At 41.9% G+C, this 249,278-nt stretch overlaps 1 protein-coding gene across 1 annotated transcript; it reads left to right on the forward strand.

The window, feature by feature from the left end:
* The first annotated feature begins 67,426 nt into the window (after window positions 1-67,426).
* Window positions 67,427-219,701, forward strand: LOC126199612 (integumentary mucin A.1-like). Its single transcript, XM_049936539.1, has 8 exons — window positions 67,427-67,432; window positions 101,352-101,388; window positions 149,245-149,364; window positions 153,648-153,767; window positions 179,486-179,605; window positions 191,991-192,110; window positions 207,212-207,358; window positions 219,511-219,701. The coding sequence occupies exons 1-8, from the start codon at window positions 67,427-67,429 to the stop codon at window positions 219,699-219,701; spliced, it is 861 nt and encodes a 286-aa protein (XP_049792496.1).
* Window positions 219,702-249,278: the final 29,577 nt, after the last annotated feature.

The following is a 249,278-nucleotide window of genomic DNA, read 5'->3' on the forward strand; positions in this document are numbered from 1 at the left end:
TATAACACCGTTGGGATGATTTGGAACGACAACTTCATGCCTGGGCTCACCGGCCGATTTCGATACTTTTCCTCAGTGCAGCATTTCATGAAGAATGGGAGCCATTCCTAAATAAACCTTCCAGCACCTGATTGACCGTATGCCTGCGAGAGCGGAAGCTGTCATCATGGCTAAGGGTGAGCCAATATCATATTGCATTCCAGCATTATCGATGGAGGGCGCCATGGACTTGTTAGTCATTTTCAGCCAGCCTGGAACACTCCTGACGATACCTTTGTCTCCTATTTCCTTCTCTTATTCGTCTCTGAGTCGTCACGGGTTTTTCACTCATATTCGCATCAAAAGTCCACCAATTTAAACCAATTTCTTTATCTCATACACAACTACGCCCTGCAGATGTAAAAGGTATACTACACTACTGGCCATTAAAATTACTACACCACGAAGATGACGCGCTACACACACGAAATTTAATCGACAGGAAGAGGATGCTGTGATGTGCAAATGATTCGCTTTTCAGAGATTTCACACAAGGTTGGCGCCAGTGGCGACACCTACAACGTGCTGACATGAGGAAAGTTTCCAACCGATTTCTCATACACAAACAGCAGTCGACCGGCGTTGCCTGGTGAAACGTTCTTCTGACTCCTCGTGTGAGGTGGAGAAATGCGTACCAACACGTTTCCGACTTTGATAAAGGTCGGATTGTAGCCCATCACGATTGCGGTTTATCGTATCGCGACATTGCTGCTCGCGTTGGTCGAGATCCAATTACTGTTAGCAGAATATGGAATCGGTGGGTTCAGGAGGGTAATAAGGAACGCCGTGCCGGATCACAACGGCCTCCTATCACTAGCAGTCGCGATTACAGGGAACTTATCCGCATGGCTTTAACGGATCGTGCAGCCACGTCTCGATGCCTGAGTCAACAGATGGGGACGTTTGCAAGACAACAACCATCTGCACGAACAGTTCGACGACGTTTGCAGCAGCGTGGACTATCAGCTCGGAGACTGTGGCTGCGGTTACCCTTGATGCTGCATCACAGACAGGAGCGCCTGCGATGGTGTACTCAATGAGGAACCTGGGTGCACAAATGGTAAAACGTCATTTTATCGGATGAATCCAGGTTCTGTTTACAGCGTCATGATGGTTGCATCCGTGTTTGGCGACATCGCGGTGAACGCACATTGGAAGCGTGTATTCGTCATCGCCATACTGGCGTATCACCCGGCGTGATGGTATGGGGTGACATTGGTTACACGTGTCAGTCACCTCTTGTTCGCGTTGACTGCACTTTGAACAGTGGACGTTACATTTCAGATGTGTTACGACCAGTGGCTCTACCCTTCATTCGATCCCTGTGAAACCCTACATTTCAGCAGGATAATGCACGACCGCATGTTGCAGGTCCTGTACAGTCCTTTCAGGATACAGAAAATGTTCGACTGCTGCCCTGGCCAGCACATTCTCCAGATCTCTCCCCAAGTGAAAACGTCTGGTCAATGGTGGCCGAGCAACTGGCTAGTCACAATACGCCAGTCACTACTCTTGATGAACTGTAGTATCGTTTCAAGCTGCATGGGCAGCTGTACCAGTACACGCCATCCAAGCTCTGTTTTCCTCAATGCCCAGGCGTGTGAAGACCGTTATTACGGCCAGAGGTGGTTGTTCTGGGTACTGATTTCTCAGGATCTATGCATCCAAATTGCATGCAAATGTAATCACGTGTCAGTTCTAGTATAATATATTTGTCCAATGAATAACCGTTTATCATATGACTATCTTCTTGGTGTAGGAATTTTAATGGCCAGTAGTGTATGTTATTGTGCGTTTTGCTCACAGCTCGCAGGAAACGACGTGGCCTGATGGACATCGCGGGCAGCGCCGTGGAGCTGGCGAAGTCCGGTCCGGGCGTCCAGGGCGAAATGGTGGGCGCCGTGCTGGAGATGGCCGGCAGCTTGGCGGGCGACAAGGTGCGCTCCCTGGCCGAGAGTGGCGGCGAGAAGCTGAGCGGCGTGGCGGGGCCCGTAGGCCTCCTCACGGGCAAGACGCTCTCGGCCGCCGGCAGCGTCGCCGCCAAAGCCATCGAGGTGGCCGGTTCCGGCAGCGGCACCGTCCTACGGAAGCTGGGCTCGGCTGCGGAGACGGTCAACCAGTTCCTCGGGCTTGGCTGACGCGGCGACCTCCTGATGATAACTTACTTCTTCACTGTTCCGTCTCCGTTTGGTAACAATCAACTCGTGTATCAATTTATTACCCTACATCGTGAATGTAAATCTACCCCTAAATCTGATGAAGTCGTGAGACAAAGTTGGCTGAATGTTCTGACATGAGTAACCAGTGCTCTGAAGCGACTAGTGTGAGGTAATTTAGTACAATGACCTAAATTTTGGCTACTTCCGATTCTCACCACAAATTAATGTAAACTCACTGTGTTGAAATAAAATATTCGCAGCATTTAACTGTGTCTTACGATCAAGCCCAAGACATTTTTATCTAAAAGATTACCAAATTCTTCAATTACTGTTTACCTGCTATTTGCCTACTCTAGATTATCCATTATAAAAGCCTCTTTATCCACAGGTCCGCTCTGTATCCTTCCCGACGTGTTTTGCTCATTCTAAGCGTTCTTCTACCTGATTTCGTGCTTTTCTGTTTAGTGTTCGATCTTACTCAACGGCTCGTTCCTCTGACAGCAGCTTGAGTTCGGCGACATGAAAGGGATCCTCTCATAGTCATAAAGAGATACAACAAACTACTTTAACAGGCAACCTATGAACCTAATATTTAGTAAAGCAGGGATTCTGAATGTGTGGGGCGCGGCCTTCCTAAGGGGGAGCGGCAAGATGAGGAAAGCAAAATACATTCAGACATAATAAAAACCTGAGATGCACATTTACGTTGGTATAATAGCGTTATAAATATGACTGTATCAGTGTTGCACAATTCATTTAATAATTGACTTCTCAACACTAAATACGTATTCAATAATTATTAGTGATTCCCATGGGCGTGGCTTGCAGATCACTTCCGAAGGGGGTAACTGATTTCCCTAACGTGGGACGTTGAGAGCAACAGTAAACCATCGATTCTAATTGTAAATGTGTAGAATCGGTTTTCCGCAACGTTACGGCTAGATATTCTCCATAAGCGTAAATGCATCACTAAGTGGAATATACCTATCGATATGGACTAAATGTTTAGCGTCCACACGTCCATACACCCACACTTCAACTCCAACCTACTGCCCAGGGGAAAATAAGTATTGCTGGGTTGGCCTTCTCACAGGTACTCAGAGGTACTACCAACCTAGAAACATACTACTCTTAAAAGCTATAAAATCTATAGTCGACACCACAAGATGCTGAAGAAGATCCCAGCACAGTGGTCGAAACGTCGATTGTTTGAAGAAATATGACGCGCACAAACAACAGAGAAAATTTTAGATTCATCTGTAATATCTGTCTGCAAATGAAGTAGATACAGATTATTGTTATTCAATAAACTGTCATCAGTCACCAATATACCTGTACTTTCAGGTGTTAATCGTGTGAGGAATGAGAAGGGGGCCACGGTTAAAAATTAGGATTCAAATGGTTCAAATGGCTCTGAGCACTATGGAACTTAACTTATGAGGTCATCAGTCCCCTAGAACTTAGAACTACTTAAACCTAACCAACCTAAGGACCGTAGCGGTCGCGCGGTTCAAGACTGTAGCGCCTAGAACCGCTCGGCCACCCTGGCCGGCATTAGGATTCAAAATTTTGTCACGAATACTGATAGATTCACAAATACTGTAGTAAGCTCTATACCAACTTGAGAAACAAACGCTTTGCAAACAAAGAGTTTGAAAATGAATATCGTGATCTCGAACCTTCCAAATTCCACAACAACTTTCCTGCATAACCTGCGGGATAAGCACGGCTGGAAGAAGGGGTAATGTTGAGACATGGAGGTCCCAGTTTCCAGTTCCGGTGTAGCACGTATCTTTAATGTGACATAATGCCTCAGATCACTGGGTAATACGCTGAAGAGTGAAAATTCACTATGATACCGGCGGTCTACCGTCAAAATAAAATGTTTATTGACATCATTTTTTCTGATGCGGTGAGAGATGATTTATTCTGCAACACACGACTGCACTTTCGAGACTTAGGTCATAATACAAAGAGACACCTGTTTCACACAATTTTTATTTAACGGTCCATTTGTGATCCTACCCAGACTTTGTCCGCAACGGCCTCGAAAGTACAAATGCATTTATAACGGGATATATTTCTCATTCATGGCAAGGCACTGTTTCGAACACCTTTCTAACTGCCTAAATTCCAAACATGTACTTAAAACTAGAAGATTACAGTCAATGACCGAAAGATGATGTCCGTCACAAAAAGCATTTTGATGTTGAACGTCACTATGCAAAGCTATAGCCCCTGGTTAAAGAAAACGACTTGTAGGAATACGGGACGATCGAGTGCTATGCTCTTTGTTGTCACAAGATATAGCGTAAAACTAGATCATTCCAACGCTTCCACAGAATAATAAGCATTCAATCCTTTCTGTTGACAAGTGTGAGCAGAGATAACACCGACATAGTGCAATGAACCAATTTGGTAATGACAGGTTATATTTATTCTTTTATATTCACCTAACCAGGTCAGCTTGCTGGACAAGTTAAAGGATCTTGATATCCAAGCAACTCTGGACTGAGATTCTCAGTTACTGATTTGAGTCCCAAATCTCTCTAGCACAAAATGTCACAAGGAAAACCAACAGGTTTTCACACAAAGTCATACCGATCCTGTCACCGCTCGTTACAAATCAGTGCTGACGTAGTGTTCACACATCGCAGGGATGCTTGTTTTCCATAAACACTGTATGGAATACAGACAACAGGTACTACTAATAGTGATGCAAGAAACGCATAAGGACACAACCTACGGAAGTCTCTGAACATTGCTCTACACTACCAGACGGAAAATGGTTAAAATGGCTCTGAGCGCTGTGGGACTCAACATCAGAGGTCATCAGTCCCCTAGACTTAAGACTACTTACACCTAACTAACCTAAGGACATCACACACATCCATGCCCGAGACGGGCTTCGAAACTGCGACCGTAGTAGCAACGCTGTTCCGGACTGAAGCGCCTAGAACCACTCGGCCACAACAGCCGGCTGTACGGGTGTAGTAGCGTTCTTTCGGGAAATTCCGCTTTCCCTCGGCAATAGCGTTGCCCCCTTTTCGTTCTGCATACGCTCGTGTTTGTGTAGTGGAGTTTTCTGCAATTTATTAAATGGGAACAATTTGCAGTTGTTAATTGCATTTCTATGTAAAATAAGTACCTACAGCCAACGGCTGAGAAGTGTACAATTTGTAATAATGTATACGACAGTGTCAGTTACATTCGCAGTGTTCGTGAGAAAGGGATTGTGCGGTGGCGCGGTTCCTTCCGCCCCTTTACGACGAACCTGCACCTACCTGTGAACATTGTGTCAGCAGATCATCAGTAGGGAAGCCGAGCGAAACCTACTGTACTTCGTCGTGGACCAGACTGCAATATAAGTCACTAACCTATGTTTCGGGAGAAAGTTTTCACACGAAATGAAAGGTTAGAAATTTTGACCTTAATTAATATACACTCCTGGAAATTGAAATAAGAACACCGTGAATTCATTGTCCCAGGAAGGGGAAACTTTATTGACACATTCCTGGGGTCAGATACATCACATGATCACACTGACAGAACCACAGGCACATAGACACAGGCAACAGAGCATGCACAATGTCGGCACTAGTACAGTGTATATCCACCTTTCGCAGCAATGCAGGCTGCTATTCTCCCATATAGACGATCGTACAGATGCTGGATGTAGTCCTGTGGAACGGCTTGCCATGCCAATTCCACCTGGCGCCTCAGTTGGACCAGCGTTCGTGCTGGACGTGCAGACCGCGTGAGACGACGCTTCATCCAGTCCCAAACATGCTCAATGGGGGACAGATCCGGAGATCTTGCTGGCCAGGGTAGTTGACTTACACCTTCTAGAGCACGTTGGGTGGCACGGGATACATGCGGACGTGCATTGTCCAGTTGGAACAGCAAGTTCCCTTGCCGGTCTAGGAATGGTAGAACGATGGGTTCGATGACGGTTTGGATGTACCGTGCACTATTCAGTGTCCCCTCGACGATCACCAGTGGTGTACGGCCAGTGTAGGAGATCGCTCCCCACACCATGATGCCGGGTGTTGGCCCTGTGTGCCTCGGTCGTATGCAGTCCTGATTGTGGCGCTCACCTGCACGGCGCCAAACACGCATACGACCATCATTGGCACCAAGGCAGAAGCGACTCTCACCGCTGAAGACGACACGTCTCCATTCGTCCCTCCATTCACGCCTGTCGCGACACCACTGGAGGCGGGCTGCACGATGTTGGGGCGTGAGCGGAAGACGGCCTAACGGTGTGCGGGACCGTAGCCCAGCTTCATGGAGACGGTTGCGAATGGTCCTCGCCGATACCCCAGGAGCAACAGTGTCCCTAATTTGCTGGGAAGTGGCGGTACGGTCCCCTACGGCACTGCGTAGGATCCTACGGTCTTGCCGTGCATCCGTGCGTCGCTGCGGTCCGGTCCCAGGTCGACGGGCACGTGCACCTTCCGCCGACCACTGGCGACAACATCGATGTACTGTGGAGACCTCACGCCCCACGTGTTGAGCAATTCGGCGGTACGTCCACCCGGCCTCCCGCATGCCCACTATACGCCCTCGCTCAAAGTCCGTCAACTGCACATACGGTTCACGTCCACGCTGTCGCGGCATGCAACCAGTGTTAAAGACTGCGATGGAGCTCCGTATGCCACGGCAAACTGGCTGACACTGACAGCGGCGGTGCACAAATGCTGCGCAGCTAGCGCCATTCGACGGCCAACACCGCGGTTCCTGGTGTGTCCGCTGTGCCGTGCGTGTGATCATTGCTTGTACAGCCCTCTCGCAGTGTCCGGAGCAAGTATGGTGGGTCTGACACACCGCTGTCAATGTGTTCTTTTTTCCATTTCCAGGAGTGTATTTTGAAACTTAGGTGAACAAGTATCACTGTCAAGCTCGTGCTAGTCTTAACACAGTCACTCACACTCCCTTTCACTTACGTTAGCAAGCTTAGGGTGTTGCATTTCCCGAAAACGTAATAGCTACAAAAAATACGGACTGTTTTTGATTGAGAATGGTCGACAAATTTTAAGTCTGTCGGTACCTAATGCAGTCACAGTTCTTAGCCACCGACGTGCTCAATACGGCACGCGGAATTTATATATTTTCTCGTCACAAAAGTCACTTAAGAACTCCGAAATTTCTACGCACACATCGGAATAATTATGCCGTCACTTTACAACACTTTTGATGCATGAAACACTGCTAGATCCGGCAACTTACCATTTCCATCTGAACTACTACTACACAAGTCCGACCTGTTTCATGGCTAGGCTCCGACTCCTCTCTAGAACACTCTAAGTCTTCTCTAGCAACAGAGAAAGGCGCGCGAAGAATATTGCTTTACCATTGGTCAGTTTACTCAACACCCAATAGGAAAACAACATTCTCCCGCGTCAGTCGGCGCTTTTCGTCAATAACCAATCGCAGAATAGTAAACCTAACTACTGCACTTCTTACCGACGTAATTATCTAATATGTTGAAGTTTTGCTTATGCATAAAGTTATTTACTATTGTTAATTATACCTGAATTGACATTCCCTTTACCATAAACTTACTTTACAAATCTATTCTACAAAAATCCCCTTTGTCTACATCCATATTTCTCCGAAATTTTCCCACCCTAAATCCCACTACATAACTAGTTAAGCAATTGTCTTCATATTAACCTTAAACCACACTCATGCATCTGTTACAACTAAAACGGCTTCTGATACCAAATGTAACAGTTGTGTTACTAAATGTGACACTTCTGTCACTAAATGTAACTGGGTTTTCTCTTTTGATGCTGTCAATTGTCAGGATGAGCATTCTAAAGCATTCTGTCAGGGTGAAAATATTAAATAATTTAACTTTTCTCTCTTAACAACATGTGGGCAGGGTGGGTTCTTCCTTGGCTCGGGTATGAGGTCGAATGAAACATCATTTTTACATAAGATAACTTTTATTGAAGATTTGTACAACTGTATCTTACGGAATGTTCTGGTTCGGAGAGCGGCAGCTGTATCGTTTGTGAAGTCTTGTGCTGCGGCAGAGGCGGCGGCGGCGGCGGCGGCGGCGTCTGATTACGCGTAGCGGTGTGTATCTCGTGTCGCCGTCTCGCCCAGCTGACTGGAGCCGCGCAGCGCGAGGTGCCCGTTTAATTATTGCGAGCGAAATCGTGCATCGGATGATACCTTGGGTGTCGCGTCCCAGTGTTTCTCTTCTCTAAGCGGCCGCGTGTGTTCTGCGTCGGCCAGCGGAGCGGCGCGGCGGGGGAAGGCCAGTGTGGCGGACTCGAACCACGGACTCCCGCTTGCCAGTCTTCGGCTGTCAGGTCTTCATCCCAGCTCACAGGTGACTACTGATGTGAGGCCGTCTCCTTCCCGTCCGCACGAGCCACCCGGGTATGTAAAAACCAGACTTCAAATACCTTTTAACTTCTGTCTTCTGGCGCCGCGGCTGCTGCTTGCTATTCCATTACAGCGGCGGACTTGGTGCGTCTGTGCATGATGCAGTGTCTTCTTGCATGACGGTCTTCAGCACCGAAACTGACTGAAAACGTCTTCGTCTTCTTCGTCTCTTCTCTCCGTCTCCGTCTCCGTCTCCGTCTCCGTCTTCATCTGTCTCCGTCTTCATCTGTCTGGCCCACTGCGTCTCGCGTATTTATTCACTTCAGTTTACTGGAGGTGAACGACTTCACGGTCATTGCCTCGTCTGTCACGTTGAAAAGCTTCTCGAACAATCTTCTTAACGTCGGTCGTTGGCTCTTGGAATGTGGGTGAGGGCCTTTGATCACATGTGATGACTGAGAAACACGTGAGCCGGTCATTGCCTCTTCTGTCACGTTGAAAAGCTTCTCGAAGAATCTTCTTAACGTCGGTCATTGGCTCTTTGGATGTAGGCGAGGGCCTTTGCTCACATACGACAACTGAGAAACACATGAGCCGGTCGGGCGATGCCCTGACGGCTGAATCGACAGCGCCCGCTTATGTGGAACTTGCTGACTTCATGGTCATTGTCTCTTCTGTTCTGCTGTTTTGCCCGCTGAATGCCAGTATGTAACTCTCTAAACTAAACCAAGTTTTTCATTTATATCCTAATTTCTAGTTCACTTTGATTTCACTGATTTATTTACTTAAGTACCACTCAACATTCCTCCACCCTTCGGAGAAATTCGCCCTCGAATTTACCACTCAACATTCCTCCACTCTTCACACGACAAAAGCACAAGCAATGAAAACTCTCGACTTAGAAGATTACACACGCTTTACATTAAGTATGTTGAAAATACTTTGTCACTTTACAAAAGCACTGTACGGTCATGAATCACATAGTGTACACATAAATCGTTGTAATAAGTGTAACAAATCTTGATGACAATGAATAAACAAAAAATAGATTATTCACTTAGAAATTTACATAGCAACACCTGTTTAATCAACCCTATATGAATGCAAGAATATTTATTCTACAGTATTGTTTATTTTAACAAGAGACTGTTTAATAAAGAATGAAGTACAATAAACAAAATTAATACACTAATGCTCAAAAGTAACAACTGAAGTACACCAGTTAAGAGTGTGGTATCCAGTTAACAGGGATTTGATGAAGTGTCATATTATTATTTGGCTTATTTTTTCGTCTTAACTAAAAGAAAACTGTACAAAGTAGAAACACCAACACAAAGGTTCCAGATATACCCGTTCCTAGCATTATAATTGTAGTTTTGTGTTCACCTATTAATTTTAAAACATGTTGCATCATAACATTGGCATCAATTTTGCCTTGCTGTGAGTTTATGAACATATCTAATGACTTCAGAAGGGAACTGTCAAGGGAGTCATTGAGGTAGGACAGGTTTTGTGTAGGAAATGCTTGCATGGCGTTTTCTGAAAAAAGCAAACAACATGGTTATGAACCTACCAATCTCGTAAAAACAAAAACAAAGAAATGAAGGAATACATTGTTAACTACAAGATCTACATGTTTCTACTTTCAACTTTTTTTTCTTAAAAAAGAAACCATTATCATTTATTAATTATTTACATATGTATACTATCCACAGTCTACTGAGATTCCACTAGGACATTCGCACTATTGGTCGAAGATTGTATGGTGCCATGTCTGTATGTTGTGCTGGCGTGGCCATTCGTTTTCCTTTACGGGAACTTCCTCCACCCTTCGGAAAAGCAGACACTATTGTTGAAGGAATTACTTCTGGAGCGCCCTTAAAAGGTTTTAAACGACTTGCATGGACAATGGTAGTTCGGGTGGGTAGTTGCAATTTAACGTTGACTGGTGACGTGATCTCAATAATTTGATAAGGACCTCTGTAGTTTGTTACAAATTTCTTCGTTTTTCCTCTCGCAATATAAGGAGTTGAAAGCATAACCCACTGACCGATTTTGTAATTTGGATATTTAGCTTGGGTATTACCTAATCTTTCCTGTCGTTCCAAAGCCTTTGTATTAGATTTTTGAACCTTTTTCCATACATCCTTCATCATTCGACTGAAATCTCTTACTGTTTCTCCGTCTTTTCCGTTTTTCTGCCTGATTACATCAAAAGGGGACGGCATTTTTCTGCCATAGACCACTTCATAAGGTGACATGCCAGTTGCTTCATGCGTTTTGGCGTTGTATACCGACACGATTATTGGTAAATACGTATCCCAATTAGAATGTTGTTCGTTAATATAATAACTAAGCATCTTGCCAATTGTCCGATGAACTCTTTCTGTGCGCCCGTTGCACTGAGGGTGTAACGGAGTTGTGCGTAATTTACGTATTTTTAGTAAGTGGCAAAGCTGTTTCATTAATTCAGACATAAAATTAGATCCCTGATCTGTGATAATAGCTTCAGGTACGCCAAATTTAAGTATCCAGTTGTTAACTAAAGCTTGGGCAACTGTATTTGCTTGCTGATCTGGGAGACTCACCATAGCTAGATAGCGTAAAAAGTGATCTATAATTGTAAGGACATACTTATTACCAGCAGGTGTTTTATGAAATGGCCCGTAGAGATCCACTCCGCAGATTTGATATGGACATGAAGCCTCGGGGAGCCTCTGTAAGGGTATTTTTGAACGAGAAAGTTCAGCTCGTTGTGCGCACGCAATGCAATTACGAACGTACTGCGCAACATCCTGCTTTCTAGTTTGCCACCAAAATCGCTCTGCTACACGTCTTTCGGTTGTCCGCTGTCCACCGTGTCCTGCAAGGATATGATCATGGGCCTCTGCCATTATTTCGTGCCTAAGGTGTTGGGGAACAACAATTCGCGGTCCAAGTTTTGTTTTACGGCATAATACACCATCTTCAAAACAAAATTGTTTTTGAGTTGCGTATTTTTTGCATTCTGTATCCTCATCTTGTGCCTTTCTCCAGTCCTCAGTATCTCGGCCTGTTGCTTCCAAAAGTGCTATTTTCCGACTTAGGCAATCTGCATTCGTGTGTTTTTTGCCTGGTTTATGGATAACTTCGAAATCCATTTCGGAAAGACATAGGGCCCAACGGGTGACACGACTAGATGGATCCTTTAATCCAAGCAACCATTTTAAAGCTGCGTGGTCTGTAATAACCTTGAATTTCCTACCATACAAGTAGCATTTAAAGTATTTGATGCCATAAATAACACTTAACAATTCTTTCTCCGTTGTGGAATAATTTCTTTCTGCCGTTGTTAGTTGTCTCGAAGCGTAGGCTATGGGGTGTTCCGCGCCATTAATATTCTGACTCAAAACAACTCCTACTGAATGACCACTTGCGTCACAGGATAAAATAAATTCTTTATTATAATCTGGATAGGCTAATACTGGACTGTGTGTTAACTTATCTTTAAGGGTTTGAAATGCTAATTCACAATCTTCAGACCAATGAAATTTTGCACCCTTTTTCAATAATTGGGTTAAGGGTCGGGCAATTTCAGCGAAATTTTGAACATATTTCCGGTAGTACGATGCGAGACCAATGAAACTTTGTACTTCCTTAACGCGTTGTGGTGTTGGGAAGTCCTTAACTGCCGAAATTAATCGAGGATCTGTCTTAATTCCTTTTTCACTAATGACATGCCCTAGGTATGTAACCTCTGTCAATGCAAAAGTACATTTTTCCATATTTAATGTTAATTTAGCTTTTCTAAGTCTCTGAAAAACATTACGCAGACGCACAGCATGTTCATTAATGTCTTTGGAGAATACAATAATATCGTCTAGATATACACAACATTGCTGAGTTTTGAGTCCTCGCAATACTCCATCGAGTAGTCTTTGAAAAGTTGCTGGTGCATTTTTCAAACCGAAAGGCATTCTTTTAAATTGCCAATGGCCTCCAGGGGTAGAAAATGCTGTTTTATGCCTATCTTCAGGTGCAACTTCCAATTGATGATATCCGCTACGTAGATCGATTGTTGAAAAGTATTTACTGTTACCCAAACTGTCAATGATATCTGTAATGTTTGGAAGGGGATAAACATCTGAGATAGTTTGTTTGTTAAGGTGTCTGTAGTCACAACAAACTCTATCTCGTTTCGTACCGTCGGGAGACTTCTTTGGAATAATTACGATATTTGAATTATAAGGCGAATCAGAATATTCTATAATTCCATCTTTTAGATGCTGTTCTAAAAATTCATCCAGTACTGGCTGTAAGTGATGCGGAACTCTATAAGGCTTCCTATAAACTGGGGGGCTATTTCCTGTTGGGATCCTATGCTGTGTGATATCTGTTGCTGGCAGTGGACCTTCTGCATTAAATAAATCTTGAAACTCAACTAAAACTGCTTCTATCGTGTCTCTATCATTTCCTTTCAAATGCTCAATCTTCTGGCGTAATGCGGTTTTATAGGCGTCTGGTTTCTGACCATCATTAATATCTGACCAAATGAAATCTTCTTCTTGAAAAGTACTGACTGTAGCTACTAATATTCCCTTATGCAACTCTTTGTCCTCCACTCCGAAATTGTCAATATGTACCGGTACTTTTCTTTCTCCCTCAACGTCTTGAACCCGTACAACACTTCTACGTACAAAACAATGTGATACATCTAATTCCTCATTTTCCTCTAAAGGCTCTATTAGACACACTGTATCTGTAGGTACCTCGGGGTCAACGGTCATCCAGAAAAGTTTTCCTGAGCCAGATGGTATCTGATCCCGCGAATCGACCTTCAAGGACGATGCACGCAGTGTAGTTAATTTCGCCTTCCGGTTAGGGAAATCTTGCGGCAGTGGGCCCTTTGCAGCGGTGTCACCTAGCTGAAACACTATTCCGCTAAGTTCGACAGTTTGCTGTCTGAGGTCGATTTTAGCGTGATGTTTATTCAGGAAATCTAGTCCTAGTATCGCGTCGTACCCGTCAGTTACTTTTGTTACCACTTCTACATCTTCTTGAAATTGTACACCGTGAATATAGAAAATCAGTGATGTACATCCTAATGACTTCACTGTACCTCCTCCTACTCCACTCAATCTATACCTTGGAGGGTCATATTTCTTTTCTCCAATACATTCATTACTTACTATTGATACGTTTGCGCCTGTATCCACTAGTATCCTTGCCTCTTTATCCTGTATGGTAGCAGATAACCAGCATTCCGCCTTCACATTCGCCTTAATGGCATGAAATTTTATTGGGAACGCCTGGCGGCGGCTCCGACATTCCCGTTTGAGTTTAACTGATTTCCATTTCCAAAAACTTTCTTAGACCAGCATTCCTTGAATGTATGACCTATTCTTTGACAGTTAGTGCATTTAGGTTGTCTGCAATTTTTTGCTATATGGCCCTGTCGATCGCACCTAAAACATCGTACTCCTGCTGAAAATACATTTCGCTTCTCCTTGTATCTGGTGGCAATGTCAATTTCTTCAAAAGCCGTCGCCACAGATACAGCTTCCGCTAAATTTTTAGGAAACTCTGCCCTGACACGACGGGACGTTTCAGGAGGTAACCCACGTAAAAATGTATCCAGAGCTCTATTTTCTGCCTCTTGTAAAATAACTGTATTTGCTTCATCACTAGTTGTCAACTGATAGGTGTTAATATTAACTTTTCTAATCCTATCTACAAAACTTTCTAACGACTCGTTTTGCCTCTGAGTGATAGTGTTTAATTTTTCCCTATAAAATCAACAGCTGTTCTGTTTTTGAAAACTTTTAAGCAATCCTTTCTTCAATTCCTCAAATGTTGGAGCATTCCGTAACTCTTCATGGTATAATACGTGTGCTTTAGCCTCTCCTAGCAATCTTAACTTTGTCATTTGTAAGAGCTGTTTATCTGACCATGATCCTAACTTTGCAGCTGCTACTAAATCATCAAAAAAGGCTGTTATGTCCTCGCCAGGTTTACCTGAAAAAGGAGTTACTAAGGCTGCTGCTGAGGAATCTAGGGTGGGAGGGATTGAACTGGTTTGCCTAACCGCACTCAACTGTTTAAATAATGCATTATTATCACTTTTAAGCTGTTCTATCTGATTAACTAAGCACTGAATAGCTTCCTAAGTAGAAACCGCTTGTGATGCTGACTCTGACTTTGTACGATTTCGTGTCATCATTTTACAAGCTATTAGTTACACAATATTACCACACTGAATTCAAAAGATGTTTAAATATTTTCAACAAACTCTTAAAATTATGAGAGAGAATACACTTCTAAATAAAGAAAATATTACGACTGCTGTGCAAACCTCTAGCCTTTCACACATTAAACAATACTAACTGTGGACCTTTAGTGACTGTCATTCACACCTCATATTGAGCCAAGAGTTTTTTCTCTGACACCAAATGTAACAACTAAAACGGCTTCTGATACCAAATGTAACAGTTGTGTTACTAAATGTGACACTTCTGTCACTAAATGTAACTGGGTTTTCTCTTTTGATGCTGTCAATTGTCAGGATGCGCATTCTAAAGCATTCTGTCAGGGTGAAAATATTAAATAATTTAACTTTTCTCTCTTAACAACATGTGGGCAGGGTGGGTTCTTCCTTGGCTCGGGTATGAGGTCGAATGAAACATCATTTTTACATAAGATAACTTTTATTGAAGATTTGTACAACTGTATCTTATGGAATGTTCTGGTTCGGAGAGCGGCAGCTGTATCGTTTGTGAAGTCTTCTGCTGCGGCAGAGGCGGCGGCGGCGGCGGCGGCGGCGGCGGTGGCGTCTGATTACGCGTAGCGGTGTGTATCTCGTGTCGCCGTCTCGCCCAGCTGACTGGAGCCGCGCAGCGCGAGGTGCCCGTTTAATTATTGCGAGCGAAATCGTGCATCGGATGATACCTTGGGTGTCGCGTCCCCGTGTTTCTCTTCTCTAAGCGGCCGCGTGTGTTCTGCGTCGGCCAGCGGAGCGGCGCGGCGGGGGAAGGCCAGTGTGGCGGACTCGAACCACGGACTCCCGCTTGCCAGTCTTCGGCTGTCAGGTCTTCATCCCAGCTCACAGGTGACTACTGATGTGAGGCCGTCTCCTTCCCGTCCGCACGAGTCACCCGGGTATGTAAAAACCAGACTTCAAATACCTTTTAACTTCTGTCTTCTGGCGCCGCGGCTGCTGCTTGCTATTCCATTACAGCGGCGGACTTGGTGCGTCTGTGCATGATGCAGTCTCTTCTTGCATGACGGTCTTCAGCACCGAAACTGACTGAAAACTTCTTCGTCTTCTTCGTCTCTTCTCTCCGTCTCCGTCTCCGTCTCCGTCTCCGTCTTCATCTGTCTCCGTCTTCATCTGTCTGGCCCACTGTGTCTCGCGTATTTATTCACTTCAGTTTACTGGAGGTGAACGACTTCACGGTCATTGCCTCGTCTGTCACGTTGAAAAGCTTCTCGAAGAATCTTCTTAACGTCGGTCGTTGGCTCTTGGAATGTGGGTGAGGGCCTTTGATCACATGTGACGACTGAGAAACACGTGAGCCGGTCATTGCCTCTTCTGTCACGTTGAAAAGCTTCTCGAAGAATCTTCTTAACGTCGGTCATTGGCTCTTTGGATGTAGGCGAGGGCCTTTGCTCACATACGACAACTGAGAAACATATGAGCCGGTCGGGCGATGCCCTGACGGCTGAATCGACAGCGCCCGCTTATGTGGAACTTGCTGACTTCATGGTCATTGTCTCTTCTGTTCTGCTGTTTTGCCCGCTGAATGCCAGTATGTAACTCTCTAAACTAAACCAAGTTTTTCATTTATATCCTAATTTCTAGTTCACTTTGATTTCACTGATTTATTTACTTAAGTACCACTCAACATTCCTCCACCCTTCGGAGAAATTCGCCCTCGAATTTACCACTCAACATTCCTCCACTCTTCACACGGCAAAAGCACAAGCAATGAAAACTCTCGACTTAGAAGATTACACACGCTTTACATTAAGTATGTTGAAAATACTTTGTCACTTTACAAAAGCACTGTACGGTCATGAATCACATAGTGTATACATAAATCGTTGTAATAAGTGTAACAAATCTTGATGACAATGAATAAACAAAAAATAGATTATTCACTTAGAAATTTACATAGCAACACCTGTTTAATCAACCCTATATGAATGCAAGAATATTTATTCTACAGTATTGTTTATATTAACAAGAGACTGTTTAATAAAGAATGAAGTACAATAAACAAAATTAATACACTAATGCTCAAAAGTAACAACTGAAGTACACCAGTTAAGAGTGTGGTATCCAGTTAACAGGGATTTGATGAAGTGTCATATTATTATTTGGCTTATTTTTTCGTCTTAACTAAAAGAAAACTGTACAAAGTAGAAACACCAACACAAAGGTTCCAGATATACTCGTTCCTAGCATTATAATTGTAGTTTTGTGTTCACCTATTAATTTTAAAACATGTTGCATCATATCATTGGCATCAATTTTGCCTTGCTGTGAGTTTATGAACATATCTAATGACTTCAGAAGGGAACTGTCAAGGGAGTCATTGAGGTAGGACAGGTTTTGTGTAGGAAATGCTTGCATGGCGTTTTCTGAAAAAAGCAAACAACATGGTTATGAACCTACCAATCTCGTAAAAACAAAAACAAAGAAATGAAGGAATACATTGTTAACTACAAGATCTACATGTTTCTACTTTCAACTTTTTTTTTCTTAAAAAAGAAACCATTATCATTTATTAATTATTTACATATGTATACTATCCACAGTCTACTGAGATTCCACTAGGACATTCGCACTATTGGTCGAAGATTGTATGGTGCCATGTCTGTATGTTGTGCTGGCGTGGCCATTCGTTTTCCTTTACGGGAACTTCCTCCACCCTTCGGAAAAGCAGACACTATTGTTGAAGGAATTACTTCTGGAGCGCCCTTAAAAGGTTTTAAACGACTTGCATGGACAATGGTAGTTCGGGTGGGTAGTTGCAATTTAACGTTGACTGGTGACGTGATCTCAATAATTTGATAAGGACCTCTGTAGTTTGTTACAAATTTCTTCGTTTTTCCTCTCGCAATATAAGGAGTTGAAAGCATAACCCACTGACCGATTTTGTAATTTGGATATTTAGCTTGGGTATTACCTAATCTTTCCTGTCGTTCCAAAGCCTTTGTATTAGATTTTTGAACCTTTTTCCATACATCCTTCATCATTCGACTGAAATCTCTTACTGTTTCTCCGTCTTTTCCGTTTTTCTGCCTGATTACATCAAAAGGGGACGGCATTTTTCTGCCATAGACCACTTCATAAGGTGACATGCCAGTTGCTTCATGCGTTTTGGCGTTGTATACCGACACGATTATTGGTAAATACGTATCCCAATTAGAATGTTGTTCGTTAATATAATAACTAAGCATCTTGCCAATTGTCCGATGAACTCTTTCTGTGCGCCCGTTGCACTGAGGGTGTAACGGAGTTGTGCGTAATTTACGTATTTTTAGTAAGTGGCAAAGCTGTTTCATTAATTCAGACATAAAATTAGATCCCTGATCTGTGATAATAGCTTCAGGTACGCCAAATTTAAGTATCCAGTTGTTAACTAAAGCTTGGGCAACTGTATTTGCTTGCTGATCTGGGAGACTCACCATAGCTAGATAGCGTAAAAAGTGATCTATAATTGTAAGGACATACTTATTACCAGCAGGTGTTTTATGAAATGGCCCGTAGAGATCCACTCCGCAGATTTGATATGGACATGAAGCCTCGGGGAGCCTCTGTAAGGGTATTTTTGAACGAGAAAGTTCAGCTCGTTGTGCGCACGCAATGCAATTACGAACGTACTGCGCAACATCCTGCTTTCTAGTTTGCCACCAAAATCGCTCTGCTACACGTCTTTCGGTTGTCCGCTGTCCACCGTGTCCTGCAAGGATATGATCATGGGCCTCTGCCATTATTTCGTGCCTAAGGTGTTGGGGAACAACAATTCGCGGTCCAAGTTTTGTTTTACGGCATAATACACCATCTTCAAAACAAAATTGTTTTTGAGTTGCGTATTTTTTGCATTCTGTATCCTCATCTTGTGCCTTTCTCCAGTCCTCAGTATCTCGGCCTGTTGCTTCCAAAAGTGCTATTTTCCGACTTAGGCAATCTGCATTCGTGTGTTTTTTGCCTGGTTTATGGATAACTTCGAAATCCATTTCGGAAAGACATAGGGCCCAACGGGTGACACGACTAGATGGATCCTTTAATCCAAGCAACCATTTTAAAGCTGCGTGGTCTGTAATAACCTTGAATTTCCTACCATACAAGTAGCATTTAAAGTATTTGATGCCATAAATAACACTTAACAATTCTTTCTCCGTTGTGGAATAATTTCTTTCTGCCGTTGTTAGTTGTCTCGAAGCGTAGGCTATGGGGTGTTCCGCGCCATTAATATTCTGACTCAAAACAACTCCTACTGAATGACCACTTGCGTCACAGGATAAAATAAATTCTTTATTATAATCTGGATAGGCTAATACTGGACTGTGTGTTAACTTATCTTTAAGGGTTTGAAATGCTAATTCACAATCTTCAGACCAATGAAATTTTGCACCCTTTTTCAATAATTGGGTTAAGGGTCGGGCAATTTCAGCGAAATTTTGAACATATTTCCGGTAGTACGATGCGAGACCAATGAAACTTTGTACTTCCTTAACGCGTTGTGGTGTTGGGAAGTCCTTAACTGCCGAAATTAATCGAGGATCTGTCTTAATTCCTTTTTCACTAATGACATGCCCTAGGTATGTAACCTCTGTCAATGCAAAAGTACATTTTTCCATATTTAATGTTAATTTAGCTTTTCTAAGTCTCTGAAAAACATTACGCAGACGCACAGCATGTTCATTAATGTCTTTGGAGAATACAATAATATCGTCTAGATATACACAACATTGCTGAGTTTTGAGTCCTCGCAATACTCCATCGAGTAGTCTTTGAAAAGTTGCTGGTGCATTTTTCAAACCGAAAGGCATTCTTTTAAATTGCCAATGGCCTCCAGGGGTAGAAAATGCTGTTTTATGCCTATCTTCAGGTGCAACTTCCAATTGATGATATCCGCTACGTAGATCGATTGTTGAAAAGTATTTACTGTTACCCAAACTGTCAATGATATCTGTAATGTTTGGAAGGGGATAAACATCTGAGATAGTTTGTTTGTTAAGGTGTCTGTAGTCACAACAAACTCTATCTCGTTTCGTACCGTCGGGAGACTTCTTTGGAATAATTACGATATTTGAATTATAAGGCGAATCAGAATATTCTATAATTCCATCTTTTAGATGCTGTTCTAAAAATTCATCCAGTACTGGCTGTAAGTGATGCGGAACTCTATAAGGCTTCCTATAAACTGGGGGGCTATTTCCTGTTGGGATCCTATGCTGTGTGATATCTGTTGCTGGCAGTGGACCTTCTGCATTAAATAAATCTTGAAACTCAACTAAAACTGCTTCTATCGTGTCTCTATCATTTCCTTTCAAATGCTCAATCTTCTGGCGTAATGCGGTTTTATAGGCGTCTGGTTTCTGACCATCATTAATATCTGACCAAATGAAATCTTCTTCTTGAAAAGTACTGACTGTAGCTACTAATATTCCCTTATGCAACTCTTTGTCCTCCACTCCGAAATTGTCAATATGTACCGGTACTTTTCTTTCTCCCTCAACGTCTTGAACCCGTACAACACTTCTACGTACAAAACAATGTGATACATCTAATTCCTCATTTTCCTCTAAAGGCTCTATTAGACACACTGTATCTGTAGGTACCTCGGGGTCAACGGTCATCCAGAAAAGTTTTCCTGAGCCAGATGGTATCTGATCCCGCGAATCGACCTTCAAGGACGATGCACGCAGTGTAGTTAATTTCGCCTTCCGGTTAGGGAAATCTTGCGGCAGTGGGCCCTTTGCAGCGGTGTCACCTAGCTGAAACACTATTCCGCTAAGTTCGACAGTTTGCTGTCTGAGGTCGATTTTAGCGTGATGTTTATTCAGGAAATCTAGTCCTAGTATCGCGTCGTACCCGTCAGTTACTTTTGTTACCACTTCTACATCTTCTTGAAATTGTACACCGTGAATATAGAAAATCAGTGATGTACATCCTAATGACTTCACTGTACCTCCTCCTACTCCACTCAATCTATACCTTGGAGGGTCATATTTCTTTTCTCCAATACATTCATTACTTACTATTGATACGTTTGCGCCTGTATCCACTAGTATCCTTGCCTCTTTATCCTGTATGGTAGCAGATAACCAGCATTCCGCCTTCACATTCGCCTTAATGGCATGAAATTTTATTGGGAACGCCTGGCGGCGGCTCCGACATTCCCGTTTGAGTTTAACTGATTTCCATTTCCAAAAACTTTCTTAGACCAGCATTCCTTGAATGTATGACCTATTCTTTGACAGTTAGTGCATTTAGGTTGTCTGCAATTTTTTGCTATATGGCCCTGTCGATCGCACCTAAAACATCGTACTCCTGCTGAAAATACATTTCGCTTCTCCTTGTATCTGGTGGCAATGTCAATTTCTTCAAAAGCCGTCGCCACAGATACAGCTTCCGCTAAATTTTTAGGAAACTCTGCCCTGACACGACGGGACGTTTCAGGAGGTAACCCACGTAAAAATGTATCCAGAGCTCTATTTTCTGCCTCTTGTAAAATAACTGTATTTGCTTCATCACTAGTTGTCAACTGATAGGTGTTAATATTAACTTTTCTAATCCTATCTACAAAACTTTCTAACGACTCGTTTTGCCTCTGAGTGATAGTGTTTAATTTTTCCCTATAAAATCAACAGCTGTTCTGTTTTTGAAAACTTTTAAGCAATCCTTTCTTCAATTCCTCAAATGTTGGAGCATTCCGTAACTCTTCATGGTATAATACGTGTGCTTTAGCCTCTCCTAGCAATCTTAACTTTGTCATTTGTAAGAGCTGTTTATCTGACCATGATCCTAACTTTGCAGCTGCTACTAAATCATCAAAAAAGGCTGTTATGTCCTCGCCAGGTTTACCTGAAAAAGGAGTTACTAAGGCTGCTGCTGAGGAATCTAGGGTGGGAGGGATTGAACTGGTTTGCCTAACCGCACTCAACTGTTTAAATAATGCATTATTATCACTTTTAAGCTGTTCTATCTGATTAACTAAGCACTGAATAGCTTCCTAAGTAGAAACCGCTTGTGATGCTGACTCTGACTTTGTACGATTTCGTGTCATCATTTTACAAGCTATTAGTTACACAATATTACCACACTGAATTCAAAAGATGTTTAAATATTTTCAACAAACTCTTAAAATTATGAGAGAGAATACACTTCTAAATAAAGAAAATATTACGACTGCTGTGCAAACCTCTAGCCTTTCACACATTAAACAATACTAACTGTGGACCTTTAGTGACTGTCATTCACACCTCATATTGAGCCAAGGGTTTTTTCTCTGACACCAAATGTAACAACTAAAACGGCTTCTGATACCAAATGTAACAGTTGTGTTACTAAATGTGACACTTCTGTCACTAAATGTAACTGGGTTTTCTCTTTTGATGCTGTCAATTGTCAGGATGAGCATTCTAAAGCATTCTGTCAGGGTGAAAATATTAAATAATTTAACTTTTCTCTCTTAACAACATGTGGGCAGGGTGGGTTCTTCCTTGGCTCGGGTATGAGGTCGAATGAAACATCATTTTTACATAAGATAACTTTTATTGAAGATTTGTACAACTGTATCTTACGGAATGTTCTGGTTCGGAGAGCGGCAGCTGTATCGTTTGTGAAGTCTTGTGCTGCGGCAGAGGCGGCGGCGGCGGCGGCGGCGGCGGCGGCGTCTGATTACGCGTAGCGGTGTGTATCTCGTGTCGCCGTCTCGCCCAGCTGACTGGAGCCGCGCAGCGCGAGGTGCCCGTTTAATTATTGCGAGCGAAATCGTGCATCGGATGATACCTTGGGTGTCGCGTCCCAGTGTTTCTCTTCTCTAAGCGGCCGCGTGTGTTCTGCGTCGGCCAGCGGAGCGGCGCGGCGGGGGAAGGCCAGTGTGGCGGACTCGAACCACGGACTCCCGCTTGCCAGTCTTCGGCTGTCAGGTCTTCATCCCAGCTCACAGGTGACTACTGATGTGAGGCCGTCTCCTTCCCGTCCGCACGAGTCACCCGGGTATGTAAAAACCAGACTTCAAATACCTTTTAACTTCTGTCTTCTGGCGCCGCGGCTGCTGCTTGCTATTCCATTACAGCGGCGGACTTGGTGCGTCTGTGCATGATGCAGTCTCTTCTTGCATGACGGTCTTCAGCACCGAAACTGACTGAAAACTTCTTCGTCTTCTTCGTCTCTTCTCTCCGTCTCCGTCTCCGTCTCCGTCTCCGTCTTCATCTGTCTCCGTCTTCATCTGTCTGGCCCACTGTGTCTCGCGTATTTATTCACTTCAGTTTACTGGAGGTGAACGACTTCACGGTCATTGCCTCGTCTGTCACGTTGAAAAGCTTCTCGAAGAATCTTCTTAACGTCGGTCGTTGGCTCTTGGAATGTGGGTGAGGGCCTTTGATCACATGTGACGACTGAGAAACACGTGAGCCTGTCATTGCCTCTTCTGTCACGTTGAAAAGCTTCTCGAAGAATCTTCTTAACGTCGGTCATTGGCTCTTTGGATGTAGGCGAGGGCCTTTGCTCACATACGACAACTGAGAAACATATGAGCCGGTCGGGCGATGCCCTGACGGCTGAATCGACAGCGCCCGCTTATGTGGAACTTGCTGACTTCATGGTCATTGTCTCTTCTGTTCTGCTGTTTTGCCCGCTGAATGCCAGTATGTAACTCTCTAAACTAAACCAAGTTTTTCATTTATATCCTAATTTCTAGTTCACTTTGATTTCACTGATTTATTTACTTAAGTACCACTCAACATTCCTCCACCCTTCGGAGAAATTCGCCCTCGAATTTACCACTCAACATTCCTCCACTCTTCACACGGCAAAAGCACAAGCAATGAAAACTCTCGACTTAGAAGATTACACACGCTTTACATTAAGTATGTTGAAAATACTTTGTCACTTTACAAAAGCACTGTACGGTCATGAATCACATAGTGTATACATAAATCGTTGTAATAAGTGTAACAAATCTTGATGACAATGAATAAACAAAAAATAGATTATTCACTTAGAAATTTACATAGCAACACCTGTTTAATCAACCCTATATGAATGCAAGAATATTTATTCTACAGTATTGTTTATATTAACAAGAGACTGTTTAATAAAGAATGAAGTACAATAAACAAAATTAATACACTAATGCTCAAAAGTAACAACTGAAGTACACCAGTTAAGAGTGTGGTATCCAGTTAACAGGGATTTGATGAAGTGTCATATTATTATTTGGCTTATTTTTTCGTCTTAACTAAAAGAAAACTGTACAAAGTAGAAACACCAACACAAAGGTTCCAGATATACTCGTTCCTAGCATTATAATTGTAGTTTTGTGTTCACCTATTAATTTTAAAACATGTTGCATCATATCATTGGCATCAATTTTGCCTTGCTGTGAGTTTATGAACATATCTAATGACTTCAGAAGGGAACTGTCAAGGGAGTCATTGAGGTAGGACAGGTTTTGTGTAGGAAATGCTTGCATGGCGTTTTCTGAAAAAAGCAAACAACATGGTTATGAACCTACCAATCTCGTAAAAACAAAAACAAAGAAATGAAGGAATACATTGTTAACTACAAGATCTACATGTTTCTACTTTCAACTTTTTTTTCTTAAAAAAGAAACCATTATCATTTATTAATTATTTACATATGTATACTATCCACAGTCTACTGAGATTCCACTAGGACATTCGCACTATTGGTCGAAGATTGTATGGTGCCATGTCTGTATGTTGTGCTGGCGTGGCCATTCGTTTTCCTTTACGGGAACTTCCTCCACCCTTCGGAAAAGCAGACACTATTGTTGAAGGAATTACTTCTGGAGCGCCCTTAAAAGGTTTTAAACGACTTGCATGGACAATGGTAGTTCGGGTGGGTAGTTGCAATTTAACGTTGACTGGTGACGTGATCTCAATAATTTGATAAGGACCTCTGTAGTTTGTTACAAATTTCTTCGTTTTTCCTCTCGCAATATAAGGAGTTGAAAGCATAACCCACTGACCGATTTTGTAATTTGGATATTTAGCTTGGGTATTACCTAATCTTTCCTGTCGTTCCAAAGCCTTTGTATTAGATTTTTGAACCTTTTTCCATACATCCTTCATCATTCGACTGAAATCTCTTACTGTTTCTCCGTCTTTTCCGTTTTTCTGCCTGATTACATCAAAAGGGGACGGCATTTTTCTGCCATAGACCACTTCATAAGGTGACATGCCAGTTGCTTCATGCGTTTTGGCGTTGTATACCGACACGATTATTGGTAAATACGTATCCCAATTAGAATGTTGTTCGTTAATATAATAACTAAGCATCTTGCCAATTGTCCGATGAACTCTTTCTGTGCGCCCGTTGCACTGAGGGTGTAACGGAGTTGTGCGTAATTTACGTATTTTTAGTAAGTGGCAAAGCTGTTTCATTAATTCAGACATAAAATTAGATCCCTGATCTGTGATAATAGCTTCAGGTACGCCAAATTTAAGTATCCAGTTGTTAACTAAAGCTTGGGCAACTGTATTTGCTTGCTGATCTGGGAGACTCACCATAGCTAGATAGCGTAAAAAGTGATCTATAATTGTAAGGACATACTTATTACCAGCAGGTGTTTTATGAAATGGCCCGTAGAGATCCACTCCGCAGATTTGATATGGACATGAAGCCTCGGGGAGCCTCTGTAAGGGTATTTTTGAACGAGAAAGTTCAGCTCGTTGTGCGCACGCAATGCAATTACGAACGTACTGCGCAACATCCTGCTTTCTAGTTTGCCACCAAAATCGCTCTGCTACACGTCTTTCGGTTGTTCGCTGTCCACCGTGTCCTGCAAGGATATGATCATGGGCCTCTGCCATTATTTCGTGCCTAAGGTGTTGGGGAACAACAATTCGCGGTCCAAGTTTTGTTTTACGGCATAATACACCATCTTCAAAACAAAATTGTTTTTGAGTTGCGTATTTTTTGCATTCTGTATCCTCATCTTGTGCCTTTCTCCAGTCCTCAGTATCTCGGCCTGTTGCTTCCAAAAGTGCTATTTTCCGACTTAGGCAATCTGCATTCGTGTGTTTTTTGCCTGGTTTATGGATAACTTCGAAATCCATTTCGGAAAGACATAGGGCCCAACGGGTGACACGACTAGATGGATCCTTTAATCCAAGCAACCATTTTAAAGCTGCGTGGTCTGTAATAACCTTGAATTTCCTACCATACAAGTAGCATTTAAAGTATTTGATGCCATAAATAACACTTAACAATTCTTTCTCCGTTGTGGAATAATTTCTTTCTGCCGTTGTTAGTTGTCTCGAAGCGTAGGCTATGGGGTGTTCCGCGCCATTAATATTCTGACTCAAAACAACTCCTACTGAATGACCACTTGCGTCACAGGATAAAATAAATTCTTTATTATAATCTGGATAGGCTAATACTGGACTGTGTGTTAACTTATCTTTAAGGGTTTGAAATGCTAATTCACAATCTTCAGACCAATGAAATTTTGCACCATTTTTCAATAATTGGGTTAAGGGTCGGGCAATTTCAGCGAAATTTTGAACATATTTCCGGTAGTACGATGCGAGACCAATGAAACTTTGTACTTCCTTAACGCGTTGTGGTGTTGGGAAGTCCTTAACTGCCGAAATTAATCGAGGATCTGTCTTAATTCCTTTTTCACTAATGACATGCCCTAGGTATGTAACCTCTGTCAATGCAAAAGTACATTTTTCCATATTTAATGTTAATTTAGCTTTTCTAAGTCTCTGAAAAACATTACGCAGACGCACAGCATGTTCATTAATGTCTTTGGAGAATACAATAATATCGTCTAGATATACACAACATTGCTGAGTTTTGAGTCCTCGCAATACTCCATCGAGTAGTCTTTGAAAAGTTGCTGGTGCATTTTTCAAACCGAAAGGCATTCTTTTAAATTGCCAATGGCCTCCAGGGGTAGAAAATGCTGTTTTATGCCTATCTTCAGGTGCAACTTCCAATTGATGATATCCGCTACGTAGATCGATTGTTGAAAAGTATTTACTGTTACCCAAACTGTCAATGATATCTGTAATGTTTGGAAGGGGATAAACATCTGAGATAGTTTGTTTGTTAAGGTGTCTGTAGTCACAACAAAATCTATATCGTTTCGTACCGTCGGGAGACTTCTTTGGAATAATTACGATATTTGAATTATAAGGCGAATCAGAATATTCTATAATTCCATCTTTTAGATGCTGTTCTAAAAATTCATCCAGTACTGGCTGTAAGTGATGCGGAACTCTATAAGGCTTCCTATAAACTGGGGGGCTATTTCCTGTTGGGATCCTATGCTGTGTGATATCTGTTGCTGGCAGTGGACCTTCTGCATTAAATAAATCTTGAAACTCAACTAAAACTGCTTCTATCGTGTCTCTATCATTTCCTTTCAAATGCTCAATCTTCTGGCGTAATGCGGTTTTATAGGCGTCTGGTTTCTGACCATCATTAATATCTGACCAAATGAAATCTTCTTCTTGAAAAGTACTGACTGTAGCTACTAATATTCCCTTATGCAACTCTTTGTCCTCCACTCCGAAATTGTCAATATGTACCGGTACTTTTCTTTCTCCCTCAACGTCTTGAACCCGTACAACACTTCTACGTACAAAACAATGTGATACATCTAATTCCTCATTTTCCTCTAAAGGCTCTATTAGACACACTGTATCTGTAGGTACCTCGGGGTCAACGGTCATCCAGAAAAGTTTTCCTGAGCCAGATGGTATCTGATCCCGCGAATCAACCTTCAAGGACGATGCACGCAGTGTAGTAATTTCGCCTTCCGGTTAGGGAAATCTTGCGGCAGTGGGCCCTTTGCAGCGGTGTCACCTAGCTGAAACACTATTCCGCTAAGTTCGACAGTTTGCTGTCTGAGGTCGATTTTAGCGTGATGTTTATTCAGGAAATCTAGTCCTAGTATCGCGTCGTACCCGTCAGTTACTTTTGTTACCACTTCTACATCTTCTTGAAATTGTACACCGTGAATATAGAAAATCAGTGATGTACATCCTAATGACTTCACTGTACCTCCTCCTACTCCACTCAATCTATACCTTGGAGGGTCATATTTCTTTTCTCCAATACATTCATTACTTACAATTGATACGTTTGCGCCTGTATCCACTAGTATCCTTGCCTCTTTATCCTGTATGGTAGCAGATAACCAGCATTCCGCCTTCACATTCGCCTTAATGGCATGAAATTTTATTGGGAACGCCTGGCGGCGGCTCCGACATTCCCGTTTGAGTTTAACTGATTTCCATTTCCAAAAACTTTCTTAGACCAGCATTCCTTGAATGTATGACCTATTCTTTGACAGTTAGTGCATTTAGGTTGTCTGCAATTTTTTGCTATATGGCCCTGTCGATCGCACCTAAAACATCGTACTCCTGCTGAAAACACATTTCGCTTCTCCTTGTATCTGGTGGCAATGTCAATTTCTTCAAAAGCCGTCGCCACAGATACAGCTTCCGCTAAATTTTTAGGAAACTCTGCCCTGACACGACGGGACGTTTCAGGAGGTAACCCACGTAAAAATGTATCCAGAGCTCTATTTTCTGCCTCTTGTAAAATAACTGTATTTGCTTCATCACTAGTTGTCAACTGATAGGTGTTAATATTAACTTTTCTAATCCTATCTACAAAACTTTCTAACGACTCGTTTTGCCTCTGAGTGATAGTGTTTAATTTTTCCCTATAAAATCAACAGCTGTTCTGTTTTTGAAAACTTTTAAGCAATCCTTTCTTCAATTCCTCAAATGTTGGAGCATTCCGTAACTCTTCATGGTATAATACGTGTGCTTTAGCCTCTCCTAGCAATCTTAACTTTGTCATTTGTAAGAGCTGTTTATCTGACCATGATCCTAACTTTGCAGCTGCTACTAAATCATCAAAAAAGGCTGTTATGTCCTCGCCAGGTTTACCTGAAAAAGGAGTTACTAAGGCTGCTGCTGAGGAATCTAGGGTGGGAGGGATTGAACTGGTTTGCCTAACCGCACTCAACTGTTTAAATAATGCATTATTATCACTTTTAAGCTGTTCTATCTGATTAACTAAGCACTGAATAGCTTCCTAAGTAGAAACCGCTTGTGATGCTGACTCTGACTTTGTACGATTTCGTGTCATCATTTTACAAGCTATTAGTTACACAATATTACCACACTGAATTCAAAAGATGTTTAAATATTTTCAACAAACTCTTAAAATTATGAGAGAGAATACACTTCTAAATAAAGAAAATATTACGACTGCTGTGCAAACCTCTAGCCTTTCACACATTAAACAATACTAACTGTGGACCTTTAGTGACTGTCATTCACACCTCATATTGAGCCAAGAGTTTTTTCTCTGACACCAAATGTAACAACTAAAACGGCTTCTGATACCAAATGTAACAGTTGTGTTACTAAATGTGACACTTCTGTCACTAAATGTAACTGGGTTTTCTCTTTTGATGCTGTCAATTGTCAGGATGCGCATTCTAAAGCATTCTGTCAGGGTGAAAATATTAAATAATTTAACTTTTCTCTCTTAACAACATGTGGGCAGGGTGGGTTCTTCCTTGGCTCGGGTATGAGGTCGAATGAAACATCATTTTTACATAAGATAACTTTTATTGAAGATTTGTACAACTGTATCTTATGGAATGTTCTGGTTCGGAGAGCGGCAGCTGTATCGTTTGTGAAGTCTTCTGCTGCGGCAGAGGCGGCGGCGGCGGCGGCGGCGGCGGCGGTGGCGTCTGATTACGCGTAGCGGTGTGTATCTCGTGTCGCCGTCTCGCCCAGCTGACTGGAGCCGCGCAGCGCGAGGTGCCCGTTTAATTATTGCGAGCGAAATCGTGCATCGGATGATACCTTGGGTGTCGCGTCCCAGTGTTTCTCTTCTCTAAGCGGCCGCGTGTGTTCTGCGTCGGCCAGCGGAGCGGCGCGGCGGGGGAAGGCCAGTGTGGCGGACTCGAACCACGGACTCCCGCTTGCCAGTCTTCGGCTGTCAGGTCTTCATCCCAGCTCACAGGTGACTACTGATGTGAGGCCGTCTCCTTCCCGTCCGCACGAGTCACCCGGGTATGTAAAAACCAGACTTCAAATACCTTTTGACTTCTGTCTTCTGGCGCCGCGGCTGCTGCTTGCTATTCCATTACAGCGGCGGACTTGGTGCGTCTGTGCATGATGCAGTCTCTTCTTGCATGACGGTCTTCAGCACCGAAACTGACTGAAAACTTCTTCGTCTTCTTCGTCTCTTCTCTCCGTCTCCGTCTCCGTCTCCATCACCGTCTTCATCTGTCTCCGTCTTCATCTGTCTGGCCCACTGCGTCTCGCGTATTTATTCACTTCAGTTTACTGGAGGTGAACGACTTCACGGTCATTGCCTCGTCTGTCACGTTGAAAAGCTTCTCGAAGAATCTTCTTAACGTCGGTCGTTGGCTCTTGGAATGTAGGTGAGGGCCTTTGATCACATGTGACGACTGAGAAACACGTGAGCCGGTCATTGCCTCTTCTGTCACGTTGAAAAGCTTCTCGAAGAATCTTCTTAACGTCGGTCATTGGCTCTTGGGATGTAGGCGGGGCCTTTGCTCACATACGACAACTGAGAAACACGTGAGCCGGTCGGGCGATGCCCTGACGGCTGAATCGACAGCGCCCGCTTATGTGGAACTTGCTGACTTCATGGTCATTGTCTCTTCTGTTCTGCTGTTTTGCCCGCTGAATGCCAGTATGTAACTCTCTAAACTAAACCAAGTTTTTCATTTATATCCTAATTCCTAGTTCACTTTGATTTCACAGATTTATTTACTTAAGTACCACTCAACACATCATTCATCCTGCTAAAACACATTTATAACATTTAACATACACAAAAAGACATAATAACCTTTCATGGAAATACTACAACAGATTATGAAAAATATTTTATTACTTTAGTGCACTCTAGTTGGCACAATTGAAACATTCACAGTACCCTATCCAATATTGTCCTCTATCGTCTGATACATAAACAACGTGCGCGTCCAGTCTCGCGTCACCATCTGTCACTATCCAGCTCTGATACACATCTCCCACTTAACCGCCTCCAGGGCAGGAACGGTATATGGCGCTACGTCTCAATGGGATTAGTAAATGTCTCATCTTGCTGTCTATCGCTGGCGGCGAATTCTAAAGCTGTGCACTTCTGGTCAACTATTGAAGAAGTAGTAAGTTGCTATATTCCTCTTAGCATCAATTGTGCTAATGGTGGACTGCATAAAGCTATTTCATTTACGAACTGCAAGTACATGTAGAGTGGCTTTACTGAGTGAAACTAGATCGTGTCCAAGTCTGTAACAGTAATCCCTGGTAAAGCACTGCTTTGCTTATTTTGAAATACCTGAAGCTTCGTAATACTAGGGTTACGTGTTATTCCGGAGACAGTTTAAGCCTCTAGGCAACTTCAGATGTTGGGAGAGCTGAGGCTTGTGTAAGATAATTGATAATCGTCAATCTGTGGAAAGCATTCCACCCAATGACAGTGGACACAATGGGAAAGAAATGGTCGCGTACATATTGATAGCATGTTATACTTGGGACAGGCTCCTCAGACAGTTTACAGGTGTAGCTGTTGAACAGCACAAGTAACAACAGGATATTAGTACTTATTCGATACAGTCTAAATAACTTCTCAATATAAATACAAGCTAAGTGAAATAATTTCGTCTTCACACAAAAGAAAACAGGACAGGAAATTCAGAATAAGTACAATCTGTCTGTGAAATGAAATGCGAGCAGCGCCCATGGTGGGTGAAGTGGGTTTCCCTGGGAGAACACTACAGCTGCCTTGTAGGATATTTGAGAATCAGTTTCACACCTAGTTGTCTATAATAGAACTCTTACACAGATTCTGTTGTCACATATTTCCTGACAAAGTATTATTAATAACTTTTATCCCTATTCCATGCAGTGTTAATACAAATTAAATACACCTTCGGCCATGTCTGCACACTGGGCAGTCAGTGGTTCAAAAGGTGCACTGTGGAGCATCTGCATAATATTGTGAAACAACCTGTAGTTGCTGCTTCTGACATTGTGGGTCAGATATAGTGGGGAATCACTTGGTCGCTCTTCAGTGTGCAAACCTTTGAAGGAGGAAAGTGCATGCCCACAATCGGATGCCCCACATTACCTCTCTCCTGTACTCTCGCTCTCGGCCCCTGTTCCTTCCACCCTATTACGCCCTCAGAACACCATCCATCCCGTAATACGGCTGTACTGCATTTAGGAAAGGTATTAGTATTAATTTTTTTTCTTAAACCACTTCATTTAACCGCAAACATACAATTTGGACCATCAAAAAACCATTTTTTATAATCTGTAATTCTTCCTTCCCCTGCAGTGCAGAAACTATTAGCGCCAGAGAAAATAATGTGACCTTTGCTGTAGAAAATGTAGTGTAGTTCAGTTTTGTACTGGGCAACATTTTTGCTGTAAGTCGCGGTTTTCGAGTTATAGAAAAAAATAAAAAGTTAACCCCCTACCACCCTTACATCCCAGCACTGGAAATCTTTAAAGTGTTACTGACATAAATGCCTCGTGTCAAACTACAAAACTACCACTTCTGGTCTTCTTCGACAAGGCTAATGAGTGTTCAGTACTGTCCTTAGGGCTGTACTATCAATGACGCAGCAAGTGCGAGCGTTAAGGGTGAAGTTATTAGGTAAATTTTTATTCCATCTGTTGCGAGCTATCATCACCTATGATGGTGGTAAGTGAAAAATTCAACATGATGAAGTGAGAAACATAATTTGAAGACTACACACTTTTTTTAATGCGAAACATATGTATGCGCACAACTGCAACTGTTGCTTGGAAACGGCAACACTGTCGTCCTGTCCATGCCTCAGCCTTCACGACTCACCATGGTCCGTGAACTGGACAGGAGCATGCGCTGCTCAGCACCAGACGGCGGCCGGAGGCGACTCCCAATCTGCGAATGGCCGGAGCAGAAGTCCAGAGTCGAAATTTACAGCCCCTGTCGCTTCACACTCAAGAAACTCCACACGGATGTAACGGCTCCATGTGATTGCCAATGTGATGGATGAGACGTGTCAAAATTCGTGAAAAAAGAGGGTAGGTAGCAGCTAACGTCCCTCTTTTTCTGTACAAGACACGTATTTCAAACACGAAGTTGGTACTGGGCTGAAGCAATGTCTTCATGACGGTCAATCTTATGTGCTACGAATGCTATGCTGAGCGACGAATACTATTGGCTGGACTAAATTTTGAAATTGAACGCAACTGAATCTCCCACGCAGCTCGAATGGGATGTTGCGTTAAGCTCGTATAATGGAGAACAACGCGACCTGCTAAATAATACTACAACACCATAATGTTTTCAGTCTGAAGATCGTAAAGCCAGACGTTGCTCATCCTTCCTGTTTGAAGATGTTGTAGTGAATCACGACAGGCGTTTTTTAATACTAATATTTAAAGTCCACCCTTAGGAACGCACAGTTATATCAGTCCATTAAGCATTTTCTGTCTCCACCCTGCAGTATATCTGGAGCAATTTTAAGTCTTGTCGCTCATACATAGTATGGAGACAAAAGGTAATACCATACACAGTTTAAAATGGATGAAGGTTTCAGTACTTATACACATATTCAAACGCCTTCCCAGGATAGACTAGTTTGGCGAGATGTATCAGACTAGTCTCCGTATTGGAGACCAGTACAAGAAACGGAACACTGTTTTTTTTTTTTTTTCTTTCAAATAACCCATTTGGAGGGTACGATGAATCAACTTTGGCTACTCTTCATTGTATTAGATTTCTTCAGTTTCCAAATTTCCTTCATCCTTTTAGAGTGTTGTTCCCTTTCTTCTTGAGTCCACTTTCGTCTGGTTATTTTTTTCTCTCCTGAAATTATGCCTTTTGAACTGCCTTTCTGAAATGTGTTCTGTTTTCTATTGTGTCTATTGTAACTCCAGCATTTTCAATGTCCTTTTCAGTCTCTATGAACCATGCTGGCTTGGATTTGTAGCTATTGAGTAATGTGAATATCCGCTTGGTTAGTCTGTTGTTATCCATTCTGAATATATGTCCAAAAAACTGTAGTCTCCTCTTCCTCATTACATCAGTTAGTTTCTCCGTTTTCAGATATAGCTCTCTGTTTGGTCTTAACCTGTATTCAGCAATATCGTTTCTTTTAGCTCCCAGTATTTTCCTTAAAATTCTTCTTTCGACCTTCTCTAGTTTTTCAAGATCTCCATTTCTTGTTAGTTTAAGTGTTTCTGCCGCATAGAGAGCTTCAGGTCTGGCCACTGTTTGGTAGTGTCTTAATTTCGTGTTCCAGGACAAGGATTTTTTATTATAAACGTTTTTGGTCATATGAAACACTCTTTCCATTTTGTGCACTCTAGTCTCTATAGCTATCTTTTCTTTGGCATTGTATGTAATCCACTCTCCTAGGTATTTAAAGGAATCTGTTTTGTGTATTGTGTTGTTGTCAACTGCAATATTTTGAGGAGCATCACAGATGTTTGTCATAAACTTTGATTTTTCATAGGATATTTGTAGTCCTACTTTGGCTGCTTGTTTTTGTAGTTCTCTTATTTGTTCTTGGGCATTGTCTAGTGAATCTGTAATCAATGCCATGTCATCTGCGAAGGCTAAACAGTCGGCAGTGATCTTGTTTGGATTTCTCCCTAGTTGAATCCCTTTAGTGTTGATGGCCTTCCTCCATTCTCGAACTACCTTCTCCAAGACACAATTGAAAAGCAGAGGTGACACCATCTCCCTGTCGAACACCTGACTTTATTTCAAACGATTTTGAGAGCTCTCCCCTAAATTTTACTTTCGATTTTGTATTTGTCAAAGTACCTTTAATTATTGCAGTTGTTTTAGCATCGAGTCCCAATTCTTTTAAGATATCAAGCAGTGTATTTCTGTCAATTGAATCATAGGCTTTTTTAAAATCCACAAAAGTAATTACATATTTTAAGTTCCTGATTTTCCTCATTTCTATTATGTTCTTTAAATTTAGTGTTTGTTCTGCACATGACCTTCCCTTCCTAAATCCAGCCTGATACCCTCCTAGCTGTTTGACAAGTATCTCTTCTGCTCTTTTTAAAAGCGCCTTAGACAAGATCTTATAGGTCACTGGTAAGAGGGAGATTCCCCTATAATTGCTAGGATCTGTTTTCTTCCCTTTTTTATGTAGTGTATGCATTAATGCAGATGTCCAGTCTGCTGGTAATCTGTGTGTTGTCCAGATTTCTTTTAGTATTTCTGATAGACACTGTATCATGTTGTCACTAGAGTACTTCCATAGTTCAGCAACTATATTATCCTCTCCAGGGGCTTTATTATTTTTAAGCTCTTTTATGATTTCTTTTATTTCTTCTGTGGTTGGCGGCTTGGAGTCTGGTGGTGTTGGGTTTACAATATTGAAATTAAATTTTTCTTTCGGTGGATAACAGTTATGTAGTTCTTCAAAATATTCAGCAAGTATTCTACAGTTCTCTGTGCTATTGTATGCAGTTTTCTGCGTTTTTGGGTCCGTGAAAAATAGACTAGAAGGAGAGTATTTCTTTAAGTTACTTTTGAAAGTTTTGTAAAAGTCCCTAGCATTGTTCTGTTTGAAGTTGGAGTCTATTGATGCTAGTTGGTCTTTTATGTATTGAACTTGGATCTTTTTAAGGCCTTTTGAAGCTTGCTTCCGGGCTTCTTTTAGGGAGTTCCTATTTTTATAATTTTTGTTGGCATTCCAAATGTTCCAAGCTCGTTGTCTTGTTAGGATTAGTTTGACACACTCATCATTCCACCAGGCATGTTTCCATTTTTTGGTAAAGAGAATGGTTTCTTCTGCTGTCTGTACTATACCTTTTTGAAGTTGTTCCCATGTTTTAGGTGTTTTCTATTCCGAAAGTGTCCTGAAATTGTATTCCTTGGTTAATTTCTGAGTGTCAAACTTTTTAGGTTGATATTCGCTCTTTCTTTTATATATTGGTCTAATTTTGAATTTAACGACAGATAGATAGTGATCTGAATCTAAACTGTTTTGTTATATAACTATACCAAATTAAACGCAATCCATGATAGACTGGCCCAGTACTTTACTGCGTATTTACAATGGTCATACAAAAATTAAGAAATAAATTATTTCAGTGCCCAGTGTATATGAAGTTCGTTTTTAACGCAAAAATTCGTTTTTGGAGAGTTTTACATCCATAGGTAGTACGTCATGATTTCACTGTTTTCCTTCTTCTCTACAACCTACACTAGAAATAAACATTCGTGTTCTTTATGCTCTAGAACTTTGTGTGGAACTAGAAATATGAAAATGACAGCTTTGTCATACATTAACATTAGACTCTATTTAGTCCCATGTTAATACGTGAGAAAACCTGTCATATTCAGTATATAGATCTCTGCTAGACACAGGTGTGAACACTAAGCGGAACGAGACGTATACTTTACTTATCAGTCGTGGACACAAATTAAGTAATAATATACAATTCTGTGTTGTATATCTCTATCCATTCCATTATTCAGTAGGATTTCCTAGGATCTTCCTTTAAAAATGAGAATGAAATGATTCAGTGGAAGAGGCACGAGATCATGTTAAAAATGTCATTCCACAAAATTTATGCAACAAGTACCACCATCACCGTTCACTGAAGTTAATAGAATTATGAAGACTCTCACAAGCAAAAGCTTATATGGTTTTGATGGAATTTCAAACGGTTTTCAAAGAAGTTCCTCTAACTTAATAAGTAATAGTTTCAGTGATATGTGTAAAGCGTTACTGGCACAGGGAATTTTCGAAGATAGATTAAAATAGGCAATTCTTAAATCTCTTTATAAGAAAGAAGACAAGGTAGACTCCAATAATCATCGTCCAGTTTCCTTACATCTTTTTGGGATATTATCGAAAATGATGTACTCATAAGTAGCCTCACGCTTACTAACAGTTTCCTTAGCACGTCAAAGCTGTGACTCCAGAATGGGTGCTTCACTAAGAACACTATTAGTATATTAACTCACCAAGTAAAAGAACCCTGAAATTATAAAATATCACCAGTCGGTATTTTTTGTAAACTTTCCAAGATTTTTGGTTGTGTAGGAAATGTTACACTCTTAGAAAAACTGAAGATTTCTGGATCGCTTTACACAAAAATGGTTTCGATCATATGAAACAAACAGAAACGAAAAAGTGGTTCTCAGTAATTGAGACAACGCTGAAAATGTAGAAAATATCAGTAACTGAGAAGAAGTCCGTCGGAGATTCTCGGGGTTCTAATTTTGTTCTAATGCTATTCCATTTATATGTGAATAGCTTCCACTTAATATTCAGATAACATAATTTTTTCTTCTTACAGATGATACTAGTTTGTAAGAAACGTCGTAAGACTGCAAGAAACAGAATAGATAGTTAAATGATGAATTTCGAGAAATTATTAAGTGTTTCTCTGAAAATGAACTCACCCACAATATTGAGGAAACACAATATATTCACTTCTGTATAACAAATGATCATACCAAAAACAGCTGTATGGCTTCTGTAAGTAGGCTGTTTAGGTTTTTTTATTGGTAACGCCACGTAGCGCTCTGTATGAAAATCACTGGATGTGCTGTGTGCAGTCTGCGGCTGGGTGGCATTATTGGAATTCGCTATGGTAGTGTTGGGCAGCTGGATGTTTTTCACAACGCGTACCGTTGCGCAGTTGGAGGTGAGCCGCCAGTAGTGGTGGATATGGGGAGAGAAATGGCGGAGTTTTGAGAGCGAATGATCTGGACGTGTGTCCATCAGAGACAGTATATTTGTAAGACTGGATGACATTAACTGCTATATATATTATGACCTTTGAACACTTTTAAGGTAAATACATTGTATGTTCTCTATCAAAATCTTTCATTTGCTAACTATGACTATCTGTAATTAGTGCCTTCAGTAGTTAGAATCTTTTATTTAGTTGGCAGTATTGGCGCTCGCTGAATTGCAGTAGTTCGAGTAACGAAGATTTTTGTGAGGTAAGTGATACATGAAAGGTATAGGTTAATGTTAGTCAGGGCCATTCTTTTGTAGGGATTATTGAAAGTCAGATTGCGTTGCGCTAAAAAAAATATTGTGTGTCAGTTTAGTGTTGATTAGAATAAGTAAACTGAGTAATGTCTGAGTACGTTCAGTTTTGCTCAGCCGTTTGAAAAGCAAATAATGTAAGAGGTTTATCAGCACAGTAGTTCATTAATTTTTCTAAGGGGACGTTACACATCAACAGGCATCAGAAAATAAATAGAACGCTCCAATATTTAGGGTATATATGTTGAAAACCTGAAATGCTAGAAGTGTGTTACTGAGCTAATAAAACAATTAAGTACAGCACAGCCACTTTTGCTTTTTGTATAATTTCTAGTCCTGAAAATAATCTCCTAATTTATTTTTTATAATTTTCCTGAATAATAACTAATGAAAGAAAGTACTGCTTAGCAAATACAAGCACTAAGAATAATATCTGGTGTTAACCATCAGTAGTCCTGTAGTTACTTTTCAAGGAGTTAGGAATTCTAACTCCACTATCACAATATATAGGTTCGCTTATGAAAACCCTCATAAACAAACCATCACAATTTCCGAAGAACACTGACATCGACATCTATAACAACAGAGAGGAAGACGACCGGTTTGTACACTTTACTAGATCTGGTAGTGGCTCATAAAGGAGTTGAATATTCGGCATCAAAAATTATAAATCATTTGCTCTATAACATACGAGTGCTATTTGAAAAGTTAAGTTCCGCTCGGTCGCAAAATGGAAACCAGCATAAGAATCCGATGTGTTGGGCAGTGTCCCTAATACGACTGTCGATCGTGTCACGTCGCTCTTTTCAGTTCTGATCGCACAATGAGCACGAGAAACAAGTATACCTGTCTGTTACACTGATCCATGCGTATCACTTCGATAAAATAATCGTTCGAATTATCTGTACAACGTATAACTACCCTATTAGTGAGGCGATTGGGTCAATGTTTCCGGTGCTCAGAATATTATTGTTCTACAAAAGTGAGATATTTCAAAATGTATATTTAAGACTTCTTGATACATAGCAAAAATTACATCATCCAGTAAACTAGCAAAAAAGAAGCCTGAACGAGAGCTGTGGCCACTGCTACAAGTTTTCAGATTGGGAATATTGTAATTCTAGTAATACACATAAACGTAGAAAACGAAACACAAAAGCGCGCATTTTTATAATAATCTCTTTACACATATTTAACTTACATTTCGTGTCAGATCCCGCTGCATCCACCTCCGCCTCTGCCCACCACCTTCTTCTAGAACTATCCTATTGAAATGCATTGGCCTCTTTTAAGGTGGGGGTGGGGGTGCAACAAAATACATGAGTAAATAAAACCTAATGTAACTTTAACTGTTTGACAGATGACTGAATTTTACAGATATTGTCATTATGTTATTGGCTATATCTGCATGTTTTCAATTGATGTTATCAAATAATTTGATCAGGACGTTGCTGGATACTTTCAGAACACATACTACAATAAGAGGAAATTTTTTTCAAAGGTTGCTGTAATTGTTACTTACAATATGTGCTTTATTATTCTTAGCAATTAGATGAACAAATCTACCTATTTTTTTTAATTTCACTCTTAACACATTCGTAACAATTTTTTTAAATATATATGTATGAATCACGGGTAGTTTTACTTCACAAAAATGTAAATAAATTCGTCACTAATGAACTCAGAAAATCTTTGTAACACAGGAAGTTGTGGTGTAGTATTTACATAGTCTTTAGCAAATTTCACCTATTTATCGAAATGGATCAGCAGAAAAGGGTCCTTTCACACTGCAAAATGAAAGTTGCGGGAAAGCGTGGGAAAAATTTCATTAAAATTTATACCAGAAGCAAGTATCTTAATGTTGTTCATAACGGTACGTTTGGTCTTTTTGGTCTTCATCTAGCGCTTTCCTTCTTGTCTGATTCTTCTGGCTCGCCATTTTCAATATCCTTCACTGTCATCTCAGCCGCGAATAAGCACACCATCAGTCTTTTTCAATAATTTTCATTGCAGCAATCTGAAGAAAATGCTAATGTTATAAGAATCCTGGTTCTTGCAGTGTTACCATCACTGAACACCAGACAAGCGTCATATGAAGAAGTTTAACAGTAGTAGATGAGCAAAATGTTGTCTTAGGGCTTCTCTTCTAAACGGGGGTATTAAAGTTTTCGTACAGATTTTGCATTCCACCACGTGTGCATTTCTTTAATAAATCGTAATTAATCGGACTGTAAGTGGAATCAGAGACACCTATACTCTACAGATATCTTATCTGATGGCAGAAAATAATTAAACATCGCAAAGAAGGACAGAGTCGTGTACGAAAGGGGGGAGTGACACTGCGTAATGGTTGAAACAAGATGGCTTTACATCATTTCTATCGCGAATTAAACTAAGAAAATTTGAGACAATATTTCTAGCATACTGCACAGTTATCTGGTGTTAAGAAGTTTCAACAGTTTTGAACAACTTTGCGTTCATCAATCCTCAAAATCTTAAGAAATTTTTTCAAAGTATTAGTCATGGTAAAGCACTTTCTTACTTATCTTATAGTTTATGGCAATCACGACATATTTGCTTTATTAGTCACACAAGCTGTTTTCACCTTTTAGTCACCCGACATGTTTCTACATTCATGACCTTAACACACATATCTTCCGCATGTTACAAGGACAGGTTTACCACGTGTGCGGCGATAGATTTACTTTAGACCCCAGTAAATAAGTCAAGTATTAGTTGAAATATCTGTGACTTTTCCATATCTTTCTCTCTATTTTTGGCTACGACGTTAATCAGACTGTACCATCCGTTGTGGCCGAGTGGTTCTAGGCCCTTCAGTCTGGAACCACGCGATCGCTACGGTCGCAGGTTCGAATCCTGCCTCGCGCATGGATGTGTGTGATGTCCTTAGGTTAGTTAGGTTTAACTAGTTCTAAGTTCGAGGGGACTGATGACTTCAGATGTTAAGTCCCATAGTGCTCAGAGCCATTTGAACCATTTTAATCAGACTGTGTGGCAATTCATTTCTTTCTCTCGACAGAAAACATTGTTATTGGAGAATAGTCGTGAATAATATGTAGCTTGGTCTGGTATTTTAGAAAGTATCAAGGCATCTACAGCAGGTGAGTCAAAACTTACGCTATACTCCTTTACGAAAATATTACTGAAATGTTCATATTTAACTTTCAAGCCTTCTTCAAACCATGAATTACTTTACAATTTATGCAGTTCTGATATTGTTAAGGTGCTATCAAAATACTGCTTATTTGTCTTGGTATTGCTGCAATAATGGGATTCTGTAGGTACGAGGGCCTCAATAAAACTTTGGACTGATTTCCTTCGCTCAGAATGGGCTTGTGTGTGACGATCACTACGCCGAGTTTCTTTCGGACTTGTACCAGTTTCAAAATGCATCCGGCCGATTCTTTTAACTCTTTTCTTTGATATGTTAAAAATGCTCTTCTTTGATATGCTCAAAATGCTCAGAAATGCCTTGTTGGAAAAACAACAACAAAAGGATACCCCCAGGGATCCGTATTTGGCCCCCTATTCTGGGACATCCACATGGAGCAACTGTTAGACAATCTACAACAATGCGAAGAAGTGCTAGAGGTGATAGCTTACGCGGATGACCTCCTCCTACTGATTGGTGGCAGAAGCCGAGAAGACATAGAGCCAAAAATCGAAAGGGCTATAGGGAAATTACAACTATGGTGCCAAAACACAAAGATGACCATTTCACCAAGCAAGTCTACATATCATTTGCTGAAAGGACAGCCGATAAGGAATCCCACTGTGAGAATCTATATCTTTTGTAGAAAGGACAGCTGATAAGTAATCCCACTGTGATAATTGAGGGATCACCAGTTCTCCGGCGATGCGAGACGTACTACCTGGGAATCATCATTTACGAAAAGTGGAACTTTGGAAAACGGATTGAAACTGTAACCCAGAGAGCCCTGCAAGTGCTTAACAATCTTATCACCATAGGTCATAAAAGATTTCACTTTCCTCCTCATCTAATAAAGTTATATCCTAACAGCATCTTAACATCAATAGTGGGTTACGGCTTGGGAGTCTGGCCGCACGGGCTCACGAGGTTTGTGCCTACCATTACAGTGAGAAGAGCACAGAGAAAAATGATACTTAGGTCTGTCGGGGCCTACAGGACATCTCCAGGGGAGCCCAATTAGTTATAATGGGGCTCTGTCCTCTGGACATCAATATCAGAAAACGAGCAGCGTGGTAGTAGGCCGAAAAAGGGGATATCATGAAAATAGGGGCATACTGGGTGTTAGGGTTTTGGACAAGGGAGCGATAAAGAAAAGAGGTGAAGATTTGTGGCAGGAATCATGGGAAACGGAAGAAACTGACCAAAGAACGTTTCAATTTTTACCGGATGCGAAGAAACGACTAGGTATGAAGCACTTCGAACCAACATGGGGATTGTTCCATTTTCTCACTGGTCATGGGCCCTACCCGACATACCTACGTCGGTTTGGGAAGAGGGCAACGCCCGCGTGTGACTGTGGCTTATCGGAGGGTACTCCCGACCATGTGGTTTACGAGTGCCCCCTTTTCAATTATGTAGCAACCACACTACGAGACCAATTACCTAACACTGACACTTACCACTTTCTGAGACGGGAAGACACATTACAAACTCTGAACAAATTGGCAAACGACGTATCACTGAAATTATTGACAGAATATCTGAGGGACGTTAATTAACTATTAATCCGTGATCCATAAGCAACACCATATGCGTTCAATACCCTAATCCTATACCACCTGTGCGTGGACATGTAGACTTAAATCATAATTGGATTCCGCCACTTGCAGGACTAGGGGGATTGAGGTGGGACAACACCAGATCAGGACATGCACCGGACATGACATAGAATAGAACTTAGATAGTAGGACTTAGAATTAAGGAATTAAAATAGGAACCTGCAGCGATAGACATCCTTGGTCTGCCTAGTATCAGGGGCACGCTCATCGGGATTAGTAAGGTGAGCAACGCTGCATAGTAGGTTTATGTGTTTGCTGACACACTTGTGACGTTGCAAGCAGTAAGGATTAGACATAAGTAGGTATCAGAGAGTAGAGTATCAACAGTAGTATAGTTGCCCATTGTAATTCTGGCAACTTTGGAACTGCATGCAGTCATGTAGTATTTCAATGCGCTTTAGAAGTGTTTTAGAGCGTTTTGGAAGTGTAAGACATAATACATATAGTAGAGAGCGCACAAACGAAGCTATTGCTACCAAAACATCAAATTGTCAAATTAGAGGCCAAGGATCCCTTTGGAAATCGTCGCCTCAATTGCTATGTCCACAGACTCGAAATTCCTTGTGCAAAGTGGAAAAGACATGATGGCACTACCTTCAGTTTAAACTTCTCAGGGGCATGCGAAAACAACGCTAGGACAAGAAAACATAGGCTACATATTTGCGTAATTCTCAGAAAAAGTAATGATGATCAAGTCGCGTGACCACATCTTAACCTTTTTATTTACATCGGCTGGCGTACTGTAGAGTCTGCTTCCTCGAAACTATAGTACCTTGCTTGTGAACAAGCAAGTGCAACATTTGTATCTATAATACGTCATCACAAGTTGTTCTTTAATATACCTCCTGCACAAAAGGTTTTGTGAGATGTTCATCAGAGAGGAGAACATATATCATTTTCATGTCTATTGAAGTTTACAGCAGGTTAAATTGCAAATTGACTGACGCTAAACCATAGACTTCAATAGTGCTTTATACAATTCAAGAGGCTGTAATGTATCTATGATTTTCTGATGTATCTTGTTTCTAAGTCATTTAGAAGAAGGGTGAGGAATATTTTAAAAATTATGTCAGTCGCGCTGTACGCTAGAAAGGTAATCTGCATGCCTATTCATGCCACCTGGCAGTAGGTAACAGGGACTATCTGAATGTAGTTACCGAAACGTCGAGGCGAGCGCTGCAGGCGAGCGAAATGCAGTTTGATATGTACATTTACTTTTTTCAGTCGGCAAAATAAATCTAGGCAACTGCATTAATTAACTGTTCCTTCGGTTATCGGTGGAATATTTTATACATTACGAATGCTGCTGCTGTAATATTTTACGTCACCTGTGATTTTAGAAACCTGTTTTCTGCTGTTACGGTACCTGAAGATGCCGTAACAGCCGGAAACAAGTTTTTAAAATAATACATGTTGTAGAATATTACACCAGTGTTTTCTATTTAACCTAGGTCAGCTATGTTGGGTTTATAATAGTATAATAAATGTTTGAACTTTTTTCGAATATGATCAATATCTGCAAAAAAAAGGTCTTAACTTTTGTGCTTCAAGTGAGAGGTCTTCTTTGTATCAGAAACTATTTGAAGATTGTCTGTAGTTCCGAGACTGTCACTGGAGTGGCAAGACGCATTCTGAGGAGACTGTAACTGAGTCTTTAAAACGCTAAGCGGAAGAGGAATCACCCGTTTTAGAAGCTGAGTCTCTAGTGTTTGGGTGCTTCAAGAACAGGTATCCTGACGACTACATTTGTACTGCTAAAGTTTATTTGGAACTGCTGCATATTAATTATCAGATCAAGAATAATTCGTACAAAAGAAGCATTTGGAAAGCGTAGATAGGGTGTGTTCAATTCCAGTAGGAGCACATACCAAACTGCTAGGAAATAAAGCAGCAGACTGTCGTATTGTGATTATTTACCTGCAATATATGATATAGTAGAGTGATTTAAGACAAATTGTGTGTCAACGAGGAAATTTTTCGTCAATCCCAATCGCCTTTAATCAAAAGGGAAAAAAACATGTACTTGAATTATCACAACAGTTATAACAGGAGACATTTTTGCGAGGATTTAGAGGTAGACCCGAGTATGAAATGCATATTGTGACAAAGTGTGATGTGCTTAGTAACCAGCAAGTGAAACAAAAGTCCTTAAGCATACCAATATTTATAATAAAAAACGCTCTCCTTCATGTTGAAGATTCAAATGTCAACAATGAAAGTTAATGCTTCAGAAAACCGGTGTTTTTACCTTTCTCAATGAAAACTAATGAAAACTAATAGTACGTGAAGCTTCACACCACCGTGGTAGATGTTTGAATAGAATGATGACTGAATTCTGCTGAAGACAGAAGATAAAAAGCATTACGTCCATCTTTCCACGAGAATATTAAGGAGTCATCAGAAGAGGAAGCAAGAGATCAGGAGCTTCCGTCGTTCAATTTAAGCGATATAATGAATCGTCACGGGAAAATTATCAAAAGAACAGATCGTAAGTTGGTTACTATACGGAAGTGAAACTTAATTGACATGGTAACAGCTGAAATTCTGAAGGTAATAAATGCTAGTTTTTGTGTTCAGCGACAAATATTCTATGTATCAAAGATAAAAGGCAGGTTATGATTACTTACTGGCAGAGCGAAGTTAATTGTCAATCAGTGCAAATCATTTCCTGTCAGGAGTTACACCTTACGTGTTGTAGGTCGTTGTTTTCTTGTGAAAGCTACTATCTCCATTGCGTAAAATACCAGTGGAATATGATTTATAATTGATGAAATACTGTTTCACACATCATTATGACAATGTGTTACAACCGCTATACGTTACAATAGAAATGGAGTACGTTTGTCTTGTGAATTGAAAAGTGCAGTTGTAAAAATGGTTGTCGAATGTACAAGACCCATGTGGAACAAACTCATGTGCCACAAACACACGAAATTTAATGCTATAACATCAATATGCAGGCGAAAATGGTAGTTGAACCACTATCAGCTCTGAAGCGTATACGAGTGGGTGAACATTTGCATGAGAATCACTTACTGTACGTCCTAGAAAGGTGTGCAGATAGCACTTAAAGTGATTAGAAATTTAGAGCTATTGTATTGGAGAGTTTTCATGTTTTCCCTGCACCTCGTAACTATATGTGAGTATCTTAGCGTCTTGGGTTCCTGTTTTTTTCTTTAGTTACCGTTAGATTGCAGGACGCCTAAGTAACTGAATGAGAATAGCATAACTGAAACTTCTTCGACTGTCTCCAGAAAACCAAGCGATAGAAGAGCATATCAAGGCACATCGTCAGATGAGATGTCTGAAGTGATCGGTATTTCCTATAGATGTTTAAATTTGCGTTTAATTGTTCTTATTTTACTTCAGTTGTGAGTAATGTCTGTGGTGTAACAGAGAAGAGAATGTGAGCGACCCGATTAGACCCACGGTCTGTTCTGTGCATTTCAACTTATGGCAAAGATAGTGATCATTCCTACCGCGGAGGAATCGAAAAATGCGTTACATTCCATTTTCTTCTTTATCTAGCTGTTGTCAGAGAGCTCCAGTATGTTATCAGCTAGCGTACCCATTGCGTACTCGAGCCGTTGGCTACTGCTGTCGGTTTACACGTCTTTTAGAGGGCTGAAATTTGCGGTGGTCACCACATGATCACGAAGAAATTGATGTTCAATATTTTTCGCGGCTTACGTGCTTTTCCACATACATTTCTAATTTATTTCAGTTACTTATCGCTTTGGTATCTGCGGACATACGGTTACAGTTACAGTCTTTCACTATTGATGGCCACAGCAAGTTACTGACTTCGAGATTACTGAACAAGCCACTCAGGTCCTGTAGCATTGCCAAGTTGTGCTTGATTCTTTTTTAGAAGTATTCAATATTATGGTTTACATTACTCCATCTGCCAACCGTTCTGCCATGACAGTCCGAAATAATGATACAAATGACGCCATAAAACAATTGGATAACATGTTTAACATATTACGACTGTGATTGCTGCGAGGACGTGGGTTCCGTTATTAGAACGCTTCATGAAATGTTGTTGGGAAATGCGTCCTGAAGAATACGTAATTTTGTACAATGTTTCGTATTATTTCGCAGAAACTTAGGGAGGCACACACTCGCAACTTGCAGGCAACTGTTCGCTGAGAAATATAATTACAAGTGAGCAAAACCACGAAAAGGGAATATTTCAAATTATGAGACTCAAAAACTATGCGTTAGGGCATTATGAAATTTCATATGCGGCGTCATTCAAGATTCTCTTGTGGAAGAAGTGTTTGTGGCTGAGCTTCCGGAATAGTAGTTCCAACTCTTCCACCGGAAATGTTATGTGTTCCTTTATTCAACAACCAGTCTTACATCCACGCTAATATTTCAGGGTGATTGTAATCTTTTTATGATTTTATACCTCCCTGCATTGACTGCAGTTTTGCTGAATCTGTAGGAAGTTGTTGGGAAAGGTAATTTGTACATATATTCGACGTACTATGTCGAAATGCTAACACGGGGTCACACTTAAAAGGCGGTCCTAATCCGTTGTGGTAGCTTTACTATTCCTTGTTTCCTGTACTTCAGAAAGTAACTTATTTATAACACATGTATTCAAAATAACCACCTGCATAGTCTAGATCATTGTAACCCAATAGTGCTCCAGCGCTTTACCTACTTTGAGAAAAGTGATCATCACCAGAAAGTACGCCATTTCTATAAAATATATCGATAACCTCTTCACGGTAAATCTCAGTATTAAGTAATCTGATATAAAACGTCGTAAGAGCTGCCATGTATGATCAGTTCCTACGTAACAGTTCGGCTAACCGATAAATTACATTTTTCGGAGAGTAATTATCCAACATGAGCTAGACAGCTTATGTGGAAAGATGGAAGAAAATTAAAATGTTGAAGCTACAATTCGATCACAAGCCCTGCTCCAACTACATTTCATCTCACTCAAATTCATTACAGCGTACGTTCCACAACCGAGCTCTACTGTTCAGGATTGCCCGTTCGGCTGATGCAGACACTAATATCCAAGGTCCTATTGGAGAGCCTGTGCTGGAAAACGCGTTTGTATCTTCATAGTCATCAAGACCACAGAAGAACAGAAGGAAAATGTAGTAGTATTTATCGCAGTCATTGACATGTAAAAATTTCATCAAAATTTTTATTTATAACTTCAGTGTAACCCATTAGATTGGCTTATCACACTTTGTTTCAGTCGAACGACTGTTTATAGGCATAATTACCATTATTATTTACTGCAGTAGTCAACGTTCAATGACTATTTTAGAAATCATAGTAAAGGTGGTGCCTTCTTTGGTAAAACCCATGATCATGAAGCAATATATTATGCAACTGCACAATATGTCGTTGGTCATCACCTGTATCTCATACTGAAATAGCCGCATGAAGCATGACGTAATAATTTATTAAATCTTTACTGCTAACTGCAATCGTGGTGCATTCTGCAGAAGACATTCACATATACCCTTGAACATGCCAGCAAAATTATATCATTCAACAACATATACAATAGGCATTACGACGTAAAGTACTGAGATGCTTGAAAAAATTAGGCATCATGAATGAGGTTTTAATTTATTACTCATTTACTACTAACTCTAGAGGGAACATATTTCGGACACACATACGCTGCTGAATGTATCTAGAAAAATACACATTGTATGACTCATTCCTCAAGAGATGTGACGTAATGAAAACCGAGAATCGTGAAAAATTGCTGCACTACGCGTAACGTCGGAATTTATCATGTCCTCACTATTTATTCTATTCACTAAACATTTCGTCGACGCTACCCTCATATAACATGGGATGGGCCAGCAAATTCGTATAATTGTACGGCTCATATTTATGGAGATAAGAAGTCTTAAACATTGAACTGGGTGAAAATGAAACCACACGACGAAATTCGCTACACGTAGAAGTGAAATATGTGTATTAATACGTGTGAAAAATGTTAAATATATGTGATGCATATTATAAATGTGCGTGCGCGGGCAAATCCATCGATGAAAAGCTCATTCTAAACCCCTGGAACGATTTCTAGCAAATCTTGAATAATATATTGTGGTGGTGGTGGGGGGGGGGGGTTATAACCATGAGCCTCCTCTTTGAGTGATGGCTATAACGTGGAAAAAGAATGAGGAAGGAGGAGTGGGCACAGATAACAGGATAGACGAGAACAGAAAGAGCGGAGGGGCCAGAGTAAGGAAAGACGAGGGAACAGACTGAGGCAGGTCGGCAGAGCAAGGGGGGGGGGGGGGGGGATGCGGAGGACAGAGAAAGATAGAGGAGTGAGAAGGACATGGACAGACAAAGAAAGAGGATGAGATTGACTGATAGAGGGGGAAGAGGAGATGGATGATGCGACAGGGAGGAGGAGAGGAGGAGATTTAATTAGATGGGGATGCAGGGGATGGACAGATGGTGAAGGAGGTGGAGAGTACGAGGAGGGAGAAGTAGATGAACAGGGATAAGGAAAGGAGGAGATTAACAAAGTGAGGGGCGGGAGGAGATGGAAAGACAGTCAGGCTGACGGGTGTTGGGCAGATGAAGGGGATGGGGGAGACGACAGTGAGAAGGTGATGAAGGAGATGCAGAGAGAGAGAGAGAGAGAGAGAGAGAGAGAGAGAAAGAGAGAGAGAGAGAGAGAGAGAGAGAGGGAAGAAGGATATGTAGTAACAGAAGACAGGAATGCATACAAGTACATGCCTAGACAACGCGAGATACTCAGCTATTGCAGAAAATATGTTGTTGGAGTCTTCAGTCCTGAGACTGGTTTGATGCAGCTCTCCATGCTACTCTATCCTGTGCAAGCTTCTTCATCTCCCAGTACCTACTGCAACCTACATACTTCTGAATCTGCTTAGTGTATTCATCTCTTGGTCTGCCTCTACGATTTTTACCCTCCACGCTGCCCTCCAATGCTAAATTTGTGATCCCTTGATGCCTCAAAACATGTCCTACCAACCGATCCCTTCTTCTAGTCAAGTTGTGCCACAAACTTATCTTCTCCCCAATCCTATTCAATACCTCCTCATTAGTTACGTGATCTACCCACCTTATCTTCAGCATTCTTCTGTAGCACCACATTTCGAAAGCTTCTATTCTCTTCTTGTCCAAACTAGTTATCGTCCATGTTTCACTTCTATACATGGCTACACTCCATACAAATACTTTCAGAAACGACTTCCTGACAGTTAAATCTATACTCGACGTTAACAAATTTCTCTTCTTCAGAAACGATTTCCTTGCCATTGCCAGTCTACATTTTATATCCTCTCTACTTCGACCATCATCAGTAATTTTACTCCCTAAATAGCAAAACTCCTTTACTACTTTAAGTGTCTCATTTCCTAATCTAATTCCCTCAGCATCACCCGATTTAATTTGACTACATTCCATTATCCTCGTTTTGCTTTTGTTGATGGTCATCTTATATCCTCCTTTCAAGACACTGTCCATTCCGTTCAACTGCTCTTCCAAGTCCTTTGCTGTCTCTGACAGAATTACAATGTCATCGGCGAACCTCAAAGTTTTTACTTCTTCTCCATGAATTTTAATACCTACTCCAAATTTTTCTTTTGTTTCCTTAACTGCTTGCTCAATATACAGATTGAATAACATCGGGGAGAGGCTACAACCCTGTCTCACTCCTTTCCCAACCACTGCTTCCCTTTCATGCCCCTCGATTCTTATAACTGCCATCTGGTTTCTGTACAAATTGTAAATAGCCTTTCGCTCCCTTTATTTTACCCCTGCCACCTTCATAATTTGAAAGAGAGTATTCCAGTTAACATTGTCAAAAGCTTTCGCTAAGTCTACAAATGCTAGAAACGTAGGTTTGCCTTTTCTTAATTTTTCTTCTAAGGTAAGTCGTAAGGTCAGTATTGCCTCACGTGTTCCAACCTTTCTACGGAATCCGAACTGATCTTCCCCGAGGTCCGCTTCTACCAGTTTTTCCATTCGTCTGTAAAGAATTCGCGTTAATATTTTGCAGCTGTGACTTAATAAACTGATAGTTCGCTAATTTTGACATCTGTCAACACCTGCTTTCTTTGGGATTGGAATTATTATATTCTTCTTGAAGTCTGAGGGTATTTCGCCTATCTCATACATCTTGCTCACCAGATGGTAGAGTTTTGTCATGACTGGCTCTCCCAAGGCCATCAGTAGTTCTAATGGAATGTTGTCTACTCCCGGGGCCTTGTTTCGACTCAGGTCTTTCAGTGCTCTGTCAAACTCTTCACGCAGTATCTTATCTCCCATTTCGTCTTCATCTACATCCTCTTCCATAATATTGTCCTCAAGCACATCGCCCTTGTATAAACTCTCTATATACTCCTTCCACCTTTCTGCCTTCCCTTCTTTGCTTATAACTGGGTTGCCATCTGAGTTCTTGATATTCATACAAGTGGTTCTCTTCTCTCCAAAGGTCTCTTTAATTTTCCTGTAGGCAGTATCTATCTTACCCCTAGTGAGACAAGCCTCTACATCCTTACATTTGTCCTCTAGCCACCCCTGCTTAGCCATTTTGCACTTCCTGTCGATCTCATTTTTGAGACGTTTGTATTCCTTTTTGCCTGCTTCATTTACTGCATTTTTATATTTTCTCCTTTCATCATATAAATTCAATATTTCTTCTGTTACCCAAGGATTTCTATTAGCCCTCGTCTTTTTACCTACTTGATCCTCTGCTGCCTTCACTACTTCATCCCTCAGAGCTAACCATTCTTCTTCTACTGTATTTCTTTCGCCCATTCCTGTCAATTGTTCCCTTATGCTCTCCCTGAAACTCTCTACAACGTCTGGTTCTTTCAGTTTATCCAGGTCCCATCTCCTTAAATTCCCACCTTTTTGCAGTTTCTTCAGTTTCAATCTGCAGTGCATAACCAATAGATTGCGGTCAGAATCCACATCTGCCCCTAGAAATGTCTTACAATTTAAAACCTGGTTCCTAAATCTCTGTCTTACCATTATATAATCTATCTGATACCTCTTAGTATCTCCAGGATTCTTCCAGGTATACAACCTTCTTTTATGATTCTTGAACCAAGTGTTAGGTATGATTAAGTCATGCTCTGTGCAAAATTCTACAAGGCGGCTTCCTCTTTCATTTCTTCCCACCAATCCATATTCACCTACTACGTTTCCTTCTCTCCCTTTTCCTACTGACGAATTCCAGTCACCCATGACTATTAAATTTTCGTCTCCCTTCACTACCTGAATAATTTCTTTTATCTCGTCATACATTTCATCTATTTCTTCATCATCTGCAGAGCTAGTTGACATATAAACTTGTACTACTGTAGTAGGCATGGGCTTTGTGTCTATCTTGGCCACAATAATGCGTTCACTATGCTGTTTGTAGTAGCTAACGCGCACTCCTATTTTCTTATTCATTATTAAACCTACTCCTGCATTACCCCTATTTGATTTTGTATTTATAACCCTGTAATCACCTGACCAAAAGTCTTGTTCCTCCTGCCACCGAACTTCACTAATTCCCACTATATCTAACTTTAACCTATCCATTTCCCTTTTTAAATTTTCTAACCTACCTGCCCGATTAAGGGATCTGACATTCCACGCTCCGATCCGTAGAACACCAGTTTTCTTTCTCCTGATAACGACGTCCTCTTGAGTAGTCCCCGCCCGGAGATCCGAATGGGGGACTATTTTACCTCCGGAATATTTTACCCAAGATGACGCCATTATCGTTTAATCATACAGTAAAGCTGCAGAAAATATACAGTCCATTAATCTGCACAACAACTGCACTTCCCATGATTTCTCCAGACAACATTAGTATTCATTATTTACAGTTTCTGGACTGCCGTAGACTTTGTAACAGTCGTCTCTATTCACACTGTACCTTATTTATTAGTGTGAAACTGTTCTTGAGTGTTCATAATAGTCTGTGAACCCTCTTTTTGTATCGAAATATGCCCTCAAACATTGAGCATGAATCATTAATAGCACGGTCTGACTCCAGTATTTTAACAGTTAAATATAACAGGACTTAAGCAAGGTGAAAGCAAGAGGGGGCATGTTCCTCGGATGTAATGAAAATGAGTTCCGAACTTCGGCTGCGCAGTTCCGAACTTCGGCTGCGCACATCACACTATTTTGCATCAAAATGTGTTAAACTAGGTCTTGTTGACTCAGTTTATGCAAGACGAAGGTGCTTGTCATCCGTGCACTTCATTACCAGATAACCATACAACAGAGAGCCGGCCGGCCGGAGTGGCCGTGAGGTTCTAGGCGCTACAGTCACGAGCCGAGCGACCGCTACGGTCGCAGGCTCGAATCCTGCCTCGGGCAAGGATGTGTGTGATGTCCTTAGGTTAGTCAGGTTTAATTAGTTCTAAGTTCTAGGCGACTGATGACCTCAGGAGTTAAGTCGCATAGTGCTCAGAGCCATTTGAACCATTTTGAACAGAGAGCTTTTTAGGTGAATTGACGCTGTCTCTACCGACCTATACAGGGAAGTTCTATACCTCCAACGCCTTATCTGAACTGGTGAAAAGTTCTTACAGAAGATAAGTGCTGCAGCAGTAAAAATAAATGCAGCACGTTTTCCATGAAGCAACTCTTAAATATTCATATATGGCGATAAAGTAGATGTGATGGAATTAGTGAACAAAGAAAAAGTTGTAAAATGATGCATCTGAGAAGGAAAAACATATCCTAAATCCTGTATAATGTGTGAGTAATTTATGTACATACAATTCACCGCCATAAATAAACACAAACATTTAATGAGAATGCTGAACATGCCATTCGAATACCATAGCACAATAATCCATGAAATTTGAATTTATAGATGGTGAAATCAGGAACGGATACCGGTCACCACATTTTGCAATGAGATTAAAAGTGACAACAAAGGTACATCGTTTTCCACGGCAGGTCTGAATGGCAATTCAGTGAGGCAATAGCACAATTTTACAAAATTAAAATACTCCCATGACTTTCACTCATGTAAATAAAATGTTAATACTGACAGCTTGCTAACCATTATGCTGTATTTCTCAGGCTGAATGTATCCATATTAAAAGCACAAGACAAAACTGTACTCGTAATTCACATCCGCTCGAAGTGCTGCCAGGAAACAGGGCACTATTCCTTAAAAATGCATGAGGCGTCCGACCGACTTTTATTTACCAGCACGCGTTGAAGTTTTGGCATTTACACAAGAGGAATGTGCTCTTTCCTACTAGCGAAGATGTATTAATGTGACGAACAGTTCTGATTAGTGAGAGATAGTCTCGACTGTTTGTTTGTTTTGTTTTAGGGCGTAAAAACAACTGGGGTCACACGCGCCCAACTCAAAGCTATAGAGTACGAAAACAGAGAGGAGTTAAAAATTACTATGCGTCAATCCCAATTGACATAAGAGAACGCAGTTAAAAACTGGGACGTGGAGAAAGGTCTCCAAAGGATACCATTCAGAAACGGAGGTCCAAAACTAAAAATTAAATCGCCTTCACCATATTGCTTTGACGGATAAAAAGTAGAGCACGGTCGACAGCCCTAGCGTCATTTGCTAAAACGGCCGATATCTCAGGCGGAAAACCCAAGCGGAAACGTAAACGGTTAATTCCGTCAGTAGGTGGCGGACAGTGAAAACTTGGACGCAATGTGTTGTGAATTGGCAGGAGCCAATTCACGGGGTTTGGAGGAAGCCTAAAGGCACGCGTTTAACCTCACGCGGGCTGGCGTGAGGTCTGGAACAGGTAAAGTAATTATACTATCAAGAAAAGTACGTAGCTGCTGGAATACTTAACTTTAATCCATAATTGGTGAACATCGGTCTGACTGTACATGCATCCCAAGATAAATAACAAATGATAATGGCGCCTTGCTAGGTCGTAGCAAATGACGTAGCTGAAGGCTATGCTAACTATCGTCTCGGCAAATGAGAGCGTAATTTGTCAGTGAACCATCTCTAGCAAAGTCGGATGTACAACTGGGGCGAGTGCTAGGAAGTCTCTCTAGACCTGTCGTGTGGCGGCGCTCGGTCTGCAATCACTGACAGTGGCGACACGCGGGTCCGACGTATACTAACGGACCGCGGCCGATTTAAAGGCTACCACCTAGCAAGTGTGGTGTCTGGCGGTGTCACCACACAATGCCTACAAAGTGGCGGTGGAGCGCCACTTAACGACTGACGATGGCTAAAAAGGCAGTGCACAATACGCAACCTGGTTAAAGTGACCTCCTCCTGGAGGGCGGGGCCAAGAGGAGGTCGTCCAAGCCTCTGGGAGAGGCTTAACAATCCGGAGCTTATTCTCACGAAGGGAGAGCCAAAGGCGATGCCAAAGGGACACCACCTCCTGAGAGACAGCAACACAAAGATCATCGGAGGGAATAGAGGAACTAGTGGGCAGAGGTAAGAGACCTAAAACCTTGGCAGTAGCGTCATACCCTCGTTTCCTGGCAGACCGCCATGACCAGGAACCCACATAAACATCAAAGTGAGCAAGTGACAGTTTTCCTGGACCTGTTATGCTAAGGGATGGGCGTTGTTCAGCGCACAGAGACTTCGAAGGGCGCTGAGAGAGTCTGAGAAGAGGACACAATTGGAAACCATGTGTCGCCGAATGCACTCCGTGGCCTGATACAGAGCAAAGAGCTCGGCTGTAAGTACTGAATAGCGTGCCGGAAGCCGATATCGGAAGGTGTGGGCACCAATGACGAGGCCACAAACGACACCACGGTCAGTCCTGGAGTCATCAGCGCACACAAAGGTACGGTCTATAAGTTCCATGTGAGGGGCGTGAAACTGAAGGCTATAGGTCGAGGCTGGGGTATTGTCCTTAGGAAGCGAATGAAGGTCAAGGTTAACACAGGCCGCTTCACAAAGCCAAAGTGGTGGACGGTTCACACCCACCAGGAAATTTGCAGGTAGTGTAGAAGTTAAGCCGCCGGTCCAAGTGCCAAAAGCTGACTCCAGGAGTTGACAGAGAAGAGGGACATGTCCCATACTGGCGATCAAAGGAATCATCATAGAAGGAGACATAGGACAGGTGGCCACGCATGCCACACAAAAGGCATGCATACCTGCTGAAGAGAAACTCACGACGGTAGGACAGTGGTAGTTCAGCAGCTTGAGCATACAGACTCTCAACCGGGCTAGTGTAAAAGGCGCCAGTGGCCAAACGGATGCCACATTGGTGGATTGCGTTGAGACGGCGTAAGAGGGACGGACGTGCAGACGCATAAACAAAGCAACCATAGTGTAGTTTCGAATGGACAAGGGACCGGTAGAAGCAGAGGAGCATCGATTTGCACCCCAGGAAGTACCATTGAGGACACATAGGACATTGGAGGGACCGCGTACAGCGGGCTGCCAGGTAGGAGGACCAAGAGAGTTTCTCATGGAGCATGAGCCCCAGGATTTTCGTAGTTTCAACTAACGGAAGAGCAACTGGCCCAAGATTTAAAGATGATGGGAGGAACCAATTGCGGCACCATGAATTCATACAGGAGGTCTCGTCAGTGGAAAAACGAAAACCATTTTCGATGCTCCAGGAATAAAGACGATGAAGACGTCACTGAAGACGCCGCTCCGTGAGACAGGTCTATTGAGAACAACAATAGGTGGCAAAATCGTCAGCAAAAAGGGAGTCAGAGATGCCCAGAACGAGACAGGCCACTATATAGTTAGTGGCGATAGCAAAGAGGATGATGCTCACGACAGAATCCTGAGTCACACCGGTATCCCGGATAAAGATGTCCGACAAGCCAGCACCAACAAGCACCTTCAAAACTCGGTCTTTTAAAAGTTCCTGAAGGAAACTAGGCAGGCGGCCACAGAAGCCCCACGTGTAAAGAGTAAAGAGGATACCAGCTCTCCAGCAGGTGTCGTAGGCCTTCTCCAAGTCGAAAATCAATGCCACAGTCTGGGATTTCCACTGAAAACCATTCATGACATGGGTGATCGAAGTAACGAGATGGTCAATGGCCGAACGGTGCCCTCGAATTCCACACTATGCAGTCGTTAGTAAATTGTGAGACTCGAGCCACCATACCGGCTGGGCATGAATCATACGTTCCATCACCTTGCAAACACAGCTAGCGAGAGAAATGGGGTGTCAGCTAAAAGCATGAGTTTTGTCCTTACCGGGCTTAGGTAGGGGTATGACGGTGGCTTCACGCCAACGTCCAGAAAATGTGCCCTTTGCCCAGATGTGATTGTACATATTCAGCAGTAACTGCCTGCCGGCAAGAGAAAGGTGCTGTAACATCTGAATGTGGACAGCATCTTGTCTGGGAGCGGAGGATCGGGATGAACTGAGAGCATGATCGAGCTTTCTCATAGTAAAGACAGCATTGTAGCATTCACGATTCTGAGAAGAGAAGGGTATCACCCGAGCCTTCTCCGCTCGTTACCGATGGAGGATGGCAGAGTGATAGTGCGAAGAGCTCGAAGTATCCGCAAAATTGAGGCCTGAGGTGTTTGAGATAGCAATATGATCCACGATGACATCGTCTGCTACTGTCAGGTCGGAAATTAGCGAATGGGTATTGGTCCCAGAGAGCCGTCAGAGATTGGTCCACACAATAGAGGAAGTGGTGGAACTGTTAAAAGAAGTAGTTAATGAAATCCTGCCAGATTTTTCGCTATCCTGAAGAACGCGACGAACCTTTGCACGCATAGGTTTATAATAAATGCAGTTTGCCAGTGTAGGATGACCGTCAAAAACGCGGAGAGCACGCCTCCACGCGCGAATGGCGTCGAGGCATGCCTCAGCTCCCCAAAGGACTGGGAAATGGCGTGGTAAATAGGAAGGGCGAGGAATGGAATGTTCTGCAGTAGTAAGGACAACAGTGATGAGATACTTCACCTGGTCATCACAACTGGAGATATCTTGTACTTCTAAGGTCGCCATGGAGGAGTAAAGCTGCCAGTCAGCCTTAGCAAGCTGCTATTTGGGTGTGCATGAAGGTGAGGTAGGAGTCAGCAAACGGATAGCACGTGGGAAATGGTAGCTCGAGTAGATGTCAGAAAGAACGGACCACTGAAGGCAATGGGCAAGCTGAGCAGTGCACAAGGGTAGGTCCAAATGGGAATAAGTGTTGAGACGAGTCGGAAAGTAATGTGGGTGCTCCAGTGATAAGGCAGAAGAGGTTGATTTTATTAAGAAGATTTAGTCAAGAGGGCAGCTCTCTGACTGGGAGAACCCCAAAGGAGTTGATGCTCATTAAAGTCACCGAGTAGCAGACATGGTGGAGGTAGCTGCCCAGTAAGTGGAAGGAGATCTGCCCTGGTGACATCGAATAACGGAGGGTCGTAAATGGTACAGATGGAGTAAGTCAGGTGAGGAAGGGAAAGACGAACTGCAATTACATGAATAAGGGTAGTCAGGGAGATGGATACTCAGGGAGATAAGTGGACTATGAACATCATCCCGTATGAGCTATATGACACCCACATGAAATGGAATACCGTTCTCAGGGGGAAGGTCAAAACGAACTGGAAAGATATGCAGAAGCTCAAAGCGGCCGTGAGGACGCAATTTTGTTTCCTGAAGGCAGAGGGCAAGGGGACACTGCAATGCTAAGAGGAGCCATAAATCCTCTTTGTGGGACCAAAGGCCACGAACGTTGCATTGCAGGAGAGTCAGGATGAGAAAGAAATGAAGGGGTGTCACATCGAATACGCGCTGCTGCAGGCACACAAACAGGAGGATCCTGTTGCACGCGATCCACAGAAGCATCAGTTTGCTTATGCTGTCGGTCTGTGGAGTCCAACGCAGAAAAGCGATTGGTGGTGCGCACTGGCGACGTGGAGGCCGACTGGGCTAAGGTATTACGTGGAAACACCGTCGAAGAGGATCTTATAGTAGGCTAAGTAGAAAACTGTTCGTTTTTACTGGACTCCGTCGAGCCTTTCTGGTTAGCAGTGGAAGACTCACGTGTTGTTTGGCTGAAGGGACGTACGAAGTCACACGGGAGTACTCCTTCTGTCCTTTCTGGCCTATCAGTTGTGTGGCTGGTGACTTCGCCCCTTGAGATGAGAGTTTTAAGCCTTGTTGCACAGCTGGATGGGGAGATGGCGATAATACGTTGACACTGGGCGATATCACAACCGCAGAGCTGAATTTGATCTCGCATGTATGCGTGGCCATATTCTTCACGGAGCGAGAGGTAACAAGAACTGAACAATAAGTGCCAAATGGGAGACCACAGGCTTTGCGACTAGCCAATAACTTGCGGATAACTTGGTAAGACACTTTTTCCTTTACCCGTATCTCCTGGACAGCCTGTTCATCAAGATACACGGGACAATCCCGAGAGGATGCGGCATGGCCGCCACTGCTGTTGACACAATGGGGAGAAAGAGGCCGACAATCGCCCTCATTCACATCTCTGCCATAGGTTGTACATTTGGCTGTGTGTCGACAAGACATTCTAGTGTGGCTGAAACAATGACACTGGTAGCAGCGCAACTGGTTCGGTGCGAATGGTCGGACTGTGATAATTTCATTACCTGCTTTGATCTTGAGCGGAAAAACCACTCTATCAAAGGTGAGTAAAAGAGTGCAGGAGGGCTCTAAAGGGGGAATCTTCCTGTTTCGTCACCTGGTGAGTGGCAGTGACACGCTGATCAGGGAGGTAAGATTGGATTTCGGCCTCGGTCATAACGTCTGGCTGCCTAATGTAAATAACAACGCGGGAAGAATTCAGAATTATATGGGCCTCGACATGAACAGGATAGTTATATAGAAGCGAGGCGGCAATTAGTTTTGCTTAAGAATCAGGAGTAGTCTCCAAAAGCAAAGTGCCATTCGGTAAACGAGAGTAGGATTTCACAGGGCCGGCAATGGCATCAATACCTTTCGGAATAATAAACGGATTTACCGTTGTGAAGGACTGACTGTCTTCATTACTAGACACCACGAGGAACTGTAATGCAGCCGGAAGGGTCTTTGAATCATTAGACTCATTCCGTTTTTGTTTCGTAGACGTTGATGATGAAGATGATGTACTCATAGCGAGAAAATCGCCCAAGATTGTCAGCGTCTCCGATGGTGCGCTCGTTCCAACTGGGCCCCCTTCCGCCCACCCATCTTAGGTGATTGTTCACACCTCAGGTCACACCTCCCGAACACTTGACGGAGGGACCAATCGGCAATTTGTGAAGGTAGGAGTTCAGGTAATCACTCCTCCCTGGGCCTGGCCTGTACCACGGAGTACATGCAAAGCCTAGCTGTGGACCCGGGATGGGAATTATGGGTTACCAAGTCACCTGTTACGCTCCAGATTCGTGGGCATGCCGTCGGGAGCGCTCAGGGAGGAAGAAAGAAAAGGCGAACCTGTAACGCCGAAGCGGAGGAACGAGAGGAGAAAGGAAATGAAGGAAGGAAAATGGAACGAAATACAGTGGTGAGACTGCTCTTATGTCAGCGACAGACAATGCGAAACATTCCCAATAACACCCCAGATATGTTCTCCAAGGGAGGGAAAAAGAACAGCTAGAGGATAGACATGCAGCAAGGAAGAGAAGAGATGCTGCAAAGGCTGGGGCCCCGTGGTAGCCAAGTACGAAACCGCCGGGGTGGTGAGTCCACTGGGGGTACATGGTCTTGAGTTGAGAAATGACTCCTGCATGTCACAGGGCTTTCCATTTACACAAAGACGCTTTCCGTACAGCGGCCGTCTCTCGTTGCACTCACACCCATTTGAGAGAGCTGTATGGAATGTTTCCCACTGAGGCTAGCTATGTTTCAAAATCCTATCCGGTAAACAACATCAAATCTTATAAAGAGATTAACACAGGCACACGCATCAAAGATTAATATGTACAGTCAGTTAGAGCAATTTCCCTAATCAATAACTAAACGTTGAAAACTGTTCACCATGTGTACCTATGTCATTTGGTTAAGCTTTTCCAAAATATACAAGTACTAAATTTCTATATATCTGGAAAATTTAAATATAATCGTTTATTGAAATGAATTTTCTTTGTTAATGGATCCCCTGGTTTCTAATACAGTGCCGAGTATTTATATGTATGGTCTCTCTTCTTTCGGACATGTCCGGAAGAGCTGATATCATTCTTGAACTTGCCGCCGTACATGCACGTGTTGAAATGAAAAAAATTCTGACATCACCCGCAGCTCAGCACTGAAATGAATTCGGTGGCCACAAGTGAAACTTTGCGCCGGACCTGAACTCAAGACCGAATTTCAGCCTCTAAGCGAGTGGTAACCTTAACCTCTTCGGCTATTCAAACATGTTTTCTGTCTGACCCAACTTCCCAATTTTTCACACACAACTTCCATAGCGCCCCTGTCCGTAATATACATTGCACGCCGTGTCACGCTCGATAGCCACAACAATTCAGGAGAGAGTGTGCACCCTTACTGAAATAATTTCTGTGCAACTACAATAGATATTCAAAAGCGTTTTTCACCAGCGGGAACGAACGGCAGGGGCTTAGGAAAGCAAATACTATACGAAATTTTAAAACGTAAACAAATACTATTTTCAAAACAAACTTTTGTATTTTTAAATGAACACCGCCTATTATTTCCCGTGCAATCAATAGCATGAACAATCGCAAAATTAATGGTGCTTGTTGGATCGCAATACGTCAATTACATCCCGAGAAATTGCTAAGCGAAGTAGACGCTGAAAATAAATGAAGCGCGCGGCTAGCGCACGTCCTGACACTCAAGCGTACACTTCACGCTGCCTGCGTCAGGGCCTCACACAATGGGAAGGTATGCACAATCAATAAAAATAAACAACTAACACGTCCAACGCAAAGTTACGCTTTTAAAATTGCAAATCTATGTTTAATTAGTGAAATGACAACTACAGCTACAATTAGAGAGAACACACTTTAATTCACGACAGAATGCAATGCGGGATTCAAAGTTATTCCCGTACAGTTCTTGGTGCAGTGAGATATGGAACGGATGAAACCGATGCCGATGCAAGATTCTGCACATACTACTGTGGCTTATTCCTACACCTCGTACAATTTCTCGTACACCTACCTGAGGACTGTGTGCTACAGCAGCCAAAACAGCAATTTCGTTTCCATTTCCAATCGCTGGGTTGTACGTCGACGTTTCGCGGGAGCTCAGCTTCCTGTTTCCGTTAGTGCCTTGCAGATATTGCCAATGGTTCGATGCGACGGACTCCGCCGATCTGGGTAGCGTTCAGCATACAGTGTCACAGCTGCGGTTGCATTTCTGTGATATTCGCCATAAATTAAAATAATATCTAGTTTTCCTTCAAGGCAGGCATATCGACTAGATGACGACAAATGTAACAAGCCACAAGAAAGCAGTTTTAATGTGCCAACGTATGTGAATTACGTTACGATATGAGAGCAGTTCAGCACACGAGATCAGGAGACACTTGTACACTGAAGGTAGAGCGTTCCGTGGTGACACTGATATGTTTACGGCAGGATGGAGGTGCCATTGCATGCAAGCCCTGCTCTGAGCACAGTACTACATGCGATGAAACTGTGACGCCGTTTCTATCCTTTGCAAACCACATATTTCAGAATTTATGAGGTTTAGAAACGTAAAAACAGGTGTGTTACCCCTAATTGTATGTCTAGTCGTCATTTCGCAACAATAAACATAATGCCCAGGACGTCCATCATTCTGATACCGCATTATTTGACACAATATAAGAGGTGGACCGGTTCAAGTAAGGTAGAGCTCAAGATGGGGCTAAACTGTCCTCCTTTATGAGTGCCATCAATGAAATATGGGCCAACGATATGTTGTCATACCGTAACACTCACCGTCCGGGGTGGCCGAGCGGTTCTAGGCGCTACAGTCTGGAACCGCGCGACCGCTACGGTCGGAGGTTCGAATCCTGCCTCGGGCATGGATCTGTGTTGTGTCCTTAGGTTAGTTAGGTTCTAGTAGTTCTAAGTTCTAGGGGACTGATGACCTCAGGAGTTGAGTCCCATAGTGCTCAGAGCCATTTGAACCATTTCCTTAACACTCCACTGACGTACTACGTCAATCACATCACTATTATCGGCAGCGTGAGGTACACGCCTGAGTCTCAGGACGTGAGCTAGCTGTGCCCTTATTTATTTCAAGCGTCAGCTTCGCATCGCAATTTCTCAGTATGTAACTGACGTATTGCAATGCAACCTACGCCAATATTTTTGTGGTTTTTCATGCTATTTTACTGTATACGAAATAAAAGGGGATATCCTTTTAAAAATACGGGGTGTCCCATTTATCTTGACCACCCTAAATAACTGTATGTCCAGATGAAAATTACAAAATGTTTCAAGCAAATGTTCTGTAGCCGTCAGAGGGACATCAGTCAGCATGATTGCCTTCGTTGCAGCTTTTTTTTTACAAAGATATCAATTGTGATATGACTTTTTTAAATGGCACCCTCTACTTTTTATTCGGTACTACATTTCCTCTCCTTAAGAAGAATTCAAAAATGTATCACAGTGCACCATTAAATGAAACACAACGTTATTATTTACATAACACGACACTGACTTTGACGCTCCCAGCGCTTACCCAGGTACTCGGGGTAATGGAACACATCCACGTGCTGACTTGACAGAAGACAAATGTAAACATAAGTAGAACTCACACCCATCATTCCGTCAACCATGGTCAGTTGAAGAGTTGTGTGAGTAGAATGTACACCACGAAGAGAATGTAGAAATGCAACTCATCTACGGGGTCTGTAAGTTAACTGAACAGTAATTGCAGTATTGTTTTCTTATGTACGGGTATATTCAGTACATTAGTTGAGTCCTTTTAAATGCTGTTGTGTAGAGTAGATATACAGTAAAAGCTGTCCTTCCTACAAACTGCGTCGACATATCTATTCTTTTATTGTTGTTGTTGTTGAAGGTAGGCGAAATGATACGCAGGCAGCGTAACTGTACAGAGATCGATATCCTGACAAGAACCCACCTTCCCGGCGGATGTTTTGTTGCGGCGCTTTGGGAAAAGGGAAGTTCCATCACACGACAACGCAGTCGTCGTAGCACTCGCACAGACGACGCTGGCGAAGCTACTGTTCTCGCTTCCGTTGTTATGAATCCACATATGAGCACCTGACAGCTTGAACACGAGATTGGCATTCCTAAAGTTAGTGTACATCATATTACGCGTCACCGGTTACATTCTTACCATGTACACCTACATCAAGAATTGCAGGTGACTGATTTCCAGAATCGTGTACACTTCTGTCAGTGGGCACAGCAGCAAACCCTTGACAACCAATACTTCTTCTCTAGTGTTATGTTTACCGATGAATGTTCAAATGGTTCGAACGGCTCTAAGCACTATGGGACTTATCATCTGTGGTCATCAGTCCCCTAGTACTTAGAACTACTTAAACCTAACTAACCTAAGGACATCACACACATCCATGGCCGAGGCAGGATTCGAACCTGCGACCGTAGCGGTCACGCGGTTCCAGACTGAAGCGCCTAGAACCGCAAGGCCACACCGGCCGGCGATGAATGTTCCTTCTCAAACAAAGGACAGGTAAATACAAGGAGAATGCATTACTGGTACAGCGACAACCCACTATTGCTTACACAGGTGGAACATCAGCGTCAATGGACAGTTGACGTCTGGTGTGGGATGCTTGGTACTACAATTATTTGCCCTTATTTCATCAATGGTAGTCTAAATAGCACATCGTATGCCAACTTCCTTAGACGAATTGCCGGCCGGGGTGGCCGAGCGGTTCTAGGTGCTACAGTCTGGAACTGCGCGACCGCTATGGTCGCTGGTTCGAATCCTGCCTCGGGTATGGATGTGTGTGATCTCCTTAGGTTAGTCAGGTTTAAGTGGTTCTAAGTTATAGGGGACTGATGACCTCATCAGTTTAGTCCCATAGTGCTCAGAGCCATTTGAACCATTTCAGACGAATTCTTCCTCTTCTTCTGGCTGAAGTTCCGCTAAGAACGAGAATGCTTGTGCGGTATCAACACGAAGGATGACCACCACATAAAGCCTTTCGTGCACGTCGTGTTCTGACTCAAAGGTAGCCTACCAGATGAACTGGTCGAGGAGGAATAGGTACTTGGCTTGCTAGGTCTCCTGATTTAAAATCTCTAGACTTTTTTCTTTGGTGATGCATTAAAGACGTAGGCTATCGCGATATTCCGTTAACTCCAGAGGACACGCAGGAATGTATCGTGCTTGCTTATAATCCTCTTCAGCAGGCAACGCTAGAAGCTGTAGATAATTCTTTCATTCAGCGAGTGCACGAGTGTATCGGTGTCCAGGGTCACCACTCTGGGCACGTTTGAATGTTCTACTCCTAGGCAATAACGCAAAACAGTCGAAGTCAAATTTATGTTATGTGTTTACTTGGTTTTCATTTGTTTTCCGACAAATCCAGCAAGTGGACGAGTTTGAATTGCCAGGCTCAAAGTCAATCTTGTGTTATTTAATTAACAACTTTGTGTTTCAGTGAATGGTACACTGTGATATATTTTTGAACAGGTCTTTATGAGAGGAAATGAATTGCCGAATAAGAAATACAGGGTGACATTTAAAAAAGTCATAGCACTGTTCATATCAATGTAAAAAACAAAGCTACAATGAAGGCAATAATTCTGATTGATGTCCCCCTGTTCGATAAAGAACATTTGATTGAAACATTTTGTAATTTGTATCTCGACAAACAGTTATTTAGGGTGGTCAAGATAAATGAGATGAATTGTGTGTGTGTGTGTGTGTGTGTGTGTGTGTGTTTATGGGTGGGTGTGGGTGTGGTGATGTGTTGTTTCTGCCCTAAAATATACTTCCAGACAATAAACATGACCCATTCGTTACGCACTCTGAATTCAAAATGGCAAAACTAACATTAAGCACAATCAAAGAGGGAGAAGGAGGTACTCGTAGGGATCCCAGCTGCGATTTGAAGAAAGACATAAAATGCAAACATCGTACTGTACCGCGTTAAGTGTGTTAAAAAATGTGTTTATAGACTCAGTGTGTCTAGGAAGAGTTTGTGTGTCATCTTGCCCAACTATTCCTAATAATCGCAAAACAGAGAGCTTGTTTGGTGGAATCAACAATGTACGAGGAAGTGGTGTCTGCTGTTATGTATTTCGAGGCGCTGAACTGCTGGAAGATAAGTGGAAAGCTGGAATATAAGTGCCTTAATCACGTTTTGCATGAACAAAATCTTAAATACTGATACATGGAGACAAGGGGCAGATGGTGGATTTTGCAAGGAAAGGATAAAGTTTAACAAAGCGAATTCTTGAACGTGTAATGAGTGCAAACGTATAATGTGTGAATAATCAATAATAGACGAAATTAACAGTAATGAGTAAAAACAAACAGTGGTCCCTTCAACATCCCATCTTAACTACATACCCCAAGAATGTGTGAAAATAAATTAACAGATTTTTGAAAACTAGACTTCAAATGAGAAAATGACTTCGTCACTTTAATTTAGGAACGTTTAGCTCATAAACGGATACCGCTCACCTCATATTTTGACGATATAAAAAATGAGAAAAAAGACATAACACATTTCAATGGAAACCCGAAAAGGACATGATTTTAATTTGATTTTAACTTTCGACTCGTGAATAAAATTCAAACGGTCGCACTTTCTTGCAGTCTACTCATTATGTTGAAAGTTGCTAATCGAATGTGCTGGACTCGAGTAGAATGCTTTTCTTGAAACTTCAATAGGAGTCAAACCAAAATAAAATACCTGAAAGTTACCAAATTGAAGCTACAATGTCTTGATGCGAGCGACACACTCCTCAAACCACCTAGCGACAAACAGGAGCAGGGGAGAACAACAACAGTGCGGTGAACAGAGACCGATAGAGAAGCAGAAAGACACAAACATGCACAGGAAGTGGAGCAGTCAGAATAATCACGCCCACAGAGGGAAGCAAGATCCATCTTGGCACCGCATGGTCTTGCCACTTGAAAAGACACAAATTACGATTCACCAGTACATATTACATGCATCTCGTCACCCGCGATTAACCTTGTGTGTTGTCTGGTCAACTGAAAAGGAGTAGATTTGTGTGTAACTATGATTAACAGCTTTTTGCGAAGTATATGACTCCAGACACTCATTTTCCGTAGTGCATTTCCCAAAGATCATAGCGAAACTGGAGAGAAATGCGTTCACTGACAGCAGAAAACGATTGTCATTGACAAGGCGACATATTCTTCTTTGTACAGGAATTGGAAATACAGTTCTGAAGCCTTAGTACATGGCTATGATAGGTGACATGTTGGACATTCCGCACTGATACATCAGTAAGTCAGATAACTACATCAATGGTGTTGTCACAACCACTTTAAATGGCGACATGTGGTATACCATTATTTCTATATACTTAACACGATCTGCACTGATATTCCATTAAATCTGTATCTGCACTGACAGTGTTGTCATAACTGCACCTAAACCCACTGGCTCGTTCCTGGCATTCTGTTGCATCTCCACGTTTATCAACCTTACTCTGCTGATGCCATACAAGCGACTGGCATAAACATACCATCTCACTCCCACGACCTATTCCCAAGTGGGTGGTCATAGGACTGCCTTGTATCCCATCTGCAGTACTGAAATATGACCAGTCTGCTCATTTAAGAAGGGAAAACTAAACTGACCCTGGACAGGTCAGTCGCGCCCAGCTGACCACTGTGTCTTTGGGCTGTGCCATCATTTGATGTGGTATGGAGGGTCATATGGTCAGGACATCGTTCTCCCAGTTATTGTCTGGTTTGTTGACCTTGCAGCCACATTAATCGGTCGATCAACTCCTCAATTGGCATCATGACGGTAAGTATACCCAATAAAAGTCCCACAGCAAAAAAAAAAAAAAAAAAAACCACCTGGCAATATTGGGAAATTGGGAATCGAACACAGCTCCCCGTGCACATGGCAGTACATACATACATTAATCCTTGTTCCATAAATCATGAATACGCAATTTCGTAACGATATGGAACATGTCACTTAAACATAAATTTTCTTTACACAAATTAATTAATTAATTAATTAATTAATTTTCTCACAGTTACTACTTCATATCAAAGAATTAAATAGAAATAGTTGACATTCACAAATTCTTTTAATTTGCTTTTCAATGTTGGTTGGCTGGCTGTCAGGCTTTTAATGCGATTTCGCAAATCACCAAAGATTTTTGTGGGAGCATAATAATTTCTGCACCAAAGTGATATTTAATCGAGAATAGTGAATATTATCCTTTCTTCTAGTGTTGTAGTTATGCACTTCGCTGTTATTTTTGAATTGTGATGGGTTATTACTGACAAATTTCATAAGTGAATATATGTATTACGAGGGCACTGTGAATATCCTGAGTTCCTTAAATAGATGTCTGCAAGACGATCCTGCTATTATTCTGATTACACAATTAGCACAATGAATACTTTCTCTCTTAATGACTAAGTGCCCTAAAATATGATGGCATAGAAACAGTGAATGAAAATAGGCATAGTAGGCTAATTTACTGATATGTTTATCACCAAAATTTGCAATAACCCTAATAGCATAAGTAGCTGAACCTAACCGTTTCAGCAGATCATCGATGTGTTTCTTCCAATTCAATTTCTCATCAATGCACACACCCACAAATTTTGAGCATTCTACCTTAGCAATAGACTTCGGTTCATAGTCTATATTTATCTATGGTGTTATGCCATTTACTGTAAAGAATTGTATAAACTGTGTTTTCTCAAAATTTAGATGGAGTCCATTTGCAGAGAACCACTTAATAATTTTCTGAAAGGCATTATTTGCAGTTTCCTCAGTTGCTTCTTGGTTGTGATTACTATATTTGTACGATCAGCAAAAAGAACTAACTTTGCATCTTCATGAATATAGAGTGGCAAGTCGTTAATATACATTAAGAACAATAAAGGAACCAAGACTGAACCCAGTGGGACACCATTCTTGATACCTCCCCAGTTAGAGGACTCTACTGGTTTTTGTAGACTATCTGTACTGTTAATTTCAACCTTCTGCATTCTTCCAGTTAAGTATGAATTAAACTATTTGTTCACTGTCCCACTCATACCACAATACTTAGCTTATTTTTAAGAATTTCGTGTTCACACAATCCAAAGCCTTTGAGAGATCTCAAAATATCCAAGTGGGCGATGTTCGTTTATTCATGCATGTAATATTTGATCAGTGAAAGCATATATAGCAATTTCTGTGGAAAAGCCTTCCTGAAAACCAAACTAAAATTTTGTTAGTACTTCATTTTTACAAATACGCAATGCTACTCTTGAACACATTACTTTAGCAAGAATTTTGGATAAAGCTGTCAGAAATGAGATTGGGTTATAGTTGTTAGAGTCAGATCCATCTCCTTTTTTATACAATGGTTTAACAACATCATATTTCAGTCTATCTGGAGAAATTCCCTGTATCAGTGAGCTACTACATATGTGGCTGAGAATCCTACTTATTTGTTGGAAATAAGCTTTTAGTACCACGTTGGAAATGACATCAATTGCATGTGAACTTTACTTTTGAATGAATTTATTATTTTCCTAATTTCAGTAGGAGAGGTGGGTTAAATATCAATTTTATCAAATTGCGTAGGTACTGTTTCTTCCATATACTGCATTGCATTTTCTAATGAAAAGTTGGAACCTATTTCCCCTATAACATTTAAAAAATGTTGATTGTGTTGGGACAGCAACCAGCCACTAATTAACTTTCAGTTCCTTTATTCAAAGGGCACCATTACCAGTTTCGAATCGTTGTGATTCATATTCAGACGTTTTACATGCTTTTCTTATGACATGTGGTGTGTATTTTTTACAGATTAATTGTCGTGAAATGTCGGTTTGGAGTGTTTGTTTTCATAATATTCGTCCAACAGATGTGAATACATTCCAACTGCATTCTTATTGTTGCATAAGTAAATTTTTCTCACAGAACACTTCAGATTTGTCACCGAGAAGATTTCTACCATGCACCATACGTTTTGATAAATGCACTGCTGCCCCAACACCATCAACATTGATTGGCGACTCCATGTTGTCTTGTGCGCTACGACCAGATAACAGGTATACTTGAAAAAAGAGACAGCATTGGTCGTATATTTTTTACTATTGCAAAATCGATTTTCTGTCACTGAGTGACCATCTTCAGTGCTATAGTGTATAACTTAAATTGGGATGCACTGTTGACACTAAGCTTACGGCAATCACATAGTCTATTGAAACTAAGCTTACGGCAATCACATAGTCTATGTGATTGCCATAAGCTTAGTGACAACAGTGCATCCCAATTTAAGTTATACAATATAGCACTGAAGATGGTCACTCAGTGACAGAAAATCGATTTTGCAATAGTAAAAAATATACGACCAATGCTGTCTCTTTTTTCAAGTATACCATCAACATTTGTCTTCAAATGACAGCCATGGACTCCATCATGTCATCATATAACAAAATTGCATTTGACTTAAAAAAATGATTATTAAAAATGTTTTCTACTTCTGACTTCTTGTTAACAAACTTTTCATTAGATTTGATAGAATTACAGTATTCCTCTGCCCTTGGTTGCCCTGTTTCCCTTTCCTGATTGTTTTAATTCTATTATCAGATGTGCTAATCTCAGACATAATCCACATACTTCTGGACGTTTTTATAACTTTTCTTAATACGGTGCAGTAGATTTTATAATATTTTATTGTTTCAGGATCATTACCCCTCCTAGCTATAAGATACATTTCGCTTTTCTGTTTACAGGATATTTTTATTACATTAGTAAGCTATGGTTTTTTACATGGTTTCTTACAATTATATTTCACTGTTTTCTTAGGTAAACTGTTCTCAAATGCACTCACAAAGGTATTATCTAATAGGTTAAATTTTAAATTAGCATCATGTTCCCTTTACACATCATCCCAGTCTACCTGTTGCAAGCTTTCCCTAAAATTCTGATGTGTTATATCATTAACGGAATGCACTGTTTTGGAGGACTGTTTAACATTACTGTATGGAGCTATATCATATACTGTAACTAGCTGTGCGCCAGACCATTCATAACAGGATAAGTTTTTATTTGAATTAATTCATCTTGATGTATGAAAACGTTATGTCAATGTGCTGCTTTCCTGTACGAACTGGTTACGAAAATCAATAACTGATGTCATATTGAAAGGTCAAAGTAATACACCAAGGTCAAGCTTTCTATCTGGTTCAAAATGGTTCAAATGGCTCTGAGCACTATGGGACTTAAGTGCTAAGGTCATCAGTCCCCTAGAACTCAGAACTACTTAAACCTAACTAACCTAAGGACATCACACACATCCATGCCCGAGGCAGGATTCGAACCTGCGACTGTAGCGGTCGCACGGTTCCAGACAGTAGCGCCTAGAACCGCTCGACCACTCTGACCAGCTTTCTATCTGACTCTTTCAGAAAATCTACATTGAAATCCACACAGACAATAATTTGCTTTAATTTTTCTGACAGTTAGCACAACAGAGAATCCTAAGTTTTTCAAAAATAGTTGAAAATATCCCAAATGGGACCTATACATGGCTACAATTGTAAAAGTGTCTTTATTTAGTTAAAGCTCACAGGCACATGCTTCTATGTGTTGCTCTAAGCAAAATTTTGTAGTTTCCACATTTTTCACACTATGATTTTAACGTATATGGCAGCTCCTCTTCTCTCCATAGTGTCTCTACTTACATATGCTGAAAGTTTGTATCTGCCTACATTTACCATTTCCATACCTGTGACTATATGATGTTAAGACAGGCTTAGTACCTCTATTCCAGCCTCAGTTTCAAAATCTTCTATACAAACAAGAAGCTCATCCATAGTGTCTCTACTTACATATGCTGAAAGTTTATATCTGCCTACATTTACCATTTCCATACCTGTGACTATATGATGTTAAGACAGGCTTAGTACCTCTATTCCAGCCTCAGTTTCAAAATCTTCTATACAAACAAGAAGCTCATCTACTTATTTTTTAGTCCCCTGATATTCTGATGCAATATATTGACATAATTTCTTACTCTGCTTTTATGTGGATCTTGTGACATACTAACATTGTTTTTCACTGTACTGTTACGAAAATCTTGTGATATTTTTACACCTATAGTACCTGCCTGTCTGAACTTCTCATTAAGCTTAATTTCAATCAATGTAGGATGATCGGATACTGATCTTAGCCTAAAAAAGTACTCCCATGAGTTTCAGTGCCCCCCTTAAATATTTTGGTATCATCTCATCCAGTTTACCCTTCCTTTTCCTATTGAGATGCGGGCCATGTCTTGTGAAGTCCCACCTAGCAATACCATCAATTGGAACCAAACCTATACCTGACAAAGCAGCGGCCTGAAACAGCTTATCTACCTCCATATTGACCCTCCTGACAGAGCTGTTCAATTAGGGCGGGTCATACTGCATGAATGCAGCAACCAAGCTAACATTTGTACGGTTCGTTGCAGAAACTGTATTTACCACATCACACTCAGTATTGTATCCCTGATCCCTATCAATACTGTTTCCCGCTCCACCCACTAGCATAACACGATCCTGCTTTGTAAAACGTTTGCACAATGATCCTTCATCCTCTATCACTTGGCTAAGACATGTACTGCACTTGAAAATACTTGTGACCTGGTAACTGTCACCTAATTTTTCCTGAAAAATGTGGCCCACAACTCTTCCATTGCTGTTACCTAGCAACAGAACTTTCCTCCTATTTTCTACTTTTTTTGCAACAGTTGGTTTCCTAGTGAAAGTCTGTTGAGTGCTGACAAGACTTACATCTACTTGAGCAGTCAGAAGTGCTGACCGTACAGCAAGGGAGTTGGGCACTTAAAAGAGTGGGGAAAGTAATATTCTGCTTAGTTAGACGTCTGTGACACATACAGTCAGGTATATGTTTTCTTGACAATAAACTGTAGAATCGCTGACAATCAATTACATGCAAATAAACTCATTCAGATGTATTTCATCTTTGCAGCTTCACAGGGGGAGACAGGTTCGTTTTTCCATACACTTTTCGCTACTTCTATTTGCGAAGTGTCTTCAGTGGCCTACAATATTTGTTGTTTAATTATAATTATGTAGTAGTCACAAATGTGTTACTGCATTACATTTTTTCTGGTTGTTATTGTAAGAAACAAATTTTACAGCACACGTTTTTGAGTATACTTATCATTTGGTGTCATTTACGATTTATGATGTTATCAACCCATGAGTGGTGGCCTGGAGGTATATTTACAAGCTCAGCGTACTCAAAATGCTCGATTTTCGGCGTTGGTCGACCACATCTACTTGAACAGTTAACTTCCACCTTTCACTCTGGACTAAATGTATGTGTTTACTTCATGTAATGTTGCTAACTGTCGTTGTAAGTTTCTTTCTCATCGTTTGTTCACGTTATGGTGAATATGGGTGGTTTGGTATTTCTTCATTTGTTATTTGTGTGCATGAGTTGCTATGTCTGAGTATGTTACGCTTCGTGAGAATGGTTGAATATCGTATACTTACAAGAAGCAAGAGACAATCCAGATAAATGTTAAGAAGCAGGTATACCTCAGTTAGAATGATGTGAATGCAAATCAGTGTAACAGGGAATGATAGGCAGAAATTTAAAAACTAGGTTTAATCAAAGCATAAGAACTTTGGAAGGTGAGAGACGAGGTGCTGGCGGAAGCCAAGCTATGAAGATATGAAGATAGGTCGTGAGTCGTGCTTGGGTAGATCAGTTGGTAGAGCACTTGTCCCCAAACGGCAAAGAAAGGTCTAGACTTCGAGTCAGCACAGAGTTATAAACTGTCTGGAAGATTCAACACATAGAAAGATGGAAGTACAAATTTAGCCATTCTACGTTCACTGAATACCTGATAAAACATGGAAATGAACTTTGCAATATGGAAAAGGAAATGAAAACCATTAGTGTGAACAAAGGTCTCTTGCAGTGAACCGGAAAAATTTTAATGACTAAGTCAGTATAAACACTAAGTCACTGATTATATATATATATATATATATATATATATATATATATATATATATATATATGTGTGTGTGTGTGTGTGTGTGTGTGTGTGTGTGTGTGTGTCCTGTGTTCTGTGATTGTTTTCTTCTGTCCATTGTTGTGCTTTGATTTAGTGCTTATTGCTTATGCCTTTGTAGTATTTGGGTGAGACATCAATATACAATTTCACTATCCACATAATGGAGTCTTTTAAGAGTAAAATGTCACCAATAGGAGTTTTCTGTGACCTGTCCAAACCATTTGATTGCGTGAACCATTACATTATGTTATAGAAATTCCAGTTCTGTGGTATAAATGGAATAGCATATGAGTGGTTTAAGTCATACCTGCAGAAAAGGAAGCAAAAAGATTCCTTATATGGGTCAAGTGATTTAAGTAAGTTTGCCACTTCATCTAAATGGGGTGAAATTGCATTAGGTGTTTCACAGGGTTCAATCTTGGTTCCCCTTCTGTTCTTGATATATGTGAACGGCCTCCCTTCATATCTTAAACAGAAAGCTGAAATGACAATGTTTGCTGATATACAAGCATCATTATTAATCCAGTAAAAGAAAGTCCACTTGAAAATGATACAAATAAGGTTTTTCGAAATGTCATTAATTGGTTTTCTGCAAATTGGCTTGCTCTAAGGTTTGAAAAATCACAGTACATCCAATTTTCTGCTGCAAAAAGTACAGTTCCTTCAGTAAATATAACACATCAACAGCAGTCAGTAGACAAGGTAGAGCATACTATCTTTTTGGGTGTACATATTGATAAGAATCTTAACTGGAAAATTCATATTTTGGATCTCCTAAAGCGACTAGGTTCAGCAACTTTTGTGGTCAGGATAATTGCCAATTTTGAGGATATATAAATTAGTAAGCTAACACACTTTGCATACTTCCACTCTCTGATACCACACGAAATAATATTTTGGGGTAACTCAGCATTTAGACAAAAAGTATCCACTGCTCAAAAGAAAGCGGTTAGAATAATATGTGGGATTCATAGTCGCACATCTTGTAGGCATCTTTTCAAAAGATTGGAAATTCTTACAACAGCCTCACAATACATCCACTCACTATTGAAATTTGTTCTCAAAAACTTGGACCAGTTTAAAAACAAGTGATATTCGTTACAATCATACCATAAAAAAAGAGACTTACGCTATCCTTTGCTCAACCTGTCTTTGGCACAGTAAGAGGCAAAATATGCTGGTATAAAAATTTTCGACAAATTACCAGATGAAATAAGGTGTCTGACAGACAACAGTAATACCTTCAAAAATAAATTGAAATCATATTCCTTGACAACTCCTTCTATACCATGGATGAATTCTTGAATAGGAATAAATCAATATATAAATATAGTATATGCATTTTGTGCCACTTAAACTTAAGGGAATGGGATAAATAATAGAAATACTGATCTTCAACTCTTCATTGTATATATATATATATATATATATATATATATATATATATATTTCCCTTTGTTGACTGTGAAATTATTCAGTCCATGAAGCATTTCTCATTGAGTTGCTAATTTTTAATTTTGTGGTTGTCTTAACTTTCCATGTGTCATTTTGTCTTTTGCTGTTGACTTACTGAATGTCATGTTGTGCTTATTTTGGTCTCACTGTGTGGTAATACGAGAGAAATTAATTTGATTTTGAGTTCCTTAATGTTGGTGAATTTAATTTATTTTCGTATATTATTTATATATCGGTGGACTTTATCTATTTTCTCTGTTCTTTCATCTGCCACACAGATTGTATCATCCTCAAATGTGTGTCAGTAAATAATTTTGTATTTTCCCTTTGCTGTGATTGAATCACATATTGTAATTTCTATTTGGATGATGAATATGTTTGCCATTGTTCCTGTTATTGCTGGTGGCTTTTGTAGGCCATCTATTTTAAGTAAAATTTCTTTTCAAATTGTAGGTAATTTTGGTATTCGATTATTACTCCGATATTATCTGCAGGTGTTTTGTTGTACCATAGTGGGTTTTATTTAGTTGGTTTCATTGACTCTGTGGTCATTATTGAGGTCTACATCTTATCTGTGTCAAAAGAAAAGAGCGACCCTGTTTGTGGAATGATTAAGTCCTTTACTTGTATTATAAGTTAATTTATGAATTTCACTGTTCTACAGCTCTGCATATCTTAGTGTTGCATTACGATTTTGTTTCAGTACTTTGCCACATGGTATTAGGCTTCATTCTTTGATTAATAAGGAGCTTCACTGGAATATGTAATTTGTGAATTTCTGTTTGGTTTTGGAGTGTTCATGCTTTTATATTCTTCTGTGTGGAAGTTCATTTTGTTCATCTGTCAATATATATTTGAGTCTTTGATGTTGTTTCTGAAATGCACCTGGAAACATGGTACTGGATCAGATTTCAGTTTTGTGATAGTGTTAGAGGAGACAAATTATTTGCTATTTTTCTGTATATTACTCTTTATTAATCACCCTTGTGGTGTTCCATTTATCACATCTCGTGACTATGATGTTATTAGGGTGAATGTTTTCCTTTTAATTTCTTAAAGGTAGTGTTATCTGATTGCAATACCCTGTTTTACTCTTTTTTGGCGATGTGGCTATATTCTTATTTGCTTATTAACTAGTTCTGGCGATAGCCCAAAATTTGCAGTGTTATTTTCTGCTTTCTCTTCTGCTATCAGAATACTTTCTGTTTCTACAGTCAGATTATCTCTGTAGTGGTCGTGTATCTCTGAGATAATGTTATGTTTGAGCCCTTTTTCTAATTGCTGTGTACGTTTTTCTGTTACTTTTGGATATGGTAGGTTCAGTAGTTCTGGGCAGAATTAGTGGTGATGGATCTAGTTTTATTTGTTGTGCTTTTCTTTCTAGCTGTACATTTAGTAAGTGTTTAAATATTTTGCATGAATTTGTTTGGTATGTATTTCTGTCTTTTTGCTGTGATGTGTTGAATTTTCTGTATTATGTTACTTATCACCTATTTGTTGTTGATAAATGCAGATAACGTGAAAGGTACATGATATAACTCTTTATTAGTCATGCATTTCTTGGAGTAAATTATTTTGTTTTCGCTTTCTAAACAAGCTTTTTCTGCAAATTATTTCATTTTTTTGTGCTAGCAATGTATTATTTTTGTCATTACATTAACATACCATGATATTATATTATTTCTTTTGCACATTTGATTGAATCTGATGTGTTGGGTGGTGCTTTGGAGTCTAATACGAATAATCTTAAAACATTTTTATAACTTTAAGAGAAATGCCTCATATGGATGTATCATCGTCATTTGACCAATTTCTCGTCGTTTCTCAGCTTAAAAAATTATATATAGATTTGTGCTCCGTCTTTGGCACTAAGTGAAAGGCAATTTGTTTCTCCCATATGTATTTTACAACCATAAAATGGCTGTGGAACAGCAACTGTGTAAATCTAAAGAAGCTGAAAAATCAGCCAGCCAGTTGCAAATAAAGGTTTATTAGCCCTTGACCATTGTTTCGATTTTTGTAAAAATATCTTCTTCAAAAGTAGTTACCTTATGTGATGTAATAATGTCACCACTTCTGAAGAAGGTATTTTTACAACTACCGTAATTATGGTGAAAGGCTAATAAACCCTTATTTGCAAAGGGTTGGCTGATTTTCCAGTCTCTTCATAAGTTTTTTTTATTTGTGAGGTATCTTGACTGGTTTTAATGTATTTCTGTACTTTGTATGTAATAAATAAATTATGTAGTATTTGTTGTTACCATTCCACATTTTCTCTTCCTGTTATCTGGATTTTAAGGTTGGAAACCATGTTTGCAACACACAGTTCGTGAGGTTAAATTACAGTATTCATCAAAACCATTCAGTTCACCATATAAGGAAATACCTGAAAGAAATACAGTTGTTTAATATAACAAATTGAGGCAAATGGCAAAAGACAGTGACGGATGACGAGTTCTCCTGGATGCCCTATGCCCCCATAGGGGCCAAAGGAATTAAGTCAATATAACAATAAAGAGAGGCACCAATAAGCACACATTTTATATCTTCAGAAAGCAAACTGTAACAGACAAATTAACGCATGCCACGTCGAAGCAACCGCAAATTCCTAAAGAAGTGGCCCTTGACAAATGACACACAGACTGAATAATGTCCCACTCAGTGATGCAAAATATGAAAAATGTATACAAAGAATATAATTCAGATCCAAAAAGAATGATAAAACAGCATTTAGTACAAAGACTCAGCCACAAAGTCAAAACACAATTAAAACAATCAGAGAACATATAAATCACTGTATAGTACCCATAAAAACATAAAACAAAACCACTATTGACATGCCTGAAAGACAGACAAATGGTGCACTTTAGCAAAATAACACAGAGAATAGTAAATATACTGAAGACACAAGGATTACGCATAGCTTACAGAAAAGAAAATACACTCCAATCTCACTTACAACTGAGGTAGACAAACAAGATAAATGTAAAGGAGCAGAGAATGAGAGTCGGGGATAAATTTCTAAACTAGGTGTGAAGACCATATAAGAAGCTGGATGTGTGAAAATAGTCATTTTATCTTTGCTGAAACGTGGACCTTAACTATCCAACACGGAATGGGGCATGGCATTACTAGTGTGAACAATGACAGTAAAAAACTGCTGACATTACACTAAAACTTTCATGTACAAAGAGCCCTTGCAATGAATAAACTAATACTTGATGTCCAAATCGATATGTAAGTACTCATCACCACTAAAAATCTGATAAACAGAGATGTAGGTTTAGCGCAGACACACACACACGCACACACACACACACACACACACACACACACACACACACATACATACATATCGATTTGGACATCAATTATATATATATATATATATATATATATATATATATATATATATATATATATATATATATATAAATACACTCCTGGAAATGGAAAAAAGAACACATTGACACCGGTGTGTCAGACCCACCATACTTGCTCCGGACACTGCGAGAGGGCTGTACAAGCAATGATCACACGCACGGCACAGCGGACACACCAGGAACCGCGGTGTTGGCCGTCGAATGGCGCTAGCTGCGCAGCGTTTGTGCACCGCCGCCGTCAGTGTCAGCCAGTTTGCCGTGGCATACGGAGCTCCATCGCAGTCTTTAGCACTGGTAGCATGCCGCGACAGCGTGGACGTGAACCGTATGTGCAGTTGACGGACTTTGAGCGAGGGCGTATAGTGGGCATGCGGGAGGCCGGGTGGACGTACCGCCGAATTGCTCAACACGTGGGGCGTGAGGTCTCCACAGTACATCGATGTTGTCGCCAGTGGTCGGCGGAAGGTACACGTGCCCGTCGACCTGGGACCGGACCGCAGCGAAGCACGGATGCTCACCAAGACCGTAGGATCCTACGCAGTGCCGTAGGGGACCGCACCGCCACTTCCCAGCAAATTAGGGACACTGTTGCTCCTGGGGTATCGGCGAGGACCATTCGCAAACGTCTCCATGAAGCTGGGCTACGGTCCCGCACACCGTTAGGCCGTCTTCCGCTCACGCCCCAACATCGTGCAGCCCGCCTCCAGTGGTGTCGCGACAGGCGTGAATGGAGGGACGAATGGAGACGTGTCGTCTTCAGCGATGAGAGTCGCTTCTGCCTTGGTGCCAATGATGGTCGTATGCGTGTTTGGCGCCGTGCAGGTGAGCGCCACAATCAGGACTGCATACGACCGAGGCACACAGGGCCAACACCCGGCATCATGGTGTGGGGAGCGATCTCCTACACTGGCCGTACACCACTGGTGATCGTCGATGGGACGCTGAATAGTGCACGGTACATCCAAACCGTCATCGAACCCATCGTTCTACCATTCCTAGACCGGCAAGGGAACTTGCTGTTCCAACAGGACAATGCACGTCCGCATGTATCCCGTGCCACCCAACGTGCTGTAGAAGGTGGAAGTCAACTACCCTGGCCAGCAAGATCTCCGGATCTGTCCCCCATTGAGCATGTTTGGGACTGGATGAAGCGTCGTCTCACGCGGTCTGCACGTCCAGCACGAACGCTGGTCCAACTGAGGCGCCAGGTGGAAATGGCATGGCAAGCCGTTCCACAGGACTACATCCAGCATCTCTACAATCGTCTCCATGGGAGAATAGCAGCCTGCATTGCTGCGAAAGGTGGATATACACTGTACTAGTGCCGACATTGTGCATGCTCTGTTGCCTGTGTCTATGTGCCTGTGGTTCTGTCAGTGTGATCATGTGATGTATCTGACCCCAGGAATGTGTCAATAAAGTTTCCCCTTCCTGGGACAATGAATTCACGGTGTTCTTATTTCAATTTCCAGGAGTATATATATATATATATATATATATATATATATATCTATATATATAAACAATCAGTCCATTCGCACGATGAATAACAGACTCACATATAATAACAAATAGACACAGACACATACACAACAACAAATATCGAACCACTTATAAACAGCACAACACCAGATCAAAAGCTGGAAAATAGATGCACCACGACAGTTGGCAACTCTGCAGACTGTAATCACATACATTCAGTACACAGTGGAAGGTGCTCCAGACAACGCCGAAAATGGTTCTTTGGGAACTTGCAGAGTAAGTATGTACATCTTCAGGACAGCATTCATGCACTAACGTCTGAAGTCGTAGGTAACAACAAATGACAATTTAACCTTACGATACTTGTGCCGAAAAAGTTGTTTCTAATCTAAAACTGAGGAAAATACCTAGAGAAAATATAATATACTATCACAGTGGTAATAACTACATCAAGCATTTATTATGTACATAAAGCAAATATACGTTGCGGGCCAATGACATACCTTACAAATAAAAGAAGCGAAACGCGTATGGCAAATAACCAACTGCCATTAATTTAGATGCGAAGAAGGAATTCAACGAATTGTGAAGCAGAAAAGGAGCGACGGAAAACCGATAAAAAAAGTTACAAAACTACTAAATTCTTTGTAAAAAAATTGCAAATCGCTATACTGATTCAATATTTTCAGTTATGTGTAGATTAACTATCTGCTAGATAATGACTGTAGATGACCTATTACATGATTAAAGAACTTGACGTTTGATAAAAGTTTATGTCGTCGCTTTGGCATTTAGTCAAAGCCATTCAGGAAATTATACGCTCGTAACATCTCCCAAGAAATAAACGTCCGTAGCTCATTTCATTGTTCGTTGCACATCAGACGTATATGTGGATTTCCCCCTCCACAGTTCTGCCTTTAATTAAATGAGAGAGTGCCACTGGCTATTTCGATTAACCACATCCACACACTCTCTCTGCAGAGCACGGGGAAGGGCAGGAAGGAGGGGCCGCTTGTGACACCATGTTGCTCCAGTGGACACTTTTGCAGCTGGCCTCGCTGGTATGTTGAAGTGTAGACGTGATGTATCAGCACAGTTCTTTATAATAACATGTCTTTTTAATTTCTACAGGTAAAGAAAGAAAGATATCTTTGGCACACACCGTTTTATTGTTTCTCTTAATATACTCGTATGCCGTTAAAATATATTCACTCTTTCTGTTGTTCGAAACAACTCTGGAAACATTTATTTCCACTTATATAACGTTGGTACGAGGGTCACTCCAAAAGAAATGTAAACTGTTTTTCTAAACCCGTCTTTCATTCTACATGTTTGAAAGTTTTACAGTGTGTAGATACATCTTTTAGGAACAAAATTTTGTTTCTCCAGACAATTTCCATCCCTCGCAGCTGCCTAACGCCATCTTGGAAGCAGCGCCTGTATACCTGCACGGTAAAATTCTGGACCAACTTGTTGGCGCCACTGATTGGCAGCGTGCACAAGGGAGTCATCATCTTCAAACATTGTTCCACGAAGAGAGTCTTTCAGTTTCCCAAAGAGATGATAGTAACATGGAGCCAGGTCAGGACTGTAAGGCGGGTGTTCCTGTATAGTCCATGAGAGTTTTGTGATCGCTTCCATGGTTTTTTGACTGACATGTGGCCGTGCATTGTCGTGCCACAGCAAAACATCCTGCTTTTGCCCATGTGGTCGAACACGACTCAGTCGAGCTTGAAGTTCCTTCACTGTCCTCAAATATGCATTAGAATATATGGTGGTTCCACTTGGCATTATGTCCACAAGCAAGAGTCCTTCGGAATCGAAAAACAGCGTAACCATAACTTTTCCAGCCGAAGGTTAGGTTTTGAATTTTTTTTTCTTGGTTGAATTTGCATGATGCCACTCCATTGATTGCCTCTTCGTCTCTGGTAAAAAATGATGGAGCCATGTTTCATCATCTGTCACAATTCTTCCAAGAAATTCATCTCCACCATTCTCGTAATCTACCAATGGTTCGCTGAATACCATTTTTCTTGTTTCTTTGTGAGCCACTGTCAACATCCTGGGAACCCACCTGGCACAAACCTTAAGCAACGCCAACATTTTCTTTATTGTGCAAACACTTCGTTCCTCTATCCCAACGCAGCGTGACAATTTGTTCACAGTGATGCGTCTGTCAGCAGTCACCAATTCGTTAACTCTCTGCACATTATCTGGAGTGTGTGCAGTACGTGGCCTGCTGCTGCAAGGACAATCTACAATATTGCTGTGCCCGCTTTCATCACGTAACCTGCTTGCCCTCCGACTAACTGTACTGCGATCAACAGCAGCATCTCCAAACATCTCTTTCAACCTCTTGTGGATGTTTCCGACTGTCTCGTTTTCACAGCACAGGAATTCTATGACAGCACGTTGCTTCTGACGAACGTCAAGTGTAGCAGCCACCTTGAAGACAAGCTGTGACGGTGCCGCTCACGGGAAAAGATTGAACTAAGATTGAATACAAGCGGGAAGGCTGTACCTACACACTGTAAAACTTTCACACATGCAGAATGAAAATTGTATTTTTACAAAAATAGTGTGATTTCGTTTGGAGTGTCTCTCTAAGTTCGAACTTCACTTACTTTTATTACGGGTATCAAAAAATCCGTCTTTTGCAACTCTTTGTTTATCTTGTTTTAAACAATCGTTTCCGATTATTCGTAATAGGTGAGAAATGCCGGTTGGAATGGTTATCTCAATCGTGTGTGCGTATGTGAAATGCTCCACTGCTCCCCTCGAGTTGCACGTCTGATAAAGACGTGCAGGGAACTGAAAAACCGCATCTAAAGGAATGATTTGACCCCGTGACAGTTACAGCCTGTCATTTAACACAAACTACTCTTGCTCCTGTCTGTAATAACTCAGCCGGCCGGTTTGGGCGAGCGGTTCCTAGGCGCTGCGGTCTAGAACCGCGCGACCGCTACGGTCGCAGGTTCGAATCCTGCCTCGGGCATGGATGTGTGTGATGTCCTTAGGTTAGTTAGGTTTAAGTAGTTCTAAGTTCTAGGGGACTGATGACTTCAGAAGTTAAGTCCCATAGTGCTCAGAGCCATTTGTACCCTTTATTTTTTTGTAATAACTCATGTGACCTATGTGACTTTAAATTGTTTCCTCCTTCAACCGCATTCATAACATACAAACTTAAGGAATCAATGATGCTGCTTCTTGAAACAAAAAATGAATATCGTTTATACTCACTGCATAAAAATGGACACTGAACATGACTTCAGCAACTGTTGACCACACTGAACACGAAGCGTAAGCTAGATTACAAAAATAAAATTCAATTTAGTGGCATTAGCTGACTTGTGTTTGGACTAGGCCCAGGAGGAGGAGTAGAAATTGATAGATTTCATACCTCTCGCTCACGAGACGAATTGTCAGTCACGAATAACAAGGAATGTGCATTACAGACGTTAGAGAAATGGTTCGTGCATTGAAGAGAAAAGAAAACTATTCACCCGAGAGAAATTTTCAAGAATTTTTCCTCATGAGTTCCCTACCCTGCCGGAGTTGAGTGGTACTTTACCGTAGCGAGAGGCTGCAAAGCGGCGCCATGGCGGCGACGGCTGGCTTTGCATATCGGTCTAGGCTTACAGATTCGTCTGGGGGTGATTGAACCACGGTTAAACCTGCCCTATTCTTGAAAAATTTTCCAAAAAAAGAAAAAAAATTCCTATCGCAATATCAGTTCAAGAGAACGACGGTGAACTTGGGCAAAAGTCAACAGAATATGAAGAATAATTTCTAATGGAAGAGTAAAACATAGGTACCTGAGTAAAGTTGTTGAATAAAGACGCACTTAGAGCCAAAGCTCACCTAACATGGATCAGCAAGTGAACGTTTTCGTGAGGCCTCTCCACTTCCCGCGATCAAGACCAGCAGACTGTCAAATCTGCAGTTATGAACAGAGCTTTGTTTTGTATCGAACCGGAGACCTAGAAACGACGGTGAAGCTTCGTCCCGCCATAGCCCTCAGTGGTTGACAACCCCACAACAGGCCACAGCAGTCCACCCACCCCACCGCTGCCCGACACCGAACCGAGGGTGGTAGAGTAGTACGCTTACGTGGAGACAGTGTTTGTGCAGCAATCGCGGACATAGTGTAAGTGAGGCGGAATAAGGGGAACCACCTACATTCACCGAGGTTGATGGGAAACCGCCTTAAAAACCATCCACAGGCTGGCCGGAACACTGGACCTCGAGACCAATCTGCCGGACGGATTTATGCCGGGGACTGGCACGCCTTCCCGCTCGGAAAGCAGCGCGTTAGATCGCGTGGCTAGCCGGGAGGGGGTAACAGAGCTTAGTCTGCCACAACTCAAGTTCAAACATAAAACTGTCTGCTTAGCTGTGTACTAAGGCAGATGGCCGGCCTTCACTTGCTAATTTCCAAGCAGAACTACGTCTTGTCCGTTACCTGGGCAGCCAGACAGAGAGATACTTATTAATCTCGTAAAGCAATGTGCTTGTCTCAGAAAATAGGAGACGGCTGAAGGGTGTAAAAGGAAGGAAATGAGTGAAGGAAAGACTTCAGATTCTGGCTTTGGAAATTATGAAACTTTACATTCCCCCATTCTCCATCATTTCTTGCGTGCCTCTAACAACATAGAGCAGGGCACAGTGCAGAGAGTCTGTATTACAAAACAAAGCACATTTCTGTCCATTACTCTGGGTTGTTTCATTATATGATTGCCAAGGAAGCGCCTCCTACCGCACTTTTGATGTTGTTGCGTTTAGGACAATAGACATTTCTCTTTCTCCACGTCACTGTAGACACGACGTTCTCACGCTAGGTTCAGAATTTCACTATAAAAAGTAATACAAAACAGCAATGGTCGGGAGGAGGAATTCCATCGTCCCTCTGCCGAAATTATTGAGATTATTACTTTCAACAGAACCCGCTCCTCAGCGTGTGCTGCGTAAAGCCGTCAGCACACGGATCCTGCATCCGAACGTTGAGCGTTCACGTGCCAAGTTTCTGACGTCACAGCGTGGGTAGCACGATGGAAAGTGTTTCCTAACGTGCAGAACTATATCCACCATGTCAGACATTCTGAATGTGTGATTGGACGTTGGTCAGTGAGATTGGAGAACGCCAATTACGTCACTTGCACGCCATCTGAATTCCGCGCTGTTTTGTGAGGCGCCATATTGGCTTACAGTAAAAGACCGCATGCATACATGCCGTTTCTGAGCACCAGCAAACTGGGGAGTTATTGACAACCCGCAGTTAGTTGTACTATTCGTTGTAATAAAATGACAAGAAACGTTATATTCATGAAACAAAATTATTGTAACTTACTTATTATGAGAGTAGGCCACTTGAAATCAACAGCGCGTTGAGGATCCATTAAAAACGCATTGTTCTTGGTAAAATTTGTTATATTTATATTTCGATTAGTGATATAGCTGCAGTTAAAGCTTACAGGTCATGTAACAAGATAGACACAGTGCTAACATGTATAGCAGAATGTTAGCCTATTGGATAACGTATTTGTTTGATGGCGAACATTTGAACGTTTGGTGATTCGCAACCACTTACCTCAAATATTTTTTCTTCTTACCTTCGCTTTTTTTGATAGGTTCTGATACTTTCTTATTAGTGTAATACAAGTTCATACTATAATATTCAACGTTACGTAAGTATAAGCGCACTCTTTTTCGGGCATGAGTTTGTTCGATTGGCTTAATCTACGTGGCATCTCGCACTACTTGCAGTAAGATATTTTGCCCTTTTTTTCCTTTTAAGTTTTGTAATTCACATATAGTGATTTGGCTACTGAGTAGGAACAGTGATCAAATATGAATGATCTTATGGTTTTACTAAAATGTGAGAACGACGAAATAATTTTTATTTGGTGTGGAGAACTATTGTAAATTTGTAACGCACTATTTCTAATGGAACTTCTATTAACTGATGTCCTTACTAACTGAACATGGTACTTTCCTTTTTGCCTTGTAATATTTTCACGGATAATGAAGTTTTTATTTATGTATACTGCAGGCAGAACAACCTGAATAGCATTTGGACAAGGGAGAAAAGTACGTTTTAATAGAGCTAACATGGGAATTTAATCCCCCCCATTTCGTAAACAGTGTGATTTACAGCCAGATACAGGCGACAACTGCCGTTCGAGCGCGTTGCGACCGCGCATACTTCGTTGGGGCACATATATCATATGCACAATTCGCATCGTTCCTGAGCGTTCAGCGGCACATTGAACTCGGTACGCTTAACGTTGACGTTCGGCAGCATGGTCCTTGCGCCGACGGCTTAACGCTCTTTCCCCTTGCAGTGCAGTGAAACGGCGACAACAATACTTGTTGAGAGTCTTCGCCGAACCAGGAGCTTGAGGGGCAAAAACTGCCCTCAGCACGCTACCGACCATGGTCTGCGTGGCCTCTTGTGGAACGGCACCCTTTGTCTCAGCAGGGAGTCTCTCCCTCACCGTCCTATCTCAAACCTGCTTTCTCGCTTAGCCCTGGGCTCTGCTACGATCTAACTCATAGTACTATAAGCTGAACTACAACTGTCATAAGAAGTACAAAGAAGGTTATTGGCTTAAAGGTGAAGAAGAGTCAGAAGGAGAAAATGTGTGCAAACTCATCGACTACTATTACCATAAAAAATTTGCACATCCTCTTGTTTTCCTTCTCGGCAAGGCACTCAAAAATGTAGATTTAAATGAATAACAAGGTGAAAAACATTGCCAATATATGCGCCGTTTTTCATAGACAGAATGTGTGGTCTATAATATAAAGATAATTCTTCAACTACACGTATTTTGTTAGGTGATCCATAGTAATTCCTGGCAGCAATTTTAACTGTGAAATTATTTACGAATATATGATTATGATTTATCACTTACTCTATCTTTAATGAAAGTAGAGAACGACCTTTTTGTAAATAACTAGGTATTTTAAAGGGCTGCCAAGTAACTACAGATTGCTGAAGAAAATAAATATACATAAATAATTTTCTCTGTATTGTAGACCACCAACAATGCCTAGTGGGAAAATGCAAAACGTGATCGGTTCAAAAAAATCAGTTGCAAACGACAGAATTTGAAAACAGGGAATAACTTGTATCCGTATCATAAATATAATAATGCCAAAATATGGTTGTAAAAGAAATCAACATTCCTTACACCTGTATCTTTTGCTTCACGTAAAGAAAAAGAAATCATTAGGCAGTTAACCGGGAAAATACGACATAAATTAAATGTTTATCTTCACCAGATAATTATCTGTGTGGAATGCAGTGTTTCACCTGGCATTGTTATCTTGAAGAATGATACAAAGTCTTCGGTTATTTTTTCTAATATCATCGACGATCTTAAGATAGCTAATTGTTCTCAACCAGTCAGCAAGCCCCATCCCTCACGCGCCTAAAGCATTTGCCAAGCAGCCAATACTAAGATAGTGGGACGCCATCTCAGGCCGCATACGTACCCATCTTATCTTAATAAGTAATCTACATAAATTAGCATGTTACGAGCCCGGAATAGACTACCTATAGTAGTTCGACATCAGTCGGAACACTTGTTGTAGACTATTCTCTGTTTTATAATTCTGCCACCCTCTGCGTCCACAAATCTGTGGTTGTCGTTGAGTGACAAAGTGTTTGAGCCTTACGCCGAGTTCGATAGCTCACGCCCCACCAGTTGAGCACGTTCTATGCCGGCAAGACGGTCTTTGGTTGTCTCCCTGGTCGCTCACCTTAAAACAATATCTAAGATTAAATTTGAGGTTTCACCCTTATGAAAAGCCATACGGCGTGAAATTCCAGAAGCGACCTCCAAGAACCATGGACCTTGCCGTTGGTGGAAGGCTTGCGTGCCTCAGCGATTCAAATAACCGTACCTTAGGTGCAACAGGTTCCTGAAGAGGGGCGGCAGCCTTTTCAGTAGTTGCAGAGGCCACAGTCTGGATGGTTGACTGATCTAGCCTTACTGTCCTCGTTTTGCGAACGACTGGAAACAAGGGGAAACTACAGACGTAAATTTTTCCAAGGACATACAGCTTTACTATATGGTTAAATGATGACGGCGTGCTCTTGGCTAAAATAATCCGGAGGTTAAAATAGTCCCCCTTTCGGATCTCCGGGCAAGAATTACTCAAGAGTACGCCGTTATCAGAAGAAAGAAATCTGGTGTTCTATGGATCGGAGCGTGGAATGTCAGATCCCTTATTCGGGAAAGGAGGTTAGAAAATTTGAAAACGGAAATCTATAGATTAAAGTTAGATGTAGTGGGAATTAGTGTAATTCAGTGTCACGAGGAACAAGACTTCTGGTCAGGTAAATAGAGGGCTATGAATTCAAAATCAAACAGGGGTAGGTTTAATAATGAATAAGAAAACAGGTACGCGGGTAAGCTACTACGGAAAGCATAGTGAACGCATTATTGTAGCCAAGATAGACATAGAGCCCACGCCTACTATAATAGTACAAGTTTATATGCCAACCACCTCGACAGATGGTGAAGTGATTGAAGAAATGTATGATTTGATAAAAGAAATTATTCAGATGGTGAAGGGAGACGAAAATTTAATAGTCATGATGGACTGGAATTCGATAGTAGGAAATCGAAAAGAAGGAAAAGTTGTAGGTGAATATGGAATGCGATTAAGGAATGAAAGAGTAAGCCTCCTGGTAGAATGTTGCACACAGCATAACTTAATTATAGCTAACACTTGGTTTAAGAATCGTGAAAGAAGGTTGTATATGTGTAATAGGCCTTCAGACACTGGAATACGCTCCTGGAAATTGAAATAAGAACACCGTGAATTCATTGTCCCAGGAAGGGGAAACTTTATTGACACATTCCTGGGGTCAGATACATCACATGATCACACTGACAGAACCACAGGCACATAGACACAGGCAACAGAGAATGCACAATGTCGGCACTAGTACAGTGTATATCCACCTTTCGCAGCAATGCAGGCTGCTATTCTCCCATGGAGACGATCGTAGAGATGCTGGATGTAGTCCTGTGGAACGGCTTGCCATGCCATTTCCACCTGGCGCCTCAGTTGGACCAGCGTTCGTGCTGGACGTGCAGACCGCGTGAGACGACGCTTCATCCAGTCCCAAACATGCTCAATGGGGGACAGATCCGGAGATCTTGCTGGCCAGGGTAGTTGACTTACACCTTCTAGAGCACGTTGGGTGGCACGGGATACATGCGGACGTGCATTGTCCTGTTGGAACAGCAAGTTCCCTTGCCGGTCTAGGAATGGTAGAACGATGGGTTCGATGACGGTTTGGATGTACCGTGCACTATTCAGTGTCCCCTCGACGATCACCAGTGGTGTACGGCCAGTGTAGGAGATCGCTCCCCACACCATGATGCCGGGTGTTGGCCCTGTGCGCCTCGGTCGTATGCAGTCCTCATTGTGGCGCTCACCTGCACGGCGCCAAACACGCATACGACCATCATTGGCACCAAGGCAGAAGCGACTCTCATCGCTGAAGACGACACGTCTCCATTCGTCCCTCCATTCACGCCTGTCGCGACACCACTGGAGGCGGGCTGCACGATGTTGGGGCGTGAGCGGAAGACGGCCTAACGGTGTGCGGGACCGTAGCCCAGCTTCATGGAGACGGTTGCGAATGGTCCTCGCCGATACCCCAGGAGCAACAGTGTCCCTAATTTGCTGGGAAGTGGCGGTGCGGTCCCCTACGGCACTGCGTAGGATCCTACGGTCTTGGCGTGCATCCGTGCGTCGCTGCGGTCCGGTCCCAGGTCGACGGGCACGTGCACCTTCCGCCGACCACTGGCGACAACATCGATGTACTGTGGAGACCTCACGCCCCACGTGTTGAGCAATTCGGCGGTACGTCCACCCGGCCTCCCGCATGCCCACTATACGCCCTCGCTCAAAGTCCGTCAACTGCACATACGGTTCACGTCCACGCTGTCGCGGCATGTTACCAGTGTTAAAGACTGCGATGGAGCTCCGTATGCCACGGCAAAGTGGCTGACACTGACGGCGGCGGTGCACAAATGCTGCGCAGCTAGCGCCATTCGACGGCCAACACCGCGGTTCCTGGTGTGTCCGCTGTGCCGTGCGTGTGATCATTGCTTGTACAGCCCTCTCGCAGTGTCCGGAGCAAGTATGGTGGGTCTGACACACCGGTGTCAATGTGTTCCTTTTTCCATTTCCAGGAGTGTATTTCAGACAGATTATGTAATGATAAGACAGAGATTTAGGAACCTTGTTTTTAATTGTAAGCCGTCTCCAGGGCCGGATGTGGACTCTGACCACAATTTATTGGTTATGAACTATAGACTCAAACTAATGAAAGTGCAAAAAGTTGGGATTTAAGGTGATGGGACCTGGATGAACTCAAAACACTAGAGGTTGTAGAGAGTTTTAGAGAGAGCAATAGGGAACGATTACAAGCACGGGGGAAAGAAACGCAGTAGAAGAAGAATAGGTAACTTCGAGATATGAAATAATGAAGGCAGCAGAGGAACAAGTAGATAAAAAAACGACGGCTAGTAGAAATCCTTGGGTAACAGAAGAGATATAAAATTTAGTCGCTGAAAGATAAAAATACAAAAACTAAATAAATGAAGCAGGCGAAAAGGAATACAATCGTCTCAAAAATTCCATCGACAGGAAGCACAAGATGGGTAAGCAGGGATGGCTAGAGGACAAATGTAAGGATGTAGACGCATATATCACTAGGGGTAAGATAGATACCACATACAGGAAAATTAAAGAGACCTTTAAAGAAAAGAGAACCTCAAGTATGAATATCAAGAGCTCAGATGAAAAAGCAGTTCTAAGCAAAGAAGGGAAATCAGTAGGTGGGAGGAGTATACAAAGCGATGTACTTCAGGGCAATATTATGGAAATGGAAGAGGACGTTGATGAAGATGAAATGGGAGATATGGTCCTGCGTCAAGAACTTGACAGAGCTCTGAAAGTCCTAAGTCGAAACAAGGCCCGGGGAGTAGACAACATTCCATTAGAACTACTGGTAGCCTTGGGTGAGCCAGCCATGACAAAACTCTACCATCTGGTGAGAAAGAGGTATGAGACAGGCGAAATAACCTCAGCCTTCAAGAACAATATACTAATTCCAATCCCAAAGAAAGCAGGTGTTAACAAGTGTGAAAATTACCGAACTATCAGTTTAATAAGTCACGGCTGCAAAACAGTAACACTGATTCTTTGCAGACGAATGGAAAAACAGGTAGAAGCCGATATCCGGGAAGATTAGCTTTGACGCCGTAGAAATGTTCGAACACGCTAAGCAACACTGACCGTACGACGTACCTTAGACGATAGATTAAGGAAACGCAAACCTACGTTTCCAGGATTTGTAGACTTAGAGAAAGATTTTCACATTGTGGCTGGAACACTCTCCTTCAAATTCTGAAGGTGACAGGGGTCAAATACAGGGGGGCGAAAGGCTATTTACAATATTTACAGAAATCGGATGGCAGCTCTTATAGAGCCGAGGGGCATGAAAGGGAGGCAGTTGTTGAGAAGGGAGTGAGACAGAGGTGAAGCCTATCCCCGACGCTGTTCAATCTTATATTGAGCAAGTAGTAAAGGAGAAAAAAGAAAGATGTCGAGTAAGAATTAAAACCCATGAAGAAGAGATATAAGCTTTGAGGTTTGCGGATGATATTGTAATTGTGCCAGAGACAATAAAGGACCTGGAAGTGCAACTGCACGGAACAGACGATGTGTTGAAAGGAGGATATAAGATGAACGTCTACAAAAGCAAAACGAGGATTATGGAATGCAGTCGAATTAAATCAGGTGATGCTGAGCGAATTAGATTAGGAAGTGAGACACTTAAAGTAGCAGACGAGTTTTGCTAAGTAGTAGACGAGTTTTGCTGTTTGACGACCAAAATAACTGATGATGGTTGAAGAAGAGAGGATATAAAATGTCGACTGGCATTGCATATGAAAGCGTTTCTGAAGAAGAGAAATTTGTTAACACCGAGTATAGATTTAAATGTCAGGAAACCTTTCTGAAAGTATTTGTATGGAGTGTAGCCATTTACGGAAGTGAAACATGGATAATAGATAGTTTAGACAAGAAGAGAATAGAAGCTTTCGGAATGTGCTGCCACATGACAACAAGCCGCCCAACAACTAATATTAAATTAAGTTTAAGCGCAATAGAAGGTGGCTTTTCTTGCTGTGCTACTTAAAGTTAACAGTTCAAGCGAGGTACACACTTAAACCCGGAATTTCTGCCGGCCGAAGATCTACATTATTAGTATCTTAAGTGCGGAACAAATATCACCACAAACTTTATAAATGCGGAAGCCCCCTTCAAACTAGTTTCCACCACCCAGGGTATACAAAGGGCCTCTTAGCTTGCTGATCAAATAAAAGGTTCTCAAGGACCTCAGTTGTCCTCATGGAGTTGTTTTCGCACACTCTTAGATATTATTTAACAGCGGCAAGCGTTCTGGTATCCAAGGCGGAAAAGAACTTGTTGGCTACAAGAAACAAGTCAGTTCCACTGAATTAAGCGGATCACTTTTCTTAAGACCAACATTGTGACAAAATGTGATTTATAATCCGGCACAGGTCTTTAGGCTTCAAAATTAAATCACCAAAACAATAGGCTGTACCTCACTTAGAATTGGCAGCCCAAAAATCTTTTCGATAACATTTACTCTAGACGTAACCCACAATTCATCACAAGAGAGAGTTGAGTAGATGTTACAAACCCTTTCAAAATACATTAAATGGAAAACATTTGAGCATGACGCAACCTAAAAGATTGAAAAATCAATTGGGACGCCGGCGCCTAGTTTCTTCAAACACAAAGAACAGCAGGGAAAGGAGGCAAGTCTCTGGAGAACATGGAAGTAATGTTCGGCATAAACATAAGGAAGCGGAACTGGGCTCTTTCCTCGACCAAGGAACCCGAAGAAGGCGCTGACCTGGTGCCCGGCAACATCCTGTGGTGAAGGCGTTCCGTTAGTGCAGAAGGGGTAAGACGAGGGGGCTTTGCCGAATTGCACCAAATTCTCCGAGAGGATTGCGCGCACCGCGCTATCGAGTACAGCCAGGGCAGGACTAGGCTGCCGCAGCACGCACGTCAGCAGTATCACCGCCCTGAACGGGGAACGCCGACCGCCAACGCTCACACAAGAAAAATGGTGTGCCAGCCACGATGACCAGTTGCTCTTTAGGAGGTAGCTAGGATCCACCGCAAACGCCACTCGCCATAGCCGCTCAGTCCCGACTACCCTCCTGCCTTCCTTCTCTACCATCAGGGACAACACAAAAGACTCTGTAGCCGGCAAAAACTTGTCCAGCTCACCGGAAGCAAGCTATCAAACTAGGTACACGGCTTAGTGCGGGTTGTGTTGTATGTGTGACCAGATGGTTAATTCATTAATAACAATAATTTTACTTATACACTCCTGGAAATGGAAAAACGAACACATTGACACCGGTGTGTCAGACCCACCATACTTGCTCCAGACACTGCGAGAGGGCTGTACAAGCAATGATCACACGCACGGCACAGCGGACACACCAGGAACCGCGGTGTTGGCCGTCGAATGGCGCTAGCTGCGCAGCATTTGTGCACCGCCGCCGTCAGTGTCAGCCAGTTTGAAGTGGCATACGGAGCTCCATCGCAGTCTTTAACACTGGTAGCATGCCGCGACAGCGTGGACGTGAACCGTATGTGCAGTTGACGGACTTTGAGCGAGGGCGTATAGTGGGCATGCGGGAGGCCGGGTGGACGTACCGCCGAATTGCTCAACACGTGGGGCGTGAGGTCTCCACAGTACATCGATGTTGTCGCCAGTGGTCGGCGGAAGGTGCACGTGCCCGTCGACCTGGGACCGGACCGCAGCGACGCACGGATGCACGCCAAGACCGTAGGATCCTACGCAGTGCCGTAGGGGACCGCACCGCCACTTCCCAGCAAATTAGGGACACTGTTGCTCCTGGGGTATCGGCGAGGACCATTCGCAACCGTCTCCATGAAGCTGGGCTGCGGTCCCGCACACCGTTAGGCCGTCTTCCGCTCACGCCCCAACATCGTGCAGCCCGCCTCCAGTGGTGTCGCGACAGGCGTGAATGGAGGGACGAATGGAGACGTGTCGTCTTCAGCGATGAGAGTCGCTTCTGCCTTGGTGCCAATGATGGTCGTATGCGTGTTTGGCGCCGTGCAGGTGAGCGCCACAATGAGGACTGCATACGACCGAGGCACACAGGGCCAACACCCGGCATCATGGTGTGGGGAGCGATCTCCTACACTGGCCGTACACCACTGGTGATCGTCGAGGGGACACTGAATAGTGCACGGTACATCCAAACCGTCATCGAACCCATCGTTCTACCATTCCTAGACCGGCAAGGGAACTTGCTGTTCCAACCGGACAATGCACGTCCGCATGTATCCCGTGCCACCCAACGTGCTCTAGAAGGTGTAAGTCAACTACCCTGGCCAGCAAGATCTCCGGATCTGTCCCCCATTGAGCATGTTTGGGACTGGATGAAGCGTCGTCTCACGCGGTCTGCACGTCCAGCACGAACGCTGGTCCAACTGAGGCGCCAGGTGGAAATGGCATGGCAAGCCGTTCCACAGGACTACATCCAGCATCTCTACGATCGTCTCCATGGGAAAATAGCAGCCTGCATTGCTGCGAAAGGTGGATATACACTGTACTAGTGCTGACATTGTGCATTCTCTGTTGCCTGTGTCTATGTGCCTGTGGTTCTGTCAGTGTGATCATGTGATGTATCTGACCCCAGGAATGTGTCAATAAAGTTTCCCCTTCCTGGGACAATGAAATCACGGTGTTCTTATTTCAATTTCCAGGAGTGTATTTAAATGCATTATGCATTGAGAGAGATGATCTCAAATGTTTACTAAATGTTTTAAATGTCGTTTTTCCTCTACTCGTTGCACTTTATTGCAACACCCTTAATTCAGTTTCATATTCCTTGCTACCTAATATTTACCGCATTTGACGATGACTGTCTCTAAATTGCGCTTTCACGAATCGGCGTTTGCTCCCGCCTAAAAATTTGCACCGTACTGGCTGATCGGTACTTATGGCGCATGCCTGTGAATTCTCCCTCTTAGATCTTCTAACCCCACAGTGGCCGCGCTACTTTCGCCTGTTCCCCTGTGGTAAGCCGTCAACTTTACTTTGCTCACGGTCTAGTCCACCAATGTCATTGAAAATGAAGCACATCTTAAAATATTAATATTCCGCGACCCTTGTCCTAAAGCAATGGTCGCGGTCGAAGGAATAAATCTTCATTATATAGAAATAAGTTCGGGAACGATCCACTTTTATTGCTTTCCTTTTACCTCGGAAAATCAAAACAGTTAACTACAGATAGGCTTCCGCCTCGTAAGAATATACCCAAGATTCTGTTGATGTTAAGGTGTTATAGGAGAACTAAGCATTTCCACAGTAGAATGTTTTGACCAATTGCTTACATCGGTTGATACGAGCCTCTTCTCGAGCTCCGGTGCAGTTGTGTGAAATCTATAGAGAACGGATATTTCTCATAGATAAATACGTAAAATCGAAAGTAGTGTTGTTGGTTCCAACTTGTCTCAGGATGCATCGCGGTGAACCACCCCCTAATGCTTTTAACCTGTTACTCCCTGTCTCCTCCTGCGCCCTCCCATCACGCCACTGACCACTCCTAGATTTTTTTCAGCGTCCACCTCTCAAATGCAGAGCAGCTTTAAATGCCTGATTACTTCACGAATGGGTAAAAAAATTAGAACTATTTGCATTTTTTCCAGGAAGTCTTGTATTCCCTGTAATCTATGTGCCGAACATTGATATACTATTGCAAGTATGTTAAGTGTCTTCACAATGGGAGACGAATAGAGTTAATAGTTAAGAAATAATAAATTGAAAATTCATGCTTGATGCTGAAGATTCACCGCAGGATCAACTAACATTTAGTAACTGATAAGCTGTTTCCCTTTCAAACGATTGTTTAGCTCTAAGGGAGAAAAAGCTTAGTAAGGTTTCCAAATTTTGTTCACAGTTTGCTATAAGTCGTAATGTACTGTCTTTATGAAACACCGGATCAGTTTAGTCCTAGCAATTTGAAAGCTCATTTTCATGGTGTCGTATCTCCTGGACTGTGAGTCGTGCAGTGATACAGTTTTAAAGGTGCATACAGTTGTTTATATTGGTGCCTTCTGCAAACTGTGATGTGAATAGAGCTAGTATTAATGAACTAATAAATTAGGTCATTACTGTTTCTGAGGTTTTACTGTGTTGTTGTTGTTGTTGTGATCTTTAGTCCTGAGACTGGTTTGATGCAGGTCTCCATACTAGTCTATCCTGTGCAAGCTTCCGGAATACTTTAGCCAAGAGGACGCCATCATCATTAACCATATAGTAAAGCTGTATGCCCTCGGGAAAAATAACGGCTGTAGTTTCCTCTTGCATTCAGCCGTTCGCAGTACCAGCACAGCAAGGCCGTTTTGGTTAGTGCTACAAGGTCAGATGAGTCAATCATCCAGACTGCTGCACCTACAACTACTTAAAAGGCTTCTGCCCCTCTTCAGGAACAACACGTTTGTCTGGCGTCTCAACAGATACCCCTCCGCTGTAGTTGCACCTACAGTACGGCTATCTGTATCGCTGAGGCACGCAAGCCTCCCCACCAACGGCAAGGTCCATTGTTCATAGGGTGGGGGGCGGGGGGGGGGTTCGGGGGTTGGGGGGGAGTTTTACTGTATGAACAGCAAGAATTTAGTAGGCGATATATTTTTTTCCGTCCATTACACTGTGGGGCTGTCAGCGAAAACGAAGTTTGAAATTTGTTAAAATTATGTATTAACTTTGTTTCAGGTCGCTAATCACCCGAGTACAAATGACAGCTGCGCCAATGCACTGGCCCTTATAAATTATGTACGCGATACTACCGACATCTGTACAAGTGCGTATCGCTATTCAATGTCTTTTGTCACCTTAACGTAGTCTGGGTCATTTGAGCTCCCTGGGTTACGCTACTGCAAAGAATCGAAGTTTATTCCGCAAATTAGAAAATCAAGCCTTTTTTCAATTTTTTAAACTAGGTCTACAATTATATGAAATACTGAAAATAAAATTTTTTTCGCTTCTGGAAGCTGTTACGTAGGCAACCTCTTCAGCTGTATATTATTAACTCTAACATTGCGTGCAGCAACGATGTCTTTCGGGACAATAACCAACTTTGGTCCACGTTGATGAAATTCTTCGATGACAGAATGACGATCATGAAGGAATTGTGCAGACAAATCTCATGAAGGTAACTGATAAACATATTTTTTACCGAGTTAGAGTCATTGGTGTCGAGACATCGCTTTACGGAAGTTGAAAGGCATTTAGTTAAAACCCTCACTTGAAATATTCAGTTCCATCGCAGTGTAGATCGGTTAGCTTAGAAGGTATTGTGAAAGCATCGTAAGAGTATTACACCTGTTAGCGTCTTCCCTACCACCAGATTCAAGTTACCTCACTTGATAATCTCCAACGCTATGAATGTTTGTGTCACCAGGATTTTATTTTCGTCTTGCAGGGATTGAGATTGGCTGTTACAGTTAACTGATTATTGAAGGGAAGAGGGGGAGACTACAGGTGAATAACAGTCAGGCTGAAGGTATAATGGTACGAGGTCCAGTCCCAAAAAAGAATACTGATGCGATAATTTAGAGACGGAACTCCAGGAACAGAATTAAAAACTAAGATAATGAGCTATGCGTAAAGACGTGCTCCGAGCACGCAGACGGAGACAGAGAGGCAAAAATAACCGCTCTACCATTGCAAATCCAACGAAGCTAATTCATTGCGGTCCAAATCGCGTATTTGCAGCTTAAATACGGACGTAAGTGCTACGAGCCTTGTACCTCAAACGACTCAGCTAAAGGTGAACGTAACAGTACACTGACGTACCCAAAGAGACGGATACAAGCACATGTACCATGAAATATGGCATCGCATGTCAGCTGGCCACGAGGTAAAGAACTGTAACGGACTGAAGCTGAGAGGGCGCCTCTCGGCATTTCTGTTACTTCACATCCACGCACACTGTGTGTTTCCTCCGACAGCAGGAAGTCCTCCGCAGCCAAGTTAGTTAGAAGCGGGAATGGAGAGAGACACTTAATCTTTTTTCTGAGGGTTAGTTCTCCCCGCAGGTGCGCAGGTTGGTGTTCGTGCAAGCGGCGCCAACACTGCCTGAGGGACAGGTTGCTGTCCCTTCACCCAATCATTGTCTCGGCTTGAATTTGAACTAACGGCCACTGAATCTTCTGCAGACTTATGCCACCTTCAGTGATTTAAGAATAAAATGACTGGTAACCACGAAAATATGCTAGGCAAACTTAGACACGCTATTGGTGGCTTTAGTTGGCGTGGGAAAATTACACTTAATGTACGAGATAAACAAGCAAATTAGGTTCAACGTCCTTCTTATTTAAGTGCTTACAACATCGTGATTCCTACCATGAATTAGTAACTGCATAAGTATCTCGATTTCGTAATTGGGAACGCAGTTTTAATTTTCTTTTACTCTCTCTCTCTCTTCTTTTCTTTCTTTGTAATGATTTTAGGCTGCACAGCTAGGGACCACAGTCTTCGCTACATGTTCTAAATGTCTCCGAAAGTCTCTGTGTCACAACCACTCTGTTTTAAATAAATTACTAGCCCATTCCTGAGCTGTCGTTATTTGAACTGTGCCAAAAACAAATAAAATACTTGGGGTGACACACTTCTGTAGCGACATATAAGAGGTTGTTTGTCAGCAACTCTTCTCATATTCATCCCTTCCAAATTTGAATCATATTAAAGTTCTTACAAGTGATTCAAACCCGTCCACCAAAAGAAACTATATCTTGAGCTGTTGACATTTTTGGGAGTTACAACCCCACTCCATTCACCGTCGCCCTATACAATCATGGTATGAAGTTATGAAGATGGCAAAAAACTGACCGAAACCGGTTACCGTCGGAATAAATTTTTTTGCGGTCACAACTGTTTGTGTCCATTTATAAAGTAGTTTAAACCAGCCCGTAGTTTCACCACGAGATATGTTCTTAAAAATTACATTTATAACAACTGGCATGAAAAGTATTTCTAATTATTACCTTCTACCTACGTATGTGTAGACTAGAATTAAATTCGTTGATAATTACCTCTCCTTACCCTGACTGACACTTGCTTCACGCTTGTCCAGATATCTTCCGAGTTACATTAACATTCAAGCCCATTCCGATCTGTACAAGTTAAACACAAAACTTGTATCAAATGATTGTTTGTTTCCTTTTTCTTGTTTTTGACGTTTGCAATCCTGAAGCCTCTACAGTCGAAATTCACAGAAGTCATTCGGACGAGAACCACCTTATTACCATTTACAATGACGTTTTCAGTGGTTTCTGTCTATTGACCCCTTACTTTCTTCCATGGCCATCAGAGTATTATCGGCGTAACTGTATCAGTTTAAAATTTTAGAATGTTAATATCCCAGCAATTTTGAAAACTAAACTATTGCACACGTGCATTGAGTGTTGAACCTATTATCAATATTATCATTTCGTATGGATTCTTAGTTCATGAAAAACGGATACCGTCTTACACATTTACTCTCCCTGCAAAATGCAATCATCTAGAAATTACTTCATTTATCTGGCGAAAGGTTCGAGACCGAGCTGAAATGTAATGCCTCAGATTCTTTATGTCAAAGCTCTTAATATTTTTTAAATAACACATATATATCTTGAAGAATAAAGATGTTTACATATTTGCGACTCTCAGCCGCTAGAGGGCGCCGAATTGTAGCGGGTAACATACGGGTGTGTAAGGTGAATACTCCGATACGGGGAAAGTACTGTTCTGTAATCTAGTTTCGAAATCAAAGAGTTTGTGGATACATGCAACACCATCTCCTTCAGCATGGCAATGTCATACCACACACTAGCGCTGCGACATCTGAAACAGTCTTACGCCTTCTTGGGTTCACTGTCATCGATCACCCTCCAGACAGTTCCGACTTAGCCCCAATCGATTAACATTTGTTTTCAGTCCTCAAACAACAGCTTTGAGGACCTTACTTTGATAGCGATGAAGCGGCCCAAGCCGATGTGAGTTTGTGACCGCGCCAACAGTCAAACATTCCACTGTGACGATGTGAACAAACTGGTCTCTCGTTGCCGGTAATGTGTTCATTACCAGGTTAACTATATTGAGCAATAAATATGCAGACATCAAGAACAAATATGCAGAAAATTAATAAATTTGTTGAAGAATAAATATGTAGACATCAAGAATAAATACGTAGAATGATAATAACGTTTGCTTTATTTAAAAATTTTTGAGAGTTTTCACACATAAATTCGAAGTCATTACTTTTCAGCACGGCCTCAAGCATTTTTCATCAAAGTTTCGCGTGTATGCTCATTCTTTATGTTATTAGAATCCAGTTTTGCATGTTTAGATTTGGTACTGCACTTCTATTTCGATCGTCGTGTATCTGATACAATAGATCGTATGGTATTCCCTGCATAAATCTTATTTCGCGTTGTCGTTCAAAACTGGCTCTGAGCACTATGTGACTTAACAGCTATGGCCATCAGTCCCCTAGAAGTTAGAACTACTTAAACCCAAATAACCTAAGGACATCACACAACACCCAGTCATCACGAGGCAGAGAAAATCCCTGACCCCGCCGGGAATCGCGTTGTCGTATCACATCGTTTCAAGTACTTCCGTAATATATCTGAAATCATTCGCACAGTTCATTGTTAATTTAAAGTCTAATCAAAATAAAGCTTAAACTTTATCTGTGTACAGTATATTTGTTCACTGTTCAGTGTTCTGATTAAGTGTTTCTTCTCATGTTTCAAGTTTCATGATGTGAGTTGTAAGTATGATTTTGTTTTCAGTTTGATATTAATAAAGAGAGTTATACGTTTATAATCCTGAACAACTGAGTTCACCCAGTTTTGACGTTATACCTCTTGTTTATGACAAAAAATTGTCATCAAAATCAGCGAAGAAAAGAAAGACGTCAGGTATACGCAATATTAATTTCGCAATTTTCGAAGAACCCTACGGATGTCTACTGTACCCATTCAACTATCAAGTGCTAATACGTCGTAATTAACACAAATTTTTTATAGTCTCCTACGTTTTTATTTCTTTTTAATCATGACAAGGCCACCGCAAAGTACATAAGATGTATCTGTGCAATGATTGTTTAAGCATATGACAGTTTTCCTAACAACTAAATTTCTATTGGACTTTATGAAACACGTATAATCTGACAGGTGTTGTTTTCTGTTTCAGGGGATCGACGACAGCAAGTTAAATAAGAACGGCACAGGTAAATACTAAAATACTGCTTACGATGACACTATGAATTATTATAAAAGCTTTACTCACGACTGAGTAGAGATATGGTATCTTCGAATGGTTAGCATCGTACAAAGGGCTTAAAGTGATCCAGGAAGTATTGAATTCGTTTCTTTAATGCCAGTCGTTGATCTCAATAAACTGTCGATTTCGGTCCATAATGAGCATCTTCAGATGTGATTAATTGGACGCGAACCTTACATTATCCTAATCTGCTTAAACCAAATTGTAATCATCGAATATGAAAAGTTAACTAATTTCGTTTACATGTTTAGATGACGTCACTATGTCTATATTATATCAGAAAAATGTACAGCTTCTGCTGTTTTGATCTGATCATGAAATCGGATGTAATGCACAGAAATAGGTAGTCTGGCGAAAATTTATTGGCTCCCTGGCTGGAATGAAAGAAACAAATCTGCACCAAACACTGACTGCAAGAAAGAGATTTTCTTCAAACCATATTAGTAAATTCTTACTTTCTCATTAATGGCACCATGAAAAAACGTATTGGCACGTATGTGACAGCCTAAGCTACCTAATACGTTCCCAAACGCTACGCATATAAATGTTTTCCCTGGGCTCATATGCTGGGTGCTGTTGGTTATATAATGATGAGTTGAAGTATTCTGGTAACCCTTGGGCTACGGATCCTTTGTATACATAACAGAATGTGCGTTCTACTGTAACTATCCTACAGTACATGAGTAAAGTTTGATTATTACAGCCTTCTTCCAGCGCAGGTGGTGGTTGTTGGGATGTTTAAGGGGGGACTAAACACCTAAGGTCATCAGTCCCCCAACCAGCGCAGGCAAATGGTGTAAGATGATTGGTACTCTTTCCATTACATGTGGTGTACGGTGAGCTATAATGAGCTTATCAATGCACCATTTAGTTCATGAGTGATTTCTGAGAAACCTAGTTTTTGGTTACTAAAACCGAGCCTTGGATTCCAACACCGTTATGCATTCCCAATGGCTGAACTTTTTACGATATATACCTAATATCCCAATCTCGAACAACCTTGAAGGTTTCCTTGATATCTGTATCCGTTTTCTAGTTACAGGGGTTCAAAGTTACCCTGATTCTAAATGTAAAGACACACTGAAAATCTGGTTGAGGCGAAATCTACACAATAAATAACAGTGGAAAACTGCTCAAAATTTAACCATTCTCTGTGAATTTCTATAGAAGCGCCGTCTTCTTGCTTTCCACAATCGTTATCCATTGTCGAGAAACACCCCAAAAAGAGGATTTTTGAGTACCAAAACCGAGTGCTGATTCCAAGAGGACAATGCACAGAAAATGGCTGTAATTTTTACCATATATTTCCAACATCCCGATCACGAAAAAGGTTGAAAATTTTCTTCCTGTTCCTATCCGTTCCTGAGTTACAGAGGTTCACAATTACCCTACTTACACACGCAAATGTGTCCGGCGTTTTGTAACACACTAATAGCGAATGCTGTTGCATACGTACCTATACGTTCCCTTATAATGGTAAACGTTGTTTGTGAGGTGATGTAGCACGGAGAAATGTGCTGCAAAGGTTATCCATTATCACCAGAAGTGGTTTTGGGAACCCCAACTTGTTGCCCTACTCAAGGACATGAAAACGTTTTGTGGACAGAAAACCTGATCTCAGATGTAAAATTATATAGTTTTGCGTTATTTAAATTTCACATACACAAACTACCAAAATTTTTCTGATTAATGAAGATCTTTTCGTATGAGTGACATACCTTGCTGTCGCTGGGGACAGGAAGGAAACCAGCGGAAAAAACGTTCCTATAGAAACATATAAACAGTGAATATGCTTCTGTTTATTAAAAGACTCTGACTGAGAAGTTGAACACCAGATACATCATTCTACGTGCCTCAACACTTTCAATAATTTTCCCAAAGCTTCGTCATGCCAACGTATTCTTGCATATTTATGCCGAGAGAGAAAGACGCAGTGGCAGTAGGAAAGCGACGGAAGGGTTATAAAAAATGGAAGACGGTAGAAAAAGGCTGTCGTATAGAAAGAGCAAAGAAGACAAAGGCAGTAAAACAGAAAGGATTGGGTTGGGGGGGGGAGGGGGATGGCAGTAGAAGTAGACAATAGAACACAGTTGACAGTGACAGGGCAGTGTTAAGAAAAGGCTGAAGAAAGTAGTGCCATTTGGAGAGGAATAAAGAGAAGGAGAAAGTGGAACTGGATGAGAGCCTGTGATAATGAGAGACCGATTCTATGCCGCTAACAGCGAGGAAGAGGGAGATAGTGACAGTGATAAGACACCACCTGTGAGAAGGTCTAAATGAGACAGAGCAGGAGGGAGGCAGTAACAGCGAGAGGAGACAATATTAGTAGGACAGGACGAAGAAGACTGTGGCCATGGGGTGTGAGAGAGGGTTATTAACACAGAGACATAAAGATATAATGACAGTGAGATCAGTTGAATGAGTGAGTGAGGATGGGCAAGTCAGAGTGGTTGGGTATGAGAGACTTACACCATTGACCTAGTTATTGTGGGCGGGTAACAGTTGGCGGAGCTTGTGGGAGTGAGAGGTGAGTTGAAGGGTAGAAAGAGTGCATATGATGGCTATTTGGAAATTTTTAAAGCAACTCAGAAAGGCAAAAAGGAGCAGCTGATGCCACATTTTCAGTCAGGTACTTTTAATGAAAAGGAATATATCCCTCTCAGACATGGTACTCATATATATGCCGGCCGTTGTGACCCAGTGGTTCTGGAACTGCGCAGTTGCTATGGTCGCATAGTGCTCAGAGCCATTTGAACTATATATATATTCTTGGAGGAAGGAAAAGTTTTATTGATGTGGTAATGCACATACAGTCGGTTCCACAAGAAACTGTTTGCTGATATCTATATGAAATAAAAGACACTATTATAAATATATCTTTACATGAAAATACATGTTATTACTAATTCCACAATTACCTAACAGTTATTCCAATAGCCGCCATTTTCGATTATAGGTTGGCACCTTAGCCCTCTCTCCGGTAAATCAGTAACGCCTATTTTTTTTCCTTTATTGAATTTCGATCCCCCCCCCCCCCCCCCCCAAGGTGCTGCCTGGGAGCAGCTTAGTACGCTGCTCTTCAGCCTACAGAATTTTGAAAATATAAGAAGAACATAGGAAACAGTAAGAGCAGGCAATAAAACGGTGACTTAAATTGTAAAAATTGCGGAAAGTTAAAATATAAAACAAAGGGTTGGCGATGGTAATAAAATACACAGGAAGCAGACAGGTAAAATAGTAGGCAGACAATTAAAAAACACGGAGGCAGTCTGGTTTCTGTTCACAAGAGGTATAAAATCACACCCAGCAACAATATGATTGCCGTTCACAACACTTCGGAAAAGTCGCACAACACTTAACACTCACTGGAAACACTGCACTAAAAAGTCGGCACGAAGATGACAAACAACAGCCAAGGGCAGACTGGGGGAGGGGGGGGGGCTGGACAGATGAGGGGAAAAAAGGGGGTGGAAATGAAAAACGAAGGGGTGGGGGCAGGGCAGATGCAAGAGGGAATGGTGAAAGGCAGAGGAGTGAAATGCAAAAGGACTCGTGGGAGAGAAGGGAGGCAGAAAGAGGATAGGCTGAAAAAAAAAACAGGAAGAGGGTGAGGGAGCCCACGAAAAGGACAGAGGAAGCGAGGGGGAGGTGAGGATCAGAGTTGATATGAGGGATAAATGGAGGGAGAGAGGGCATCATCTGGGTGGGGGAGTCGACGGAAGTCACGTTGGGAAAGGAAATGAAGGGTGTAGAGATAGAGGGTAGGAGGGACACAACGGTGAAGGCGCGGCAGAGGGCGGGGGTTAGGGAAATCATCCGCTTTTCAACCTCTAAATATGTCCTCGACTTTCTAAGCGGTACCATTAGAAAGCTTTGGTCACCTTGGAAGATTTACATGGAACACTGTGTATCAGATATTTCGCACTCATTTTAAACTGCAACCAACAAAACAAGAGCTTCAGCACTCCCTCTCTTTATATTTACACTGTGCAAAAGAGCATTGGTTACGGATTTAAGACCACTACAAGAGATATCACTGCGAACGTCAGATTTAAAATTGCCGGCCGGAGTGGCAGATTTGTTCTAGGCGCTACAGTCTGGAACCGCGTGACCGCTTCGGTCGCAGGTTCGAATCCTGCATCGGGCATGGGTGTGTGTGATGTCCTTAGGTTAGTTAGGTTTAAGTAGTTCTAAATTCTAGGGGACTGATGACCTCAGATGTTAAGTCCCACAGTGCTCAGAGCCATTTGAACCATTTTCTACGTATTGACATGTACTTGGAGACTGAAATCTGCTTCGTCTGGCCACAGAATGTCCCATGCGGTTTCATTGCCATCTTTCATTAAAGCAAGAAAGTGTAGTGCCGACGTTTGCCATGCAGGCAGGTCACAAGGTAGCAACTCCTAAACAAGGGCGATTTTATATCGAAATAATCAGCAACGAGTTGCAGAAAAGAAATTTAATTCTTAACAGTCGTCAGGTACTTAGTGCCATTCTTCAGAACGTTATATCTCTGGCACTATTTACGAGTGTCAACAATAAGATGCATGCGGCAGATTGTTGTGATCATGTGGTTCACAGTGCCTGTACAACAATCGTATAAAGAAGCAAAACTACCATAGCAGACATCACACCTGTATTGGAACTAAACAGCTAATGGCTGATTTTGTATGGATAGGAATGCAGGATGTTTTGTTGTATTTTATGCACCGTGCTCACAGCCGTGTCCTACATTCGGGCTATTCCCCGTGGACTGCACGCTTGTACGTTTGCTCGACCCCTCCTGGAATGCTGTGACTACGTCTTCAACAGGCGTCGGATCAAATGCTTTTCTCCTGTGCCACGTTTCACTTCAAAAGAACCTGTCTTTTAGAATTTTGTAATCATTTCCTTCAGATCTTAAGGGAACATATGATCAATGGCTTTCTTCATACCCTTGGGTGCCCGGAACTTCTGCAGGGCTACTGACCAGCAGTCAGCGTTCTTGTAAGACAGTTTTACCAGCAGCGCGCGATCCCTAAATGAGACAACGTGCTGAGAATCCTGGAAAGAAACTTAGGAACAGCTGTATGACGCGCATCTGTTGGTGGCCATATAATGACATTTAAAGCGCAATCTATTGGTGAAAATTTCTTTAATCTTTTTTCCAAGACGTTTCTCCCTGCGTCGAAATGTGCTGTTCAAATGTTACGTCATTCTCAGCAACGTACCTCTTTCTATAGCGTTCTGAAACTGCAACTTTAGCTGAAGCCTGTGATTTACTCCAGTATTTACCATGTTTTTCATTTATGCAATAATGCCTTCACTGCAGTTCCATATTTCAGCCGACTGGTAACATCTGATTTTATGTTCGGATGTGTCTTCATGCTTGCAGTCTTGACACATTTTAGGAGCATATAAGATAATGGCTTTCATAAAACCCATCAACTTTCAGTTGTATTCGCATCCTATTAATCACGACCTTTCTGTACATTTTTTATTTTCCTTTTCCTTTTTAAGTATACTCGTTAAAGGACATCATATAGATCTGAAACTTGTAACTGACATTGTTCACATGAATAGTGGGGGTCTCATTAATTAGGAATTTAGTGATTTTATAACCTAGGTCATCATATTCCTAGGAGGTTTCCTTTCATTGTTGGTTAAGTTTTAAGTTTTCATTTGGTATTCGTATATCGCATTTCTATCGTGGAAGTTTCAACGTAATTAACGTGTCCTTAAAGTTTGTCTTTTCCTGAGGAATGCTGCCTTTGCCGTGTTAATATCCCTGCTGATGTCGAAGGGTAATGACGTACGGTGAAGTAATAAAGTTTCCTTAATTATGTACGTTCAGAAACGTCCTGCACGACGTCCAAACTTCTGTTACGGTGTCTCTGTGTTCTCCTATCGTATTCTGTAGAGCTAGACGTTCTCTCTTCGAATGCATCCCTAAGGATTTTCTCGCTTCCTTCGTTCCAGTTTGTCATCTACATGGAACATTTAGGATTCAGTTAGTTTTATTTTCGTTGCAATGTATTTGGAAAGGAAAGATCTGCAATTTGTATTTCCTCGATTCTGTGAGCATGACCTCTACGTAACCGAGGCTATGTCTGTAGACAATCCTCGGTGGCCTAATATTGATCACCTAATCGTCGAGATTAAATCATCATAATTTTCTTTGGGCCTTTGCCCCACTCCAACGGGGGTTCGCTCTTGTGACTATGGAATTTGGAGATGTTAGTGGCAGAGGGTGGTCAGATGCCCCTACTGTCATCAGCCCGAACCCCAGAGATGAACTACTGTACCCCAACTGTCTGCGTCTAGTGTAAGCCATGAAATAGTGCGAACGTTTTCAAATGTCTGCGAGTCGTGTAACAGAGACAGGACGTAGAGACCAACCAGATATTCACCTAGGGGGGATGTGGGAAACCGCCTAGAAACTAAGCGTTAAAATTAAATAAAAACCAAACTAAGACTTGTAGCAGCATTCGCAAGAGGCGGTCATATGTTGTACTTGTGCTTCTGTATTACCTTTTCGTGTTAATAGAACAGTACTAACAGTTTTTCAGAAAATATGGAAAAATTCTTCTGGATAGCGTTTGTTCATTATTGTTATCAAAATGTAACTGCGTTTTACTGGAAGGAGTGCACTTTCTAGATCCTAAACTGTTAATTATTTTTCTACAAAAAGCGTTTGTGTGCAATACTGATGTCCCATGGAATGCATGATTCTAATGGGTTTCTAGCACATTCATTTGCAGATTCCTCTGGTTAATTTGTAGGAGGTTGCACTGAGGAGTGAGAAAGTTCTGATACTGATTAACTTAAGTCTTATAGTTTAATCACCCCTTCCTCTGCCCAGGTCGTCCGTTTGCATACTTCAAGGTTCTGAGCAATGCACAAACCAAGAGGAAGGTACGCCTACTTGCAACCGACTTGGCATAGTGGTGAAACATTTGGGTTCGCGTTTGGCATAACGGCCCTTCAAATGCCAGTCCGATCATCCAGAATTAGGATTCTCGTAGTTTCCAAAAATAGCCTAGCTCTACTTGTTAAACGGTTTCAACAGAAAAGACACATCGTTATCAACAGGGCGTTAAACGATAACCTTCCCTGCTTTGTAAACGGTGGCCTTTCTGTTTTCCGAGTGGCGTAGCTGCGTAGTTCAGGTGAATGAACCACTCTCCGAGGAAGATAACACTCCGAATTCGAGTCTCAGTCCGGCACTCAATTGCAATCTTTAAGAGACTTTTAAATTTCTGTTAGAAATCGCAACACACATAGTCGCTATCTGTTGTTTGTTGATATTTAATTGGAAAGTGCGTCAAACATAGTGTATAAATCACTTACATTCATATGAACTCTATAAACATACAGCGAGGAAAGAGGAAGTTAATTGGAAACAAGAACCCACACAGCACGGATCCTAATTGGAGTATTATATACGATGGTGTGAAAAACCTAAGAACACTGTTAATTTTTTATGTGTGTCACGGCCAAGTAACATAGCTCAATTAATCTTGGACCATACCCAGAGAGAATGACAACACTATAGTACTGAAAGTAACAGAAATAAATATGCAATGAGACGAACAAAAACCACACTTCTATTCAAAGGCAATAATTAAGCTGAACTCACGGCGGTTTTTAACGGTGTCCTTGACATTGCAGCTGACAAGAAACGGTTGTTAAATGAGTGTGTGATCATCGCGGTCGACAATACGTGTTCTGCAACGTGCATCAATACTGGGATAGAGTTTAAAAAATTCTTGTGGCAGACCTTTCTACTCGCCCATAAGCTCCACTGACAGCTGCCGGATGGCCTTTAATCCATAAATATTATAAAAACCGATACATATATGTATTTGTATATATATTTTCCACATCTCCTCCTGAATCCCTGGATCGATTTCAACCAGACTGGTCGCACTTATCCCTCACTGTCAGGCAATAATCGCTGTGATGGTAGGTATCATCTATCTTTCATAGTTCGAGAAATAAGATGTTATAAACACGGAGCTGTGTGAAGAACTGCAGCGTTGTGCGTGACGTTTAAATGTATTACTTCTTTTCTGTTATCTCTATTCGTACCAAATTTTGCTGACAATATTTACGTATGGCACTGAACGTACCTACAAAATTGTATCATTGTATGACACGTAGATCGGGAGATATGATGTTATATGCACTGAGACGCGTGAAAAACGCCATTTCATGCATGAAGACTTTAATGTACTTGTTCTTCAGTGGTAAGACACTCGTACAGTCGAATCAACTTAAGGAAATCCCTAAAACTTGACAGTGTTCTTGACTACTTTCAGCTGCAAAGCGCAAACGGCTGTCGGCGAAAGCGATAGCCATCTATAGAGCTATGAAGAGACGCTGCTATAGAGACGATTACAAAACCGGACTAAAGACACTAACACGTTTATACAATATACATATTTCTTTGTACGACTGTTGCATAATTTCAAATGTATTTTCGCGGGTACACGGGATTGATATTTTTTCAATACTTCAGTGCAAACACAGTTAATTTTTGCTTTCATTTCTACTAACAAAATTTGCAAAATAGATAAGCGGCCAATGGCAAGTGCGTAACCTAAAAAAATTTAGAAAAAACAGTCTTCATCTCGAAAATATATTTGTTTACAAATGGCGACCTCTTTCAATCTATTTCAGATCAACATCGGGCCGTGCACTGCAATGAGAGTAAATTTAGTGACTTACAGGGATGACCAAACGCGAACTGAATTTAAGACTAAATGAACAGCAGTAATTAATTGTTGATATACCAAAAGCCAGCAGGCGGAGACGTTGACACGGAGCAGGAATCGTATGTGTGAAACATGGATGTTAGCTGCTGGACAACGTGAAGAAGCTACGGGCTAAGCATGGCTAAGCAGAGGAGGCTCCGGCTCCGTCTACCGTCTGACGTCAGCAGTAGCCAATCAGGTGCCACGTGAAGTGTAGCGTGACAAAAGAGCAGCACATACCTCATTGTAGTATGGAATATGAGTACAAGACGTATAAAGCTTAGTATAATTACAATGGAATTTACTGCTGTATAAAGTAGCTCACCAAAAACGTTATGAATAACATTATAAACAAACAATGGCAACAGGTTCCACAAACACTAGCTGCTTTCTATGGGGACTTGATGTTATTAAGTGAGTCAGAAGACCAGGAAACACAGTCGAGAAGGTTTGTCGATAACTGGCACATGGGCACTCAATACCTATCATTCTGTGTCAACGAAATACAGCTCTTAGTCAATGCTCTACAAGCCGTCGCCTATCTACAGTCAGCGTCTCCTCGTTTATCTTTGGTGGTCTCACGACACATGTAACAACATCAAGGACCTATGGAGGGCAGCTATTGTTCGTACAATCTGTTGCCATTGGTTCACTTTAAATAATGTCAATCATACTGTGGGGCGGCGAGTTTTGAATTTTGGGAAAATACGGTTGCTGTATAAATGTTTGAATGTTGAATCAGTTTCTGGCTTTTAGAATGTTGTTAATGCTGTCTTTCGCCGTTCTCAACACTGGCTCTCTATTTACTTTTTAGCACCCAGAAAGTGATTTAACAAAACGTGAAGCCTGTAATTAGAGTTCCTAGTGCCCACTTCATCTGAGAATACAATTATAGCTGCAGCTTATAGCTCTGAGGAATTAGGGGATTGTCCGGGATTTCTAATCAAAAACGATTTTCCAAAATAGTTGAGTATATTCTCAAAGTCACAGATAAAATAAAAAAAACACAAGTATCAAATGGTTCAAATGGCTCTGAGCACTATGGGACTCAACATCTTAGGTCATAAGTCCCCTAGAACTTAGAACTACTTAAACCTAACTAACCTAAGGACATCACACACACCCATGCCCGAGGCAGGATTCGAACCTGCGACCGTAGCCGTCTTGCGGTTCCAGACTGCAGCGCCTTTAACCGCACGGAACACAAGTATCCCTACAACCTAACTATCAGATCAGTTCAGAGTCTAATGCGCTGATGAAACTATAAATGTCCGAATTAAATGTTGAAATGAATGCTCGCCATAATTTGATGAGAATATTACATCAAACGCCACGCTAAATAATTGGTAGAATGTCTGTCCCGCGACGGCACGTGAAAATACGACAATACGCAAACTGAAGCTAGATAATGAAAATCATCCCAGAATTAACACTTCACTTGAAAATTATTTCCTGGTTACGCGCATCTCGAGTAACTGAATACGGCATCTGAGGCTGTTAGTAGCAGTGATACCGACGCGACGCGACGCGACTCCCGACACAGATGGCGTGTTATTCAGCGTCTGGAGAGAAATGGGGCCTTCCTTCCTCGCGCAGCGTTCTTATATATAAAGCCGCGGTGCGGACGGCTAAGGGAACGACTGATCAAATCGGCTCTCCCGACTAGCCGCTGGGCTAGTAATGTACCACATTAAGATACATAATAATTTATAGCTTCTCTTGCTGATGGCCGATGAAGCTCTTAATTTAAATGTGCACTCAGCACGCAGGTAAGTATTGATAATAAAATTTTGACGTGGCTAAGTTAAATATTTTGGGCGATAGAATTAATTTAATTACACTGCACGCAGTACATGAGCTCTGAACTGGCCCTTTTGATATCCGCTATCGCTATAATTTTATAGGCATTCAAAAGAAACTTTTCACATCTTCATAGTCATAGTGGACCTCCAACCTATTTAAATCTAAACATCCTAGCCTTATTTATTAGCCTACTTAATCTATCTTGCTTCCTTCAGTTTTGAGACAAAAACCAGAAAATCATGAATTTCCACTAAAATCTTAATTTGTGAAATCCAAAGTACTGTTTTTATTAAATTATTATGAAAGTTGAATCTAAATATAAATTTTGAAGTCTCTAGCTCTTTTCTGTTGCGCCAATGATTTTTACAGAAAAACGTCCAAATTTCGAAAATGGCTGAAGTTATGGAACTGATATTTAACACATATTCATTTAGTATTACTTCTGACCTGCTAGAAAAGTTTTAGGTTATTTGCTTGATTTTTAAAGTATTGCGCAACATTTATGACGTCACAGCTAGTTACAGCAGACTGGCTGGCACACAATGGAAAGACTGATGTGAATTTACTACAGCGTCAGTAGGCTGCTTCCCTACAATACCCTTTTCAGCAATCTCCTTTATACTGCAGTACATTCTATTGTAATTGTGCTAGTAATTATACTTTGTTCTACAATCACATAGGTATAAATCTGTTGACATGCTTCTCTTCACATTGTACCTGACTGGCTACTGTCTTACTGTCTCCAACATGTGGAAGATGGTGGCACGGGGGAGGGAGTTGTGGAACTCCCTCTACTTCTTAACCCGTAGCTACCTCATGCTATCCAGCAGTTGACATCCATGCCTCGTATATACAATTCCTGCTCCGTGTCCCCAAGTGAAAACGTCTGGTCAATGGTCGCCGAGCAACTGGCTTGTCCCAATACGCCAGTTACTACTCTTGATGAACTGTGATACCGTGTTGAAGCTGCATGGGCAACTGTACCTGTACACGCCATCCAAGCTCTGTTTGACTCAATGACCAGGCGTATCAAGGCCGTTATTACGGCCAGAGTTGGTTGTTCTGGGCTCTGATTTCTGAGGATCTATGCACCCAAATCGCCTGAAAATGTAATCACATGTCAGTTTTAGTATAATATATTTGTCCAATGAATACCCTTTTATCATCTGTATTTCTTCTTGGTGTAGCAATATTAATGGCCAGTAGTGTATTTTTATATTTATAGTTCTTGTTTAGACGTCAGTAAACTGCTTTATACTGGAGTACATTCGATTGTAATTGGTCTAGTAATTATACTTTTGTTCTACAATCGCATAGGTGTAGATCTTTTGTGATGCTTCTCTTCACCTTGTACCTGACTGGCTACTGTCTACATCGTGTGGAAGATGGTGGAGCGGTGAAAGGGGGGGGGGGGGCGGGGGGGAGCTCCCTCTTCTTAACCCGTAGCTGCCTCATGCTATCCAGCAGTTGACATACATGCCGCGTACTTACAATTCATGCGGCGTGTCACCTTTGGGCATGTCACCAGTTAATTACTGTTGTGATTTTTAGATTTGCAGCTCTGGTTTAGACGTCCTACAGTCATCCTGCTATGTCTCTAAATATACTCTAACTGCAGAGCGTGATCTGAAGATGGTCTTAACATATTGAAACGCATAGCCAGTTTAAAATAAATGGGTTTACCCGATTAAGATTGCTGTTTAATTTTTATTAAAGACCATCCAGCAGCTGTCAACCATGCAGTGGAGGATTGGAAAATTCTACCATAAGAACTCCTTACCAGCGGAGTGGCCAGGATGGGAGAAAGTTGCATTTCGTAAAGCGCAGAGAACCCTCATAAACCCTAGGCACTTCATTATAATTATTGCCTTTGAATGAAAGTGTCATTTGTGTTTCGTCTCACCACGTATTTTCTTTCAGCTAGCTTCTCTATTCTGCGGTGACAGTTCTTTCTATGTTCAAGTCTCAATGAGCTATGTTACTTCGCAATGACACATCACGCGAAAATTACTTTTTTCCTTAGGTTTTGCACGACAGTATAATTTAAAACTAAATGATGAATGTGAACCCATTTGAAACAGGTCAATGCTAAAAAGTTAATTTTGAAAACCTGATGGAAGAAAGTGATGTTTAAGAACCACCAAGAGCTACTGCCTCCTAATGACGACACTTTATAATAATTTTATCATACCCCATGTAGGTAGATACTGAGAGTGAGTAAAGGCTTCTTCCGTGAGCAGTTCTTGATTGTTTTTAATTATGGCTTTCTCCAAATATTTACGAACTTTGCGGCAGCGTATGCACTAAATGTATTGAAACCGTAACTTTCCTATGTACTTTTATTTGCCGCATTAACATTTATTTATATCTCCAGGTGTACTCCCAAATCTGAGACCATTGATTGGAGCCAGTCCAATAATAAATCCGCCAGCATTACTGAGTCAACTGCTGTTACCTAATGCGCCTGCAGAGATATCACCGCCAGCACAAGCGGGATGTCCGAACCGCACGTCAGAAGCAACCGCAGCGCCAGAACCACCACCCACAACGGCCTCAGGTACTTCAGTCACAAGTCTGTAGCATATTCACCAACGATGCTCTTCTAATGTGTGATATTAAAGACATCAGATTAGTAATGTCAAGCCTGAAACTTCCTGGCAGACTAAATATGTGGGCTGCACATTGTAAATCACGCACTGGACAAGTATATGCCGAAAAAGAGGGTTACGGCCGGAAAAGACCCACCGTCGTTTAACAGCGCCATTCGGAGAATGCTCAGGAAGCAAAGACAGTTGCACTCGCGGTTCAAGAAAGATCGGGAGAATGAGGACAGGCAAAAGTTAGTAGGGATTCGTGCTGCAGTAAAAAGAGCGATGCGCCAAGCATACAACCACCACCACCGTCATACCTTAGCAAAAGATCTTGCTGAAAACCCAAGGAAATTCTGGTCTTACGTAAAATCGGTAACCGGGTCGAACGCTTCCATCCAGTCACTCACTGATCAGTCTGCCCTGGCCACGGAAGACAGCAAAACGAAAGCTGAAATATTAAATTTAGCATTTAAGAAATATTTCACGCAGGAGGATCGTACAAACATACCGCCGTTTAAATCTCGTACAGATTTCCGTATGGAGGAAACAGTGATAGACATCCCTGGGGATGTGAAGCAGCTGAATGGGTTCAAAATAAATAAATCGCCAGGTCCTGATGGGATTCCAATTCGGTTTTACAGAAAGTACTCTACTGCATTGACTCCTTACTTAGCTTGCATTTATCGCGAATCTTTTGCCCAACGTAAAGTCCCGAGAGACTGGAAAAAAGCGCAGGTGACGCCTATATACGTATCCTCAAAATTACAGACCAATCTCCTTAACATCGGTTTGTTGCAGGATTCTCGAACATATTCTCAGTTCGAATATAATGAATTTCCTTGAGACAGAGAAGTTGCTGTCCATACATCAGCATGGTTTTAGAAAGCATCGCTTCTGCGAAATGCAACTCGCCCTTTTTTCACATGATATCTTGCGAACCATGGATGAAGGGTATCAGAAGGATGCGAAGTTCCTTGACTTCCGGAAAGCGTATGACTCGGTGCCCCATTGCTGACTCCTAACTAAGATACGAGCAAATTGGTTCCCAAACATGTGAGTGGCTCGAAGACTGCTTAAGTAATAGAACCCAGTACGTTGTCCTCGATGGTGAGTGTTCATTGGAGGTGAGGGTATCATCTGGAGTGCCCCAGGGAAGTGTGGTATATCCGCTGCTGTTTTCTATCTACATAAATGATCTTTTGGTTAGGGTGGATAGCAATGTGCGACTGTTTGCTGATTATGCTGTGGTGCACGGGAAGATGTCGTCGTTGAGTGACTGTAGGAGGATACAAGATGACTTGGACAGGATGTGTGAGTGGTGTAAAGAATGGCAGCTAACTCTAAATATAGATAAATGTAAATTAATGCAGATGAATAGGAAAAAGAATCCCGTAATATTTGAATACTACATTAGCAGTGTAGCGCTTGACACAGTCACGTCGATTAAATATTTGGGCGTAACATTGCAGAGCGATATGAGGTGGGACAAGCATGTAATGACAGTTGTGGGGAAGGTGGATAGTCGTCTTCGGTTCATTGGTAAAATTTTGTGAAGATGTGGTTCATCTGTAAAGGAGACCGCTTATAAAACACTAATACGACCAATTCTAGAGTGCTGCTCGATCGTTTGAGATCCCTATCAGGTCGGATTGAGTGAGGACATAGAAGCAATTCAGAGGTGGGCTGCTAGATTTGTTACTGGTAGGTATGATCATCACGCAAGTGTTACGGAAATGCTTCAGGAACTTGGGCGGGAGTCTCTAGAGGAAAGGAGGCTTTCTTTTCGTGAATCGCTACTGAGGAAATTTAGAGAATCAGCATCTGAGGCTGACTGCAGTACAATTTTTCTGCCGCCAACTTATATTTCGCAGAAAGACCACAAAGACAAGATAAGAGAGATTAGGGCTCGTACATCGGCATATAGGCAGTCATTTTTCCCTCGTTCTCTTTGGGAGTGGAACAGGGAGGAAAGATGCTAGTTGTGGTACGAGGTACCCTCCGCCACGCACCGTATGGTGGATTGCGGAGTATGTATGTAGATTTAGATGTAGATGTAAATATGTGTACGGATCAGTTTCTAGAGTCGCGGGGATCCTGCCTCTCCGGAGCGGAAATTCATTCTGTAAAGCCAAGAATAGTCTACAGGCAGTCCAGACATACAAAGAGGAACCGGTTTAATGGTGGCCGTATCTTTTTATCATGTGGATTCTAGGAATAAGTAACGATTGGCTAATAATTTACTACACGAACCTGAGAACGCTAGGTGAAGCTAATTACATATAAGGAACGTCGTATAACAGTTACCATAGAGAATGCACAGACAGTTCCACAAGAAAATGTACCACGTTATTTGTATGAAATAAAACACACTATTATAAGTAAAAGTTTAGTTGAAAATACATGTTATTACCAATTGCACAATTACCTAATAATTAATCCAACAGCCGCCATTTTCGAATGTAGCCTGGTACCTTAGCCCTCTCTCCGGTAAAACATCCACGTTTCCAACCTCTGAATATCGTTTGACCCAATTCGCAACGAATGTATTTGACTTTCTAAGAATTTTTAGCAGCAGCTCCATATGAAAGCTTTGGTTCATTTGGATAATCTACATGGAACACTGCCTCGTGACGCTTCGGATATTTTGCTCCCATTTTAAACTGCAACTGACAAAACAAAACAGTCAACTCTCACACTGTTTGTCTGTACACTGTGCAAAAGCGCATTGATTATAGATTTGACCCCACTACCAGAGATGTCGCTTCGTTACATTTAAAATTACGGCTTACACTCTCTTGTGGAACTGACTGCATATGCACTGCAGTAGCTATTCCCTTATATGTTTTATTGCTCTCAGAAACAGATTGTACAAATTTTCAAATATCTTGCTATCCCACGTCTGCTCTAAGACTAGAGAAGCACGATGATTCTGAACACGGAACCCATTTCTATCACCCACTGCTTTTTAGATGTACCTTCCTCAGTACTATTTCACTATAACAGTTATTGTTACATGTGGTACCACAGAACATGGTATTAGCTAAGCAAATCGTGAGACTGAGTTACATCACACATATCTATTCCAAGATAAAATCCACAGACACGGTAGAAATTTCCTTAATCTAGGATACTTTTGGTTTGAATTTATTTGCTATAGACTTGAGTTTATGCGCAGCATTTGGCATGTCACGCAGAACTGTGCAGCAGTAGTCAGCTAACATTGGTACGCTCAATCAACCGTCCGCACCCGGTAGCTGAGTGGTCAGTACGACAGAATGTCAATCCTAAATGGCCGGGTTCGATTCCCGGCTGGATCGGAAATTTTCTCCGTTCAGTGACTGGGCGTTGTGTTGTCCCAACCATCTTCATTTCATCCCCATCGACGCGCATGTCGCCGAAGTAGCGTCAAATCGAAAGACTTGCACCCGGCGAACGGTCTACCCGACGGGAGGCCCTAGTCACACGACATTTACATTTACTCCATCGATATTTGAAACGTAACTCTACTACCGAGAAGTCCTCGTGAAAACGTCCATTATCTTTGTCAGTGACTGAACCTACATTTTCGGGGTGGACTTGTGAACGAGAGATGAATTTAAGATCCAGCTTAATGTGAAGCGGTGGCATGATAACTTTGTCAGGATCGATCAATCACACACGAAGGATATTATCTTCCCTCGCTGCCTTCTGCTTTAGATTGACCAATTAATTCACTAGCACATAAGCAACTAGAAGTGTTTATGAATATTTCTTGAATGTCAATTTTTCTTCTCTTATTTGTAAGGAAATTGACAAAGCATTTTTTTTCTTGATACAAAATTCATTAAAATTCTTGCGGAATTACTTTTTGATGACGATAATGACGAATCTGTGAGATGTTTGAGCTTAAATATGATAAAATTTTCAGCCGGCCGAAGTGGCCGTGCGGTTAAAGGCGCTGCAGTCTGGAACCGCCAGACCGCTACGGTCGCAGGTTCGAATCCTGCCTCGGGCATGGATGTTTGTGATGTCCTTAGGTTAGTTAGGTTTAACTAGTTCTAAGTTCTAGGGGACTAATGACCTCAGCAGTTGAGTCCCATAGTTCAAAAATGGCTCTGAGCACTATGGGACTCAACTGCTTTGGTCATAAGTCCCCTAGAACTTAGAACTACTTAAACCTAACTATCCTAAGGACATCACACACATCCATGCCCGAGGCAGGATTCGAACCTGCGACCGTAGCGGTCGTGCGGTTCCAGACTGTAGCGCCTTTAACCGCTCGGCCACTCCGGCCGGCTGAGTCCCATAGTGCTCAGAGCCATTTTTATGATAAAATTTTCAAAAGTGACTGCGATATTTATACAGATATTACTGCCACTTCTAATGTCGAAACGGTCACTGTGAATAAAATATAAAATATTTGTAGCAGATATTACGTCTTTTAGCATTAACCATGAACTGCCTTACTCTAGCTCGCACACACACACACACACACACACACACACACACACACACACTGGAGCCTTCGTCCCACATCACGCAGGGACGGCTGTGTTACAATTGATTTGACAGTGTTAGTTGCAGAGGGTGGCCGGATGCCCCTCCTGCCCCCCCCCCCCCCCCCCGGGACGGAATCAGTGTACCCCAGCTATCTGTGTCTACTGGAAGCCATGGGAGAGTGTGAACGTATTCAGATGTCTACGAGTCGAGTAACTGAGGCGGAACGTCGGGACCAGACCAGTATTCACCTAGCGCGATGTGGAAAGCCACCTAAAAACCATATCCATGCTGGCCGGCATACGGGCCCTCATTGTTAATCCGCCAGGCGGATTCGATCTGGGACAGGCGCGCCTGCCCGAGTCCAGGAAGCAGTGCATTAGCGCTCTCGGCTACCCTGGCGAGTGTACAGTGTGGTCCATTGTTCGCGACTGGGCCAAATATCTCACGAAATAAGCTTCAAACGGAAAAACTACAAAGAATGAAACTCGTCTAGCTTGACGGGGGAAACCAGATCGCGCTATGGTTGGCCCGCTAGATTGCGCTGCCATAGGTCAAACGGATATCAACTGCGTTTTTTTAAAGAGGAACCCACATTTTTTATTACATATTCGTGTAGTACGTCAAGAAATATGAATGTTTTAGTTGGACCACTTTTTTCGCTTTGTGATAGATGACGCTGTAATAGTCACAAACATATGGCTCATAATTTTAGATGAGCAGTTGGTAATAGCTAGGTTTTTAAAAATGGTTCTGAGCATTATGGGACTTAACATCTGAGGTCATCAGTCCCCTAGAACATAGAACTACTTAAACCTAACTAACCTAACGACATCACACACATCCATGCCCGTGGCAGGATTCGAACCTGCGACCGTAGCAGTCGCGCGGTCCCGGACTGAAGCGCCTAGAACCGCTTGGCCACCACGGCCGGCAGCTTGGTTTTTACATTAAAATGCAGAACGTAGGTACGTTTGAACATTTTATTTCAGTTGTTCCAATGTGATACATGTACCTTTTTGAAGTCATCATTTCTTAGAACGCATGCTGTTACAGCGTGATTACCTGTAAATACCACATTAATGCAATAAATGCTCAAAATGATGATTTCCGCAGAACTCCGCAAGCGCTGCTCACTTCCCTAGATCTCTGTACCGCTTTTTCCTTCCTAAGTGGACATTAGTGTTTCTAATTTGAATTGTATTACGATTTTTTTTCATAATTGTTGCCGTTTTATCCAAACGCTCCCAAAATCCATTCACACCTCCTCTGCATTTTTTCTATTATTTTTATCATAAGGTGGGTATTTGCCTTCAGGCGATGTTAAGTTCTGGCAAGTTTCGGCTTTTTAACTACGGATCATCGGAGTTTGACACATCTGGATGACGGCGATGGCGATGGCCCCTAACTCGCTGTGGATGCCTCAGTCACTGTTAACAGAGGCATGAAAGGAAATAAAAGAGGAGGGGCACAGAGCTGTTCCTCAGCTGGCGTCTGAGACACTCAGCATGACTGCTTCAGTGTAAGATCAGTCTCTTACACGAACGGTGACTTTGCACCAGTACCTCTGCAGAAAATAAGGGTAAGAAGAAATGCGTTAGTCCGCTGTCTGAAAAGGGTCTGGAGAAAAAGATTACGAAATTATGTAATACAGGTTCCATTGAATGATTTTGTAGCAGAGGCAGGAAAAGACTTGATCCGCCGTCAGTAGAAGATGTGGCCACAGCATTCAGTGAGGGGTCGAGTAGTGGTGTGCATGGGGAAGTGTCAGAACTTTGGATATGCCTACAGGTATTGTTCATAAAATTTCACGAAACATCCAGCATTGCTATCCATACAAAATTACTCATGTCCTGGGGGAGTGACTTCATGCTGACCTGCCAGTAAGACAAACGTTTGCTGTAGGATGTCTTGCTCACATGGAAATGGACGATGAATGGCCATGAAACATTCCGTGGACAGACGAAGCCCATTTCCATATGTAAGGACATGCCAATACGCCGAACTGCTGAATATGAGCAAAGCAAAATCTGCTTCCTTATCAACCGACATCACTTCATTCTACAAAGAAAGATGTGATGTGGATTTGATTACATCGTTTATCGTAGGAAGATATTTTCTCGAGGAGATGGGTTCCGCGGACCCCTTTACATAGAACATCAGTTCGTAAACGCTACGAAAGCCTTTTGTGTTCGAAAGTCATTCCAACCGTTCAACATTGGGGAATGTATGGTTGGCGCTTCTCCTCACTTTGTACAGCCAGTGAAGCAGCTGCTGCACAGACATTTTGGAATTTGTAGAATTATCAGCCATCGTTTCCCTAGAGATTGGCTGTCCAGATCACCTGATCTTAATACGCGTGACTTCTGGCTGTGAGGCTGACTGAAAGATATTGTGTTCAGTGCTTACGTTACAAACACAGCTGAACAGAAGGCACACATTCCGCAACGTAATCTGAAAGTCACGCCTGGTACGTTTCGATGTATTGAAGAACATGTTGATTCTTGATTCAGCTTGTGGCAGATAATAGTAGACAGCACATTGAAAATGTCTTCCGAGCTCTAAGACACTAAAATACCAATTTCATACCTGTTTTTGTGATTTTTTCCTGCGGGATAATTAAATCTGATTTTTTCCATACGATGTAGTACGAAATTGTTGCAGTGGATGGGCTTACCTACCAAACAGTGCCGCAACTGCTGAATCTGAAATTTGTGCGGTTATGCACATTGCACAGACGACTGGTGTAATGTGCAGCTCACACCGTATTCGTCGTACTGGTATGCAACTCTCATTTGTAGCGGAATCCATTTACGTTATGACGCTTACAGCACCATTGAGTGGGAACATTTTCGATGAATTTATTTTGCTTACATAACGTTTACCCGTTCTTTGACATATTTCAATCACGTCTGACGTCATACCGAACGGTGGTTCTTTTTTTACAGCGTTTTGTAGCTGCTACTTATGGATCTATGCAGATCTGACGACTCACAAGGGACAATTCCTAAGTGTCAATAAACAATCTTGATGAAACGTGGCGAATGTGTAGAGGGGTCAAAATAATGCAGAATGTATATTTTTGTAGTCAGTTTAACATATAAGAGGCTAAACACGTAAAAAATGTTTGTTTTGAAAACCGTTTATGAATTGTTTTGAGCGCCGTACCCGAGGACAAGAAACAGCTGGTGATCCCAAAGGGCTCGATGGCACAGGTATAGCTGTGGAGCGTATACTGATTTCGATGTTGGAAGAACTTTATGAGAATTTTTTCAGATCTGGTTCTGTTGAATGATAATGACGTCAAACTCCACTTGAGGAACAATACAATGAAGCTGCAGTCACTGGTACATAATCAGTTCTCTTCGTGAAGGCTTACCATTATACCGAAGTACGCCAAATACAAATGATATTTAGAGAACCACCTGTGACAGTTTGAAATCCTATTTAATTTCGATTAATGTTGTCTATGTCGCGTATATTGCGTGAAGAAATTAGTTCATTTTACATGCATGGTATAAAACATAATGTTATTTTTTAAGCATTTCCTTACAGATTATTGTTGTTGTTATTACTATGGTAACAGTGAGTTACTGAACCTTTCCAACTAATAAAATTCATATATGTGAAACGGTAAAACTTTTTCTCTCCTGTGTCAACCACTTCATCTCACGGTAGCAACCTACGTCCTCCATTATTTCCTGGGTATATGCTAGTCACTGTTTCCCTCTCCAGCTTTTACACTCTGTAGCTCCCTCTAGTACCATTAAAGTTATACCCTGATGTCTTAACAGATCTCCTACAATAGTTTCCCTCCTCGTTGTCAGTGTTTTCCATTTATTCCTTTCCTCGCTGATTCTGCGGAGAACTACCTCATAACTTGCCTTATCAGTTCCCCCAAATTAACTTCTTCTGTGGCACCACATCTTAAATACTTCGATTTTCTTCTGTTCCAGTTTTTCCACAGCCCACATTTCACTACCATAGAATGCTGTGCTCAAAACGTACATTTTCATAAATTTCTTACCCCGATTAAGGTCTACGTTTGACACCAACTGACTTCTCTTGCCAGGAATGCCCTTGTCACTAGTGCTAGTTAGCTTTTTATGTCCTCCTTCTTCTATCCATTACGGATTATTTTGCTGCCTAGGTAGCAAAATTCCTTAGGTTCGTCTACTCCCTGACCCCTAATTTTGATGTTAAGGTTCTTGCTGTTTTCACTTCTGGTACTTATCATTACATTCGTCTTTCTTTGATTTAGTCTCATTTCATATTCTATACTCAATAGACTGTTCTATCGGTTCAACGCATTCTGTAATTCGTCTTCACTTTCACTAATGATAGCAATGTCATCAGCGAATCTTATCATTGATATCCTTACATACTGGATTTTAACTCCACTTTTCAATCATTGCTTGTTCAATGTATAGATTAGACAGCAAGGGCGAAAGATTACAACCCTGTCCTACACCCTTTTTAATCTAAGCGTTTCGATCTTGGTCTTCACCCGTATTGTTCTTTCTTGGCTCTTGCACATTTATTACATACGTCTTTACCTTTACATTAAACATATTTACCTTAGAATTTCGAATATCTCCCATCGTTTTATATTGTCGAACGTTTTTCCAGGTCGACAAATGCAACTAACATGTCTTGATTTTTCTTTGGTCTTGCTTCCATCATCAACCGCAATGTCAGAACTGCCTCTATGTTGCCCTTACCTTTCCTCTCTACAACTTGAATGAATGAGCTGTGAAGGTGATTATGAGATAATTCTTGGAACTTGTCAGGTCTTGCAATCTTCGGAAATGTGTGGATGACATTGTACCTAGATAGTATATCGTCGGACACATACATTCTACATACCATCGTGAATAACCGTTTTGTTGCTAATTCAACCAATGATATTTTTCAGAACTTGTGAGTGACTGTTATTTATTCCTGCTGCCTTATTTGATTTTAAGTGCTGCTTTATTTGATTTTAATTCTTCCGTAGCTTTTTTAAATTGTGATTTTAATGCTGAATCTCCAATGTCTTCTATATCGACTGCTATCTCTTTAACTATAACGTCATCTGAGTAGTCTTCTCTCTCATAGAGGCCTTCCATACACTTTTTCCACCTATACGCCCTCCCGGCTGCTTTTAACATTCTAATCTGCCATTGCAGTCATAATGTTGTCACCTTTGATTTTAATTTCACTAAATATTATTTGACTTTTCTGTATATTGAGTTAGTCTTTCTGCCAATCATTTCTTTTTCGATTTCTTCACATTTTTTATTCAGCCATTTCCCCTTATTTTCGCTGCACTTCCGGTTTCTTTCATTCCTAAGTGATTTGTACTTCTTTATTCCTTCATTTCCCTGAACTTCCTTCTTTCATCGATAAGCTGTTACCCCTGTTTTCTTTTCAGTTAAATGCTTTGTACCTATATTTTTCTATCTAGCACGCATGATTGCCCGTTTTATACTTGACTATTCCTCTTCAACTGCACTGCCTTGTGAGCTATTCCTTATTATGTAACTGTAGCCTCAGAGAACTTCAAGCGTATCTCTTCGTTCCTTAGTACTTCCGTATCTCACTTCTTTGGGTACTAGTTCTTCCTGACTAGTCTCTTAATCTTCAGCCTGCTCTTCATCACTATTAAATTGGGATCCGAGTGTGTATCTACTCCGCGGTACGTCTCACAATCCAGTATCTGATAAGCAATCTCTGCTTGAGCAATATGTAATCTAACAGAAATCTTCCTGTACTTCACGGGATTTTCCAAGTATCCCTCCTCGTCTTTCGATTCCTGGATAGGGAATTCGCTATTACTAGCTGAAATGTATTGAGGTATTCAATTTGTCTTTCTCCTATCTTATTCCTAGTACCAAGCTCACATTCTCCAATAACCATTTCTTCTACTCCTTTTCCTACAACTAAATTCCAGTCCCCCATGACTATAAGATTTTTAACTCCCTTTACGTGATGAATTATCCGTCCAGAATCTTCATATACTTTCTGTATCTGTTAACTTCTGCTTGCGATGTCGGTATGTATAACTGAACTTTCATTGTTGGTATTGGTTTGCTATCGATTCTGATTTGAACTGAACTGTTCACAGTAACCCACTCTCTGCTCTGCTTTCCTACTCCTATTGAATCCTACTCCAGTTATAGCATTTTCTGCCGCTGTTGATATTACGCTATACTCATCTGAACAGAAATCCTCCTCTTCATTCCTTTTCACTTCACTGACCACCACTACATCTAGAATAAGACTTAGCATTACTCTTTTCTAATATTCTAGCTTCCCCACCACGTTCAAATTTCCGACATTCCACACCCCGACTCGTAGAACATTATCCTTTCGTTGGTTATTCAATCTCTTTTTCATGACCATCTCCTCCTTGGCAGTCCATTCCGAGAGATTTGAATGGTGGACTAGTCCTATTCCTTTCCAACGGAGAGATCGTCATGACACTTTTTCAATTACCAGCAAAATGTCCTGTGGACACACATTGTTTCTTTAATTCCGTGGTTTCCATTGCATTTTGCAAGCTAGAAAGAAAACGTGAATGTAAAATTCAAAATTACAATTCAAAAATAATACAAATATTAGTAAAAGAAATAATTGGATTAGTAATGAATGTTCTGATAATTTTATTAGATATCTCGAAAATACTCCCACTGCACATGAAAAATAGTATTTCAGAACTCTGCTTAATTACTCAGGGTTTTACGTGTCTCGAAAGTTTGTTTAACTAACGTTGAAACAAAAGTTTCATTTTTCTGAATTAATAAATTTTGGTGGGATACTTTTGAAAATTTAAAATTATTACAGAAGTTGATTATACAGTTTTCGAGAACATTAATTACATTTCAACTCTTGTATGAAAAACATTTTTTTATGTATCGCTGTTCAAAGATATTCCCTGCAAACGTTAAATGCCAAATTTCCTTTTGCGGGGTATTTCACCTCTTAAAAGAAAAATCGTTTGAAACGAAGAGATACGTTTTGCACAGTTTTGTTAACTCCGTATACCTGACAGTTCAGTTAGGGTTTCTCCTCTCTTAATCCTAGAACCAAACCCATCTCCTCTTGCATCCCTTTCATCTACTCCTTCCCCTACAACGACATTCCAGTCCCCCATGACTATTAGGTTTTCATGCTGAATAATCCCTTCAGTATTTTCGTATCCTTTCTGTATCTCTTTATTCTTTATTGGCGCTTCGGACTGTCCCCTTATTAGTGGCCCCATAAGTCCACTGACATCGGTCAGTACTATGTTTTGCACCAAAACACATATTTTGAATTTGAAACTTCCTGGCAGATTAAAACTGTGTGCCGGACCGAGAATCTAACACGGGACCCTTGCCTTTCTCGGGCAGGTTCTCTACCATCTGAGCTACACAAGCACGACTCACGCCTCGTCCTCACAGTCTTACTTCTTCCAGTATGTCGTCTCCTACCTTCTAAACTTTACAGGAGCTCTCCTGCGATCGCAGGGTGAAATTTTCATTCTGATAACATCCCCTAGGCCGTGGCTAAGTCATTTCTCCGTAACATCCTTTCTTCCAGGAGTGCTACTTCTGCTAGGTTCGCAGAAGAACTTCTGTGAAGTTTGGAAGGTAGGAGACGAGGTACTGGCGGGATTGAAGTGTGAGGGTGGGTCGTGGGTCGTGCTGGGTACCTCAGTTGGTAGAGCACTTCCCGGCGAAAGGCAAAGGTCAAGAGTTCGAGTCTCGGTGTGGCACACAGGTTTAATCTGCAGCAAGTTTCATATCAGCGCACACTTTGCTGCAGAGTGAAAATCTCATTCGAGATTTTCAATTTGTCTGTTTCTTGCTTTGCTTCATTTCTTAGTGCTGTCGTCGTCCTAATATTTAATGTAGTTGTAACTGGATTTTGTTACAGCTTTTGCTAGATAAATCATCCAAATAGATAAATATATTATTTAAGAAACTTTGGAAATCGCAACGTAGACTTTCCGCTAACAAATTTTGGAACAACGTGTAAAGCAGTTGTTTTATTACACGACGATCGAACACACTTCACATCCGTATCTTTGTTTCCTACAGCTCTTTCCAGGACAGGAAGTTAAACCATAATGTTTCTTTTCCGATTCCTTGGCTGTTGCTAATATTATATCCCCAATGGCATGTTGCACACTTTCCACACTACATCTCCACTTACATGCACAGTTGGTTCCTGTGTACGGAACATGTAACGGAAAGGGTGCTGCGTGATTTTCATTTGTTCCCTGTTTCCTTAAAGCTGTTCAAGGTTTGTGTTTACAGACTGTTTGTTGGTCAGTAATTGAGACTACTGTTACACCGATTTACAAGTGCTAAGCCCTGACTTCAGGCATCCTTTCGAACTGAAAATGTACCTTATGCGTTAAAGTTAGTTATCGTGTATAGATAACACGGTAACTATATGACAAGAAAGCATACCTAAATTATTGGTGATAACTATTTACAACTCATTAGAGTCCTTCAACGTAATATCTAATTTCTTACTCAACCTGTAACATGTCCATGCAACACTACAATACATAAGAAACATATTTACACACACAGTTACTCATACATATGCCTATAAAACATTTGTGGAACATTTTTAATGATCCTAGTGAGGGTACAGACCACTGATTCCACTTGTTTCAGGATAGAGCAGTAAATAAGCCCGTATTTCATTTTTCTTACTATGCATTAAGATCTTAGAATGGTTCCTGACTAAGACCATCTCTTCTACATTGCATTTCTGTACTCTTAGAAACTTTCAGTCAAAATAATTTTCTTTGAACAGCTTTGTCCATCAGCATTACCACGACTCGTCTTACCTCTCCTTTCAAAGAAATGATATGTTTCGGAAATCTTGGCAATGGATCAAACAATCCATTCCTATGTCGCTAGTGGAGTAGCAATTCATCCAGTGTAAACTTATTAGTGTTATACTGTTTTCCTCATTTCCCTAGTGACCGCAGGTATTGTGACCACGGGACTGGAGTAAGACGTATGGCAGAATGCTTCATGAGGGATGACACTGAGGTGACAGTTACAGCTTAGCATTATAACGGATCTTTCTTGAAACATTCCTTGACATCTGAGCAAAACTCTTGCTAAGTCGGCGCCCTGATCACTGCTTCGACATGTTAATTTATGTATAATGTTAAAAGTTCGTTCCTTAAAACACGTAACAGTTGTTATCTAAGGTCACTGCCTATTTGTGCAGCTAGTCTCACTGCTTATTGGCGTTATTTTAAGATCTTGGCAATATTTTCCATGCCCAACATCTGATTTCCATGATTATGCATTCACTTCTACACCAGCAACTACAGATTGTCATTTTCCAGATCAAAGGCTGATACATGTATCACTTTCCCGAAGGAACTCCATAACTAAAATACGGATCACCACCATATAATAAACTACTAAGAATGTGCAGGGAGTTACTACATTTCCCAGATTAGTAAGTACAAATATGTGGGCCCACCATTTGAAGCGCAGTAGCTTGCAGCTGCTTAGGGCAGAGGTTCGTACCTTCATACACTCACTCACTCGTTTAAAGATGCCAATGGAAGCCGGCCGCGGTGGTCTAGCGGTTCTAGGCGCTCAGTCCGGAACCGCGTGACTGCTACGGTCGCAGGTTCGAATCCTGCTTCGAGCATGGATGTGTGTGATGTCCTTAGGTTAGTTAGGTGTAAGTAGTTCTAAGTTCTAGGGGACTGAAGACCACAGATGTTAAGTCCCATAGTGCTCAGAGACATTTGAGCCATTTGATGCCAATGGACAATACATTAACTACAGCACCTGTATCTAGCATTATACTTCTCGGAATGGTGTCTACATATGCACTTATTGCTGACTTTGACACGCTGAAGTGCTGCTCATTACATAAGATATGAGGACAGGCGATTGTCATTACACACCACATTTCTGTTAGGAGCCTGACTGTAAAAGGCTTGATCAATTTGATGATCTCGGTGTTTGTTATGTCGCTGAATGTGACTGTTACCATTCACATAGTTTAGACTGTACCTATGGTCATGGGGTATTTGCTAGTGTTTGCTTGAGTAAATATTGTGACTGTGATTGTTACTATTAATATCATTGCACTAATCTTCGTTCCATTATGCTTTACATTATGATTTACACAGTAATTTAGATTCAGAACTATAATCGTTGCCATTGCTGTTAGTAAATCGTACGTGTCTTGTTGCTGTTCTTGCATCCTAATGAATCATATCAGTGGATTCAAGGATTCATGAATCCATGAAGACTACATTCTGATGTTTTTCTCTTATGTAGATAGGCAAAACTGCCTTCAGTACTCTTAACAAATCATCATGGGTCAGCGGGTTATCCAGTATGTTGTTTTATCGATTTACTTTTCCAACACTTCCTCAATCTTCCCAAATGCTCATGAAATTGCTCTAGATAGAAACCTCTTTGCAGAGTGTTCCTCGATTTGCGTAAACGAATTTCGGCTAAGCAAGACTTAAGCTTGAATGAAGCTCCTCACGAGGTTTATTTTCTGAGCGTGTGACCACGAATTTGGCAGTGTTCTGTGATGTTCCCGAATTATTTTTCTGGGCGGGTTTTTCTTTTGTCAGGCATACACACACGAAACTGGGTGCGTGTGACTAAATTCTCCTCTAGTAGAACAGAAGTAAAAATAGTACAGCCCTCATATTATGCAATGAATCGTGCAATTTCTGAACGAACGGCTCACACTGTGTTCGCTACTATATTATTTCAGAAGCGTAAATGTCTTCTGGACTTCTTTCAACTGATTGGCTGTCATATTCTACGGTTCGTACCACGGCTAACTCTTCCTTCACATTTTGTGTTTGCTAACTGTGAGGAGTACAAGACAGCGACAAATCATGCACGAACTTTTGCGTTAAATTTAACAGTTCGGTTTCTACCCGACTGTTAGAAATATCGATTGTGATTCTGTCGATACCTTCTTGAAATTTTGTGCGTGTTATACCACAGGTTTGTGTGAAGTTGTCTGACATCCTAGAAGCTAATTCATCTGCAAACATTTTAGTTGTAATTCAAATTGTTCAGCAGCAATCTTATTCACCCTATCTGATAACTGTTGAGTTGTTCCAGTGAGCGTAGACTGGGCTTGATAAATTTCGATGACTTAGTCCATTAATCCCTGCGTAGCCTCTCATAGATCTTCCTATGAAGAATTCAATGCTAAAATTTCAGCAGGTAATTCTTTCGATATTGCGTCTTCTTTCGTTGAAATTTCGGAAAACATGGCATCTTGCTTTTCAGAGACCGAAGGCTAGAGATTTCAGACAACATACCATCTTTTATTGTGAAATTTCAGCCGTCAGCACATCATATTCGTCTGAAATTTCTGAAGCCACCACGCCCTGTCTTTCAAAATTTTTATAGACAAAGTATTCTGTTTTTGTGGGATTTCATTGTGGGATGCTGACATAGCCACGTGTGCTTCTGAAATTTCATAATAACCCTTTAACAGACGTTAATTGTAATTTCTTAAAAAGTTCCATTAATTGACCATCCGATTGGCTTCCACGAGCTGTAAATTTTACCACTGCATAGTACAGTGCGATTGCGACTTTTCTGATCTCAGTGGGACATATGTTTGGCACTTTCGCTGTTTTGACCATAACATCAAATCAGACAAAATCACACTACTACGCCCAATAACTGCCAGCAGCGGTAGCCGCACCGTAATAAGCTTGCAAAAACAAATGTATTCGCGCCAGGCGCTATTGTTGGCACAGCACACATATTTACAAGTGTAAATACATAAAAATACAAAATATAGCATCTGAAAGACCAACCTGTTAGCAAGAAAGGCAGTACAATAACACCTAAAAAAGTTTCGCACTTCCAGTATAGCACCTCCGACGAAAATGCTTTTCTCGATGTTTCAACAAATTTTACCTTTTATGATGCTCCCACTACAGGAATTAATAATGAAATCACGAAACAGACGAATTCTCTCTCATTTTCTTACAAAATAAATCTAAAACCCACAACATTTGTAATACCATTAAGTTAGTGCTATCAGTCTGTCGACATTTATAATGTTCGATTGAGTTAAAGGCGGAATATGTGTTTGAATATTTGTTTTTTCCATCTTACAGCATGGCACTAAAACATGTACTGAAATTTTAAGACATAATGAATTAATCTCTGAAACAAATCATGAAGTTGCTGCATGGAAATTATGCCAAAATAAAATGAGCGGAAACCATCTCAGTTAACTAAATGCCAGACAGAAGAATGAACACATCAGACATTAAATATTATCACTTATTACACTAATTTCAATGAATGCACAAACTGATAATATCTGTTCATTGAAGTCATGTTAATAAGTTTCCTTTTCAAATAAAGACGAGCAAAGGTCACTAATACCGCAGATCCCAACTTTTATATCTGATATACTACAAAGAGGGCAAAATTCTTCTGTAGTAACACTACATATCGTACAAGTATTCCACTCGGTCCCGTTGATTTTTCTGTTGTGTTATCACTTATCTCGATATCTGTCAAATCGACTTTCATGCTGTTATTGTAACAAGAACCATACTACATTCTACCGTAATTTAAAATTTTTCGAAAACAGAATTCACTATTTCGGCATTCTTTATCACTTAACATGGATGATTTTAAGCAGTTTACTTAGTTTAAGTATGGTTTTCTTTTGGTACTATCACTAACTTTTTCATCGTAAAGCAGAATGCTTTGCAGAATAGCATATTTTCTTTTTCTTCTGGCGTATCATACAAGCATTGTGTCCTTTGTACAAGCAAATGTCGATAAATAAGTAGGAATCCCTCTGGTTTTGGTGGGATGGATGGCTTGTTTTCATTTATAATGCGAGAAGTGTCACACCAGGTGCTGAAAGGTAATGCCTAGAAATTACTTACATGAAAACTCTTAGACCCTTAAAAATGAAACAGATAGTATTAACAATTTATATATTTATTTTATCAAGCGATTTTTTCTCAATACAGTGGCCTTAGTGACAAAAAAATTTCTCCCATTGAGAGACCAGCTTGCTGAGACCGGCACTTCAGAATGTTTGAGATTTTTTGACGGAGCCATAACCACATTTCTGCTTGTACCAATCAATAGTACCAAAATGTAGTCCTCGAAAATGTTCTTGATGCTTTGGAAGCAGATGAAAATTGGATCCGGTCAAGTCGGGTCGCTATGTGCAACGATCTATGACAGTGCACACAAGACGTCGAATTGTTCCAGACTTCGCAGCACTGTCATACTTAAGGGGAGAGTGCTCCATGGGTAGACAAGTCAGTAAATGGTAGTTCCATTTCTATCCAGAATCTCAATCTGTGTACGTTTACACTACATTTTGCAACTACCCTTTCATTTCGAATACATATGCAAAGAAACTATTTTGATTTCGTGTAGTTTTTTAATAGATTGACCTTTGAATGAAAGGGTACTTTCCCACTCCTCATAACTCTGCTTGGAAATCACACATCTAAACCGAGTGGTACAATAAATATGAATTATATTGATTGGTGCACCAAATCGTTACCTTTGAGAAGGGCTTGTAGTCGGGTTCACCTGTCATGTGTGATGGAGAAGGATAAATCTATCATATTGAGGCAAGAGATTCCCGTCCAGCAACGACAGTGTCGAAAATTATTGTTGGGTACACAACTTTAAGAGATGACATTGCGGCAAGAGAAAATGTTAAATAAACGTTGGTTCCAAAACCGCATAATTTAAGAGCAATGAGCACTTGCTCATCACCGCTAATGTGGAACACATCTCCATTGAGATGTACATTTCGGAGTCCGTGTTTAGTAGATAATTTGTTTGTTGGTTTGCCTATTCTATATCCTACCAAAACATGGAGAGCAAAGAACTTGTAGCACATGTGCTTAACAGTACTGATGATGGACACTGCTCAATACTCTTGAGATATGCACTTTGAACTCATGTTTACCAGGCATTTTTACTTTGTTCTGGTCCATACTAACATCTTTAGAAGTTGTGTATCCTAAAACTGTAGCAAGAACAATACCAGTACATATTCTCCACAGTCAGAGGTAGCAATGATTATCGCTTGTAACTTTCGAGTTGTTTGTTTCCTGACCAGGCTCCCTTACCTCAAATAGGTGCTTTCACCATTCTCTATCACTCCTGAGAGTTGGTGACATCATCACGGAATCTCTCTCTGTAAGTACTGTACTGCGCTTTGTACTTTACCTCACAAGACACATCCCTTTCTATGACGTCATCACTTACCTCCCCTTTCCTAATCTATATCCCTTTCTTCAACATTATCAATCTAAGAGCTTTTAAGGAAAACAAAACACACATATTCCGACTGTCGATCTCAACGTACTCAACTATCACGAGCAAAACATTCTCATCTCACAAGGGAACCTCCCCATCGCACCCCCCTCAGATTTAGTTATAAGTTGGCACAGTAGATAGGCCTTGAAAAACTGAACACAAATCAATCGTGAAAACAGGAAGACGTTGTGTAGAACTATGAAAAAATAAGCAAAATGTACGAACTGAGTAGTCCATGGGCAACATAGGCCACATCAAGGATAATGCGAGCTCTAGAGCGCCGTGGTCCAGTGTTTAGCGTGAACAGCTGCGGAACGAGAGGTCCTTGGTTCAAGTCTTCCCTCGAGTGGACAGTTAAAATTTTTATTTTCAGACAATTATCAGAGTTCAGGCACTCACACATAATCAACTTCGCTCTCCAAAATTCCAGGACATGTTCAGATTTGCTTGGACATGTGCAGGATTTGACGGTCTGCAGACAGAAAAATTTGAAAACGTTAAAAACATATGTTTTGACAAAGCACAGAGAAAACTGTGCGACTGTGAAACTGTTGCATTCATTTGTTGCAGTTTATGTGACACACTCTTATGTTTTCATCACTTTTTTGGAAGTGATTATCACATCCACAAGAAAACCTAAATCGGGCAAGGTAGAAGAATCTTTTTACCCATTCGCCAAGTGTGCCAGTTAGGTGGGTCGACGACATATTCCTGTCACGTGACGCACATTCCGTCACCAGTGTAGTATAGAATATGTCAGACGTGTTTTCCTGTGGAGGAATCGGTTGACCTATGACCTTGCGATCAAATGTTTTCGGTTCTCATTGGAGAGGCACGTCCTTTCGTCTACTAATTGCACGGTTTTGCGGTGCGGTCGCAACACACAGACACTAAACTTATTACAGTAAAAAGAGACGTCAATGAACGAACGGACAGATCATAACTTTGCAAAAATGAAGTAAGTAAAATTTTCGCTTGAGGGAAGACTTGAACCAAGAACCCCTCACTCCGCAGCTGCTCACGCTAACCACAGGACCACGGCACTCCTGTGCTCAGATCGTCCTTGATGTTGCCTATGTTGCCCATGGACTACTCAGTTTGTATATTTTGCTTATTTTTTATAGTTCCACACAACTTCTTCTTGTTTTCTCGATTGATCTGTGTTCAGTTTTTCAGGGCCTATCCACTGTGCCAAATTATAACTAAATCTGAGGGGGGTGCGATGGGGAGGTTCCCTTGTCAGTAATGTTGTGGACATAGAAAAGAGGAACTCACCACTTTGGAATTTTTCTCTACACTACGCCTATAGCCTCGTTTCCCTTTCCTCACTGTGTGGGTTAATTACAGAAAAGATGGTAGTGGTCTGGGGGTCAGTCAGTAGTGTCTATGCGTAGTAATCGAAACTTCTTTTATCAAGGTTAAAACCCAGACACTTCTTCAGTTTTGAATAAAATTCATCAACTATGGGGCCGTAGAGAATGGACGTAAGATGTCCCAATCTTCTGTCAATGGCCTGTCAAAGATAGCGGACGAGCGGACAGAGATTCAAGGCAATCTCTTGTCACGGGGGCACGAAATTGCTCCTAAAAGACGCAACAATCCTCAATGATCGGTATCATGACGATGCAATAATTAATGGGAATAACTATATTAGAGCCACATAATGTATATCTATAGGTCGAGTGGTCTTTAGTAGAATAAAAATATCATGATCATCTCCCCATTTTCGAAAGATTCCTGATTGCGCCCCCATTCGGAAATCCGGGAGGTAACTGACATAACGGAAGTGAGCATGATAAAAGACAAAGGCTCAGTCTACATATAGTGCGGATCAGTAAAGCGAAATGGAAAGAATGCAAGTAATTCTGGTGGGACGAATGTAGGGTAATGTCAACAGCTGCAGAAAATAGTGAACGAGATGGTAGGACAAGAGGGAGATACTGTGAGCTGTTGAGTGATAGGGTTGTTCCCATCAGATTCGACGATAAACCAGAACCATAGTTCAGGTAAAAATGCTAGCAGTGCGAGCTGTATGTGAATAGGTAGTGGAAGCACACGAGGATATTGAACGGATATTTCAGTACATAAAGAGAAATAAAAATATAATAATCGTAGTCGATTGGAATGTGGTGGCTGGTAACGGAATAGATAAAAAGGTAATGGAAAAATATGCCCCTAACAGTACTAATGACAAAGGAGGAATTTCTGCACTAAATATCAAATTGTAATAGCAAATAATCAGTTCAAGAACCACAGTGAGTAGTATACTTCGAAAATACCCGATGACACGGGAAGTTTATAGCTGGAACTCACCAGAGCGAAATTAGATGCTGTATTGTAAGGCGAACTCATGCACAGATGTAGACTGAGAACAGTGTTAAATAACGATTAAGAGTAGACTTAAGTTTAAGATAATCGTCCAAAAAAATTTGTTTTTGAAGCATGTAGGACACTGAAGTGCTGAGGTGCAATGAGACTCGTTTGAATTTCGCTAAAGGCGTGGATATAAAGATGAGGAATTCCACTGCAGGCTGTTGAATTGAAGAGGAGTCGACATCTCTGAAATGGGCAGTCACAGATTTTGTAAAGTCATAGGTACAAGAGAAGCTGATGCGAAAAAAACCTTGGGCAATGGAAGCAAAATTTCAATTGACCGAAAAAAGATGGAAGTACAAAAATGTTCAGCGAAATACAGCTATAAAGCAATGCAAACACTTTAAGAATCGCTGCAGGAACGAAGTAATGAAATTACAAAAGAAATGATCGTCGGGAGAATTGTCTCACTGTATACAGAAGTCAAAACAACCTTCATTGAAATTGAAAGCAACTGTGACAGCATGAAGTATGCAATGGCACCCCCACCGCTAAATGTAGAGGAATGAGCAGATAGGTGGAAACAGTTCACTGAAACCCTCTACGAGGGGAGGACTTGTCTGAAAATGTGATACAACAAGAAATTGTCGTCGACGTGGAGGACAAAAGCGATCCAGTATTACAGTCAGAATTTAACCGACGTAAGTTGTTGATTCTATCTTTATGCATGCTTGCTAATTAACCTCGTTTGAAATATAATCTTTTAATAATGACTGTCTGACCCTTATTGGAGCATATTCATAGAGAAAGAAAATTACAGTACGGTAGGTGTAAAGAAATCAAGTCAACGTTGCTTTGAACAATAAAGTGTCTATTTCCGCGGAAAAAAGGGATAGGGGAACGCCAGTCACTGGTTTTTTGCTGTAACCATATCACTTTAAAATGTCATTTACTACTCCTCAGGTCACTAGTTTCCTCCAATTAGAATTCATATATTTTACGTTTTTCTCAAGATAATAGTCTCTTGGCAAGATGATGAAACCTCAGACACACTACTGAGCATATCTGATGTTGATGTAGCAGTTTGGGAGAATTAAGGTCAAGTTTCGGTTTGTAGCATATGTCTTCACCAGGAGACGCAGGTGATGCAGCAAACCAGTACATGGTAAGCAGTGCAAATTTTTCTGATTTCGAACTATAAATGAGTTGAATGGTAGACAGAAAATATGTGCCTGAAATTGTAACAGCAAACAGAATGTACAAGGGAGTGGTGAAAGAGCCTCTGAATAATTTATGTGAAACCCTTGCACCTTTTTAAGTAATACTAATGTTATTATCAGCCTATATCTTTATTCTTCGTGTCTGCATATTTGCACTCCCCTGGAGGTGGAGGATACCAAATTGTAGCGTGTGACATGGTGGTATGAAGGGTAATTGTGTCATTGATTATCCTCCATAGAGAGCACACTTGGCCCCATCTTATTTTCATCTGTTTCCAAAAGTTTAAGATAAGCCAGTTCATCCCCTACAAGCTCCTTAACAAAAGTCGGCGAGTCTGTGCAATCTTTCACAGCGGTCTATTGATGTCGTGACCCTGGAATTTGATTTTGCCATACTCGGGTAAAATACAATGGCTTACATCGATTACATCGAGAGAAGGTAACTGCCCAAATCCAATCAATAAGGCACTATGAGACAAACGGAATTTACGTAGAAGGTTAAATATAACAGGGCTGCATGACTCATGTGCAAGGCAGAGCTATCTGTTGGTACTGCATCTTCTAAATCCATCCATATATCCCGACCTGTTGAACTTACTTGCCATAACCCGTAGCGCGGCTACAGTACACTTGGCTGTAACATATGAGTTCCGCTGATAATTATTCTAAGACAACAATACTCGGGCTGAGTACATTGCATTTGTGAATGAATAGCAATAAATTTGGTAAAATCTTATCACATTTTGTAGATTTCCAGTGTTCTTCAGCTTAGTACGTGGCACATTCGTTACAACAATTACAAAAGTTACAAATGTGTTCCTCAGAAGTTGCGGAGCGCACATGACCATAACCTACTTCCGATCGACACAGCGCAACCACCCTGAATGAAACAGCTATGCGTGTTTGTATTTATAAACAAAAGACACTGCCGTATTGCTTCATGTAACATTTGTTCATTTTGTCATGAGGGACTTTAAGACCATAATGTCACGAAAGTGCATCATATGATGGCAATAAGTGGGGCGATATCATCCAGAAGACAAAGACATTCTTAACTCGCTGCTATGACCAAGATCATGAATGACAACATAATCGCAACACATAGGCATTAAGATAGCAGACAGTCCACATCGTCTCACTTACTGACACGAGCTGGAATGATGGAACGTGATTCGACGTAAGTCTTAACGAATTATCTGTTATAGTTTAAGTCAGTGCAGATTGTCACGAGTCGTAATGTACATTACCAACACCAATCACATTCACTGCCTACCAAGCTGTGATTGATTGGACGTTGTTAGCTCGACATGAGTGAAAGTAAAGCTTATTATGCCATAGTTGTGGAACTGCTGTTAGTCACATGTCTAACGTCATCCAACACCAGGTTCATTCAGTCTTTACAGTGGCTCGTCGCCCCCACTGCTAAAATTTCTACCTTGCAGTGACGTCAGAAATCCATTTAACACTATTCATCTTTCTCATAATACAATGGCCCAACTTGATGGCTCCAGGGAAGATACACACAGAATGGTACATTACATAGTTTCTCCTACTGATGAACGCAGACAATACGTAATTCTCGGGTGAACTATTTTTCCCTTCCATCCTGCACTGCCCCCAACTTTTCCATCAGTTTGTAACCGAAGGGCTCTCTAGTCCTGCAGACTACGCCATATCATTATTTTTGATCCTGCTAGTATTCTTATGCCAGTCTTCCTGAAATCGAGCTCTGAACTACATATGGGAGGACTTGTCCTTAGCTTACACATAATCCCTTCTGCGTTTATGTGGCCGCAGCAAGCTACCATCAATTTTGACATTTACGCTCAACCAAATGTAAGGTATCTCGCACTTTTCAGTAATCTCACTTTAATAAAAATTGACAACCACCAATGTAAGCTCCCACCTGACTACACCTCTTGATCATTATCTTAGTCCAGAAACTTACTAACTGTGATATGAGTATGTGGTGTGAGATGATGTACTACTGCTATGTCTCCACCCAACCATTGTGTGGATACACCAGGTTTTTCACGACATCCTGAAGTAGTTTTCGGGCTCGCGGTGGCGGGGGTGTTGGGTGGTATAGGAAAAAATAATCTCTGTGTACTTAATCCCATCACACGGTTCAGATACTGTGATAAGGGTGCAGAGGAAGGAATGAGATCCACTTCCGTTATGCAGTACTGATGCTACACATCCGTTCACTGATTTCACATGACATGACAGTAGCTTTTCAACTGCTACGGCACGTACAGATACTGTATTGTTACACTGCTAATGTCGGGATCAGCAGGATATATATACTTCTGGCTCCAAGTCAATCGACTTTGCCAGATTTAGCTAAACCAGAAATTAGCCCCCATGATTAATGCATTGTGAACTAACAAACCAGTTCAGGTTTCTGAGCCTGTTTAAGTCAGAAATGAGTATCTGAGTCTACTTAGTGACTAATGATATTTCCAGAATTACGAGACAGAACAATATTCACTGAAACAAGGTGTGCATCATGGCCTTAAGTTCCTTAAGGGGCTCCGGAACGCCCTATACTTGCAATGTTAAAATAACGCTTATAAATTACATCTTTCCTCACAAAGTATTTGAGGTAGGAAGTTGAACTTTTTACAGATTGTTTGTTGGAATATGGGCTACAACTTAACACAGGGATTTTACAAAATTTTAGTTCAGTTATTAAAGATGATTTTTTTTCAATTGTAATGAAAATTCACAACATTTTTTTGCAATTTTTTATTTATATATTCAAAAATATACAGTTTGTTGGAAAAAGGCTGTGTTAAATTATGCAGAAGGTACTGTGTAACATTTACTGAAAGTTTGAAACAAATATGTTTGGAAGATCCTTAGAAAACATGTAATTAGTATGAGAAAATAAAAGTTTTGGGAATCGAGCGACAAAGATTGGATTAACTTTTTAGTGCATTCCAGGTCCATAGGATGGATTATCTTCATCCTCTGCAAACTCCTCCTCCAGCTTCCTCTTGTTCCTCCTCCTGTTTACTCTTGCTTGTATTTCTAGACTCTTTACAGCCCTGTCTGCAACCCGAAGGCGTTCCTTGTCTAAAGCAAGCATCGCTCGTACCATGTTAGAACCTATCTTCATTCCCATATTTCTAAATACCTTGCACCTTACAATGTTGCCATCATTGAAAGTCGCAACAGCATCATACACACCAAAGTGAAGTGTTTCTATTCCAACAAATACAGTCTTGGGGATTCTCGACCATATAACACTATTTACACTTTCATTGGGGTTTTGAGTTTTTCCGTGAATACACTTTTTCAACAGTTCAGGTGCTGCTAAGTCTCTGAAAATAGGTTTTATCACCTCCATTATTGCATGAGGCAGACTATGCTTATGAGTGTACACTTCACCAGTTAGCAATCCTTTGTTATATTTACACCAACTGTCTTCTTCTTTGGGACACAAGCTATGTTGGGGATTTTCATCGGTTGAAGAAGTATAAAAAAAAAAAGGAGCCCAAACAGCCTTCTTCATTTCGTCGACACTTTGTGTATTTTGCCTAATAGCCATTCCATAATAGTTCTGTATTTTGTCAATTACACTGTCAGTTAACCCTCCCTTCCCATCCAACCCTTTACCATCACTGAGTTTTTGTTTTTTGTACGAAGCTTTCAGTCGCCGAAGTCTTGTTCCCATTCGCTTCTGTACGTGTCCAATACACTCAAATTTCTGCACTACAACATCATCACCATAGGGCTTCAGTCCTTGAACATGTTTGAAACTTTTAGAATCACCGTCACCAAGGTAATTAACATATCGCACTTTATCACACGCCTCAGAACGCTGGAATGTACTGGCAACACCAGCCACTTCCATTCCTCCACTACTGCCACTATAGTTAGCTTTGCAATTATTTTCATGTGTACCTTTATATTTTTGTGGACATCTACAATACTTTGATATTACTGCTACATCTAAAACTTTCCCTGTATACATACTGGTGGCAGATACTACACCATGAAGAGATGTGTGTCCCCGTTTATGCCAGGTACCATCGAACGCTGCAGTCAAATCTCTGTTACAATTATTTTCCATTACTGCCTCTTCCACAGCGTTCTTCATAGATTCTATACAGACATCTTCTACTTTAGACCCTATTAATTTATTATAGGTCGTAAACTTGGTTGGGGGATTTGGAAGATTCATGATGCCACAGAAAATTGCACCTGCAGTAGCACCCTTACCAACTGAACGCAAGGAATAAACAAATCTAATGTTGTGTTCGTAGATTTTGCTACCACTTTCTTCAGTTGCAGTTACTGCAACACTGTTCCAAAAGGTGGTCATGTACGAACACTTATCACATTTCAGTTGTATTTCACTAGCAAGTCCTACGTGCCTTATTATGGAGAGTTCCAGACCAACTTCACTACAATGAATACATCTTACACAGTTTGAAAAAATTCCTTTGAGAACCGACATATCAAATATTTCATTCACATCCGATTCGCCCATAAAACATTCATAGTTTTCACTCATTGAACCAAGCTTCTTCTGTGAAGTATTTTCTTTCCCACTTTGACTGCTATGGGCAGGTGTACTTGAGAGGTTAGGTTCTCTCACTTGGTTATCGTCTTTATTGTTTACAGTAATAACACATACCTCTGGCTTTCCAACATTTCTCCTTTTCTTAAAAGCCTTCAGAGGATTTCTAATAACTTTACTTTTACTCATTATTATACTTCAACAAAACAGAGACTCAAGAAACAGAATTAATTACGAATATTTTCGAGATAACGACAGAGTAAATAAACATGAAACAATCGACAATCACACCAGCGATATATATTGAACCATCACAGGCATGGAGGTATAAGGAGGGGAGATGCCATGACGTCACAAACTTGAAGCCGACAGAAACTGAGCTCCGCCATTGCAGTTTGGTCAGAAGACTCGTTTCCGATTGTGCTACTGTCTAGAGCTGCTGAAGGTTTTTTCATTTTAAAATGCCGGTTTGCGTTGTTTACGGGTGTGCTAACCGTTGGAATAGTGCTACCAAGTTAAAAGGAATCACGTTCCATGCGTAAGTGGCCCCGTTCGTAAAATATTGTCGTTTATATTCGTGAGATATGCGGCCTTGTTTACGTTTTGTGAAACTGTTTTCTTCTTATTTTATTTCAGATTTCCGATCAATGAAGCTCGTAGGGCTCTGTGGGTTCATATGCTTATTTTTCTTGACAAAGCACAAACGATGTTTGTATTTACAAATGAAATTTTGTATAAGTGTGTAAACGAGTAAGAAATATCATCCGGTATGTAAACTAGCATAGCTATCGGGTTCTGCTTTCAGTTTACATCGACACAAATACAGTAAAAGGTGATTTGAGTTTGAAAAGAGCTTTGTACACTGTTAGTTTTCATCATTCGAAGTTCGTATCCAAAAGGAACACTTGAGTTAGCGAGACCAAATCAGTTGTATTGCTGGGGCAAAAACGCATTAAAAACAAAACGAGAACACCTGAAAAAGCTATTCTGACGTTGTGTTATGCATGTAAACATTGTAACACTCATCATCTGAAATTATTTCGCAGACATAACGTTATATATGAAGAACACGCAATTCTAACAAGAGCTCTGTCACTGTTTTGGCCAATCAAACATGGCGGCCCACCGGCTTCAAACAGACGTACAGCAGACGGCCATAGTGCCATCTCCCCTCCTTATACCCCCATGATCACAGGTTAGCCACAACACATACTTTATCTCACATCACTAAAATGTACCTGATGAACACGGACGTTAATAATAACACCATTTGACAGCAGTTTAACAGCGCCACAGTGGGTCACGCCCATGTAGAACACATTTCAAAACAAATTTAAAAATAGTTGTAGTCTTCGGAATTGAATAAATTATATATCTGTTAAAAGGTAATAGTCTGCAGATTCAAAAAACGCAAAAAAGTAAAAATTGAACTTTTCATGATTTTGAGCCTTTCCGGAGCCCCTTAAAGAAAATATCTGACTATACGTTTGCGTTTATAATTAGAGAGGCAGCTAGGGCTTACCGATCGGTTATCTCCACTGTGTGTATTTCATGATTAACAAATCTGATGCCGATTACTCCTATATCGCATACTGTCAGATCCGCAAACATTAGTGCTACGATCATCAGCAAGTCTTTCCCTTTGAGGGTTTAACCCACTCTTTGGGATATGGTACTTAATTATCTCAGTTTATTAAAAAAGTGACATGAACATAGGACTACTCAACGCTGTGTTGCAACCAAGTTCCAAGTACATGAGGTAATAATACACGTTCCACTCACATTATAGTTGTCACTGCTATGTTCGGCGTTAGTGTTCAATAGCCACTTACAGGCGGCAGGTGGCAGCGCTAGCATAAGGGGGTACATAAACTGTGTTGGCAGACGCAGTAAACAGTGCCGTCGTTGTCGTAATGGGGAAACGGAGCAGCTTATCTGACGTCCAAAAGGGCATAATCGTTGGTTTCAGGCCATGAATGGAAACATTTCCAAAACGGATAAGTTCTTAAACTGTTCTCGTGCCGCTGTGGTTAACATACATCAAGCATGTCAAAAAGGCTAAATCTGAAATTGCAGCCAAGCAACTGTAGTTTACCACGGTCCTTAGATGACAGACGAAGAACGGCTGCAGAGATGTGTTAAGTGTGAACAGACATGGAAGTGTTGAACCAGAGTTAGCCAAGGGTTACCAACAGAGTCTTTCCCAGAATCGTTCAAGAAACGTTGCCGCGTGTAGCCCTCCACATTAAATGCTTGGATCAAGCACCCATGCTGACTGCCGTTCATCGGCGACCAGGCTAGAATTCGCACACCAAAACTGCATTTGGACGTCCACTGAGTGGCGAGAGGTGCCCTTTTGAGCAGAATCACGCCATATGCTACATCGGTCAGATGACCGTTAATGTTTACAGTCAAGAAAACCAGGAAAAATGATCGGAAGTATCCAGACAGAAAACGGAGCGTTATGGTAAGGGGAATGTTTTCATGACATTTCTTGGGCGATGTCGTACTTCTAGAAGGCACATTGGGTTAACACAAGTAGGCATGTATCCTTGGGGACTATAATCAGCCCTTTGAAAGGTGATCACATTTTTGTGACTGGACATTGTATTTCACTTTTACGTGTACAGTAACTTATAAATTGAAATTAGAGATAAAGTTCAAATGGTTCAAATGGCTCTGAGCACTATGGGACTCAACTGCTGTGGTCATCAGTGCCCTAGAACTTAGATCTACTTAAACCTAACTAACCTAAGGACATCACACACACCCATGCCCGAGGCAGGATTCGAACCTGCGACCGTAGCAGCAGCGCGGCTCCGGACTGGAGCGCCTAGAACCGCACGGCCACCGCGGCCGGCAGAGATAAAGTAAATAGATTTTTGGACAACATGGTTGTGGAGAGAAGCGGCGATTAGTATGATTCATCAATAATTCAAGAACAGTCTTAATCGCATTTATTATTGTTACATAATTTCCTGCCGTTATGTAGACAGGAGTGACACCACCAGCAACCGACCAATGGTGTAAACGCCCAGAAGGTGACCCCTAGGTCGGGTTGAAACCGGTTGGCGGTATTATAACATTAACAAATGCGATAAAGACTGTTCTTGAATTATTGATAAAGTAAATAGTTACGATAGTTGGAGGATGGTGTAAGTTTGCTAATGATAGCTTGTGGGGCGGCGGATAATTCATATGCTTGCTGTACAAATGTTTGAATGTTGAATCGGTTTCTGGCTTTTAGAATGTTATTTATGCTGTCTTTCGCCGTTCTCAACACTGGCTCTGTGTTTACTTTTTTAGCACCCAGAAAGTGATTTAACAAAACGTGAAGCCTGTAATTAGAGTTCCTAGTGCCCACTTCATCTGAGAATACAATTATAGCTGCAGCTTATAGCTCTGAGGAATTAGGAGATTGTCCAGTATTTATAATCAAAAACGATTTTCCAAAATAGTTGAGTATATTCTGAAAGTCACTGATACAAACACAAGTATCCCTACAACCTAACTAACAGAGCAGTTCAGAGTCTAATGCGCTGATGCAACTATAAATGTCCGAATTAAATGTTGAAATGAATGCTCGCCATAATTTTATGATTAGTTTCATCAAACGCCACGCTAAATAATTGGTAGAATGTCTGTCCCGCGACGGCACGTGAAAATACGACAATACGCAAACTGAAGCTAGATAATGAAAAGCCAACCCAGAATTAACACTTCACTTGAAAATGATTTCCTGGTTACGCGCATCTCGAGTAACTGAATACGGCATCCGAGGCTGTTTGTAGCAGTGATACCGACGTGACGCGACTCCCGACACAGATGGCGTGTTATTCAGCGTCTGGAGAGAACTGGGGCCTTACTTCCTCGCGCAGCGTTCTTATATATAAAGCCGCGGTGCGGACGGCTAAGGGAACGCCTGATCAAATCGGCTCTCCCGACTAGCCGCTGGGCTAGTAATGTACTACATTAAGATACCTAATAAATCATAGCTTCTCTTGCTGATGGCCGATGAAGCTCTTAATTTAAATGTGCATTCTGCACGCAGGTAAGTACTGATAATAAAATTTTGACGTGGCTAAGTTAAATATTTTGGGCGAGAGAATTAATTTAATTACACTGCACGCAGTAGATGAGCTCTGAACTGGCCCTTTTGAGATCCTCTATCGCTATAATTTTATAGGTATTCAAATGAAACTTTTCACATCTTCATAGCTATAGCGGATCTCCAACCTATTTAAATCTAAACATCCTAGCCTTATTTATTAGCCTACTTAATCTATCTTGCTTCCTTCAGTTTTGAGACGAAAACCAGAAAATCATGAATTTCCACTAAAATCTTAATTTGTGAAATCCAAAGTGCTGTTTTTATTAAATCATTATGAAAGATGAATCTAAATGTAAATTTTGAAGTCTATAGCTCTTTTCTGTTGCGCCAATGATTTTTACAGAAAAACGTCCAAATTTCGAAAATGGATGAAGTTATCGAACTGATATTTAACACATATTAATTTAGTATTACTTCTGACATGCCAGAAAAGTTTTAGGTTATTTGCTTGATTTTTAAAGTATTGCGCAACATTTATGACGTCAGAGCTAGTTACAGCAGACTGGCTGGCACACAATGGAAAGACTGATATGAATTTACTACAGCGTGAGTAGGCTGCTTCCCTACAAGCTGTAGGTGGAAATGATATGGTAACGTAGAGTCTTCATGAATATCGTAATGAACCAAACAACCGTACATGCAAAATATACAACTAATCATGAATCTCAGTAGTTGCACACCCTCGGTAACCATCACATTTTTGGGTCTATGGAAGAAAGACTGAATCTAATTTAATTTAATCCAATGTTAGCAATTAACACAAACATTTAAACAGATGTTATTGTGCGGTTAGTAAATTTGTTCATTTAGTGCTATAGTGAAACAGTGTTTTCATACAGTAACTTTGTACTTCACTGCCGAATTTTTATAGTGTGGGATATGGTGCTCATGGCCACCTCTTCCCCCGTCGATGTAGTTGGAGGAGGAGATCCTGGACGGTATGGACTACTTTAGGTGCCGGGTACAAATGTTACAACAAATGAAACGTACTTAGAGAATCAGGACAGATAAGAAATTTAGTACTGGAAGAACGTCTCATCTGTTCCACTGCCCGCAACATCGCAGATATTTCTGCATCAAAGACAGCAAACGCTTAAGGCAGTCGGACCATGAGGACACGCTCTAGGAGAACAACAGAACCACCAACAGAAACCCACTGTTTCTGTCACCTGTAAAAACAGCGACATAGTGGTGGTGCTCAGAAAAAATTTCAGAAAACATCGCTCTAAAAACGGAAGTAGGAGTGCTATCAATCCTGTGCAGCAAAAAATCTAAGATCACTCTGGTCCTCCCCAGTAACCAGGACAGCAGACGGTTAAAACCGTGGATTTGGGGCCATAGTGTCTCCATACCAAGGGATTCCTGCACACTCTGCATGAGAATCCCCAACGGCATTGTGGCTCGTGGGCAGTTGGAAAAAAAGGAACCCGAGAGGCAAACTAGAATTGTATGCTGCGCGAGTAAAGACGGAGCTGAGAGAAATAGACGACAGAGGGATAGAGAAACAATTAAAATCGCTCAAAAGAGGAATGGCCGCTGGACCTGATGGGATACTAGTTCGAGTTTACACAGAGTACGCGAAGGAACTTGCCCCCCTTCTTGCAGCGGTGTACCGTAGGTCTCTAGAAGAGCGTAGCGTTCCAAAGGATTGGAAAAGGGCACAGGTCAACCCCGTTTTCATGAAGGGACGTCGAACAGATGTACAGAACTATAGACCTATATCTCTAACGTCGATCAGTTGTAGAATTTTGGAACACGTATTGTATTCGAGTATAATGACTTTTCTGGAGACTAGAAATCTACTCTGTAGGAATCAGCATGGGTTTCGAAAAAGACGGTCGTTTGAAACCCAGCTCGCGCTATTCGTCCACGAGACTCAGAGGGCCATAGACCGGGTTAACAGGTAGATGCCGTGTTTCTTGACTTCCGCAAGGCGTTCGATACAGTTCCCCACAGTCGTTTAATGAACAAAGTAAGAGCATATGGACTATCAGACCAATTGTGTGATTGGACTGAGGAGTTCCTAGATAACAGAACGCAAATGTCATTCTCAATGGAGAGAAGTCTTCCGAAGTAAGAGTGATTTCAAGTGTGCCGCGGGGGAGTGTCATAGGACCGTTGCTATTCGCAGTATACATTAATGACCTGGTGGATGACATCGGAAGTACACTGAGGCTTTTTGCAGATGATGCTGTGGTGTATCAAGAGGTTGTAACAATGGAAAATTGTACTGAAAAGTAGGAGGATGTGCAGCGAATTGACGCATGGTGCAGGGAATGGCAATTGAATCTCAATGTAGACAAGTGTAATGTGCTGCGAATACATAGAAAGATAGATCCCTTATCATTCAGCTACAAAATAGCAGGTCAGCAACTGGAAGCAGTTAATTCCATAAATTATCTGGGAGTACGCGTTAGGAGTGATTTAAAAAGGATTGATCATATAAAGTTGATCATCGGTAAAGCAGATGCCAGACAGATTCATTGGAAGAATCCTAAGGAAATGCCATCCGAAAACAAAGGAAGTAGGTTACAGTACGCTTGGTCGCCCACTGCTTAAATACTGCTCAGCACTGTGGGATCCGTACCACATAGGGTTGATAGAAGAGATAGAGAAAATCTAATGGAGAGCAGCGCGCTTCGTTACAGGGTCATTTAGTAATCGCGAAAGCGTTACGAAGATGATAGATACACTCCAGTGGAAGACTCTGCAGGAGAGACGCTTAGTAGCTCGGTACGGGCTTTTGTTAAAGTTTCGAGAACATATCTTCACCGAATAGTCAAGCAGTATATTGCTCCTTCCTACGTATATCTCGCGAAGAGACCATGAGCATAAGATCAGAGAGATTAGAGCCCACACAGAAGCATACCGACAATCCTTCTATCCACGAACAATACGAGACTGGAATAGAAGGGAGAACCGATAGAGGTACTCAGGGTACCCTCCGCCACACACCGTCAGGTGGCTTGCGGAGTATGGATGTAGATGTAGATGTAGATGTAGATGTAGAAATTACACGCCTGATGCACCAGGAGGAGCCTCAGAGGTATGGTAAATGGCGGTTCGCCGGTTGCAGCACAGGGCTGGGTATGGTCCTGGTCCTATAAGCACCTGTGGCCAAGCGGAGACCCTCACGGTGGACAGCGTCAATGACCTTCAACCACGAAGACGTCGATGATCCATACATCATGCACGCATAGAACAGCCGTGAACGCACATAAGCCCTATAAAACTGGCGGAGATGTGTCCTGTCCGCTCTCCAACACCTGTGGCTAACGGACTACAAGATGTTCAGTGGTTTCAGGTTTCTGCCATACAGGACTCTCAGGTGTGGCAAACACGACTCTCTTCATCCAGTCGATGATACTCCACCCAAAATAAAGCTCAGCGTCATCCCTATCAAGAAATTCTCAGTCTGATCACCTATTTCTCGAATTTCATTTCTGCGTTTTGGAATGCTCCTGTGTTTCAGAAACTATATAGCACATGATACGTCAAATGAAACTAGTACTGACAGTAGACACTTCCATAAAATTCCTCATTATGGAAGCCATAACTGGCCACAATTTTTCTGGATTAAAATGAATTTATGCAAGAGATCCTTCGAGTGGTTTGATTTCGAAACAGTTTATAATGTACTGGTCATTGCCTTGTAGTTCCAACGCAGTTCATTATGTTATGTTTGATAACTGCACTCTTTATCCCCTGTTGCAGAACCAACAACACCAACGCCACCAGTAGTTACCACAGTTTCACCCACGAATGGGTCAGAATTGAAACCTTCAGCACCAGAAGTAACGACAGCTGCAGCAGCACCGACAACTCCCGCACCAGGTACCCAGTTTGTTTTCTTTTGCTTCTTTTACTGATGCAGCAACAACGTCGATTTACATATCTTGCATATCTCAACAGATGATACCCCATCAGTTCTAACAAACATTAATTGTCTACAATTGTCAGGAAAATTACAATACCTTACTTGTTGTCTTGTATAACATATCAGTTAACCATTTACACAAATAGTTTACTACATTTTGCAAATATCAAATCAGTGTTAACATTAAATTTTGAATCCACCGTGTGTGTGAATCGACGTTTTAAATGGTCAATTGTAACATCGTATGAAGATATCCTGCAACTTCGTTTCTGTCCCTATTAGTTTAACCAGCGGTAGACGTTGATAATGTCGCTCCACATATTCGTGGGTAGTATTTTGTGCAGTTCTGAGATAACTCATGCGATTTTAGAGTAATATGTGCATGAGAAGTTAACTTACAACCTATCTCGCATTAACCAACATCGAGTTCGCTTTCACCAGTCCCATTCATAGACGTGGTGTGTCCTGGGGAACACAACGTATCCTGAAAAAAAGTACTCTCATTGACTATACATGGGAGTGGATAATCGTTATGCATCTTCATTCCAAATAATTGACTTTCTCAAACACTTTTCGGTGCATATACCGGGTGATTCCGTAACAATGTTACAAACTCTCCTGGATGATGGAGTAGGGTATATGTATCAGTTTGAGGCAGTGGTTCCCCAACCATGCGACTACCGAGTCGTAAATTAATGACGATGATTGTTCTGATACCTCTGACAGTAGAATTCAAGACGTATTGGTAATGTTTTAACTAGGATTGTAGGATAGACAATTTTCTGAGATGACTGTACGGATGAAGTTAATGGAAAATGTTTAGTAAATATGGGTTCTACAATGCATACCTAAAGAGCAACGTTCACTTGTTGATCTTCGGTACTGTGAAACACATCTCATCTATTCAATAAGTGCTCGTCACCCTTGTTGTGTACCTTTTAGAGTCAATGTTTAGGAGATAATTTTTTTCTTGCTTTGTCTATATTATATTCTCCCAAAACACGGAGAGCAAAGAGCTTGTAGCTTAACAGTGCTGAAGGTAGCAATGACAGAGGAGGAAATTTTGCACTAAATTTCAAATTGTAATAGTGAATAATAGTGGTTCATCTGTAAAGGAGATCGCTTATAAAACACTAATACGACCTATTGTTGAGTACCGCTCGAGCGTTTGGGATCCCTCTCAGGACGGATTGAGGGAGGACATAGAAGCAATTCAGAGGCGGGCTGCTAGATTTGTTACTGGTAGGTTTGATCATCACGCGAGTGTTACGGAAATGCTTCAGGATTCGGGTGTGAGTCTCTAAAGGAACGGAGGCGTTCTTTTCGTGAATCGCTACTGGGGAAATTTAGAGAACCAGCATTTGAGGGTGACTGCAGTACAATTTTACTGCCACCAACTTACATTCCGAGGAAAGACCACAATGATAAGATAAGAGAGATTAGGGCTCGCAAAGAGGCATATAGGCAGTCACTTTTCCCTCGTTCTGTTTGAGAGCGGAATAGGGAGAGAAGATACTAGTTGTGGTACGAGGTACCCTCCGCCACGCACCGTATGGTGGATTGCGGAGTTTGTGTGTGGATGTAGATGAATCAGTTCGAGAATCAGAGGGAGTATCAGTTAAGCCACAAGATAGCACCCATCATAATGGCATTGTGAACTAACTAAACAGTTTAGGTGTCTGAACCTGTTTAAGTCACAAATGACTGTGTGAGGCTACGTAGTCGCTGATGATGTTTCAAATAATGAGACAGATGAATATTCACAAAAAACATGCTGTGCATCATGGCCTAATGCTTCTTAAACAAAATATCCCAGCATGCGTTTGTGTATTATTTTCCATTGATAATTAGAAAGGCAGCTAGGGCTTGGTGATCAGTTATCTCTACTGTACATTCTTCGAAGTGTGTATTACATGGTTAACTAAAATGGTAGCGATTAATTCTATATCGCATTATGTCAGATCCTCAAGCTTTAGTGCTACCATATTTAGTAAGATTTCTGTAACTTGAAGGGTTTAACGCAGTATTTGGGTATATTAAATGGTTCAAATGGCTCTGAGCACTATGGGACTCAACTGCTGAGGTCATTAGTCCCCTAGAACTTAGAACTAGTTAAACCTAACTAACCTAAGGACATCACAAACATCCATGCCCGAGGCAGGATTCGAACCTGCGACCGTAGCGGGGGTATATTAAAAATATGACAGTAAACATCGGATGACTCAAAGCTGTGTTGCAACCAAGTTTCAAGTACATATAGTAATAATAGACGTTCCACTGACATTAATGTTAACACTGCTATATACGGCGCCAGTGTGCAACAGCCACTTACAGGCGGCAGGTGGCAGTGCTAGCAGTGGGGGGGATATACACTCCTGGAAATGGAAAAAAGAACACATTGACACCGGTGTGTCAGACCCACCATACTTGCTCCGGACACTGCGAGAGGGCTGTACAAGCAATGATCACACGCACGGCACAGCGGACACACCAGGAACCGCGGTGTTGGCCGTCGAATGGCGCTAGCTGCGCAGCATTTGTGCACCGCCGCCGTCAGCGTCAGCCAGTTTGCCGTGGCATACGGAGCTCCATCGCAGTCTTTAACACTGGTAGCATGCCGCGACAGCGTGGACGTGAACCGTATGTGCAGTTGACGGACTTTGAGCGAGGGCGTATAGTGGGCATGCGGGAGGCCGGGTGGACGTACCGCCGAATTGCTCAACACGTGGGGCGTGACGTCTCCACAGTACATCGATGTTGTCGCCAGTGGTCGGCGGAAGGTGCACGTGCCCGTCGACCTGGGACCGGACCGCAGCGACGCACGGATGCACGCCAAGACCGTAGGATCCTACGCAGTGCCGTAGGGGACCGCACCGCCACTTCCCAGCAAATTAGGGACACTGTTGCTCCTGGGGTATCGGCGAGGACCATTCGCAACCGTCTCCATGAAGCTGGGCTACGGTCCCGCACACCGTTAGGCCGTCTTCCGCTCACGCCCCAACATCGTGCAGCCCGCCTCCAGTGGTGTCGCGACAGGCGTGAATAGAGGGACGAATGGAGACGTGTCGTCTTCAGCGATGAGAGTCGCTTCTGCCTTGGTGCCAATGATGGTCGTATGCGTGTTTGGCGCCGTGCAGGTGAGCGCCACAATCAGGACTGCATACGACCGAGGCACACAGGGCCAACACCCGGCATCATGGTGTGGGGAGCGATCTCCTACACTGGCCGTACACCACTGGTGATCGTCGAGGGGACACTGAATAGTGCACGGTACATCCAAACCGTCATCGAACCCATCGTTCTACCATTCCTAGACCGGCAAGGGAACTTGCTGTTCCAACAGGACAATGCACGTCCGCATGTATCCCGTGCCACCCAACGTGCTCTAGAAAGTGTAAGTCAACTACCCTGGCCAGCAAAATCTCCGGATCTGTCCCCCATTGAGCATGTTTGGGACTGGATGAACCGTCGTCTCACGCGGTCTGCACGTCCAGCACGAACGCTGGTCCAACTGAGGCGCCAGGTGGAAATGGCATGGCAAGCCGTTCCACAGGACTACATCCAGCATCTCTACGATCGTCTCCATGGGAGAATAGCAGCCTGCATTGCTGCGAAAGGTGGATATACACTGTACTAGTGCCGACATTGTGCATGCTCTGTTGCCTGTGTCTTATGTGCCTGTGGTTCTGTCAGTGTGATCATGTGATGTATCTGACCCCAGGAATGTGTCAATAAAGTTTCCCCTTCCTGGGACAATGAATTCACGGTGTTCTTATTTCAATTTCCAGGAGTGTATAAACTGTGTTGGCAGACGCAGTAAACAGTGCAGTCCTTGTCGTAATGCGCTAACGGAGCAGTTTATCTGAGTCCCAAAGGGCATAATCGTTGGTTTCAGGCCAAGAATGAAAACACTACCGAAACTGCAAAGTTCTTAAACTGCTCTGGTGACGATGTGTTTAAAGTACGTCGTATATGGCAAAATGGTAATGTTCGAAATTGCCGCCGAGGTAACTATGGTGTACCACTGGCCTTATATGACAGGCAAGAACGACGGCTGCAAAGATGTATTAAGCGTGAACATACGTGAAACTGCACAGCAACTCACGGCGAGAGAATGCCAAGAGATCCTTCGAGTAGCTTGATTTCGAAACAGTTTATAATGTACTTGAAATTCCCTTGTACTTTCAACGCAGTTCATTATCGTTTGTTTGATAACTGCACTCTTTATCCCCTGTTGCAGAACCAACAACACCAACGCCAACAGTAGTTACCACAGTTTCATCCACGAATGGGTCAGAATTGAAACCTTCTGCCCCAGAAGTAACGACAGCTGCAGCTGCGCCGACAGCGCTCGCACCAGGTACACATTTTGTTTTCTATTGCCACTTTTACTGACGCAGCAGCAACTCCGATTTACGTACCTTACATATCTTAACAGATGATACCCAGTCAATCCTAATGAACATTAAAAGGACTAAAATGGAAACGAAAATAACACGGCCACAACTGTTGTCTTGTGTAACATATCAGTTAACGTTTTATACAAATGGTTCAATTCGTTGTGCAAGTATCAAATGAGTGATAACATTAAATTATGAATCCATCATGAGTGTGACACGACGTTTTAAATGGTCAATTGCAACATCGTATTAAAATATCCTGCAACTTAATTTCTGTCCCTATTAGTTTAACCAGCGGTAGAAGTTGATAATGTCGCTCCACCTATTCGTGGAATTGTGCTGCTCTGAGGTAACTCATGCGATTTTAGAGTAATATGTGCATGAGAATTTAATTTACAACCTATCTCCTCTTAGTCAACATCGAGTTCGCTCTCACCAGTCCCATTCATAGAGGTCGTGTATCCTGGGGAACACAGCGTATCTTGAAAAAGGTACTGTCATTTACTATACATGAGAGTGGATAAACAGTAGACATCTTCATTTGAAGTAACTAGGACTCTAGTACAGAAGGCTGTGCGTTTACCGGGTGATTCCTTGATGATGTTACAAACTTTCATGGGTGATGGAGTAGGGTATATGTATCAGTTTGTCGGCGGGTGTGGCCGAGCGGTTCTAGGCGCTACGGGGTGGAACCACGTGACCTCGGGCATGGATGCATGTGGTGTCCTTAGATTAGTTAGGTTTAAGTAGTTCTTAGTTCTAGGGTACTGATGACCTCAGAAGTCTAGTCCCATAGTGCTCAGAGCCATTTGAAACAGTTTTATGAATCAGTTTGAGGTAAGGGATACCCGTCCAAGAACGACAATGTCGATAATTATCGGCGACAGTTGTTCTGATACCTCTGACAGTGGAATGCAATGCCAGTTGGTACTACTTTAACTACGATCGTTGAGTAGAAAACTTTCAGAGGTCTGATTAGGCCCCCATTTGGAAAACCGGGAGGGTACTGACAAAAGGGAAGTGACTACGAGAAAAAGCCAAAGGCTCAGTCTACATATGGTGCGGATCAGCAAAGTGAGATGGAAAGAACGTAAAGATTTCTGGTGAGACGAATGTAGGGTAATGTCAACAGGAGCCGAAACTAGTGAACGAGAGGTTAGGGCAAGAGGCAAGAGCGAGCTACTGTGAGAACTTTAGTGATGGGTTTGTTTTCATCAGATTCGACAGCAAAACCAGAACCACAGTTTAGGTGAAAATGCCAGCAGTGCGAGCAGTATGTGAATAGATAGTGGAAGTACATGAGGATATTGAACGGATACTCCAGTACATAAAGAGAAATGAAAAAATAATAATCATAGTCGATTGGAATGTGGTTGCAGGTAACAGAATAGAAGAGAAGGTTATGAAAAAATATGCGCTTAACAGTAGTAATGACAGAGGAGGAAATTCTGCACTAAATTTCAAATTATAATAGCAAATAATCAGTTAAAGAGTCAGAGGTAGTAGTACACTTGGAAAGTACCCCATGACACGGGAAGACTACAGCTGGAACACACCAGAGGGAAATTAGATACGGTATTGTAAGGCGAACCCATGCACACATGTAGATTCATAACAGTATTAAATACCGATTAAGACTAGACTTAGGTTTAAGAGAATCGTCCAAGAAAATCTATTTGGAAGTATGTGCGACACTGAAGTGCTGAGGTGCAAAGAGACGCGTTTGAATTTCGCTAAAGGCGTTGATATAAAGATGAGGAATTTCACTGCTGGTTCTTGAATTGGAGTCCACATCTCTGAAGTGGGCAGTCACAGACGTTGGAAAGTCGTTGGTACAAGGAAAGCTAATGCGAAGAAACCTTGGGCAAGAGAAAAAAAATTAAGTTCACCGAAAAAAGATGAAAGTACAAAAGTGTTCAGGGAAATACAAGTATAAATCAATGCAAACACTTTAAGAATCGTTGCAGGGACGAAGTGATGAAATTATAAACGATATGACCGCCGGGAGAATTCTCTCAGCATATAGAGAAGTCAAATCAAACTTCATCAAAACTGAGAGCAATGTTGACAACATTAATTACGCAATGGGACTCCCACCATTAAGTGTAGAGGAGCGAGAAGATAGGTGGAAAGAATCTAATGAAGCCCTCTATGAGGGGAGGAGTTGTCTGAGGACGTGATAGAGGAAGAAATTGTCGTCGGTGTGGAGGACAAAGGCGATCCTGTATTACAGTCATAACTTAAACTCTTGTCTGCCACCCCTGAGTGTTGGTAACATCGTCACGGACACACACTGCGTAAGTACTGTTCTGCGCTTTGTACCTTACACATGACGTCATAAGCCAACCCCTTTCTATGACGTCATCACTTACCTCCCTTCTCGCAATCAGTATCCATTTCATGAAGATGACCAATCAGAGAGCTTTTAAGGAAAACGTTACACACATATTTAGAGTGTCGATCTCAGTGTACTCTTCTACCATGAGGAAAAGTTTCTCATCTCAGTAATGTTGTGGTCATAAATAAGAGGAACTCATCGCTTTTGAGTGTTTCTCTGTAGTGCACATATATACTCCTTTACCTTTTCTGACTATGTAGGTTAATTATGGATAATATGATAGTGGGATAGAGTTCTGGCGTTAGGGTGTATGCCTAGTAATCGAAACATCCAGAGTCCGAGTTAAAACGCAGCCACTGTTTCAGTTTGAAATAATATTCATCACCAATGGTGGCCGTAGACACTGGTCATAAGATTTGTCCATCGGCTGTCAACGGCCTTGTCAAAGATGGCGGATGAGCGGACAGAGATTCAGGGCAGTCTCTTGCCACTGGGACATGAAATTGCTCCTAAGAGACGGAACAGTCAGCAATGATCAACACGATGACGATGCAGTAACCAATGGGACCGACTGTATTAGAGCCACATAATGTGTATCTATATAACGTGGGGCCTTTAACAGAGAAAATATCCAGTATCACAGTCAGAATTTAACCGTAGTAAGATGTTGATTCTGTTTTGACTCACATGGATCCTTGTTCGTTATCCACGTGTAAAATATAGTGTTTTAATAAAGAGTATTTGCAGCCTGTAGCAGTATATTGGCAGAGAAACTGAATTACAGTAAGGCACGTTTAAAGAAATGCTGTCAACGTTGTTTAGAACAATAGAGTGTCTATTTCCGTGGAAAGAAGAAATGGAGTAAGGCAGTCACTGTGTTTTTGCTGTAACCACATCACTTTAAAATGTCATTCAGTTCTTCTAAGGTCACTTCCTCCCTCCCTTTCGAATTCATAAATTTTGTTTTTCTTTGCAGGAGAGCCAACACTGTGTTACTAGAGAAGGCCGGAAGTCATGCGTTTTAGCTTCCGCAAGGTGGCGTGAGGTCTGGAACAGGCCTAGGAAATTAGAATTTAGAAAAACGGACGTAGCTGGTGGAATACTTAACTTTAATCCGTTAATGAAGAACGTCGGTCTTGGCGGTAGATGAATCAATATCAATAGTAACTGATAATGGCGCATTGCTAGGTCGTAGCAAATGACGTAGCTGAAGGCTATGCTAAACTATCGTCTCGGCAAATGAGAGCGTATTTTGTCAGTGAACCATCGCTAGGAAAGTCGGTTGTACAACTGAGCAAGTGCTAGGAAGTCTCTCTAGACCTGCCGTGTGGCGGCGCTCGGTCTGCAATCACTGATAGTGGCGAAACGCGGGTCCGACGTGTACTAACGGACCGCGGCCGATTTAAAGGCTACCACCTAGCAAGTGTGGTGTCCGGCGGTGACACCACATTCCTCCCCCGCAAATCGGCGTACGGTTGTGTAATAAGGCTTCCGCCCGCCGTGGGGAGGAACCCATGTTGACGTATGCGACCAGGTGGGGAGCCTGACAACAGGCAAGGCTGTGCCACCCGCACCCTGCCATTCGGACCGCGGGGAGCTAGGAAACGCCTGAAAACCGGCTCCTGGGTGCACGCCAACATGCGGTGTATGCGCCCGCAGAGAGACAGGAGGGGCCGAAGGGTCGACCTCCATCGGGCCGGGGCACCCGACGGGCGAAGACGACATATGGTCCGGAGCGGGCAAGAGTTCCATGTCGGAGGACATCCGGTCACGGGAAGCGATCGGCAGCGCGTGACCCAGAGAGGCGCCCGGCGGTTGCAGCGAAGCGTCCACTGCGGGCGTCGCCGGCGGGAGAACAGGCGGTGGCGGCGGCGGCGCGTCGCCATGGGGCAAAATGGAAGGCAGCGTCGGTAACACCTGGGGCTGAGGCGAGCCAGTAGATGGGACCCCAGGGGTCTGACCAGACGGCACCGTCGCTGAATGCAGACGGCGAGAGGCAGATCCCATGCGACGACAGAGGCGCAGCTGGTTGAGATGCCGGGGCACCTCACCAGAGGCCCCCAAAACCAGATCCATAGCGCGTCCGAGGCAGCAAAGAATGCGCCCTTCGAGCCAAAGCCATGAACCTCGGTAGTGACTATAGTAGACAACGTCGCCTGGAGGAAAAGCAGGTGTCTGCTGCTGCACAGGAACCTGATGCGGCGGAGGTAGCAAAGACATTAAGGTTCGATGATGACGACCGTGGAGCAACTTAGCTGGCGAGCGACCATCTCGGGGCTGAGAGCGATACGAGGACAAAAAGAGCAATAATGCGTCCTCCCGAGAATGCGACTCTTTTAACTTCAACATCTGTGACTTGAAAGTCCTGACCAATCGTTCAGCGGTTCCGTTTGACTGTGGCGAAAACGGCGCGGACGTCAGATGTTGAATACCATTGGCCTTGCAGAATGACTGAAATTCTGCGGACATGAATTGTGTGCCATTGTCGGAAACAATAGCCTGAGGAAGACCTTCAATGCAAAAGATAGGAGATAACACTTGGATGGTGGCAGATGACGTCGTGGAAGACATCCGGACAACAAAAGGAAAATTACTGAATGAATCAACCACAACCAACCATCCAGCATTCCAGAATGGACCAGCAAAATCGATGTGTAAGCGTTTCCAAGGGGAAGTGGCTTTTGGCGATGCAAAGAATTTCCGCGGTGTTGCTGATAGTTGTTCGGCACACACCATGCAAGAAGAGCACATATTCGTAATCGCGGCATCGATTCCGAACCAAGTACAGTGCTGACGAGCAAGTTGTTTCGTTCTCACTATACCCCAATGTCTTTGGTGGAGAAGCTGTAAGACAGAGGACTGTAACGAACGTGGGACCACGACCCTGAACTGATCATTATCAGAACGCAACAGCAAAACACCACGACGAACAAAAAGTCTCTCCTTGTGAGCAAAAAATTGGCGAACCAACGGATCCCCTATCCGTGACTTTGACAAGGGCCATTGCGTAGCAACAAAACGCAGAACGGTAGCAAGGACAGGGTCGGCAGCTGTGGCAGTAGCTACACGACGAAACTCTATCGGAAACGATTCGATCACGGCATCGGTTTCCGAATCAATGAACATGCAAGCAAGTTCGGAGGAATCGAATGCTCTATCCTGAGCAACAGAGAAACGGGATAACGCATCGGCGTTTCCATGCTTAGCAGTGAACCGATACAAGATATCGTAGCGGTACTGCGAGAGGAAAATAGACCAGCGAATGAATTTCTGTGCTGTACGTGGAGGTACAGGCTTGTTCGGATGAAAAAGCGATGTCAAAGGTTTGTGGTCTGTGATGATGGTAAAGTGACGACCATACAAGAAATCATGAAACTTTGTAACACCAAATACGAGAGCCAATGCTTCTTTCTCGATCTGTGAATAATTTCTTTGCGCAGATGCGAGCTATTTGGATGCAAAGGCAATAGGGCGATCGTGCGATCCATCTTTGTGCGCAAGCACAGCACCGATCTCGAAATCCGATGCATCCACCATCAACAAAAGGGGCTTCTGGGGATCGAATGGCGTAAGGAAAGTATTGGAAAGCAATGCCCATTTCAACTGGCGAAAGGCGCGTTCGCATTCCGTCGTCCAGACGAACGGAACACCTTTACGGCGTAACCGATGAAGCGGAGCTGAAATGGAAGAGGCATGCGGCACATATTTATGATAATAGTTGATTTTTCCCAGCACACTCTGTAGCTGCTTCAAATTCTGCGGCGAAGGCAAGTCTTGTATGGCACGGAGGTGCTCGGGACTGGGATGTATGCCTTGGCCATTGAGTACATGTCCCTGGTAGGGCAAGTCACGAGCAAAAAACACACATTTGTCCTTCCGCAAGCGAATACCATTTTGTCGCAAGACCTGAAATAATGGTCTGAGATTGGCTAAATGTTCTTCTTCCGTCTTTCCGGAGATCACAATATCGTCCAGATAGTTTGCTGCAGTAGGGACCGACGCACAAACAGTTTGTAGATATTGCTGAAACAATGCAGGGGCGGATGCACACCCGAATGGCAGTCGTTTGAATCGATACAAACCAAGATGCGTGTTAACCACCAAAGCGCGCTGGGATTCTTCGTTCACCGGTATTTGCAAGTACGCATCGGCTAGGTCCAACTTCGAAAAATATTTACCCGGGCACAGTTTGTCAAAAAGATGTTCCGGGCAGGGTAAAGGAAAAGTTGCAATTACTAATTATGGATTCACTGTTGCCTTGAAGTCCACACAAAGTCTCAATTATCCCGAAAGTTTTGGCAAAATTACTAAGGGTGATGCCCAGAGAGAAGCCTGCACACGTTCACTTACACTTTGTGATTCCAAATCGTGTAAAGTTTTTGCGACCTCATCACGCAATGCGTGAGGAACATTGCGCGCTCTGAAAAGTTTCGGTTGTGCGTTTACTTTCAGTTCCAAATGTGCTTTATAGTTCTTAGCGCAACCAAGGCCAGGTGCAAAAATGTCTGCAAATTCTTCACATAGATGAGAAACACTGAAGGCACAGTCTGGTTCACTGATAGAACCTGATTGACTATAGACAAGTTAAACAACTGAAATAAAACTAAACCAAACAAGTTCATTGCAGAAGAAGAACGAAGGACGTACAATGACACAAGTTTTGTTTGTCCCTTGTATGTTGCAAGAAGGCTGCACTGTCCTAACACAGGGAGCCTGTGACCGGAATATGTAGTTAGCTTAACATTTGCGGCACGCAACGGAGGTGTGCCCAGCTGTTTGTACGGGTCTTGATTGATCAGTGAAACTGCAGCTGGAATGGTATCACTTTGCCGTTAATGTCCAAGTCTACAAAAAGTTTATTGTCCTGCTGACGACAAGAGCGACTGTCTCGTGCAACGTGAACTGACACTGGTCCTTAATCACTTGCGACTTGACGGGATTTCCGGCGATGTCGACGCACACTATTTGTGGGACGAACACAGTCACTCTTAGAGAGAGTGGCACTGGGCGGAGTGGAATGAACTACATGAATTTCCATGGGCGAAGTTTCACGAGCCTGAGTATCCTTGGTTCGAATTCGGCGTGAAGCAAAGGGCCTGGAATGGTTGTGAGTTTCCGATCTAAGCTTTTTCTGGCAAACACTCTGAACATGTCCTTTTTTATTACAGAAGAAGCAAATAGCCTGGCGTGACGGGCAATTCTCACACGAATGTCTAGTAGCACACTGCGGGCATGATTTTAGCACTGCATTTGCTCCTTGCGCGGCACACATGGCTGAGAGCCTGGCGGCAGCGGCGCGGCCGGACGCGAGGGCTGTTTACTGCTCCGTGCAGCTCACCCGCCGGGCCTGTTAACCTGACACATGGCTGGTGAAGTTTCAAATGATTCCTGAGCAAAGTCAAGTGTCTCCTGCCGATCCAATATGTCCATCACTTGTTAAAGGGAGGGATTGACTAGTTTCAAAATGTGTTCCCTTATACGAACTTTAGAAACGTTCTGTGCAATTGCATCATGTAACATAGTATCTGAATAAGGGAGTCCACATTGACACTGAAAAACACAATCCCTAGTAAGCCCTTGCAAAGTTGCAACCCACTCCCGATTTGTTTGCCCTGCCATACATTTTGTACGAAAGAAGGTATACCTTTTCGCAACTACATTGATGGATTCTTTGAAATATGCATCTAATGCAGACAAAATTTCTTCGTAGGACAGAGTTGCTACTTCGCGTCGGGGAAATAATTTTACTATCACATGGTACGTTTGGACGCCGACCGAAGCTAACAAAAAAGGCTGCCGCTCGTTACCTTGAATCCTGTAGGCGGCGAGATGGAATCCAAATTGGCATGACCACTCTGTCCAGCTATCCAGAGCAGCATCAAAAGGTCGAAAAGTTGGTGCATCAGCGTGCTGTGGCTGCATTAGCGGTGGAGCGGCGACTTCCGCATCGTTTTGCATTGCACGTTGACCCTGGACGAGCTGTCCTTGGGCATCCACTAAGGCCTGCGTCTGCTGATTCTGTAAGCGATAAAATTCGGACAGTACATCTGGAGATTGTGGCGAAGCCATTACACAAGTAAATCAGGGCAATATCGATAAGAACGCGGTATTGCCTCGTCGCCAATGTTTTGGTTTGCAGGAGAGCCAACACCGTGTTACTAGAGGAAGCAGAAAGGCACGCGTTTTAGCTCACACAGGCTGGCATGAGGTGTGGAACAGGACAAGGAAATTAGAATTTAGAAAAACGGACGTAGCTGGTGGAATACTTAACTTTAATCCGTTAATGACAAACGTCGGGCTTGACGGTACATGAATCAATATCAATAGTAACTGATAATGGCGCCTTGCTAGGTCGTAGCAAATGACGTAGCTGAAGGCTATGCTAAACTATCGTCACGGCAAATGAGAGCGTATTTTGTCAGTGAACCATCGTTAGGAAAGTTGGTTGTACAACTGGGCGAGTGCTAGGAAGTCTCTCTAGACCTGCTGTGTGGCGGCGCTCGGTCTGCAATCACTGATAGTGGCGACACGCGGGTCCGACGTATACTAACGGACCGCGGCCGATTTAAAGGCTACCACCTAGCAAGTGTGGTGTCTGGCGGTGACACCACATATTTCATGCTTTTTCTCAATATACGAGGTGCATTCAAGTTCTAAGGCCTTCGATTTTTTTCTCTGGACTGGAAAGAGATAGAAACATGCGCATTGTTTTAAAATGAGGCCCCATTCATTGTCAATACGTCCCAGAGATGGCAGCACGGTGCGGCAGATGGAATTTTACCGCCTGCGGCGAGACTGAGAACTGTTTTCAATACTTAAAATGGCGACGGCTTCCTTACTTCAACAGCGTGCAATCATTCGTTTTCTCAATTTGCGTGGTGTGAAACCAATTGAAATTCATCGACAGTTGAAGGAGACATGTGGTGATGGACTTATGGATGTGTCGAAAGTGCGTTCGTGGGTGCGACAGTTTAATGTAGGCAGAACATCGTGTGACAACAAACCGAAACAACCTCGGTCTCGCACAAGCCGGTCTGATCGAGAAAGTGGAGAGAATTATTTTGGGGGATCGCCGAATGACTGTTGAACAGATCGCCTCCAGAGTTGGCATTTCTGTGGGTTCTGTGCACACAATGCTGCATGACGATCTGAAAATGCGAAAAGTTCATCCAGGTGGGTGCCACGAATGCTGACGGACGACCACATGGCTGCCCGTGTGGCATGTTGCCAAGCAATGTTGACGCACAGCTACAGCATGAATGGGACTTTCTTTTCGTCGGTTGTGACAATGGATGAGACGTGGATGCCATTTTTCAATCCAGAAACAAAGCGCCAGTCAGCTCAATGGAAGCACACAGATTCACCGCCACCAAAAAAATTTCAGGTAACCGCCAGTGCTGAAAAAATGATGGTGTCCATGTTCTGGGACAGCGAGGGCGTAATCCTTACCCATTGCGTTCCAAAGGGCACTACGGTAACAGGTGCATCCTACGAAAATGTTTTGAAGAACAAATTCCTTCCTGCACTGCAACAAAAACGTCCAGGAAGGGCTGCGCGTGTGCTATTTCACCAAGACAACGCACCCGCACATCGAGCTAACGTTACGCAACAGTTTCTTCGTGATAACTTTGAAGTGATTCCTCACGCTCCCTACCCACCTGACCTGGCGCCTAGTGACTTTTGGCTTTTTCCAACAATGAAAGACACTCTCTGTGGCCGCACATTCACCAGCTGTGCTGCTATTGCCTCAGCGATTTTCCAGTGGTGAAAACAGACTCCTAAAGAAGCCTTCGTCGCTGCCATGGAATCATGGCGTCAGCGTTGTGAAAAATTTGTACGTCTGCAGGGCGAGTAGTTAATTAGAAAAAATATCGGAGGCCTTAGAACTGGAATGCACCTTGTAATAGCTTCTTGGGAAGATCATGAGACCTCAGACACACTACTCAGCATATCTGATATTCATGAAGTAGTTCTGGAGAATTAACATCATGTTTCACATTGTAACACCATGTCTTCACCAGAGGACGTAGTTGATACTCCTAAAGAGCAACTGTTAAGCAGTACAATAACTCTGATTTGGAACTGTAAATCAGTTGAGTGGTAGACGAAATACCTACTCAAATGGTAGCGGCATACAGAATGTACAAGGGAGTGTTGAAAAGGCCTCACAATTTCTCATGTGAAACCCCTGCAGTTTTTATATATAATTAATGTTTTTAACATTTTATATCTTCAGTGTTCGTGTTTGCATATATGCAGTCTCCTGCAGCTAGAGGATACCGAGTTGTAGCGTGTAACATGGTGGTGGGTAACGTAAGTGTGTGGGTGCGTGAGAAACACCATGCTTCCATCTAGTTACGAATTCGAAGAATTCATCCACACATAGAACAAACTTTCCTTCAGCATGACAATGTCAGACCACACAGAAGCGCTATGACGTTTGCAAGAATCCAGTGCCATAGCTTCACAGTCATTGATTATCCTTCATAGAGAGCACACTTGGTTCCATGTTTCTTTCATCTATTTTCAAACATTAAGAACACCTTCGAGAACTTCACATTCAAGCCGTAGGATCGACTTCAAACATTCTACACTGACGGTATCAACAAACTGGTTTCTCGTTGGTAGAAGCATATTCGTCGCCCGGGTGACTATGTTGATGTATAAATAAGTAGACAAGAATAAATAAGTAAAACGTTAATACTATCTCTTTTGTTTACAAAACAGCAGATGTGTTCCCTTTCAGCACCTGGAATGATACTTTCCTCATTAAAAATGAAAACAAGTCTTACGTCACACTAAAATAAACGCTTATCAAGATTTGCTTTCACTAGTAGCACAATACTTGAAACATACCTCAGAAAGGTAAAAAAAATGTTATTCTGTATAGCACTTTGCTTTGCGATGAAAATGTCGGTGATAACACCAAATGAAAGCTTAAATTAACACTACAATGCTACGAAAGGAGCTGTCGACACACTAGAGAATACGGTGTTCCCAGATATAATCAATATATCTGCATATAGCTCTTTCTTACTACTCAGGGCTACTTATGCCCAGCCCCTTGCCCACCCAACTTCAACGAAAAGCGAACATGCCAAAGCGAAGAAAACTGTTCCCAGAAAACCTTGGCGAGTAACAGATTTATTGGGCAATGAGGAGCTGAGGACCTTTTCCTAGAGCAAATGTTGGTAGACTCATTGCAGAAAGGGGAATTGATGCTAGGAGTAAGAAGAGAGGCAGATGTAGTCTTTGTAGAAAAAAGAACTGAAAATTGAAGTTCAGTGAAGTCCTATAGGTGCAAAAAATATATGACTTTCAGAGAACATCTTATATACTTGTGTAAAAACTCTCGGTAAAAGGAATAATGTAGAAAAACAGAAACGCAAATCATTGTAATATAGGGTTATGATACTGTACTATTCTATTATGCAGTTTGAAGAAGTAATACACTAAACTATCTACATAAGAACTTTATTTATGATTTGAATACACAAATGTGTAGGAGCGAATCTACCTGAAACAAAGTGGGGCTTTTTAACCCAATGATCTTGATTGCATGTACATAATAAACACTGTAGTAGGGTTAGAAGATAACTTGAGATCAAATGAGGCACAATGGAAAGTTAACATTCAATCGGAATTTCTAAAACTGTTTTCGGAAATGTCAAACAATCATCTACTCAAGTCGCTGATTAGAATTTATGATTCTTGTGTCTTACCATGAGACTTTAGGAAAAATATCATACACACAATTACTGGCAGATAAGTGCAAAAAATATTGTAGAATCAGCTGAACAGCTCACACATCCCAGCTGCTGCCAAGAGTAGTATTCAGAATAATGAAAAAGAAAACAGAGAATCAGTTAAGATACGTGAAGTTCGGCTTTAGGAAAGGTAAGGGCACCACAGAGACAATTCACACATTGCGTTTGAAAACGGAAGCATGACTGAAGAAAAATGAAGAAACGCTCATTTTTGTATCGAAGTAGAAAAAGCATTCGCCAAAGTAAAATGGTGTAAGATATTCGAAATTGCGAAAAAAGTATAAATAGGACGTCAGGTTTAAATGATGCTCTGAGAAGAACAATTTAGCGGTGGAGAAGTATTCGTGATGGGCCACATCAAACTAGACAGATGAAAAATGACATATAATTTAAAAAAGCAATATGTCTATAAAAATTAGAAAGGTTTTTAGTAACTCGCGTTCACCTACAGGAAATTGTAGGCTACTGCCTGTGAAAAATAGGGTTCCAGGTTCCAGTCCATAATGCAGTAAGTCATCTTACTTTGTTTCTGTGATCACTGTTAGTTCAACTCCATCATGTGTTTCAGATCTTATGAAATAAAAGCTGCCAAGTTAATGTATTAACGTAAAAAACTACATCTTAAAGTAACAATTTAGGCCCATGTAACTTTTCGTGCTGACAACCGCTAGTCTCAGTACATATATTTCAACCGTGCATAAAATTCATCCATATTCTTTCATACAGCCTGCTTGCTGTAGTTGAAAGAAACCCGAAGGGACGATCCCCACTAACAGTTTTAACTTGTGTTGTTACTGAGGTTTCGACATCACCGCATTACTTTAACCTTGCAAGGGGAATAATCCTTTACTTCGTCACAGACGCTTTTGTATCACACAACGCAAGGGTTATTGCCAATATTGGCGTCCTTGGGGACATTTGCTGTATCAGCAATAGGCCCTAGCGCAAATCATTTTTCTGTAACTGAGGTTGTGTTACCTAATTCTTGAGCATCATTAGTAGCTTTTAAACAACAAGGGGTGCGTTAGTATTGGAACACTGCAATGGACTTAGTAAGTGTCTCAAACAGAAAATATGATATTCCTTGTATATAGTGACTAAGTACACATAGTACCGACAAAAACATCAAACTTACAGAACAACGCATAACCAGTTATCTACTGAGCAATGCGGATAAATGAGCAGAAATAGCGGATTACGCTTTGGGACCAGGCAACCGCCAAAATCGTGTCTAAAATACACAGGTTTCACCAAGGTACAGACGGTAGTATGCTACGAAGTACAAACACATGAGCGAAGCAAAAATTTTCACAACAATTTTATCAGAGAAATTATACACATTTTGGGCTTTACCAGTAAATGAAGCAAAAAGCCCTCACCCCCTACAATGTCGATCAAAAAATAGGCGTTTCTGTGCAATATTACAGAGCAGTCTATAGATGTCATGACCCTGGAACATCGGTAATACCTCTCGTGTTAAAAATTAATTCGATTTAGCATTACTTGGTTCAAATGGCTCAGAGCACTACGGGACTTCCCATCTGATGTCATCAGTCCCCTAGAACGTAGAACTACTTACACCTAACTAACCTAAGGACATCACACTCACTCACGCCCAAGGCAGGTTTCAAACCTGCGCCCATAGCGGTCGCGCGGTTCCAAACTGAAGCGCGTAGAACCACTCAGCCACACGCGGCAGGTTTAGCACCACTCGGGAAAAAATACATTGGCTTACATTGAGAAAAGTTAACTGCCCAAATCCCAATCAACTGAGCACAATGGGAGATACTGCCTTTACCTGGAAGGGTAAGTCTAACAGGGCTGCATGACTCATGTGCAAGGCAGACTTGTCTATTGGTAGTGTATCTTCTAAGTCCATCCATATATCCTCGACCTGTTAAACTTACTTGCCCTAACCCCTAGTGCTGCAGTAATACGCTGCACTGTAAGATATGAGTTCCGCCGATAAATTATTCTAAGACAACAATACTCTCGCACCTGTAAAAGAATAGGAAATAAATATTGTGAAATATTATCAAACTGTTGAGGTTCAGTGTTATTTAATTATCTACGGGGTACACTCCTTACATCAATTACAAAAGTTACAAATGTCTTACTTAGAACTTGTAGAAAAAGCATATGCATAACGAGATTCCGATCAACACAGCGCAACCACAACGAATGAAACAGCTATGCATGCTTGTATTTATAATTTGAAGCTGCGAAACACTTCTGTATTCTTCGAAGTATCATTTGTGCATTCTGTCATGTGGGACTTTAAGACCAAAACGCCAGTAAAGTTTAGGATGCATTGAATAAGTAAGACTATATTCTTCAGAAGACAAAGAAAAACTTAACCTGCCGTTATGACCAAGTTCTTGCATAACGATATTTTCGAAACACTGAGGCATTAAGAAACTAGACAGTCCACTTCGTCTCACTTACAGACAGGAGCTGGAATGATAGAACATCTCACGATGTAAAAGGTTCAAATGACTGAGCATTATGGGACTTAACGTCAGAGGTCATCAGTCCCCTAGAACTTAGAACTACTTAAAAAAATGGTTCAAATGGCTCTGAGCACTATGGGATTCAACTGCTGTGGTCATTAGTCCCCTAGAACTTAGAACTACTTAAACCTAACTAACCTAAGGACATCACACACATCCATGCCCGAGGCAGGATTCGAACCTGCGACCGTAGCAGTCGCACGGTTCCGGACTGCGCGCCTAGAACCGCGAGACCACCGCGGCCGGCAACTACTTAAACCTAACTAACCTAAGGAAATCACTCACATTCGTGCACAAGGCAGGACTCGAACCTGCGACCGTATCGGTCGTGCCGTTCTAGACTGAAGCGCCTAGAACCACTCTGCCAAACCGTCGGCCTCATACGATTTAAGTCTTACTCATTATCTGTTAAAGTAAAAGTCTGTTTAGATTGTCATAAATCAATATATATGTAATTAACACCAATAAAATTCACTGTCTACGCAGCTGTCATTGATTGCACGTTGTTAACTCGACCTGAGTGAAAGTAAAGCTTAATATGCCATAGTTGTGGAAATACTGTTCGTCACAAGTCCAACCTCAACCAACACCCGATGAGTTCTGTCTGAACACTTAGCCCACGCTGCTAACCTTTCTGAGTTGCAGTGACCTCAGAAATCCACTTTATCAATATTCGTCTTTCTCTTAATAAAATGGCCTAACTTGATGACTCCAAGGGAAACACTCAGAAAATGGACCATCAAATAATTTCTCCTACTGATGAACGCAGACAATACGTAATTCTGCGATGAACTATTTATCCCTTCCATTCCATACTGCCTTCGGCTTTTCCACCAGGTTGTAACCGAGAGGCTGTCCAACCCCACAGACAACGCCATATCATTATTTTTGAACCTGCTAGTATTCTTATGCCAGCCTACCAGACACCGCAACCTGAAATCAATATGTGATGAATTGCTCTTATTTTAACCCTTCTCACTTCTGTGCTTTAAAAGGCCGCAGCCAGCTACCATCAATTTTCACATTTACACTCAGTCAAAAATGTAGTACCTCATGATCTGAAACTTAGATGGCGATGCAATTCGCCATTCTCACTTTAATAAAGATTCATAGGTATCCATGTGGGTTATCACCTGCCACCACTTCTTAGTCATTTTAATCCAATTACTTACTAAGTCTGAAGTGAGTAAGCACTGTAAAATGATATACTACTCTTATGTCTCAACTCTACCATAGATGATCCACCCGTTTTCTTACGACGTCCTGATGGAGCTTTCGGGCTGTGGAGCGCTCTGCGCGGGTGGCGGGGGGGGGGGGGGGGGGGCGTGGCGTTGGAACCATAAATCTCTGTTCACTTAATACCAACACATAGTTCCGATGCAAGGAGGATAGTGCAAAGGAAAGAATGAAATCCACTACCCAAAGCATTACTGATGCTACATCTGGTTTCACTGACTTGACATGACTGCTAATGTCGGGAACCATGGACCTTGTCGTCGGTGGGGAGGCTAACGTGCCTGAACAATACAGATAGCCGTACCGTAGGCGCCACCACAAAGGAGGGGTACCTGTTGAGAGGCCAGACAAACGTGTTTCCTGAAGAGGGGCAGCAGCCTTTTCAGTAGTTGCAGGGGCAACAGTTTGGATGATTGACTGATCTGGCCCTGTAACACTAACAAAACGGCCTTGATGTTGCGGTACTGCGAATGGCTGAAAGCAAGGGGAAACAACTGCCGTAATTTTTCCCGAGAGCATGCAGCTTTACTCTATGATTAAATGATAATGGCGTCCTCTTAGGTACAATATTCCGGAGGTAAAATAGTCCACCATTCGGATCTCCGGGCGGCTCGGCTGTGAGCGTTATGAGACTTAACTTCTGAGGTCATCAGTCGCCTAGAACTTAGAACTAATGAAACCTAACTAACCTAAGGATATCACACACATCCAAGCCAAAGGCAGGATTCGAACCTGCGACCGTAGCGATCACGCGGTTCCAGACTCAAGCGCCTAGAAGCGCACGGCTACACCGGCCGGCAAGGATGTCCGGGCGGGGACTACTCAAGAGGACGTCGTTATCAGGAGAAAGAAATCTCTCGTTCTACGGATCGGAGAGTGGAATGTCAGATCACTTAATCGGGCAGGTTGGCTAGAAAATTTAAAAAGGGAAATGCATAGGTTTAAGTTAGATATAGTGGGAATTAGCGAAGTTCGGTGGCAGGAGGAACAAGACTTTTGGTCAGGTGAATATAGTGTTATTAATTCAAAATCAAATAGGAGTAATGCAGGAGTAGGTTTAGTAAGGAATAAAATAATAGGAGTATGGGTAAGCTACTACAAACAGCATAGTGAACGCATTATTGTGGCCAAGATAGACACGAAGCCCACGTCTACTACAGTAGTACAAGTTAATATGCCAACTAGCTCTGCAGATGACTAAGATATTGATGAAATGTATGATGAGATAAAAGAAATAATTCAGGTAGTGAAGGGAGATGAAAATTTAATAGTCATGGGTGACTGGAATTCGACAGTAGGAAAAGGAAGAGAAGGAAACGTAGTAGGTGAATATGGATTGGGGCTAAGAAATGAAAGAGGAAGCCGCCTGGTAGAAGTTTGCACAGAGCATAACTTAATCATAGCTAACACTTGGTTCAAGAATCATGAAAGAAGGTTGTATACACGGAAGAACCCTGGAGATACTAAAAGGTTTCAGATAGATTATATAATGATAAGACAGAGATTTAGGAACCAGATTTTAAATTGTAAGACATTTCCAGGGGCAGATGTGGACTCTGACCACAATCTATGGGTTATGAAGTGTAGATTAAAACTGAAGTAACTGTAAAAAGGTGGGAATTTAAGGAGATGGGACCTGAATAAACTGAAAGAACCAGAGGTAGTACAGAGTTTCGGGGAGAGCATAAGGGAATAATTGACAGGAATGGGGGAAAGAAATACAGTAGTAGAAGAATGGGTAGCTTTGAGGAATGAAATAGTGAAGGCAGCAGAGGATCAAGTAGGTAAAAAGACGAGGGTTAGTAGAAATCCTTGGGTAACAGAAGAGAGACTGAATTTAATTGATGAAAGGAGAAAATACAAAAATGCAGTAATTGAAGCAGGCGAAAAGGAATACAAACGTCTGAAAAATGAGATCAACAGGAAGTGCAAAATGGCTAAGCAGGGATGGCTAGAGGACTAATGTAAGGATGTAGAGGATTATCTCACAAGGGGTAAGATAGATACTGCCTACAGGAAAATTAAAGAGACCTTTGGAGAAAAGAGAACCTCTTGCATGAATATCAAGAGCTCAGATGGAAGCCCAGTTCTAAGCAAAGAAGGGAAAGCAGAAAGGTGGAAGGAGTATATAGAGGGTCTCTACAGGGGCGATGTTCTTGAGGACAATATTATGGAAATGGAAGAGGAGGTAGATGAAGATGAAATGGGAGATATGATACTGCTTGAAGAGTTTGACAGAGGACTGAAAGACCTAAGTCGAAACAAGGCTCCGGGAGTAGGCAACATTCCATTAGCATTACTGACAGCCTTGGGAGAGCTAGGCCTAACAAACCTCTACCATCTGGTGAGCAAGATGTATGAGACAGGCGAAATTCCCTCAGACTTCAAGAAGAATATAATAATTCCAATACCAAAGAAAGCAGGTGTTGACAGATGTGAAAATTACCGAACTATCAATTTAATTAGTCACAGCCGCAAAATACTAACACGAATTCTTTACAGACGAATGGAAAAACTGGTAGAAGCCGACCTCGAGGAAGATCAGTTTGGATTCCTTACAAGGGAACCTCCCCATCGCACCCCCTCAGATTTAGTTATAATTTGGCACAGTGGATAGGCCTTGAAAAACTGAACACAGATCAATCGAGAAAACTGGAAGAAGTTGTGTGCAACTATGAAAAAAAAAGCAAACTATACAAACTGAGTAGTCCATGGACAACATACGCAACATCAAGGACAATCTAAGCAGAGGAGGGCCGTGGTCCCGTGGTTAGCGTGAACAGCTGCGGAGCGAGAGGTCCTTGGTTCAGCTCTTCCCTCGAGCGAAAAATTTACTTACTTTATTTTTGCAAAGTAAAGATCTGTCCGTTCGTTCATTGACGTCTCTGTTCACTGTAATAAGTTTAGTGTCTGTGTTTTGCCTCCGCACCGCAAAACCTTGCGATTAGTAGACGAAAGGAGGTGCCTCTCCAATGGGAACGGAAAACATTTGATCCAGGAAAACACGTCTGATATATTCTATACGACACTAGTGACGGCATGTGCGTCACATGACAGGAATATGTTTAAGACCCATCTAACTTGCACACTTGGCGAATGGGTAAAAAGATTCTTCTAACTTGCCCGATTTAGGTTTTCTTGTAGATGTGATAATCACTCCCAAAAAAGTGATGAAAACATAAGAGTGTGTCACATAAACTGCAACAAATGAATGGAACAGTTTCACAGTCGCACAGTTTTCTCTGTGCTCTGTCAAAACATATGTTTTTAACGTTTTCAAATTTTTCCGTGTGTAGACCGTCAAATCCTGTATATATCCAAGCAAATCTGAACATGTCCTGGAATTTTCGAAAGCGAAGTTGATTATGTGTGGGTGCCTGAACTCTGATGATTGTCTAAAAATAAAAAATTAAATTTTTCACTCGAGGGAGGACTTGAACCTTTTTTTATGTAACCATATATATTTATTTAAATATATTAACAACGATACATTAAAAAAAAGACAGTTTATTCTATTAACCTATTATATTCCTAGTGTTGGTTAATATTACTGTCATTTTATGTTTTCGTTTTTATATTTTTCTTTTTCGTTTTTCTCTTATTGTTGTTCCTTAACCCTTTTACATGGCCATGTGCCGTTTTTTTTTTTTTTTTTTTTTTTTTTTTTTTTTTTTTTTTTTTTTTTGACGGGGTGGACATTGCAGGACAGGCATAACAGTTTATATTTGGTATCGATGCATTGATTTTGAGTTTATGTTTCTGTATGTGATGCACTTGTGGTGCCACAGGCATATTGTGAATTCTGGTTTGATCTCTTTCTCTAGTTACACTGTTAAGTGGGTCAGTATGAGGGAAACGTCACCATGATAGGTGGAGCAGAAGTGGAAGAAACGTTTTTTACATATACTATAGAATATACCTAAACTGAAGAAGAGAGAAAATTTTGTCATATTACATAAGAGAAGCAGAAAGGAGAGTGTGAGTAATCAATAGAATTTTATAGGCACAAAATAAAGGAAATCACTTAAAAAATATATAATAATAATAATGAGTAGTTGGCACTTTCCACTAACAAGGAAACCTCCCCATCGCACCCCCCTCAGATTTGACTACAAGTTGGCAAAGTGGATAGGCCTTGAAAAACTGAACACAGATCAATCGAGAAAACAGGAAGAAGTTGTGAGGAACTATGAAAAAAATAAGCAAAATGTACAAACTGAGTAGTCCATGCCCAAGATAGGCAGCATCAAGGACAATGTAATCTCTGAAGCGCCGTGGTCCCGTGGTTAGCGTGAGCAGCTGCGAAACGAAAGGTCTTTGGTTCAAGCCTCTCTCGAGTGAAAAATTTTTTATTTTCAGACTATTATCAAAGTTAAGGCACTCAAACATAATCAACTTCGCTCTCGAAAATTCCAGGACATGTTCAGATTTGCTTGGACACATGCAGGATTTGACGGTCTACACACGCAAAAATTTGAAAACGTTAAAAACATGGGTTTTGACAGAGCACAGGGAAAACTGTGCGACTGTGAAACTGTTGCATTCATTTGTTGTAGTTCATGTGACAAACTCTTATGTTTTCATCACTTTTTTGGGAGTGATTATCACATCCACAAGAAAACCTAAATCGGCAAGGTAGTCTAATCTTTTTTACCCATTCGCCAAGTGTACAAGTTAGATGGGTCGACAACATATTCCTGTCAGGTGACGCACATGCCATCACCAGTGTCGTATAGAATATATGAGACGTGTTTTCCTTTGGAGGAATCGGTTGACCTATGACCTTGCGAGCAAATGTTTTCGGTGCTCATTGGAGAGGCACGTCCTTTCGTCTACTAATCGCACGGTTTTGCGGTGCGGTGGCAAAACACAGACACTAAACTTATTACAGTGAACGGAGACGTCAATGAACGAACGGACGGATCATAACTTTGCGAGAATAAAGAAAGTAAAATTTTCACTCGATGGAAGACTTGATCCAAGGACTTCTCATTTCGCAGCTGCTCACGCTAACCACGGGACCACGGCGCTCCCGAGCTTATAACATCCTTAATGTTGCTTATGTTGCGCATGGACTACTCAGTTCGTATATTTTGCTTATTTTTTTCGTAGTTCCACACAACTTCTTCCTGTTTTCTCGATTGATCTGTGTCCAGTTTTTCAAGGCCTATCCACTGTGCCAACTTATAACAAAATCTGAGGGGGGTGCGATGGGGAGGTACCCTTGTAAGTAATGCTTGTTTCCTAGTCAGTATAGTACAAATAATGGAAGAAAAGTTAATTAAAAAAAATTGGTAGTACTACTGTGCATACTTTTGACAGTGTTTTGGCTGCGAGCATGACAGATGTTTGGTGACAAGCAACGTCTGGTTCCGCAGCTGCTCACGCTAACCACGGGACCACGACGCTCCTGAGCTCACATTATCGTAAATGTTGTCTACGTTGCGCATGGACTACTCAGTTTGTATATTTTGCTTATTTTTTCATAGTTCCACACAACTTCTTCCTGTTTTCTCGATTGATCTTTGTTCAGTTTTTCAAGGCCTATCCACTGTGCCAACTTATAACTAAATGTGAGGGGGGTGCGGTGGGAAGGTTCCCTTGTTAGAAATGTTGGAACACGTGAGGCAATACTGACCCTACGACTTATCTTAGAAGCTAGATTTAGGTAAGGCAAACCTACGTTTCTAGCATTCGTAGACTTAGAGAAAGCTTTTAACAATGTTGACTGGAATAGTCTCTTTCAAATTCTGAAGGTGACAGGGGTAAAATACAGGGATCGAAAGGCTATTTACAATTTGTACAGAAACCAGAAGGCAGTTAGAAGAGTCGAAGGACATGAAAGGGAAGCAGAGATTGGGAAGGGAGTGAGACAGGTTTGTAGCCTCTCCCCGATGGTATTCAATTTGTACATTGAGCAGGCAGTGAAGGAAACAAAATTGTGGAGAAGAGGAGTTTGTGGGACAACTTGACTAGAAGAAGGGATCGGTTGGTAGGACATGTTCTGAGGCTCAAGGGACCACCAATTTGTTACTGGAGGGCAGCGTGGAGGGTAAAAATCGTAGAGGGAGACCAAGAGGTGAATACACGAAGCAGATTCAGAAGGATGTAGGCTGCAGTATGTACTGGGAGATCAAGAAGCTTGCACAGGATAGAGTAGCATGGAGAGCTGCATCAAACCAGTCTCAGGACTGAAGACCACAACAACAACCAGACACCGCACCCTGAAATCAATAAGGGATGAATTGCTCTTATTTTAACCCTTCTCACTTCTGTGCTGTAAGTGGCCGCAGCCAGCTACCATCAATCTTCACATTTACACTCAGTCATAAATGTAGTACCTCATGACCTGAAACAGGTATCTATGTGGTTTCTCACCTGCCACCACTTCTTAGTCATTATTTTAATGCAGTTACTTACTAAATCTGAAGTGAGTAAGCACTGTAAAATGAGATACCACTACTGTGTCTCAACTCTACCATAGGTGATCCACCCGTTTTCTTACGACGTCCTGATGGAGCTTTCGGGCTGTGGAGCGCTCTGGCGGTGGGGGAGGGGGCGTTGGAACCAAAAATCTCTGTGTAATTAATACCAACACATAGTTCCGATGCAAGGAGAATGGTGCAAAGGAAGGAATGAAATCCACTACCCAAAGCATTACTGATGCTACATCTGGTTTCACTGATTTGACATGACATGACTGCTAATGTCGGGAGACGCAGGATGTATATACTTCTGGCTGAAGGAGATTAGACTTTTCCACCATTAGCTGAAGTACAAGTTAGAACCCATGATTATGTCATTGTGTACTAACTAAACAGTTCAGGTTTCTTAACCTGTTTAAGTCAGAAATGACTATCTAAGGCTACATAGTCTCTGATGATGTTTCACGCATTATGAGATGGAAGAGTGGGCACAGGAACATGCAGTCCATCATGACCTAATGCTCCTTAAACAAAATACACGAGCATGCTTTTGCATATTTTTTTCCATTTATAATTACAGAGGCAGCTATGTCTTTCCGATCAGTTATCTCCACTGTGCATACTTAGAGGTCTGTATTTCAACGTTAACTAAACTGGTAACCATTAATTCTATATCACATAATGTCAGATCCTCGAACATTCATGCTATGATACTTAGCAAGCTGTCTGTCGCTTATAGCTTTTTATGCAGTCTTTGGGATATGATACTTAATTATCCATATACATGCGGTAATAATTCGTGTTCCACTCATATTAATGTTGCCACTGCTATGTAAGGCGTCAGTTATAATACAATCTTCGCTCACACTATAGTTACCACTGTTATGTACGGTGTGGCGTCAGTGTGCACTAGCCATTTGCAGGCTGCAGGTGGCAAGCTAGCCGTGGAGGTTACATAAACTGCGTTTGCAGACGCAGTAAACAGTGCAGTCGTTGTCGTAATGCGGAAACGGAGCACTTTATCTGACGTCCAAAAGGGCAAAATAGTTGGTTTGAGGCTAAAAATGGAAACACTTCGAAACGGCTAAGTTTTTAAACCTTTAAGCCGTGGTTAAAGTACATCGTGTATGGCAAAATATAGATCTCCGAAATTGCCGCCGAGGCAACTGTGCTGTACCACTGACCTTAGATGACAGGCAACAACGATGGCTGCGGAGTTGTGTTAAGCGAAAATAGACGTGCAAATTTTGAGCAACTGACGGCCAGAGTGAGTCAACTGCTGTCAACAGTGTCTCTTCCAGAACCGTTCAGGAAACGTTGCTGCGTATAGGTCTCTTCAGTAAATGCAGGGTTCAAGCATCCATGCCGACTGCTGTTCATCGGCGACCAAGGCTTGAATTTTCACGCCAAAACCGCATTTGGACGTCCTCTGAGTGGCGACAAGTGCGCTTTTCTGCTGAATCACCCATTACGCTACATCGGGCAGATGGCCGTTGATGTGTACAACCAAGACAACCAGAAAAAATAGTCGGAAGTGTCCAGACATAATAAGGGAGCGTTATGGTGTAGGGAATGTTTTCGTGACAATTCTTGGGTGATCTCGTACATTAGGTTAACAGAAGTAAGCGTGTATCCTTGTGGAGTATATTCATGCTTTTGAGAGGTAATTACGTTTTTGTGACTGCAAATTCTATTTCAATTTCACATGTACAAACTGATAAACTGAAACTATAGAAAAAAGAAACATTTACTATACTTGGAGGTTGGTGCCAGTTAGCTCATGATAGCTGTAGGTCGGAATCATAAGGTAAAGTTGATTCTTAATTACTATCGTAATGAACCAAAAAACCATACTAGCAAACTATACAACTAATCATGAATCTGTGTCGACGCACACCCACGAAAACCATCACATATTTGGATATATGCAACGAAGACAGGATCTAATCTAATCTTGTCCAATGTGACAATTCAGCAGAAACTTTTATACAGTTGGAACCGTGCGGTTAATAAATTCATTCATTTACTGCGATGGTGAAACAATATTTTCATGCAGAAACATTGTACCTTACTGCCGAACTTCTATTGTGTGTGAATTGTTGCTTATGGGCGCTCAGTTCCGATGTTCCCTGGTGTCCGGCAGAATGACAGAAACTTCCACAGTCGCTGAGGTTGGAGAAGGGGATCCTAGACGGTCTGGACTACTTTATTTGCTGGGTACAAACGTTACAACGAATGAAGTGTACACAGAGAATCGGAACAGACAAGAAATTTAGTGCTGGAAGAACGTCTCATCTGCTCCACTGCACGCAAGGCCACAGACAATTCTGCATCAGCCAGAGTAAACGCTTGAGCAGTCGGACCTTGAGACCACTCTCTGGGAGAACAAGCAACCGAAACCCACTCTTTCGACTCATCTGCCAAAACAGCTACATAGTCGTGTTGCTCAGATAGAACGTCAGAAAACATCGCTTTAAAAACGGAAGTAAGAGTGGTATCCCTCCTGTGCCACAAAAAATCTAACATCACTCTGGACCTCTCCAGTAACCAGGGCGGCAGACTCTTAAAATCCTGGATTTGGGGCCGTACTGGTCAACCACCGAGGGACCGCAGCGCACGCTGCTTGCGGATCCCAAATGGCATTGTGGTTCGTGGACAGTTGGAAAAAAGGCGCTCCAGAGTACACCAGCAAGTCGGTACTGGGAGTAACGTACACTCACAATGCACCAGGAGGAGCCGGTGCCAGTTGGTAAGTGGCGGTTCCCCGGTCTCAGCACAGAGCTGGGTACGGGCCTGGTCCTATAAGCACATGTGGTGAGCCGCAGCCCCTCGTGGTGGACATCGTCAGTGATCTTCAAGTAGGAAGATCTCGCTGATCGTATACCATGCACCCGTTGTCCAGCTGCGAAAGCACGTAAGCCCAATAACACTGGCGGAGACGCGCCCGGTCTGCTCCCCAAGACATGTGGCTAAGGGACTTTAAGATATTCAGTGGTTTCAGGGTTCTGGCATTCAGGACTGACAGGTGTGGCAAACACGACACTCTCCATCCAGTAGATAATTCTCAATCCAAAATAAAGGTCAGCGTCATCCCTAACAATAAATCATCAATCTAATCACCTATTTCTCGAATTTCATTTCTACACTTCGGCATACTCCTGTGTTTCAGAAAATATATAGCACATGATGAAACTGCTACTGACAGTAGTCCCTTCCAGGAACCTCCTCAATATTGAAGACATAACTGAACACCTTTTTTCTGGATCAAAATAAATATATGCAAGTGATTCTTCGAGTGGCTTGATTTCGAAACAGTTTATAATGTACTTGTAATTACCTTGTAGTTCGAACATAGTTCATTTTCTTCTGTTTGCAAAGTACACACTTTATATCCTGTTGCAGAGCCAACAACACCAACGCCAACAGTAGTTACCACAGTTTCATCCACGAATGGGTCAGAATTGAAACCTTCTGCCCCAGAAGTAACGACAGCTGCAGCAGCACCTACCACTCAAGCACCAGGTACACATTTTGTTTTCTTTTGCCACTTTTACTGATGCAGCAACAGCTCCGATTTATATACCTTGCATATCTCAACAGTTCATACCCCATCAGATCTAACAAACATTAAAAGGACTATACTGGTCAGCAAAATACGAGTAAGAAGACCACTGTTGTGTTGTGTAACGTATCAGTTAACCATTTACACAAATAGTTCACTTCATTGTGCAAATATAAAATCAGTGATAATATTAAATTACGAATTCACCGTGACTGTGGCATATCGTTGTAAATAATCAATTGCAATATCGTATGAGGAAATTATGGAACTACATTTCTGTCCCTATTGGTTAAACCGGCGGTAGAGGGTGATAAAATCGATCTACTTATTTGTGTGTTGTACTTTGTGCAGTTCCAAGGCACCTCATACGATTTTACAGTGTAGTGTAGTTGAGAAGTTAACTACCAACAAATCTCCCATTAGTCAACATCGAGATGGACCTCACCAGTCCCAGAGATAGGGGTGGTGTGTCCTGGTGAACACAGCGTATCCTGAAAAATGTACTGTCATTGACTATACATGAGAGTGGATAATCGGTATCCATCTTCATTCCAAGTAACTGGCACTCTCGAAAACTTGATCTTACGAACTTTCGTGTGTGATGGTGGTGAGTAAATATATCAGGTTGAGGTAAGTTATCCCCATCCAGCAACGACCGTCTCGAAAATAATAGGCGTTAGTTGTTCTGATACCTCTGACAGTGGAATCCATGACGTATTGCTACTGTTTTAGCTATGATGGTAGGGTAGACAACTTTCAGAGATGACAGTACGGACCAAGATTAGAGAAAGTTACTATGAAACGTGGGTTCTAAAATGTAAAAAATGTTCAAATGTGTGTGAAATCTTATGGGACTTAACTGCTAAGGTCAACAGTCCCTAAGCTTACGCACCACTAAACATAAATTATCCTAAGGACAAACACACACACCCATGCTGAAGGGAGGACTCGAACCTCCGCCGGGATCAGCCGCACAGTCCATGACTGCAGCGCCTTAGATTGCTCGGCGAATCCCGCGCGGCCTCTAAAATGTAAGCTTTGAGAGTGATTACCACTTGTTCATTTTCGCAAGTGTGGAACACATCTCGTCTGTTGAATAAATGCTCATCACCCTTGAGGTGTAGATTTTAGTGTCCATATTTAGTAAATAATTTTTATCTACTAGTGGCAAATGTAACAGTACTGAAAATGGACAAGTGCTCAAAACTCTTGATGTATGCATTCAGTACTAACGTTACCAGACGTTTTTTTCTGGTTTTGGTCCATACGAACATCTTTAGAAGTTTTCTATCCTAAAGTTGTAGCAACAACAGTACCAGGACATATTTTCCACAGTCAGAGGTAGCAGTGATTATCGCTCGTAACTTTTGAGTTGTTTGTTCCTATAACGACTCCCTTACGTCAAATAGGTACGTTCACTCTTCTCTGTCACCCCTGAGTGTTGGTAACATCATCACGGAGACACTCTGCGCAAGTAGTGTACTGGGCTTTGTACCTTACACATTACGTCACGAGTCACACCAATTTCTATCCCCTCCGATAATCAATATCCCTATTCTTGAAAATGACCAGTGTAAGAGCTTTTAAGGAAAACGCGAACCACATATTTGGTGCACTGACCTAATTGAACTCTCCTCTCATTAGCAAAACGTCTCATTTCAGTAATGTTTTGTACATAAATAAGAGGAACTCACCGCTTTGGAATATTTCTCTATAGTGCACCTGCCGCCTTCTTTAACTTTTCTGGCTGTGTAGGTTTATTATAGATAAGATGAAAGTGGGCTAGAGGTCCGACAGTTGTGTCTATGTCTAGTTTCGAAACATCCATGAGCCACGTTAAAATCCAGCCATGGCTTCAGTTTTGAATAAAATTCGGCAGGAATGGTGGCCGTAGACACTGGACATATGAAGTCTCCATCGTCTGTCAATGGCATTGTCAAAGATGGCGGATGGGCGGACAGAGATTCAGGGCAATCTCTGGCCACTGGGGCATGAAATTGCTCCTAAAAGAGGGAACAGTAAGCAATGATCAATACAATGCCGATGCAGAAACCAATGTTAACAACTGTGTTACATCCCCACAATGTGTATCTATAGGATATATGGCATTTAACACAAGAAAATATTATGATGATTTCTCCATCGGTGAAAGATTACTGATTAGGCCCCCATTTGGATATCTGGGAGGGAACTGACAAAAAGGGAAGTGCGCATGAGAAAAAACGCAAAGGCGCAGTCTACATATGGTAGGGATCTGTAAAGAACGAAATGGTAAGAACGTACGGTTTTCTGGTGAAACGACTGTAGGGTAATGTCAACAGCAGCAAAAATAGTGAACGAGAGGGTAGGCCAAGAGGCAGCTACCTTGAGCTGTTGAGTGATAGGGTTGTTCTCATCGGATTAGACAGCAAACCAGAATCACAGTTCAGGTAAAAATGGCAGCACTGCAAGCTGCGTAAGAAGAGATAGTGGAAGTACATGAGTATGTTTACCAGATATTGCAGTACGTAAAGGAAAATGAAATTATAATAATGGTAGTGGATTGGAATGTGGTTGTAGAGGATGCAGTAGAAGAAAAGGTTATGGAAAAATATGGGCTTAACAGTAGTAATGCCAGAGAAGGAAATTCTGCAGAAAATTTCAAATTGTAATAGCGAACAATCAGTTCAAGAATCAGAGGGAGTAGTATACTTGGAACATACCCGGTGACAGGGGAAGATTACAGCTGAAACACACCACAGCGAAATCAAATACTGTATAGTATGGCGAGCCCATGCACATCTGTAGATTAAGAACAATAGTTTGCGGTAATAGCATACAAGCAACTACTCAAGTCGATCTGCATCTACATGATTATTCTTCTATTCACAACAAAGTGCCTGGCAGAGGGTTCAATGAACCACCTTCAAGCTGCATGTCTGCCGTTCCACTCTCGAACGGTGCGTGGGAAAAACGAGTACTTAAAATCTTTCTGTGCCAGCCCTGATTTCTCTTATTTTATCGTGATCATCATTTCTCCCTATGTACGTGGGTGCCAGAAGAATGTTTTCGCAATCGTAGGAGAAAAGTGGTGATTGAAATTTCATGAGAAGATCCCGCCGCTACGAAAAACGCCTTTGTTTTAATGATTGGCACGCCAATTCCCGTATCATGTCTGTTTCACTATCCCACCTACTTCGCGATAGTACAAATGAGCTGCCCTTCTTTCTACTTTTTCGTTGTAATTCGTCTGCCCCATCTGTTGCGGAGCCCACACCGCACAACAATACTCCAGAATAGGGCAGAAAGCGTGGTGTAGGCAGTCTCTTTAGTAGACCTGTAGCACCTTCTAAGTGTTCTTCCAAAGAATCTCAGTATTTAGTTGGCTCTACCCACAACATTGTCTATGTGATCGTTCCAATTTAGGGTACTTGTAATTGCAATCCCTAAGTATTAAGTTGAATTTACAACCATCAGATTTGTGTGACTTATCACGTATTGGAAATTTAGCGCATTTCTTTTAGTACTCATGTGAATTACTTCACACTTTTCTTTACTCAGGGTAAATTGCCACTTTTCACACCAACAGATGTCTTATCTAAACCATTTTGCAATTCATTTTGGTCATCTAATGACTTTACAAGACGGTAAATGACAGAATCATCTGCAAACAATCTAAGACGGCTACAGAGATTGTCTCCTACATCGTCAATATAAATCAGGAAGAATAGAGGGCCTATAACACTTCCTTGGGGAACACCGGATATTATTTCTGTTATACCCTATGACTGTGCGTCTGTTACTACGAACTGTGACCTTTCTGACAGGAAATCACGAATCCAGTCGCACAATTAAGGCGATATTCCTGAGTCACGCAGTTTGGTTAGAAGACGCTTTTGGGGAACGGTGTTGAAAGCCTTCTGGAAATTTAAAAATACAGAATCAATTTGACATACCCTGTCAATAGCACTCATTACTTCATGAGTATAAAGAGCTAGTTGTGTTTCGCAAGAACGATATTTTCTGAATCCGTGCTGACTACATGTCAACAAATCGTTTTCTTCGAGGTACTTCATAATACTTTAGGTATGAATTAAACAACGCCTTCAGTCACAACTTTTTCGTATTTTATTAACTACACGATGGATTTCGGATACTGTGGGTCTATCGTCAGGTGTAATTTGTCTTAATACATGTTTTATTTTTTCTCTTGAATGAGGTGAAATGCATATTCCTGTCACGAAAAGGTTTAATGTTAAATTATGAATTTCGTAGTTTGAACGCGAAAAATGTGTGCAGAATAGTGGAAAATGAACAGTGTTAACTTACCACATAATCCTAGGAAAGCATTTTTAACGTTTTAACATAATGTTCGAATACAGTATACGATCCAGAACCTTACTGCAAATCCACGATAGTGATATAGGTCTGTAATTCAAAGCAGCTACTCCTACTTCCCATTTGGGAGCTGTTGTATCAGCATACACTGAGAGGAAGCTGACTGGCATACAATCTGGACCGGAAGCCTTGCTTTTATTACGTGATTTAAAATCCTTTGCGACACCGAGGATATCTATTTCTATGTTTCTCGTCTTGGCAGTTGCTCTTGATTGGAGTTCAGGAATATTTACTTCGTCTCCTTTGCTGAAGTAGTTTCTGAAAATCGTGTTTAATAACTGTGCTTTAGTGGCATTGTCATCAATGACTTCACCGTTGTTGCCGCTCAGTGAAGGCACTGATTACGTCTTGCCACTGGTATGCTTTATGTATGACCAGAATCTGTTTGGGTTTTCTGTCAGATTTCATGACAGAGTTTCGTTATGGAGATTATTGAAAGCATCTCGCATTCAAGTACGCTCTATATTCCGAACTTCTGCAAAACTTTACATTCATTAGAATTTTGCGTTCTTTTAAACTGTGCACGCTTTTTTCGCTGCTGCTGCAACAGCAATCTGACAGTTGTGTACCATGAGGGATCAGTACTATCACTTATTAATTTATGTGATATATATCTCTCAATCGCTGTCAACACTATCTCTTTGAAATCATTCCACCACTTTTCTACGCTTACATGATCAGATCAGATGGAGTGCAGCCTGTCTCTTAGAAAGGCGTTAAGAGCATTTTATGAGTTTTCTTAAACAGACATACTTTGCGTTTCTTTTTCATGGTTGTAGGAGTTACGGTATTCAGCCGAGCAGCTACTGCCTTGTGCTCACTAATCCCTGTATACGTCACGATGCTCACTTTTTTCCAAAATTGGCTCTGAGCACTATGGGACTTAACATCTGTGGTCATCAGTCCCCTAGAACTTAGAACTACTTAAACCTAACTAACCTAAGGACATCACACACATCCATGCCCGAGGCAGGATTCGAACCTGCGGTTCCGGACTGCAGCGCCTAGAACCGCACGGCCACCGCGGCCGGCTCACTTTTTTTTCCAGGATTATTTGTTGCTAAGAGGTCAAGTATGCTTTCGCAACCATTTATGCATCTAGTGGGCTCATGAGAAAATTGTTTAAAATAATTTTCTGAGAAAGCATTAGTACAATTTCGGATGACGTTTTATGCCTGCCGCCGGCCTTAAACGTATAATATTTCCAGCATATCTATGGTAGATTAAAATCACCACGGACTTTAATTGTATGAGTGGGGTACCTATTTGAAATGGGACTCAAGTTGTCTTTGAACTATTCAGTAACTATATCTTCTGGGTCGGGGTTCGGTAAAACGACCCAATTAATAGTTTAGTCCGATTGTCCAGTATAACCTCTATCTCTACTATTTCGCAGGAACTATCTATTTCCATTTCAGTACAAGGCGAACTACGTCTGACAGCAATAAATACTTCACCACCAATTGCATTTAATCTATCCTTTCGGAACACTGTTAGATCGTTAGAAAAAATTTCTGCTGAACTTGTTTCCGGCTATAGCCAAGTTTCTTTACCTATAACTATTTGAGCTTTAATGCCTTCTATTAGGATTTGGAGCTCTGGTTCTTTCCCAACACAGCTACGACAATTTACAACTACAATACAGATCGCTTCTACAACTAACTTTTTGTGTTTTACCTGCCCCCTTTTAGATGGATACTCTTTGTATGGTTCCCTGTGGCCCTCTAACCTAAAAATCAGCCCGGTCCTTTCCACACAGCCCCCGCTACCCGTTTAGCCGCTTCCTGTGTGTAGTGGACTCCTGACCTATTAAGCGGAACCCGGATATCCTACACCTCATGGCGCAAGTAAAGGAATCTGCAGTCTACATGGTCGCAGAACCGTTTGAGCCTGTAGTTCAGACCGTCCACTCGGCTCTGCACCAAAGCACCTCAGTCGGTTCTATCGACGATGCTGCAGATAGTCAACTTCTCCTTAATCTTGCAAGAAAGACTGGCAGTCTTTACTGTTTCCGCTAGCCACCCAAAACGAGAGAGAATCTCTTCCAATCCAAAGCAACATACGTCATTGGTACCGACGTGAGCAACCATATGCAGTTCGCTGCACCCTGTACTCTTCATGGCATCCGGATGCAGCCTTTCCACATCCGGAATGACTCCCCCCCCCCCCCCCCCGGTATGCACATGGAGTGCACACTGGCTTCCTTCCCCTACTTGGCAGTCCTGTTCCTAAGGGAACCCATTACACGCCTAACGTTGGAGCTCCCAACTACCAGCAAGCCCACCCTCTTTGAACGCCCTGACCTTGCGGGCCAAGAAGCTTCCTCTGGAACAGGGTGCACGACTGCATCCGGCTCAGAGACATCGTCAGCTACAGACAACACCTGAAACCGCTTCATCAAAAGAGCCAGAGAATCCGTATGATCGGCCCCTCAGAAAGTTTTTCACTGCCTGCCAGATTTGGCATGATCTCCCACTCGACCACGGGTAAGGGCTCAATCTTGGTGCAGGCAGCACCCAGGGTGGCCGCAGCAGTGGACCGAAATGGGGGACACGTGGGATGTGCTTGAAGACTCTCACGTACCCGCATCTGACCCCCACAGTGATGCCCCTTGGCACCAGCCTCAAGCTGTGTGACGGAAGCCAATGCAGTCTGGAGCTGTGAGCGAAGGGTTGCAAACTCAGTTTGCTTATGTTCACAGCAATGACAGTTCCTTTTAGTGCAGTCTCTCCCAGTTGAAGTTCGTAAAAATATACAACAAACGGATGGTGTACTCGCCTTCTTAGCATCGGGAACACAAGGTGCTCTGTCACTCACAGTGTATCCGACACTGAGCTATACAAACCAAAACAAACAAAAGCCTTTATGATGTGATGTATATAATTTATTATTCTGGCGACTTACCATGAGCCTTTAGGAAAAATATCATTCACGCAGTTAAGATCACATAAGTGCGAAAAATCTTGTACAATCAACTGAAAAGGTCACACATCCAAGCTGCAGACGAGACTAATATTCGGAATAATGAAAAAGAAAACTGAGAATCTAATAGGTGACGTTAAGTTTGGCTTTAATAAAGGTAAGAGCACCACAGTGACATTTTGCATGTTGTATTTGATAACAGAAGCAAATGGTTCAAATGGCTCTGAGCACTATGGGACTCAACTGCTGTGGTCATAAGTCCCCTAGAACTTAGAACTACTTAAACCTAACTAACCTAAGGACAGCACACAACACCCAGCCATCACGAGGCAGAGAAAATCCCTGACCCCGCCGGGAATCGAACCCGGGAACCCGGGCGTGGGAAGCGAGAACGCTACCGCACGACCACGAGATGCGGGCTAACAGAAGCAAGACTGAAGAAAAATGAAGACACGCTCATAGGATTTGTCGACATAGGAAGAGCAAACAGCAATGTAAACTGGTGTAACATATTCGAATTTATGAAAAAATTAAAAATAGCATGTAGCGTTCAAGTGATAATCTGAGAAGAATAATTTAGCGCTGGAGAAGCATTTGTGACGGCCCGCATCAAACTTGTCACAAAATAGATGACTTACAATGTAAAAAAAAGTAATATATGTATAAAAATTCCAAAGGTGTCCACCAACTAGTGTTCACCTGCAGGAAATGTAGGATACTGCCTGCGAAACATAGGGTTCCAGGTTCCAGTCCACAACGCAATAAATCATGTTACTTTGTCTCACACACAGTGGTTACGGTTACTACAAGCCACGCCACAAGTTTGGAAACGGGGCCAAATTTCTAGTAGTTTACTGTCGAGTTGAGATTTTCACACACAAATGTTTTATTCATATCTTACAGAGACTAACAGTACGGCAATAAACACCCTTTTAAGCACGCCGCTAACGGCAATCAAGTAATTTACAGCATTGCAACAGTTTAAAAATTCCTTTTAAAAGCGGCAATCAAGTCATTTATAGCAATACAACACTTAAAAACAAAAATAAAAACACAGAAGCTAACAGTACGGCATTAAACAACCTTTAAAAACAGGCCGCTAACGGCAATCAACAAAATTGTAGCATTGCAACGGTTTAAAAATTTCTTTAAAAAAAAACCACACACACACAGAAGCTAGCAGTCCGGCAATAACAGCCTTTCAAAACACGCCGCTAACGGCAATCAAGTAATTTATAGCAATACAACAGTTTAAAAAATTTAAAGAACATTAGTAAACAGGCTACTAAAGTAAATACAGAACTTTGTTAATGAAGTACGGTGAGGTAGTGAACCTACCAACACCGCCATTTAAAAAAAAAAAAAATCAAAAGTCTCAGCAAACACACGATTAATGGCAATAAAGGAATGGAGGAATTTAAAAGCTTTTAAACAAAAGTGTCCTTGAATATCATTAGAACATAACAAATATGACGGACCCGTGTAAGGCGGCCACAAATCACCCACTCAGGGATGCTCAGGCTAGGCAGAATACTGACCAATTTAAATACGCCCGTAAACACAATTACCACTCTCAGGCTGGTAACTGCACCGACGTTTAGCCAGCGAAAACTTGTAATAAGATGGCTTAACTTGCTGACAGAATTAGAGGTAACCTTGTGCAAGGAAACATTACACCAAACAGTCCTGCATGAGCGACCACATGATCAACTAACAAGAAGCATGAATTACTCATAACACACGACAGAATAGCGAAACAATTAAACTGCCATCGGGAAGTAACAAGAGGAGAGGGAAAGATCACTGTCTTCAGTTACACCGGTGCCGGTGACAGGAAACTCTTTCAACGGAGGCCACAAGGCAGAAGAGACACTGGTTACGCAAACTTATTGCTTAACGATTAAACCTTCCACTAGCTTAACTTGTAATTATGCTCGAACAGGCAGTACACGACCTCCGATGGCAAGGATCCAAACATCCGACAGCGCACGCGTCGCCAGTGTACCCAACACGCCACTGTCACGCGACGACACGCTCTGTCACCGGAGTTCACGTCTTCTCTGCAACGTTGACGGGTGGTGACCGCTGCTTCATGTTAGGTGTCTCCTTTTTAAACTCCAGTGTTCAGACGGAGGACTTAAAGAAGCTTGACAACATCCCACCAAGGTGAAATGAACAGCAACTACTCGTGGAGCGATTGTGCATACAACCAACCCGCGGGGAGGTTTTCCGTCAACCCGACCCGCTCGTTACACACAACCGACATACATCACGTGGCGACTCGGTACAACCGACGAACTCTGGTCCGCGATGGCGAGCCACACTACCCTCGCGTGTCCACCAGACTCTCAGCGCACCCGCCTTCTTCCGCGCCACCACACGAAGTTACCACAGGTCGAAGATCTCACTTCCTCCAGGCAGTTTCCCGGAATAAAAACGCAGATATCGATAGCAGAGGGAAAAGACAACCAAGCAGCCACTTAATGACAGACAACATATCAAACAAACATGTCAGGGGAAGAAAAGGAAATCCAATGCAATTTAAACACAAGGTGTAGCACGAGTCGATACATGGCTCATCCGTGATCAATGGTAGATCAACTCCATCAGGCGTCAAAAGTCTTATGGAATAAAAACTGCCAGGTTAACTTATTTACGTAAAAATTTTAATGTAACAATTTAATGCCTTACTTTTAGTGATGACAACCGCCGAACTCAGTAAATACACTGCTGGCCACCGTAAATGCAACACCCTGAAGCAAGCATCCGAATCAAGTGAAATTTACACCATGGGTTTGCAGCTATGAGATATGCAACTGATTAGAATTTCAGCGCAGACGCACATCACGCGCTCCTGTGGCGCCACCTCATAGCGCCATTTAAGGCTTGGCGATTTCGACGAGTGTAGGTTCGGCACGTGTGTTTACCTTGTGGTTGTTTCACAAGACGATCAGTTATGCCTCGTAGACAACAGCGAACATCGTTTGATCAAGAATCCGAGTTCGACAGAGGAAGGATAGTGGCTTACCGAGATTGTGGATTATCATACAGAGAAATCGCTAGTCGTGTTGGACGAAACAAAACAACTGTAATGCGGATATGTGACCGTTGGATGCAGGAGGGTACGACGGACCGACGTGGTCGATCGCATTCACCTCGGTGCACCACTGCACGTGCTGATAGGCAAATTGTGCGCATGGCAGTGACGGATCGCTCAGTGACATCCCGAACCATAGCACAGCACATTGCGTCTGTAACGCATCATCCAGTGTCTGCGCGTACTATTCGACGCCGTTTACAGCAGAGTGGTCTGTCCGCAAGACGTCCATTGCTTCGTCTACCATTGACGCAGAACCACAGACGTCTCCGTCGCCAGTGGTGTGATGACAGACAGATGTGGACGGCAGAATAGAATGACGTTGTCTTTACCGACGAGGAACGCTTCTGTCTGCAGCACCACGATGGTCGGATTCGAGAGTGGAGACACCGTGGAGAGAGGATGCTGGACAGCTGCGTTATACACCGCCACACTGGTCTTGCACCGGGTATTATGGTATGGGGCGGTATTGGATATTACTCTCGCACGCCTCTAGTACGCATTGCCGGTACTTTAAATAGCCGGCGCTACATATCCGAGGTGCTGGAGCCAGTTGTCCTTCCTTACCTTCAGGGCTCGGCCACAGCCATATTACAACAGGATAATGCGCGACCACACGTGGCACGCATTGTCCAAAGGTTCTTCGTCAATAACCAGATTGAATTGCTTCCCTGGCCGGCTCGCTCTCCGGATCTTTCGCCGATAGAAAACATGTGGTCCATGGTTGCTCAACGAGTGACCCGATTACATCCGCAGCTGCCACACCAGATGATCTTTGGCAACCTGTGGAAGCTGCTTGGGCTGCTGTACCCCAGGAAAACATCCAACGTCTCTTTGACTCAATGCCGAGACGTGTGGCAGCGGTGATCTCCAAGAATGGCGGCTACTCTGGCTACTGATTCTGGCAGGAACCACATGTCACAGACGTCTGTAAACGTAATCATTTGATACTTGATCAACATGTTATCTACAAAATAAATTTTGTTGTGCTACCTCTTGTCTTTCTTGGTGTTGCATTTACGGTGGCCAGCAGTGTATATTACACCCGTGCATAAAATTTTCCCATGTTCTCTCATATAGTTGCATTGTCTGTTGTAGAAGGAAACTGGAAGTATTGATCCATATGAACATTTTCAACTTGTGTTGCTACAGAAGTGTCAGTATCAACGTTCTCATGTAATCCTGCAAGGGGATAAATCCTGTACTTCATCACAGACGCTTTTGTATTACAAAACGCAGGGGTTCATGGCCAAATTTGCATCCTTGCTAACATTTGCTTTAAGTAAATTAGGCCCTAGCCAAATCATATTTCTGTCTCTAAGGTTGCTCACCTACTGCTTGAGAATCAACAGTGGCTTTAAAACAAGGGGTGCATTAGTATCTGAACACTGCAAAAGGAATTAACACCTGTCACAGACAGAAAATATGATATCCATTGCACATAGTGATTGAGTGCCCATAGTATCTATAAAAACATCAAACTTAAGCAACAATGCGAAACCAGTAGTCTACTGAGGAGTTCGGATAAATCATCAGAAGTAGCGGATTGCGCTTTGGGGCCAGGCAACTGCCAAAATCGTTTCTCCAATTCACAGGTTTTACCAAGGTCCAGTCATTTGTATGCCATGATGTAGAAAGAGATCATAGAAATACAAATGCTAACAAACAATTTTAATAGAGGGACTTTACACAGTTTGGACTTGACGGATAAATGCACATGAAACGTCAAATGAAACTGATACTGACGGTAGTCCCTTCCAGGAACCAACTCATTATGGAAGACACAACTGACCATCCATTTTCTGGATTAAAATAAATTTATGCAAGTGATCTTTCGAGAGGCTTGATTTCGAAACAATTTATAATGTACTTGTAAATAAATACCTTGTAGTTCCAACACAGTTCATTGTCTTTTGTTTGATAACTGCACTCTTTATCCCCTGTTGCAGAACCAACAACACCAACGCCAACAGTAGTCACCACAGTTTCATCCACGAATGGGTCAGAATTGAAACCTTCTGCCCCAGAAGTAACGACAGCTGCAGCAGCACCGACAACTCCCGCACCAGGTACAGTTTTTGTTTTCTTTTGCCACTTTTACTGATGCAGCAACAGCTCCGATTTATATACCTTGCATATCTCAACCGTTCATACCCCATCACATCTAACAAACATTAAAAGGACTATAATGCTCAGCAATATACGAGTAACAAGACCACTGTTTTTGTGTTGTGTGACATATCAAATGGTTCAAACGGCTCTGAGCACTATGGGACTTTCCCGGGTTCGATTCCCGGCGGGGTCAGGGATTTTCTCTGCCTCGTGATGACTGGGTGTTGTGTGATGTCCTTAGGTTAGTTAGGTTTAAGTAGTTCTAAGTTCTAGGGGACTGATGACCATAGATGTTAAGTCCCATATTGCTGAGAGCCATTTGAACCATTTTTTTTGAACTATGGGACTTAACTTCTGAGCTCATCAGTCCACTAGAACTTAGAACTACTTAAACCGAACTAACCTAAGAACATCACACACATCCATGCCCGAGGCAGGATTCGAACCTGCGACCGTAGCGGTCGCGCGGTTCCAGACTGTAGCGCCTAGAACCGCTCGGCCACAACGGCCGGCCGTGACATATCAGTTAACCATTTACACAAATAGTTCACTTCATTATACAAATATCATATCAGTGATAACATTAAATTATGATTCCACCGTGGCTGTGACACAGGGATTTAAACAGTCATTGCATTATCGCATGAAGATATCTGGAAACTATATTCCTGTCCCTATTGGTTTAACCAGCTTTATGGGTTGATAAAATCGCTCCACCTAATCGTGAGTACTATTTTGTGCACTTCTGAGCTAACTCATGTGATTTTACAGTAATCTGTGGATGGGAAGTTAACTTACAATCTGTCTCCTATTAGTCAACATCGGGTTCGCTCCTACCAGTCCCGTTCATAGAGGTGGTGTGTCCTGGGGAAAACAACGTATTTTGAAGAAGGTACTGTCATTGACTATACATGAGAGTGGATAATCGGTATCCTTCTTCATTCCAAGTAATTGGCAATCTCGAACTCTTTTCAGTACGTGTACGGGGTGATTCCGTGAATACGTTACAAAATTTCATGCGTTATGGTGGTGGGTAAAAGTATCAGTTGGAGGTAAGGGATCCCCGTGCAGCAACGACCGACTCGATAACTATAGGCGATAATTGTTGTGATACCTCTGGCAATGGAGTCCAACACGTATTCGTACTGTTTTAGCTAATAATCGAAACAACGGAGTCCAAGACGTATTCGTACTGTTTTAGCTAGTAATCGAAACATCCTAGGTCCGGGTTAAAACCCAGCCACAGCTTTAGTTTTGAATAAATTTCAGCAGGAATGTCTGCTTTGTCTGTCAACGGCCTTGTTAAAGATGGCGGATGGGCGGACAGAGATTCAGGGCAAACTCCTGCCACCGGGCATGACATTGCTCCTAAAAGCCGGAACCGTCAGCAATGATCAACATGAGGATGTAGAAACCAACAGTAACAACTGTATTAGAGCCACATAATGTTTAGCTATAGGACACATGGTATTTAACAGAAAAAATATCATGATCATCTCTCCAGTGGTGAAAGATTCCTGATTAGACCCCCATTGGGATATCCGGGTGGGAACTGACAAAAGAGAGATGAGCATGAGTAAAAGGCAAAGTCTCAGTCTACATATAGTGGGGATGAGTAAAGTGGAATAGAAAGATCGTAAGAATGTCTGGTGAGTCGACTGTAGGGTAATGTCAACAGCAGCAGAAAATAGTATAACGTGAGGGTAGGACAAGAGGGAGCTACTGTAAGTTGTTCGGTGATAGGGTTGTTCTTTACAGATTTGACATCAAACCAGAACCACAGTTCAGGTGAAACTTATAGCAGTGAAATCTACTCATGAAGAGAATTAGGAAGTTCGTGAAAATGTTGAAGGCATATTGCAGTACGTAAAGAGACATGTAAGTATAATAATCGTAGTCGATACGAATGTGGTTTTTACAGACTGGAATAGATGAAAAAGTTACCAAAAAATATGAGCTTGACAGCAGTAATGACAGGGGAGGACATTCTAATTGTGATAGCGAATAATCAGTTCAAGAATCAGAAGGGGTAGTATACCTGGAAAATACAGGGGAAGACTACAGCTGGAACACATCAGAGCGAAATCAGATTGTGTATTGTAAGGCGAACCCATACACAGATGTAGAGTCAGAACAGTCTTAAATAATGATGAAGAGTAGACTGAAGTTTAAGAGCATCGTCCAAAAGAATCTGTTTGGAAGCATGTCGGATACTGAAGTTTTGAGGAGTAATGAGACGCGTTTGAAGTTCGCTAAAGACGTGGATATTGTGATAAGGAATAGCACTGTAGGCTGTTCAATTGAATTGGAATTGTCATCTTTGAAATGGACAGTCACAAATGTTGGACAGTCGTAGGTACAAGGAAAGTAACTGTAAAGGAACCATGGACAACAGAAGAAGAATTTCAGGTAACCGAAAAGAGAAGGAAGTACAAAAATGTTCAGGGAAATACAGGTATAAAGCAATGCAAACACCTTAAGAGTGGCTGTAGGAACGAAGTAGTATAATAAGAAAAGAAATGATCGTCGCGAGGCTTGTCTCAGTATATAGAAAATCAAACCAACCTTCTGTTACTTTAAAGACAAGGGTGGTATTATTATGAATGCAATGGCATTCCCACCGTTAAATGTAGAGGAGCGAGCACGTCGGTGGAAAGACTCCACTGAGGGGAAGGGTTGTCTGATGATGTGATAGAGGAAGTAATTGTCTTCGATGTGGAGGACGAAAGCGATCCAGTATTACAGTCAGAATTTAACCTCGTAAGATATTGATTATATTTTGACTCACAAGGGTTGTTGCTCGTTAACAACGTTTAAAATATAATGTTTTAATAATGACTATTTACCCCTTATTGGAGTATATTCATAGTGAAAAAGATTGCAGTAAAGCAAGTGTAAAGAAATGACGTCAACGTTGTTTTGAACAACAGAATGTCTATTTCCGTGGAAAGAAGGGATGGGGGAACGCCAGCCCCTACGTTTTTGCCGTAACCACATCACTTTAAAATGTCATTCCCTTCTTCTCAGGTCATTAGTATCCTCCCTTTAGAGTTCCAATACTTTATGTTTTTTCTCAACATAATAGCCTCTTTGCAAGATGATGAAATCTCAGACACACTACTGAGCATATCTGATATTGATGAAGTGGTTCTGGAGAATTAACATCCTGTTTCGGATTTAATGCTATATCTTCACCAAAAGACGCAGGTGACACACCAAATCAGGAAATATCAAGCAGTGCAATCATTCAGATTTCGAACTATAAATCAGTTGAGATGTAGAAAAAATACCCAACTGAAATGGAAACGGCATGCAGAATGCACAAGGGTGCTGTGAAAAGGCCTCAGAATTTTTTATGTGAAACCCTTGCAGCTTTTTAAATATAACTAATGTTATTAACATTTTATATCTTTATTTCCCGTGTCTGCATATTTGCACTCACCTGGTGCTAGAGGATACAGAATTGTAGCGTGTAACATGGTGGTGTGTAACGTAACTGTGTGGGTGCGTGAGAAACACCGTGCTGAAATCGAGTTTCTAATTCGCAGAGTTCATCCTTACATCGAACATAATCTCCTTCAGCATGACAATGTCAGACCACACACAAGCGCTGTGACATTTGCAACAAGCCAGCGCCTTAGGTTCTCTGTCACTGATTATGCTCCATAGAGAGCACGTTTGGCCCCATCTAATTTTCATCTATTTTCAGTGGTTTAAGAACATCTTCGAGGACTTACTTTCAGTCTGTTGAATCAGTACGAGCTAAGGTGTGGTTATGCTCAGACAATAATATTCAAACATTGTACACTGACGGTGTCGGGCAACTCGTGTCTCGTTGGTAGAAGCGTATTCATCGCCAGAGTGAATATTTTGAGAAATAAATATGGCTTTCAGATCTCTCAGGTGAGGGAAACACGACAATCTGGGGTAAAAAATAAGGCCCTGAAATTGCACTGAGTCTCTAAAATGTAGCATGGAGTCCCTCACATGCATTACAGGTAAAGTAAAAATACGATTAAAATGAACACACACACACGTACCCGCAGAAACTTGAAAATTTGTCTTTGCAGTCCACTCATCTAATCACCTCAGAGTAAGTCGCAACTGGCAGGTCGCTGTTGCAACACCGAGGAGGAACAGAAAACAGGAAAACCGTTCACAAATAAGAAGCACTGTACATGACTCCATATCATAAACGTGATACTGTTGATGACTATGGCTTAGAGGGTAACACTTAAAAAAATGCCCTGAGGGACACATTTCTATTGTTCAAATCGATCTGACAGTGAGGCACCAACTCGGATCCTAAAACACCAGTGAGAGAGGAAAGACCGCATGAGAATGGGGAGGTGGCCACGAAGGCGCCACTGACGCAGTTGTGCGAGAATACAGTGTCTCCACTGATATAAAAGAATATACCGATACGATACAGTGATGCTTGCTTAGGAAAGACTGCCGAATAGCCGCCTCTAGCAGAGCCAGGTTGTCAACTGTGGAGCGAAATCTCCGGAATCCACACTGAGAGCGGCTAAGGAGATGTCTGGTCTCGAACAACCAGACCAGATGACGATTAACCATTTGCTCCAGGATCTTCCCTACACACCCCGTTAAGGCGATACTCCAATAGCTACTGGGACATATGCGGTCCTTTCCTGGTTTGAGGAGAGGTATGAAAATTGTCCCTCTACATGAATTGGGGAAGGTACCCATCTGCCATATAAGATTAAAACATTCAAGGGTGATATCTTTCGATGCTGCTGGCAAATTTCTAAGTTTGCCGTACCGGATCTGATCTTGACTGGATGTAGTATCACGATTCTTGGACAAGGCTGACTCCAGCTACCACATGGAGAAAGGGTAGTTGTAAGTTACGGAATCGTTGTCCCTAAAATAAAACTTTCTCCTCGCTGCAGTAGCATGGTAGCGACGACACGCCGGATCCTAGCTGCCATTTCCAGTAGCAAGTGCAAAATTTTCCACCAGCATCTGAGAGATGTCTTTGGGCGCTGTTTGGAGACATCCCCATGTCGGCACTGCTGCTATTGGTGAATGACTGTACTTAACAGAAATGCTCTTGATTTCTTCCCGTTGTTTCTTAGGACAAGTGGAACGTTTGATGGAGTCCAGAAACGCTTATCATGACCTTTTCTTGTTCCCCTTAATCATAAGTCGGGCTTTTGTTCTCGCCACTCGAAAGGCTATAAGATGGCCTCCCGAAGGGTGTCTTTGAAATCGTTGAAGAGACACATGACTGTTCCGAATGGCTAAACGGCAATCTTCCGTGCACCAAGGCACAGGTCGCTTCCTAAGATGACCTGAGGACTGCGGAACTGATTGTTCAGCAGCATGATGGACCACTCGTGTGATGCGGTCCACCCGTTCCTGGACGCTGTCGCAGTGTTCAAACACAGCCAGCTGTCGTAAGAGCCTTCAGTTAACCATGCTGACATTTCATGTCAGTGGCTTCTCTGCAGGTGGGGCTCCATCCAGTAGGGGGATGCGGTGTGGAAAGTGTCAATGAAATAAAGGTCGTCAGTGACCTATCACTGAGCAGAGCCTGTCCTGTGAGTGTGGGGGGACCAGAGATCAATGGCTGAGAATGACTCATTAGCTGAACAGAAATGAGTGGGAGTAAAAATGGTTCAAATGGCTCTAAGCACTATGCGACTTAACTTCTGAGATCATCAGTCGCCTAGAACCTAGAACTAATTAAACCTAACTAACATAAGGACATCACACACATCCATGCCCGAGGCACGATTCGAACCTGCGACCGTAGCGGTCGCTCGGTTCCAGACTATAGCGCCGGTAGCGGTCGCTCGGTTCCAGACTATAGCGCCTAGAACCGCACGGCCACTCCGGCCGGCTAGTGGGAGTAACTGTGCTGAGAACGCACATCACGTGAGAGATCACGAGGCTCTTCGAAACACGACCTCGAGGGCAAGTAGAAGTCGAGCCTCACTAGACATGGTTGGCACTGAAGTCGCCCACGAGGAGAAATGGTTGGGGGAGCTGTTGCACAAGAGCTGTAAGAGCTTCAGAGGCTACAGCATCACGAGGTACATACAACGAGCAAACTGTAAACCTCTAATGGAAATGAATTACAACCCTAACTACCTGCAAGTCAGTAGCCAGGGATAGAGCATAGGACGAACATGGTGACCCTTCCCTTGGCTCCTGTAGGTCATCCTTGATGTACAGCATATAACACTGCATCACAGGGACGTCTTTATCTTTAAAATGAGTTTCTTCAAAACACAAGCACAGGGGGCGCACCTGTCCTAGGAGTTTCAGTTCCTCCACATGATTCCTGAATCCTTTGATATTCCACTGCAGTTGTTGTTGTTGTGGTCTTCAGTCCTGAGACTGGTTTGATGCAGCTCTCCATGCTACTCAATCCTGTGCAAGCTTCTTCATCTCCCAGTACCTACTGCAACCAACATCCTTCTGAATCTGCTTAGTGTATTCATCTCTTGGTCTCCCTCTACGACTTTTACCCTCCACGCTGCCCTCCAATGCTAAATTTGTGATCCCTTGATGCCTCAAAACATGTCCTACCAACCGATCCCTTCTTCTAGACAAGTTGTGCCACAAACTTCTCTTCTCAACAATCCTATTCAATACCGCCTCATTAGTTACGTGATCTACCCATCTTATCTTCAGCATTCTTCTATAGCACCACATTTCGAAAGCTTCTATTCTCTTCTTGTCCAAACTGGTTATCGTCCATGTTTCACTTCCATACATGGCTACACTCCATACAAATACTTTCAGAAATGACTTCCTGACACTTAAATCTATACTTGATGTTAACAAATTTCTCTTCTTGAGAAACGCTTTCCTTGCCATTGCCAGTCTACATTTTATATCCTCTCTACAACGACCATCATTAGTTATTTTACTCCCTAAATAGCAAAACTCCTTTACTACTTTAAGTGTCTCATTTCCTAGTTTAATCCCCTCAGCATCACCCGATTGAATTTGACTACATTCCATTATCCTCGTTTTGTTTTTGTTGATGTTCATCTTATATCCCCCTTTCAAGACACTGTCCATTCCGTTCAACTGCTCTTCCAAGTCCTTTGCTGTCTCTGACAGAATTACAATGTCATCGGCGAACCTCAAAGTTTTTACTTCTTCTCCATGAATTTTAATACCTACTCCGAATTTTTCTTTTGTTTCCTTTACTGCTTGCTCAATATACAGATTGAATAACATCGGGGAGAGGCTACAACCCTGTCTCACTCCTTTCCCAACCACTGCTTCCCTTTCATGCCCCTCGACTCTTATAACTGCCATCTGGTTTCTGTACAAATTGTAAATAGCCTTTCGCTCCCTGTATTTTACCCCTGCCACCTTCAGAATTTGAAAGAGAGTATTCCAGTTAACGTTGTCGAACTCTTTCTCTAAGTCTACAAATGCTAGAAACGTAGGTTTGCCTTTTCTTAATCTTTCTTCTAAGATAAGTCGTAAGGTTAGTATTGCCTCACGTGTTCCAACATTTCTACGGAATCCAAACTGATCTTCCCCGAGGTCCGCTTCTACCAGCTTTTCCATTAGTCTGTAAAGAATTCGCGTTAGTATTTTGCAGCTGTGACTTATTAAACTGATAGTTCGGTAATTTTCACATCTGTCAACACCTGCTTTCTTTGGTATTGGAATTATTATATTCTTCTTAAAGTCTGTGGGTATTTCGCCTGTCTCATACATCTTGCTCACCAGATGGTAGAGTTTTGTCATGACTGGCTCTCCCAAGGCCATCAGTAGTTCCAATGGAATGTTGTCTACTCCGGGGGCCTTGTTTCGACTGAGGTCTTTCAGTACTCTGTCAAACTCTTCACGCAGTATTGTATCTCCCATTTGTCTTCATCTACATTCTCTTCCATTTCCAAATTACTGTCCTCAAGTACGTCGCCCTTGTATTGGCCCTCTATATACTCCTTTCACCTTTCTGCATTCCCTTCTTTGCTTAGAACTGGGTTGCCATCTGAGCTCTTGATATTCATACAAGTGGTTCTCTTCTCTCCAAAGGTCTCTTTAATTTTCCTGTAGGCAGTATCTATCTTACCCCTAGTGAGACAAGCCTCTACATCCTTACATTTGTCCTCTAGCCATCCCTGCTTAGCCATTTTGCACTTTCTGTCGATCTCATTTTTGAGACGTTTGTATTCCCTTTTGCCTGCTTCATTTACTGCATTTTTATATTTTCTCCTTTCATCAATTAAATTCAATATTTCTTCTGTTACCCAAGGATTTCTATTAGCCCTCCACTGCAGTATGAAAGCCATTTTAACGGTGAGGATATACTCTGTCTCTCCCCTTCTTGATATATCACGGGGGTAAAGGGGGATCACCTGAGGGACTCGCCGGTACACTTGGATAAACTTCAAGGTCCATAACAGCGATGGGTTGATCTGTGTCAGATCCATCAGACGACAGCAATGTCGCATGGTCTATTGGCTTCGGAGCGATCCGCTGTGATCATTTGGCCTTCGACCCCAGCTTAGGTTTTGGGGACGTTGACAAGGCTGATGGATGAGAAATACCATGTGGAATCTCATCCAATGTCTGCTGTGAGGGTTTTCTGTCAATGATGGGGCAATGTTCGGCAACATTCAATACTGTAGCGATTGGGACCAGCAGTACAGGCTGGTAACTACATTTACAGGTAGATGTGCCCTACTTAAGAGTCACAGTCTTGGTGATAACACTGACCTTCTGGACAGGCTGCATCCACATGTGGGCGAAAGACTTGAAGAAAATTCGTGTCTGAATGGTCTTAAATTCCTCCTTTGCAACAGAGTACAGGTGACTTTAAATCCCTGAATCTCCTTTTCTTCAGTGCAGACAGGACAAACCGTACTCCAAACTAGATGGACCTGGGAGCAATTAACACAATTGGGTGGCGCAGTGCACTGGAAACCATGTTCGTATGCTATGCTGCCACATCAGCCACATGTAACCCAACGGTTACAATCCGTATTGGTGTGACAGAAGCATTGGCACTTGAAGCAGTGTATTGGATTGGGGACACACGGTCTGACCTAAAGGCAGAGAATTCCTGCTGCAATATAGTCTGGCAACCTGAGATGATTGAATGTCAGAATAAATAATGCTGACTTATATAGCTCCCGTCACTAGCGCAATTGCCCACTCCTCTTGCAGTTCTCTCCTATCGATATCCATAATGCCCTGGGAAGTAACAACACCTTTAACACTGTTTAACCCAGTGTGAAGCTCATTAGTGATGGGATATTCTCCAAGAACCTTCGCATTCATTTGGTTCTGTACTTGAGAAGCCTTCACAGTGTCCAGCAGAAGAGTACCATTCTGTAGCCTCTTGATAGATTTGAGTTGCCCAGCAAGTCGTTTGAGTGCTTTATGGACATAAAACGGCGTCAGCTTTTCCAAAGAACCCTCAACACATTTGATAACAACAAAAGCACTATCCACCGCAGGATGTGTCTTTTATTGTGGATATGGTCGTCGATAGTCAGAGATGATCTAGGTGGACTAGCCACATGAGGCCTCTTAGGATTTGGGTGGTAAGACTGCCCAACAGCCCACTCGAACCTTTGGGAGTAGAAGAATGAAATTTATTCTTCGTGGTGTTCCCATGAACAGTTAGGGAGCAAAGTCCACCCAGACAGAGCCCCTCATGTCTGGGTAAGCGTTATACAACTGAGCTGAAGTCAGGTTCCTCAGGGATCGCCCGCTAATAAATGTTCCACCGTAACAACCATGCATCTCATCAGTGCGCAGCCCATGTTGAAATTGAGGTTTTTTTTTTATAGATGTTTTTACCATCCTCTCGATCCGGGTGGTAAAGTCAAGATCCCCGTTCCCGGAGAGACACATCGTTCTACCACCACGCCCTGTGGTGGTCGCTGAAACATGCTCAGAGCTTATGGTGAAAGGGAACTGGTGGCGCCTACCAGTCCCCAGCTGAAGAATCCCGGTATAGCCAAGCCCGTACCTAGCAAACAAATGCTGGATCCCTGAAGGCCCGAACTTCCATCAGGATTCGCACGTCTCACGAGAATGCGTTATAAAAATATTTTATAAAAGAAGCAAGTAGTCTGCGAGGAATTTAATTCTTAAATTTCAAAACGTAAGTGAAAAGAGTTACCGAAACCCAGCACTTTATGAACAAGTACAACGCAACACATTTAATGTTGCTCTATTGACTTCGCTGTGTCACTACAAGGGCACACATCAGTAGGCGAAAGTATCTCAGTATATTAGGTTTTATTTCGTAATAATACGTTCTTGAACCAAATACTGAATTAATGTCCGTATGTTTGTGTATCAAGTAATACTGCATCTTGGACAAAGAGAAAAGAGCTGCGGCCAATGGTAAACACCACGGACACATATACATCACTCTTTTTTAATTTTGATATTGCTCCATAATATAGATATATTTTTTTGAGACGAAAGGAAGTTATCAACATGTGCAGTCATTGATAGGAGCATATACAGTATAATGTTAATGCACTCGGTATCTATATGGTAACTCTCTTTGAAATAGCATTTTACAGCACCTTGCTGTAGACGTTTGTTGCTTGGAAGCCATGTGCAGCTGTTAGGGAGACGAACATCTGAAAGCACTTACCAGGGATAGAATGCTGGTCCCAAGAATTTCTCGCAACGATGTGCAGAGAATGCTTCTGTCCGAAGAGGCGAAAAACTTCCTACCAAGGTCTTCCTGTAAGGCGTTTCAGGCCACGTCAGGGACGGGTTTGCCGTAGAGAAGTGTGGCCCCTAGACAAGGCATTTTGACAGTGTCGTTAATTCCAATTTGTGTAAAGAGTTAACAAACATAAAAACTAACGAGTTTCCATGTTCACCGCGGATCTGACGCTATCTATGAACCCATCAGGTGGCAACGTTCCTCTGCCTCCCGAGATTTTTGCAAAGCCTCAGGCCTTCAGAATAATTTTAGGATGGACCGCAACATTTATGGTGAATTTCAAATGAGCTGTTTTGGGAAACAAAAGCATTTCTCAAAGTTTAGACGAGGTCCGTGTGCGGGACATGTGTAGCGTACAGCCCATCAAGGTAACGATCTCTGCAGTAAATACGTTGATCACTTGAAACCTATGAGAAAACTAAAAACACACTGTTTGGAATGGCTGCGGAAAAACAGTTCGGGAGCGTAACATCTTCTCCTCCCTGTACTGAAATTTGTCAGAGACTGGCTGCCTCTCCAGCATGGAAAACAATATCATTACCTTTGCTTAGGATTGACTGGAAGGTAGAGCAAATGAGCTAGAGAGGAGGCATGGTAGCTGTGGAGTCTTGTAATTGGCATAAAACCATTGTGGGCGAAACTGCTTGGATGCACTTTTTAAATTTACCGAGGTTTCATGGAAAAGGACAAATGGAGAAATGGTGTTTCTGATTCAGACGAGGAGATGCTGGTCTTGACTGTTGTTGTGAATGGCTTGTAGTTAGGACACAGGTGCTGAGCGTGACTTCACATTGTCACTCAACTTGACTGGGGAGGATGTGGTGACGTCTTATCAGCACAATTTAGACCTCAGTCCCATCAGGTATACCACCTTGGCGTTTTCCCATTAGTCAACATCGAGTTCGCTCTCACCAGTCCCAGTGATAGAGGTGATGTGCCCTAGGGAAAAAGATACTGTCATTGACTATACATGGGAGTGGATAATCGGTATCGATTTTCAATCCAAGGAATTGTCATTCTCGAACACTTTTCGGTGCATATACCGGGTGATTCGGTGATGATGTTACAAACTTTCGATGGAGATAGTGGTGAATCCCCATACAACTACGACCGAGTCGGAAATAATAGGCGACAATTGTTCTGATACTTCTGACAGTGGATTACAAGACGTATTGGTACTGTTCTAGCTGTGATTGTATAGTAGACAACTTCCAGATATGACAGTATGGACCAAGACAAGAGAAAATATCTGTTAAACGTGGGTTCCAAAATGCAAGCTTTAAGAGCAAATACCACTTGTTCATCTTCGCTACTGTGAAACACATCTCGTCTAATGAATAAGTGCTCATCACCTTTGAGGTGTACATTTTATAGTCCTTGGTTAGTAGATAATTCTTTTTTGTTTTGCCTATACTATATCCTCCCAAAACATGGAGAGCAAAGACGTTGTAGCACATGTGCTTAACAGTATTGATAATGGACAAGTGTCCAAAATTCTTGATGTATGAATTCAGAACCCACGTTTACCATGCATTTTTTTCTTGTTTTTGTCCATACTAACATCTTTATAAGTTGTCGATCCTAAAATTGTAGCATCAACAGTACCAGTACACGCTTTCCACAGTCAGAAGTAGCAAAGATTACCGCTTGCAGCTTTTGAGTCTTTTGTTTCCTGACCAGACTCTCTTACGTCAAACAGGTAGTTTCACCCTTCTCTATCACCCCCGAGAGTTTCCACCCCCGGTAGCTGAGTGGTCAGCGCGACAGAATGTCAATCCTACGGGCCCGGGTTCGATTCCAGGCTGGGTCGGAGATTTTCTCCGCTCACGGACTGGGTGTTGTGTTGTCCTAATCATCGTCATTTCATCACCACAGACGCGCAAGTCGCCGAAGTGGCGTCATATCGAAAGACTTGCAGCCTACGAACGGTCTGCTCGACGGGAGGCCCTAGTCATCCGACATTTATTTTACCCCTGAGAGTTAGTAAAATCATCACGGAATCACTCTGTGTAAGTACTGTACTGCGCTTTGTACCTTACACATAACGTTACAAGCCACACCCGTTTCTCTGACGTCATCATGTAACTTCTCTCTCCTAATCTATATCCGTTTCTTGAAAATGTCCAGTCAGAGAGCTTTTAAGGGAAAGAGAACATACATATTTAGAGCTCCCAATCACAGCCCAGCAGTTTAGGAGTCAATCATATTCTTTTCAAATCTATTTTAAACTTACCGAGATTTGATGGAAAAGGACAAATGGAGAAATGGTGTTTCTGTTTCAGACTCCAGTCTGGAGAGGAGATGCTGGTCTTGACTGTTGTTGTGAATGGCTTGTAATTAGGACACAGGTGCTGAGCGTGACTTCACATTGTCACTCAACTTCACTGGGGAGCATGTGGTGACGTCTTATCAGCACTATTTAGACCTCAGTCACCTTGGACAACTCGCTGTGCCTTGGATAATCTTATTCCTACCCGGTCTACCACTTTGACGTTTTATCCCTTTGTGTGCACTGTTATATCAGTGAGTCAGATAGGCCAATGGTATGACTAGCGAATAGGCGTGTCACATGCTGGAAGGTTTCAGGACGCCATCAGATAGTAATTGCCAACAACGTTGCACATTTCGTGCCAGTGATGACGGACTGCAGCGCCTCACATCTCTCCTCTGCAGACGCTTGCATCACAACCGTGACGTGAGACAGCGCCAAGCATCGAGGAGGAGGTGTAATATTACTGCTCTAGCTTGTTAAGGCAAACAGAACTACAGTCTCGACACTTGTTCTCAGCTGCACTAACACAGAATAACTTCTGGATAGAATAAATTCCTCAAAGTCTACTCAACGTTAGATAATTTTAAATTGCGTTACACACGTTTTGAGCCAGGGTAAATAGATTAAATAGATAAACGGTACTCTTTGCCAACCAAACGCCACCCAGTGGAATTTTAATTATTTGTGGTTTCTATTTGTGTTGCCATTCGTGAATGATTTATTCGTCATCTTCCATTACTTGTGATTTATGATCAATAAGCTCTTGCCATTTTTATACAACATTAGTCCTGCGTCGATATATTAATCAGGCATCAATAATTTATGTGGCAACCATTTCATAACATTATTTCAGTATTAAAATTTTACTTAAGATTCTCACAAAAGTGATAACCTACAGTGCAGGTTAGGAACAGCAACTACCGTCAGAGGGCATGATTAAGTTAACGGATGCTTAGACAGATAGACAAATGAAAGGCTTATAAGTTAAAGGATAGCTCTGAGGGTGTAGACTTATAACCGCCTGTAGTCTTTCAAATCAAGCCGCAAAACCAGTGCAGTCCTGCAACACATCACTGGTGATCGACTGTGTATTCCTTTTCAAGGTAGTGCCACCAATGTCGAACGGGGAGGAAGTTGTTAGTCGAGAGACATAAGTAACTGATTAATACTAGCACGAATAACTTATTCGTAAACCTTTTACTCCTGAAATATTCATTTCCTAACATTAAATTCTCATGTCCTCAACCATCTGAATACTGTTTAGAGTGCCACAAATCCCGAAATCGAAGAAGAGACAATACGTCAAAGCAAAGCCGGATTGTCAGCAATCACTGGCACCTTCCCATTTGTTTTTGGAAGCCATAGGTAAACCTTCCTCGGCAGAAAAAAATTTTCGCCTGATGGTTTTAGGTAACATGGTTTCAACAACCATCTAGTATCTTGCAACGTCTTTTACTCATTATTGCTCAATTCCAATATTACTCATTTGATTTCGTTGGAAAGACCACATAGATCATATTGTGGGGAAGGCGAGCCAAAGGTTGCGTTTCATTGGCAGGACACTTAGAAGATGCAACAAGTCCACTAAAGAGACAGCTTCCACTACACTTGTTCGTCCTCTGTTAGAATATTGCTGCGCGGTGTGTGATCCTTACAAGGTGGGATTGACGGAGGACATCGAAAGGGTGAAAAAAAGGGCAGCTCGTTTTGTATTATCACGTAATAGGGGAGACAGTGTGGCAGATATGATACGCGAGTTGGGATGGAAGTCATTAAAGCAAAGACGTTTTTCGTCGCGGCGAGGTCTATTTACGAAATTTCAGTCACCAACTTTCTCTTCCGAATGCGAAAATATTTTGTTGAGCCCAACCTACATAGGTAGGAATGATCATCAAAATAAAGTAAGAGAAATAAGAGCTCGAACAGAAAGGTTTAGGTGTTCGTTTTTCCCGCGCGCTGTTCGGGAGTGGAATGGTAAAGAGATAGTATGATTGTGGTTCGATGAACCCTATGCCAAGCACTTAAATGTGAATTGCAGAGTAATCAAGTAGATGTACATGTAGAATAACTACTCTCTTAATCGCCATTTCCAGAAACTACAAGCACGTCGGAGTTAGAAACGTACACACCAATAGTGACAACGCAGCCTTCTGATGGATCAACACTGGTGATTCAAGGAGGTCTTGATGACTCACCAGAAGCGACGACGGCACCTGCACTACACACGACTCCGGCTTCGGGTATGAACTGTTTATATTTCTACCGTTTTCACTATTGCTGCATAAATTCGATTAACGTACTTGTATCATTCACAGGATCAAGACCGTCTAGCTCCAGCGATCGTTAGATCGTTAGATGCCCGTCCTGTGCAGATCTCTGTACTAGTGGTTGTCCTGTGTATTAGGGCTGTTTCTCGTTGCATTCAAGTATGGAACTCAGGATAAAGGACTTCCTTAGCGCGTCAGAGTGCGATGTAAATTGTCTTAATCACGTCCTGGTGGCTCCTGTAGTAAAGAAACGTGGGAGCTGTAATACATTCCTAAATTACATGCTTAAATCTGGTTATTTCAACTGAAGTAGGCCTTCGTGCTATAGCTGACGTCAATCAACAAACGCCTACAAGTAAGGGGTTATTAGCATTTCCCAAGGCTCAACCCGTGGTTCCAGGAAAGATGCAACACCTTCAAGGACTGTGTTCAATGAGACCAGCATATAACATGTGCACACTGTGGGCTTGTAGTGTTAGTGATTTACTTGTAACGGTCATCAGTAATCAGATGGTGCTGACGAGAGCAGCCTGTAGCCCCTCTGCTTTAGCTCTGTATCCAGTGACAGTGCTGGATTTAAGGGCGAACAGTGGAACACTCATTGAGGAATACAACGATGCGCCGCAGGGATCTGTAGGAACTGGATTGACGAATCGACGGGTTCTGCACATGTTGTGCATAGTGTATCAGTGGTGCCAGGCACTTAAATGTGATTTGCAGAGTGCCCATGTATACGTAGATGAATGTTGCGTCTCTGCTTTCAGCAGTGGTCTGTGAAATGTTTGACTTGTAGACCAGATTCTGGAAGTACACGCAGTACAGACAAACTTCAGTTACGACGCACTTTTCGAGCAGCAGTGGCCGGCCTAAATTCATCTACGGTAGAAACCTGGGCCCAAGTTCTACCTTATGCGTCACCAGTATGCAGCACCAGTATGACGTGTGCCTCTCGCTACAGACACTATGACACAGCGAAGCACTGCTTCTCTGGTGTCGTGAAACAGTCGAATGGACGATGGAATGGCAATCTGATGTCTTCAGTGATCAGAGTAGGATTTTAATTTTACCCTTGTCTGGTGCCATAGTCAGGTAAAACTTTTAAAACGAAAGTTCCGCCGTTTGATTTTGTCCACGGCGCTGTCGCAGTGGTAACGCCAGTTCCCGTCAGGTGACGGAAGTAAGCGCTGTCGAGTTTGGCTAGCATCTGGATGGATGACCGTACAGCTCTGTCGAGCGCTGTTGGCAAGCGGGATGCGCTCAACCCTTGTGAGACCAATTGAGGAGCTACTTAACTGAATGTAGAGACTTGGCCTGGGAGAGTGGTGTGCTGACCATATGAAACATCCACATTCACATTTTCTAGGGCATGATGGTTATTTATAAAAATATTGAGTTTGTGTGGGTTAGATTTCTCTTGCTCATCATTCTCTGCCGTTTGGAAACATGTCGGTCTTGAAAGAAATAAGTACATGGGGGCTAACATGTAGAATAACCTAATGTTTGGCACTGTACTATGGGTGTTTTAGCCAAATATCGTAGAGCAAAAGAACTGCTGCTTTCATTTATTATTTAAATGTTCGTTCCCTTGTCAGCACTTAACCTGTGGTTCTATTAAGTGATTTTCCATGTCACCAACGTTTCCTTAAACTATTGTACTGCCTTTGACACCAAGTTAGGTAATTAGTTATGTCCTCCGACCATTTTCTTGTACACTTTTCGAAATTCAAATGCTTTTTAAATCAATTTCTGGCGAATTCTTCTTTGTCACCCACCCCTCAGACTACTGTACTGCGTTTTACATAAAAATTAAGCAAATTAACCTATTGTTCTGCTCCATGTCACCCACTGATGCACACCTTCGCCGTAACTGTTGTGCTGCTAACACCATGTTGATACAAAGAATTTATGATAATTAATTAAATCGATATTCTTCACATGTATGGGGTAGTTTTTCTAAATGAGCAGCATCCTATTGGTCAGTGAAATCGACGGAATATAGTTTAAACAATACATTGCTGGTAAAAATCACATCCCTCCACCCGACGCCCAATGCCAATGCCGGAGTCTGGTCCACTGACGACCCCTGCAAAGTGATGTAGGGCCCATGAGCTGCCAAGCAACACACAGATGTCCATTTGGGTCCCACAAGTTTGAGGCGGCGGCATCCCTTTCATACTTGACACCTGATAAATTCCTAAGACTGCTCATGATGTCATTCTATTCGAATATAATTTGTTTAAATTTATTATCTACCTTTAGAGTTAGTGGCTTATTATGGTGTTGACACCACATGAGGCTGAAATATCAGTCCTAGCTTTCGGTGTGGAAGGAACATGGGGAAATGTTGGTGCCAGACAGGGGCGTTTTAATAGCTGTATTACATGCAGTCATTCAGCTGAGGACTGCATCCATAGCGTCCTACATGAAGAATGGAAGCAAGTATTAATCCTTGAATATATGAAGAGGAAGAATACAGTCCTGCAAATAAATGCTTTGCATAAGACAATGCATGGAAACATCTGTCTCTGTTGGAATTGTCTGTCATTTCTAAAACCTATATATATATATATATATATATATATATATATATATATATATATATATATATATATATATATATATATAAGCTCCCACCGTACAAGTGACAACTGCCTGTGATCCACCAGACCAAAGAACTGAGCTCATTGGCAAGTTCATGGCTAGAGGGCGCCATAATGGGTTACATGATTGTACAGTTCAGTCCACAGGAGCACAGCATCATGATCACTTCAAGTGTTTTTCTCAGCTATACCTGTGTCACAGCCTCCTCATCCCCCTGGCGGTCTGGAGTGGAAAATTGGCAGGAATCATCCTGTTCTGGGCTGCTGGAGACAGGAAGGAGTGTACTTTATTTATTTTTGCTACAATTTATTTAGGGACGGATTTCACCTATTTTATTTATTATGCTGATACAAAACACTCACCCTGATGTGCTTGGGTCACAATATACAGTTTACAGACCGACCTGGAAACTACTCGTGTATAATGCAGTACACTCATGTGCAGACACGCAAAGAACTCCTAAATTACTGAAATAATCCAGTACACAGCACATAGACGTGCAAACTACTCGTAGATCACCGAAATAATGCATGTGTAATGCTATGCAAACATGTTCACAATGCTTAAACACCCGAAAATAATGCAGTGCACAAACGCTGAGTGTACATAAAAAATGTAACGTATTAACCACTCGAACTCTGATTGTACTGGATGGAAAGCTCAAGTGCACCCCCAACACATGGAAGCTGTCCAGATGCGAGAGGGGAACCTTAGGTTAGTGTACTTTATGTATTTTAGTCGGGAAACTGACGCAAATATAGATTCTAATTAAATAATTAATGACAAAGATCGGGCATAGTTACACAACTATATGTATAACCCTGCACAAGGACGGCATGGAATCGCAATACAGCTCAAAAAACTAATGATACCGTACAACAGGTGTTATCCTGGGTGGGGTTTAAGGTACTATCTATTCGTTCAGCTGACTGGATGTTGGTGTTGGACAGAGAGGAGTATAAAAAATATATTACCTGCAAACATGCAGCATCTATGGCTGTTTGACAGAGTTCAATAGACATGCCCACTAAAAATCACCCCACAGTCGAGCTAACCGAAACCAATAAGCACTATCACAGCTGATGGAATAAATGCATCACAGTTCTATTTACGCTTAGAAATTGTCATGAAAAAACCAGCACTCGTATTGAACAGGTCATAATGCTGCACATGTACTGGGGAAAATCGTTGTCCTAAAAGACTACAGAGGGGGTGGTATTTGAACATGCATTCTTCACCATGTACAATCTCAAACTCCCGAAAATGGAAGCCCTCTCACCACCTACAGGGTCGATGGACCAATGGAGGGAGCTACTATGCCAACAGCCTTGTGGCTTGTGATGGCTGTGGTCTGCCTTGAAGCGATAGTCCTTTGCCAACACAAAAGCAGGTATAGTTAAGCAAACAATAGGAGATAAAAGGGCGGCTTTCCCAAATGCATCCTGGTCATCTAAAGTATAGTGACACAGCTGCCCCTAATGGTTAGGGGGCGCCGCTGCGACCATGAGCTGTCACAGACTAGACAGGTCCCCAATGCCTCCAATAGGCCTCTAGTTCTGGGATGGAAGAAACTTTTGTTTAACGTCAGGAAGATCTAGCTGGGACAGGGTGAGAGCCACGGTCTCATAGAGAACTCACCCACTGTTTTGTGCTGGACACCATAATAAAGCAACTATTTTAAAAAAGGAAAAAGAAACATTTGTGACGATAATAATTGTCTTCTTTCCACGAAAATAGACAAAGTCCATTTTCATTTAGTTTTAAGAGCAAAATTGGAACAGTTTTTACGTTTGACTGGGAAACGTATCCCATGTGCAAAGACCTTTACGTGAAAACTCGGAAAAAATAGGGGAATCTGATATTTCCACTCGCGAATACCATAGTCGGTGATACAACAGATTCCAAATCATCCTTATATTTTACAAAGTCACAAAGTCAACTAAGGGGTTTCTCATGTCTAGAGAACCAGGAAACTTGCCGTACCTTTTTGTAACACCCTGTATATTTCATCGCTATACTTGCAATTAAATGTTAAGATTGCGGTTTCCGTTGAACATCATTCGAAAATGAGCCAAGTATCTGAAATACACCCTGCTGACGGCTGTGGCTCTGCAAATAGAAGTGTCTTTACCATTCTTGTGACTTGACATAGTCCTCCTTTTACTATCACAGTATCCCACGTCAAACCCATATCTTCGTTACGACTGGATAAAGTTATTTCCTTTGCACATGTTGGAACTCAAACACATAGTTCATAAGCCTGACGTTCAAGGCTAACCTATCACACATCCTCTACTACTAAGTATAATACTTCGTCAATAACTGATTGCTGGCGATACGAAATAATGATGACCTAAATAAACAATGGACGTACGTTTCTGATAAGTTGTCTTGCGAGTGGTACCACTGTGTCCTAGAAAGAGAAGCAAAAGTCTTACAAACAGCCAGATGTTAAAAAACACAACCATATTACCATAACAAGCAGTCTTGGATCTACAGGTACATACAAGAATCCCTGTTAAAAGCTATACTCGCTTTATAAATGTATCTGTGGCATTAGCTCTGAATGAAGTGGTTTTTTCCAGACAATTACCATGACACTGAATATAGGTGGTTATCGGCAGAGTGTATAGTATCAGGCCAAAAGTGCAGTTAAACGTTGCCAACAGTGCAACCTCATAATAAACTTCCCGAATTTAGAAAATGTTTCGGCTAAGGAGCATGGTATTTAACAGGTATTTGCAACTTCATCACGCCACCGCTGCTAGATATTTCTACAGTAACTGCAATGTATTCTCTCTCGATGCCAACTCAGAGATTCAGCGATATATTGACTGGGTTATAGGCGATGGTTGATTGAGAAGGATCACGAATAATATTAGATGATGTGATAATTGAGGACATGAGAAATGTACACTAGCGTTTCAGATCTCTAGTGCTACGCTTTCAGTGGGAATGCTTTCTGGGATTTGGAATCAAATATTTCTATTCAACCACTTACCTGCATGTGATCCTATGGATAAGTCCTTTAATGATTAAAGCCACTAGTGAATCATATCTCTGACACTTTCATATCTCGAAATGTGTCACCTTTCTCGAACCTATCTGCTACAGTAAAATTCCAATGTGGTTTTAGTTAGTCCCTATGCAGCTTGCAACTGCCCCTCAGACAATGCGCTACCATCCCTGCAGCTTTGCGCATGTAATAATTCCAATGTAAGTCGGAACTGAGTAGAAGTCAGAGAAAGCTATGTCTACCACCTACTGCAACCGATGTAGAAAGAGGCTAAGCTGAGTTACTGCAACAGGACTGTGTTTTGACCATTCCAGGGAAATGGGAAGTGGGAAAAGGAAGAGGATTTTGCTACAGCACTATGGTGCATTCCAAAACTACATACAAATACTACAGACCTACATCCCTCAGGGCCAATTCACGTCTATCACCCCAACATGATATCTTCGTTATTCTGTACTATCCAACAGAGAAAAATTACGAACTATAAAAGCTCCACTAACTTCATCCGATAGAGAATTCCATATGATTCTTAACGCATCTCTCTTCACCCATATATCGGAAACAAAAAATGCACACATGACGCCATCGAGCACATGTGGCGATCCTATTAAATATACAGGTATTGGTCCTCTGCACAGAACAGTTTAAAGTTTCAACACCTATACTGTAGGAGGATGATCGTATCCCACAGACTGTACTGTGAGTCGCAAGAGACTGTGACCCTGTGTCGTTGGCTGAAACATTGTTTTTTTCTGCTGTAAAGCGCTTTGTACACTGCCATACATTTTGTTTTTCTGACAAAACTTCGAGATATGTGTCAGGTTCTAAACTGAGATTAACACATTCTTATTCATTGCCTCTCGCAGATAACTAGACATCGCATGGTGTAAATCATGTTGTTACTGCTGCTACCGTAAGACTGCACTCATTCTGGATGATTTTAAATAGAAGACCGTTACAACATAAGGAAACTTGAAGAGTTTGACGGCGTTGTAGGGAATTTCCAAACTGCTGTCCAAACGTGATTGAGAACCTTTACATTTAAACTCATCTGTCACAGTTACGGAATAGCTGATGACTCTGCGTGCTGTTTCAACTGATTCCCCATATTTCAGTCATGTACGCGATCACAGTTTCGGTGCTAGCCGCTCCCAGAAGGTGTTGCCCCTCCCCCAAAACTTTCTCCAACTCAAATAAGCGATGTCAGTCAGTAATTATGCGGTAACCAACAGTGAACCAGTGGACGTATGGGATGGAAAGACACCGTCCATATTCTGTAATAATAAGCGTCACAGATAAGAGTGCGAACAATTTTAGCAATTTTACAGTAATTTCGACATCAAGCGATGATGCGACAGCATGTTTCACAATCTGAGTATCATAGCTAAACTGACCCTTCTCTACTTTGCGAGTATCATTCCGAATGTAGATAGATGACTTTGCGGTACCTCCATTCAATGCTGTTTCTCGAATACATACATCAAGAAAGTATACAAGACAGCGCTCTCCATATCTCTAGAATTTCGATCATAGTGGATAACTTATGATCTATTTCAAAGTGGATTTGAGTCACAGGGCATTCTCGCATTCTTAGGGTAAAGTTAGAGAACAAAAAATCTCCTCGCGTTGTCTTTGACCAATCCTCCCTGCAGCTGACCAGAAGTCGACCGCTACATTCCACGTTTCATGCAGAGACAGTGTTGAGCTGAGGCTGTAACTACGGCCCTGCACCCATCCAAGAGCTAAAGATTTCTCCGGTTGCGTGAATGTCGAGGAGGTTAGCATCCCTTATCAGTGTACAGTAGATACGAAACCGTTGTGGAGATATAACAGACGGTTAAGAACAAGAAACGGATGGTTTTTATGCATGTTGGAGCTCCAGACGGACGGAGTTTGTTGCTTTCTACGTAAATCACCCGCGCTAGCAATTCTGAAGTATTTTTATAGCTCTGGGTTAATTACCAGGATGGTATTGGTAAGAGAGTATATAAACACAGGCACTCCTAAGGCTACCATGTTCTGCACTTAAAACACGCTATAATGTTAGATCATTGTGGTTTCCTACCTATTAGTCATATCCCAGTGTAAGAAATATATTCCCAACGCATGACATACATTCTCCTGGCAGGTTTCTCTACGATAAACCATGGTGATAAACTGTAAAATGCCGGCCGAAGTGGCCGTGCGGTTAAAGGCGCTGCAGTCTGGAACCGCGAGACCGCTACGGTCGCAGGTTCGAATCCTGCCTCGGGCATGGATGTTTGTGATGTCCTTAGGTTAGTTAGGTTTAACTAGTTCTAAGTTCTAGGGGACTAATGACCTCAGCAGTTGAGTCCCATAGTGCTCAGAGCCATTTGAAACTGTAAAATGAAAAACTACTTCCTTAAAGAATCGATTCCTTGTGAAACATGACATGTATGCTGTGTAGTATACCTGTCCAGAGGTGTATAGTGCCCAACTATTCACATCCGATGATGCTTCAGAAATTATACTATGCTTTCATCAGTCCTATAGCAAATGATCTTTAGTAACAGAGAATACCTCTTACAAGGAAAGAGACAAACGCATAGCAGTGGCGTCCGACATGTGCAATTACACGGCATGCTACTACTAACTCTGTAAACAGGACCTCTGTGAAGCAGATGTTCACGGGGGAATTGCATCACCTCATAAATATCTGTCACTAACTTAGAATCCCAGTAGTTATGAAACTGAAGGCTCGATTTTATGCCCAAGATGATGTAGCGGGGTGGATTGCCTCACATAAATCCTCGTTCATCTGGAGAAATGTGTCGAAACAGGATGGTCACGTTTCATCACACATGAGGTGGAAGTACTCTGATGATGAAGAGGTTTGCTGTTAACGATCACAAGTAGACAGTGCTTTAAATCAAACACAGAACACATGGTTTTATATGAGTCGAATACAGGCTATGTCAAGCAACTGATTCAGCCTCAGAACAGTTGAAGTAATGATCAAATGACCTCCGCTACCTTCTCCCTCCCTGTGAAGAATGCATCGTCAGTCTGCCATTAAAACGTACGTTGTTACAGCTACAACTTAATCGCTCACCCCGTCCATTCTCTGTTATCCTTTAACGCAGATGCATGTAAGTTTACAGGTAGATGGTATCTCTGTCTTCCTGAAAATCGTCAAACACCGTAGTCAACTCGTGTGTATTACCGTTACTTCAATAGAAATACAGTAGAATGCTGCCTCGACAGAAAAAAGTTACTATTTCCCTGCCAACCTTCGCTTCCACGTCGACGTTTCCTTGGATTCCTCTTGCTGTCGCGTGCTTGATCTCATATACAAGAGTTGTTCTGCGCCAACCAGAAGACACGCAATTACTTCCTCAAGTTCCCCACATTTCAGACTATTTTCGCTCAGTTTATACATATTTTTCATCATTTTTCGCAAATCTATCGATTTTCTACGTCACTTCTACCCATGCGATCATGACATAACCTTTCGTTCCATGTTCTAAAACTACTTGTAAATGTAGTACAGCTGCCAACTCCGAGCACAAAATCACAATATTTCTGATCGGGAGTAGTAGTACAGCACTGAACTCGACTGCATCCAGACGCCTCCACCCTCATATACCAAATTTTCAGTGCGTTTCTCTGTCTTCTCTATGTCTGTATATGTGCATGTGTCGTGGATGGGTCCCAGGACCCACAGTGACTCGAGTTAGCTCACGAGTGTGGATCCACCATGCGTTATATCAGTTCTTTGGTCTGATGGATCGGAGGCTGTTGTCTCTTGTGCAGTGGGAGCTTATACGTAGGTTTTAGAAGTGACAGGCAATTCCAGCAGAGGCAGATGTTTCCATGTGTTGTGTTACACAAAGCATTTATTTGCAGGACCGTAGTCTTCCTCTTCATATATTTAAGGATTAATGCTCGCTTAAATTCTTCATGTAGGAGGCTGTGGGTGCAGTCCTTGTCTGAATGAGTGCATGAAATATGGCTATTGAAACGACCCCTGCCTGGCACCAAAATTTCCTCATGCTCCTTTCACACCGACAGCTAAACAAGCACTGGTATCTCAGCCTCTTCTGGTGGTAAGCAAACACTAAGCCATTAATGCTGTAAGAGAGGTAATATATTTAAACAAATTTATACAAATTTAAACAAATTATATTTGAATTGAATGACATCATGAGCAGTGTCAGGAATTTCTCAAGTGTCAAGTACGAAAGGCATGCAGCCGCCTCATACTTGCGGGACTCAAACAGACACTTGTGCATCGCTTGGCAGCTCACGTCAGTGTCGCCACTTCAGGAGGCCAGGCCGCTGGTGTACCCAGACTTAGGACCGTGCGGGGTAGCCGTGTGTTCTGGGGCGTCTCGTCACGGTCCGCGCGGCTCCCCCCGTCGGAGGTTCGAGTCTTCCCTCGGGCATTGGTGTGTGTGCTGTCCTTAGCGTAAGTTAGTTTAAGTTAGATTAAGTAGTGCGTAAGCCTTGGGACCGATAACCTCAGCAATTAGGTCCCATAGGAACTTACCACAAATTTCCAAATTTCCAGACTTTGGTGTCAGTGTCAGGCGTTGGGTGGCGAGATGTGTTTTTACTAGCGATCTTTTCTTTAAACTACATTCTATCAATTTCACCTACCAATAGGATGCTGCGAATTAAGAAAAATTACCCATACATGTGAAAAGTATCGATTTAATATTTAATTAATTAGCGTAAATTCTTTATATCAATGTGGTGTTAGCAGCACAATAGTTAATGGGAGGGTGTGCGTGAGTTGGTGACATGTAGGAGGAACGTAGGTTAAGGTCAGAACAATAGGTTAATTTGCATAATTTTTTATGTGAAAGGCAGTAGAATAGTCTGACGGGTGGGTGACAAAGAATGCGCCAAAAATGGCGTTCAAAAGCATGTGAAATTCGAAAAGTGTACCAGAAAATGGAGGGAGTCCCTAACTAATTACCTAATTTGGTGTCAAAGGCGGTCCAATAGTTTAAGGAAATGGGTGTGACATGGAAAACCACTTAACAGAACAATAGGTCAAGTGCTGACAAAGGACCAAACATTAAAATAATGAATGAAAAGCACCAGTTGCTCTGGTTCTTCAGTATTTTGGTTAAGACATCCAGAGTACAGTGCCGAATATCTGGTTATGCAACATGTTTGCACCCCTGTATTTACTTCTTACAAGACCTACATATTACCAAACAGCAGAGAATGATGAGCAAGAGAAATCCAAACCCCAGAAACAGAATTTTTTATAAATAAACAACATACCCTTGAATTTACTGTTATGAGATCCTTCCTCTGCACCCATTTTCATATATTCCATACATTACCTTGAATCCCTTAAATTGTTTAAATAAACAATTTTACATACATGGTTTAAATTGTTTAAACAATATTCCATACACAGCAATGTTTTTCCGTCTGAATGACCTGTCAACTGACTCTTTTTCTCAACAATTTCCCAGCGGGACGATGGGAGAGGAGGTGGTTTACCAGAGGGGGAGAGGTTAAATTATTGATCAATTTAATTAAGTAATCAATCAAACTGACAACAGTGAGTGGTGCTATTTGAATAACTCAGACATGAAAGGTGTACCTGTAGCAGCGAGGGGGAGGGGGTGATGGGGGAGGGGAGCAGGAGGGGATTGGGGAAATTAGGTTAAGTGCCTGTCAATGAAAAGGAAGGATCCTTTTAGCAGAACAATACATTAAGTACCTGTCAGTCAAAGAAGAACAATAGCTTAAGTACCTATCAATCAAAGGAGAAACGTAGGTTAGCACCTGAGTGCGTACCTGCCCCTGATGTGGCAACCCGCACTAACGAACTGCAGCAGCACCCCTGTTGGCCCCCTACGTTTATTTCCACACACTTTTAGTGGCAGGTATTTGTACGAGTTGACATAATGCTCTTTGGTTGCAACGATTTTGGGTTTTGTGACTTGTATAATTCTACACTTGTGAACATAAAACGCAAGTAGCCAATCTGCACCACTTTCCGATCTCCACAAATTCTTATTGGACGTTTTTAGAAAGTATTTCAGCACACTTAAGTGTATCATATGAAAATAGTCCGATGTTGGTGTTAGTAATACTTGCCAGATCATTAATAAGCGACTTGAGCAGGTGTCACAAGGTTCTTCTCCAAGGCATGCAACTGTCAGTTTCGATAATTCTCCAACCAAAACAAAGCTCAGCCCTATCCCAATCAAGAAATCCTCAGTCTAATCACCTAATTCTCGAATTTCACTTGTACGTTTTGGAATGGTCATGTGTTTCAGATTATGTATATCACATGATACGTCAAATGAAACCGATACTGACAGTAGTCACTTCCTGGAACCCCCTGATTATGGAAGCCATAACATAGCACCATTTTTCTGTATTAAAATAAATTTATGTGACAGATCCTTCGTGTGGCTTGATTTCGAAACAATTTATAATGTACTTGTAATTACGTTGTAGTTCCTACACAGTTCATTACCTTTTGTATGATAAGTGCACGCACTATCTCCTGTTGCAGAAACAACAACACCAACGCCAACAGTAGTTACCACAGGTTCAGATTTGGATGGGTCAGAAATGATGCCTTCTGCACCAGAAGTAACGACAGCTGCAGCAGCAACAGCAACTCCCGCACCAGGTACCCATTTTGCTACTTTACTGATGCAGCAACAGCTCCGATTTACTTGCCTTGCATATCTCAGCAGATAATGCCCAGTCAGTTATAACAAACATTAAAAGGACTACGATGGTCAGGTAAATAACCAGACATTTTAGTTGTTATCTTGTGTAACCTATTAGTTAACTGTTTACACAAATAATCCACTTCATTATGCAAAGACCAAATCAGTGATACCTATAAATTTGAATCCACCGACACTGTGACACAGCATTTCAAATAGTGAATTGCAATATCGTATGAAGATATTCTGCAACTACATTTCTGTCCATAATTGTTTAACCAGCGGTAGAGGTTGATAAAATCGCTGCACCTATTTGTGGGTTGTGCTTTGTGCGATTCCAAGGTAACTCATGCGATTTTGCAGTAATATGTGCTTCAGAAGTTAGCCTGCAACCTATCTCTCATTAGTTAACATCGGATTCGCTCTTACAAGTCCCATTGATAGAGGTGGTGTCTCCTGAGGAACACAGCATATCCTGAAAAAGGTACTGTCATTTATTATACATGAGAGTGGACTGTATTGAATGGAACTGGGGACCTAGAAAAGACGAAAAGGCTTCGTCCCCTCCGTAGCCCATAGTGGTACACAACCCCATAACAGGCTACATCAGTCTACTCACCCCACCGCCGCCCCACACTGAATTCAGGGTTATAGTACGGTAATTATGGTGTATGTGTACGTGGAAAAAGTGTTTGTGCATTAATCCCCGATATACCTGACAGCTCAACACAAATGTTTTGTCTCAAGTACAGATAGTGTTGAGGATCAGTAGACAAAGTTCAAAACCATCGTACAATATGCGTTAGATGAGTATGTGCCAAGCAAGATCGGAAGAGATGGAAAAGAGCCACCGTGGTACAACAACCGAGTTAGAAAACTGCTGCGGAAGCACAGGGAACTTCACAGCAAACATAAACATAGCCAAAGCCTTGCAGACAAACAAAAATTACGCGAAGCGAAATGTAGTGTGAGGAGGGCTATGCGAGAGGCGTTCAGTGTTTTCGAAAGTAAAGTTCTATGTACTGACTTGGCAGAAAATCCTAAGAAATTCTGGTCTTATGTCAAAGCGGTAGGTGGATCAAAACAAAATGTCCAGACACTCTGTGACCAAAATGGTACTGAAACAGAGGATGACAGACTAAAGGCCGAAATACTAAATGTCTTTTTCCAAAGCTGTTTCACAGAGGAAGAGTGCACTGTAGTTCCTTCTCTAGATTGTCGCACAGATGACAAAATGGTAGATATCGAAATTAACGACAGAGGGAAAGAGAAACAATTAAAATCGCTCAAAAGAGGAAAGGCCGCTGGACCTGATGGGATACCAGTTCTATTTTACACAGAGTACGCGAAGGAACTTGCCCCCCTTCTTGCAGCGGTGTACCGTAGGTCTCTAGAAGAGCGTAGCGTTCCAAAGGATTGGAAAAGGGCACAGGTAATCCCCGTTTTCAAGAAGGGACGTCGAACAGATGTGCAGAACTATAGACATATATCTCGAACGTCGATCAGTTGTAGAATTTTGGAACACGTATTATGTTCGAGTATAATGACTTTCCTGGAGACTAGAAATTTACTCTGTAAGAATCAGCATGGGTTTCGAAAAAGACGGTCGTGTGAAACCCAGCTCGCGCTATTCGTTCACGAGACTCAGAGGGCCACAGACACGGGTTCACAGGTGGATGCCGTGTTTCTTGACTCCCGCAAGGCGTTCGATACAGTTCCCCACAGTCGTTTAATGAACAAAGTAAGAGCATATGGACCATCAGACCAATTGTGTGATTGGATTGAAGAGTTCCTAGATAACAGAACGCAGCATGTCATTCTCAATGGAGAGAAGTTTTCCGAAGTAAGAGTGATTTCAGGTGTGCCACAGGGGAGTGTCATGGGACCGTTGCTGTTCACAATATGCATAAATGACCTGGTGGATGACATCGGAAGTTCACTGAGGCTTTTTGCGGATGATGCTGTGGTGTATCGAGAGGTTGTAACAACGGAAAATTGTACTGAAATGCAGGAGGATCTGCAGCAAATTGACGCATGGTGCAGGGAATGGCAATTGAATGTGAATGTAGACAAGTGCAATGTGCTGCGAATACATAGAAATATAGATCCCTTATCATTTAGCTACAAAATAGCAGATCAGCAACTGGAACCAGTTAATTCCATAAATTATCGGGGAGTACGCATAGTTGATCGTCGGTAAAGCAGATGCCAGACTGAGATTCATTGGAAGAATCCTAAGGAAATGCCATCCGAAAACAAAGGAAGTAGGTTACAGTACGCTTGTTCGCCCACTGCTTGAATACTGCTCAGCCGTGTGGGATCCGTACCAGATAGGGTTGATAGAAGAGATAGAGGAGATCCTACGGAGAGCAGCGCGCTTCGTTACAGGATCATTTAGTAATCGCGAAAGCGTTACGGAGATGATAGATAAACTCCAGTGGGAGACTCTGCAGGAGAGACGCTCAGTAGCTCGGTACGGGATTTTGTTAAAGTTTCGAGAACATATCTTCACCGAAGAGTCCAGGAGTATATTGCTCCCTTCTACGTATATCTCGCGAAGAGACCATGAGGATAAAATCAAAGAGATTAGAGCCCACACAGAAGCATACAGACAATCCATCTTTCCACGAACAATACGATACTGGAATAGAAGGCAGAACCGATAGAGGTACTCAGGGCACCCTCCGCCACACACCGTCAGGTAGCTTGCGGAGTATGGATGTAGATGTAGATGTAGATATAGTGTAACTGAGGCGGAATAAGTGGAACCAGCCCGCATTCGCCAAGGGAGATGGAGAACCGCATTAAAAACTACCCATCGACCGCGTTAGACCGCACGGGAAACTGGGCAGGCTTGAGTGGATAATCGGTGGCCATCTTCACTCCAAGTCATTTGTGTTCTCGAACACTTTTAGGTGAGTATACAGGCTGATTCCGTGATGACGTTACAAACCTTCATGGGTGATGGAGAAGGGTAAATGTTTCAGTTTGGGGTAAGGGATTCCCTTCCAGTAACGACCAAGTCGATAATTATTGGCGATAATTGTCCTGATACCTCTGACAGTGGAACCCAAGACGTATAGGTACTGTTATAGCTAAGACTGTACGGTAGACAACTTTCACAGATGACAGTACGGACAAAGGCAAGAGAAAATGACCAGCAAACGTGTGATCTAAAAGGCGTACTTTAAGAGCAGTGACCACTTGTTCATCTTCGCAACTGTGAAACACATCTAGTCAACTGAATAAGTGCTCATCACCCTTGAGGTGTAGGCCTACATTTCAGATCCCAAGTTAGGAGATAATTTCTAATTTTGTCTATACTATATCCGTGCAAAACATGGAGAACAAAGAACTTGTAACAGATGTGCTTAGCAGTACTGAAGATGAACAAGTGCTCAAAACTCTTGATGTTTACGTTCAGAATTCACGTTTACCAGGCATTTTTTCCTTGTTTTAGTCCTACTAACATCTTTAAAAGTGGTATATCCTAAAATTGTAGCAACAATAGTATCAGTACATGATTTCCACAGTCAGAGGTAGCAATGATTATCGCTTGTAACTTTTGAGAGTTGGTAATATCAACACGGAATCACTCTGTGTAAGTACTTTACTGCGCTTGGTACCTGACACATGACGTCACAAGCCACACCCCTTTCTATGACGGCATCATGTACTTCCCCTCTCCTAATTAATATCCGTTTGTTGAAAATGACCAGTCAAAGAGTCTTTAAGGAAAACGGACCACACATATTTAATGCTCCCAATCACAGCCCAGCAGCTTATGAGCCAATCATATTCCTTTCAAATCTATTTTAAGCCACGCCACGTTGTTAGTCACAGAGATCGGTAACACGTATTTTGCTCTCGTACTTACTGAAAAGTATTTTACTTATTATTACAATGAAACAGCCAATTCCATCCCAGAAATTAATTATCCATTTTAACCAAGCAGCAAGTCCATTGTTTTGTTCTCTGTACCTTCCACTTGACAAAGTTCTAATGTTTGTACATGTGCTACACTAGGTGCAAGGCTCAATTAAATATATGAGCATCTAACCTATTTGTACTACCTATAAGCAAAGTTCGGTCTTTGCACCACACTTGTGTAAGGCACATTGGACCCTCAGATTGAGCATCACCCTCTTTTCTCGTGTCTACATTGTTCTATATCGGATGAAAATATACGTGATTCGGTTGTTGGCCCTACTGATGCACATTTGGTGTCAAAATGTTATTTCCACGTCTAAAATTCTGTTAAAAATACATACAAGGTGTAACACACAGCGTCCCTATATCTGTTACCCACTGACGTTATATTTTCCGATACTGCTTAGCAGTTAACCATACTCAAAGTGATGCTGAACGTTATTTTAATAAAAACAATATGATCTTTATTATACATTAGGGGTTTCGCTTGCTGGCAATGTAAGCTGTCTGCGAGCTTACGTGAACTTTCAACACATGAATAAGAATACGACTGCGAGAATGTGTTTCAAATACTGACTGGCAGAATGTAGTTTTTAAGTGTCTATCTGCTTCCGTGTCTGTTCAAAAATTCTTAATGGCAAGAATACTGTCTGAATTCAACAATGTGAATCATCAAATTTTTAATCTGATAAAATGGCCCTGGGAAAACTGAATGTCCCCTTCTTTTATTATCTTTTAATTTTGGCTTACTTGTTGCACAATGCAAACACCGTGACATTGCTCTTATCGTGAAAGCGCGTCACATTTGTTGAGCTACATTTAACTACTGAGATGCGCCAGTTGCAGTGTACTCTCTTTAAAGAAAGACAGAGCCAGCTTGGCTTCTAACAAATCTGAGTAAGTAAACATGATAACTCATACTTCGACATAGACTTTGGATATGGACAAGAACTTGACATAAATTATAACATCAAATGTGAGTAGTTTTATATACTGAAAAGTTATCTCTTTCTTTGCTTCATAAACAGTAATACACAAAAAACTACAGTTCATGAGTGAACGAACGTAAGTACTCTTTAACATCAAATGAGATCTTTTCAACAAAGTGGCTTGTGAAATGACGTTAAAAATTCATCAGTTACACCTTCACCCAAATTCAAATTGAAAATTATGCATGGCTGTTAATCTACCCCTATACTCAAGTCTCAGAATGTCTAAACCAAGAATGAGCAACTACCAGCTGCCACAATAAAGTACAAGACATCAGTAACCTCAAAATAAATCCTCTTCTATTACTCATCGAAATAATTATAGTAATATATTCTTCTCAAAATGTTAAAATCGCTTCCTTATCTCAAATAATTAATCAGTAAATCAACATGTTTCCTTCTCAGGATATTATCGTAACCGTACCACTCAGCCTATGCCGCACTACCACTCATGACACACCACTGCCGACTTCTGTGTCCCCTCATCTCACGACTAACAGTGCTCACTATATACTGCACATCTTGCAGAGATGGTCTAAGCAAGCCTCCAGAATCCTTGATGACACTGCACTCTTATAATTTCAAACAGTACAAAGGCTCTAACGCGTTTAAACCTTGTCTTTGAGCAATGCCAAATAACAGAGAATTCCCCATGAAATTATATACTGCCCTCCACCCACCATAAAATTATCTACAGACCCCCGTCAATGCCGTTTGATGATGTTTTTAATGCCTTGTATCACTTAAACGGTATGTTTTTGTAATACACATGCTTGTGTATTACGAAAATATACCGTTTAACTGATACAAAGCATTAAAATCATTCCCAAAATGCATTTATAAGGGTCTGTAGATAATTTAATGATTGTGTGTGGGGGGGTTATAGATTATTTCATGGGGAATTCTCTATTATTTGGCATTGCTCAAAGGCAAGGTTCAACACAGGGGATAGGTAGATCTACGAAAATTGGATCTTTATACCACAGTCAAATTGTCTTAATTATTTAAGAAAATACTTGAAAGTTTCTAATATAACTGTATAAGACACGCATGGCGCTACTGTTATAACTTAACTGTTTTATAACAGCAAAAAGTATACATAGCTCAAATATTTGTACTATTGCTGATCTAACTATCAGGTTAACCTACAACTGGTGACAGTTTAAAGAAATCAAAGTTATGTTATTACTTATTACAATGTATAAAATTTATTTTCTGTTGCATTACAAAACACGCATGGCTCCACTGATATAACCTACAGGTGAAGACGTGCTTGTCGATGAACAAAGTTCTATCAGTGTGCCACACTTTATAGTACCCAAAAATGCTGTGTAAAATTTATCCAAATTCTGTCTATAATAGTACAAACAAAAATAATACTACTGATCTGCTTTACAGGATAAGATTCATTTGGTGCAAAATGACTTACACTGTGGCACACTGACAGCTATATGACGCTTAAGTCAAACAGGATACTGAACAAGCAGTCTGAATTTGATACACATTCATGTAAAAAAGAACGAGCGTTGCTATGGTTTCAACTAACGACTACCACAAGTCCCCATCACACTGTAGTGGCCCTATGATTTGGTACAGTCGCAGTGCTTTCAAGTACCCACTTTCGGCTACTTTCAGATTGAGACAGATATTATAGAGACACAATGCTAGGGTAAAAAATATACCGTGCAGTACAAAACAATTGTCATCCTCTGCTAATGACGTCAACTTGGACCATCTCTGCAAGATGTATGGGAGATAGTGAGCACTGTTAAACGTGAGAAGAGGCGACACAATAGTCGGCAGTGGTGGGTCATGAGCGGTAGTGCGGCATAGGCCTACTGGTACGGTTATATCCTGGGGAAGGAAACATGTTGATTTACTGATTAATTATTTGAGGAAAACAAGAGATCTAAGCATTTTGAGAAGAAGGCGGAAGGAGCGGGTGGTGCGGTCTGTGATGATCGCCTGAGTCTTCGAGGGTTTGATACGGAGGAACCACTGGTTGCACCAAGCGGTGAATTTTTCCATTTCGCGACCGATGGGATCTTACTTTCAGAATAGCCCTCGTATGTGATGAGGTATGCTATTAAGGAGTGGTTGTAGTTTATGCAGCATCGAGAATATGGATACTTGGGAGGAGCAGACTGACGCTATACACTGTACAACCAATTTAAAACCGGAAAAGAGTTGGAGATTCATCTAACTTAATGAATAGCTTCTACAGAGTTAAGGCAGAGAAGCTAATTTACATGTGTCCATTTCGTACCAATTGCCACAGACTGCCGCTAGAGAAGGCTGAGGTCTCAAATCACTTTGAGCAGCACGTTTCGTAAGATGTGGCAGGTCGTTTCAGAGCATACAGCAACCATGGACACTACGTATGGAGCTCTTCTCTGTGAGAAACACGTTCCGTGCGAGGACGGTTTAAGGAAAAGAGTAAACGTATAGCCTCTCGAAGTTCAAAGAAGAAAGGCGTAACCTGATACTCTATTATTCACTGTAAGACTATATTGCCAGCAGCGACTACAAGCTGCGTCCAAACGAAATTTAACGTCTAAACACAAAGAAATTATGTTGATAACGAGAGTGACAGTCTTGAGCATCCATGCGGACTGCTATGCTCTCACAGAAAGATACTATCAAACAGCAGACGATCCAGAGAGTCTAGCATCTTATGTGTGCCACTACCTGTGAAAAATACTATTCATGTCCGTTAAGAAGGACATACTGTCAGTCGTTGAACCGCCAACATAATGTTGCTATACTTTTACCTATTTCCATGCGTGTTGTATTTATTATGTTACCACAAAATTATCTGTAGGTAACTTTGTTCCAGTATGATTACGTAAGGTCCCTCTCTCTCTCTCTCTCTCTCTCTCTCTATATATATATATATATATATATATATATATATATATATATATATAAAAACAGTTTAACAGTTTTGGAACTGCTCCTGGGGAACCAACAGTAGATACGGATGTAGTGGAGGTACACACTGAAGCGACAAGTCTCTCGCCACCTCCAGTATCAACAGAAACGGCCGACAGTGCAACAGAAACACCGAACGAACCAAGTCAAGATACCGGGCGAGGTGAGCACTTACCTGAAAAAGGTACGTGTGGAATAATACTTCTAATCAGTTAACGATGTCAGCCACTGTGACACATCACTTTCACCCAGTTCCGGCATGCTAGTCAGGAATCCACTAGAATGACACTCGTGTGAAAGGTTTTAGGTCGCTAAGCTTAGATGGTAAAAAATATCTAGACACAAATCGTGACGAAGAAATCGTTTCGGACCAGTTTAAAACGCTAGAGCACTAGAAAAATAAGAAAATCTAAGTTAGGTACATCAAGCTACTCAAGTAACACCTTCCAAGGAAGCGAAGAATTAGTAGTACATTAGGAGGAAAATCCTTACGAAACGGAGTTGTGGGCAAGTGGTATTAGGACTGCGTTCGCAGCACAGCGTAATGTCTTGTACACGGGTTCGAACCACACATAATGCAATGTTATTACTTAAAAATTCTTAGTTTTCGATTGAAAATGTAAAACGATATATCTGTAAGTTTCTACCAATGTAACTAAGTGTCTTTATCAATGACTGCTTTCCATCGCATATTCCAAGGGTTATATGTCAGCGATGGAGAAACGTTTTCTTCAAATGAACTTTTCTCTGTTTTCCAAATTATCTATAGCCCTGAGTAGGCTCCACGCAATAGAAGGAAAATTAAGTATTCTTTCAAAAAGGAAAAGAAAGAAAGAGAAAGAGATGCCGGTAACAACTGCGTCTCTGTTATACATCACACCTCAGAAAAAGATCATACTGTATAGTGAGACGGAAGACAATGAAAACAGACAGTTTGCACCACCGATCAATCAATTTTCTTCAAAGCTAAAGGTATGTTAGTTGATCATAATATATTCCCTTGCTAAAGAGCCGTAGTTATTGCAAGAAATGTGACTGAAGCTCTCGCGTACAGTAGGTGACACTAATCGGAATACAGCCATTATGTCACTTAAACTCCGACCCAAATGACGCAGGCTTTAAATTATAATTATGTCTAGAACAGATGGAGATCACTAATTATTTGATCTCTTGGAAAGTGTTAGCCCACGGTTCTGATATGTGCAAATATTTTTTGTTATCAATTTTAACTCCTGTAATACTTTCCCTTGGTCCGACACGAGTCTTTGACATATCCGTTCATCTCAGTTGTTTTGGTGAAACCTGTCGTGGATACTGTTCCCCAGCGGTCTGTGACAGAAATAGTAAAGCTCGTTGAAATCGATGGATCGGAGGATCCGACTTTTCCCTGTAAGACTTAAACTATTCACAACGGCACAAACAGCAAGCAGTTCCAAAAGACTCGTGCTTCCCTTCAAAACAACCAACGACGACCACAAAAATAAAGATAATTCATTGCAACATACTTGAGCACACCAAAATCGTTCAACGCCCCACTAATGATACCTATTCAGCTACTTTCTCCATTTAGGAGTCTACGGATTCGCGTAGAAAACCTTTCTAACAAAATGTTACAACGAAATCAGTTCAAATTGACAGGAGTTAGATTCCTTCTCTAAATAAGTCTGTGAGGAACCTCATGACCCACTGCGAGCTAACATCCCACAGATTTTCGGCGTCACATTCGGTTCCTCTTCGTCAAAATGTCTTGGCTCAAATTCTCCTTGGGGTTGAACCGCATGTGTCGCATTACACGCCCTAAACTAGACACTTGTAACCTTTCGTTTAAATTGTATGGCTGAAGGAAAATTTGCGAAGTTGTACAAACATACAATGTTAATATAACATATAACAACAGTAATAATAATATCGGGAGTTAAATTAACGGCCCACAAATGATACAGACCACACAGTTGCAATCTGATTAGAATAATGTTTATTTAGAAAGCCAACTAATAGCGAAAGTGGTCGTATTTAGAATTACTATTACACTCGAGTTCATATCCATTTGAAACAGTTCAATCATTCACAGTCTCATCGTGAATTACAAGTCCAATACTCCACCTTGTTAGCTACGCGAAAAGTTAGAGTTCACACCAGGCGCGCCTCTGCTCACCGCTCAGAGACTAATCCCGCGATACCACACAACGCGACCTTTTCTAAGTCGTTTCACTACTTAGCTACCTAAAGACCGACTGCCCACTCTCGGGTCTCCACCAGCACTGTCCCTCTGCTCGTCCCCGGCCGGGTTTCCCCCACACCGAACATCTTCGCTCAACTTACTACGGCAGTTCCCTTTCCTGAAGCCGTCCATCTAATTGACTACAGCTTATTCTACACTATTTTACATTTTAACATATTTAAATTATCAAAGCTTGACCACCTTCACGTTCTAAATAGAGTAACAATAATATCCATTACATAATAAAAGCTAAATTCTTTTATATAAAACCAATATAATTTCCTTCTTAGCTTTGAATGCCACCGCCAGTAGCCTTGCACCAACGTGCTTTCTGATAAATAAAGAACAAAAGTAGCTACTATGCACTAAACTGTACAACAAATACTCAATAAGGTGTCATGCTGTCATCGTTTAATGTGATTTGTGTGGAGCAAATGATGATCTGATGCTTAACTGAAAATACTGATAATTTAAATTTACTATATCTTTTAAGCAAATTAAAATACAGAGCTGATATCTACAACATTTGTCATCTTAATGATGCGGTTCTATATGAAATGACGATAGTTAATATCGACCAAAGTGTTCAGATTTTAGCATTCAGGTCTCTGTTAAAAAATACGTTAATTTCACTTTAACAATGAATCGTAAACTATAATAGATATGACCAATATTCAAGCTTCATTGGGATCACCATGAAAATTTATGAAGGATGGAAGATTAAAATTACTGTGGCTACATTCCCTGAACTACTACAGAATTAAATAATTTTTATAAATGTTTCCCTTTATGGCCAATCTTAGATCCACCATATTTAACAGTGTTACGTCTCCCTCGCTACGAACGGCTTCTAAGGGGTTTCCCTGTGACGTAGGTTCTCGTCTCTCTCACTCGCAAAGTACAGCGTTTAAGTCTCAGTCAGCATAATAGACGCCTGTGAATTTCCCCAGCTCATGGTGAATCTGCGCTCTTTGTCGCACACGGTCCTGGGCGACAGGGTTCGTTTCAGAATTCCTGAAGGCTGACTCTTGCGGCCATATATTTAAATGAGAACGAAATGCTCGTTAACTCACACCATCTTTGCACACATTCTCGATGCATCTTTGAGTGGAAGCTGATATGGGGGCTGTGCACTTGAGCAGGGCTGATGTGTGGAACCTTTAACAATTCTGTTCGGGTGTCAGTTTGTAAACAGTCTGCACATTCGCCATTATCTTAATGAATCGTTGAGTGCCGCATAGTTTGCCCACTAACGTACGGTATGGTATAGATTCTGTACAACTGAGCAGTATCTGAGTGTGGAACCTGTAAGAATTCTGGTCGGGAGTCCGTTTGTAAATAGTCTTCACTTTCCTCAAAAAAAAAAAAAAAAAAAAAAAAATGGTTCAAATGGCTCTGAGCACTATGCGAGTTAAATTCTGAGGTCATCACTCGCCCAGAACTTAGAACTAATTAAACCTAACTAACCTAAGGACATAACACACATCCATGCCCGAGGCAGGATTCGAACCTGCGACCGGAGCGGTCGCTCGGTTCCAGACTGTAGCGCCTAGAACCGCACGGCCACTCCGGCCGGCCTTCACTTTCCTCGCTTTCTACTAATGAATCGTAGAGTCACGCGTGGTTTGCCTACTGACCTAGGGTAATTCAATTCCATTTCATATTTCTACATCCCCGCCCCATGAATCACGGACCTTAGGTAGGTGGGGAGAATAGCATGCCTCGGGGATACAGATAGCCATACCGTAGGTGTAGCCACACTGTAGGGGTGTCTGTTGAGAGGCCAGACAAACGTGTGGTTCCTGAAGAGGGGCAACAGCCTTTTCTGTAGTTGCAGGGGCAACAGTCTCGGTGATGGACGGATCTGGCCTTGTAACACTAACCAAAACGGCCTTGCTGTACTGGGACTGCGAAAGGCTGAAAGTAAGTGGAAACTACAGCCGTAATTTTTCCCAAGGGCATTCAGCTTTACCGTAGGGTTAAATGATGATGGCTCCTCTTGGGTAAATTATTCCGAAGGTAAAATAGTCCCCCATCCGGATTTCTGGAAGGGAACTACTCAGGAGGACGTTGTTATCAGGAGGACGAAAACAGGCATTCTAGCAGATAGGAACGTGGATTGTCAGATCACTTAATCGGGAAGGTAGGGTAGAAAATTTAAAAAGGGAAGTGGATAGGTTAAAGTTAGATATAGTGGGAATATTTGAAGTTCGGTGGCCGGAATAACAAGACTTCTGGTCAGGTGAATACGTGGATATAAATACAAAATCAAATAGTCGAAATGCAGGAATAAGTTTAATAATGAATAAAGAAATAGAAGCGCTGATAAGCTACTTCGACCAGCATAATGAACGCTTTATTGTAGCCATAGATATGCAACCCAGGCCTACCACAATAGCACAAGTTTATATGCCTACTAGCTCCGCACATGAGGAAGAGATTGAGGAAATGCATGATGCGATAAAAGAAATTATTCGGCTAGGTAAAGGAGATGATAATTTACTATTTATTGGGAAAGGAAGAGAGACAAAAGTGGTAGTTGAATATGGAGTGGTGGTAAGCAATGAAAGAGGAAGCAGCCTCGTAGAATTTTGCGCAGAGAATAACCTAATCACGGTAACACTTGGTTTAAGAATCATGAAAGACGGTTGTATACGTGGAACAGGCCTGGAGACACACTAAGTTTTCAGACTGATTATATGATGGTAAGACAGAGATTTAGGAACCAGGTATTAAATTGTAGGACTTTTCAGGGTCAGATGTGGACTCTGATCCCAATTTGTTGGTTATGAACTGCAGTTAAAACTGAAGAAACTGCAAAAAGGTAGGAATTTAAGGAGATGGGACCTGGATGAACTGAAAGAACCAGAGGTTGTAAAGAGTTTCAGAGAAGGCATTAGGGAACGATGGACAAGAGCAGTAGACGACGAAGAATGGGTATCTTTGAGAAGTGAAATAGTGAAAGCAGCAGGGGATCAAGTAGGTAAAATGCCGAGGGCTAGTAGAAATCCTTGGGTAACAGAAGAGATATTGAATTTAGCTATAAGTCTCAAAAATGTATAAATGTCTCAAAAATGAGATCGACGGGAAGGGCAAAACGGCTAAGCAGGGATGGCTAGAGGATAAATGTAAGGGTGTAGAGGCATATATCACTAGGGTAAGGTAGATACTGCCTACAGGAAAATTAAAGTGACCTTCGGTCGAATGAGAACCAACTGTATGAATATCAAGAGCTCCGGTGGAAAACAAGTTTTAAGCAAGAAGGGAATACAGAAAGTTGGATGGAGTATATAGACGATCTAATACATGGGCGATGTACTTGAGGGCAATATTATGGAAATGGAAGAGGACGTAGATGACGATGAAATGGGAGGTATGATATTGCGTGAATGATTTGAAAGAGCTCTGAAAGACGTAAGTCGAAAGAAAGCCCCTGGACTAGACAACGTTCCATTCCAACTACTGATAGCCTTGGGAGAGCCAGCCATTACAAAACTGTACCACCTGGTGAGCAACATATACGAAACAGGCTAAATACCCTCAGACTTCTAGAAGAGTATAGTAATTCCTATTCCGAAGAAGGCAAGTGGTGACAGGTGTGAAAATTACACAACTGTCACTTTAATAGGTCATTGCTGCAAAATACTAACACGAATTTTATTACAGACGATTGGGAAAAGTTATATAAAACGACCACGGCGAAGATCAGTTTGGATTCCGGAAAAATGTTGGAACACGCGAAGCTATACTGACCCTATGAGCTATCTTAGGAGATAGATTAAGGAAAGGCAAACTACGTTTCTAGCATTTGTAGACTTAGATTAAACTTTTAGCAATGTTGAGAGGAATACTCTCTTTCAAATTCTGAAGGTGGTAGGGGTCAAATACCGGGAGAGAAAGGCTATTTACAATTTTTACAGAAACCAGATGGCAGTTGTAAGAGACGAGCTGCAAAAAGAGAAGCAATGGTTGAGAACGGAGTGGGACAGGGTTGCAGCCTACGCCAGATGTTATTCAATCTGTACTGAGCAAGCAGTAAACGAAAGAAAAGAAAAGTTTGGATTAGGAATTGAAACCCATCGAGAAGAAATAAAACTTTAAGGTTTGCTGACGACATTGTAATTCTGTCCGAGACAGCAATGGACCTGGAAGAGCAGCTGAACGAAGTGGGCAGTGTGTTGAAAGGAAGGTATATGATGAACATCAACAAAAGCGAAGCCATTTGGACCATTCTCTCATTGAAATTCTTCATGATTACACAAATAACGACAACAACATCTAGATGTAAAACTGAACACAGTAGACCATATCCAGTACTCATTCTACAGAACTGAGAACGTTATGGATTGTAAAGTGTGGCTTCAGATGTAACGCAAAATACAGGTATGTTGAAAGACAAGACGCTGGTTTTCTATCCGAACTACGTGATGTGTGGAATTGTATCTGGACACCTATTAATGGACACCAGAGTGAGTCGTGTCTAACTTTTGCATTTATGACGACTTGAACTATGGCGGAGACACTTTCAGTGAGATGTCTTATTGTCTTCATCAAGAGCCGAAATCACAGAAGGTACTGATGTTGGACTCCAGGGTATGGAGCGAAATTGACTTTCAAACTGAAATAATACGTGTTCCATTCAGTTTGGTTTGGGACTCTTGGTGGACCAGTCCATTTCAGGAATATTATTACACACAAAGTATTGGCTCACTGATGCTGCTTTATGACAGGGTACAACGCCACGCTGTTTCAAACAACCATCGTCTCCTACCTGTTCTTCCACAGTACATCGTATACAGCAGTATAGGTTCATGTCCCATGGCATTTTGCGTCTTCTTAGATGCCATAAAGGGGCCACATCCTAAACACGACATTTGGGACGACGACGGTTCAATCCCGTCTCCAGCCATCCTGATTTAGGTTTTCCGTGATTTCCCTAAATCGTTTGAGGCAAATGCCGGGATGGTTCCTTTGAAAGGGCACGGCCGATATCCTTCGCCATCCTTCTCTAACCCGAGCTTGCGCTCCGTCTCTAATGACCTCGTTGTCGACGGGACGTTAAGAATCACTAACCTAACCAAACCTAAACACGAAAAACACCCCCACATCGTAGTACAATCGCCTCCGGATTTCAAAGTTGCCGCTTCGCATCATGGCAAGTAACGTTCTCCAGCCATCCGTCAAGCACAGACCCTTCCATCGGATTGCTACTGGGTACAGCGTGATCCATCACTCCAAATCCTCTGTTGCCAGTCACCCGCTGTCCCATAGTTTGGATCTTTACACAATATCAAGCGTCTCGTAACACTGACTACAGATATTTGTCCGTTATGAGGAGCTCCTCGATCATAGTACCCCATTCTTCTCAGTTCACTACGTATAGGTGTTGTGTTAGCTGGGCATGTGGTAGCATTTTGTCGCTCACGGGTGATTCCTTTCGCTGATTTCATGCGATTTGTTTAAATCATTTTCCGCAATGTTTGACGGTGTTTGTTGATCACTAATATGAGGTCTGCCTGATCTTGGTTGTGGACGTTATTTCGTGTTTCCCCTTCAGTCACGTCAACAACAGGCGATCTGGGGGTGGATGTAGAAGGGTTCAGATGTCCCTAATGGATTTATTACTCAAGTTACACCATTGAGTCCTCCTGACTGATCCAGTCTGTTGTTACTGCTTCAGGGCAGGCAATGCAGTACTCCCCACCTCCTTTTTTACTGCTAGGTCCCCACCCACACCCCCACCGGCCACTCATAGCACCTACTGGTCAGTTCCGGTACTAACAAGACTGATCTGTGTCCCCCTCACTTGATGAGGTACTAAAATGACCGATGTGTGTTCACAGGTATTTGGAGCCGTCATTGTAACTATAGCATACGAGTAATTGATGATTCTTCAGTTACACAACGTGAATATAGTTATACCAAAGAAGTAACATCAGATTTAAGTCTAGGTGCAGTAGATATCACTGATCATACCGTTCCCGATAATTCAAAACAGAAAATTAACGATGGGAACAACGACGTTAGACACATAGTATGTCTCAGACTAACAAACAGATTATCATTGGTCTCTAATGGAGGTAAAGGCACGAGAGCAACAATTCTGACTCGATAATGGAGCGAAGGAATACGATAAATTAAAACACGCTGATAGGGTTTTTCGACCTAGAAAAGGCTTTCGCCAACGTAAAATGGTGTAAGATGGTCTAAATTGTGAGAAATATGGTTACGCTATGGGGAGAGACCGGTAGTATACAATATATCAGATGGAACAACGAGAGAGGAAGCCCAAGAACTAAGAGATCTGATTTATAGGGATGTAATACAGGGATGCTGATTTTCGCTTCTACTGGTCAATCTATACATCAAAGAAGCAATAACTAAAATAAAATAAAAGTTCCAGAAAGCGATTAACATTCAGTATGAAAGGATATCAGTGATAAGATCCGGCGATGTAATGTGATTGCTATCCCCAGCAAAGTTTGATAAGAATTACAGACTGCTGAACAGAATGAACAGCCGGCCCGTGTGGCCCTGCGGTTCTAGGCGCTTCAGTCTGAAACCGCCTGACCGCTACGGTCGCAGGTTCGAATCCTACCTCGGGCATGAATGTGTGTGATGTCCTTAGGTTAGTTAGGTTTAATTAGTTCTAGGCGACTGATGACCTCAGAAGTTAAGTCGCATAGTGCTCAGAGCCATTTGAACCATTTTGAGTAGAATGAACAGTCTAATAATTACAGAGGACGGATTGAGATTAAACCGGAAAAAATCAAAAGTAATGAGAAGTAGCAAAAATGGGAACATCTAGAAAACAGTAAAATTGTTGGTCATTACGTAAAAGAGATCAAGAATTCTTTTGCCTCGGAATTACAGAGGACGGATTGAGATTAAACCGGAAAAAGTCAAAAGTAATGAGAAGTAGCAAAAATGGGAACAGCTAGAAAACAGTAAAATTGTTGATCATTACGTAAAAGAGGTCAAGAATTCTTTTGCCTCGGAAGCAAAATAACCCATGACGGATGAAACAATGACGACTTAAAATGTAGAAACTGTACAGGCAAAGAGAAGTCTTGCTAAGATAAGTCGGCAGTAATAAAACGTATGTATTAATTACAGGAAGAAATTTCTGAGAATGTGCCTTTTGAGCCAGGCGGGCTGCTCATGCACTTAGTACAGTAAATGTGAAACTGACAGGACGGGCAATGCTCTATCAGACTGGTACTGCAATTTAAGCTCACCATAATTACTCCTAGACAGCTATGCTGGACCCCACTCACATGCCCATGGCTCTGCTGTAGAGAATACGGTCGCAGTGCGGCGTCTGTGACTCTGAACCTCAATCACCCTCTGAGATGTCCGCCTCCGTAGCGTAGCGAAAGCGTTACCTCCTACCAAGCAGGCGGAACGGGTTCGATTTCCGGCAGCGGACTGGGTGCTGTGTGCCCTTCATCGTCATTTGCATCATCATTGACTCGCAAGTCATCGATGTGGCGTCACATAAAAAGGACTTGCAATACGGCACCCGAACTGCCCTGAAAGATGGCCTCCCGCCCAACAATACCATACGATCACTTCCATTTTACCCTCTAAGATACGCTATCTGAAACGCGATTTCACAAGACGATACAAGCTCACCAGACAAAGTAAGTCACCCCTAAACAAATAATTACAAGCATGATTTAATACTGACTGATTCCGTCCCTGGACTTAAGAACTGCATGGATTCGGTTACGAAGTGATTCCAAAAGCTTATGCAGGTAAGCCACATTCAGTTTCAGCCACTCTCTGAGGACTCGGTTTGGCAGCTCCACCAAATTGCATGGATCCTGATGGCGGCGTTTTACCCGCCGTTCCAATACATCCTACAGATTTTCTGCAGTTTTCAAGTTAGGTGATTTTGCAAACCAGTGAGGGGTAATACAGAAAAACATACACATATTCTTTCAGCCCGAAAAATTTATCAGTTGTCGTCTTTATGTGCCTGTTTGAGCAACGGAATCTTACGAGGTGACTGACTTCAAATGGCCACTGCATGCAGTCCCTGTCGCAATGCTCTCTTGCTAACAGGTTAGGGTCGACCTATTGTCACTGCGGGTAGCAATTCCTGTCAGATTTGGAAGCGATTTTAATTCACAAGTGGTGAAACGCATCTCCGGTTTTTCCCAGCAAGGATCTTTTTCCGTACACAATTCCGACGTCGTGTTTCGTAACCACGTGAGTTACACCATTGCTTGTAGACACGTTGAACCGTCTAAAACAGAACATCAAATAATTCAGAAACTTCGCTCACTTTATGGCCACAGGCATGGCCATGGCCATGACCCCTTATTGCCAGGGTGTCATGTCGTTACATTTATCTGTGTTTACGTACAATGTCCACTTGAAAGACAAATGACTTACAGATTGCAGTGTCTCATGATCGCAACCTCCTTCTGCTGATATAGAGGCAGTGGGCACGCAGTTCAGCACATGACTCGGCCGCTGTGCCATGTGTAATGACTTAACGATTCTTCTGCCTGTGTGCACTAGGGTGACTCATTTTTTTGTCCGGTGAGATTAATTGGAATAGACGAGAAGACAGGGGAAGGTGGTATGACACGAATTGTGAAATCGGATATTGGATTTAAGGCTCATCTATGAGCAGATACTCTATGTGATCAAAAGTATTCGGACACCTGACTGAAAATGACTTACAGGTTCGTGGCGCCCTCCATCGATAATGCTAGAATTCAATATGGTGTTGGCCCACCCTTAACCTTGATGACAGCTTCCACTCTCGCAGGCAAACGTTCAGTCAGGTGCTGGAAGGTTTCTTGCGGAATGGCAGCCCATTGTTCGCGGAGTGCTGCACTGAGGAAAGGTATCGATGTCGGTCGGTGACACCTAGCACGAAGTCGGCGTTCCAAAACATACCAAAGGTGTTCTATAGGATTCAGGCCAGGACTGCGTGCAGGCCAGTCTTTAAAGGGATGTTATTGTCGTGTAACCACTCCTCCGCAGGCCGTGCATTACGAACAGGTGCTCGATCGTGTTAAAAAAAATGCAGTCGCCCTCCCTAAATTGCTCTTCATCAGTGGGAACAAAGAAGGTGCTTAAAACTTGAATGTAGGCCTGCGCTGTGATAGTGCCACGCAAATCAACAACGGGTGCAAGCCCTCTCGATGAAAAACACGACCACACCATAACACCAGCGCCTCCGAATTTTACTGTTAACACTACATATGTTGGTAGATGACGTTCACCGGGCATTCGGCATACACACACCCATACACCGGATCACCACATTGTGTATTGTGATTCATCACTCCACACAACGTTTTTCCACTGTTCACTCGTCCAATGTTTACGTTCCTTACAACAAGCAAGGCGTCGTTTGGCATTTACTGGCGTGATGTGTGGCTTCTGAGCAGCCGCTCGGTCATGAAAACCACGTTTTCGTATCTCCCGCCTAACTGTCATAGTAGTTTCTGTGCATCCTGATGCACTTTGGAGTTCCTGCGTCTGCTTATTACACATTACGACCTTCTTCAACTGTCGGTGGTCTCTGTGCTGTAGGTGTCCCTTCACGTTTCCACTTCACTATCACATCGGAAACAGTGGACCTAGGAATGTTTAGGAGTGTGGAAATCTAGCGTACAGGCATATGACACAAGTGACACCCAATCATCTGACCACATTTTAAGTTCGTGATTTCCACTGAGCGCCCCATTCTGCTCTCTCACGATGTCTAATGACAACTAAGTTCGCTGATAAGGAGTACCTGGCAGTAGGTGGTAGCACAATGCATCTAATATGAAAAACGTATGTTTCTTGGGATGTCCGCATACTTTTGATCACACAGTATATTATCTCAGGTCGCAAGTGAGTACGCATGGAAGGTAGACGGCAGTTTTAGAGAATGATCTGGAAGAATCAATGTGGAATGAAGTGGATGCGTAAGTGCTGAAATTCTCTAAGAATGTGGGTAAAGTGATACTGAACACCTGAATAGGCAGACCAGTTAAAAAGGGCAATCTCAGAAGTTGGACAAACAGAACAGCGTGGAAACTTCGAGTAACAGAATAAATACCTCGAATGATCGACGGAAGAAGGTAATACAAATATATATACGAACAGACTGGAATACAGCAAAATTAGTTACTTAGGAATGGAATACACAGGAATTTTTGAGAAGGCCAAAGCGTAAAAGAAATTCTCGATGCATGGACCGATTCAGCATATAGAAAAAATTAAACCGCCTTCGGTGAATTTAGAAATCAACGACGTCAACAATAATAGTACTGTTAAACGCAGAGGTGGAGATTGTACACTGAAGGCCTGTACAAGGTGATGAAAGAGTCTCATGACTAGACGCAAGAAGAAATTGGAGTCGATATGCGAAGCACGGAGGATCAGGTATTAGCGCAAAGAGTGACAAATCACAGGAAACGTTGCGATGAAATAAAGCGGTATCCATAAGTAACGTTCCTCCTGGATTTCTAAAATCGTTGGAGGAAGTGACAATCAACTGTCATAGTGACATACCACCAAACATTCGGAAAGATGTCATCTCGAACGAAAAAAGGGTAGTAAGTGCGACAACTATCACGCAGTCTGCTTAAGAGCTCCTTCATTCATGTTTTGACAGGAATAATATTGAGAAGACTCTACTATATGAGTTGAGGATCAACTAGATGACAATGAGTTGGCTTGAGGAAAGGTACAAGCACTATTGCGTCAGTTCTGATTCGCGCTTGATACTGGAGGCGGGGGTTTAAGAAAAAACAAGACACGTTCATAAGATTTGTTAAATTAGAAAAATCATTCAACAATGTAAGATGGTGCTGCAAGTGCGGCGCGCCGGGTTCGGTCGGATGTTCTTTCGTCTCATTACTCTCTGAGTCACTTTCATCGAACAGTTCACCTACCTCTATATTTCTTCCTTCCGATGTCCCTTCACTCTGCAGTAGTAGACACACGCTAGGCAGTGTAAAGCAGCGTTGATGAAACCACTACGTAATACCTACCGCACAGAGGCCGCGTAACTCAGGTTCCAAATCAGTTCCTGTATGTTCATTTTCACAAATTTCTGGAGATAGGAAAATGCAGTTTAATTGCAGTAAGCATTTGAACATTCTATAAAAAAAGGCTTTTTATTCATTAAGAAGCCAATGATTTGGCTATCAAGTCCGTATTTAATATGATAACTACCCTATCGTTCCATGATCACTGTCTGCAGAACATATTTCACACGAAAAAACAGCTAGAATTTCTGCGAATCCGACCCGATTAATTTTGCGATCTAACAGTTACTGATCCACCACTATTAGCGAGTAGAACAATCGGTCGTTTTAGTGGTCTTCTATGTCAGAAGTGTTCGCCAAAATATCCCATAAAGAACATAGAATATGATACGCGGAATTGTCTCTACGATCAAACGATCTCACGCTTGTAAAACTTCAACTAATTAATTCCGGAACATCACACTTTTCTCAAAATGTTCGTAACTTAAACGGCTATAGTAACGACACGTTTTATCTTCACTTTACGTACTATTTTGGCTGAGGCATCAAGCATGGTGATACTCGGAAGCAGGTTAGCGAGCGACTATCTCGATGCTCCCCTCCTCACTGCCTATCTAAATATCTGCACGCAGGAATCGCTTCACTGTGATTGGCCATTGATCTGAACGACCAATGAGAATGATCCTTCCAGATCACTCTCGCGGCAAACCTTGCCTTAGCCAACCACTAATCAGATACTCACTGACGTCATTACAATTTCTGTTTCTAATATATTGTTTAATAAAATAGAACTCAATGTAAAATATTCTTTAAATTAATATGGAAAATTTTTCCGCTTCAGACTGTTGTTCTGGCTGCTCTCTTACAAAAGCAAGCACACATCGACAAACGTCATCAGCATCGTGATTGCAACACAATTTTCCCACAGTTCAATTTTATAAGGTTTTACAAAAAATGACATTAAGTATTGACATATATATTGCATATACTCTCTCATTCATTCCCACGTACTCACACAAAAAATAATAAGCAAATATTAATTTTTAACTATTCTTTATACCACATAATGTAGAATATTTAAAGTTTTGAAATTCCCACGTATTCACACAAAAAATAATAAGCAAATATTAATTTTTAACTATTTTTATACCACATAATGTAGAATATTTAAAGTTTTGAAAAGAAAATTCCAGTTGAGTGATTTTATATGGTGTGAGCTTTGTTATGACTTCAGATGATAATAAAAGACATTTGGTTATTGTTCCTAATTGAGTTTTGTAACATAAGTGTCGGTTTTAGGACATTTAGGTAATTTTCTCAATCTCTCTAACTGTAACAGATAGAAACATGAAATTTTGACAGGATCCCTTCCTTGATAACAAAAAATTGCGTACCAAGTTTGAACAAAATTGGATGATAATTTCTATGGTTTATTTAGATTCGTAGGTGGCATGAATTTGCATACCGACTGAATGTTGCTTGAGAACGCTGTCACGGCTGGTAGCGTCAGCTGCACTGTGAGAGTGAAGAAAAAACGTAGCCATCCTGAAGCCACCGTGCTACATGGCTGCCTGCCTTACTGCATCGAATACTATCTCGTAATAACTTGCTACGGTACGCAAGGTGTTCCAAATTCTCACGTAACTACGAGTAGTTAAAAACTGCAGGTTAAGAGGGTAATATACAATACGTACCAGTATAAAGAACGCAGAATACGGATGGGACTTCAAGAACTAATTTTTTAGGTTAGAAACAGTATTTGGAAGTGGCCTTTCCCCACCTGTTCTACCTAAACATCGAAGAAGCAAGGAATAAAATGACGAAGGTTTCAGTAGTAGGGTTAAAATTCAGGTTGAAAGGGTACTATGATTTGAACCGCTGTTGACATGGCTGTCCTCAGTGGGACTGAGGGAAATAAGGAAAGATCTCTTACATGTAACGAACAGCTTAATGAGAACAAGCTCTGGGACGAGACTAAGCCGAAGAAAGTCGAAGGTAATGAGAAGCAGAAATGAGAGTAGTGAGAAACTTAACGTCAGATTTGAGGACCACGAAGTAGATAAAATGAAAGTATTCTGCTCTCTTGGAAGTGAAATAGCACCCGACGAACGAAACAAGAAGGACATAAAAAGGAGACTAGCACTGACATATAGTGCATTGCTTGCCGAAAGATGTCAACTAGTATCAAACGTCAGTCTTAATTTGAGGAAGATGTTTCTGAGAACGTAATTTTCGAGCACAGCGTTGTACAGAAGTGGGTCATTAACTGTGGGAAAAACGATGAACAACATTGCGCTGTATAAGGATGATGAAAATTAGATGGTCTGATAAGATAGGAAATGAGAAGGGTTCGCTGTAGTATCGTTGAAGTGAGAGACATATGGAAAACAGTGACAAGAAGAGGTGAGAGGATGAAAGCATATGTTTTAAGACACCAGGAAAAGTCTTCCATAGTTATCAAAGCTGCTGCTGTCGCCCGGCTGCGGACGAATCCTGAATTGATTTGCATTCAATTTAATTAAAGGGGTCCTCATTGGCAGTCTTCATTTGGGAGTAGCATTTAGTCCCAACGCCCTCAATCGAGCAAATAGGTGCATTGCCTTTGAAGTTTATCTAATCCTCTGGTAGTTTTAGAGCTCGACATGGCTGGAATTAGAGCCTGGCAATCTAAACTAGTACATCTCTAAGACATCTGAATACAGTCGCATTAATATCACGAACCAATGAATGCGACACACAAGGGCTATTTTTTGTGAGGAAACTTTTGAAGATTTTTAAATAAAACAACGTTACTAACATTCTAAGTTATTATTCTTCATATATACATATCTGCAGCACTCTTCGTCTATTGGGCTGCGAACTGTAGAGCGTAACATGACAGTATGTGACGTAGCTATGTCGGTGCGCCAAAAATTGATTGCTATAACTGCTCCTTCAGCTCCACAGTACCAGGTCAGACACGACTGCTGCAATAATCCGACGTCTAGCGTTCACTGCCATAGGTCATCCACCAGATAATACCGACATGGCACCAACTCATTTTCATTTGTCTCCAAAAGTTAAGGAATACCTTTGAGGACTTCACTTTGATCATAATGAAGCGGCACAAGCATAGGTGAGACTGTGGTTGCGTCAGAAAAGTAAAACTTTCTACACTCATGGTATCAACAAAGTGGTCTCTCATTAGGAGAATTACATCGTCGCCAGGGTTGCTATTTTGAGAAATAAATTTGTAGAACTAAAGAAGAAAGATGGAAAATATTAATAAACTTCTTTTATTTACGACGGATTAAGAGTTTTCACATAAAAAAATGAAGAGGCATTGCTTTTCAACACTGCCTCGTACCAACATCGCTGAAAATGCCTCGTGGCCGGATTACTTATTTTACCTACTTTATAGCAGTTTATTAGTATGACAACAACAGGAATAACAACATTTTGCTTTCGTTCCTTCCGGCCAATCCTATCAACTCTTTTCGTTTGCCAAAGTACAAGGCGAGGCGACGCATCCTCTTTCGTCTTCCTGGTGACATCGAAAGTTACTCACCTTTGAGAACTCTTCAGAAATAGAGTCTATGCTGGAGTGTACAGTGCTACTTAACTGATGAAAACTGTAAAAAACTATCGGGCGAAGCACGTGTAAACAAGGTGCGTATAGTTACTTCAAATGGTTCAAATGTCTCTGAGTACTATGGGACTTAACATCGGGGGTCATCAGTCCCCTAGAACTTAGGAATACTTAAGCCTAACTAACCTAAGGACGTGACACACATCCATGCCCAAGGCTGGGTTCAAACCAGCGACCGTAGCAGTCGCGCGGTTCCGGACTGAGGTCCTAGAACCGCTCGGCCACCGCGGCCGGCTCAGACGAGAGTAACTACCAAATGAAGAAATATCCTTCCATAAAATATACGTTCTGTGTTGTCAGTCTGAGTACTCAACTGTTGATACCTAGTTCACCTTACCACGAAGTTCCAGAAATGGTAGTTCGTCAAGAAGTTCCATTTCTACTAATCTTTTAACCCTCAGTGCACGCGCGCTCTCTTTAGAAGCCATCCGAAGTTTTGGACTCGCAACCTGAAAGAATCGCCCTTGTTATCAGTTAACAACGAGTTTCTAAAGAGACATATGATGTTTAATGCTTGTGATTCCTCATCACCTTTATTACTCGGAAAGGTGATAGTTACAGCTACATAGTAATAGACGAGGAATGTAATACCCTTCGAAATAAAGGTTCAGTTCTCATTCAAAAACTCGAAATTTCCGTGGACTTTATTCACATCTGTAAAAAAAAAAAAAAATTCAGCTTATTAATCTAGTTCTTCATAAGAGAACAACTACACATGGTCCACAAAAATGTTTAGGACTCTGTGACCTCTCAGCTCGAGGGCTGACCACAGATCCCTCAAAACCCGCGTGCTAAATACCTGTCCACTACCAAATTAGGTGAAAGACATTTTCTACAATTGACTGAAAACGTAGTGGCCGTTCAGCTTCCAATTTCAGCCTTACTCTCCCTCTTAGGACCAGTCCCAGTTCCAGAAACAGTTTTTCCAGAAAATACAATGTAATACCTAAGATAATCCTCATTTCTTGTTCCGTCTCAGTTGAACACGTTTGATTAGATTCCATATTGCGATCGCTCAGTATCATCTTCAGATCTAAGCATGTGCTTCAGGAACCCATCTTGTCTACTCGGAACGACGTATCACAGTACACTCATTCACGTGCGCCCCCGGTAGCTGAATGGTCAGCGCGATAGAATGTCAATCCTAAGGGCCCGGGTTCGATTCCCCGGTGGGTCGGAGATTTTCTCCTCCCAGCGACTGGGTGTTATGTTGTCCTAATAATCATCATTTCATCCCCATCGACGCACAAGTCGCCGAAGTCGCGTCAAATCTAAAGACTTGCAGCCGGCAAACGGTTTGCCGGACGGCAGCCCTAGTCACGCGACTAGTATTCTAATTGACGACGCATTCTAAATTACTATTTCACATGCTGATTATGTAGCTCTGACACTTGTAAAACGCTAAAGGCTAAGACTCGTAGCTAGCCCCACTCGCTAAAAGTCACAAAAAAATTAGTAGGTTTGTAACCTAAAAATCTACAATCATCAAGGTTATTTCCTCACATGCACCAAATTGTAACATTTATGTTTATATATATTTCGTTTTATCTAACCTCCATCTTTTTTTCTAATTCTTCAGAAATTTTAAATATTGTATTGTTACATATATCGTTTTCAGTGTACAACACACAAGCATTAAACTTTAATGGTTGCGTTTTTTTAAAAAAACTCTGTGGTGTAACAGTCAGTTTCAGGTAATACAAATAGGCAAATAGTCATGAAACGAAGGTAAATTTAACTAATATTTGCATTTAAAGAAAACTGAAAAGTGGATTCGTTACTGCTTGTCAAAACAAACACTTACGTCTAGTAAAACTCGAAGCTCAGACAATATATATTAGAAAGAAATGTGGAAAGATTTTCAGAAAGAAGATAAGCAATCTTTTATAGGAAAAATAAATGCAAGGAAAGCAAGAAATCAAACGACATACGCCCCTACTGGATTGACTGAGGAGCTCGATGTTACCTGGTTTCGATTCCCATCTACAGATTAGTAAGACAATATTTCCCCCTCTAGGTGCCTGCTTTTCCACAGGAAACAGTACACCCCGAACATCGCTCGTAGATTACAAGAAGAAACACAGCTGCCGACCAACAAAGGCTGAATTTCTTCAACTAATTTATTACAAAGCTTTCAATGGATAAATTTAGGGGTCAGAAGACCTACACAAGAGTCCATGCAGTTTCTAAATATAAGGGTGTTACAAGGCTTATGAACATCTTCGTCGAGAAATCATTAACCAACAACAGAGCTGGGAGTCATTAGTCAACGATTTTCCCGCGGTTATGCCAGATCGTGCAGAAACACATGTAATTAAATTACAAGGAACGAATTAAAAAGAAAAAGACTAAACATCCACACTCCAATGAGCTAATGCATCTCCTGAGTACTTCATATTTTACCTTTGCGTGTGCTATGTACGATAGCAACGAGAAAAGTTCTCATCGTGACGATGGAACATTGTTCCGTGTCCTACGTGGACCCAGTTTTCTACGTAGTCTTCTTTTGAAGTACATAAATTTCAATCTTTCTCGAAAGAGTAGTTTACATCCCCGAAGCATGATTCTGGAGGGTATGCACACCAAGCTTCTGCGATTAACACATCGACTTCATTGGAGTCACACTTTGCTCTCTGCACAAGTTAATTTAATTGTTAAAATAGTTGGTAGTCGGAAGTTGTAAAATCTCATGAACTTTATTATTGTACAGAGGCTTCCATGACCATGTCGTTCAATTTTCACATTCCTAATCAACCTTCCTAGAAGTGTTCACTGCCTTGATAAACGATAACGTCCTTTGTTACCAATACTGGCGTCCAGTCACATACTTCTTAACGCAGCTGATCCAGAAAACTCTATTGGTATTCACCAGTTACTGGTTAACTCCACGTCGAATAACAACTACTTTGATATGTTTTGTTCTGCTTCACCAGCTTCCCAAACCTGCTTCTATTGCTTTCTTCGTTTCTGACACGAAATATTGGCCCGACGATGTATCTACGAGAATGAATTGACTATATAGTCAGTTATACTAATTTTAAGATTGATCATACGTCGTACTGTTCATCATCATTCAAAAACTGTGGCACCGAACTAACACAAAACTTCCTCATATCTGATCATTCATCTTAATTGCGTTATAACTCATGAAAATTGTATAGCTTACGATACATTTAATCACCAATCATCCAACACCGTGCCGCGCACTTTATTGGTGTTTTCGTAAGTGGTTGCAAATGTAAGATACTCTTCACGAGGACCATCTCCAGACGAAGCTCCTTCACTTTCCAGTTCATCTACCATTCCTTTGCTGTTGAAACTGTGTAAACCGTTCACCTTATTTCTCAACGAATATCCGGGAAACAAGGAGTACAAAGGATACTATGATTCCACGATATTTCAGACCATCCATTCGCACAAGCAATACGACCATTTTAATAAAATGTCGGAAACACTAAATAGTTGTTCAGATAAAATTTCACTCTACTTGAGTTGAAGTATAGGACCTATATCCAGTAAAAAATCCGAATTTAACTGACACAACTGACAAGGGCAACATTATTTATGTCTCTTTGTTACGTTATAATTATATGTATACGTATCTCTATTTAAAAAGTTACTGGTTTGTTTTTCAGACGCAACGACAGTACCTCCGACACAAAGTACAACAGTGTCAGAGTTGCCAACAACGACTACACAGTTTCCACCATCTCAAACCGAAGTGCCAACTGAAGTACCAACCGAAACGGAGAACAACGAAGCAACTAAAAATCTAGGAAATGAGGAAACAGGTATGAAAGAATTCTGAATTTAGATGTGCTACTTCCTCATATCTAACGAGTACCAGTCGTCTAGTAAACTCCACAGGAAATTCTTCATGAAAATGTTAGAAGGGAAAAGCGATAATGTTTGGCAAGCAGGCTCGGACTACATATAAATTTGGCGTTTACCAGAGCTATATCTTTTACGCCAAACACGAACGTACTGGGTTTCGCTAAGGGGCTGCGGCGCCATATCAACAAAACCAAAGCTACAGACGTCGGGACGTCGATGTCCACCCTTGATAATCCAAACTCGTAGGTCGAATTTTCGTTGACATTTACCACGAATTTTCAGATATACATTGATAATACGGCAGAAGGTAACACTTTTGCTATTGACTGGGTATACTTCAGACGGTAGGTCTCCCAAATCCGTAGTATTGTTAGAACCGAAGCAGTATCAGGCGGCAGGAGTAGTGAAGCGTTGTCTTGCTGAAAGCGACCCCTTGCATGTACATTCACGAACAGTGGAAGAAATCTTGATTAATATTTTGTGTTCATTTAATTTCTCGTAGAGAAGTCAGTATAAGGCTGTGTTTACACAAGCCTCGGGCAGTGTACATATGTGACGGTAAAGTAACCATAACAGCGTTGCTGACATCAACACAAAGAATAGTCACTCAAGACAAATGATAACGCAAACTGTTGCACATACTATCGTGAGTGGATACTTCACTCTAGCTCTACCAAGACATAGGCCATATGTTCGCACGTAACATAACAGTCATACACAAACATGGATTACGTTTCCAGTACGTGTGCATATGGGCAGAACTTAAAACTATAGACAACATACAACACATATCGCTCCGAAACTTTGGATGCGGTGCATAGTTGTGTAAAATACCTTCTAGAACAATAAAGGGATCCTTTTTCACTACGAATACCACCTATGAGTGAGGTGCAGTCTGCTACAGAATACAGTGCCCCATTGTGGCTCCCTGATGTTCAACTAAACAAGGTCGAATATATGAGGAAAACATTGTTTTGTACGGAGTGCCCTCCTGGTTGTTGCTGTAGCGAACACAACGAGGAAGAAAGACGAAGCAAGGCTGTAAATTTTTGAGATGTGTACGTTCTGG

The sequence above is a fragment of the Schistocerca nitens genome, chromosome 8 (genome assembly GCF_023898315.1).
Source record: "Schistocerca nitens isolate TAMUIC-IGC-003100 chromosome 8, iqSchNite1.1, whole genome shotgun sequence".
NCBI lineage: Eukaryota > Metazoa > Arthropoda > Insecta > Orthoptera > Acrididae > Schistocerca > Schistocerca nitens.

Coding starts and splice junctions, on each gene's coding strand:
- LOC126199612 (XM_049936539.1), top strand. Junction 179,606..191,990: donor ACCTACCACTCAAGCACCAG/GTACACATTTTG, acceptor CCCCTGTTGCAG/AACCAACAACACCAACGCCA. Junction 207,359..219,510: donor ACACACGACTCCGGCTTCGG/GTATGAACTGTT, acceptor CTCCTGTTGCAG/AAACAACAACACCAACGCCA.